At 39.5% G+C, this 288,358-nt stretch overlaps 1 long non-coding RNA gene across 1 annotated transcript; it reads left to right on the top strand.

Annotated features, from left to right (window-relative positions):
• The first annotated feature begins 87,766 nt into the window (after window positions 1-87,766).
• On the top strand, window positions 87,767-210,286 carry LOC115510607. The gene is made up of 3 exons (XR_003967779.1): window positions 87,767-87,881; window positions 107,856-107,957; window positions 210,134-210,286. It is a non-coding gene; the product is annotated as an uncharacterized LOC115510607 (long non-coding RNA).
• The last annotated feature ends 78,072 nt before the right edge of the window (window positions 210,287-288,358 follow it).

Here is a 288,358-nt window from a genome sequence, read left to right as displayed (position 1 = left end):
GCCAGCACATAAGTGGCACTCAGGATATGCTGGGTGAATCAAATTGTTCAGAAGGTCAGAGGAAATGGACGTTCCTCGAAGGGTTGATTTTCAGGTGTTGGCCATTAGGCATTCTGTGGAAGTTTGATAAATGGAATTTAATTTGTTATTGATACTAGAGAAGTTGCATGAAAGCACATGGACAGAGTAAATATTACAGACCTAGATACTCAGTAAATGCTAGTATGCTTGTCAATACAGGGTTTTCTCCTCTCTTTTTTTCATGCTCTATTGATGTGGTATATGAGTTAGGCTAACACCAAGTTAGGCAGCTGTAACAAATAATTCCCCAAATTTCAGTGGCTGAACACTGGGAGTTTATTTCTTACTAATAAGAGTTCTATGTGGGCATTCCTCTTGTCAGGAAGTTTTCCTTTGTCTTATGGTTTTGCTAGCCCTTAGGGCCTTGAAAACTCTAGAACCAGTCAGCAGACAGAGGAAGAAAGTATTTCAAAGACATAAACTGAAATGCTTACATTCCATTGGTAACAACCCCTTCAGACCCCAGCCAGTGCAAGGTGGGGGCTGGGAAGTATGGTCGTGGCTGGGCACTGGCTTCCTAGTGAGCACTGCTCTGTGGAACTGGAACAGGGATTTGGGGTAGGCAGCTAGCCATCTTGCACACACATAGGAAGGTGGTTCTCAAACATCATTCAGTAGTGGCAGCTAAAAATACGATGTGGCTCAACCGGTCAGACCTTCCCTGCCCACTGCCACAGGAGAAACCTCGCCATCAGTCATCCCTCAGCTTATTCTTCTCATAGTTCCTCACTCAAAATACAGAATTGTGAAGAAGCAGGAACACAGTTAGGTGGTTCACATTAAGGAGGGTGGTCAGAGAATGCTGACCCCTTGGCTGTATCATGGAAGGAAATGAATACTAAGGGGACCAACTTTAGAATCTGTCCAGGGTCATTCTCCATGCCCAGGCCCCCCTGAGGAATGTAAGCCAAAAGGAATCGAGTGTCCTCAGGAAGCTGATGGAACAGTTCATGAGAAGACTGTCCCTCAGGCTTCTGCCTGTTAAGCAGGTGCCACTGATAAAACAATAGGGAACTCTTGGAGGGAAACCCAGGCCAGTCCAGTCTGTCTCAGTGTAGCTCCAGTTAGTGAGTCCTCAGAAGCACCTCTCAAGGTCTGTCTGATCTGGAGGTGGCCATGTTTTCCTGTTTGCCTGCATGATTTGTCCCAGCACCATCTTCCTTCTATTCTGGGCATTTAGGAGACAGGAAAAACCTCTGATGTGAGAAGTGCAGTCAGTGGGCTCTGGTCTGAGAAACTTCTATGATGTGATAGAAACAATCATATTGAAGAAAACAGCCATCAACAAAGATGTCATAAAGCCTGGGACTCATTTAGGCCTGAAACAGTCATCCCTACCCTTCTTCATACTCTTCTTTTTTGCCAGGTTCATCTGCATTAAAATTCTCATTCAAAAGGCATGGAGATAGTATGATTCCAACTTTGGGGTATTTTCATGGCTTCATTAGGTTTACATACTTCTTTAACTTGGATTCACTGTAAATATTCTGAGGCCAGCGGTCTTTATATGAGTAGGCAATGTGAGTAACCTTCCTTCCTAGGGGTGGGGGCAGCTGTAGAGATCAAATGCGGGCCTGTTTCATTGTGGTACAGATGCCACACTTCTTGGTGGAAATAAACGCCCAGATTATTGAAAGAATGTAGAGATTTGTTGGCAGTTCTGGGTCAAGGTAAGTCAGTAGTTATATATTTTTTTCTATTTGGAATTACACTAGGGAGAGGCTGGCCTCAGGTGCTCAGACAACTGGCTATACCCCCTTGTCACTTGGCCACAGAAATTTGAATGGGTTTGTATACATGGCTTCTAATATTTCAGGCCATTTACTTGCTTTGTAAGTGATGCAGCTTCCCCCTCAAGTTTTGCATTTGCTCTAAACCAGATGGCCATGATGCCTTGGCTAATGCCTTTTAATATCTAAGCCTTGTATATCTAGTGCTTGGTTAATAACAGGGAAAAAGCTCCAGTGACTCACCTTGACCTCTAGAGGGAAAAAACATCCTTTTAATAATCTGGGAGTTTATTTGGATCGAAGGCATACTGCATGTTACACAATCTTCTTGTAGACCCTCACGGGTCACAAAGTGGCACCCTTGTTTTTTATGAAGTCAGCAAAGACGTATAGGGGCCAGGCTCACCGCTTCTCTGAGAGCCTTCACATTCATCTTTAATATGTAACCTCCTAGCAGAGCAGAAATCCTCACTAAGTTTAACTGGATTTTCTCTGGCAACTTTTCTAAGTATATTACCTTTGTTGCAATTAAAGGTACATTTTCCAAATGTCCTTAGGACGGACTGCAGGCCCGTATTTTAGGAGTCAACCCACAATCTCTCATGTCTTTTTACTTTAAAGTTTCTCTCTGCTCCTAAACTGGGAACTACTTGAGGGTAGAGACAAGTACATTGATCAGTGTTCTAAATAGAATGAACAATGCCTGAATACATCAGTCAGATTTGGTGAATAAATGAATGGGTGGAGGCTTATGGTACACCTTCACCAGTAGTTCTCAACCAGGGGTGATTTACCTCCAGGGGTAATTGATAATGTCTGGAGATGGTTTTGGTTGTTACAGCTTGGGGGATGTATGTATGTGTGTGTGTCGGGGGGGATACTACTAACATCTGGTGGGTAGAAGTCTGGGGAGCTGCTAACAGTCCTCACAACAAAGAATCATTTGGCCCAAATGTCAATAATGCCGAGTTTGAGAAACTGCCACATGCATCCCATAATGCCACATGTGTTCAGAATGTCTGGAGGTGGCCATTGGTCTTTGGAAGATCCATTCAGCAAATATTTATGGAACACTTTTCATGTTGAAATTCAACCAAGGTATCCACTCATAAAGCCTGTTGAAGTTTTTTTTTCCCTTTCTCTTCTTCTTTTTTTTTTTTTTTTTTTTTTTTTTTTTTTTTGCCTTCCTCCACCCCATTTCCTTATCCTTACCATCTTCCAATATCGATGGGAAAAATGGAAGTATACAATGGACTGTCTGGAGGTAGGAGCATGGCTCTTTCTAATTACTAATTTAATTATAGCTGTGTCTTTCCTGGACCATTCCTTCCAAAGATAAATCTATTTATGCTGCCCTTACACAACTTGGGAAGCCCTTTAGAGATGGGTATTGAAGGTAAAGAAACACATTGACAGGATGTTTACTCTAATGATGCTCTCAAAAGCATTTGGGAGGTTTAAACATATGCTTCCAGCATCTCTTTCTATCTTCACATTGCTGCTAAATTGTGGAAAGCTGTAAATAGAAATAATGGACTCAGTTTATTTTTAATTAGAAGGCTGCTGCTTATAGCCGAAATCGTGACACTACCAAGCATGTCTTTCTCTCATTTGGAAGGAAAGAATGGAGTGATCCTAGGGTTTTGAACTTGAGCCAGGTTCCCTGAGTGTCTTGGTCTGTGAATCCCTGCAAATCCAGTGCCATTCAGTGGCATGTGGCCATAGGATGATTCTCTGCAGCACTTAATAGCGTCTTTAGATGTAGAAAATAATGCTATATTATTTCTGCAATAATAAACACTTCAGGGAGTTGTTTTATTTTTCCTCTTTCTTCATGTTTAGTTGTTAATATTTATCCATCAATTCAATAAAGCTTCATATTCGATTTTTTTCTGGGAAGGTCCTATTAGTTTTTTTAGGCATGTGCATGGAGTAATGTTGTCATGATGCTATCTCCCAAATATACTTTATTCTGGGAATATAATATTTCTCCATAGACAACATTTCTAAGGCTGTTTCCCTCTTGTGCCCGCCCCCCCCCCCCCCCCCGCCACCTGTAAGATGACATGGATAGACTGAGCTAGCCTGGTGTTCTGTTGTTTTAGGATCCTCTGGATCCTAAGTCAGGAACCTTCACTGTTGTCTCAATCTTCTGCACTGAAGTGGAGAAAATGCCCATGTAAACACTGCCCAGTTTGGAATTGCCTGGTCATGGGGCAGAGAGCAGCTACACAAAGATCCAGCTCTAGGCCCTAGTGCTTCCCAAAATGCTGTGATTTATGATATACTACCTGCCTTGAAAGAACTATTTCTCTCTTCTTTCCTGATATTTTAATTTTTTTCCCCTACTGGATTAACATTTCCTGTTCTGCGATGGGATGCCAACCCTAAAGTATCATGATTCATGGAGAGAAAACTTTACTGTTTGGCACTCATACTATAGTAGAAAGGTCTAAGAAGAGAGTTTGATGGAACTAAGAATTAGCATGTTTAGTGATGCCTAGTTAGGTTTAAAAGGATGTTATGGAGAAAATGGATTTGAAGAAAAGGAAATATGATAAAGTGGCTTGAAACTGTGCTGTCCACTGTGTTAACATATGTGACTGTTGAGCCCTTGAAATGGGACTAGTCTGAATTGAGACGCAATGGAAGTATAAAATACACATTAGATTTCTAATGGTATGAAAAAAATGTAAAATACCTAATTTATAACATTTTATATTGATTACATGTTGAAATAATTATATTTTAGATGTACTGAGTTAGATAAAATATATTATTAAAACTAATTTTACCTATTTCATTTTACTTTTATTATGTGGCTACCAGAAAACTTAAACTTAGTATGTGACCACATCTGTGACTTGCATTATATTTCTGTTGGACAGAATGCTTTCTGTGAACAGCCTTGCCTTCCAGAGCATGTTTCCATGGCCTAGAGGTAAAAGTTTAAAATTTGCCATAATTTGGTTTAACCCAAACTATCCTCTAGTTTCAAGTTCTCAGTTGTAGAGCAGGGATTCAGCCCCATGGGTAACTGAGCCTCCAAGTCAATGGATACCGTTATGTCTGTGAAGACTCTAAAATTAAATGCGAAGTTGTGTGTGTGTGTGTGTGTGTGTGTGTGTGTGTGTGTGTGTGTGAATCCCACTGAGGAGAAGCTTCTTGACTTTCTTCAAACTCTCCAAAGGATCCTTGACCAACACTTGATTTGTACAAGTCCAGTGGACCTCTATACCTGTAGAAGTGAATGGTGGCTGGTATTCTCCCTGAGGTTGGGCAATATGGTGATATTGCCTTGATCCCAAACTGTTTTAAAACTCTGACCCATGGTGAGAACTCTCAGTGTGATTTTGTCACTCTTTTGTTCTTTAGTTCTTGGTAGCTTACTGTTGCCTTCAGAATAAAGATCATATTTCTTAGGATGGCATTGAAGGCCAATTATATGACTACTTTTCGAGTTGCATGTCCATATATGTTCCAACCACGAAAGCCTGCCTAATTTCTCAGAATCTGACCTTCAGTTAAGAGCCCTGGTCTAGGGGTGTCTGGGTGGCTCCATCAATTAAGTGTCTGACTCTTCAGCTCAGATCATGATCTCAGGGTTGTGAGATCGAGCCCCATGTTGGGCTCTGTGCTGAGTGTGGAACCTGTTTAAGATTCTCACTCTCCCTGTTCTCTCTCTCTCTACAAACAAACAAACAAACAAACTCATGTGTCTTTGGAGATGCTGTTTCCCCTTCTTAAGATTCCTTCCTGACCAAACTTTCATTCATCTACATTCTACTCAACATTAAACTAAGTTATAAGACAGGATGGGGAGAACGTATTTGTTTATCTCTTATAGGATTAATATGCAAACATGCAAAGACTTCCATAAATCAGTAATAAAAAGAAAGTACAAGAAATACAGGCAAAAGATAATAAGAAATTCAAGAATAAGAAAAGATGCTCCATTAGTAAGAGCCTTTTACTTAAATTTTGATGTTCTAGGTACCATTTAAAATCTTTTGTGTAGTTAATCATTTCATGTCAATATTCATTACTACTAATACTTCGATAAAGGCAAGTACAAACAATAGCAGATGCCACGGTTGGTGATGGCAGGAGAAATGAGCGTTGGCATAAAGAATCACTGGGCCTGTAAATTTTTTTGAAAGCTGGTTTGGTAACTAATCAAAATTCAAATGCACATACCCTGTGACCTAAAATCATGTTTCTAGGAATCTGCCCTGTACAAATACTAGGAGGAATGCATAAAAGTGTAGGTACAAGGTTTCTTCATGATAATCTGGATAGGGTAAATCAATTCTGGAATGAGCCTAGAATACAGTCATTGAAAAAGAATCAAATTGACCAACATAGACTAATTTGGGAAGAGATGAATAAGTTTAATTAATTCGAAAATATTAACAGTATACTATAGCTAGTTTGATTTTACTTTTTAAAACAAAGTATGCGTGTGTGTATGTGGTAGTACCACTGTGTTTATTGAGAATTTCTAAGTACCAGGTACTGTTTATGTTCATTTTCTTTGTTTAAATTTCAAAACAGACCTAGAATATGTACTTTTACTAACTGTACTTTACATTCTAGAAAAATACTGCAGAGAGAAGCTAAGTGAATAGCCTAAGGTCACACAGCCAGTTGGTGGTTGAGCTGAGACTTGAAACCAGCCAGTTAGATTCCAGAGCTGGTTGTCTTGGCCTCTGTGCATGTGTTGAGAGAGGGGGTAGAATGACATATTTACCTAAGAGCGAATTCAAGTCTCAAAGCATATGCCCTGCACTGTTAATGCTTTGGAAACTGAGATTGGAAAGTGGGAGGGAGGGACTTAAATTGTTTGTTTTAGAGACTTCAGTAGAAGAAGGAATTAAGGTCAAATTGAGGGTAATTTTTTTTATTTTATTATTTTTAAAATTATATTTTTAATTTACATCCAAGGTAGTTAACATATAGTGTAATAATGATTTCAGTGATTTCAGGAATAGAATTTAGTGATTTCATCACTTATGTGTAACACCCAGTGCTCATCCCAACAAGCATCCTCCTTAATGCCCCTTGCCCATTTAGCCCTTCCTCCCCCGCAAAACCCCTCCAGCAACTCTCAGTTGGTTCTCTGTATTTAAGAGTCTCTTATGGTTTATCTCCCTCTCTGTTTTTTGTATGATCTTTGCTTCCCTCACCTTATGTTCATCTGTTTTGTATCTTAAATTCTACAGATGAGTGAAGTCATATGATATTTGTCTTTCTCTGACTGACTTATTTTGCTTAGCATAATACACTTTAGTTCCATCTACATTGTTGCAAATGGCAAGATTTCATTCTTTTTGATTGTCAAGTAGTATTACATTATATATATATATATATACACACACACACACACACACACACACACACACACACCACATCTTCTTTATCCATTCATCAGTCCATGGACATTTCAGCTCTTTCCATACTTTGGCTGTTGTCCTTAGTGCTGCTATAAACATTGGGGTGCATGTGCCCAGTTAAGGGTAATTTCACATTTTGTGCTTTTCTGTGTTTTCACATATTGTTCACTTTCTATATATTCAAACATAACCTATTGAATATTAGACATATTATGCCTTTGTAATTGGGAACATATCTATAAATGCTGTTTTGAACTTAGGAGACTCTGCTCAGTCTTTGTGAAGCCTTTTCCAGTCTTCTCACTTAGAATCAACACTGCTCTGGTCTGTACTCCCTTCGAGATCATCATGCCTTATATAGTGTTAGTTCGATGACATCTTTCTTCTGCCCTAGATGGGAAGCTCAGTGAAGGCAGAGATGGCACATAATAGCATTCAGCTGGTGTTCTGGATGGATAGATGCGTGGGTTTGCAGATGGATGGAAAGAGTAAAACAGGCATGAATGTCACTGAGGGATTGTCACTGATGTCACCTCAAGCTTCAGCCTCACTGCTGTGTTGTGATCATAATAGTCTAACAGGTAGGGCTGCTGGGACCTCTCTGAATCACTGTGTGCTGTGTCTAGCTTGATGCCAGGATGAAGTAGGGCCACAATGACAAGTGCTGTTTAGCGTGATTTCCTTGGCACCACGTTGGGCTTAATAATAGGGAGAAATGTGGCAAATAAATTCTCTAAAAATTTACCAGCCTTGGGTGGAGATAATGAGAAATAGTCTAATCACAGAAGAAAAAATAAAACTTAGGAGCGGCCTTAAAATGTCAACTCTTTTACTTGGGCCTCCTATGTAGATGAAAGAGCCCTCAATGGAATGAGAGCATGTGTTTAAAAGCTCTCAGTTCTGTACCTGGCACTTAGTAGGTGTTCAGAAAAGGTGTCTGTGTGTACACATTAATGGAATACACCTCCCATCAATTTTTCCAGTAATCCTGGATAGGAAAAAAAAAAACCCATAGGAATCATTTATTATATTCTATGATTTAAAAATTTACTCAAGAAAATAACTATAATCTATAAAAACAAATGAAAGAAAGGGAACTCACTTGATTATTGATCTGCTCCTATATGCTTTCTCTGTCTCTACCCTTAAAAGATAGGGGATTGATTAGTTAACTGGGGAAGCAATCACACTTCCAGATTATCAGTTTGATTCCACTATAAACTTGGAGTGATTATTTCCTTAAAAATGACTGTGCTGAGTCAAAAGTACAAGCTATGTCTATAGCCCTCAGCAACAGACTTGACTGGTGGGAGCCACAGGCAGAATTGGCCTCCTTGGTCTGCTGATCCTGGCTTAACCCCTTGAATGCCCAGCTGATTTTTAGGTGATACTTGTAGAGCTTTTCACTGCATGCATGCTTTCTGTGGGATCACTCAATTAAGTCTAATTGTCCTGCCCTGGAGAGCATGGCCCCTGGCAGACTAGGGAGTGTGGCCCTTCAGGGGTTTTATTTCAAACCTAATTTTACAGAGGGTGAATCAATCCATGGACTCTTTTCCTCAATATTTAATCAGACAGCAGGAGCTTCAGTGTCACAGGATCCCATTCTTCACTAGAGAGTTAACTGACTCCTTGTGGACTTCAAAAACCGGAAAGTAGGCTGTGCTTGCTGGTCAAAAATAAGCAGGGTGCTGCTGTACCTGGTCCAACAGGGGCTATTTTGAATGGGCTAACCGCTCAAACCCAGGAGTGGGAAACCTGTTTGTAGCATGTATTTTGGTAGAAGTCATTTGTATAGAGGGATCACCAATGGATGAGATAAGGAAGGAAAGGGAGGAGGAAGAGGCAGAGGAAAGGAAGAGGAAGGAAAAGAGGAGGCGGGGTAGGGGAGAAGGAGACAACTATGATGATGCTTACTTTAATAAGAGCCATTCCTAGAGGCTTTCAGCTATCTCTTGAGCAGGCACAGGGTTCAAGGCAAAAAGTGCCTTGCCATCCTCCTCCCCACGTGCCCTGACCCCAAATCTCTACTATTTTATACAAAGAAAAAATGCTGAGTGTCAGGAAAGTCCTTGAAGAAGGCAGGTCCTCCAAAGTTGGAATATGTGTGTGTGTTAAGGATGGAGGAGACATTTTTGGTGGCGGCAAGGAAAGATATTTCTGGACCACTTGTTTATATGCATATGGACCTTAGGACATTTTTACAACCTTTTGGAGAGCTGCTTTGTTTCTTTACATAGTAGCTCCAAGAACCATTCACACTGATGGCCCTTGTCGTGTCAGCCTTAGGAACCGTTCTAGTTCTGGGCTTTTGTTGAAGACCATTCCTCAGTATTTTCAGAAGAGTTTCATCATAAAAATAGAGATAATGTCTGTAGTATAAAGGCCATCATGTGTTTTCGAGTACCTACTACATTTTGTACCCAGTGCTAGATGCTGTATAGGATACAAAAAAGTTCAAAATCCTTGGCCTCGATGGATTTACTACCCAGTCACTAGCCAAGATTTTCCTACAAGATAATTATCTTAGTCACTTAATCATGCAAGTTTTCAGGAGCCATTTATGAAACATTTATAAGTTGTTAGGTACTGTACATAAAACAGTTTTTTATTTTGCCTTCAAGAAGCTGGTAGAGACAAAATATTACATTGTTTTGTGTGTATTCAGAGACTATCAAAAATCAGGGTATTCTCTATGATGTAATGAGGACCAGAGCAGACTCCCAGTAAATCCTGTTTGAGTGGTCCTATCTCAGTGTGCATTTGTGCATACATTTGGTAAACATGTGGGAAGTAGTAGAAGGCACTGAGCTAGAATTTGATGCCTGGGTAGAGTTTTGATGGCTGGAGAGAAAGGCGACTTGCAGAAGGCGGGGGCCGCATGAGAAGACAGGTTAGGTCTCAACTAGAAGCCTTAGTCTGTGGACCTATGGGAGACCCTGATTTATCCTCTCACTTTATAGGTGAAGAAACTGGGCCCAGCAAGAGGGAAAGGATTTGAATTCAGCACCAAGGACCTGGCAAGCAGCAACACCTAGCCAGATCCTAAGAGTTCCTTGTGCCGTTACTTCTTTATCCCAAGAATGGAGCACTGCACTCTTGAGTACAGAGGAAAGCTTGGGGGTCTCCAGGGGCAGAAGCCCCGGTATAGTCCATTCTGGATACTGCAAATAATAGCAGCTTGGAATATGGCAAAGAGTGGATGACAGCGAAGAGGGAAAGAAAGAGGAAAGGGGGAATGGAAGGAAGAACGGAAGGAGGAAAAGATGTATTTATCATGGGTCAGGCAGTCCCCTTTAATCATCATATCAATCCTATGAACAGGGTAGATATTGTCCCCTTTTACACCTGAAGGCACTGAGGTTCAGAATAGTTAACATATCTTGCTCAAACTCATACCTAACAAGTGGTAGGAATGAGAACCAAACCCACATGTATCAGACTTTGGAGTTTGGGCTCTAACAACTGCATTGACTGCAACCAGACTAGTATTGACCTTGTGTTTTGATCCCTAACTTCCTCTGCATCAGTGCTTGGCACAGTGCTCTCTTCCCTGATATTTTGAGGGAAGACAAAAGTGTCAGGTGTCGTGACTTTTTACTTGAAGTTTCACTTAATCTTCATCTCTCTTTAAAGTTGTTAGTATTAGCCCAGTCCTGCAGGACAGGAGACTGAGGCTGGGGAGTTCAAGCCCCAACTTCTAAAGGAGAGAGCTGGAATTTAAACCAGGTCCCTCTGACTCCTAGTTCCACGTTGCTTCCTATAAAGGAAGCATGAGTTTTCAGAACCACAGAAGGGGAGGATCCCTTGCAGGTAGCTGAGGAGCGACTGTTGCATGTCTACCATTCCCAGCTTGGGAGGGAGCCCAGAACTGGAGAATCTTATCAGCTTTATTTCTCTGCCTGCCCTGAAACTCTCCCCTTGCATTTTATCTTAGAGGCAGTTTTTAGGAGCTATATTGTCCAGTAATTCAAGAACAAGATTCCCAGGCTCCAATGTCCTGCTAAAAACTGAACTTCATAGAGTTATCTAGTCCATGCAGTCTGTCTGTATAATATCCTTCCTTTGTAGAGAAAGACATTAGGAAAAAGATGACTTTCTAATGGCAAAGGACAGGACAGGCACCTCCGATATCATATGATAACCATCTGCTTAAGGAGTTAGAGCTACTAATTGGTCTCTCACCTTCAGTTTAAAAAATACACCTCCAACTTGGGGTTATTGTACAGTTCACTCATCAAAATCTACATTAAATGAACCTTCAAGTTGTGGCACAGACCACGACGTTTTTTTTTCTCCCTTGTCATGGAAATTGAAATGACTGCCAGGAAGGCATGGAGAAAGGTTGTGCGACAGATGGTGGGATTTCTGAGGCCAGGGAAGTCTGTAATTTATATTTCTCAGGGCTGGTTTAAAGCACTATCCAAATAGCCCAAGCTGGAGCACCTAGGGAGGCTGGTCAGTGAGTTGCTAAATGTAGACTGTCTGATAGCTTTAGGATTTCAGGAAGTAATGATCAAATAAAGTCCTTGTCCTCATGGAACTTAGACTTTTCTAGGTCTTTATCTCTCTGGGTAAAGACTGATGCTGAGGAAGACAGTGAACATAAAATTAGGCAGAGTAAGATGACTCACGTAGGATGATTTAGGGGCAAGTCAAAGTCTTCCCCACCGACCTTCCCAGCAAGCAAGAAACAACTATTTTGTCAACTTGTTATAGTGTCTGAAATACCGCCATTAAAGATGCATTGCTATTCTGAATTGCGAATTTAGAAATAATCCCCTGGTAAAACGTACATACTCTTTCAACATATATTTGTTTCTTTGTCTTTCTGGCACAAACATCTTAGACCAAAGCTCTGGGTGGTGGAGATGGTGCAGTGGGTGGGACAACTTAGGGAGGTAGCAGTTGTAAAAATGAATAGTTCACAATTTTGTTGATATTGGACATTCACGCAGGAATTTCCAGCATCTACTCTAAGCCTTGCTATGACAGCGTTTTTGGGGCATGGCTTCACTTAGAAAACCCGTAGATCAGAAAGAGAGTGGCTGGCATATATGAAGAAGACGCCATGTTGTTTCTGCTATCAGGAGAGTCCAAGAGTGCTCGCCTTCATCCTTCATTGCTCTCTGACATTTGTAGAATTAACTACAGAGTCATGATTACTCTGGCCAGCTGATTACCCTGGTGAAAGTGTGTTCTTGTTTCCCCAGAGCCGCCAGCCCAGTGGAAATCCATGTGCTGCTTGTTTCTTCAATTTCTTGTGGCTGAACCAATGACGATGACGGTTTCAGGAAAAGAAGAAGATAGAAAGTCCTTCCAAGCCATGACTGAGGTAACGAGCAAAAAGCTTGACTAAGCCAGGGTTAATCTCTTCTGTTTCTTCACATGACTTAAAGGCAGTGACCTCATTTTTGGGCTCTCATCCTACTGTCACTCCCAGTTGAAAGGTCCTCCATCACCCTGTCTAATCATTCAGATCCTCCAGTTCCTTCTAGTTCAGAACACGACTCATGTTCTCCACAAAGTGCTTCCTTTTCATTCTTGTCTGCATAGTCCAGTCTTCTGACCTTTTATTGTTCTTATCGTTTGCTTAGACTGTTATGGTTTTATTGCCCTGCAGTATTATATATCAAGTTCACAGGCATCCTTTGTATCTCTCCAACTAAACTATAAGCCCCTTAAGGAGAGGAACGATGTCTTATATATCTCTAGTGCTTAATGAATTACATGGCACTGTAGCACTTTTTGAATTGAATTGAATTGACCCATTCATCTCTAATCCAGCGGCAGTGCTAAGTTTCCAGCCTTGACTTGGAATGAACAGTGCCAAAGGATATAAGAAAAATATTAAAGTTGATCAAGTCTTCAGTAGAACAGCTCCACTAGAAACCATAAATTCCCTGTGAGGATCGGACGGAGAACATGCTCTGAATACATAACCTTGGATCACTGTGAGCAAGTGGGTGAAACAAGGTGAAAGGTGATTTAGAGGAAAGGAAGAGAAAATTAAAGAAGATTAGGGAACTCAGAGACTGTATTTTGAGACTATAACCAGCAGGACAGTTAATCATCGTGCGTTTCCAGGGCACGTATTTTGTAGTAAAGGATGGTTTTAGAGAAAAAACACTGGGGCAGAGAAGAGGTTGTTCAGCCAAAGATGTGTGAGCTCCTGGAAACAACTGGGAGAGAAGAGGAAGAAAGTTCTGGAACTGGAGAAACAGCGTTGTGGAAATGAGAAAAAAATAGATTGGAGACCCCCGGCCCAGAGCCTAGAAAATGTAGGGCACACTTTGTGTAAAGATTTTACACTTTGTGTAAAAGATTGTAGAAAGCGAGCCAAGGTATGTCTTAAAGAATATTCAGTGGAAGTCCTTAGCCACAGGGCTTGTCTGGGCCTTTGAAGGTCTTGGACTACTTTCCCCATCCAGGAACGAGTGGAAAACCTCAAGGGGTGGATGGCAGGGAAATTGTTAAAAGTTTGTTCGGCCAAGGGCTGGTCATTAGTGCCACAAGCTGTCCCAGTCCATCCACCTAGCCCTGGGGGCAGGTTATACCTCTGATAAAGACAGGATTGGGTTCTGGAGAAGAAAGGGCAGTAGAGAACAAATCTTTACCCCTTCATTTTCCCATGTCTCATTTGGTGACCTTACAGGGTGTGTCAAATCGATGATTTCTTTCCGGCTGCATTTACCTGCCCCGAGGTTTGCTGTCTCTGAGGATGAGGTTTGTTGTTGCTGCTGCAGGGAAAATGGTCTGAACTGGGGCAAGATTCAGAAGCCTGTGGCGATGCTTTTCATGCTCTTTCTAGAACTGATTCCTATCCGTGTCCTTAGGCAAGACACTCTGTTTTCCCATCGCTAAAATGGGATAATAACTGCTCTGACAAAAATAGCATGGGAATAAATCCATTTGCCAGGCTTCTCCCTTTGAAGTCAACAAGGATGCCTTATCATTACTGTAACCACTTTAACGCTCTCTCTTTGAAGACACCAGAACAAACCTAGAGGCATCTCAAATACATTTAATTGCGTCCATTTTTCTCCCCGCAGAAATACAAGAGGGGTGGCCAAAATGTGTGAGTGGGAAGAGGCAGCCGTGTGGGTAGAGGGAGAACAAGAGCAGTGAGGTCAGAGCTTCACAGTCCTGATAGGAATCACAATCTCAATGATAACGATAATCAGGAGCACCATCTGACTGTTTTTTAAAATATAAAGACCCTCCTCGAGCATGCTGTAAACATTGGTGAAAAACCTGGGTGGCCTCTGGGGCTGGAAGCCGATTTCAGACGCGCAGTTTACAGGTGGGGAAAAGGAGACCTGAGGAATCATTGTCGGGAATCAAATGAGGAGCAGAAAGTTGGAGAAATTCACCTCCAAATTCATGGGGGCAGGCTTGTAGCACCCACATCCTACTCTGGTGGCAGAGCAGTGATTCTGAAGAGAATTGCAACTCTCAGATGCATGCCTTTATTATTCAAGGTCCAACCTCAGCACAAAACCTGTGGGTGATTTTTCCCTCTCTCTTTTTTCCTGCTCACTCTTTCTGGGCTGATTCTATTAATTTCCCCCAATGGCACGTGTGTGGTCCTGCACCGACGCTGCCATTGCTGATCTCCTTATTCGTCTCGTAGCAGAGAGGCCATTTGGATGAATATATGTTCCCCATTTTCTTTGCATTATAAATTCAGTGTTGTGGGAAAAGGAGCGAAATGTAATGGCAAGGCCTCCGCAGAGAAATGTCCCTATTTGAGAAGAGGAGTTTTATAGGGGGGAACAATTGACAGGCTCTCAGTACAGTGGGTACGTTTTTCTGTACAACTGCATCACCACTAATGATAAATGAGGAATGTATGATAGCTGGCACCATTGTCTGACAGCTACAGTTTTGGCCAGAGGGCCGTGGCAGCCTTTAGACTTCTGTTCAAAATGAGTTAAACATATTAGGCATTATGAAGGCACAGAAGCCTCGAGAATGAGTGCTGAAATGAGTGATCCGGGTAGGCTCCTGGGTACACAACTTGCAAAGCAGATGTCATTCTAATAATGTGTGATATAGAACATGCCTGGCCTAAACCCTGCCGGATGAAATATGAAGCCCCGTTGGTGATATTTAATACCATTTTATGAGGTGCCATCTTATAAAGACAATGCCCGCCGTATGTGGAATGCTTAAGGTATTTTGCCAAAGGCACAGGGAGGTATCTGGAGTAAGTAGAATTTTTATTATTTTATAAGCCTTTACTTTGTAATATTTCTGTTTCCACATTATTGTGGGGGCTTGCTGCCCTAACCCTCTGTCGAGTGAACCTGACGAGCGGCTTGCTGGTAGATTGACGGATAGCCCTCGCTGTTTCTGGAAGAAAAGGCTAGCTCCCACCTCAATGCGTTCTTCAGAAAGCCCTCAACGCAGAAATACAGCTTTACTACCAGCATTCTTTGAGCAGGGACTTTGAGGGCAGCACACAAAAATATTGCCATTTTACAAGTGGACCATCTCGAGGGTAATAGAGGATTTGTGTGGACTACAGCTACCAGTTCACATTTTCTCTTTTCTCTACAGTTTCTGATGCCGGGTACCCACCGAAGTTTGGGGTCCCTTTTAGGACATCCTAAGGTTGATCAGCCTTGTGAGTCTTAAGCCACAGCATCGGTGGGGATCTTGCAGCCCCTAAAGTCCTAGGAAATCTAAGCGTGTGAACAGCGATGGTCCAGGGCTGGAAGGGATTCTTGGGAGAGGTGTGCGTGGTGCAGAGAGAGGAAGGGCACTGTCGGGAAGGATGAAGTGATGATAAGAGTACCCAATTTAAAGCATGTCACATTTTACATTTGTTTTCTAAATGCATTTACATTTACAACTCCCATATCACATACAGCCCTCCATAAGTTGAGAGCCATATAACTGACCAGACTCAGAATGCTTAAGAAAGGCGTCACATGTTACATTTCTGAATCAGGGTCTGTTCTCCTCATACTCATGGTCTGGGCAGTGACATTTCTTCAAGGATCTGTTCAAGGTGAAGCATCCTGTATTAATTATAGGTGCAATGGATGAAGAAGAGTAGACTTTTAAAATTTTTTTCTTTTTTGAGATACCGGCATATCAAAGAAACTTCCCAGCACATCCTCGGAAGTAACATAACCAAGGTCATTTACTTCTGAATTTAGGTTAAGCTCTTTGGACAGAGCTCTGCCCAACAGTTTGTGGGCGTGAACACTGCCTTCTCTCAATGATAAACCATCCAGACAGTGCGCACGGCCTGCTGGATGTGTGTGGCCAGGAAGGCTACTTTTCACCGAACCGTTGCCTCTCTGCCACCATCAGTGGAGCTATTTGCTAACGCGTAGCCTGGTGTGTTTGTTTTCCAATGGGCTTACACAGATTGTTCTTGTTATTGTGTGATTTAGTTAAATATCTAGTAATTGATGAAATATTACTGCAAAAAGAAGGGAGTTGTTCCTCTGCTATTGAAATGCACACTTTGGGGCTACTCGATGAAAGCAAGACACTAAAAAAAAAAATGTGCTGTTGAATTAGGCATGTGTAAGACATCTGCAGAGGATTGGAGGAAGATCATAAAAAGTAAGAGCATTTTACATTCAGATGGCTTTACAAGTGTCTAGTTCTCATTCCATTTGAAAGAGACTGAAATCAGAGATTGTAACTGATGGATGCTAGGGGTGTGGTTTTTGTAAGAACGACTAGTTGAACCCCCAACAGCTGATGCAAAGACAAGGTTTAGGTCTACATCAGAAGATTGACCGATAATGTACTTTGAGGAGTTTTCAGCTAAACTAAAATGTTTAAAGTCTACACAGATGACTTTTGCAATTCCGTGCTTTGGCAGACACTTCTCCTCAACCAGCCCACGACGGTCCTCATTGGGGAGGATCTGAATCTGTTCAGGTTCCAACTGCTGGTATGATTCCAAGCAGAACGGCTCCTTTCTTAGATGAGCTGGATTTTCACATCAGCTTTTTTTTTTTTTTTTTTTTTGAAATGAAGGGAGTCGGAAAAGTTTGGTGCTTGAAATAGAAGGACAACATTGTAGAGTCAGGGACAAGAGCACAGGATTTGGAGCTTGATGACCCAGCTCTGCTACTAAGTACGAACAACCTTGAGGAGGTACGTCACTTAACCTTTCTAGACCTGTTTCCTCATCTGTAAAATGAGGATAATGATATTCTTCCCTATCTACCTTGCATCATTGCTCTGACTAGCAAATGATAGAATGTGAAACCTTTCACATCATCTATGAATATGACTTGCCCCTGCTGCTGCTGTTTCTACCTCCATCAGTACCGCGATGGCTACCACTCATACTGTGCTTCCAGCTACTACTACTTGGGTACTGATGTGACTAGGGAGAGTAGGCACTGGTTTCCCTCAATTCCATGGGGTCTCTTTTGGAAGGACAGCTTTGCTTCAAAAGGGCAAGTGCTAGACTAGGGGTTAGAAGACCAGTTTCTTGCCACTCAAGAAATGTGTGACTCTGGAGAAGGCATCTCGGTCCCTCCATGTGTGAAATGAGGGGATGTCACTCACCAGTGGTTTTCAAGCTGCTTTTCTTCAGAGCCCTAGGTATCTGCTTCCATCTGATCTGTTTCATTATTATATGATTTTATGTGTAGCGCTTCTGTGTAAAATTTTGTTTAGAAAATGAAAATAAAGTTCCAGTTTTAAAAAGGGCTTACAAATCACTGGATTAGAGGTTCCCTAATGTTCCTTTTAACTACAAAAGCCTGCAATTTTGTCATTCTGGGAATTATTATGTCCCCCATTCCCTGATTCTCAGACCACTGTGGTCACTTAATTCCCAACTTGATCGTCAGAGCCAAAGAGAACAAATTGTCCAACTAATTAATTGCCTCCCATATGTGTAAGTGCCAGCTTTCAGTGTGTGGCCTGGCCCTTCCCTTTATGGACAACGGCAGCCTCAAGGTCCATATGACAATATTTTCTGTGGCAGTCCTCAGGTCTAATCTTTAAACAGGACCTGAGACACCTCACACTTGTCAGGAGAAGTAAAGGAGATTGGCAGATTGGTGACTGTCTATCATTTTCAGCTAAGGTGTTTTAGAGACACGTGTGCCCCTCACCCTCCAAATACAGGGAGAGGAATATGTGACGGCTACAAATCCTCTCCATCTCTTTGTATAAAAGTCTGACTGATTGCTCTTTTGCTGTAAATACCTTGATAGATGAACTAGGGAGAAATGCATGTTTCCAATGAAGAGCACAGAAGTTGTGACTGGATGTTACCACAAGGCCCAGTCCCTGCCCCAGGGAAGGTATTAGAATGAATCAGATTATTTCCTTCCCTCTTCACCTCCCTTGGCTGGAAAGTCCTGAGATTGTTCTTCTAAGGGATTCACTACAGGCTGTGGTCAGAGCCATTCTGTTGCTACCCCATTTCCAGGTGAGCCACCCCCCTGCGGCTTGGGGTTCAAGGTTGCTCTGACTGAAGACTCCTCACCTGGAGTGGGTAATAACTTGATATTGCTTAGCACAGAGATTTGGGGGAGACAGATATCCCTTGACTGGACACTGTCTCATGTCCTATAATTTCTAACCCATTGTGATCAAAATAATCAAAGAGGCCAGAGAGGACACATATCCCTAATTTTCAAAGGCTCCTGAAACCATGTTTCTGAGTACTGATGTCACTGAGCCCAGGCTCCTTTTTTGTGTCCTGTGAATTTTCACCAAGGAGATGGGAGTATCTCCGTTCTGATTTGCATCTGTAGTGAAGAAGAAGATCTGCTATGCTTGATGGCCGGGCAGATTGATCTGCACCCATTAGAAAGATCTCATTTTCCAACAGTAGGGTAAAAACTTTTGCCAGCAGGATCGGATAACTGAATGATTCAGGTGAACAGTGTTTTGGTTGTTGGAGGGTTTTGACAGGTACTATATGTGGTTATGTGTTTCTAATGCTTTACAATACTTAATTTTTGAACAAACTAATTGATGTATACTATTGTCACTCCTTGGGAGTTACAGATGTCTATCCAGGGACATACAAATAGACAAAAAGAATTCCTCCTGAGGATCAAGCTGTAAAGTCAACGTATATTGTGCCAGAGCACAGATAAGTGAAATCTCTTTACAGTGATGGGATGACTTTCATGTTCAGAAATACTTGGCTGCAAGCTGAGGCACTATTGTGGCAAATCTACACAAATAATATAATTACCAGAGAAGGGGCTGATCAGATATAAAAGTAGAAAAAGGGGAGGATTCCAGTAGCAAATGCTGGCTCACGTAGGGGAGAGAGAACCTCAGCCTGGTAATGCTGTGCTGTGGTCAAGACGGCTATGTCAGGTGATGCCATCTAAGACACCAGCCATACAACAGATCCCCCTTGTTCTGATTCACTTAAACTTCTGATGAGAGTTCATTTTATCATGAGGCTCTGGCCTTGCACAGAAAACTCCTGGGCAGCCAGACCCAAGGATTTAGGTCTGAAGGAGAGTAACACTTGTCTTATAAGTAATTAAATGAGCACTTAGGTTTTACACCACAGGTCTCTTGAGCTTGACTTGCACGAGTCCACTGGTGAGAGATAGGCTGTTCTCGGTGTGCCAACAAATCAGTTTCCAAGGACCATCAGAAATGCAGACCAGGCCCTAATTAACAATGGACACAGTTGCCTGTGTCCACCAGGGTAAGTGCACCAACCGAATAAATGTTGCCTTGTAAGCCGCCTGAAAACAAGCTCACTGGACCCTCCCTGGTCAGCAGACCTTTTGTACATCTGCACTGTGGGACCCTTTCGTCTAATCAGAATTGTGTACCAGTGCCAGGCAAAATAAGTGCACACATTGGTAGGTAAGTCACATCTCTGTGACTCACCTTTCCTCCATTTTGCCACAGCAGACAAAGGAACTGCTACATCCTCATGTCAGTAGTTTAGCGTCTTCAGCTTTGCTGTTCCTCATGCTTTGGCCTTGAACATTGACTCTAGACTTGGGTTTAGTCTTGCTTTTGTTTTTTCCCTTTTTTGTTTTTCATTAAGAGTGTCGTTGAGGCTTGGGTGCCTGGACGGCTTAGTCAGTTAAGCGTCTGACTCTTGATTTCAGCTCAGGCCATGATCCCAGGGTTGTGAGATTGAACCCCACATTGGGCTCTGCACTGGGCATGGAGCCTGCTTAAGATTCTCTGTCCCTCTCCCTCCCTCCCTCCCTCCCCTCCCCTGCTCTTGCACACACACTCTCTATAAAATAAAAATAAATAAAGAGTTTTATTGACGTTTAACTGGCAAACCATAACAGCACATTTAAAAGCATGGGATTTAATAGGTTTTGATAATATTGATATACCCATGAAACCATCACCACAACCAAAATAACGAACACATCTCTCGCCCTCAAAAGTTCCTTCGTGCCCCTTGTTAATCCCCATTTACCCTGCTCCTGGGCAACCGCTGATGAGCTTTTGTCCTTAGATTTTAAATCAAGCTCTTGCGGTATATTTTTATACTGGTAACTAAGGACCGTTTATTACTACCTCAGTTGCCTCAATGGACTTTTCTAGCTCTGTTGGAAACCTGGGTGTCTGCATTTCACTTCTTGTTGCAAGAATTCCCTATTAATGAAGACTTTCTTGTCCAGACTGTGTTCTATACTTTGCTGCTAGAATAATTGTATTTCACCTACCTTCTGGGCTCTCCACCTGTTCTCTCTGCTGCATTCCTGACATCAACCTGCTACCAGTTCATTTCCCAGCTTTGTTGGCCACCAAGCTCTGCATGGCAAATAACTTTGCTCTGCCACTGCTCCACTGTAGGTCCTTGATAATGTCTGGTGTCTTCTGGCTACGTTTTCCCCCTTACCTGCTCCTAGAAATGTCCCTAAAAGTTGCTTGAAGCCACTGGTCTAACCAGTTGTTACCTTTCAGTCATTCTAGGATGAATCTATCCCGTCATCAGTAGATCCTATTATTGCCAAGAAAACATTTATCCCTACAACTAAAGCACAGTTATTTTGATTATTTCTTTATTCAGAAAGTTCCTTGGAATCACAGGGTATCTCAGTAGCACCATTGTGAATGTCACTGGCCTGCGGGTAGGTTACATTGATTTACTGGTTAGTAGAAAATTCTGGGTTATAGAAAAAAGGATGAATTGTGATAGTGACTAGACCCCAGCTGATGAGGAGAGTCAAGGGAAGAAGGTCACTGCAGGAACTATGGGGCTGTTTTCAGGAGTATCACCAGGACTTTCTATTTAGTCTTTGAATTCTGAACATTTTCTGTAGCTAGAGAAACCCAACGGGCGGAGGTAGTTATAGCTCCTCTACCTCTGCCTTAACCAGAATCAGAGTGAGAAATTAAATAACAAGAGATTTAATCCAGTTCTCTAACATTTATTGAGTTACCACCATGGCTAGACACAGAGTTACTTGGTGGTGAGATTTAACAGACCTCGACCGTTTCTGCTGTTGGGTTGCTTACAGCTCAGTGAATGGGAAGGAAAAGTTCCTGTTCTAGTATCAGAACTCCTTTGGCAACTCTTCCTTGTTATAACAGTTGTTTATAGACCTGCGTGCTTAGGGGACCTTTCATGCGTTAGCTAATCCCCCAGACTCAACCTTATGGCTGACTCTAGAAAAATACCTGCTTGATCATTCTGGCTGTGGCATCACTTCTGGAACTTTGATGTGTGCCTCAGAGGTGACTTAGTGGCATATGTCTGTTCTAGGTGAACTGCTTAGCTCATTAGGTCCTGGGATGATGGTGGGAAGTGCTCTGCCATGGAGGGCTAGAAATAGCATGACCCATCTGTATGTACCCACTGAATTTTGGATTTGTATGCCCAGTTGCTGTTTGTACTCACATGAAGTCAGAGTGCTATTTTCTCCTGAACACTTCTATAGGAGCCAATGGATTTTTGATCCTGGTTTCTTTTTGTTTTTTAAGATATGAAATTTTGGATATAGGGTCAAGTTAATAAGGCAACTCAGGTACCTCTATCTAGAGGGTCTTCTTCCTTTGAGGGAAAAGTGCAGTATACAGAAAGAAATGTCCCTATTCACATAAATATCTTCATGGCCATGGTGTGTAGTTCGTTAGGGACTTTAGTCACTATTTATTAGTATACTCATTGATAATTCTGGTCAGTAGCATATCTGGATACTTGAGCTGTCTCAGATTTTTTTTTTGAATGTTTGTTTATTTTTGAGACAGAGAGAGAGCACAAGCAGGAAAGGGGCAGAGAGAGAGGGAGACACAGAATCTGAAACAGGCTCCAGGCTCTGAGTTATCAGCACAGAGCCAAACACGGGGCTCGAACACACAAACCGTGAGATTTTGACCTGAGCCAAAGTCAGAAGCTTAAACAACTGAGCCACCCAGGCACCCCTCAGAATTCTTTTTTTTTTCTTTCTGGAATTCTTAATACAGTCCTCAAACACAATTAATTTAAATTAATATCTTTTATAAGCATATGCCATCTAGATACGTAAGAAAAGAGGGTCTAGAGATTTTAAAAATGATTGAGAATGTCAGTTTTGAAGTATGGTGATAATATCTGATACATATCTACCTGAGGCATCCTATGTATGAAGTCCTTATAAGACCAGTCGCTTAAAATAAAGAAGTCATGGGAATGTAATGTACAGTATGGCGACTCCAATTAATAATACAATTGAAAAATAGTATAGCATATCTGAAAGCTGCTAAGAGAATAGATCTTAAAAGTTCTCATCACAAGAAAAAAATGCTTATAACTACGTATATATGTTAACTAGACATATTGCAATGACCATTTTGCATATATACAAGTATTAAATCATTACATTGTATACCTGAAATTAACATAATGTTGTATGTCACTCAATAATAAAAGCTCAGTTAGCCTTGCACAGAGTAAATCTCTGTAATCTAATAAATTAGATAACTCTTAGTCTTAGCTAGGCTCTATTTATGCCTTTCTGTGATGGAGTTGATATTGTATGTGGATGTGTGTGTTATGTGCACGTTTAGGTTTTTTGTTTTGTTTTGCGGAGGTGAGTAGAGACTATAAAACAAAGAAAAACATTATTAATAGTACAAATCCTCCCCACAGCTGTAATGGTGAGTCAGTAGCATGGTCATTATGTATAAGCACATGAATTTTTATCTCTTTAATCTTTCATGAAATTAAATTACTTCTCTTCCTTTAGGTTCTTCCCCTGAGCAGAATTTTAGGGAGGCTGGGTGATAGTGAAACTTAGGAAACATTATATTAGAATCTCCTCCTTAGAATATGAAATAAACCTAAAAAATGATATAATAATCTGCACGAGGGCACTTCGGTATAAATCTTCAGATTGTTTCATTCATTCATTCAACACCTGCTTATTAAGCACTAGACACTATTGAGCACCAGACACATGACAATTAGGTCCATAAACATAAATTTGGCACAGTCTCTTCCTACAGTGTGGTTGATAATGAAACATGTTTCTCGGAAACAGTGAACTCCCAGCACAGAACTTGTCCCGTAGGTTAGGTTCAGTAAGTATTTACTGACAATAGTCATGGTTTCCCAAAGTGTACTCTGTGGAACACTCATCTGGAGGTGCTCTGGGAAAACAACAGTGAAAAGGAGATTCCTGGTCAAAATGTTTGGAAAATAGTAGCTATTGCCTTTCTCTCTTGAGGATTCACAAAGCAGAGTTATATATTTAAGGCTCTGAGAAATCTTACTGAATTTTGTTTAATCCAGCATCTCCAAAGCTCACTTAATTGGGGTACCCTTCTTTAAAGTAAACTTAATAACCTCCGTGGAACATATGTTAGAGAATACAGGGTAAATGAAAGTGAAAATCAATGTCAGAAAGACCTCTAATGGTTTAAACAAGCCGTGGAAGCCTTCGGTTCTTCCCCCAACTGCATGACTGAGGTCCCATCCCTCAGAGGCCTCATTATTGTATGTTTTTGACTTAGTGCAGAAGAAACATTTTGGCCCAATAGGATAAGTAATATTGGGATATATATATGTATATATACCATAGTTTATTTTGTATATATAAATTATATGTACACAATATATATCATATATATGTTATATATAAATATATATAACACACACACACACACACACACATATATGTGTGTGTGTGTGTGTGTGTGTGTGTGTGTGTGTATGTATAATTTATAAAGGAAAACATCACTGGACAAAAATGTACCAGTCTTAAAAATTGCCCACTTGTACCCCCAATTGTAGTTCATATGGAATCACACTTCTAGCAGATTCTAGGTACATTTCCATCCCAAGTCACCTGGACAATTTTTATATTATTAACCACATGAGTAGAATTTAATGGGAATAGCTCAAATAAAACCTGCCCTCACACTACCTTTGATTGTCAGTTTCCATTTTCTGAATGGCATTGATGGGAGTTCTACTCAGAATCCTTCCAAAATGTTTGAGGAATCCTTCACCATTTAAGAAATATAAATCAAGGTTAATTGAAGAAAAACGAGAGAAAGCGTGTCTTTATGTTACTCTGATAAATCTGTGGCCAGGCGATAATTGCAAAACAATACATAAGTGAAAAATAGAAGCTGACGACTCAAAGTAGCAAATTCTGATTGTATGGAATTACATTATTGCACAGGATAACTCAGCTCCCCGTCTCCATTCATATGCTTCCTTGGAAAAAGCTTGGAAACCAGGTGCATTTTTCTATACCCATTATTTTAGTTATACAGGTGGTTCATTGAACAGAACCTTTATTTTTGGATCCCAAAGTTGACTTCATTCCTTTAGCAGTGTGACTTGTGTTTCTCTCATGTACAACCCTTGTTTCAAACTCCATGAGATTTTTCCTTTTTTCTCCCCTTCCAGCCTAGATATTGTTGCCACTGTCAAATGGGAAATACACAGAAATAGGAGATTAAAAATGTAAATTTTATAAACAGAAATCAAAGGTCCTAAATCCTTAGCAAAGAAAAGCCAACATAAGTAAGAACATTAAAAAACATACATAAATAGTGCTTCCAGGCTGAATATGTTAAATAATTCAACAGTTAAGTCATAAGCGTTCTTAAACTTAAGTATAAAAATGCCCTTGACAATATTTCACAGCCGTGCATTTCTTTAAAATATTTAGCATTCTCATTAAAGAGAATGACTTTAGTTTATATATTAGTTACACTCCTGCTTGTTAATATGAAGGAATTTAGGAGCAAAAAGCATTCTTATGTGTATAAGCAAAAGGCAATTTACATACAAAGTTAGACAACAATTCACTTTTTATTTATTTCTGGATCATGAGCATCTACATATAGCTATACAGCATTTAAACAAATTTGTTCCTTAATGTGCAATATTAATATTCTCTGCCCCAAAGTGCCATTTGCTAATGCCATTGTGAAGACAGGTTCCTTCAAAGCTACACGGAAGTCCCTGCTTTAGAAAGACTTAATGAACCTTACATTTTTTGGAATACTGCACAGTGTAATGCCTATTACATATTCATTGCTAAAATGGAAGATTTCCTTTAACTCTGAGCTTCCTGGTCTAGTTCTCTGTAAAACATTGTCAAAAGTCACCAGAGACTCTCGTGGAAGATTGTGACTCTTGATAGCAGGATGTAATGGGGAGGTTTAGAGTGGAGAAGCCAGGAGTCTATCGCCCCACAGGGAGACGTTCTGACAGACAAATGGATGGATAATACAATTTTTGACATAATGGGATGAAAAAGTTTATGCCAGAAAGAACTGAATTAAAGTTATTACTTTAAAAGAAAGTCTGGAGTTTGAAATCATCAGAATTTCCAATGTGTGCTTCATTGTACTGCTGAGATGCAGAAGAGATTTTAAAACAGAGATGCTGTCAGCAGATTTACAGAGTGACTAACAAGGCCACCGTAAAATTTTAGTTACCTCTTTGGAAACATCCACAATAATAACCACAGTGTTTCCTTTTTTCTCTCACATTTTTAATAAAGGAAATGCAACACTGTCCTTTTATGTTCCTACTTTCTCATTACGGAAAGCAGAGCGGTAATTTTCTGAGGTTCAGGATACAGTTCAGGGGGATGGAAGAATGGAAGGTGCCACGTTGCAGACTCTTGTGTTTGTTGAAATGTGGTTCCTAATGTAACGGCAGGCTTGGAAATCAGCAGTAGCAACTGGACAGCAGGCCTCCCTTGATGTGTTGAGGACTGATTTGGGAGGGTTATCAACCCCCTCTCCTTTATATCTACCTTGTGGGTCTCTAAGGTGCCAGCACCAAAACCCAGCATCAGATACAGCCACCCCCTTTATATACTCCACCTCATCGACTCAGTCTGGATGCTTGGAAACATAATGCTATCTTCATTCTCCTGACATTCTCCATTTTATTTCAGACCTTTAAAAAAATCACAGAATCTCATAATTGGTTTCTATTACACTCTATCTTGTTCACGTTTAAATCAGTTCATACTGTCATTTCACCAAGCACAATACTTTGCACCTGCCCCTATTACTTCTTTTGTTACTTTGTATGGATTTTATTTATTTAGTGTCTGTCCTCCTTTGTGGATGATTCCATGAGGGTCACACTGTGTCTTTTTGTCCTGATGTCTCAGTGCCTATTAGGCTGGGACTAGGAGACATGCACTCTCAGGGTCATGCAAGCGAGCGCCTCTTTTACACCCTGGGTACCTCATTTGCCTTGCCCTACTCTTGGCCCTGGTGCTAGAACAATGCCTCACATGTAACAAGAGCTCAATAAATACCTGGCAAAGGTCAAAATGCCCCACTAGATGAGTAAAATTTTAAATATATTCTCTATTGTTGGAATAGATATCCTAATAAAATTATTTTCTTGCCTTTAACATTTAAAAAAAATTTTATTGTCTTAGAGAGAGAGAGCAAGCATGTGAATGAGCTGGGGAGAGGGGCAGAGGGAGAGAGAGAATCTTAAGCAGGCTCCATGCTCAGGTGGAGCTGGACGTGGGGCTCAACTCCACAACCCTGGGATCATGACCTGTGCCGAAATCAAGAGTTGAACTCTCAGCCACCTGAGCCCCCCACGTGCCCTGCCCTTAACATTTTTGAAGGTAGACCATTATTACTATGTTGTATTTACCAGAGATAGTTTTCACATAGTTACATAGGAAAAGAGAACCTCAAGACTTAGAAGTTATTTCTCAAGCAGTGCACAGCATTGGCTACTCCTGGGACTCAGTTGGTAAGACTCTTATAATACAAAGCCTATTTTTAATTAATGCTAAATAATGGTTTAAAGAATAATATAATTCATGAAAATTAAATATCTGGAATTATGGACATCAAAAGAAAACAGTAAAGGATAAGTAAAGGAGGGAAAAAAGGACATAAAATAAAAACAAAGAATAGAGGGAAGAAAGAAACCTCTGGTGTCTTGCATGAATTCACCACCCGCCTACTGAATTCACGAGTTGGCTTATGTGTATCAAAAGATAATCCAATGGCATATATGTTAGTGAAAGATATTCTGACAGTTCAGTGACTAGAAAGTACTATTGTAGATTCCCAGTGCCTACCATTAATGAGGAAGGGGAGAAAAATGTAGACCCTGGGAAACTAACACTATTTAAAATAATATGTAACAAAAAATGTTAGTGTGCTGACATTTTTTTTTGACATTACTCTTCCAAGGGGGGAAAAAAAAACACTCAACATGCACTTTGGAGAACTAAACTATAGTTTTTCGACTTTAGATCACCCGTCAACTTTAATTCTTGGGCCTTAGAGGGATATCAGTTTATTTTAAAACAGTGATGTTTCAGAAGAAAAAATTATATTAGAGTGAGAAACACCCTGCTTAGAAATAAGGTGATGATGATGATGACGATAAGCATCCAAAGCATTCCCGTGGTGTTTTATAAAATGCATTCTCCAATGTTTCCCCATTTGATTCTTTAGGAATCCTGTGTCATGCAGGTATGGGAACATTCAGTATATCAAAAAGGAAACTGAGGTTCACAGAAACCCAGCAACTTAACTGAGGTCATCTGGTGAGTACATGTGGACAACCACTCAGTTCTCAACCACATGGAAATAACATGTTCTCATTGGATTTTCAAGCAGTCATATGCTACCAATGAAAAGCATAATAACCCACAGAAGTCAGACCCAGAGTGGCCCCTTAATGTATTTGGATACTAGGTTCAGGATGTAGACATTATGTTGTCAACATACAGAACCATATAGGAATTGGTTCCTTGGTACCTCTTTACTTTGGTAATCCTGACAAGTTTAAATTTTGTCTGAAAGGGGAATTTGGGATGTCCTGAAAGTGGTAAAGTATCACCTTGTTTAGAAATAGTACTGTTGTGGGGTGCCTGGGTGGCTCAGTTGGTTGAGCGTCTGGCTTCGGCTCAGGTCATGATCTCATGGTTTGTGAGTTCGAGCCCCACAGTGGGCTCTGTGCTGACAGCTCAGAGCCTGGAGCCTGTTTCAGATTCTGTGTCTCCTTCTGTCTCTGTTCCTCCCCTGCTCGTGCTCTCTCTCTCAAAAATAAATAAACATTAAAAAAAAATTAAAAAAAGAAAAAAAAGAAATAGTACTGTTGGGGCACCTGGGTGGCTCAGTCAGTTAAGTGTCTGACTTTGGCTCAGCTCACGATCTTGTAGTTTGTGAGTTCGAGCCCCCAATTGGGTTCTGTGCTGACAGCTCAGAACCTGGAGCCTGCTTTGGAGTCTGTGTTTCCCTCTCTCTCTGCCCTTCCCCCCCCCCACACACACACTCTTTCTCTCAAAAATAAATAAACTTTAAAAAATTTATAGACCAAAAAAAAAAAAAAAAAAAAAAAAGAAATAGTACTGCTTCAGATGACAAGCAACATCTGAGTGTTGGTTCCAGGACTCTCACTAAAATGAAGTCTGCTATATTACAGTAGGCTGCTTACAAGAGACACACACTGAGAAACCATGCCAAGAGAGGCACCAGAGTGATCCAGCTCCATAAAAAGAAAGTGAATCCAAGTAAGATTCGCTCTGGAGAACCAAATTTGCAAAGTAGCACCAGTGTCAAGGTGGCTGTGCCTTGTAGCAAATTTCATGTAAAACCTCTTCCACCCTTCTAACTATTTGGAAGCATAAGTCTCCTTCCATGGTAACTTCCACATTCACAATTCTTTTTCATTCTTGGTAGGTTTTAATTATTTCATTTATCATATTGGGAATTTTACTTTGATATTATATGATGATGTGTGGTTGAGAAGAGTGCCTGGGGGCACCTGGGTGGCTCAGTTGGTTAAGCATCCAACTTCAGCTTAGGTCATGATCTCACAGTTCGTGAGTTCAAGCCCTGCATCGGGCTCTGCACTGCCAGCTCAGAGCCTGGAGCCTTCTTTGGAATCTGCGTCTCTCAGATTCTGCGTCTTCCTCTCTCTCTGCCCCCATCCCTCAAAAATAAATAAACATTGAAAAAAAAATAGAACTACCCTACAACCCAACAGTTGCACTACTAGGTATTTATACAAAGGGTACAAAAATGCTGATTTGAAGGGGCACATGCACCCCAATGTTTATAGCAGCCCAATAAATAACAGCCAATTATGGAAAGAGCCCAAATGTCCATCAACTGATGAATGATAAAAGATGTGGTATATATACACAAGGGAATATTTACTTTTAAGAATATGAGTATAGAGGTGCCTGGGTGGCTCAGTCGGTTAAGTATCCCACTTCAGCTCAGGTCATGATCTTGCAGTTTGTGAGTTTGAGCCCCGTGTCAGGCTCTGTGCTGACAGCTCACAGCCTGGAGCCTGCTTTGGATTCTGTGTCTCCCTCTCTCTCTGCCCCTCCTGCATTTGGATTCTGTCTCTCTCTCTCTCTCTCAAAAATAAATAAACATTAAAAAAATTAAAAAGAAAAAAAAAGAAGAGTGCCTAGGATTAAACTGACTTTGTGAGGACTTTGTGAATACCATAAAAACCTCCCTGAGTAGCCTCAGTGGGGAAACTGAGTCTTCTTCCTCAATCCCTGGAAACGACCGTGGGGCAAGTGCCCATTTTCTCTTTCGGTGTATCAATCCTGGTCTATAGCATGGGGCAGGGCAGAAATTATTCATAGGAAATAGTGATATCTTGGGGCACCTGGGTGGCTCAGTTGGTTGAGCGTCCGACTTCAGCTCGGGTCATGATCTCATAGTCTGTGAGTTTGAGCCCCACGTCAGGCTCTGTGCTGACAGTTCAGAGCCTGGGGCCTGTTTCAGATTCTGTGTCTCCCTCTCTCTCTGACCCTCCCCCATTCATTCTCTGTCTCTCTCTGTCTCAAAAATAAATAAATGTTAAAAAAAATTAAAAGAAAAAAAGAAATAGTGATATCTAGATGCCAGCTGGGCCTGCCGTGGTATGACTATGAGATGTTCACTCACCTTCCCTGTGCCTACCTTTCTGCCCGTGAAGTAGAAATATAGGAACTGCTGGCTCTCCAAGATACTGGCCATTCTGTTCTGACCCTCCCACCCTCCATACTACCTGAGGTATTTTTATTTGTAGCACTTCTGACGCCAAATGTGTATGTGGGGAGTTCCACATCAATAGCAAATTATCCAAATCTTCTGCACCAGTTGGATGTCCAACAATTCAGTTGAGTTCTCATACAATCTGTGATTAGCACAGACCCCACAGGTTGTCCTCATGCCCGACCTTCTGACACCAATCCCAAATCCCATTACTTCTGACCAACTGGCTATAAATTCAGAAATTCCCATGACCCACTTGCCTGTCTCAGGTTCAGGAATTCCCTAGAATGACTCATGGAACTCAGGAAGGTGCTTTGCTTGCTATTCCTGGTTTATTATAAAGATACAGGAATAGCCAGCTGGAAAAGATGCATAGGGCAAAGTATGGGGGGCAAGCTTCGTGGAGCTTCATTCTACAAGTGTGCAATTCTCCCGGCACCTCAGTATCTTCAACAACCCATAAGCTCTCCAGATTCTACCATTTAGGGATTTTATGTAGGTTCCATATCATAGGCATGACTGGTCAAGTCACTGGCCATTCATGATTGACTCAACCTTTAGCTTCTCTCTCATCCCCAGAGGTCAGGGGGTAGGGCTGAAGGACCTGTCTTTCTCATGATCATCCCTCATCCTGAAGCTATCTGGAGGCCTCACCAAGAATCATTTCACTGGCATATAAAAGACACATTGTAACTCCAGAGATCTCAAGGGTTTTAGGAGCTCTGTGCAAGGCACAAGGAACCACCTAAAACAAAAACAAATATTTATTTTTTATTATACCACATAGTCCATTGAAGAAATTTTCTTCCCAGGAGTCTGAGAGTTTTCACCCTCTATTCTATGACATGTATTGTTATTTTTTAAAAGTGTATTTATTTATTGAGAGAGAGAGGGAGACCACACATAATGTGAGTGAGCAGGGGAGGGGCAGAGAGAGAATCCCAAGCAGTCTCCCAGCTCTGTGCTGTCAACCCAGAGTCCAATGCAGGGCTTGATACCACGAACTGTGAGAGTATGACCTGAGCTGAAATCAAGAATTGGACATTTAACCACCTGAGCCACCCAGGAGCTCCTGTGACCTGTATTTTTATAATGCCTTTTCGTTCAGCTAAACATCTGAGCCCTCTTACTGAGAGTCCTGTGTGGAACAGCACTGCCTGTCTCCTGTCCCCTTTGTTGGAGGGAGGACCACGGGGTGCCCTTCTCTAGTCCATGATTCACGGCCTTCAGTCTTCCCCAGTCTCTTAGAACTGGCTTTCAAAGGGCTAGTGCATCCCAGCTGGAGATGTGAAAGAGAGCATGAATAAAGGGAGTCATCTCTACTGTCATTACCAGAGGCATCGTCATCTTCACACAGTTGATAGCCAGTGACACTCAGCTTGGCACTATCGAAAAAGTTTTTAAAAAGCCACAGCTTCTGCCTTCTAGGGGCACATGCCTGGAAATAGCATACCTGACATATATAGGGGCAATGCAGAGACAACAGTAATTGTATACACATCAGATAATTAACCACACTTACTAAATAGGTAAAAAGAATAGCTCAGCTGATGAGACATGGGCCAGAACCCTGGATCAGGGGTGTGGTGGGCGGTGGGAACAGCGCTATGTGACTAAAGGAAACAACTTACTGAACCCCTCTGGGATTTTGTGAAATGACAGCAATGATAACCCCATCTCAGATATAGGGAGAGAGCATTGGTAAATGTGGCTGGGAAGTCCCCAATAAAATGGAGGACATTATGGCATGGTGGGCAGAGTACTGAGCATTCTTGCCCAGGCACTGTACTGGGCATGAATATGGCAGGTGAGTTTGGAGAAGGGCAGATCCATAGGTACTACTATGAAACAGACTTAGGGCAGTCTAGGGTAGGGGACACCCAAAGTCCTCTGTGCTCTGATCACCTGTCCCTGTCCTCCTTGTCCTCCCTGGCTTCTAACTACACTCATGCCCCCACTTCCTGGCAGTTTCTCTCCCCTTGATTTCTGTAACAGGGCACTGTCATGATTTTCCTAGGTCTCTTTTGAACATTGATTTTATAAGCAGCTTTTACAAATGTTGACATATATTCTTTGTAATTATAATATGTAAATGGCTGAATAATAGTCTATCATGTGGATACATCGTAAGTTACTGAAGCATTCCTGTATATTTCGATTGATTCTGTTCTCACTCTTATGATTATTCCCTCAACCAGTGAACAGATCAGTGAGTATGCATATTCCTTAAAATGTCCTCTGCTGTGCAGAGGCCTGCACCTGTTTACCTGGCCGCCAGTCATACGCAAGAACCATTCCAGTACCTCTCCAACTTCTATTTATGTCATTTGTCAGTGATTCTTGCTCCCACTTTTTTATGTCATTCCTCAAAATTTTAACCTCTGTCGTTTTTACTGTAATTCACCTCTAAACAGACTCTCAAGACCTCAAAAACACCTCAGCTGACTGCTCTAGAACAGATACCTTCCTGTCTCTGAACTCTCATTATCCAACCATCCAACCATCAACCATCCACCCACCTACCCACCCATCACTTATGGGGCCCTCTACATATTCTATTTATGCACTTATTTTTTAGAGAAACAATGATGAAGACATGGCTTCTGTCCATAATAAATTGGTTAGTGTAGATGAGGAAGAAGATAGATGAATACCTGATTGAGCACAATGTATACAAAAATAGATGGATATTCCTAATTGGGGTACCCATCCTGATATGGGAAAGGGGTGGATGTTAGGGACAGTTTCTCTAGAGCAGGTGGCATCCATGCTGAGTTCTGAAGGATGCCTAAGTGTTAGCCAGGTTAAGAAGGATAAAACAGAGTGTCTTAGAGAAGTAGCAAGACAAAAGGAAAGAAAGAGAAGAAGGCATATTTGGGGAACTGGAAGCAGTTCAGTAAGCTATACCGTGGTGTGTGTGTGTATGTGTGTGCGCACCTTATGCACATGTGTGGAAAGCCAGTTTAACTTCGAAAAGGACAAGACCATGGAATTTCTTGCTCATCACACTAAAGTTTAAATTTTCCTCTGAGGATAGTGGAAAGCCATTGAAGGATTTCTGTTTTAATTTTTTTAAATGTTTATTTTTTGAGAGACGGAGACAGAGCATGAGTGGGGGAGGAGCAGAGAGAGAGGGAGACACAGAATCTGAAGCAGGCTCTAGGCTCTGAGCTGTCAGCACAGAGCCCGACGTGGGGCTTGAACCCACAAACCGTGAGATCGTGACCCGAGCTGAAGTCAGATGCTTAACCCAACTAAGCCACCCAGGCGGCCCCCATTGAAGGATTTTAAGTGGGAAATTAGTATGGCCAAGTCTGTTTTTGACGAAGACTGCTTTTCCTGCAGCTTGGAGAATGGACTGCAGCTGGGCAGGACAGAGACAGAGAATCTATGTACATGATGGAAGAGGTGATGAAGACTTGAGCTCGGGGACAGTGAGGATGTAGAAAAGGAGGGAAATAGAAAAGCTATTAAGGAGGTAGAATTGACAGAAGAATTCTGTCAGGGAAGGTAGGGAGGGGATTGGTGAAGGATGAACAGGAGGTATTGACAACTCCCAGGTGTTTGAGTAACTCACCTTTTGTAGAGCTTCAGTATAGATTGGACCACCTGATAGCACCCAAGGAGAGTTGATCAACCATGAGATGAGAGGAACGTCAAGGACAAAACCCTAAAGATCACTAATATTTACATGGCAGTTCTTCCTCATGAAGGATGCTGGATTCACAGCATCCTTTAGCTGTAAAGGAAGCACTTCCTTTACTGCAGTGCTCTAGCATTAACTAATACTTGAGCAATTGCTAAAATTCTTGACATTTGTATGTGCCAGTAATGGTGTACAGTAGGTTTTATTATTCTTTTGTTAATGTTAATTAGAGAGGCTAAGATACTTTCCCATTCGTGTAGCTAGTAAGTGAAGGAATCATAGTCTCACCCAGGTCTGTCTGATATCAAAGTCTAGCTCCTTCGACTGCACCAATGCCTTTGTCTGGCACCTCAACATTACTGCTCTGATCCATTATGCTGGTCCTATCAGTAATGCTCCTCTGCTTTATTTCCATCAGTTCACACTCCAGACTTCCTCTAGGAAGCCATGTCATTACCCCAAAGCTGTTCTCCTGACTCACTTTATCCTCCATTTTGCATCTCCCCCAGTACTTTTTAAAAATATCATTTGCATTCTGTTCTTTCTGGTTTAGATTTTGGAGCAATTCAGCCAGAATATATTGACAATGAGCACTTTCTAATATGTCACACTGTGACTGAGATCTTGTAGATGTATGCTGTTCCTTGATGAGGTAAATCCAATGTTGGGATTGGAACTTGGGTCTACCAGACTCCAAAATCTGTGCTTAGTGGGAGAGGGCGAGAAAGGAAGGAAAGAAAGGAGGAAAAGAGAGAAACAAGAAAACAGGGATAGAAATGTAAAATAAACATTTAATACAGGCAGTCCATTTTGGAGGCAGAGATCTGGACTGGCCATGGTTCTCAAGAAGGCCGTTGGCAAACACAGTCCAGGTGGGTTTGTAGAGGCTCACATTTTCTTTCACTGGCTCGAGACAGAAAATGTGCCTCGTGAATGTGACTTGTTCTAGAGCATAGTGCAGACCTTAAAAAAAATCTTGGGAAGAGAAATATCATGGAAGATAAAATCCATGTAACCGATGGGTAGCCAACCTTTCTCAGAGGCGCTACAATTGAGGCTTCATTGATGCGGTACACACAGCAGAACGTCTGACGATAGCAAATGAGCTGGGAAACCTAGCAGGCACTGGGCTCTCCTATACAAATATATAAAGGTATCAAAGTTAACAACTTATATAATAATACAAAATAAGATAATGTCAGATGTGGGGCCTGATTTACTCCAGTGTCCTAGCTTTGGGGGCTGTTAGGATCTCTGTTGCACTGTTAGATTAACATGATTGTTCCCTTTTACATAACTAACTGTTCTACACTTTCTTTCCCTGACATTCAGTTTCTCAGTGAAACAAGCAGCATCCAGTTTCCCCTTGTCTGTGCATATAGCAAAGCCACTCACGAAGCCATGCTTAGCAACAATCTTTTGCAAAGGGCCAGATGATAAATACTTTAGGCTTTTAAAGACCATGTAGACTCTGTTGCAACTCCTCAGTCCAACCATCGTAGTGTGAAGACAGCCGCAGATAAAACGTAATGAGTGTGTCTGTGTTCCAATAAAACTTTATTTATGGGAACTGAAATTTGAATGTCATAAAACTTACATGTGTCAATAAATTGAATTCTTTTGATTTTTCAACCCATTTAAAAATATAAAAACTATTCTTAGCTTGTGGCTGTCTGAAGACAGGCAGTGGGCTGGATTTGGCCTGTAGCCCATAGTTTGCTGACCCCTGCACTACAGCATGGAAATCTTAGGGTGGTTAGATTCTCCTGTGTTCATAGGATAGCCTTCCAGAAGGAAGTGGTTAGCTAACTCTATTAGGGCCTCTGAGCTTCAACTATTAATTGATATTATTTCTTAATTCTCAGCTATATTTTAAGGTATGAACCTAAGGAATTTTAAAGTCATTATGTGGGTGAGGGACTGTTAAAAATAAATCCTTCAGGTTTAGAAGTGGTAGAGAGGGAATAGAAGGTGTTAGCAACTCCAGGAGTTTTCAGGCAGATGGTTCAGAGAACATTGAGGCTGGCCGCAAGTTGCCTCGAAAGGTCATCGGTACAACTTTGTGTCTTCTCTTTATGTACTTTATGTCTCTCATAAAATAAAGTGAAAGCAGTTTAATTTAACAGTCTAATTAGCGATGAATTTTTCATTTTATATTTCTGACTATGCAATACAGGGGTCTGGATTTGACTAGGGCCAGGAAGGGATTGTGTATATTAAATCGGGCCTTTCCGACAGCAGGCCAAATCGAAATGGTCTGTGTCTGTTTGGTTGCCAAAGAACTGTTGGGCATGGGGAGATGTCACTGTGCATTTTCTCCAAATAACAGGCCCAGGTATTGGGGTACCCTTTGAGCCTCACTTTCAACTGATATGCACTTCTTTCCTTATATTGTATGTGGTCAAGAGAAGGAATACTGTTTTGTAGGCAGTACCCAGGCATGGAGGGGGCCGAGTTTATGGGTCTCCACAAACATTTGTTCTTCTTTGTAGCAGTGTTCCCAGTGGGCTAAATGTGAGCTCTCTTTCTTCTTTTTCTTTTTTGTTCTCTCACTTTTGAAACTAAAAAAAACCCACAAAAAAACAAAACACAAAACCCACAAAACCTTGCCCAACAGATCTTGAAATTCAACACCTTGGGATTAATTTCTTTTTTTAATTGGTTTTACACCTCTAAGCGAAAGCGTGAGGGGCTGGGGCAAAGATGAAGCCTTGAGAAAAGACCTGATCTTGAAACTTGGCCAGGAGTTGAGAGAGCCCTCACTCTCAAGAGATCAGTAAGACTGCATGTGCCCTCATTTGAAAAGGCAAAGGACGGACCAGAGGCTATGGGACTCTGGTTGAGTCATGCTTTTTCCTGTATAAGCCAGAGAAGTGGCTACTTTTAAATTTGACTTTGTGATTTAATCTCTATAAAATCATTTAATCCTCTTCCTCCACTGCAAGTGATCAGCCCCAAAACAGCAACAAATATCCCCACAGACAGAATATTCACTTGAGAACATATAGCTTTTCAAAGCTGAAAATAGGATTTTTTTATGAACAATCCCATCAAAACACAGATTAAGTCCCTAACCCATCCAAAAAAAAAAAAAAAAAAAAAAATCCTTAAAATGTCCATAATTCCATTCATGCTGTAACAAATCTGTCCATTTGGGGGGATCTCTAATTTATTTAAAGAATGAGATGCCTGTAATTTCAGGAGCTGTATTTTGTAAGGCAGCTGTAATAGACACATATCTTGTAACATTTTGGGAAAGATAGAAAAACAAAAACACAAACAAAAACGTGTCTTCTTAGGAAAACAATTTGTTTTCCAATGATGTACATTCAACTTTGGTTTTGAGGTACTTCTCACTCCAAAATGCAGTCCTTTCCAGATCCACAGTGCAGGAGGGCATGAGCGGAGTTCGGCCTTCACTGGCCCCGCCTCCAGCATCTGGGTTTGGGAGAAGAGAGCTTTCAGCCTGCAGGTCCGAGGCATCCCAGTTCACGTGTTCTATAAGTGCCCTGAGTTCTGCTGCTGCTCCAGCTTGAAGGTGAGCTTGTTCAGCTCACTAGGGCCAACTGCACCCCAGGGGCCCAGAGCCAGTCAGAGATGAACACAGAAGAACCAATTTGGGAACTACTCTGCCTCCTGGTGCCCTCTGGTGCTGGAATCAACTAGGCCAGGGGGCATATTGTCCCAAATATGGGTGGACAGGTAGGCAGAGACGGGGAAGTGGTCCTGAAGGTGAGGTGAGGGGTGTGGGTGGGGTGCAGTGCAGGGGAAAGATCTTTCCTTCCAGATGAAATCACTTGGATCTGTAAATGGCAGAAAGGAAGTCTTGAGATGGCTTTACGCACTCTGGCTGATTCATTTGATTAAGTATGGGTGAAGCGTTAGCTGTGTTTTTTTGGGGGGCATATATCCATAGTACCAGGCACCTCCTATAAATAAGCCTAGTTTACCATAGCTTTTCCTTTGTTTCTGGACTCCTGTGGTTCAAAAACTGCAAGACTTAGGCACTAATATCAAGGCGAGGATGTTTTCAGAGAGAGACAGAGGGAGAGGGAGATTGAGACATTGAAGGGGTTGCATCCTTGTGTCTCCTTTGGGTTAGGGTGAATGGGCCGTGTTGCAGCCAAAAGAGAAACAAAGGATGGCACATAGAAAGTGGGTTCACCGAGAGACTAACCCTTGTTTACTCAGGGAAGGTAAAGAACAAGCACAAAAAGGAGTGTAAGGGACCACTGGCACCTGTTATCGGTCATTAACAAACGACCATGTACTGCTAATCTGTGATCATAAAAAGGCCATCTGCTAATGCTCAAAGGTCATTAAGATGCCAGCCGTGTTTACTGTGTTCTCATTGGTGGGGCCAGTCATTTCTAAGAAAAAAGGAGCTTAAATGGTTATTGTGGTGGTGCCTGCTAATGCCGGTCTAGTTATGGGTCTGTCAGTGTTTCCATTATAAACCCGCACTCTCATCTGATTTAGAATACAACCACAAAAATAACAGGTTAACGGAGTATGCATGTGTGTGTACATGTACGTACTTTTTATTTTCACAGAGGGGGAAGCTTGAAGTGCACCAGCTTGCCTCTATTCACGTTCACAGATATTCATTAGAAAAGAAAGGTGATTTCTTCATTTCAGGTCTTCTTTTATTTAACCTGACTGATGGGCCTGTTTCATAGAAGAGCCTTCCCACAGTGCCTAAAAACTGTTTTCCTTGATAAAATAAACATCTTTCCAAAGACGAATCCCAACTTGACGGGAGACCTTGGCCCTTCCATGCTGCTGAGAGAATTGGATTATGTGTGGATTGACCAAAGATTGGATTACAGTGTTGGGAATGTACCTTAGAAAGGGCATGTACTGAATTAAAGCTTGCCTCCCCTTTTGCCTGCTTCTCTTGCCCCCAGAAATTATCAGATAGGTTTCCCAATTGATTTTGTTTCTCTAACCCTTCAAATGGATTTATGCATGTACTTCTCTCTAAAGAGGAGAATCAAAATTATTTTTTCTTTGCTTTTTCAAGATAACAGTGAACTCATAGGAACCTATTAGAGTGATAGACCATGTTAAGTGTTCAAAGATGTTAATAATATAATCGTGGCAATCTAGAGCTAAATAATTTCATTACTATATATGTACACACTTATAAATGTGAGAAATATGTCTAGAGCGCTGAGGAACTGTTCTTTTTCTTCTTATATATTTTCTTGTCTCCTCTTCTAGGATTCTCCTGGAAAGGGAAAGATAGAAATAAAGCTCAGTGTGTAAACTAATTGACCAAAGGACTCACAAACAAGTTACGTAATTTTAAAATTCTATCCCCAATCTGTTCATTGTGGCTGTTAAGGAAGGTGGCTCTTATCAGTGGGTGGCCTGGCGGACCATATGTTCTACTACCTGGCCACAGCAGGTGGGAAAGACAGAACCCACTTCTAAAATACGAATTTTAGCAATACTCTGTGTGCATGCCCGTGTGCATATTTGGGGGTAAAACAAGCAAGCATGGTCAGACCTTCAAGGTTATATCAATGTAGACCTGTGTGCATAAGTGTGATTTTCAAAAACGCGGGCAGTTGGGGATTTTGTTTGGTTTTGTTTTTTGTTTGGGGTGGGGGAGGGAGGTTGTCTTCTGAGATTCTTTAGTGATAGAGGCCAAGACTGTTGTTCAGATTTTTTCTCCTTAATTTCTGATAGCACCGTTTCTCATCATATCCTTGCCTTTCATCTCTGCCAATTAACTAAGTAGCCAGAGCCTTGTTTTGAAAGTTCTGAGTAGTTAGTAAGCTCTTTTTTTTTTTTTTTCCCTGAGCCAAGCCAACGTGTCCTCTGGAGGCCTCTGAATGAGGGGTCTGTCCACTGCCCCCACCCCTGTCTGCCTGTTAGTGCAGGCCTGGGCTTAATCTTTTGCTTTCAACGAGTTGCAAGGGGGGTGGGAGTTATAGAGCAGGGGGTGGGGTGGTGACCGCAGGTGGCTGAAGAAAGAGGTCTTGTTCTCATGATGCTAAATGGCTGGTTAGCACTGCTTTTACTGTGAAATTCAGCTTCTGTCACTTCGTGGTTAATTGCTTTATTATTCTCAGATCCAGATTGGACCTGATTTAGTTCTGTCAGGAGCCATGACTCTTCCTGGCATTTGGCCAGGATCCTTTCGATCCTTTGATCTGAGGTTTTATAATCACATTACCGTTCAGATTGCGGCAGGAGGCATGGGGCTTTTGCTGCCTCTTTCTACTCAGAAGTGCACAGGTTTGCTCAGTAGGTGGATGGAGTGTGACTTTGACATGGGCAGGGGATTGACGATCGGGGTCTTATCCCTAACTCAGTTTCTCCTTCCTGGTATTAGGCTTTATGGGTTTAATTTGCTTTCCTCTTTTTGTTCAGCCCAAAACAGCAATGGTAGTAGGCATGGACTTGCCTCTTTGGTGGGTTGATTTGCTGCCATCTCAAAGTTGAACCCTGGGTGAGGTTTTGCCCTCTTCTTTTGCCAAAGCTTTTCTGCATCAGCTGGCTGTCCTTAATGTGAAATAAGTCAACAGGTAGTTCAAATGACCTCCCCCCTAATTGTAAGCAGAGCCTGGCTGGCCCGCATCAATTGTTCTGGGATACAGACGCCAGGCGGAAAACATCGAGTAGCCCACGGGCTGCATTGTTAGTGTGCCTGGTGCGGGTGAGGAGCAGAAGCAGCTATGGCCTGGGCTTTTTAATAGGCAGGGCTGTAAATGTCGGCCAGGCCTAAGTCACAGATGCACCACAGAGCTCTTTCAAGCCCTTATTCCAATGCTCCACTTGTAACTATTTTTAACCTTATTAAAAAGGAGCGAAATGCTTCAGCTTCACAAGCGCATACTAGAGTCTTGCAGTAAATTTCTTTGGTTTATAACTCCACCTTTGATTCAGAAGGCCAGCGGGCATGAGAACTTGGATAAACATAAATCTCCAGATCTGCTCCAGGGAACCATATGCAGTTAGGGATGTGCTAGAGACCGGCCCTGGGGCTCCAGCTGGAGCAGAGGGGAAGCAGAGGCTCCCCTCTTTGGATTTTCAGGCAGCTCAATCTTCAATTCAATCTTGCAAAGACAGAATTTGTGGCATTTGTGTAATAGAAACACAGACAAAAGTCAGAAGCATGCACCCAGGCAGGTGATGTCTGATAAATTGAGCTGCACGTGACCGGCTTCCCAGCACAAGGTCAACGGGCCCGTGGAAGCCAACTGCTGGTGTAGGAGGCAGAAGTGGGGCTGGCATTACAGGACCAAGGGATTTTTGTCTCTTTTTTTCACTTGTCACATGGCAGCTCCTCTTCTATCAGTGGCAGGAGCTAAAATCTCATTTAGAATTTTTTCTAAGCTTTCTAGTTTGGAAAGTCCTTGCTAACTTTTGAAATAAGGACTTTTGGGGGCTGGGCATAATCTTGGTCCGAGGTTCGTGCAGGGGTCTCTTTGTCGTGGTTCAAAACAGAAAGAGACTCTTGGCTGCTATACTTCTCTGAGTTTGGGTGCCCACTATGTGAAGAAGCCCAAATGGTACTACATTTTAGAGTGTCAACAGGGAGGCCTGAGAAGAGCTGACATGATAACAGAAGTTTCTGGTTTAAAACTTTAGCAGTCGTTGTGAGGTGTGTGTTATGTGTACTGTGTAAGAATCAAAGGAGCATTGCCTAGGACAAGGAAGACAAGATTTCTGTCCTCCAAGAGCTTGTCATTTTATTAGAGATGCCACATCTAGTTATTGAGCCGTATGGGAAGTACATGACTAGAGAGTTAACACCACTGGAGGTCAGAAAAGAAAGTATTTATGGTGCCAAGACAGGTCAAGACAGGCTGATGAGAGCAAGGGCACTAGATTCTCAGATACGGTTAAGTGTCGACTGTAGTGAACATCTAGCATTCTAACTGTTGATGATTACTTCTCTCCATTCGCTTTCTGGCGACAAAATTCTTGTCACTGTGGGAAAAAATCCATTCTGCGTGGTTGGTTCACTGGGCTGCCCCACGACGGTGTCGTGCATGTGACTGTGGCCTGGCTCATCAGTATATCTCACTGCTTTGGCTATGTTGATTGGTTCCAGCATGGACACCTGACTCGATCTGGCCAGTCGTACTCCTGAAACTCTCTTGACAGCTGTAGGGAAGACTCATTCTTTCCATTGGGTTTGCCAGGCTGGAAATGTGTGGGAGAGGGGCTGCTAACAGCTCTTCTTACATGGTGTGGAGAGAGGCAGTTTGAGCTGAACAGAGATAAGCAGAGCTGAGAGATGGCAAGGGAGACAGACATCTTTTGGTGACATCGTTTGAAGTTCTGTAGCTAGCTGTATCTGAAGCCAGTTATGTGGGCCGATCGTTTCTTTTATCTCTGCTAGTTTGAGGCAGGTCCTATAAGGTATAATTGGGAGAATGTGACTAATATGGTGGGGAGGGGGCTGTGAAGGAAATGCTTCAAGGAGGTAGTATACTTGTTTCTGTGTTAGTGCTGATGGCTCATAAAGAGCGTTAAGTAACTTTACCCAAAACAGAGCAACAACAACAGAATGTGTCACCCTGGCCGACTCCTTTCTCTTCAAGACAGGCTACATGGCAGTGTATAGGATCAAGGCAAGATGAAATGTTTATTGGTAACGGGCCCAAAAAATCCATTTTTAGAAATATATTTATCACAGTGAGCTGCCACTCAGACCTCCCCAACTTTCTTTAGAAACCTCATTATCACCATATATTCTGCCAAGAACACACTTTGAAACATGATACTTTGACCAGAACTTTCAGTTCAATATTTATTGAACTCTGTGAGTCAGGTACTATGCTAGGTTTGGGGGATGCACTGAGGAACAAGATAGACATAGTCTCTGTTCTCAAAGAACTTGTGAACTCAAAAAATAGTGTAAACTGGTATTATTTAATGAGAATAGAGTTTTCTGATGGCTTTGTATTTATTAAACATTGAATGTCTAAGATCTCTCTCAAGACTTTGTTTGTCTGGGCCTCAGGACACAACTGTCTCACAGTTCCCTAAGTCCTTATTACAGTTTGTTCAGCTGTGCCTTATGTCATAATCCCCTGGTCTTGATTTATTTAAGTGTTAAACTCCTGAAAGTTTGGGCCATTCCTATCAACTTGCTTTATACAATGCCAATTAAAGGGTTTTGCTCAAATTAAAAGAAAAAACTAAAAAGAAGAAAAAAGAATACTGTGCCAATTCCAGCTGAATTGAGTATAATATCTTTGTGTCCCTTCCATAGCATCCTCTCCACTTACTGTCTTGGCCTGGGATATCACGAATTGTAGCATTGATAGGTATACTTTTATGCTTCTCGGTAGTGATGTATTCATGGTAGCAAAATAAGTTAGCCCAAGGGCCACAAATAATGGACATTTTAGATGCTGCTATGCCTCTCACCTTGTTTGTAAGGGTAAGTGAATTAGACTTAGGTCCAAAACTGGCTCTATCACTTAGTAGTTATAGTTCTTGGATAACATTGCTTAATGACTCTGACCTTCGATTCCTCGATGATAAAATTAGGCTAATAATAGTATCTATTTGGCTGCTTAGCAAAATGCTGGTGTATAAAATATGCAAAGGATGCTAATATTAGTGCGTGAATGTATGATGAAAAATAAGATCCTTACTGTCTCGAGGTGCTTACCATCTCCTCAAGGTACCTACCTATAAATTACAAACATGACAAATACCACTTTTATAAAGTGATCAAACTAACATCATTACTAACGTTTATGATTTAGTAGTAATTGGCCAAATCTAAATCATGTGCCTCCTGATATGATGCACTGAAAAGGACACAATACCGTATTTATGATATTCTTGCCAAAAATACACAACCTGAATTTAATCATGCAGAAGCATCAGGCAAACCCAAGTAGAGAGACCTTACAAAAAAATAACTGACCTGTACTTTTCAAAACTATCAAGGTCATGAAAGACAACAGACAGATTGAGGAACTGTCTAAATGCAGTGTGTGATCTAGGATGGAATACTGGACCAGAAAGAAAAACAGGGGACTTTAATAGGATATTTGGCAATATTTGAATATAATCTTTACATTTGATGATAACATTGTTTCAGTGCTAATTCCTGATTTGGGTAATTGCTTAATGGTTATATAAGATGTCAATAGTTGAGGAATCTAAGTGAAGGGTATGTATAAATTCCTGTCAATTTTATAACATTTGGGAATCTGAAATTATTTCAAAAGGAAAAAAGAAATGCATGTAGTAGGCACTCAATAAATCACGTTGTAACTGAGGGAATCTTCCCGAATCTGGGCCAGCCATTTAGATGAGGTTGGCAGCTTTGAATGCTGCGTCTGTGCGTAACTCTGCTGGAAGGTCTGGTAACTCTGTGAGGGTATTATACATTTGCAAGGACATTCCTGGGCTGGTTTCTATCTGATCCACTCCCTATGGTATGTCCTCCTTCTCCACAGGTCCTTTGAGAAAGAAGTTTGAGACAAGCAGGAAGTTATTATCTGACAGTTTTTAGAAATTGAGCTCCTCCTTTGAGGTCAGGGTGATTGTCCAGTTGATACAGATCTACTGAGAGCTCTCTGCATTGTTCAACCGTTAACTTTTCTCTGGAATCTACCATCATCCTTTCACCTGTTGGGCCTTTCCTGTTAATCATTGGGAACAGGAGGAATAATTATGGACTTCTAAAAAAGGGTTAAGTGTCCAAATCTGACATTCACATTATCAATGTAGTACATGCAATAGAAGAAAACTTGGAAAAGTTGACTAAGGCTACCAAAGGGGCATAATACGAGACTATGCAGAGTTCTAGAAGGAGACTTTGTTCCAGAAAAGCCAAACCAGAGAGAGGTTTCGAGATCTATAAAATGCAAAAGATCACGGAATGTAAATACGTATTCTTCACCGTACATGACAGAAATATATGTCGAAATGTAGAGGGACCAGTTCTTGGAAAATAACAGGAGAAGTCATAACACAATATAAACAAAACCCATCAGGTAATGAGTCTGCCAGTGATGAGTTTCTTGAAGGATTTGAATTAACTTGTAGGAGATAGATCTGAGAGACAAGTGAAACCGTGGAAGACCGAGTTGCCAGACAGACACACAGGCACATCCTTCACCTAAGCCTCCTTTCTTTCTGCCCATGTTACAATCACATATCAAACTGTGTAATTTTCCTCTTCTTAATTTTGTTCATTCGTTCATAGCCCCTTGAGCATGGGCTGCCCTGTCCGAGTGAATCAGTGGTGATGATCTCATAGGAATGTTGTGAGGTTAACAAATACAAATTGTAATGTGCACTGCAGATATAAAGTGCCATAAAAATGCTAATGAATGATAATGTGCGTCCACTGGTTAGCGGGCCAGTGCAACAGGCCAAGGATAACAGAAAAAGAGACTGCCTTTTGAACACACAAAGTGCAATCCTATTCATCTGGCCTCACGCCTGCCACCATGGGAGGCTCTGGCTCGGGTCTCATTATTCACCCAAACAACTTCCTTTCCTTCTCTGTCTGGGTCTGCAAGCTGCTTTCTGAGCAAAGAAAGATTCCCTGAAACCTTTTGGCGCCATCAACAACAGCAGCAGCAAGAAAAGTTTGGCTTGAAAAATTCATTCATGGGAATGAAAAAATACAATGGAAATCTATCATTATGGATGTTTGGGAAAGAGGGAGAAAAAAGACCTGGGCTTTGTTTTGCATTTTGGTAAGAAATGATATATAGCTACATAGTAAAAACAGTTTTATTAAAAACATCTTCTCGCCCTGTATTCAAAATTCGAATCGTGCCCTCTTATCATGCAGTCACTTTAGAATGAAAGTTGGAAATGCTGATACTGTGGAACTAGCCCTTGGTATTCTATCTCATAGCTGATATATTTGTCTAATACTTTGGTTTTTGAAGGCCCATTACTCAGGACCAGTGTGCAGGGCACTTCATTTTAATCCTTTCTGCTTACTGAAAACAGGAATGCTAGGAAGAACTTGTAGATAAGATTACATTCCCTCTTCTGTGTATCCCTAGGTGGTGGGCTATAAGCCAGATAGCAAAGCAAATGGAGTTGTCATCACCCTAAGAAAAGGGTTCTGACCTCAGATTTGTGGGACTTTTGTTTAGGGAAATCCTGCTAAGGGTTCTATGTTGGTTAGAACATTCCTTCTTGTAGAGTGGAAATTTTTAACAGCCCAACAAGTGTCCAGATATTCATAATGGGGAGTTCAGGGGCTTTGAGAACCTTAGTTTAGCAATAGAACAGGTGTAGAATTTCATTATGTCTATTCTGCCCGAATAAAAGGAACCTCTTTTTCCACTGAAGCAGCATATCTAGGACCAGTCAGGAGGCTTAGGCTATCCTGTGTTGGGAAATGTAAGGGGAATTGTGACGTTCTCACTCCATGGTGCCATCTGGGCTCCATGAATGGTTCAAGGGAGGGTGGCTGAGTGACCCAGATTAAACTAATACTTTGGTTTACACAAAGCCATCCAGCAATTATACACATGCTTGACAGTGTTATCATCATTATTTACTTTGCTATAAGCTAGATTTATAGCATTTGTAATACTAAGCATAAGAAACATTAATAGCTTTACTAATTATATCACTACTTTACTGATATACATAGTGATAAAAATGCCAAGTAAAGTGAACTAGTAAAACATTTTTAAGAGGATTTTAAAATCAGTTACTGATTGACGATGTCTTTGGTGAGTCTTGGGGTTTGAATGGAGAGGACAGCCTTCTTTGTAGATTTAAGTCTTGCCTTCCTGCCTATTCGTAATAAATTGAAAGTCATTCTGCCTTAACCTGACTATAATCAACTGAACCATGTATTTAATATGGAGCCAACAAAATGTACTTTGTTTTGGATCAGAGCTAAATGAAAATCCAAGTGTAGAGAAGGAGAGAGGGAGAGAGAAGGAGAAAGAGGGAGGGTGAGAGGGAGAGAGGAAACAATCATAAATGAAGTGGGGGGAATAAAGAGAACCGAGTAACTAACATCGTGCGTCTCCCCATTCTGGTTATTGATCTTGCTCTGTGTTCTCCAGAAAACACCTTGTTATAAATGAGGATATTGAGTGAAGAAAAAGAGTTAATAAATCCACCGCCTTTGCCACAACTGCTAATGGAAATCCATGAACAGTTTCAGTGCTGGACAAGTAAAAAGACCAAACTCAGAGTGGAGGGCATAGTGGATAAGAATGGGTGGGCAGCGTGTCTGGTCTGTGAGTTGAAATGGTGGGCAACATTTTTTGTGGATTGCAGCGCACAATTCCTGAGGTCCTGAGTGTTGACCTATATAACAGGTCAGCAGCAAGGCTGCCTACTCTGTCCTATAACAGGAGATACCTGCTTTTGTAAATGAAGTTTTACTGGAACACAGCCATACCCTTTCATTTAAGTGTTGTCCATGGCTGCTTTTGTGGTACAGCCCAGAGTTGAGTAGTTGCAACACAGGTCTTATGACCCACAAAGCTGAAAATATTTACTATCTGACCATTTATTTATTTTTTTATTTAAAAAAAAATTTTAATGTTTATTTATTTTTTGAGAGACAGAGAGACATAGAGCATGAGCGGGGGAGGGGCAGAGAGAGAGGGAGTCACAGAATTCCAAGCAAGCTCCAGGCTTTGAGCTGTCAGCACAGACCTCAACAGGGGGCTCGAACCCACGAACCATGAGATCATGACCTGAGCCAAAGTCAGGCGCTTAACCGATTGAGCCCCCAGGCACCCTATTATCTGACCATTTATTTAAAAAAAGATTACTCTAAAAAATTGCCCATTTTTGTTATTATTTTTCACTAGGATTCAATATATGCCTTCTTCAGAAATTTTCACTGCCTACCTGAATGCTATCTGAGCATCAGGAGACTGGGATGGGGGTGGGCATGGTGGGTGTGTAGAAGAAGGCCTGTTTGTACAAAACAAGAAGTGTGACCCTTCAAAAAAAGACCTCGGTTGCATTAGATAATCCTGATTTTAAATGTCTAATCTTAAAGCTATAACTCAGGGATAAAAGAGTGTGAGTATTTTTATTTGTGGTTTGTGGTGGGTCTTATTGCATTTCTCCGTCTTCTTAAAGCTGGCTGGGAGGTTCATAGTAGGGAATAACTCACCTAAGCCAACTTGAATGAATTCTCCACTACCACCTCCCTGAAGAAAATTCCTAACATGGAAAATTCATTTCAGCAAAAGAGGTCTCTATTTTTGAAATGTTTTGACCTGATTTAGAGGCTAGATATAAATAAAAAGGACAGAACTGTTTACTCGCTAAACGTATGATAAAATATTTGAGAGCTCACCCATACTGGATGCAATCTAACAATATTTGCAAAGTAGACATTGTATTTCTGTTGCTTTCATTTGTCTGTGAACAATTCTTGGATTTTCCATCACACTTGATCTCATTGTTGCCTGTGTAGAATTCAACACCCTATAAAGTTCAGCTGAAATTCAACCACTTTCATGACTGGTTCTCAACTAATTCACAGTGGAAAACTCACAGGCTTTGCAATCAGATTAACCTGAGTTCACATCCTGGCTCATCCATGGCTGAGGGGCCGCAAGCAAGTTACTCCTAGCCTCTGAGGTTCCAGTTCCTCATTTGTAAGTAGGTTACAAACTCAAATCTCAGAACTGTTATGAAAATTAAATAGGATGATGCACATAAAGAGCTTGGAGGATGATAGACTTTCAGTGAGTTATGATATTATTTTCTTGGGTGCAAGCCTTCTGCTTTGACTAACAACAATTGCCTGCACCCGTTAAGTGACACTTTCTGCATACTGTTTTACATTTTTAGTTTCTTTTCATAAACGTACTCCCCCTCCCCAATTGAATTTTGTGCTTTTAAGGAGTGGGCACCACGTCTGTGTATCTGTTCAAGTGTATTGCAAAATAATAGGTATTTAATACATTTATGGATTGATTATGGGTCTTTGCTTTCTTGGGTGGATAAGGAGAAACCAGAGCAAAGAGACTGCATATTTGCAAGCTCACTAGATTGTCCCAGAGACTGTGTGAGGGAGTGGAGGGCCCTGCCTCGCCCCAGTGTGATAAAATATCCAGATGTCTATATTTGCAAAATGGGAGAGATGGAGTAGAGCTACTTTTGAAATGCATGGTCCTGCTCAGAGGGCCTCAATCTGGTTTTTTTTCTCTGCCCGCAGCCCCATGAAAACATTGCTTTCCCGTACAACACTGAGATTAGCCTATCAGTGAGGCTAGCTTACTTAACAAATTAATTATGCCTTCAGTAGGGAAGATAGCACTACAATTAATTTTTACAAATTTATCATCTTTAGATTACTGTTCTCACCTGAGAATGTGTCAATATTGCAGTAGGCATTTTTTGAAACATAATTTAAATGTAATAAAATTGATCCTTTTTAGGTGTATGTTCTATGAATTTTGAGAAACTTATGCAATGTGTAACCTTCACTACAATGAAGTGAGAATATTTCCATTATTCCACAAAGTTTTCTCATGCCTCTTTGTAGCCAATTTACCTCCTCTGATTCACCAGCCCCTGGAAGCCTCTGATCTGATTACTGATCTTATAATTTTGCCCTTTCGAGAACACCATATAAATAGAATCACACAGTATGTGTCCCTTCCAGCCTGGCTCATGTCACCTAGCAAAATACTTTTGCATTTCATCCATATTGTTTCTTATCATTCCTTTTTATTATCGAGTATTCCATTGTGAATGCACCATGATATATTTGTCCATTCACCACATTATGGACATTTGGGTGGTGTCCAGCTTTTAGTGCCTGTAAATGAAAGTGCTCTAAATATTTGTGCACAAGGTTTCAGTGTGCTCATGTATGAAGAAATGGGTGTGGGATTCCCTTGAGTGAGGAACTGCTGGGTCATATGGTGAGTATATTTTTAACTTTATAAAAACCTGTCAAATTATACTCCAGAGTGGTTTTACTATTTTGCATTCCTAAGCAGAAATATATAAAAGTTCCAGTGGCTCCATATCTTTGTCAGGATTTTGTACTGTCATTTTTTTTAAATTGGATCAATTGTAATAGCTGGGTAGTGGTATCTCATAGTTTTAATTTACATTTTCCTAATGGCGAATGACGTTGACCAACTTTTTGTGTGTTTCTTTTCAATGAATGTATCACCTTTGGTGAAGTGTCCCAACCTTTTGCCTGTTTGCTTTTCTCTTTTTTGGAGGGGAGAGAGTTGTTTGTGTTTGCAAAGGAGTTTTTAATTATACCATATTTTTGCTAGTCAACACATAATATTTCATAACATGATACTACAGGGAGTCAGTCCACTATCATCTTGGAATATTCCTTTCATTACCTTGTATTATAGGTAAAATTTATTATAGAAACATATTAGCTGAAAGTCCAGAGTGAGCAAACTACCATGGTTTCTTTCAGCATCATGGTGACACAGCCCTCTGTCCATTCTCTCTCCTCATCTACGCCCCCCTTCTTGTTGGTGGGGCACACACCAAATATCCTTTGGCCCAGGGCCTTTGACCTAGGGCTCATTTTACCTGGAAAAGTCTCCCCCAAACTGCATGGCTTTTATGTGTCTCCTTCTTTCACTTTGTTCAGGTCAAATGTTACCTTCTTCGATAGGCTTTCCCTGACCAGACTATGTAAAATACATCTGCTTCCTCCACATCCTCCTACTTTAATACTTCTTTGTACCGTTTGTCACTACCTGGTATGCTATGCTATGTGTTATTTATTTGTTTATTTACTCTCTCTCTCCTCCCACCGAACTGTAAGTTCCATGAAGGAAGGAACGTGGCCTGTTTTGTTTCTCTGCTAGATTCTAGAGCCAGAATAGTGCCAACGATATAGCAGGTATTCAATAAATTGTAGGAAGAATTAATAAGTCTTAAGGAGAAAGGTGAGAGAAATGCTAATTAGCTGAATTTTTAGACAGGCCTGCACATCATACCAGACCTGGCCTGCTCCCAGCACTTAAGAGTTTATTAAGCTATTTCACATTTGACCCAGGTGAACTCCTAAACTAAGCTTCCTTGGCCTAAACCTGTATAACATCTCCAAGTAGATGTGATGGTCCTTTAAAAGACAGGCCTAAGATGGCAGCAAATAGAAGTAGCAGTGATTGCCTTTGTTTGAGGCCCGCTGCCTGATCTTTCTTTGTCTCTGGCTGGTTTATTCATGCAGCTAAGCAGAAACAAACTTCACGAGTCTGAGGATTCTCTCTCAGGTACGCTCTGTGAGTGGGCTTGGATTCTTCTGTTCTGGATTGCTCCAGACTTATTTTTTCTCTCTTGTGCTTTCTCATGTTGCATATGCAGACACGGCATTTAATTCTTCACTTTCCCTGGCTTCCCTCTGAGTAGACTGGGGGAGTCCTGGGGAAGGGTGGTGCCCCATGATACAACGGATGGGCTACCCTTGAGTTGGAGGTCTCCAGGGTTAGGACCTTTAAGAAGTTCCTCCTCTTTCATGAGACTGAGATCACAGTGGAGTCAAGGGTGGGTTCTCCATCCTTTCCATACTCTGTGCTCCTGCTCGTAAATAGTTTTCCATACCTGGTTCAAATCCACACACTTTCCTGAATTGGGATGTGATAGAACACGCTCTGGGTTGGGACTAATGGGAAAGGATAGAGAAGTTCCTAGGACAAATGATCAGTTAACTAACCGATCAAATGAACAACAAAATACCAGACCCTTAGCAATAAATGGCTGCTTTTGAAATCAAGAATATCCCCCAAGAAAGAAAAAAAAAAAGGTTTCTAAAAATGTGCTGTTTCTCTTTTTTTATTTGATACAGATATTCAGATTTTTCAGTACATTTTCAAATCAAAAATTATTGGAAGAAAATGACAACCTAACCTACATTAATAAAACACAAAACAGCATTTGGGCCTTTTTATTGTCAAGACTTCACAAATAGAAGAAGGTGTTATGAAGAGCAAAGGGATACCGTTTGTAGCATTTCCCTTGGGCTGAGGTGCTTTATAATGTGTAGGCTTGCAGATTCTGGTTTTCAGAAATCTTCTAAGCTGAGCATGTTTCAGAACTGATCTTTGCCTTCTTGGTGATCTTAAGCAAAATTATGAAAATCTTCCCAAATCCTGATTTTATAACACCAAGAAATACTGACAGTGATGCTTCAGGAGGTTAATGATGGTCTAATTATCTTGCACCAATAAGGAAAAAGAGTCAGCCTTTTGGCAAGATTATGTCAGAACTAGTCAGATAATATAGATATTTCTACCTCCACACATTTTCTAAAGGGGGATGTTGCCGCTTTAATTAAATGTTATATGAATACATTTCAAATAGATCCAAACACAGGGCAAACTCTGTTTCAGAACTGTTTTTCTTACATTTAAAATGTATTTGAAATGTAATTAAAAAAAAAAAGATAACGGGAAAGAAAAACTAAAATAACTCGAAACAAGCAGAATATAGTAGCTCATCATTACACTAATATATCAAACAATGTGATCTTAGCTTAATTATCCCCTTTGAGAGTTGAGAAAACTAAGCACAACCTTCAATTTACAGCTGTTTGGTGCCGGGAACCTGAATTATTATCGGAGAAGAAGGGGGGAAAAAGTTTATTTATTGTGACCTCCACTCAGTTTTTATTCATTGTGGAAAATCTGTATATTCACAAATGAGGGCTATTCATCCTTAGACCACAGCATTCTTCAGCTGTCCAGGCCTACATCAACTGCACTTCTCCAGCTTTTGTGTTCATCTCGAAGGCTCTTCATCCAGATTGTTCATCATCTTGATGGTCGAGCTTTATCTTGCTTTTGTGCAGCTGCATTCCGCTTATCCAAAGTGCTGAGAGAGATGAAGGAGAGGGAGAGGGAAAAGAGCGAGCAAGCAAGCAGGAGAGAGCGAGCAGGGGAGAGTGGGAGAATAGAAAGGAGAAAAAGCAATGGCCGGTGCACATATGAGGATAATTTGTAGTTTCTCAATAATAATATAAAAAAAAGGAGGACAGGCTAATTACTGGCTTAACTAGGGCAGCCTGTGGATCTTCATGTCAAAAGGACTGCCCGTAATTATTTGCCATCAAAGCACATTCATATTGTGGCACAAAAGAAGGGCCTTTTGCAAATGGATCTTGCTAATAAACAGGGCTGAGAGGAGCATTATGTGTCTCCCTGGTTGCAGGCACATTAACACAGTGACATGGAGCATAACTCGGGGCCTGAGGAAAAAAACACCAGAATGATAATTATCCCCCGCCCCTCCCCAGCTCCCTCTCGGTCCCTTTGTGTTGGATGAGGAAGCCGAACATGACCTATTGGAGGGCCCAAGGCAGGCTATTAGTGACCCCAGAGCCCTGACAAGGTGCCTCTGTTCTTTTAAAAGCCTGCCTCTTGATGTCAGGAGGGCCACGTGGACGGGCTGGCTCAGCTCGAAATGGTCCAGCAAACACTTCAACCTTAAAGACACCTGGAAGGTCATGACCAATTTAATGCAGATGGAGCCAGCAGAGGAGACAAGGCTCTGTTGAATCTGGGTGCTGAAGTTTCTTACTCCCTTTTCTTTTTCTTGATTGTCCACACTTGCTCTCAAGCATGTATTTAAGTCCTGAAAACTAGATCTGGGCGGGGGAAGAAAGTTCTCTCTCTTTCTCTGTTAGTAAATGGAGAGAGTTTCAGGGTGAAAAAAGGTGGATACAGATAGAGCCCCTTGGGTTAACCCTGCTTCTGGCAGATGTGACCATCCTGATTACCCAAAGGTAGGGGTTAGTTGGGGCGGGCAGGGGCCTGCCTTTCTTGCTTCTTGCTGGGCAGGTGCAAGAGGTTCTTGTGCAGTAGAGGCTCACCTGTGAGCTAGGCCTGCCTGACGCTGGCATTGCCAGAGCTTCAGACCCGCTCAGAAGGCCTGAGGCTGGTTCTGCTTTTATAGAGCAGTTGCTAGTAAAGCAAAGCGCCTGTAGTCAGCTTGGAAAATGTACCCGAGACCATTAAGATTGGGTTGTCTTTCCTCTTTCCTTCCTCTTCACTTTCTGTCTTGTGATTTTTCTGTGGGAGGTGCCTTCTGACAGGGGGGCACCCCAGAACCCAGAATGTGGGGGAAGGTATTCTATCTTACATGCACCATGAGCAAAACCAATCCCTGGAACTCTTATTTTACCAGCAGAGAAATTAAGGGTGATAATTTGCATTGCAAAACAATGCTTGCTTCACAAATGCCGATTTTCCTGAGCATTTAAATATTTAATTATTTGAAAGGTTGGAGGTTGATGAACTTCAAGTTAAAATGTTATGAGCCATTTCTAATGGAAAATCTACTGGGAATGACTTAGAAACACTGAAAGATGTGTATCTGTGGGAAAATAGGATTAAGGGTTTTTAGGATTTGACTTAAACTGATCAGGAGTTTGCCCTCTATCTGAAGCAGGTTGAGCCTAGGGAAATGGCACACTCTCAGCTTGTAAATTGCCCAATAACCAGCCTGCCTGCCTTCCTTCCTTCCTTCCTTCCTTCCTTCCTTCCTTCCTCCCTTCCTCCCTTCCTCCCTCCCTTCCTTCCTTCCTTCTGCTGTCCCCCACCCCACCTCCTTCCTCTCCAAATATCTTAGCATAAAGAAATTGGGGTGCTGACATACTAATTATAGACATAAAATTTCCAAACTATTAGAGTGGTTAAAAAGAAAAAAAGTTGAAACCTTGCTATTCTTTATTTGAATCTCTCTATCCTGGACCTCTATCTCTGAAACGTTTAACTCTTATATCCGACTGCTCGTAAGACCTCTACACTACACTAGCATATCAAATAGACATCTTAAACCCAACATATCCAGAAAGGAATTCATAATCCTCCTCCCCCGCCCCAATAGCCTTATTCACAGTTTTTCCAATCTCCGTGGATGTCAGCTGCAACTTTCCAAGGCTAAGGTCAGAAACCTTGTAATTATTCTTGTCTCCTCTCTTACCACAACCAAGCTACCAGAAAATACTGTTGGCTCTACCTTGAAAATACATTCAAAATGGAACTACAGCTCAGTCACCTCCACTGATACCTTGGTCTGAGCCATCATCATCTCATGCCTCCATGATTCCAGTAGCGTTTTAACAGGTTTCTGCCCCATTTGATCTACTCCTAAATTGGCAGCCAAATTGGTCCTTTTAAGCTGGTCATGTTGGAAGTTTGTTACAAAGGCCCATGAGGTTCTGACTTTATCTCTTACTTTTCCTTCCCTTAATCATTCCATTCGAGCAACAGTGCCCCTGAAATTTTCCCATAAACACATAGTAAGAATGCTCTGCATCTTAGTACACTCAACTCCTTCACCTCCAAGTCATTTTTCAGAACTTACTTTCTCAATGAAATGTATCCTCAACACTGTATTTAACCCTGCAGTTACCTACCACCCCCAGCACCGTGATTCCTGGCACCCTTAGAAATGCTGAATTTTTACTTTAAAAAGCAGAAAGGGGAGTCTGATTGTTTGTCATGATTTCCCCTTCCCATGTGTGGAAAAATCCATGCCAAGCAGTTCTCCAGTTCTCAGCATATACTGACTGGGTGTAAAACTTGACTCTGTTCTGACACTGTCTACCTGGAGATAGTATCAGATCCCACAGGTTGAGGGCTCAGTCCCCCAAGACTGCCCCCTCCTTAAGACACCTATGGCAAGGCCAGATTGTTACCTGAACTTCTAAGCAGCTGGCTGTAAATCAGAGGTTCCCACAGCTTGGCTCCTACATTGGAATAATTCACTGAAGTCGCTGACAGAACTCAGAGAAACATTTACTTACATTCACCAGTATAAAGGATGTTATGAAGCATACAGAAGAATGGCCAGATGAAGGGGTTACATGAGGTGAGGTTCGGAACTGTTCTGGCACAGGAGCTTGTGTCCCCATGGAACTGGAGTATGCCACCCTCCAGGCACGTGGATGCTATAACCAACCCAAAAGCCAGTCATATCTGATTACTTGAGAGTTTTTATAGAACTTTAATTTCCAGCCCTCCCTTTCTCTTTCCAGAGATTGGTGGGTAGGGCTGGAAGTTCCAACTCTAATCACTGGGTCTCTTGGGACCAGCCAGATCGGAGACCATCTCAGGGCCCCGCCCTAAGTCACTTCATTAGCATAAACTTAGGTGTGCTCAAAAGGGGCTCCTTAGGAGTAACAAAAAATACTCCTGTCACCCAGGAAAGGGGTTTAGGAGCTTTGTGCCAGGAACCCTGGACAAAGACCAAATAAATACATTTCTTATTACACCACACCCCTTTACTGTGCAGCTGTGGGCTCTGTCAGCAACCTGGAGGACATTAGCAAATTCGTGAATCAGCTTGCACTGCTTATTGTGAAGGAGAATCATTTGTTAGCTTAAGTAAAACCTGGATTAATTACAACTGTCTGTGAAAATATTGACTAAGGAGGTCTTTAGTATACATTTAAGAAAGGTGAAAATCTCACAGACTCATGAAATTCAAGCCCTCTTTTTGTTCATCAGTAGTAGTTGGGGCAGTAATAAAAGCAGACACTTTGGTTCAACTGAATAATGATACAGGAAAAAATAATTAGGGTTTCAAATAAATGATTTTGCAAGGCTTTTTTCCCGGGGTATCTGTGAACAAATGGAGAGTGTGGAAGGGTGGACAAGCAAGACAAGAAAATGTACTTAGAGGTGGCTCTCTGAAGAAGTTGTTCTTTCAGTTTGTTCCCTCCTTTTGTGTGACTTGGGAAGAGACAATCCTAGAAAACCTTGTGAGAACAGTTCTGAAAAGATTTGAAAATGCTTATTTTCTGTAGGTTAACATATGAGGGAATGGGGTTGGTGGCATATTGTGACCCCTGTTTAATGTTGATCCTAAACTTCTTAACAGTGTGTGTTGGGTTCCCTGTCCATGTTTCCAGCTCCTCAGTGTATTACTGTTCAAAATTATTTACTTTGGTTTAAAATCATATATGTGATGTCAATTATTGACTTAGAAAACATGCCTTGAGTAAAGTGCTTGTTGATATTAGCACACGCAGAAGAGTCTTTGTGGAAGAAACAATGCTACCTCTTCTTTAAAGATATAAAAGTAAAACCAATCAGGGCTCCCATTGTGGGCCTGGGCATCCTGAGCGGGACTGAACAGTCTTTCAGGGTACATTTTCAGGAACCCTCCTGCAAACAAAAGGGGACTTCCTTTTCCCTTCTATAGCCTGGTTTTTGAAACCAAGTGGAATCTGTCGCATAATTGTTGCCATAAGGAGAGGCCTCATTCTGTGTCTGAATCCTTTATACCCTCATGTCCCTGAAAATGCCTTTCCAGAGAGAAGTGTGCAGGAAAGTCAGTGGATTGGGTGCCGCGGTCCAAAATCCCCTACAAAAGACAGAAGAAAATAGAGTCCCAGCCTGTAGTGTGTGGATCAAAAGAGAGGAAAATAGAATAGTTACATCTAGAAAGCTTATATGGATCTAGCTACTCATTAACACCATCAGACAATATGGACGTATTTATTCTTTTTTTTTTTTTTTTTTTTTTAATTTATTTTTTATTTTTGGGACAGAGAGAGACAGAGCATGAACGGGGGAGGGGCAGAGAGAGAGGGAGACACAGAATCGGAAGCAGGCTCCAGGCTCTGAGCCATCAGCCCAGAGCCTGACGCGGGGCTCGAACTCACGGACCGCGAGATCGTGACCTGGCTGAAGTCGGACGCTTAACCGACTGCGCCACCCAGGCGCCCCGGACGTATTTATTCTTTAACAAAAGCTGACCACCCACAGAATGAGAGAGAAATTCTGATACTTACCTCATTTTTCAGGGTAGAATTTTTTGTTATTGTTTTAGTAGTATTAATATATAGTAGTGTCAGTAGTATAGTTAGTATTTTCTCCTTTCCTAAATGGTAATGTGTGTTTGTGTCCTTTATATCCACGTTTAAACCTAAGTACACACATACACACGCACATATACATGCATGTGCATATAAAGAAAAAATATGTCTACTGTGTGTGTATGTATGTACAGAGCAAGATATATCTACACATGTGTGCATATTATATATACATATATGTGTTTATATTTATATATACACATATATAGGTCTTATATATATATACACACACACACATATATACATACATACATATATATATATTTAAAAGTTTATTTATTTTGAGAGAGTGAGAGTGCAAGCAGGGGAGGGGCAGAGAGAGAGGAAAGAGAGAATCCCAAATAGGTTCTGTGATGTCAATACAGAGCCTGACATGGGGTGCGATCTCACCAACCATGAGGTCGTGGCCTGAGCCAAAATCAAGAGTTGGACGCTCAACTGACTGAGCCATCCAGGTTCCCCAAGTCATATATATATGTTTATTAAAAAATTTCCAAGTCTTCCAATAAGACCTAAAGCATGTAGTGTCTTTTTTGCTGTAGTGGGATACATCTTTCTTTAAAACGCATCATAATATTTCATATTGCAAGTAATATACATTCACTGCAGAATATTTGGGCTGTATAGGAAAGTACAAAGGAGAAATAAATATCACACAAAAATCATATAGTATGACTATCTAAAGAAAACTACTATTACTGTACTTTGTTGTTGTGTTTATGTGGGATACTTTTTAATTTTGGTTGTCCCCAACCTATTATTCTCTAAGAGGATATGTGAAACATATGTCTCACATGTGAAACAAATAAATTGTGGCATAATTGGTGCATTCATTTTGGTATTTTAAGACAATGCACTTTTTTGTTCAATAAATCTCCTTTTCTGAAGTACATACTCATTCTTTGCCCATCCATCCATCCATCCATCCATCCGTCCGTCCGTCCATCCATCCATCCATCCGTCCATCTATCCATCCATCCGTCCATCCATCCATGTATCTTTCCCATGTGTACTTACAGATCTTCAAGTAATTTTTTTCATTTCCATTAGGATTTTAGGTTTTCCCACCTAACTCGTCTCTTGCATTATCCTAGGTCTACCCAAACTCCATTTTGGTAATGTACCAACATGGTAGTGATTTTGTTTCCTTGGTATTCTTTTTTCCCACTGCCTCTTACCTCCTTCAGTCCTTTAGCAATTCATCTCAGTGGCTTGGATTATGATGTTACTGTTCATCCACTTTAACCTGTTAGTCTGAGCTTTTCCTTTGTGGGTACCATCTGTAGTTCATCCATCATGCCTTCATGTCCTTTTACTTTCTCAAGGTTTTTTCATCTTTGTACCTATTCTTCACCTCCCTTTTATAATCACTTCTTCCCATTTGACTTGGGCACAGCAGTCAATCATTTCAACTACATCCTATCTCATACATTCAGCTTATTAATGAATTTATCACCCCTCCCCGCACAATGCTGAGGAAATCTTGTGATTTTGCTGATTGATAAAAATTTATGATATCCAACCTTAGTTAAAATTTTAAAGCTGATGAAAATAACTTTTTAATGGCAAATGCATCCCTTTCCCTTTCTTTCTGATGTTTTATTATTTCTTTAAACTACCAATTCTGTCCCTAGTCCTCTTTCTTTTAGTGGGCAATCTGACTGCTACTGTCAGGAAGAAAAGCAAGCTCATGGAAGTTGGTGTGGTATGGTGGAAGAATAAGGGACTCTGGACTTTGCTACATTACACTTTTGGCTTCACCAATTACCATCTGTATGACTTTGACCCTTGACTTAGTCCTTGAAAAACTTTCATTTTTTTTATTTTGAAAAATTTACCAACTTCATAGGATTTGTCAAGAAAACTCAATGACACGATATGTTCAAAGAATTGTAGCTATTATTCTTATCAGGTAGCAGTGCTCTCAACTTCCTTTTCCATTGAGTTCTAAGTTTATTTGTATCTTTGTCCTTTCTTACTCCTTCCCTATTGGTTTAGAAGAAGATATAGCAACTCCTTCCAAGACTAATAACCTGGAGACTGTATCCTGCATCCTGGACCTTGGCTCCATCAGGTATTCTGTCCCTTTCTTGCATCTTCAACTTGAGTGGCCACACATCTTCCTCATGTAAATGCCCATTCTCTCCAAATTCCTTCCTTCTTGACAATGTTTTTTGAACACATGACTATTCATAACTCACAAGTGTAATCTTTTTACTTTTCAATCTTGTGCTCTTGGCGTCTTGTTAACCCCTTTTCTGAAACTGTTTATAAAAGTGTCCTATGACTCCTGATTGGCAACTTCAATTGGAGATGGGCCTTAGTTTTCAGCCCAGGAAGCATGAAGAGAACATTGTGCTTCCAGTGCTTCTATTAGACTTGGTTGCCACTCATACTGTGGTGCTATGACACTGTATTGTTATTGGGTTGTCTTTCTCACCTGGTGGATGATGAATGTCTTGAAGAGAGGGCTTTATTCCTAAAAGCCAAACTGAAGGATACACACACACACACACACACACACACACACACACACACACACACACACCACATTGACTCCAAAGACTGTTGTTGCGAAAAGGAAACTTGACATATAAAGATTGCCTTTATATACACCCTGAGGTTTGTAAGTGCTAGGAATGGGCATCTTTTCATGTTTAGTGAGTGTTACCAGGACATTTCTGACATTGCCATCAGCCAGTCAGCAGATATTTATTTATTGACAGTGCTAGATACTGTCATGAGTAATAGGAATTCAGTTCTGAATAAGACCTAACTGTCTTTGCCTTTTGGGGCTGGTTGAAGGTTCAAGGACTTGAATTCTGTACATCTACCCCTCCCCACAGGACATATTAAACACTTAAATTTTACAGCTTCACACTTAGAACTTTTGGGGGGAGAGAGTTATGTTAGAAGTTTCTGTCATTTTCACTTGGGTAGAAAATGTATTTTTCTCCAGACTCATCTGGAGTCAGGGATAGAGTCAGTAAATTAAGTTTAAATTTCAGTAAGTATTTTTGACTTCTACATAACAATGATTGCATAATATGGGAATATGTACACTTGTTATTTAAAAACTGAGCACCTGTGAACTTAGGCACATCCTTGCATGAAGGTTTTGTACAGATGGCACAGGTCTAAGGAAGGAGTCACAAGCACTAGAGAAACATATCCAGTTTGGAAAGTTTTGCTTTTTAAGGTCCTCTGTGTAGAAGGAATTATGGAACAAATTTCACTTTGAAAGGACCAGCTTTAAAAATAGCCTTTATATATATACACATATATATGTATATATATAAACAGAAATAGTCTATCATTGCTTTAAATCTCAATATGTGATATTTTCCATTCTGAGATTCCTGGATGGATATATATATATATATATATATATATATATATTCCAAATATATATGGATTTCATAACTCAGTAGCCTGCTTGTTATTGAACCAGTCATACATTTGAAATATCCTTATCACGATTATGTAACTTCTGAAAAACTGAGTACCCTACTTTGAAAATATTTAAGACGATGTAATGCATTATCAGTACAAGATGATACTGCATAGTTTGTTTTGAAACTGGTATTGTTGTTGGAGTACAACACATTAATCACTGCCACTGGGGTTTTTGCTTTTTTAATATAATCAGAAGAGAAATATGATATGATCACCCCAACCAAAGTGCTGGAAGAACTGAAGCCACCTGTTGGCATTTTCCAGATGACAACTTTGAATGTATGTCAGTATTATCGTATCTTTTTGTGCTTGAACGAAACTGTGACCCTCTTAGCATCTTTTCTGTGTTGCCCATACATTTATCCTCTCTTGTCCTTTGTTTGGTTTTTGGCCCCACTTTTTCAGCAGTTTGGGAGAATTATATGAGACTCACACCATTGGGAACCTGGGGATGATGACAAGGGGACTATCTTTTGCACTTCTGGTTTCACAGAAGTTTGAACAATGTTTAACACTTGTAAATGCTTAACAGATACTTTTCATAAGTCTGAATGGAGAAGCATGATTGCTTTTTTTAAAAGATTTTATTTATTTGTTTATTTATTTATTTATTTATTTATTTATAAATCCAAGTTAGTTAACATATAATGTAATAATGATTTCAATAATAGAATTTAGCAATTCATCACTTACATATGATACCCAGTGCTTATCCCATAAGTGCCCTCCTTAATGCCCATCACCCATTTAGCCCTTCCCCCCACCCAACACCCCTCCAGCAACCCTCAGTTTGTTTTCTGTATTTAAGAGTCTCTTATGGTTTGTATGATTGCCTTTTAAGTCTGTGTGACCACTGTGGTCTGAAATCATGGTCCTTTCCCATTTGAAAGGCACCTTCTCCATCTACTTATATCTGTTCTCAATAGAAGATGGCTATTGAGGCTCTGAGAGATGACCCTTAGAGAAGTCTTGACTTCAATAAAGTTTATTTCCAGTCTTCTCAGACCAGTTACCTACTTCGAAGGTCCCTTGTCCTTTACCTGTGTTTTCTGTTTCCTCGTGTACTCCAAGATCAAAAAGATTTTGCAGGAAAATCTGCTTTTTAATAGCAGCCAATGCTTTAACTTAAAGGAGTAGCTCTAAGTTCAGGTATTGGTCAACAAGTAGGGGAAGAAGGTATTTGGGGACAATTGGGATTTCCCGGAACTTCTTGAAATCCATTGAGTTAGGCCACCAGATCCTGTGCCCACAGATGAGACAAGTCCTAAAACTGGATAATGTTTGATTCTGGTCAAGGGGTATTCTGCATGGGCATGGATTGGGATTTCCCTTATTTATTAAACTTAAAAAATTCTTATGACAAATAGTTTTTAAATTATGTAGATGAAAGTTTATTTTCTTTCTGACTTAAAGGCCCCTGCCTCCACTACCACACCCACAGGCGTGTACACTCATGCTCACACAGGTACATGCTTTTTGTATCCATCATACATCAACACTTCATTCTGTCTCCCTGTTAAGCTTATCCACATATTTGGGCAAGGGTAAAGGTGGGAAATGTGCCCCCTATCCAAGCAATCTCAGTTTATTGAACCTGTACAGCATTTATCAGGATTCTAAGACCAGGGACTGTTTGTCTTTGATAACAAATGCCAGCCATCAGGTCTATAGTAAACCTAGGAAAAACTGGGAAAAATCTTTTTTCATGTAACTGTCTTGTAGAAAATAATTTGCCCCAGACATTTTCATCTTTGAAAGAATGTAGATTTATAGGCTTGATTTCTTAATCAGGGTGAACTTTTGTTAATGTTTCATGGCTAGGATATATATGGTCGTGCCATGGACCCAGTGGTGATATTAGTAATAAAGACAATATTATTAATATCACTACATCAATATAAAAAGAGTTATAGAGTTAACATTTGTAAGACAAAAAAAAAAAGAAAGAAAGAAAAATCCCAGGTTAACAGTTGCCTTCTCTGCCGTTAACTCACTCGTTGGCAGTATTTTATGCACTCATATAGTTTATATACCAAGACTAGTATTTGGCAAGAACAATCAAAGACACACAAAAACAACCAGTTGCTTCTTTTTTCCCCTTGCTTTTCATTTTCCCCTCCTCCTCCTTATGATGAAATTTTATTATTTCTTTGAAACTCCGAATCAGCCTCTAGTGGGGGGCCGTGTCCTTTTAGAGCCAAAGTACAGTATTTGAACTTTGCTATCACATAACACTTTCTGAGACTGCTTGTCTGAAATGACTTAATTTGCACTTCAGGACCAGCCCTGAACCCACAAATACTCCAAAAAGCCACAGTGAGCCAGGGCAGCAGACCTATTACTAATTTTTTATTAAAATCCCTGAGGCACCCAACACAGGGCCCCAAAGCAGCTTTAATAATAGACAACATACAGCACATTTTTCTTGTATTGCCATGTAATCAAATCTGAGGCTGCTGTTCACTTTCTTTGTTTTACCTAGAGGACCGGCTTCCAATTTAGTTGTGGCCTACTCTAAACTGATTTTTCATTGTAATTAATGCCTACTTTGGCCTCAGCCACTTATACAACTTTCCATTAGAGGTTTGCAGCCATCCACTGAGTCTTTTACTAAGTTACCTTCACAGACTTGCTAGAGCTGCAATTTTGTTAAAATCTTTCTTTTTATTATTTTTTGTAAAGAATTTTTAAATTGCTTAGCTAAATAGTTAAAAAACATTTTCCTTCTTCCTTCTTTCTGTGCTGTACCTATTAAAATATTTGGGCAGAGGTCCATGTTGGAGAAAAATTCTCTCTCTCTCTCTCTCTCTCTCTTTCCCTCCCTCCCTCCCTCTCCCTCTCCCTCTCCCTCTCCCTCTGTCCCTCTCTCTCTCCCTCTCTCCCTCCCTCTCTCCATCCACCCCCTTAGCAGCCTCCGACTACTGCAGCCTTGAAGTGATTTCAGAAAGGCTAGTGGAACTTACTTAGATCCAGGGACTTCTGTGGCTAATTTTCTGTCTTTTTGTGCTGTCCATTTCCTCTGAAATAGTACCTGAGGTTTAAGGTTCTTCAGCAGAGGATGTTAGGAGACCTCTGCAAACATTCGGGTGACAACCTTCCCACCACTAACCTTAAAAAAGATTATGGCAGTGGGCCCAGGGTCAGATTGAATAGATGAAAAAGTATATGCCATGCCTTTGCTGCTCCCTGAACCTTTCTCTGTTGGCTGGGCTGACATTTTCAGTGACTTTTCTTAGAGTCTTGTTTAGACTGTCTTCCTAGAAAATTCTGGATCTGTTTACTACCCATCTTCTCTCACCTCCCTTGGCATTCCCAAATCACAAGGAACAACTATCAGAAATTAGAGCCCTCCGGCTCCTTGAATGGAAGGAAGCCCTCCTTCATGTCCATGAAGACATGGTTTTTAAGAAGACCCAGTGAATTAGCAAGGTCCATTAACACAGCATTGATAACAAGTAGCTTCCACAGAAGACAACTTCCTTGGCTTTAAAGGCCTTGGCTAAGAATACTCTGAAATTATGAGAACTTTGTGCAGTTTTTGCTTTTACATTTTAAACATTAGTAGTTTACCCTATGGGACTGATGGAGGATGATCTCCTACTGTCTGGTAATGAGCAATGGATTTCCTTGTCTTAGCTGATATAGGTTACGAAATGCTGCTAGCCATTGGGTATAATAATTCCCTTTCTCATCTTTCAGAGTCATTTTTTACTGGATAACATTTTACACTGTTGTGTAATACTGTCGGCCTTTTAAATGGCATGCACAGACTCTTTTGATCACATCTACGTGTGAGTTGTTGAAATTGAAAAGTGCACAGTGTCTCAATGGAAACTTGTATCTGTGTTGTGGCTGTCAACAACTTGGTAAAGTTTTATGAGAGAGAACACATTTGTAGGTTGGGGAAAGTGAGATCCAGGTCTTTTTCCCAACACCATTGCTTGTTTGTTGAACAAATAAGGCTTGCTCTTCCTCATTAGGTGGTGTGGCCTTATCAAATTTATGGCAACTCTTCTTTCTCCCAGCTAAGATCCACAGGCATCAGAAGATAAACAGAAGCACCTATATAAAGCACTTGATAATTCATATATTTTACCATAGAACATGGTTCCTTTGGTTATTGTTTACGTAAGAAGTGAACCTTGAAAAGACTGATTTGTGTGTGAGGCTTTAGAAGTCAGGTAGTGTGCTTATACTCACACCTCATGAATCTTTCGTTTGCATTCATACATATAAATTATCTAAAATTTAAATGTAGAGTGACACTGAAAGGGAAGTGGACTGGTAATTTATTAGGTGATATATTTTCCTTCTAAATTGGAGCGATCTCATGTACCATGGGTAGAATATGTTGTAAGGACTGAAGGCTAAAAAGGAATCACAGCCAACATGGAGAACCAGATTTCTAAAAGTTTACTTAAGAAAAATTCTATCTCAGTGCTTTTTATTTTCCTATTTTTCCAACCTCTTCTCCCTTGTGTCTATAACCAAAATGATCTATCCTGCCTGCTTCCCGAATGTGATAGCCCAGTCATAGTTTAACTCATTCATCAGCTTCTCGTGCACCTTCCATTAGCACCATGTCACCCCTCTCCTTGCCCTAAACATTCCCCCATGCATTGTACACCAGTTGGCTTCTATTTTAAAGAACTTCCTGGCATTGAACATCAGAGTCTGCCTTGTGCCAGTTCTGGCAAATAAAGACAGCCCTCCTCTTTCCTTTAGAAACATCAGGATGATTTTATTCCACTCTTATTTTCAAGTGAAAACATGAAGCTTGACTCTCTGGCTTTAAAGTCCCTCAGAAGATTAATTAGGGATTCCATTTAGGTTTTTCTAAAATGTATGTGTGTGTGTGCGTGTGTGTGTGTGTGTGTGTGTGTGTGTGTGTGTGTGTAAGATGAAGGGCAGAGGAACATTCTATTTGGACCATTGACAGATGTTAGAATTTTCTAGCAAACAGAACTGTTGTGCATCCTACCAGGTGCCCAATCAAAACATGTCTTACTGGCATCTGAATGGAATCAGATGGAGGCAGCACAAATGCATTTTCCCCCCAATATGAATGGGATATTTTCTTGTCTTTCTGACACAAGACAAGATGCTAAGAATTAGAGAGGGGTTGGGCGATTGTGGTTGGCCTGGGCATTAATGCTGGGCTGTTCAGAGCCCTTTCACAATACTGAATACAACTGCAAGGGCTATTTTTACATTAATTGGAATGATTTGGCATCATAAAATATTTGAATGCAAAGGAACTGTGGAGATAATCTAACTCAACACCCTCACTCTGAAGATGGGGAAAATGAGACCCAGAGAAATTAATAAAATTGCCCAAGGTCCCATAAGCAGCCAGTGAGTCAACTGAGAATGAGACCCAGCTCTTTGTAGAATGTTCTCTCCCTTGATCTGCATAAATAATTTTGAGGCTTCCCGTCAAAGCCCAAGCCTACACCAGAGACAGAAATATTGAATTTTGGGAAAGAAGTTTAAGGTACCACTTAATCTGCATCTGCAGTGAAAGCCCAGCAGGAATCTCCAAACAACTTTCCTGCTAAAGTAGCTGTTTGAAATAGACCAGCCATTTGAAAACTGCAGCTTGGTGTAGTGGAAAGCATGTCACTGGAAGTCAAGGGTATCTGTCCAGCCCTGGCTAAAATGTTGATCATCTGGACCTTAGAAACATTAAAGTGCTTTGAAAGAATCTAAGAAAGTATTTAAAATTCGGATCTCCACACTCCTGCTCCTAGATAGGAACTGCATAGGTCTGAGATAGTGTCGAGTAAGCTGCATTTTATTGACGACAGTTTCTGAAGACAAGTTACTGACTCTGTGAAGCTTTGAGACAAACATATGTGTCTGTGTGTGTGTGTGTTTGAGTGGGCAGGGAACTAATTGATAAGCACATCATAAAGAAGTTAAATCCAGAGATTGATAAATGAGATGAAAAATAAGGTATAATAAATAGATACATGCTGTGTGGGGCTGCAGTTGCTGGTATGGACAGAGATGGCTTTCAAAGACCCAAATAGAGAGGAAGAACCTATCATTTGGAGATTTGAGGGAAAAAACAGAGCGGGGGAGCTTGTGCAAAGACTACAAGACAGGAACATCCTTTGTGTGAGCAAGGACCACCAAGAAGGGTGAGGGAGGCAGAGAGTGGATGAGGGAAAAACACCAGCCCATGAGGGTGGAGAGGGGCATGTGCATATCCTGTGTCTGTGGTGAGGAGTGTGAAATTGGAATGTGGATTTCTTCCTAATTGAATGGGCAACTATCAAGTGTTTTTTTTTTTTTTTTTTTTTAGCAGAAGAATGATACGATCCAATCTTTGCTGTAAAGAGATGCACTTGAACAAGCGTCCCAGGTGATTCTGACGCAAGGCATCCTCAGATGCACACTTTGCAATTCTCGGCCAACCTGTGATCTTCCGCAGTGATTTGCCTTTCTGGGTTTTAGTGTTCTTCTTTATAAAATCTGATTCATGACCATCCCTATATCACAGGAATTGTAAAAATCAAGTGTTCTCCTGGGAATATTGTGCAGCGGTAAATCTTAAAAATGTATACATTTATTTTTACTCTTGTCTCGAAAGCCAAACTGGAAGACTATTGACTGGGAGGTAATTCAGACTTTGGCCACTGGGTTGGAAAAGTCATGTGCTGCAGAACACCCACTTGTAACCAACTTATTTTTCTTCTTTCCAGTACTCATTCTAAGTGGATTTCCCTTTTGTGTATGTATGTGTTTGAGACAGATGGCGACTTTACAGCATGATGTTAGAAGAAAAAAGTGTCTGGAAAAGGAAGAAGGGAGGCAAACACGAAAAGCAAGCCTTGAATAAGCAATTTTTCTTAAAAGGAATACATTCTGGGACAGTTTATTTTTGTGATCTGCCTGGAATTTGGGGACAATGTGCTAGAATTCTCTTTTTGCCTTCAGCTGGCAAGCTGCCTAAAAAAGGTGGGGACTTGGAAGAGAGACACAGTGTTTCTGTTAAAATAAGGCTTTATTGAAAAGCAGGACCAGTGGCTAAAGTTAGTCCTTGGCTTTTTTAAAACACTGTGGCTGGGTCTACAGAACACTGAAGTAGAGAACGGAAACTATTACCCAGCTGGGCAGTTGGGCTCAAATATCTAAGTATACTGTGTTCAAACCAGCGCAGGCCAAGCTGTTTTTGGAAAAGAATATGAATTATTTGGATAATTTCCTTAATTTCCCACTTTGTGGGGTAAATATGGTTTATATTTGAGCCGAGGATGAGTTTAACATATTTTCTCTTTCCAGAGATACTTCTCTGTTGTGTTCCTTCCATTCGCCTTGTGGTTGTCGCTGCCAGCGCTTGTAGAACAGCTCCCTTTGGCCTGGGGATCATCCTGGACTCTGGTCACATCAGACTCTTTCCCAGCCTTCCAAACATCCCCCGGGTGTACAGGCCTTGCTTCTGAGTCTGTTCTGGTCCTTACAGGATCCAAAGACAAATACTTTGCGCTCACAACCGATTGTTATTTTTTAACTTTTCTGTAGGAATCAGCCTTAAAACGTTGGCGTCGTGATTGGTTCTGCATTTTTCCTATGCTTCCAGCTCTGGCTGCAGTTCTATTGATTCCTCCTTTAACGTGCTTCCCAGATAACTATGATATTCATTAATATTTATTGAGGCTTAAGGTATGTAAGTTCTTTTATGTTGATGAGTTAATCCTGACTAATTCCCATGATACCTTTACTAGTTGATGCTGTTGCTTCACTGTTTCACAGTTGAGGAAACTGAGATGGTGAGACGTGAAGGCACTTATTCCACATGGCAGAGCAAGTCCGTGGTAGACTGAGGGTGTGAACCGACAAATTAGTGGCTTCAGTCCACGGATAATAATTGTGTGAGTTCTGTGGGCCAGGGATTTGCCAAACACTGAGAATTCAGTAGAGACCAGGGTAAAGGGGGAAACTGTATGAATTACACCAGAAAATTGTGCTAAGAGACATTATATAATTGGTGTGTAGATACAATTTGTTAGTGCATGGGAAGGCTGATTATTATAAAGATGTCAATTTTCCCCCAAATTTTATTAATCTAGTATAGTTTCAAGAATATTATTTTATTTAACGTAACAAACTTATGACTGTAAAATTAATATGGGAAAAGAAAAAATAGTAGAACATTATGCAATATATCTCGTAAAGGAAGAGTAAAAAGATGAGAATTCTCTTTTTGATGGTGAATTCTACTACAAAACTAATCAAAATAGTGTAGCAGATAGATGTGTGGAGTAAAGTAGGTAGCCACGGGCTAGACAAATCTATGAAAATGTGGGATGTGATACATAAAAAATCACAAATCTCCAGAGAAGGAAGTGATTGATCACTTTACTGATTGATCAGTAAATGGCATTAGGAAAATTGCTTTACAATTTGGAAATGTAAGCTTAAAACATTACTTCTTCCTTTACACTAAAATAAGTCACTAATCATTTATAAAGAGAATAAATTTTAAAATATGAAGTGATTAAACAACATGTAAATATATATATGGGGGGAATAAGTAATAAGTATATTAAGTGTATTGTACCTTATGACTCATCAAAAATATACAAAAAATTTACAAATTCCCACATTTTATCATTAAGTCAGCAGAAATGTAAGCAGAGGTGTTATATTACTCACTATGGTGATGAGCGTAGGCAAAGTGCTTGCTCACTCAGTGATATAGGATTAGAAAGTGTCACGGTCTTTCCACACAGTGGATTTTTAACATTAACAAAGAGCTTCAAAATTTTTAAACCTATGACTTGATACTAGTCCTTTAAGATTTTATCCGAAGGAAATAATAAGAGAAGTATTCAAAAAAATTACATATAGGTCTATTTACCACACCATTATTTATCAGAGAAAAAAAGTTTCAAAATGACATAAATGTCCAACATAAGGAAATAGTTAAATTATGATATGCAGGAGTATTATGAAAGATGCAGCTGTTTAAAATTATATTTTGAAAGAATATTTTATGTCACAGAGAAATGCTTATATTAGATAAAGTAAACATGATACAACTTTTTATATTTCATCCTTTAAAAAAATCTGTGTATGTGGATTTCTTTTTTTTTTTTTACTGAATGGGCGTGATAAAATATTAAAAGTGGGAAAATGAGCACTTTGTATATGGAAAGTGAGTAAGAAGACACTTTACATCACGTATGTCTGCATTTTTCAAGTTTTTTTTTCTTTTTTTTTTTTTAGGAGCATATTAGTTTTATAAATTGGAAACAAATTTGTTTGTTTGGGTTTTTTTTTTTTTTTTTTTTTTAAGAGGAAGCAAACCGACCCTAACATTGACTCAAGTCCGTTCCTAGCTTAATGGGGAAACTGCTCTCAGATGGTATTTGGGCCTGAGTAGCCATGTGTCTCCAGGATATGGCAGGCAGGTCCCGTTTCATCCGTAGAACCCTATGTATTGTGGTGTGTGTGTGTGTGTGTGTGTGTGTGTGTGTGTGTGTATTTTAATAAGGGAAACTAGAGTTTTCAGAATACTTAAAGGAATGTTTGGCTCACATTGTCATTCAAATTGGTCTAATTTCATTGAATTTTGTTTTATCTCTAGTAAAACATTTTGAAATGGTCTTATGAAAGACCCTCTACAACCAAGCTATTGGCTGATCAATTTGATTAGCAGTTAGGAATTATAAATGGAAGATAAAACGGGTCTTTTCTTGTTATGCAGCCCTGGTAATAAATGGCAAGTACATATTTTTGTGAAGCTTTTATTCTTAGAAAGAAAGCAAAAGGATATAATAGGTTTTTTAAATACATGCCACATAATTTATTCTGACAAACAGATGTATTTTGTTGTTGCTATTATCATTTGATGAAATACTTTAAAACTAGTCCAAGGTGGTCCATTTTCGAATATAATACATACAGTACATCTAGTAGTTAACAAAATTTGGATGTGTAGCATAGAATGGTCATTATTTTTACTGAAAAAAAAATAAAGGCACTAATTACTTACAGACAAGATACTTAGCACAAACAGATAAGCTTCAAAATGAAAAATTCTCAGTTTATGATAATTATGTTCTCTGCTTTGTTTTCAGAGACTGATAATTTGAGGCTTTAAAATCACCAGGAAGCCATTAATTGGAATTCTTCAATAAAAAATAAATTACATAGAAGTTCATGATGAGTTGTAAAAAGCAGAGAGACTGTATTATACAGTGAGCGACATTGCTTCACTATTTATAGCCTCATGCAGATATGTCTAACAGAAAACTGTAAAGAATTTGAGATGTGCAGATAGCAATTATTCACAGATCCAAACTATCTACAGATATTTCAAATAACAGCTTTTAGCAGATCTCTGCACCAATAAAGACAGGGCTTTAATATGAAGCAGGGTTTTGCTAACATGTTGCATGTCTTGTTTTTGACATTTTCCACAGCTTTCTAAGGCCATCTCAGATCGTAGCTTCAGGAGAGAAAGATGTTTGTATCATGTGGCACAGTGCAGCCCCCTGTAAGGGTAATGTAGCCCTCTGTAAGAGCAGGTACACTTTCAGGATGGTGTCTGTGGTACAGATGGAGGTCTGAGTTGCACTCTTTGTAAGGTTAGCTGCGGCATTCTCAGCTGCAGAATACTCTCCCTTCATCCCTTCTAAAGAGAACCAAATCACTGTAAATCCTAATCTACCATGCTCAGGGCTAGAGGTGAGAGTTAGGATAGCCTCTTTGGGATGTTCCAGGAGAAAAGCAAACCTTTGGGTTTGAGAAGCAAGCAAGTAATGATGATAAACAGGTGCCGTGTAGGTCGAGGTCAAGGGGAAATGCGAATGTACCAGTCTATAATTGGATAGTGAATGTGACTCTGATATGGAAGTCTGGGTGCTTTGGATCCTCTTCTCATGTGATGTCAGCATGTGAAGACTGGCATCACTCAGGCCCATTGTAGAGGGACAGAGAGAGATTTATATGAGGGTGACAAACAAAGACCATTGTCTAATGAAAAGAAAATGGTAGGACCTGGGGGGTGTAAGAAGGATGTGGCAGTTCGCTTTCAGTTTTTCTTAGGATACCTGCCTCAGCCATCTGGTCCATAGTTTCACAGTGTACCCACAGTCCGTCCACAATTGTGGGAGATACAGGAATGTTTGGAGTGTGAAGGGAAACAGGAGAGCGTGGTCAGGTGTACAGACGGGAGGCATCATGATTCTGTGAAATGTGCACCAAGTTCATAATCTGTGTTTGTCAGGGTAGGTGAGGTTACGCTTCAGTGGCAAACACTCCCCAAATCTCGGAGCCTTGATACAACAAAGGTCAACTTGTCCATCCCGATACATGTTTAACATAGGTTTTCAGGGGATTCTGCTCATCATAGTTGCTCAGGTACCAAGTCTTGATCACCAAGGAAGGAAAAAGGGAATGTGGTAAATTTTGTACTAACTCTCAAATCTGCCACTCAGAGCTAGCACGTGTCTTTTCGGGTCACATTTTATTGGTGAGTGCGAGTCCCATGGTCATTCTGAACTTCAGTGAGACACAAGAATGGCCCTCACATGGACTTGGATAGAGAGCTGGAGTGTCTGTGAGCATTCCTAGTGAGCACCTACATTAGTTTCCGGGGGCTCCTCTAACAAGTTACCACACACTGGGAGACTTAAAACAGCACACGTTTGTCTTCTTACATTCCTGGATCTCAAAAATCTTAACAGTTTCACTGGACCAGAATCACAGTGTAGACGGGGTCATGCTACCTCCATAAGCTCCAAGGGAGAATCTTTTTCCTGGCCTTTTCTAGTGTCTGAAGCTGCAGGGCATTCCAGAAATGTGAAAGGATTTATGTACAATATTATTTCTATAAATTAGGAAATTTAGATGAAATGGATGATTTTCTAGAAATAACCCAATGAAATTGACCAAATAAAAATTAGACATTTTTAATAGACCAAAAATGATAAACGATTAAAAAAGATGTCAGAGTTTTGGTTCTAGTTGGTTAAGCATGGGACTCTTGAGTTTGTCTCAGGTTATGATCTCCTGGTTTGTGAGATTGAGCCCCATGTTGGACTGCCTGCTGACAGTATGGAGTCTGCTTGGGATTCTCTCTCTCCCTTGCTCTCTGCGCCCCCCCCCCCAAAATAAAAAAATAAATATTAAAAAAACTGGTTTCTATGTAATTAAAAAGCAAAAACAAACAAACAAACAAACAAACAAACAAAACAAAAGCATTTAGACTCAGAAAGTTTTAGAGTATATTCTACCAAAGAGGTAAGGAACAGATAATTCCCTGTGCTTTATAAACTCTTTCAGGGCGTTTAAAATGATATTCAAAATGATTTTACCAGGCTTACAAGCATGGCACACAAGAATAAAATGATATAATACACACTATACTATTGATTCTACTATAGATGTAAAAAACCTACATAAAATAACAAAGCAACAACATGAAGGGGGTGCTTGGGTGGCTCAGTTGTTTGAGCTTCCGATCATGATGTCACAGCCATGGAATCAAGCCCTGTGTTGGGCTCTGCTGACGGTGCAGAGGCCGCTTGGGATTCTCTCTCTCCTTTGCTCTCTGCCCCTCCCCCACTCTCTCTCCATCCTTACCTGCTAAGGCTTATTCTGAACATGGAAGGATATGCAATATTTGGAAATGTCTTGATTAGACTTACTGTATTAACAGATTAAAAAGATAAACTAATATAGCAATCTAGATTTTCTCTGGGGAGGAATGGGAGAAGATTTGATAAAACCAGTCCATATTCAATTGACATGAACTTTTGACATGCGCATTTGGTAGTATCTGTCAGAATGTAGTATTTGTGTACCTCCTCTCCCATCAAGTCCTATTTTAAGTTTATGCCTCAGGGGGGAAAATGCTTGCTAATGTATACAAAGAAACATGGACAATTCATTTCATGTTGTTGATAATAAGTAAGAAGTAAAGTCATACAAATGGCTATCAGTGGGAGGGAACAGAAGACCTAGAAAGATCACCAAAACACTTTTTTTTGTTTTTTTTTAAAAAGTAAATGCAGACTAGTCCATTCAATATGATTCTTATTTATGTTAAAATAAGACAAAAATAAAACCTAGGTATATAAATACATAGAGAAAGCCTTGAAAGGTACATGCCAAATTGATAACTTTTGGTTATTTTTGGTAAGGAAAATGGGATCAGACTGTACAGGCAGGGGTATTAGTGCCTAATAACTATAACTACATATGCTTTTTAAAATAATCAAAATTCATTCAAGTATCACTTGCATAAAAATAATGTTAAGAAACAGCAGAGGAATAGGGGCTTCATTTTTAAATGACCTCATTAATCCTGTTATGTCACGCAGAAATATGTATTTCCTCTGTGGATGAAGGCATCTCTCAGTTCTCCCGAGCTTGGGAGAGCCACCCCTTTGAACAAGTAGCTGCTATTGTTGGTATTCTGTGTCCTGCAACATCCTTACAATGTATATCTGAGTTTCTTTAATGACTCCACAAGAAGGGAATGCCCTGTTTAGTTGCTTGGTTCTTACATCAAGTTTATCTTTATTCTAAAATAATAGCACTAGCCACTGGTTGGTTTAAATAATAGCTCCATACAAACCAATGCCACAATCCCTGGAATTCCCAGCATTTGACTTTTTTTTTTTTACTTTCCACCTGTTCAAATGCCTAGGTTCGCAGAACCTATGCAGAAGTTTTTCATATTTATATATTTTTTACATGTGATGCTAATTCCCCCATTACTTAAATGTGATGAATTCACATCTTTTTATGACTTAATGACATAGCCAGTGTGAGTTTATGGAGATAAGGTAACAATGTCAAGATAGAATGAAACGATATTGGCCAGTGTCTGAACATGTATTAATGTCAGGATGCAGTAGGGCAGAGTCAGGGACAAATGCCACACAATAAAAATATTGGGTCTCTGCAGGCACAGAAACAGCTCGTAGTTCTTGTTGAATAAAACCCACAGTAAATCACATGAAATCAATTGATAAGTGATCCCAGGCAGATTAAAAATTGTCCCCTCTCCTTCATTAATAAGGTGGCTTCAGTCCAGATTTGATTGTTGATGTGGCTCACTTTGATAGACTCCTTCTTACTTACTGAAAAGAAACTTTCCATAAGGAGACATTATCCTCTCTTTCTTATGCCAGCTTCGTATTTCCGTGTTGCCATCCAGGAGGGAAGAAGAGTGAAAAGTCCATTGAACTGGCAGCTCTGGCCAGGGGAATTTTCTAAATTCTTCTAAATTCTTTCTAAATTCTTCACGCTGTCTTCTATCTCCCTTCGCAAATTCTACCATCAGAAAACTTTAACAAGATTACAAACAAACAAACCCAAACCCCAGTTGTCTACTCTGAGATGCCTGGCTACTCTGGACTAGGGGCAGCAGAGATACTCTGGGGCTTTGAATTCTGTCACCAGTGGTGTTCTCTGGGAAGCAGGCGGAGACAGAGATGAGCATGAAAGAAGCTGATTGGCAAGTGTTCCAGGAATAAGACCTATGAGAAGTGAGGAGAGCAGGGCTGGTCCCAACTTGCAGCTGGACCACAGTGCTGTGTCCACAGAGGCCTCATCTGATCCATTAGAAAGTTCTGGAGCTGGGATGGTCCTGCTGAGGTGTCTCCCATTCGGTTCAAGGGGCAAGTTTTTTATAGCCTGCATTGGATTTGGGCTGCTTCAGGAATAGGGCCCAAGCTGGATGAGTTTATCTTCAGCCAGGGACTCTCAGAAGGAATGCTCAGCTATCACTTAGCACATACCCAGCCACTGGGGAACTGAGTGCCTCATCTTGGAGGACAGGACCTGGCCACCACAGAATCTCCTCACTGTCTAATGTTAGCTAATGCTCCTGCTAATTAGATTCTAAGCCGAGCATTTATTGGAATGTCACTGTGTTATCCGTTACCCTAGTGAAGTCATTCAGCCTGTGTCCAAAATGAAAAGACTGAAGTCCTGACTGGGCCCTTCCATCTGTGAATTTTGTGTACTAAGGACTTTCTTGCTGGACCATTTTAAGCATCGGTGTCTAAAATAGAAGTGCAACAATTGTTATAGTTTCTCATGTCTTCATTCCTTTTACATACTTTTGTCTAAACCTCTCGGGTGACTTGGGTGAGGGGAGGTCACATGCATCTTTGACAGTCTGAAGTTTTCAGGAACAGTTCCAAAATTTAATTAAGTGCTGATTGTCTTCTATGCACATGAGAGAGAAGAAAAAAATCTTCAGAAATAACAGAATTAAGCATGCTCTATTTTGTAGCCTTGTAATGACCTCCAGCAAACGCCTGACCTAGTTCTGAGGGCCTTGAGTCCACTTGCGTGAACGTGATGCCTTGAAAACCTGACTAGGAAATCAAAGTCAAAAACGGACACCATCCCTGGTAATGGAGCAGGGAGGGATGTCCTGTGTTAGTGGTAGAAAAGACAAAATTTAAAATAGAATGAAAATTGCCTCCAGTCACTTAATTTGGAGGCAGCACAGGAACTGTGCAGCATTTGGGTCTGATGGTATACCTTGAATTAAAAGAACTAATCTTCAGCAGGTTTTCTTATTATCCCTATGGTGTTGGGAACAGATATTTCCCCAGCTATATTAATGCCTAGGGACAGCAACTCCGGCACTCCCGCCTGCCCCCAAGAGGTTAACTAGTAAGCAGTGCTCTGTGAAGGTACCAGAAGGTTCTGTGTGTCGGCCTCTCCTCCCTGCTGCTACAACTGAAGCATCATTGGTCAGCAGAAACATTGCTCGTGCTGTTTTACGTTAGAAGGTAAACTTTACATCGGGTGGCAGAGCAAGGATGATGTCAGAGGAGGCTTGGACGGTGATCCAAGAGTTTTTTCCTTTGCATCATAGGAGAAGGCCCAAAGGGCATGACCTTCCTATCTTGTCTGTCCTGTGTAAGTCACTTCCGGTGTCCTAGCAACATTGCCCACAATGTGACTTCTTGAACACCAGTCTTGTGAAGTACTTCACTGAGAAAACTTTTTTTTGCATTGAGTTTGGAAAAAGCTGTTTCCCACACCCCTGTCTTAAGAATTCACAATGAATATTAGCATATTAAAACACCATGTGGGGGCACCTGGGTGGCTCAGTGGGTTAAACAGCCTTCTGATTTTGGCTCAGGTCAGGGTCTCAAGGTTTGTAAGATGTGTTCTGGATCCGGGCTCTGCACTGAAAGAGCAGAGCCTATTTGGGCTTCTCTCTCTTCCTCTCTCATTGCTCCTCCCCCTCATGCCCGCTCTCTCTCTCTCTCTCTCTCTCTCTCTCTCTCTCAAAATAAATAAATAAACTTAAAAAAAAAAAAGACCATGCGGTCGTGCCTTAAAGAAAACAGCCAGGTGAATACATGTTTTTCCAATCTCATTTCCAGTCTTATTTGATTTGCAACCCTCTTTCCCCTTCCCTCTTCTTGGTAACGGCTTCATAATCACACAAAATGTACTGCAGGCCACAATTTGGGAAATGCAGCTTAAGCTGAACTGTCAGACTGTCAGGCGAGGGCACGGGCCAGTTTGGTGCTCCTCTTCTTGCAAGTCTAACCTGTCTTCCTCCTCCGGGAATCCTCTGATCACCCTGTTAATTGTAGCTCAGGTTAAGTGATTTCTCATGATTAAAAGTCAAATCGTTTCCCTCATCATCCCTCCCATTCCCTGCTTCCCCTCCCCACTCCTTGCTTTTCCCTTTAAGCCAAATAGCAGTGTTATAGCGTAGGGTCACCCCCGCTTGCTTATGCATTCTCACTAGTTACAGCCATCTTTAGGTCTCCACTATGCTTTGCTCATAGTGCAGCTTCAATAAATATTGATGGGTAATTGAAGAATGCAAAGTAGCGAACGTAGGTGAAAGAGTCCATCTGGAAACGGGAGCATGGGTAAGAACACAGCTAACTCAGAGGCAAAGGAATCCTGGGGAAAGGCAGAGGCTCTACGAGATGGTTTTCATGTCTACCTGGAACTCAGTCCAGGAAGTGTAGGGTCCAGAGCAGCATGCCTGGGATCCGGAATGACATCAGACCTCAGTAAGTATGTGTGGAGGATGATGTGTGGAGGATGATTCCTTTGGAACACATCACAGTCCGTTTGACTACCTTTACTCTTTTAGTCAAAATGGTGCACGAAAGTCTCATTACTTTTGTCCCACATCTAGTTTTTTATCCCCAAGGATGCTCTTCAATTCTGAAAGCCCTTGAGAAGTTCCCCAAGGTACAGTGTTTCTTGTTTCACCACATCCCCCACTTATAACATTTTCTTATTTGGTTTCTTGAAAAATGCTGTAACAGCCTTTTACTGTAAATAGTGGCTCCTACCCTCAAATTTACCTCTCCCAGAAGAAAGACGCAATAGCAACTCCAGTGTGAAGTATAAGGAGGAGGTAGTGGCTATTACACCACTAGGATTCATGTGGCATTATAAATTTCTATGAAAATGGGCATTACGGAGAATCTGCTTTGCTTTTGGGCAAACTGGTTACCTTACAGAACATTCTATTTCTTTTCTTTACCTCAGAGCATGAGTGGGTAATAGTTACAGCCATGAATCTACTAGATTTTTCTTCAAATAAATAGATGGTAAGATAAGTAGATCAACAGATAGGAGATATATAGCTTTATAAACTCTGGGATTATATCAACTTTAACTTCATAAGTGTTAATTATGTTTCCTGTATAACCTAATTTATTTAAACAAATAATATGTATTGAGCATGTGAAAGTACCTACAGAGAGACACAAGAATTCATAAAATGTCCCAACACTTTCAATATAGTATTTTTCTTTTATAAATATGATTGTGAGAAATCAAAAAAAATTTTATGTTTCATTTTATATTTAAGAGAGAGAGAGATACAGAGACAGAGTGTGAGCAGGGGAATGGCAGAGAGAGAGGGAGACACAGAATCCAAAGCAGGCTCCAGGCTCTGAGCTGCCAGCACAGAGCCCAACACGGGCTCAAACTCATGAGCCGTGAGATCACGACCTAAGCCGAAGTTGGATGCTTAACCAACTGAGCCACCCGGGCGCCCCTTGATTGTGAGAGATTTTATTTTGTACTGCTCACTGCAGAAGGGAAATATTATAAAGAAGAAGCAAAATTATGAAATTTGACTCTGGACTTTAAGTGACAAAAAAGGCCCAGCACACCCATGTAATTTCTTCATTCTTAGCATTTTAATCAGCCAGATGATGCATACTACTTGCCATTCAGTACAGTCTCCGTCCAAAGGAACAGTATAGACTATCAGGTTTACACTGATGACATGAAAAGTGTGGGCTAGTGTCCTCAGGGAATGGCTTCCAGTGGAGCAACATTTGGGCCTTAACATTTGGACAGTCACAGGGTGAGAATGTGTTGGGGGTGTTTTTAGGCCTTGGGGATACTAATATGAAGGGTGCAGAAATGACGGAATTACCAGTCCGGCCAGGGCAGCGCTACAACACGGGACTGAAGTATACCCACTAAGTGAAGAGTAATGGCAAATGATGCTGGGCATGTCCAGTTTGGATGGGCAGCATTGCTAGGTGACAGTTTTGCTTTCCTCCTACTGGCCAGCCACTTTTACCTGCGGCATTGCAACATACTGACCTGTCATAATCCATTATGCAGTATAGTAGAGTGATTTGATTCTAGGAAAAAATAACTACTAGAGATTTTGTTTGACTTATTTTGTATGTAAATGAAAGTTCCTATCTTTATAATCATGTGTGATAGGGATCTTAGTGTACCGTAAAGTCTTCTATTGTCCGTTGCTCGAAGCTAGACATGGCTCAGCCAGCTTGGCCAGATGGTGGGACAGAAAGAGTAACACGCCGTGACGTATGCATGGCATCCACCTGCAAGGGGCTGAAGAGTGTCTATCTAAGGGAGAATACATTGAACCCAAAGAGCACAAGCCAGTGCCAAACCCTTCATCATGAGACAGGAGCTTATGTTCTCCTGGTGGCTGCTCCTTGACTCTGCTCCCCATCCCACCCCTTGATGCATATCTGGGCCCTGACATGATATAAAGCCATAAATCCATGTTACACATTGGGACTCGAAAGAACATTACCTTTGGGCTACTCTAACGGAATGCTGTGCAGGGTGGAGAGAACGCTTTGCCACTGTCTCCTCACTGCTGTAAGGCAGCCTGAAGACAAGTACTATGCTTAATAGACTGAGGCATGAGGAATAGCTCAGATGCTCTGAGATACTCTGGAGGTTTCCAGAAGTACCTGAAGCAGGGGCTTCATCAGATGGCAAAGGATACCTATCAGGATGTGATTTCCTAGCAAAGCAGGTAAGCAATTATTGGGTAAGCAGTGTCACCCTCATTCTCATGTATTCCCATGCTATTACTGAATGGGAAGAAAGGGGGTGGCCATAGAGCAACAAGGCTAATTTTGTAAACACAAGAGATCCAGGGCCATATGAGTGAACAGTGCACATCAGATGCACAGTGGCCGGGGGGGGTCACCTAAGGGTCTCAGCTACACGTGTCTGGTTTCGGAGCCATTGAAATTCCAAATGGATGATGTCTAGAGGAAAGTGATTTTCTGTGATGAACCTAGTGGCCAGGTGAAGAAAGGATTAATTACAGCATATATTTCAGACCAGGAGGCCCACTTACAAGGGTGGCGTTCAATACAGTCAGCATTGAAATCAGAAAACTTACGTTCGTGCTCTTGCTCTTCGAATTAGCTGCTGTGTGCCCGTGGGTAAGATTCTTACTTTCTGAGCCTGCTTTCTCGAATACTATGTGGTCCGTGAGATAAGTTTGCTGGTTTGCCTCTCCTCGCCTTCTGCGTCTCTATCTGTATCTCTCATTCTTTTACTCGGAATGCTCTACTTCCTCTTGCCTGGGTTTACTGTCTCCCCAGCTCTCTCTTTGAAAATACAAAAACCCTCAAAGAATCTTCTCAGAGTTTTTTCAGCTATTACCCCTGGGGGACAAATGAGGAAGCAAATAAGTATGTGAGAGTTTACAAAGCAATAGTTTGTAAAAAGCTTTTCAGTGATTCTTTTTCATCTTCAAATTTAACTTTCCTGATGCCCTTTTAGCTTCCCTGATGACTCATTGGTTAGTTTTTCTCCTGGACATTAGCCCTGCTTGACCCTGCTCTCTTTGACACTGGTATTCATGTGAGCTTCTCCCCCTTTTGTGTGGACTGTCTCTACTTGCAGTGGCCGCTACAGCAGAGTGATAGTGAGTGCTCAAGGGATTGTTGTGGTCCATGAGACCCAAGGAAGAAATGTGTGGCCTCCACTGTGGGCTCCAGGCTGGCAGCTTCCCAGTAATATCTTCCAGGTTCCTATAGGAAACCTGAGGTCCCATTCAGTGGTTATGTGGTAGTTCCACACCCCCAGCTGATCACCTATCCCTCCTGTGGGCCATTGGAGTATTCTAAACTGAAACCAATTGGGTATGAGCTAGGGAAAGGTACGAGAAAGGGAAGAATGGAAAAATGTGCATTTGTGTCTGTCTTTACGGTACACACATATTTGAAGGAATTATTCAAAAAATGTGTATGGGGGATGGAAATAATTTTAAACCTGTATTTCTACTCTTAGATAATATAAGATAATCAACTGGGCCAACCACATAGTAGGGGGTTAAGGAATGTTGGTTCATTTCCTGGTGAAAGTAACTATAAAATTGTGAACAGGTCACATATATTATGAATCTTGTTACATATTGAAATATATAACACAAATCCTAGGACAAAATATTGAAAGTTTTTTCCAGCTCAGGTTCTTAAGTTCTTCTCCCCACTCCCTTCTTTTCACCCTTCCTCCCCCTTTTTGGTGGACTGGCGCTGACAGTTATGTATGTTGGTTAAGTTGCTTAGAACTTCATAGCCATGCAGATTTTCTGCAGGAAGTTATTTTTCTCTCCTTGTTTGACTTGGTGGTGGCGGGAGCTTGGTGAAGGAATGTGAAAGCTCATTAGAGTTTATTGTACGGTGCAGCAGGGGGAAGTGAAATTATAGAAGCCAAGGGGCGTGGCGGGGGAGAGGCAATTGCTAGACCAGCGCTGACACCAATAACTTTTTACGAGGGTGAGTCAAAGCATCAGGGAGGCTGGAACCAAGTTTCCGCCCTCTTGAACCTATTACTGTAGATCATGACAGAGAATGGAGGGAAGGCAAGCCTCTCTCTCAGGCTGGGTAGGGAGAAAGACAAAAGTTATGGAGACAGATGTCAAGGTATTTGAACTCAAGTGGTGGTGAGGGCGGGTGGAGAGATTAGGAGAGACTGTTAATGTACCAAAAATAGTAAGAGTCAGTACCTGATTACCTAGAATAATGGAAGTCAGGAAGCATGTCCCTAGTGAAAAAATAGTGTCAGTGGGCGATTTCCATGAGATTGTAACTTCGTCCCTCCATTTTCATTTCTTTTTTTTTTTAAGTTTATTTATTTACTTTGAGAGAGACAGAGACAGTGCTAGTTGGGGAGGGGCGGGGGGTGGTGAGAATCACAAGTAGTCTCTGCATTGCTAGCACAGAGCCCATTGCGGGGCTTGAACCCACAAAGCCGTGAGATCATGACCTGAGCCAAAACCAAAAGTCGGACGCTTAACTGACTGAGCCACCCTGGCACCCCTTCCCTCCATTTTTATGTCCTTGTGAGAATGAAGAATCAGTGTCATGTTCAGCCTGCCGGAGAAATAGGGCATATTGCGGACATGTGAAGCTTGAAAACTAGCCCCCTTAACAGAGACACTGTGATACCCTATCTTAACAACTCTTTGACCCTGAGAGTTAACAGGCAGAGGCAAGCATTGCTGGTGAGGCTGGTCCATACTGACTGCTCTTTGCCAATTCCCTTGTGCCTCCTTTCTTCAGTCAAGGGAAAGGCCTCAGTGAGGAAAAGCATAAGTGGGCCCAAACTTGACTCTTCTCTATGCTGGTGGCACCTAGATCTTTGCATTTCCTAGAGACACATTCTCCTAGGACACTTCTAACCCTTCCGGTGGCCTCAGCTGTGCCAAGCTCAAATGGGAGAACTGTTTCCTTCAACCAACCAAAAAAGAACTAAATTAATAACAACTTGCTCTGGGCCACAGCTTCTAACGTATGTCTTTACACTTTCATCTCCTCTAGTGTCAGTACTCCATGCATTTGCCTCATTAGTTTTTTTTTTTTTCCTTCTTTCTTTTTCACACTAATAAATATATCTGCCTCTGGATGTTACTAGCAGGAGATGCAGAATCCTTTGAATGAGACCCCTCAATCTAAAGCTTCACCCATTATATATATAAAAAAAAATGCAAACTGCAATCACAGCCCAGGATGGAGAGTGTGTGGGTGCCACAAAGGATGCCAAATTGTTAGCACTTACCCTCTGCTCCCAACTCCGCACAGCCCTTAAGCAAATGCTCTGGCTGTGGTCAGCTTTGGTAGGGGCGGGTGCACCCAGGCAGAGGTGCAGACTGTGAGAAGAGAAGGGCTCTCTCTGAAATTCCTTAGAGCAGCTTTCTGTCCTATATCAAAAAGATCGCTGCATTGTATGGGAGTACAAAATGGGGTTCCAGACACCGTTGGGTCTGGATGGCTCATCTCTCTGCTTTCTGCCCGTGTGTGGTCACTGTGGTGCTGCTCCATTAGGATTCTTGGAAAGCAAGGACTTCTTGGATGGCACTCAGTGGTCTTTTGTGCAGACCCGGAGGCCAGCCTCAGTGAGGTTTCCATGCATGTGAAGAAGAGGCTGCGTGTAAAGAAGTGGGGAGGTGGAGCTGATTGCAAGGCCCTGGAGTCCAGACCTCTTGCCTTTAGCTTACACTGACTTTGGCATTCAGGAGTGTCATTTGATACATCTCCTGGAGACAGAGGTGGATCGGCCCCCCTCTGCTGACTCCAGGGTAGCCATGCACACCCCCCGCGGTGTTCCCTCCTGGGCTGGGGGCAGCGGGAGCAGCGCACGAATACTTGGCTGCATCTTCACACTGAAGCACCAGACCCACTCTGCTTTCCCCGAGAGCTCTGTGTTGGGCATATGTCCAGCTGAAAGGTTTTCCCTTGTGGTTGCGATGAACAAAAACAGCAATGGGAGAGGGCCCCCTAGAAAAATGACCGCCGTCTTATTGTGTCCTCAGGCTGTCTCCTCTCCCTGGCTACTTTTCCTGTAGAGGAACATGCTACAACAGGATCTATCCTCGTTCCTCCAGGCTCTCTCTGACCTTTATTTTAAGTATCTTGTGACATGTGTACATGTGTTTTTATTGCAAACTGCCTCAGATCCATTTGGATATGGATGCTATACAAATTATAAATAAATAAATACATGATAAAGAGAGGAGCTCTTCCCTGCCAGCTCGTTGCTTAAAAAGCAGCAAGTTTGCACTTGCGTGACTCTGCTTTTGCTGGGCCCCATGCCGGCAGCCAACAGGAGTGAAAACAAAATCTGTCCCTTTCAGCACCACACATTCCTCTCCTGAGCCTAGGGGAAGAGGTGGCAAGTATCATTTGCCAATCAGCAACCAGATAGCCTTGTCTTTCCTAAATTCCACATATTTAAGGAAATTCCACCCACTTTGGGGGAGTCAGGCTGGTAAATCAGGTAGTCATGGCTCTTCCTGCTGGGTTCAGGACACCTCTGCCTCATTCCTTCCCCTCCGTTCTACACAGCCCCTGGCTCACTCTCCTGTTCTGCCCTCTGCCTGTCCCTTGGGAACCTTGTTTTTCTCATAAGCAAATGCTCCGCTGTCCTTCCTTTATTTTACACATCGGCGTCTTGGCACTTGCTTCAGTGCGATCTAGGCTTCCCCTGAACTCCCATCACTTCCAAAGAGGGCATCTGCTTATCGTTTTGGTAGTCCCTTTAGTCATCTCGTGCTTACTTCTCGTCTTGCTGACTGTCTCTTTCAAGTCAGGGTGCTGCCTTTGAACGCTGAAGCCCACCTCTTGTCTTTTCATTTTGAGCGGAGAACATCGGGCCCACTTAATAGGCTGTGGAAATCGTTCTGGGTGATTCTTCTCCATGTCCTTTGATTTTGGTTTCCATTTCTCCTGTTTTAGAAGTGGCCTTCTTCCTTCCGAAGGCTCCATCTTCAGCTTTGGCCTAGATTTCAGTCACTCCCTTCGACCACGGCTCCTTGCCCCATCAGTCTGACCCATTTACTTCACTTCCATGAGTTCTACCCCCATCTTTAAATTTAAAAAAATATTAATGAGCTAGAAACCCTCATTCTACCGTGTCACCTCCACAGGCTATTTTCCTCTTGCTGTTTTTCTTATCAACATCAGCCTTTTGGAAGGAATACTTTGGCCCTCTTGCCATTGCTGTGTGATTCTCAATACCACCACATGAGGAAACTACTTTAATTTTTTCTTAATTTTTTTTAACGTTTATTCATTTTTGAGAGAGCATGAGTGGGGAAGGGGCAGAGAGAGGGAGACACAGAATCTGAAGCAGGCTCCAGGCTCTGAGCTGTCAGCACAGAGCCCAACGCGGGGCTCGAACTCAGGAACTGCAAGATCATGACCTGAGCTGAAGTAAGACGCTCAACTGACTGAGCCACCCAGGTGCCCCAGGAAACTACTTTCTTAAATATTATCTGTGGCCCCTTATCTGCCAAGTCAAGTAATTCCTCCCACCTTACATTCTCTGGAATATTTTCTTGCCCCTCACCTTGTGCTTCCATTTCATGCTATGCTTTAGGTCCTACTACCTCTAAAATTATTCCTTTTCCATGTCATTTGTTGCTTCATTGAGTTCTTTGCTTTGCCTTCTCTCCTGAGATTCAGTTCTTAAATCCCAGTTGTCTGCTTGGCATCTCCTCCCACATAAAGTTCTATCCCACCAGAATCTCAAACTCCCCTTTCCTCCATCCTATTCTTCTTCTGAAACCAAATGGCTTCTTTCTCCAGGATACCTTTTTCCCAGTGTCTGAAATCTGGGTGTTTACTCCAAGTACTCCTCCTTCCATAGTTCACACATCTGATCAGTTGGTAAATAGTGTCATTTCCCCCTCACCAATGTCTCTTACATCTCTTCTCTTTCTTTCTGTTCTTGCTAGCAACCTTCTGGTTCAGATATCTCTGCCTCCTCCTAAAGCATTCCATTAAATGTCATGGATATTTGGAAGGCGAAAATCGTTTGTAGCCTGAACCAAAGACATATAGATGATTCTCTTTTTCACTCCTCTTACCTCACTATGGATATGTAGACTATGACAAAAATCAGTTGCCTGGGTGGCTCAGTCAGTTAAGCGTCTGACTCTGGCTCAGGTCCTGATCTCACTGTTTGTGAGTTAAAACCCCACATCTGTCTCTGCTATCAGCACAGAGCCCACTTTTGATCCTCGGTCCCTCTTTCTCTCTGCCCCTCCCCCACTGGTTTGCCCTCTCTTTCAAAATAAATAAAACTTAAATTTTTTTTTAAAGTTCACTTCTATACTCTTAATGATGGTTTTGTTGTACTGCATGATATAACTTTATTTAGCTTATGTTAGATTTTTATGGAAAAATGGTACTGTTTTTAAGTCAGCTTGCTCTGTACTGACTGACCTATTTACTCAGAAAAAAAGAGATTAATCAAGTGTAGCTTGGGCTTGGCAAACATCAGAGGTTGATCACATGGAGAAACCCGGAAGAGAATGCCCACAGAAGACAGCAGAAAGTAGGAGACATTTTAGCAGCTATAGGCTTCAAAATGATATAAGAAAGAGTTTTAAGTGGAGCACATTGCTTCTAAGCAACAAAGTAGTGTTGATGTCATATAGCAAAGAATAAACAAGGAATAAACAATATGCAAAGAATAAACAAGGACGGGGTGGGGGGGGCATGAAAACATTACAGACAACATGTGGTGAAGACCAGAAAAACCCACACAAAATTATAATAACAGAGACTTTATTGCAGCAAAAACATTGTATACCCTTTGTGCTATATGTTTATGTGTAGTATATATACTTATAAATTAATTTTATTCATTTCTGTGTTGCTTTATGGATAAATAATTGTATTTTTCATTGTAAAAGAGTAGTTCGTTTTATATATATATATACATACACACACACGTGTATGTGTGTGCGTATGTGTGTGTGTATGTGTGTGTGTGTATCTCAAGTTTCTTTTTCATTTATTTTCTTATGCTAGTTAAAAGAGAACCTTGCTAAATTTGGGGGTGTGCTAAATAGAGATACCTCGAACCTTCCAGTGGCGGTAAACAGAAATAAAGATGAGTACCAAGAAACGTTAAACAGCCTCCTTAGATCTCACCATATTATTTTTTTTTTTCCAGATTTCTCAGGGACTTTATTTGCTGAATCTTCTACCGTCATCAACTTTTTCTACTTCTTCATGGAAAAGTAGTTCATAAATAAGAAGTAGGGAAGACCATGCATTATACTACAGAGATACAAAGTAAGTTTGTCTTGAATTCTACTCAATAACAATTCAAGTTACCATTAAGAGTTTACTACATACCATACCATACCTGTACACTTTATAGGCATTAACTCACTTGATCCTCATAGAATTTCATAAGGTATAAATGTTATTCTCATTTTGTTTTTTTTCCCTTTTTTTATTTTTCAATATATGAAGTTTATTGTCAAATTGGTTTCCATTCAACACCCAGTGCTCATCCCAAAAGGTGCCCTCCTCAATACCCATCAGCCACCATCCCCTCCCTCCCACCCCCCATCAACCCTCAGTTGGTTCTCAGTTTTTAAGAGTCTCTTATGCTTTGGCTCTCTCCTACTCTAACCTCTTTTTTTTTTTCCTTCCCCTCCCCCATGGGTTTCTGTTAAGTTTCTCAGGATCCATATAAGAGTGAAAACATATTGTATCTGTCTTTCTCTGTATGGCTTATTTCACTTAGCATCACACTCTCCAGTTCCATCCATGTTGCTACAAAGGGCCATATTTCATTCTTTCTCATTGCCACGTAGTACTCCATTGTGTATATAAACCACAATTTCTTTATCCATTCATCAGTTGATGGACATTTAGGCTCTTTCCATAATTTGGCTATTGTTGAGAGTGCTGCCATAAACATTGGGGTACAAGTGCCCCTATGCATCAGTACTCCTGTATCCCTTGGGTAAATTCCTAGCAGTGCTATTGCTGGGTCATAGGGTAGGTCTATTTTTAATTTTTTGAGGAACCTCCACACTGTTTTCCAGAGCGACTGCACCAGTTTGCATTCCCACCAACAGTGCAAGAGGGTTCCCGTTTCTCCACATCCTCTCCAGCATCTATAGTCTCCTGATTTGTTCATTTTGGCCACTCTGACTGGCGTGAGGTGATATCTGAGTGTGGTTTTGATTTGTATTTCCCTGATGAGGAGCGACGTTGAGCATCTTTTCATGTGCCTGTTGGCCATCCGGATGTCTTCTTTAGAGAAGTGTCTATTCATGTTTTCTGCCCATTTCTTCACTGGGTTATTTGTTTTTCATGTGTGGAGTTTGGTGAGCTCTTTATAGATTTTGGATACTAGCCCTTTGTCCGATATGTCATTTGCAAATAGCTGTGCAGAAGCTTTTTATCTTCATAAGGTCCCAGTAGTTCATTTTTGCTTTTAATTCCCTTGCCTTTGAGGATGTGTCACGTAAGAACTCTCTGAGGTCAGAGAGTTATTTTCCTGCTTTCTCCTCTAGCGTTTTGATGGTTTCCTGTCTCACATTCAGGTCATTTATCCATTTTGAGTTTATTTTTGTGAATGGTGTGAGAAAGTGGTCTAGTTTCAATCTTCTGCATGTTGCTGTCCAGTTCTCCCAGCACCATTTGTTAAAGAGACTGTCTTTTTTCCATTGGATGTTCTTTCCTGCTTTGTCAAAGATTAGTTGGCCATATGTCTGTGGGTCTAGTTCTGGGGTTTCTATTCTATTCCATTGGTCTGTGTGTCTGTTTTTGTGCCAATACCATGCTGTCTTGATGATGACAGCTTTGTAGTAGAGGCTAAAGTCTGGGATTGTGATACCTCCTGCTTTGGTCTTCTTCAAAATTACTTTGGCTATTTGGGGCCTTTTTTGGTTCCATATGACTTTTAGGATTGCTTGTTCTAGTTTTGAGAAGAATGCTGGTGCAATTTTGATTGGGATTGCATTGAATGTGTAGATAGCTTTGGGTAGTATTGACATTTTGACAATATTTATTCTTCCAATCCATGAGCACGGAATGTTTTTCCATTGCTTTATATCTTCTTTGATTTCCTTCATAAGCTTTCTATAGTTTTCAGCATACAGATCTTTTACATCTTTGGTTAGATTTATTCCTAGGTATTTTATGCTTCTTGGTGCAATTGTGAATGGGATCAGTTTCTTTGTTTGTCTTTCTGTTGCTTTATTATTAGTGTATAAGAATGCAACTGATTTCTGTACATTGATTTTGTATCCTGCAACTTTGCTAAATTCATGTATCAGTTCTAGCAGTCTTCTGGTGGAGTCTGTTGGATTTTCCATGTATAATATCATGTCATCTGCAGAAAGTGAAAGCTTAACTTCATCTTTGCCAATTTTGATGCCTTTGATTTCCTTTTGTTGTCTGATTGCTGATGCTAGAACTTCCAACACTATGTTAAACAGCAGCGGTGAGAGTGGACATCCCTGTCGTGTTCCTGATCTCAGGGAAAAAGCTCTCAGGTTTTCCCCATTGAGGATGATGTTAGCTGTGGGCTTTTCATAAATGGCTTTTATGATCTTTAAGTATGTTCCTTCTATCTCGACTTTCTCGAGGGTTTTTATTAAGAAACGTTGCTGAATTTTGTCAAAGGCCTTTTCTGCATCGATTGACAGGATCATATGGTTCTTATCTTTTCTTTTTATTAATGTGATGTATCACGTTGATTGATTTGCGAATGTTGACCCAGCCCTGCATCCCAGGAATGAATCCCACTTGATCATGGTGAATAATACTTTTTATATGCCGTTGAATTCGATTTGCTAGTATCTTATTGAGAATTTTTGCATCCATATTCATCAGGGATATTGGCCTGTAGTTCTCTTTTTTTACTGGGTCTCTGTCTGGTTTAGGAATCAAAGTAATACTGGCTTCATAGAATGAGTCTGGAAGTTTTCCTTCCCTTTCTATTTCTTGGAATAGGTTGAGAAGGATAGGTATTATCTCTGCTTTAAACGTCTGGTAGAACTCCCCTGGGAAGCCATCTGGTCCTGGACTCTTATTTGTTGGGAGATTTTTGATGACTGATTCAACTTCTTCGCTGGTTGTAGGTCTGTTCAAGCTTTCTATTTCCTCCTGATTGAGTTTTGGAAGAGTGTGGTTGTTTAGGAATTTTTCCATTTCTTCCAGGTTGTCCAGTTTGTTGGCATATAATTTTTCATAGTATTCCCTAATAATTGCTTGTATCTCTGAGGGATTGGTTGTAATAATTCCATTTTCACTCATGATTTTATCTATTTGGGTTATCTCCCTTTTTGAGAAGCCTGGCAAGAGGTTTATCAATTTTGTTTATTTTTTCAAAATACCAACTCTTGGTTTCGTTGATCTGCTCTACAGTTTTTTTAGATTCTATATTGTTTATTTTTGCTCTCATCTTTATTATTTCTCTTCTGCTGGATTTAGGCTGTCTTTGCTGTTCTGCTTCTATTTCCTTTAGGTGTTCTGTTAGATTTTGTATTTGGGATTTTTCTTGTTTCTTGAGATAGGCCTGGATTGCAATGTATTTTCCTCTCAGGACTGCCTTCGCTGCATCCCAAAGCGTTTGGATTGTTGTATTTTCATTTTAATTTGTTTCCATGTATTTTTTAATTTCTTCTCTAATTGCCTGGTTGACCCACTCATTCGTTAGTAGGGTGTTCTTTAACCTCCATGCTTTTGGAGGTTTTCCAGACTTTTTCCTGTGGTTGATTTCAAGCTTCATAGCATTGTGGTCTGAAAGTATGCATGGTATGATTTCAATTCTCGTATACTTATGAAGGGCTGTTTTGTGACCCAGTATGTGATCTATCTTGGAGAATGTTCCATGTGCACTCGAGAAGAAAGTATATTCTGTTGCTTTGGGATGCAGAGTTCTAAATATATGTGTCAAGTCCATCTGATCCAATGTATCATTCAGGGCCCTTGTTTGTTTATTGACCGTGTGTCTAGATGATCTATCCATTTCTGTAAGTGGGGTGTTAAAGTCCCCTGCAATTACCACATTCTTATCAATAAGGTTGCTTATGTTTGTGAGTAATTGTTTTATATATTTGGGGGCTCCCATATTCGGCGCATAGACATTTATAATTGTTAGCTCTTCCTGATGGATAGACCCTGTGATTATTACATAATGCCCTTCTTCATCTCTTGATCTCATCTTATTAAAAAAATATATGTATATTGTGGTGGGTCGCCAGATAAGATAAGATAAGATAAGATACGAATTATTGTGGTAAAGTATATACACTCAAATTTGCCATTTGAGCTATTTTGAAGTGTACCATTCCCTAACATTAGTTACATTCACAATGTCTGTGAAAAGCTATTTCCATTTTCTCCATCTCTGCCCAAGCAGGAGTCTGTAATAGTTAAGTAACAACTTCCATTTCCCCCCACTCTTCAGTCTCTGGTAACATCTAATCTATGTTCTATCTCTATGAATCTGCCTATTCTGGATATTTACTCTAAGTGAAATCATGGACTATATGCCTTTTGGGACTGGCTAAATTCACTTAGCATGTTTTCCAGGTTCATCCATGTTGTTACATGTATCAGAACTTTATTTTTTATGATTGAGTAGTAGTCCGTTGTATGTATATGCCACATTTTTTTATTCCATTCACCCATCAGTGCACACTTTGGTACCTATTTCTACTTTGAGGTTATTATAAATAATGCTTCACTAAACATTGACACACAGATATTTTCTTTGGTCTGTGTTTTTATTTATTTGGGGTATATACACCTACAAGTGGAATTGCTGGGTCATTTGGTAATTTTTTATTTAGTTTTTGAGCAACTGCCAAGTTGGATTTCACAGTAGCTGTTCCATCTTACATTCCCTTCAGCAGTGTTTGAGGGTTCCATTTTCTCCACATTCTTGCCAACACTTACTTGCCATTTATAAAATTATAGCCTTTCTGGTAGGTGTGAATTCATAAATCACTGTGGTTTTCATTTGTATTTCCCTAGTGACAATTGCTTCTCGGCCTTTTGGCTAAGATCAAGTGTATTTCCCTAGTGACTAATGACATCGAACATCTTTTCATGGGATTGGCCATTTGTATAACATCTTTGGAGAAGTGTTTATTCAAGTTTTTGGATTGGGCTGTCTGTCTTTTTGTTGCTGAATTATAGGAATTATTTATATATTCTATTTATTAATTGTCATATCATATGTAAAATTTGCAGATTTTCTCTCCCATTCTGTGAGTTGGCTTTTCACTTTCTTGGTGAATGTCCTTTGATGCACAAAAGTTTTTAATTATGATGAAGTCTGATTTATTTTTCCTTTTTGTTTCTCATGCTTTTGGTGTCATATCTAAGAAGTCACTGTTAAACCAAATTCCATGAAGATTAACCCTTTTTCTTTTTACTATGAGTTTTTTTGGTTTTAGCTCTCGTATTTAGGTACTGATCCATTTTGAGTTAATTTGTGTATGTGATGTGAAGTGGGGGTTCAACTTCATTCTTTCACATGTGTCAATTCAGTTGTACTGACACTGTTGTTAAAGACTGTTCTTTCCCTAATGAATGGACATGGCACCTCTTTCAAAAGTTAGATAGACATATAGGTTTATTTGTGGATTCTCAATTGTATTTTAATGTTGTATAAGTCTACACTTACATCAGTATCAAACTGCTTTGGTTCCTTTAGCTTTCTAGTAAGTTTTGAAATTAGGAAATTAGAGTACTCTGATTTTGTTCTTTTTCAGGATGGTTTTGGCTATTTGGGACCTTTTGTACTTCCATATGAATTTGAGGGATCAGCTTTTCCATTTCTGCAAAAACACCATTGGAATTTTAATAAATTGTCATCTTCAGAATATTATGTCTTCCTACCCATGAACATAGGGTATCTTTCCATTCCTTTAAGTTTCTTTTAATTTATTTTGGAAATGTTTTGTAGCTTTCAGTGTATTTGTGTTTCATCTGTTGGGTTAACTATATTTCTAAGTATTTTATTCTTTAGATGCTGTTGTAGATGGAACTATTTCTTACATTTCTTTTAGGATTGTTCATTGCAGGTGTATAGACTCACAACTAATTTTTGTTTGTTGAGTTTGTACTTTGCAACTTAGCTGAATCTGTTTAGATAAAGTAGTTTTTTGTGGATTTTTTTGGGACTTTCTATATATTAGGATCATGTCATTTGCAAACAGAGATAGTTTTACTTCTTCCTTTCTAATGCGGATAACTTATCTTGTTTTTTCTTGCCTAATTGTTCTGGCTAGAACTTCCAGTACTGTTGACTAGCCATGGTAAAAGTGGGTGTTCTTGTCTTACTCCTGATCCTAGGGGGGGAGCTTTCAGACTTTCTCCATTAAGTGTGATGTTAACTGTAGGTTTCCATTAATGCCCTTTATCATGATAAGGAAGTTTCTCTCTATTTCAGTTTTCTGAGTGTTTAATTAATTAATTAATTACTTAATTTACTATCAGAAAGTGTGTTAGAAAAGCATCAAATACCTTTTCTGTTGATTGAGATGATCACATCCCTACTCCCATAGTGTCTCAGTGTGGTAGATTGTATTGATTTTCTGATATTTAACCACCCTTGCATTTCTGGGCTAAATCTCACTTAGTCATGATGTATAATTCATATTCATAAAAGGCATTGATGTGTAATTTTTTTTTTTTTTGCTTGTGAAGTATTTATCTGGCATTAGTATCCAAGTTATGCTGGCCTCAGAGAATAAGTTAGTTTGAGAAGAATTTATGTTAATTCTTTAAATGTTTAGTAGAATTCAACAGTGAAGCTATCTCATCCTGGACTTTTCTTTGTTAGGAGGTATTTGTTTACTATTTCCGTCTCTTTAGTTATTATAGGTCTGTTGAAATTTTCTATTTCTTCCTGAATCAGTTTAGATAATTTGTGTTTCTAGAATTTGTGCATTTTATCACAGTTTCAGAATGTGTTGAAGTACCGTTGTTGATAGTATTCTCTTATTTCTCTTTATTTCAGTAAAAACAACTTATCCTTTCTTACATTTCTGTTGTTAGTTATTTACATCTCTTTCTCTTTTTCCCTTTGTCAGTCTAGCTAGAAGTTTATTAATTTTGTTAGCCCTTTGAAAGAACCAACTCTCAATTTCATTGATTCTCTGTATTGCTTTTCTATTCTCTATTTTATTTATACTATTCTGATAGTTTTTTTGGTTTTTTGTTTGTTTTTTTTTTACTTCCCCTAGCTTTGGGTTTACTTTGCTCTTCTTTTTCTAGTTCTTTAAGGTGTAAAGTTAGGTCACTGATTTGAGATCCTTCTTCTTTTTTTAAATGTAATTATTTATAGCTATAAGTTTCCCCCTGAGTACTGCCTTTACTGCATCTCATAAGTTATAGTATACTGTTTTAGTTTTCAGAAGTTATAGTATACTGTTTTAGTTTTCAGTTGTCTTTAATTATTTTCTAATTGCTTTTGTGATTTCTTCTTTGACCCATTGGTTATTTAAGACTGTATTGTTTAATTTCTACATATTGGTGAATTTTCCAGTGTTTCTACAAAACTGTAACAAGATATTTTGTATGATTTCAGTCTTTTAAAATTCATTAAAGCTTGTTTTCTGGTCCAGTATATGGTCTGTCTTGGAACTTTTTCATGTGCACTTGAGAAAAATGAATGTTCTGTTTTTGTTTAGTGGAGTGTTTTCTATGTGTCTGTCAGATCTAGTTGATTTATAATAGTGTTGAAATTCTCTATTTTATTTTTAAGTGCACTTCCCACCCAGTGCAGAGCTCAACACAGGGCTTGAACTCACAACCCTAAGATCATGACCTAAGCTGAGATCAACAGTCAGGTGCTTAACCATCTGAACCACCCAGATGCCCCTAAATTCTCTATTTTCTTGTTGATCTTCTCTCTAGAAATTATATCTATTACTAAAGGTATTTATTGAAGTATCCAAATACTATTATATAACTGTTTATTTCTCCCTTCAGTTCTGCCAGTGTTTGTGTCATCTATTTTGGGGACTCTGTTGTTTTGTGTATGTTTATAATTTTTATATCTTCTTCATGAGTCAACATTTTTATTAATATACAATGTCCTTTTTTGTCTCTTGTGACAATTTTTTATTTGAAGTCTGTTTTGTCCAATATTAGGATAGCTACCCAGCTCTCTTTTGGTTACTGTCTGCATGGATTATCTTTTTCTCTCCTTTCACTTTAATCTATTTGCATCTTTGCATCTAAAGTGAATCCCTTGGGGGCGCCTGGGTGGCGCAGTCGGTTAAGCGTCCGACTTCAGCCAGGTCACGATCTCGCGCTCCGTGAGTTCGAGCCCCGCGTCAGGCTCTGGGCTGATGGCTCAGAGCCTGGAGCCTGTTTCCGATTCTGTGTCTCCCTCTCTCTCTCTCTGCCCCTCCCCTGTTCATGCTCTGTCTCTCTCTGTCCCAAAAATAAATAAAAAACGTTGAAAAAAAAAATTAAAGTGAATCCCTTGTATTTAGCATATAGTTGGATCATTACCAAAAAAAAAATCATTCTGAAATCTCTGCCTTTTCATTGGAGAATTTAATCTATTTATATTTAAAGTAATTACTGATAAAAAAAGGACTTAATTACTTTATGCTATCTTTGTTTTATGCTTCTTTGTCCCTCATACTCCCCATTATAGTCTTCTTTTGTGTTTGATTGATATTTTTATAGTGAACCATTTTGGTTCCCTTCTCATTTTCTTTGATATATTTTTAATACGTTTTCTTTGTGGTTACCATGGAGGTTATATTTAACATCCCAAATTTATAATGATCTAGCTAAAATCTATATAACTTATCTTCAGTAGCATACAGAAATTCTGCTTCTATATAGCTTTGTTTTCCAACCACCCTTAATGTTGTCAGAAATCATAGCTTTATACATTGTGGACCCATTAATATAGATTTATAATTACTTTGTATGCTTTTTTCTTTTAACTCCTATATGAAATAACAAATAGAAACCAAAACACTATAATACTGGATTTTATATTTTCCCATGTATTTACTTTTGCCAGAGATTTCTATTTCTCATATGTCTTAAAGTTACTGTTTAGTGTCCTATATTTTAACCTAAAGGACTCCCTTTAGTATTTCTTATATGGCAGGGCTAGTGGTAATGAGCTCTCTGAGCTTTTGTTTAGCTGATAATGTCTTAATTTATTCCCCATTTCTGAAGGACATTTTTGCCAAATATAGAATTCTTGATTGACTTTTTTTATTTCAGCACTTTGAACGTCATTCTGCTGTCTTCTGGCCTTCATAATTTGTGATGAGAAATCTACTGTTAATCTTATTGAGGATCCCTTGTATGTAATGAGTTGCTTCTCTCACTACTTTTAAGATTCTCTCTTTATCTTTTGATAGTTTATAATGTGTCTTAGTGTGCATATTTTTGAGTTTTTCTTATTTAGGATTTGTTGAGCTCCATGGATTCATAGATTCATGTCTTTCATCAAATTTGGGAAGTTTTGAGCCAGTATTTCTTCAAATATTCTTTCCGCCCCCCACCACCCCTTTTTTTCTCTCATCTCCTTTTGGACAACGTGTATGTTGGTTTTTTTGATGGTATTCCACAAGTTTCTTAGTCTCTGTTTACTTTTTTTTTCTCTCTTTTCTCAGAGTAATTTCGGTTGTCCTATATTCAAGTTTATTAATTCCTTTTTCTTCTGGCTTTTAAAATATTTGTTGAACCCCTTTAGTGAATTTTTCATTTCAGCTATTATAATTTTCAGCATGATAATTTTTTGGTACCTTTTTAGTATTTCTGTCTCTTTATTGATATTCTCATTTTTCTTATACATTACTTTCCTGATTTCCTTTAGTTCTTTGGCATTGTTTTCCTTAAATTACTTGTGTATATTTAAGACAGTTGTTTTAAAGTATTTATCTTCAATTGTAATGCTTGAACTTCCTCAGAGATGGTTTCTGTTAATTTCTCTGCATACACGACTGCTTTTATATGTTCTAATTTACTAAAGAAACTCTTCCCAGCATTTGTTCTCAGGCTTTAGGTAGCCTGTTGTATATTTTGACTGTTGCTTTTGTCCCAAGCATCTGAGTATTGTGAGTTTAGCTTTCAGTGTTTCTGAGCAGTGATAACTGCTCTTCTGTTCTGAATTCCTAGTTAGGTGAAACAGATGGGTACCTTTTGTCAGTCCTTCAGATCACTCTTGGTTAAAACAGACATACACAATAATTTGTGAATAAGCTGTACTCTGCTCCCTCCCAAACCAGAGCCCAGGGTCTTACAGTTGAAATCTGTACTGCTGCTGCCTTAATATTACCACTGTTCTGGGGAGGGGATTGGCTTGGGTGGGTAAAAATGCCACAAAGTTCTTCTGGTACCTTGAAGTTGGCTTTTTCTTGATGCCACAATCACTTGGTTGCTGTAAATTTTGTTTTTCACAGTTCTGGTAGAGTTGATTCTGACAGTTTTTGTTTGTTTTTTTAATATTTCTGTGGAGCAATGAGAGCCTGGAGCTGTCTATTGCTGTTTTGCTGATTAACCAAAAATCCTTTGGGAAAGATTTATGAGAATCCTACAATTTCAGAACTGGGGTAAGCTTTTAGATCATGCAGTCTGGAAGTTTATAATCCATCACCCCAGGGCATCAGGGGTTACATGGAGGGCCACCTCAGAAGGCTTGAGTCTCTTTACCAACCCTCTCCCCCATCTTCACCTAGAATCACTGACCTTGCCATCCTTACTTTTATTTTTTTAAATGGTAAACTTTCATTTGAATCAAGAGTTTTTGGCTTAAAAATTTTTAGAAACCACTAATTCATGTAAAGAGCTTAGTTCAGGACTAGGCAAGGAAGGTTCAGGTTCCTTATTCAAAGTCATTCAGTTTCCCAGCTACTTAGTTAGTAGCTGGACAAAGACATGTAGGCATGCTTGGGAGGATAATAACTTGGTGCCTTTGTTCAACATTTAATTAGAGCAAAGGCACTGTGCTATGCAGAAGGTAAGAGAAGGGGATTATTGTGGCGCTTCTCAATCCTTTTCTATCATCCTCAACAATGTAGTTGTGGCTACAAATGTGTACCCTCTCCCAGCACAGCTAGCCTCTGAATTTAACCAGATTGTATCTTTTTGGAAGACAACTTATCAACTATTTATTGTGACTGGAAAATGCCTCTTGGAGCATTCACTGCTCCTTCTACCATAATCCGAGGGGCTAGCAAAGTAATTTTTCTTACCACATGTAATTCTGTTCCCTAGAGGAGATCTAGAAACTAAAATCTTCTCCATTTTGTTACATTTTCAGTTCCACTTATATAAGGCCACTAGCTCTGAATACATGAGAATATTGTATGGTAATAGTGAACTGTTTTTTTTTTTTTCATTTTTCACTGTTTTTGAGCAACAAAAGGGAGCTTAAGTGATTATTGAATAAGACATTGACACCCAGGAAAGACATGGGACACCAGACATGATATCAAGCTAGACGTAAAGAGAGGTTGGAAAGTTTTCTGCTGAGAAGAAATAGCAGTCTCCATTGGGTGGGTTTCACTGCAGTTATTAAAGAGAGTGAGCTGGTCTGATGCAATTAACCTCTCATAGTCTCTTAGAGTCCTAAGACTCCATCTTTTATAGTAATTAAATAATTTCTGATTTCACATATCTTCTATGGATATGACAAGTTTTATTTTCCTTGGTATAACTTAGATATTTAATATTTACAAATATGTAATATTGATATATATACACAAAAATAAATATATAATATTTGTATATACACATATCTTTAATTGATTGTATATGAGTATGGAAAACATGATAATAGCACTCAGAAGTTGGTAGGAGCAGCAGTTTTCAATCCATGTAATATTATATCTAAATAGAAAGCAATCAGCTTGGAGGTTTTCTTGCTGACTGGTATATTGACATGATTGTGATACCTCCAGCTGGCTTTTTCACACTGAATGACAATTACACGCATGCCCCATGATAGTTGATGCTCACAGAGCATAAAGAGAAAGGAAAACAGTGATCTTAGGTCCATGAGGGAAGGCTATAACCACGGACAAAGTAAGCAAACAGAAACCTAGCTAATTGAAAGGGAGGATAGTTAAAATTTAGCATTGTTGAATTGGGAATAGCATCAATGTCAAAGGGAACTTGGATTTCACTGGGTGATTGAAAACTAACATGGCAAATTGTTTCTTTCTTCGAATTTATGGCACCAAAATAAGCCAAGGACTTTCCCCCACTGTGTCATAAAAAGGGAGCCATTGAATATACATGTCTGGAATGAGTTTGGATAAAAGCTGTTGTTCTCTAAAAATATTTTACCTTTTGCATATTTTAACTGTGACTTATGGTTATGTGGCTTTGCATTCACATGAACATTAGTGACTTCTGTTTGAAAGTTCTGAGTATCTGAGTCTCTTTACCATCATGCAACTCTGTCCGTTATTCAGAGTAATAACACTTCTGATTTTTAAGCTAAGGAATAATATGTACATATGAAATTAGTCATAAACAATGAACCGTGATATATTAAGGCAAAAAAATATTAAAAGTTCTCCTTTGCATGTTTCAAAGAGGTACCTGAGTTACAGTGGAAAGATCTTGGTGGAAATTCAGAAAGTTTGGATTCAAGTCTCCACTCTGCCACTTGCCGTGGTTTTTGTCAAGTCATTTTTGTTCTCTTAGCCTTTCTCCCCTCTCACATTTGCACTATGGAGGCAGGAATTTTGCTTTCTAATCCCTGGGTTATTTCAAAATAGTATGTAGAAAGCCATGTGGAAAAAAAAAAGTGATATGCAAATGATGTGGATGGTGATGCTCCCAACTAGAAATTAATCTTTTCAAAAATTATGTTTCTTACATGCTATTTTACATCTTTTAAAGACAAAGCATAACCAATAACCAGCCATCTTTCCATGAAATAAGAAACATTTCATTACTATTTTTACCTGAATTGACAATGAAGAATAATGGAAAAAAGCTAGTGGAAGCAAGAAATAACTAAATGCTATCAACTAACAGAGCTTATGTGTGTTGCTTCACAACCCTGAGGCTTTATTTATTTATTTTTTATTGTTCAAATGCAAATACTCTATTTTCTAAGTTCCTTTAAAATGTTATGATTTGGTAAGTTTTATCTTCATTTATCCCATTATTCTCTCTCTCTCTCTCTCTCTCTCTCTCTCTCTCTCTCTCTCTCACACACACACACACACACACACACACACACACTCCTCTCTACCACTTTTTCCTTCTCCTTTGACAAGGTCTTCATGACTTAGTTCAGATGTCACATCTTCCAAGAATTCTTCTCTAATTTCTCCTCCCAACCTCAGTCTGGCTTAACTAAGTCTTCTCTAGGTTATGTTAATACCTTATGCCTAAGCTACATCATTGGATGCTGCTCTTGGGTTAAAACGAGTCTATGTGTCTTTTACCCCAGCTACAATCTAAGACTCCTAAAAGATAGGAGTCATGTGCTATTCATTTGGGGGACTAGCATTTAGTAGATTCTTAGTAAATGTTTCTTTACTGAGTGAATAAATTAGTAAATGGATAATATATGAGAAGCTCTTTGAAAAGAAAAGACAATGTGCAATGTGATATTTTTCAAATATAACTGCAGGAGGAAGAAGTATTTATCTAGTGAAACAGTACTATATTTGGAAGCAAGAAATCAGTTATTGGGCCATTTCTACTAATTTGATGAGTAACTCCAGGAAAATCACTTGAGCTCTCTGCATTTAACTTTCCATTCAAAAATGGGGCAATCTTCATTTCCCATTGCCTGCCTCATTAAGAGTGTCACAGAGGCCAAAACTGGAGCAGTTATGTGATATCTGCTGATTTTTAAAAATAAAGTTATGTTATGCATTTTAGGGGCTGCATTAATACCTGTTCATAATCAAACACATATCTCACTTTATACTGAAAAATTCCTGAAAAGTTTTCTCTAAACAATTCAGAATTAGATAGCAGTTTAAGTAGACTGAAGAAGATTTATATTTAAGGCATAGTTTTGGTCTAAGACCAGTTTTGTAGTATACTGAATCCTTTTGAAAGGGAAAAATTATTTATAATTTATTTTATAATTTAGAATTTTCTTGTAACACCAGTTTCTTGAAGTAGCACCCTCCTATATCCCACCACATCTCTTCTTCTGCTCCGCAAGCCATTGTTGACTAACAGTGGAGAAGAACTATCCTCCACTGAACCGTCTGTATTGTCTTTGGGATGTTGAATTTTTGTTCAGGAGCACAACCTCTGTCCTGCAAATGATAATTTCCAGCACTGCACACAGATATCTGTGTCTTTGACAAATAAGCAAAGAAGATGAGTTTTTCTGGAACTTTGGGATGTCTTGATCCTAAACTAAAATAAAAAGTACAACTCTTAATAATTCCCTAGAAGAGTAGGGATTTTTTTTTTCTTTTCAAACAAAGTATTTTTGTTTTTCTGTTTGGAAATTGACCTCACAGTAACAAATCCAGAGTTATTGTCTCATGTAATTATGGAATTACTTATCTCCATTTTATCAGGACACTTCTTGTTCTCACCCAGGCAGGAACATAATTTAGGCTTTGCTTAGTCTTCAGTTAAGAATACAAACTGCACAGTGTTTAGATTTTCCTTGTTATGAAATTGTTATGGGGTTTCTTCTTAAGTGTCCCACTATGCTTCCGTATGAAAATTCTGTCTCATGGGAGTAGGATATCTCTGTCTTGATTGCTTTTTTCTTTTTGAATCAACTGGATCGAAGTATACTGTATGTATAATAAACTGTACCCATGTAACTCCATGTAGCCACCACCACAATCAAGGAGCAGGGCATTTCCAGCTACCTCCAAAAGATCCCTCATGTCTCTTTGCATTCACTTCCCATTCCATCTCAGCCCAAGGCAACCACAGATTTGCTTTCTGTCAGCATAGATTAGTTTGCATGACTGTCTTTTATTGAGCCCACCTTCTTAGAGTTGAGTTTCTTTCTAGGGAGACAAACTATATGGCTGGATTGAAGGAGAAGGCAGAGCCGAGGCATTTATTTAATCTTCAGATGTGATGAGCACTAAATCTTTGTGGAAGCAAGGATTATCAGAAGTCATAGGCCAGGTAGTTAGTTTCCTTTAGAACATGGGTAACAAAGAACTACGAAATAGAAATGAAGTTTGCATCTGGGTCATTAAAACCAGAAACACCCAAGAGGAAGTTCAGGATATGCAGCAGCTATGATGAAAGAACTTTTCCATTCTTCACATGAACTCGATCTTATGCTTTTAGCCATCACTAAACTACTTGGGGGGTCTGATATTTGTTTTTTATATGCTCACCTTTCAGAAGTGAGTGAGGTTGTTTCCCTTTCATCATGTAAAGTTATGAGATATAAACTCTTATTTTTAGGAGTGCAGGAATTTGTTCTATTCAAATTTTGAAACTGGTCAAGGGACAGGGCCAAGACTACTTATCTTCATTTGGCTTTAGTGCAGTAGTTCTGACTACTGGACATTTGACTTTATACGGCTAAGAGTCAAGAGCTGTTTGGTGAGATGTTTGCAAAAGGATTGGCATGAAATTGCCCAACTGGTATTTTATGCTTGTGCCACAGTCCAGAAATAAACATTACATTTCTTTCTCTAAATATATTTGTGTCCTGGATAGCCAACTGACAACTATTGTCTCTCTCTCTCTTTCTTTTCTTCTCTTCTCTTCTCTTTTCTTTTCTTTTCTTTTCTTTTCTCTTTCTTTCTTTCTCTCTCTCTCTTCTTTCTTTCTTTCTTTCTTTCTTTCTTTCTTTCTTTCTTTCTTTCTTTCTTTCTTTCTTTCTTTCTTTCTTTCGATTTTCCAGTTAAATAGCAATTGTTTTGGATGAAGGAACAACACTGTTTAAAACTCTTTCACTCTGAAGTGTCTCCTGGGTAAGAAGGAAAATAGATTTCCAGTCTTAAGAATCAAATGGCCCTATTCAATGTCAGTCCTATGACTTTGTGCACCCCCCCCCACCACATGTTAAAATTTTGTTAAATTGGGCTCTAACCTGTTTCTTTTTTTTTTTTAAATAGACTTTATTTTTTTTTTTTAATTTTTTTTTTCAACGTTTATTTTATTTTTTTGGGACAGAGAGAGACAGAGCATGAACGGGGGAGGGGCAGAGAGAGAGGGAGACACAGAATCGGAAACAGGCTCCAGGCTCTGAGCCATCAGCCCAGAGCCTGACGCGGGGCTCGAACTCCCGGACCGCGAGATCGTGACCTGGCTGAAGTCGGACGCTTAACCGACTGCGCCACCCAGGCGCCAACTCTAACCTGTTTCAAAGTAAAGTTGAGAGGCTCCTATATCAGAAATGTTCTAGATGCGGACGTATTTCTCACTTACAAAAGTACCTTTTTTCTTCATAATGTTTGGGGGAAGAAGTGACTTTTAACCTCTTGATGTCTAGGTTTCCTTTATTATTTTTAAGAAGGTTTAATTGACCAATTCCATTTAAATTTAACCTATTGTTTAGAAATTTCTGGGGACATAATTTATCTAAAGCAGTAAGTCAGATTCTTCTCCCCCTCCTCCCTTTTATTCTTTTATAGGCAAGAACTGGAGTATATGCAGATTATTGAGAGAGGAAAAATAATATCTGAAAAGGTGGCTTTCTTAAAAGGCACCAGCAGCATTAGTGTCATGTCTGAAGCACCCATTTGTGTCAACTGTACAGACCTTTCAATGGAAAATTGTGCTGTGCTACCTTTTAAAGTATGAAATGCTAATTTGGGATTTACAGTTTTTGAACTGGAGGGCTGCATTTTGCATGGGATTTTGTTTAATTTCCCAGTGAAAAAAGGCATTTGAAACACAACTGCCTACAGCCAACTGTCAACAAAAATCAACTGTAATAGCACAGAGCCTGTCACTGATGTATGTGGTGATGTGGTAATCTTCTCAATTTAGCTGGATATTTCTTCTCCGTACAAAATAGCTGAAAGTCTTGCTAGGCATTTATGAATATCGAGAGGTATTATTAGGCTGATAATGGGGCCGGATTAAGGAAGGGTACACTGGTTCAAGATGTCAGTTAAAGAGACGCAGAATGGGACGATGCATGGCCCTCAGTATAAGGGACTCTTCGTATTTCAGGTCTGCTGAAGATTTGGGCGATAGCATGCTGAGTTCCATCTGCTGTGAAAGTGGCTTTCTGGGGAAAAAAATAAAGTTGTTATGCTATTTTTCCCCCAGAAATCTGTTTTTGTTTATCAAGAGGGTGAAATAAAAAATCTCTGAAAATGGAAGTGAGGAGGGCAGACTAGGGAAATCTCTTGAGGTGAGACTGGTCAGTATGACTCTCCTTGCAGCATGGAGAGCCAGTGGTTGACAGCTGGCATCTTTTCCCCCTAAGTCACGACTGTACAAGAGCTGGAAGAAGAGAATTCTTGTGGAGACTCTGTATTTTAGTAGTGGGACCCTGTTTGGATTCTGAATAACAAACCTGCAAATGCAAGGAAAACAATAAAGCTGCAGATAAGCTATTCTTCGGCAAGGCACAAAGTTGGGACTTATTATTAGCTGTCATCAAAACATAGCATTAGTGAAGCATCTCATATCAAAAGGGTATTTAGAATCAAATGGCACTTTATGTTACCAGTTGCTTCTTTTTTTTTTTTTTTTAAGTGAGCCATATTCAAATCTGGCCCCACCATTTTTTAGCTGCGTGGTAGCTTAGCTCTCTGTGTTTAAGTTTCTTCATCTCAACATTGGATTAATAATCATGCCCACGTCATAGGGATTTTGTGAGAAATTATTTAATAGGTATAAAGAGCTTAGAGCATGCTTGACCTATAATAAGTATCATGTGATCAGTTATCATCACCACCATCATCATCGTTAGCATCAGTACAGGCAACATATTTACTGTTCTCAAGTACTCATGGCAAAAAGAGAAATATACTAGCACATATGCTACATAACTTATTGTGAAAGGTGTATCCATTTTTTTCTTGATCATTATGTTTTTATATGTAGATGGAAAACAGGAGTGAATTGTGTTATTTTAGCTACAGGGAATATGTTCTAAGATACTTATAAATGGCACCATGGCTAATAAGAATTTGAGAGTGCCCTGGCCCGTTTCTGCACTGCCTGCCCGGTGCCCCTTTTCCTGTGGCTCTACCCTTCTGCCGTCCCTGCTTCCCATGTGACCTTGATCTCTTTCCTTCCCTGCTTACTTTGGCCAATAGTGATAAATCAAGGATGGACCTCTGATGGAGGAGTGTGGCTCCAGATAGGCACGTTGGTGACATGTCTTGGCACACCCATAAGAACAGCTAGATTGAGCCAATCTAATCTCTTTCTCTGCAATTCCATGATTGAGCATGGAGGTGCAATTGTCAGTTATCAGTAGGTACCCAAATTTAAAGACATGGAGAGGAAGGCAGAGTTAGATGTGGCTTTGGAAGTTATATACAAATTCAAGCTCGGGTAAGACAGTGGAGCAAAGAGGAAGGCAACACCGTGAGACAGACTCTCTGTGGCTGCCTGTTTTTCTGTGTTTCCTGAGCTTTCATAACTTGGCTCTCAGGAGCGCCTGGATGGCTCAGTCGATTAAGCATCCAACTTCAGCTCAGGTCATGATCTCACAGTTCATGAGTTTGAACCCTGCGTCAGGCTCTGTGCTAACATCTTAGAGCCTGGTACCTGCTTTGGATTCTGTGTCTCTCTCTCTTTGCCCTTCCCCTGCTCTCTCTCTCTTTCTCTCTCTCTCTCTCTCTCTCTCTCTCTCTCTCTCTCTCTCTCTCTCAAAGATAAATAGACCTGGCTCTGCAATTTTTCCAGATCTCATGAGCCCTCTTTATGTCCCTACAACAAACTTCCTCTCCTCTTGACTTCCCACTCATTTGAGAATTTTTCTGTTTGCTGCAACCAGTTAGGGCATGGAGAGTCGAAGGTTCCATGTGTGGTAAGAAGTAAAGTTTTCTGCTGATGAGTTAAAAAAAAAAAAAAACAACAACACTGCATGTAATGGAATTAAAATGACATTGACAGAGCAGTCAGGGAAATTTCCATTATCCATTTTCAAAGTCTTAGGAATGAAGGATTGGCACAAATAGGAAATGGGCAATTATCTCTAGGTTCTAGTGGACTGACAAGGTCTTTGCACATATGGTGATTACTTTTTAATGGCATGGTCAGATAGATGATCAACAAGTAAATATAAATAAACATGGTAACAGTAATTTATAGTCTGAGATGACTTCGATGAGGGAAATAGTTTAGATAAGGAGTAAAATTAGGCAATGGATTGGAAGTTGGCTGAAGTGTGTTCTTTAGTACCACATGATTTTGCTGGGGCACCGCCTCTGAGTGAAAAAAATATGACCACCATCCATCCCCTTCCTTGGCCTTGGCCAATGATGATGGACTGGGAATGGATCTCTAATGGAAGAGTGTAGCCCAAGACAAGCACAGGTATAACATAGTTATATACTAGATCAACATATACTCCAGGTAGATATGGACCACTCTAGCTTTTCTGCCTTTTATTTTCAAAGATGACACCAAAACCATCATCATATTTTTTATTTTTTTTCTCTGTTTGGGATGGATTTGGATAGTGGATAATGGAACAACAATTTAATGAGCCTACCTTTTACTAGGCAATGTATAAGATCCTTTCCACAATTCTCTGATTTAACGAACAAAGCCACCCACTCTCACCTTGTAATCATTGGCATTTATAAATACAGTGGCTACCTGGGATTCAGGCTTCTGTCTTCATGTGGAAAGGAGCATTTTTCTCTGGACTAAAGAGTTTTTTAATCTGTTGCCTCTTTCCTCTAGCATAAAGTTCTAGCCTGAATACAGACTTTTAATGAGCAACCCATATGTAAATAATTAGTATAAGAGAGGAATTAACTATCATTACCCAATTGCTTTTTTTTTTTCTTTTTAGAAATGATTTGCTATTCAGTTTTAAGCTTTCCAACTATTTTGATGGAGATCCAACTTGGAGAAAAGAAGTGTTTTTTGTTCTCATTATCACTTCCTGTAAAACTGCATAGTTAATTTCCAGAGGTAGATATCCCTTTGAGTTCTCATGATAGGAAATAGAGAAATCGCTGTTCTGTGCCTTTAAGATCAAGAGAGATCAAGAACATTGGAAAGGGAATATACCATGCACAAGGTCGTATATGAAACAATGGGATTTAATGAGCATGAAAAATTCTGTCATTAATAGGTGAACAATTCTCTTGAGTCTTTCCCAGGATGCAAAACAAGTGGTCTCAGCAGGGACTTTTTCTTCTTCAGGGTTTTTATATATTGAAGAAAAGGCAGATATAAGCACACTGACAAGTAAGCCTTTGGATGGAGTGGTGAGGCCAGGAGCACCACGGGCTACTTCTCGAGAAGGTGAGCATGACTGATTAGGGTGTTTTTCCAATGGTAGTAACTTGACATCTAAACAGGTCCTTTGGTGATGATATTCCTAGTTCTTCTTTACTGTGTGCTTTTCATTCAAAGGCATTTAAGTACGAGATGGAGGTGCAGCCATTACCACCCTATTGTCCATCAGAAATGACACGTCCCGAAATACTTACTTCGGGTGAAGTGGTGATGCTCCTTCTTCGGAATGCCATTTTGCCCCAACGAGAAGATCTATATCTATTTCTCTTCATAGAGTTAGGCTTAGACAAGTGTGAGACCAGTACGCATTTTTTTTTTTCTGATGAGCTCAGTATTCTCTGATGTTCATCACACATTTTTTCAAAAATACTCATCCAGAGCCTATGTTGTGCAAGAAGCCACTGAAGATGCAGCAGTAAAGAAGGCAGATACGTCTTGGCTGCTTACATGAAATTATATTCTAGTAAGGAAGACAGATCATCAAGAAAATGTAAACAAGGTAATTATAGATTGTGATGGTTACCAGGAAAGAAAGTTTATCCAGTGGTGCTCAGGGCCATCCCATCCTCACACCAAACCTCCAACATGCCTTCTTAGTCTTTGAGGCGCATAACTGACTTTTCTAGTTTTACATACATAGCTATAGCTAATGCAGCTTCAAGCGCTCCTCTCTTTCCAAATTCTTGTCCCTAAATCTTTTCTATATAGACATTTTAGAACTGCCAGTGGGCCCAGTAGTAAGACATTTTCTTGGGAAAAAAGACACAAGACACAAATTGTGTGTTACCAAAGTCTAGAACTCCGAGAGGACAAGTAGCTGTGTGGTAGTTATTTGCATACACATCTGTCTTCCCTATTAGATCTCCTTGAAAGTAAACACTAATCTATTTTTTTGTCTCCTGTGTTACATGCACATAGTAGGAACTCAGTATATTGCTCAATGAATTCAATTGAATTAGCACAAACCACAGGCTTTTGCCAAAAGCATTAGTGAATTCATGTTTGAAGAAAATTAACTAACAATTAAGATTAAAGCGTCAGTATTCACATGGATTTTGGCTGAGCAGATACATTTCCTTACTGGTGAACATAAGGCTTTTCAGACCAATGAATCTGGTATCCGACAGTCCCTTGCCAGCAAGGCATGGCAGGAGTGGAAGGAGAGGAGCATGGGCTGAATGCAGACTTTGGCAAATGGTTGGCACTTCCATTTCTCCTGCCAGACTTATAAGCTCTTGGTGGGTGTGGCAGGAGATATAAGAGAGAGCAACTGAGAGGTCCTAGGATGAGACCTCCCTATGGAGGTGCCAAAGCTTTTTTTTTTTTTTTTTTTTTCGGTTTGAAGTTTGTGAGAAGGATGCATGCCTACCCCAGCTGAATAATTTTGGGCTTCTTTTCTGGACACTCCCTTCAGGGACCTAGTTCAAACGATTTCTTTTGTTGAGATCTCACAATGTGTCAGCCTCATACATAGAGCCAGGGTTACAAAGATTGACAATCAAGATTCTTACCCTCAGGTGACCACTGTTCCCATTTGAGAGGTAGGGATTAACATGTAACCAGTAAAGAAAAGCCAGCTGTGTTATTCTCCCTGCCCTGAGAGTTCACCTTTGTGTGTACATGCGCATGTGTGTACCCCCACAGATGTGCACACACAGACACAGGCACATACACATGTACCTTAGCACTTTCCCATATAGGATAAATCAGAGTAATTGCTCCAAGCCCTTCATTTTGGTAATGGGACTTGAGGCTGGTTCCGGGCTTTCCAGGCTATGACAAGGAGCAGGTTTCAGAGCAAGGACCAGGAAAGGCAACTGATGTGGAAGAGGGATATGGTTTTATCAGCTGGCCCTGGCTATATGGACCTAAGTCCTCTATGATACAAATTGTATGAAATGAACAGCAGGAGTACACAATTTATTCAATCCTTCCGTTGTTCTTCACTTAAGAAATGATTGTTGAGTATCTGTTATGTGCTAGGGACTAGGGATGGTGCAGAAGGGAAAAAAATCTAATCTACAGGAGGAGCACACATTAAGCAAATAGTTCCACAAATATAAAATTTGCAACTATGATAAGGGCTAAGCTGCTGGGTGTTGTGAGAGGTTATAATAGGGGCATTTAACCCATTGGGGAAGACTTTTTTAAAACTTTACCTAGTTTTGCTAATAAAATACATTTTTGGGGTCTGGGGTGGGGAGGATTGGTTTGCTCTCCACTTTGTGTGGTCAATCTTTGTATCAGTATGTGAATGCCTGCACACAACTTAGACCGGTTCTATCTTTTTATCTCTTTACTTTTCATTTTACTTATGCATTTATTTACTTACACAAAATTACAACTATTTTTAAGTTTATTTATTTATTTTGTGGGGGAGGCGCAGAGAAGTAAGGAGAGAATCCCAAGCACTCAGAGCCCAATGTGCAGCTCGATCTCATGAACTGTGAGATCATGACCTGAGCTGAAACCAAGAGTTGTGCCCCACAACTATTTTTAAATGTTGCTGTGTTTACTCATCATCTTCAGGAGACTATAGGAATTGCATGGAAAGTGCAAATTCTTCAGTCACTCACCAGACATGGGAGGATGTTTCCAATGAGCTGGAAAACAGAACTGAGTGATGTATCATAAAACTTAGCTTTTATATTTTCAACTATGTTATATTAAGGTAGAATGCACTGGTGGTAGCATGGTGTGTGGAAAGAGCAGGGATTTGGGGTCTGAGAGCCTCCACCACTTGTCCACAGAGGCCTTGGTAATTTATATATCTTTCCTGAGCCTCAGTGACTCTGTCTGCAAGATGGAGATTATAATAGCTGCCTCAGAGGTTTTTTTTTGTGTGTGAAGAAATCTTTAAAGGCTCTAGGACAGTGATGCTCTAGCATTAGTAGGAGCTTGGTAAATATTTATTTCCTTTCCTGCATTCAGATTCTTGGGCCCCTTTATCATAAGTCTACATGGAGATACCCTGCTGACTTCAAAAAAGGTTTCTTTTACCATAGAAAGTGAGATCGAGGGGAAAATTCTCAAGGAATTCTCACCTTGACCTAGGGGAGATGAGATGCCCATACCCCGGCTCATAACAAGATTCCATAGAAAGAGGGGATGGAAGATGAATGTACATTAAAGTGATTCAAAACATGAGCAGACTCTGCAAGTGTTATGCACAGATGAGTTAATTGTTTTGCCTTAAATATATTTCCTGAAGAACAGAAGCCCGATCACAGCACACATCGTTATGTATTTTAGACAAACAGCACTTTGAATCAAATTATAGTACATGCATAAAATATTAAAATAAGACATTTATAACAAATCTTTCTAACTTAGTGCTCAGCTCTAAAATAGATTTATATGCGGATAAGCAATAGGTGCGATAAATGTGGTACAGATACCACAATTTAAATTGCAAATCAATGGGGCATCATGGGTAGAAGGAATGCAGACTTGAAGCACTGAGGGAAAAGATCCAGCCACGCAATATTTTTAGGTCTTCTGCCTGATTTTGTTTTGCAATGTCTGTATCTGGACTCCACATTTGATAAATTATAATATCTGCTCTCTCATATAGTTTCTTTACACACCCAATTTAAATGATCTAATTAAAACCTTCACTTATTGTTCCTTTTGTTTATTGTTGAACCGTTGCCAATATACAGCTCCCCAGAGTCTTCAGGTTATTTTCGTTCCTTGGGAGATTTTAGAAGGTTATTGTTTCCCAGTTAACAAAACAGGCAGGGGAATGGGGAATGATACCTCTGCACAATGCTGGTGTGCTGCCCACTTCACCAGATCACCTTGCACTCTTTTCCTCCCCCGTGGTTTGTTGGACAGTGTGCGGTGAACGTGTCGACAACTTGTCTCTAGGAATGATCCCTGCCCGAGAATATTAAACTTGTTTCATTTATTTTGAAGAACTTTAGGGCTGTCAAGTTGAATGTATATAGATATGAATGTTTCTGGGCTAGCTGGCCTTCTAGAGGACTCCCCCACCCCCATAGCAGAAGCCCTTGGAAGAAGTCTAAGGGATGAAGTTGCGCTGTAGGGCTCTGATGGGATCCAATCCATGCTGGAGAAGTAGATCATTTGCTAGATGCAGATGCACAGCTCTGACTTGCCCAGCAGTCATTCTCAGGGCTGGAGGTCTGTGAATGGAGTGGATGAAGGGCAATCACAAAGAGTTAATGACAGTATTTCTGGGTGCTGATAACTAAAGAGATCTTTTAGCCAAAATTTTATATGTAGCTACAGAATCGAAACATCTCTCAGCAAGGGGTAGAGCTGTTTTACTTAGAAAACTTTCTTTGCCCGAACTGTATGGTAGAAACTTCTCTTCCCATTGAATATCTGCAACTTTCGTTTTCCTTCACAGAGAAAGTCTGCGTTGCCATCGTTCTTTTCTCGTCTCGTCTCTTCTCGTCTCTTCTCGTCTCTTCTCATCTCTTCTCATCTCTTCCCCTTCTCCTTCCCCTTCCTCACCCCTTCTCTTCCCTTCCTTTCTTTTTTGCAATGTATTGTATTGAGTTTTTAATGCTTAGGTTCCTAGTGCAATGAACTTACCTACCTTTTTCCCACTCTGCTTGCCATAATTGTTTCCAATACTTTTTTGGAAGTTGCTGCCTTAAAATTAATAAAGAAAGAGAAATGTCTTCATATCCAAGACTTCAGGTGGCAAGCTTCAACCATACTTCATACGTCAGCCAACCACACCAGAAGAGACGACAATGCCTGGCTATATTCCTGCTGTAAAGTCGTATCCACAAAATTATATCTGTCAGTGCTTACCTCCATGTAGGTCAGTACGATTAGGACAGCTCTTAGGAAGAAATTAAATATATGGAATTAAATACATGTATACAGATGGTTCCTGGAACTAAAGAACCAGTATGCATTCCCAATAGTCTGTTCCAATAAGAGCCAAGTGCAACCTTAAAATAGAGATGTAAAGAGTTAGATCTGTGCTATCCATTACAGTAGCCACTGGCTGTATGTGGCTACTAAGCACTTAAAATGTAGTTAATCTTGGAAAGACATTCCCTGCTCATGGATTGGAAAAATAAATATTGTCAAAATGTCAATACTACCCAAAGCTATCTACACATTCAATGCAATCCCAATCAAAATTGCACCAGCATTCTTCTCGAAATTAGAACAAGCAATCCTAAAATTCATATGGAACCACAAAAGGCCCCGAATAGCCAAAGGAATTTTGAAGAAGAAGACCAAAGCAGGAGGCATCACAATCCCAGACTTTAGCCTCTACTACAAAGCTGTCATCATCAAGACAGCATGGTATTGGCACAAAAACAGACACACAGACCAATGGAATAGAATAGAAACCCCAGAACTAGACCCACAAACGTATGGCCAACTCATCTTTGACAAAGCAGGAAAGAACATCCAATGGAAAAAAGACAGCCTCTTTAACAAATGGTGCTGGGAGAACTGGACAGCAACATGCAGAAGGTTGAAACTAGACCACTTTCTCACACCATTTACAAAAATAAACTCAAAATGGATAAAGGACCTAAATGTGAGACAGGAAACCATCAAAACCTTAGAGGAGAAAGCAGGAAAAGACCTCTCTGACCTCAGCCGTAGCAATCTCTTCCTCGACACATCCCCAAAGGCAAGGGAATTAAAAGCAAAAGTGAATTACTGGGACCTTATGAAGATAAAAAGCTTCTGCACAGCAAAGGAAACAACCAACAAAACTAAAAGGCAACCAACGGAATGGGAAAAGATATTTGCAAATGACATATCGGACAAAGGGCTAGTATCTAAAATCTATAAAGAGCTCACCAAACTCCACACCCGAAAAACAAATAACCCAGTGAAGAAATGGGCAGAAAACATGAATAGACACTTCTCTAAAGAAGACATCCAGATGGCCAACAGGCACATGAAAAGATGTTCAGCGTCGCTCCTCATCAGGGAAATACAAATCAAAACCACACTCAGGTATCACCTCACGCCAGTCAGAGTGGCCAAAATGAACAAATCAGGAGACTATAGATGCTGGAGAGGATGTGGAGAAACGGGAACCCTCTTGCACTGTTGGTGGGAATGCAAATTGGTGCAGCCGCTCTGGAAAGCAGTGTGGAGGTTCCTCAGAAAATTAAAAATAGACCTACCCTATGACCCAGCAATAGCACTGCTAGGAATTTATCCAAGGGATACAGGAGTACTGATGCATAGGGGCACTTGTACCCCAATGTTCATAGCAGCACTCTCAACAATAGCCAAATTATGGAAAGAGCCTAAATGTCCATCAACTGATGAATGGATAAAGAAATTGTGGTATATATACACAATGGAGTACTATGTGGCAATGAGAAAAAATGAAATATGGCCTTTTGTAGCAACGTGGATGGAACTGGAGAGTGTAATGCTAAGTGAAATAAGCCATACAGAGAAAGACAGATACCATATGGTTTCACTCTTATGTGGATCCTGAGAAACTTAACAGGAACCCATGGGGGAGGGGAAGGAAAAAAAAAAAAAAGAGGTTAGAGTGGGAGAGAGCCAAAGCATAAGAGACTGTTAAAAACTGAGAACAAACTGAGGGTTGATGGGGGGGTGGGAGGGAGGGGAGGGTGGGTGATGGGTATTGAGGAGGGCACCTTTTGGGATGAGCACTGGGTGTTGTATAGAAACCAATTTGTCAATAAATTTCATATATAAAAAAAATGTAGTTAATCTTAGTTGGCAAGAGCTTTGAATGTAAAATACATACCAAATGTTGAAAAATTAACACAAAAAAGTAAAAAAAATCTCAGTTTTTATATTGATTATCAGAATGATAATATTTTAGATATTTTGGATCAATAAAATATATTATTAAAATCATTTTCATATGTTTCTTTTTCTTTAAAATGTGGCTACTAGAAAATTTAAAATTATATATGTGGCTCACAGTATATTTCTGTTGGACAGTACTGAGCAAGATTGATGTCAGGTAATATTGTAACGAATTGGCTTAAAAGACTTTGGTATTAGGCAACTCACTTTGTTCTTTATAGCATGGCTGAAATGCATTGTAAATGGAGTCCTATTTTAAGTATGCCAGGAGATCTTACTGGTTATAGTAACCCCATGGTGAGAACCGCCATATTTTGAGTAATTGCTCCCTAATATATTTGTTTAATAGGTTTTCATTTTAGGGGCACCTGAGTGGCTCAGTCAGTTAAGCGTCTGACTCTTGATTTCAGCTCAAGTCATGATCTCATGGTTCATGAGATTGAGCCCTGTGTCAGGTTCTGTGCTGTATAGCACAGAGCCTGCTTGGGATTCTCTCTCTCCCTCTCTCTCTGCCCCTTCCTCTTTCTCTCTGCCCCTCCCTGGCTCACGCTTTCCCCTTCTCTCTCCAAATAAATAACTAAACATTTAAAAAAATAGGTTTGGATTTTAATAGGGTTTTCCTAAAGCAAATGTCACCAATTTTATCATTTGCTTTCCAATATGACCATTATTTATCTCTGTGTGACGAGTCTCTGGCCTTTCATGGAATACATGTTTTTGTTTATTTATCTTTCATAATTGCCACTTTTTAGAAGGTAAGTGTGGTTTGGGTGAACATGCTTAGACTCTTAGGGTGGACTGCCTGGGCTCAGCCGATAGTGACTCTTGGCATATCCACCTCTCTAGGTTGAACTTTCCTCATCTGTGAAATGAGACAACAACTCAGAGCTTGCAGGGGAGTAATGCACACTTTATGGGATGATTGCTATCTTGGGCCTATGGACTCAGTGGGGTGAGTCCCCTGTCACATCCTTTTGTTTTATAAGTGTCTTGGGCCCAAGTTTCTAGGACACTGAATCTATATTGCTGACCACTGATTATTTTTCCTGAGGGAAGGCCATTATTCTGAGCACTGTGTGCCTGTTTGATATACTCAAACAGATACTCAGGTATCTGCATATATACAGATATACTCATGACACTTGTGAAGAGTATCACACATAAACTCTTGGCCTGTGTCTTTTCATTTGCCCTCCTCCCTGCGCAAATTACCCTCCTTCCCCCATTATTTCCTTCCCCCGTTGTCTTGTCCGTCCTTCAATGTCCAGATGAAGTGTCACCTCTTTCATTAAGCCTTCCTGGACTACTTCAGAGAGGACTAATTTATCAGCTTTATACATGTTATTGCCAATACAAGCCAGCTTAAATGAAGTAACAAATATTTATCTGGTGTTTCAAATTCCAGTGCTCTCTGCCAAGTGATTTCAGGCTCAATTTTGGTTTCATGCACTGAACTGTAAGTGTTTTGAAGGCAGCGGCTATGCTTCATACCCACTTCACCACCTCCATGTATCTTGATCAAAAAATACTTACTGATTAATTGACTGGCTAGGGCCTGACTGATAGCAAATTTTCTACTGCAAGAATAAGTATTCATGATAGGAAGTGACCCGGCAAGAAAAAGAACATACACCATCTTTACAGCTATCCGTGGTGAATAATTAATACACATGTCAAAATTTAAGATCATCATCACGTAAAATCCCTGTCTTCTTTAACTGCGGAGTTCTAGGAGATACCTGAGTTAGTAGGAAGATGACTTAAATAAGTTTCCGATTCTGGATCCTTCAGAGATACATAGATATGTGTAATATATACATGTAGATAGATGTATTAAGATCACTACGATGCTTAGTTTCTATTTGTAGTCTTTTCTCAATAAGGCAGTGGGACATTGGTGCTTTCAAGTGAGTTTAGAGGTGTTGAATATGACATTCATGTCATTAAAAATAGTTAGCTCTTCTTGGCTACATTCACAAAGAAGTCCCCTAATGCTTCCTTTAATTGGCAGGATCCACACGTGGTGTCTATTTTGCAAATGTACTCTGCACAGAGCGGCTCGAGCTGTGTATGTGTCTGTGTATGTTCTCTGTAGGTGACACTACACCCTAATCAGACAATTCGTGCATTGTACTAGGACATACTGTATGCAGACAATGCCTCGCCTACCACTCCCCCCCCTTTTTTTAAACCCTGAAATATGGTTGATATGGTCCATTGCAAAATGAACCTATATTGGAAATGGCAAAATTGTAATGTAAAATATACTGGGGTCAGTGGGGTGTGCTGTTTTTTGCATATATTTTTTCTCCCCTGACCCATGCCATTCCCCTGCATACGGGGAAAAAAGCTTCATCTCACACAGAAATGTGATGTCCTTTACTGCCAGAGGCTGTTGCTGTTTTAAATGAGGAAAAAGCACAATGCATGAAGAAGGAAAATTAAAGCATATTCATTTTGGAAATTAGATATGGTGTCAGGAGACTCTCAGAAAATAGCCCCGTTTGAATGGAGCCCCACACTACAAGACAGTTCACTGAACTTTTGACCACTATTTATGCTATGGAAGCTTTTGAAATAGGGAAGAGAGCAAAACATTTTATAGCTGCTTAATAGCTGAGTTCATTTTTCTTTCTTTCTTTTTCTTCCACCAGGCATTTGTCTATCCCTTCGGTGTATATAAGATATGCAAACACCATGTAGTTTATTGGCAGGCCTTTGTGTTAATGTTTCCAGGTTGGTTCCAAAACACACAGCTACTGGATGAGAGACTCTCCTGGCCAACCCAGTGACCTTCTTTACCCTCCACAGCACAGTCTGCCTCCTGCCCTGTGGCTAGTCTGGAATGGCCAGGGTCACACAGGCCTTGCGAGTGACGATGACCTCTTTAGAGGTCATTCTGCCAGTGCAGAGAGAATATACCTTTCACAATTCCCAGGGAATCCTTATGCAAAATTGGACAGGGATGGGAGAGATGATGGAAAAGGCATTTTGTCTAATTTCTCCCTTTCTATTATTTGGAAGAACAGTTCTCAATTTGTGATCATCCCTGTTCTGCTTCATTGCTGCCCTCCTGCAGAGCATATCACACCAGCCAGGTTAAGTGGGATTCAAGGGCCCTCCAGGAAGGACAGCCAAGATACTTGATTAACACTGAATAAGGAAGCACCTGCAAAAATAAGGTAGGGGAAGAGTTAATCAGGAGTGGATGGTGGGGTCAACTAGAAGTGGAAAAAGAAACCCAATATGAATGGGTATTAATGAAAAATATGCCTTAACTTTTATACAAATATGAAGCATGGAGCTAAATATACAAATTACAGGTTGTGAGTCTGTGTCAGCTTTATTATTGTTATTACTATTAATGCAATGATATCAAACCTAAGGGGTCACTGGTGTTTGTTTAATTTATTTTCTGGGAAAGCTTGGCATTTCATTTCCAAGTGAGGACCTTTTTTCCGGCCTCTCGGTGACTTGCCTACACGGGCACAAATTGGGCTCCGCCTCTCTTAGGACCTGTGAGCTCCTTAGTGTTCTCTCTTTCGGATCATCACCAGCCTGGACTCTCAGGGCTTTACCCCTCACTCCATTCCTCAATCGTCCATGGGTCTCTCACTTCCATTAGGAAGTGATGCAATATCAAGATTTTCGAGGTGGCTTGAGGTGGGGTGGGACGAGGGATGCTGAGAGAAGGCTTAACCGTGGAATCACTTTGTGCCACAAAATGTTAAAATGTGTCTGAATGCTCACTTTCTGTGAGGTCATGTCTTTGGCTTGGGAAATAAGGACAATCTGTTCCCATACACAGCTATGAATCCTTTGCAGACTCACTCGAGGAAAACTTCAACATGGCACATGTTGCCGTTTTCTTCTGCCTGTGCTCTTTGGTTTTAACTTCAGAGAGGGAGGGAGCAGGATGGAGGGAGAAAGAGACCATCTCTCTCCTCCCCCACTCCCAGCATTATTCATTAGGAGAAGATTTTTTTCCTCCCTTGGACAGGAAACTTCTCTCCTCTCACTAGCCAGTAACAACCCTTCTGTTCATCCTTATGTCAGACCCTCACAACTGCACTAATATGATCTCTGATGATTGGAAGGGAGCGGGAGAGTGTTGTAAGGGCTGCTCAGAAGTCAGGAGATGGCTCAGGATCTTCTCAGAGCAAGAACTCTTCCCGACTATCTACTTTCTGCCAGAACCGGGAGGTTGAAATCTGTGTGCTGACCTCAGGCCACAGGCTGAGAGAAACCTGAGAAGTGCTTTCATTACAATCTTCTTGGCCTCAGAAACTGCCCTCCTTTGTTTCCTGTTCTCCCTGAGGCTTCTTGGCACTGCCAGTAGCCATGTTGCTTTTGCTCAGGCTTTGTGTGAGGAAAGTCCCGGGGAGACCTGGGGAACTGCTTTGTGCTCCTGCCCATACTACCCACCCACCTCCAGTCTGTAGTCTGATGAATGGACCTGAGATAGGATGAGGGGGATGCAAAGGGGCAGAGTCGTGCTGGCCATGTCAACTGTTGGCAGAAAACAGGCGCCAGAATTGGTGACATCAAGTAAGTGCAGTTTAGAGCTGGGAGTGGGGGAAAGTGAAGGATCAAGCTTGGAAAATTCTCAAGCCCTCCCAGGCTGCTTCACCCTGTCCTTCCTACTTATGAAGACTTTGCTGAGATGGACCCATGGTGGACTCGAATGCCCTTCATTCGTCTGTCACCCCTGCCTTGGCAGAGGATTACCCCTGCAGTTGTCACACCATTTGTGATGGCCCATGGTTCCCTTGCTATTGTGGTGGCTGATGGGGATGAGCTTATTAAATAATGAAGCAAAGGGGAGAAAATGATCAAATCCAGCACCAAATGCAATAATAACCATAATGATTTTCTTTTCTTTCTTAAGACAATGAGGAGAGAGGCCTAGGCAGGATTTCTGCTTTGCTTAATTATAAATGGACATATTATAGCAAATATGATGATTGTTTTAGTTTAGGAATTTCAAGTCTGACTCGAGTCTGACTATCATATTCTGATGACCAGGCTTTAAATGCAAATCCGTCTTAAAAGATAGTTCTCATCAGGTGCAGTATTGGTAAGATGACCTCAATGCATGTTGACCATGTGGTGGTGAGGTGTTTTCTGGGTCACAGGGGACTTTGCTGGTAGTTCCTGAGTATTTCTGTTATTCTTATGGTAGTCCAAGAAATAGGATTTTTTAAAAAAAAGTTTAGCCGTTTCCTTTTTTTAAAGTTTATTTATTTTGAGAGAGAGTGTGTGCGAGCGCACACATGCGCACACGAGTTGGGGTGGGGGAGATGGAGAGAATCCTAGACACTGCACTGTCAGCACAGAGCCTGACACAGGGCTTGAACTCACAAACCATGAGAAATCAAGAGTTGGATGTTTAACTGGCTGAGCCACCCGCGAGCCCCAAGCCATTTCTTTCTTTATGCAGTTGGGTTTTGGGTGAGGGTTGCAGGACATAGCAGACTGGTGAGAGGCAATGTGATGGAACAAAGAGGGACAAAGTAGCATTCAAATCCCAGGTCTGTCACTTGGCTGACTTCAAGGCCTTGGGCTGGTCAGACTCTCCCAAGTACAGTTATTTCATAAATAAAACAGAGTAATAATCTCTACCATGCAGCATTGTTTTGAAGATTGAAAGTACTACTCACATAATATTTACTTAATAAAAGATGTATTATTATTATCATTACAATAAGAGGTCTTAGAGCTGGATGAGGCCTTTAAGATCTACTAGTTCAACCTTCCCCCATCTTACAGAAAAGAAACTAAGTTTAAGAGAAACTCAGCAACTTATTCAGCAACCAGCAAAATGGCCTCAGAGCTTGCCACAGTTTATGTTCTTTGGGTGCCCAGATAATGGGTTATCTCAGTCAACTCAGGCTGCTGTAACGAAAATACCATAGACTACGTGGCTGAATGGAGCATTTCTTTCTCACAGTTCTGGAAGCTGGAAGTCCAAGTTCAAGGTGCCTGCAGATTTGGTATCTGATGAAAGCCCTCTTCCTGGCTCATCAACAGCCTGTTTCTCACTGTGTCCTCATGTGGCAAATGGGGCCAGGGAGTTCTCTGGAGTCTCTCTTGTCAGGGCACCAATCCCATCATGAAAGTCTCATTGCCCTGACCTAATCACCTTCCAGAGGCTCCACCTTCAAATACCATCACACTGGGCATGAGACTTCAACCGAGGACTTTTGGGGCCACAAATATTCAGTCCAAAGCATAAACTCCCCTCCTCCTTAGCATTTCTCAGGTCTGGCTTTTCATGTTGTTAAAGATGAGTGCTAAATAAGAGTTTTTCTTAAGTGTTTTATTTTTTTTTCCTCTTTTTTTTTTTTAAATAAATTCTTATGGTCCTTGGACCTCACATAGCCCTTGCTTCATTGATATTACTGTCCTTATTAGCTAGCCCTCTGATTCCCTTCAGTTGGAAAACTTTATTACCATATTGCCCTGTATCAGCCTTGTTTTTTTTCCACAGAGGGTAGAATACTTAATAAAAGACACCATGTACCATAATTTATTTAACTTTGTGGTTCCCAGAATTTTGTTTTAACTGATAAGTTAAATTTTTCTTTATTACTTTTTTTTGAAAATTTACTTCTTTCTAATAAGGGATGGATAGAAGTTTGTCAACATTTCAGTTTTCCAAGAGCTTTAAAGAAGTTTATTTTATCTATTAACACTGCTTCATGAATAAAAACATCTTTGAAAACCATAAAAAATAGAAATAATGAAATAGTAGAGCTCTCTTCAAGAAAGAATATCAGCAGAAGGGCATAAGCATTGTCTATGTGGTGAAGAGAAAAAAATTTTGTCACAGACCAGTATAGGCCCATAAACGAGTAAATGGGAGCCAATAGTCTAAGGGACAAGAGTTGGGCTACAATGTAAATTGAAAAACCTTAGGGGTGCCTGGGTGTCTCAGTTAGGCGTCTGACTTCAGCTCAGGTCATGATTTTGTGGTCTGTGAGTTTGGGCCCTGTGTCAGGCTCTGTGCTAACATCTCAGAGCCTGAAGCCTGCTTCGGATTCTGTCTCCCTCTCTCTCTGCCCTCTCCCGCTCACACTCTGTCTCTCTGTCTCTCTCTCAGAAGTGAATAAACATTAAAAAAAAAAGTTTTAAAAAATTTAATTGAACAATATTAGCTCATCAGGAGCCTAAAATGGGGATAGCAATGTTAAAATGATTTCATAGAGTGGCTATGAGGTTCAAGTAAAATGACATGGAAATATGCTTTAAACATTCTGTGGTCCTGTGCAGATATAATGGGTTATGGTTATCGTGTCAGAAAGCACTTACAGAACACCGAATTTTATTTATGTATACATACATAATATAAATTATATATAATTATATATGTACTGATATACAAGAGCTCTATAGGACCGTCATACCCCAGTACTGGGAAAAAACAATGGGAGTGACAAGAACCATGGCATCTCGTCATAATCTAGTGAGCACAAAGAACTTTGGGAGTACAGAGGACAAAGTTACCATGGCTCTCACCTTGACAGAGTTCACAGAAACACTGCCACCATCCTGTCATCTGCATTGACTCTACCTCCCAAGTCCTTACCCTAATGCTGGGTATATGCTCACGAAGAACTTTTGATCAACTGATTGTCTGCAGTATGTGGGGTAGCTCCCCAGATGAGATCTTGCTGTAGAGGCAGTGATGCTAGAAACTGAGTAATGTGAAGCTGTGTAGAATGATAAAAAAATAAATCAGCCCATCTCTCAGCCATTGTCACTGTATGCCTGATTCCAAAACCAATACCGACCCACGTTTTTCTCCAGCCCACATAAGCAGAATGTGCAGTGATCATGGGAGCACACACGTGTCAGGTCATTGTAGCTGGGAAAACATTGTGCTGAGCCATCACTGCAGATAAGAAAACTAAGATCCACAGGAGCTAAGAAACTTGCCTAGTAATGCATGGCAAATAACTGGCAAGGCGAAAAGTTTTAGAATAAATCTATATGACTCACCAACTCACAGTCTTTTCAACAAACTTATAGTCATATATGTATGAGAGTTGTATGTCTTAATGAGTAGAATGAGGAAACTTCCATCGACATGGAAATGATGAACTTCTGCCTTTTTTCTCTTCCCCTAAATGACTTGCCTTTCATCTTTACCTTGACTGACTTTCTAACGCTAGTCACAGTTGAATTCCTTTTTCCGAGGTCCAAAGACAGATACTAATTTGGAGGCGATTAGTTCAGGCGTTGCGAGGGGGCCCAACTAACCTATGCTTTCTCAGATATCAGACAAGTCAGGTTACCCAATTATTTCTGAGAGTAATTACTGTGTTTTCACTCTAGTCCATTTCTACTCTTTGGCTCATTGTTTACCTCAGAGAAGAGCAAAGAATGAATTCAAGTTACAGTCTGACATTACAATGAGATTGCCAATAGAAATCAATGACTTGTCCCATGACAAGCTAGGGTTTATGAGGCAGCCTAACGGTGTCCTTATATCTTGCCTACCTCATTGTACTGCCATTCAAGCGGATTATACAATTTTCCTGTTATAAAGGGGGTGTAGTCAGGGCAAAAGAGAGTCTAATTGAGTTTAATAAAGCTGGAAGCAGTAGTACAGAAGAGAAAAGAATATTATAAATAGGATATTCCAATAAGAGTGGTCTGGGTTGTCTGTTAAGGTTGATATTTATGTCCACATTTATTGACCTTACAAAGGGGGTATAGACAGAGCAGATAGAGGTCAAGGAACTCACCTTTTCAGCAACAGAAGCCTAGACTTCAGTGGAATTGAAAAGAGTTATACTCGATGTGGTGAAATGCCATTTCATCCATTTTGTATTTATGAGGACTTCTGCTTATTTGGATAAAGTGGCTGAAAAATACAGCCTTCTCCAAACAAAGCAGCAAAGCCATATGGAGACCGTGTGGAGTTGCAGGAGATATATGTAGTTCTAGTGTTGTTCTCTCAGGTACAGTAGCCGCCAGCCACACGTGGCCACAGAGCTCTTGAATCAATGCATAGTTTGAATATGTGCTTTAATTATAAAATACACCCTGACTTTCACAGACTTGGGATGAAGAAAATCAAAAATCTCACTAATGGTTTTCATATTGTTTACATTTTGAACTGATAATATTTTGGATGAATAGGGTTAAATAAAACATTCAAACAATTTCACCTGTTTCTTTATACTCTTTAAAATGTAGCTGCTATGTCAAATTACATATGTGGCTTGCACTGTATTTTTAGCATACAGCGGTCATCTAATGCAATGCCTAAATGGTATCATCTGTGAGTCAAGTTCCAATAATTAGGAATGTCAATGTGTATTCTGCCGGCATGGGATATGGGTTTGCGCCCACGAGTGTGATGTGCACCTACACACACATCCATATTCATGCACGGTGAGGAATTCTATCACCTTTGGAAGGAGAGAAATCATCCCAATACAACCAAAGTTGCTTTCACACATAGAAATGATGTTTTCCTGCGTCTCTTTGTTTTAATAAAACCCCAAACCCTAAAGAGCACAATTTGGAATGAGCTCCTAGAATAATTTATTGTTTCCTCTCCATGGATTAGAGAGGCGGTACTTGGAGCGGCTTGTTAAAGAGAAGAGCTTGGCCCTTGCCCTTGCTCTGTGTTTAATGATCCTCTCTTCATGTGCTACCTCTCTAATCTGCAGAGAGATAGGTACAAATTGTGTCTATAATGTTATATTACTTAACAGTATAATGTATGATAAATCATAGAATTGCATCCCTACCTTGTAATTGGTGAGATGTGTTGCATGAGAGATCCCCTAATTCAATAGAGAGTGGTTGCTCTTATGCATAACTGCCTCTCTGGATCAAACCAATTCAGCCCACAAGTGATGAGGGGAGAGTTAAAGCTTTTTTAATTAAAAAAAAAAGGAAAAATATGACTTAGAAAGGCTTTATCGGCCCCTGGATTCAAAGGCTGTTTAATAATCCTCTACACAAATGGAGCCTCTTTCCCCTCCCCCCTTTTTTTTCCCTGTAGGCGGCATGGATGGGCCATCTGTAGGAAATAGGTACCTGGGAGGACAGACATTAGGTGAATTCATGTTCTCACATGTGGCAGTCATCACTTTTGATATGTTGCCCTTAGCCAAGTGTGCTTATTATTTTTGAAAGTCACTGTCTTCCTGTTGTTATCCCCACATATTTTATCCTGAACACTTTTTGCTTTTGTTTTAAAGTCAATTCATTTGTTTTGAGAAAGAGAGAGAGAGAGGTGGGGAAGGGGCAGAGAGAGAGGGAGAGAATCTCATGCAGGCTCCGTGCTGTCAGTGCAGAGCCCAACGTGGGGCTTGAACCCGTGACCTGTGAGATCATGACTTGAGCCAAAATCAAGAGTCAGCTGCTTAACCGACTGAACCCCCCAGGGACCCCTGCTTTTGTCTTAAATCCCTTCCTTTTACCTATATAGTCCACCCCCTGATTCTTCAGAGTTCTTTCATCTTCTTTTGTTTTCTCTTCCTAATTCCTTAAACGTCTTATTGTATTTTTTAGCACTGCCTATTTTGGTGACCTGTCTTCCTAACTTGTAACCTTTTAAACTTCCCAAATTTTCCTGCAAAACAAGTAGCAGAGGGTGTTTAACAGTACAGAAAGATGGAGCGTGGGCGACGTCATCTCCATTCCTCAGAACACACGGAGGTTTTAGTAGGAAGCCATACTCATATAGAAATGAGCAGGGACAGTAGCATATAGATCTTGATTGTTCTTGGCCATCTGAAAATCTCTGACCAGCACTATACTTAATTGGATCATCGACTGTTCAGAAATTAGTTTTGAAGATAACCAAAATAAAATTTGACAGGTGAGCTTAATTAAGTCTGTTACAGTTGTTATGACTTTTTTATACAAATTAGACTGTTCCAGCTGGAGGGGGGGATCACAGATGTCCCTAACTTTCCAAAAGGGTGGAAGAAACATGGGGGAAATAACCAGTCTCAGCAATTCCTTGAAGGAGATCTGGGTCTAGCACTCGTTTCCCTTGGCCCTCATAAGCTCTCTTTCCATTCCCTCACAGAGTCTCTTTTCAGGAAGCTTCTCTTTAGGAGCTGAATTCTAGGATGCATTGTTTGGGGCTGAAAAATACCCAATAAAAGTTGTCTCATACTTGTCCCTGACAACTCACCATTCATCATTTAGTAAATGAGCGAGATGCGGTGACCTGATTTTTCACTTTCAAAACTTTCATGTGTACATATTTTAAGAAAGATAAAACAGATTGTGTGGTCTTAACTCAGTCACTTCTCAAGTCTGACTTTCTGAGAAGAGTAGAAGGGCAGCTTTTGACATGAGTCATTGATTCTGTCCAAACAGACCTAGGGATAGTGCCAAAATTACAGCCTAGCACAGCCTACTTGCAAAAGTGGTGGCTTTGAAGGTGGAATTGCCTTATGGTGTTTGATCACATCTACATCGCTTTTCCTGTACTCTACTTTTTCACGTCTTAATAAAGAGAAACAATTCATTTGGTAAAGAATCTATAATACAATTTCCAGAGATTATCCTGCCATTTCTCAACTGCCAGATATATTTTATTTTTACTCTGCATGTAACCAAGGAAAACAAGGTTGCAAAATGATGCCAGCTTATGCTTTTCAGCTATGAGATGTCAATAGCCCTTGATTTTGTTGCTGTTGTCACTAATTTTTGCAAGTTCACAAAAAAGTGTCATAAAAACAAATTGCTTTTAAACATCCTATCATTATTCACCCAGTATTCGTATGAGATATAAGAATATATTTGCCATAGTTTTTGAAATCACTTTTAATCACATATATTCAGGCCCTTAGAAAAGGCTACTTAAGCTCTATTTTTTATTTTCCTCTCAGCTTTTTTCCCCCCTTCCTTGTGTTTTCATGCTGACATTTTTACTATAAAGTCACATTTTCATCTAGGACAATGGCATCTTGTTTTTAAAGCAAACAAACACGAGACGATTTGTTTTGAAAATATGTGGGTTGATGACAAAGTCATAAGAATTTCAGGGAAATGTCAGCGCTGGTGTCAGGAGAGCCAGTTCTCATGTGTTTCTTCTATGAAAATGGGATTCGGTGCCTTATGCTGACGACCTGCGCACAGAGCAGAAGTTTCTTTGTTTTTGCCGGGCACCAGCTTCCTCCTTCATTGCAAGCCCACTTGATGGTTTCGAAAGATCAATTCTACTTTGCAGTGAATGTATCTCTTAACCTTTTCCCTAGAAACTGAAACAATATACAAGTGAGTTCCACAAAAGGGGGAACTCTTAGATGAACGGCAAGGAAGCAGAGGGTTATATTCTAATTCATCTAGAAAAGAGCATTTTCACTAATCAGTACCCATATCATACATTTGTAAAAATGACTGCCTGACAGGTGAAAAATCTATTTTTTTTGACAACGTACATTTAGTCTTAAATCAGTCCAACACAATAGTTCCTTTTTTTGCTTTACACAAACTCTCTTTCACCTTTTGATAAACTGTACCCCTGTGAGCCGTAGAATGTTTCAGATTCCTACCCTATTCTGCGTTGCAGCAATATTTTGAGAGCAATGTAACGCAGATTCATTTGGCAGAGTGTTTTTATATGCATATCAGTGCAAAGGTAGGATTTAATGATTTTGAGGATTAAAGGCTCTGTCCGAAACTTTGTAATGCGCTGTGAAATACTTGCAGTGCGAATTGGACTCCTGACCCTCTGAGGCCTCTCTGAGGTATTCTATTTTAACCCGGTGCATAGAGCACAATAGCGATAAATCTTGAAGCAGATTAAGTAATTTCCCCATAGTGGTGTGTCTATTGGAGTTTCAAATAGCCCCACATAGGGATTCAAAGTCTTGCTACATTTGGATATTCCAGACTGTATCCCCTCTGTGTAAAAAAACTCTCTGGCGGGCAGAATCATGCACTTTGACCCCCGTGTAAGAGTATAAATGGATGCCCTACTGGGCTGCTTGAATGCTAATTATTTTGCTGCTCCTGAATCCTTAAAAATAAAATAAAAGAAAGAGAAGAAAAGATGGCCCATTTGCATGCTTAAAATATGCCAAAGATTGTATGAAATGGAAGCTTGAGACATTATGACAGTCTGAGGTTTCAGGATGCCATTGGGGATTTGACTGACTTTTCTATTTTGCTGGCAGATATTCTCGTTTGGCCTGGGCAGTTTTGGTTAGAAAAATCTCCAAGGCTTACCTGAGATAGCATTCATGAGCATGGGTACCCCGGGACAGCCAGGAAAGAACATGCGGGACCCAGAGCTGGGACTAGAAATAGTGGTGTCTCTTCATGGGAGCTATCTTGAATTCAGCACTTTGGTAGGGGAGAAACTTTGCATTGTGTCTTCTCAGTGCCAACACCTTTGTGAGGTATAAAGGTCAGATCTACATAATGAAACAAAAGCAGGGCCAGGTCAGAGAGAGGGAGAGTTGTTTAATCTAGGAGACCAACAAACTTTGGAGATTTGATTAAAAACCCGAATGCTTCTGTGGGAACAAGCATCTAATTAGTATGGGTAATCTAAATGTGCCCTTGACTTCTTTGTTCCTTTTTGCAAATGACAAGTCTTCTCACTAAACACATTTTCAAAAACAGAAACCATGGGCTCCAGCAGAACACTATATGGCCCACTGATTTCTCCACTCCTTTGAAGAAAAGACCTGTGGGCAGTATTGTCATTACAGGGAGAGAGCACTTGGCAGTATGGTGTTGACAGCACATTAAGAAAAACAAACAAGAGGAGTAGGGCTCCAAGCACTCTCTGTTTCCCAGATCAAACCTCAGGGCCCTTCTTGTGGCCTGTCCAGTGGAAGGAACCAGGTGTGCAGCCCAAGCAAAGAGAAAATGTGCCAGTGGGCGTGTGGACAATTGTACGCACAATTGTATGGTTGTGGGGGTATTGAGTGTGCATACATGTGTGAGAGTGTGTGCACGTGCATTTGTGTGGAGAGCATGCATACGTATAGGCAAGTATGCATGATGGGCGTGTAGATTGTAGTGTGTGTGTGTGTGTATGTGTGTGTGCGTGTCCATTTAAAAAATTATATATCACCACCTTAATCATGATTATACTCTTACTTATTATAGTCTGTCATGAAAAACAAGGAAAAGAACTATTGCTTCTTAGCGGCAGTAGGATGAAAATACAATTACTCCCTTCATAGTTTTGATGGGGGCATCATGAGGCAGAGCATACTCTGGCCTAGGAACATAGATGTACATTAAGTTGGAGAAAGACGGAGAGCATTTGTTGAGTGGGTCTGAGTCAACGTGATGTTTAAATTTTTTTTTTCAACGTTTTTTATTTATTTTTAGGACAGAGAGAGACAGAGCATGAACGGGGGAGGGGCAGAGAGAGAGGGAGGCACAGAATCGGAAACAGGCTCCAGGCTCCGAGCCATCAGCCCAGAGCCTGACGCGGGGCTCCAACTCCCGGACTGCGAGATCGTGACCTGGCTGAGGTCGGACGCTTAACCGACTGCGCCACCCAGGCGCCCCATCAACGTGATGTTTAAATAATGTGCCCCACTCTCCCTATTTCCCTGACTTCCTCATTCCCCTTCAGGCTTCAAGGTCTCACCAACCCAGTGATTCATTCTGCATCGAAGCTCTTTCCTCCTGCTCCCATTTTCCTCTTGGAGCTTTCTAACATGGTCCATATTTCTTTTTCCTCCTTATGTGTGTCTCTACTTTACAAAATATATACTAGAAATTCAGCATCGCAGAACCCCAGATCTCAGGCTTGGCATCACAGAAACTTAAAGCTGAAACTTAAAGCCTCCAGGATGTCCTAATTCAGTTCCTTCATTCGCAGATGAGCATGTTTAGAGCAGATTCCAGGGGGTGGGAGTGGGGGCAGCCAGCTGAGGATCTGAGTACCCAAGCAATGTCATAGGGTTGATGTGGACATTTCACTAGAAGTTGTGGTGATCTGTGTCATGGCAGTGACTGGAAACGGTGCAGAGAGCATTTCCTTTAGGAGATTAAATGTGGAAACTTACATTCGTGAAAGTGCTTTCTGAGTTACGGCGTGGTAACTACATGAAATGTAAGATGATTCTCATTTTTCTTTTCATAATTAATAATATACTGGGTGAAAGTTGTAACGTAACTTTTGAAACCATAAAACCTGGTGAAAACTGAAAAGTCTTTAAGTGCATATTTCAAAGAAGCCCTCTACTGTGTCTCAAAATTCTTTACTGCTGAGTTTCTGGAAAGCTGCTTTGAACGTTCAGCCCTTTGGAGGAAAAGGGATCGTTCGTAGAGGTATAGAGAAAGAGCACTGGACTGGGAGATCTGCAGGCTCAGACCCCATTCTTGCTTGAGATTTTGCCATGTTTATTTACTTGGTGTCCTAAATGACTGCTAATTATTTAAGCTGTCTAAGTGGGACACCTAATTTTCTCTCATCCAAAAGTGAGTCTCACCTTTTGCAGTGCATGGCCCCAAGTGTCCAGTTGCCCCAACCAGAAGTGTGGGAGGCTTACTCCCCTCATCAGGACCTGTCACATTTGCCCCTAAATATCTCTTCAACTATCCTAGCTGCTATTGTCCACATCTTTGTCTCACCTTGTTTTAATTCTAACTGGCCTCCCTTTCTCCAGCCTTGCTGCTTTCTCCTTCAAGTGCTAGCCAGATTGATGCTATAAATTCCACATTTGGTCAGCTCACTCCCCTGTTTAATACCCTTAATGATGTCAGAATGCTCTGCGGAGGAAGTTCACAGTTGTTACCTCCATCCAGGAGCCTTTTGTGACCTGGCCTCTGCCATCTTACCAGGCTCCTCTTACTTCACAGCCCACACCCCAGTCTTCGGGATCTTTTTTTGTTTCTTCGATGCACCATTTTACCTCTCACCTCTGAGCTTTCACATGCCATGTCCTTGGCTGAATACCTAAACGTAAGCTCTTTAAAAGCTCTCTTTTCCAGCTCTGTTATTTTCATATGGTTAAATCCATCTTATCTTTCAAGTCTCTGCATAAACATACCTTTGTCTGGAAGCCTCTCCTGATTGCTCCTCTCTCAGGTTGCTAATTTCTCTGTCCTGTTAGAGCATTTATCACAAATCATTAAACAGCCTGTGGTTCCCCCCACCCCCACCACCATTAACTCCATGAGATAAGGGACCAAGCATATATAATTTTTATATCTCTAGGTTTTACTCCAGTGCCCCATACATAGGCTGCATTCAAATAATGTATGTTGAATAAATGAATGTGTAAATGGCAGTGACTTATTTGTGACCTTGAACAAGTCACTTACCTTATTTGGGACTCTATTTTCTTTGTGACTAGCATGAGAACATTGAACTAAAATTGCATGAAGGTAGCTTACAGTTTTAAAGCCACTTGAATTTATAATGATATGTTTATTGACATATAAGAAATATGCTAGAAATTTCAAAATATCTATGAGTCAGTGATACATAACTATGTTTGATTTGAGCTTATACATTTAGAAAGTTTGTAAAACTAGATCAGTACTGTCTACCTCGTGATTAATATCTTCCTAATGCAGCCAATATTGGTCAATTAATATCAGAGATCAAGAAAAGTGTATATACCCTTACAGTTTGGGGTTTTTTGGGCTTTCAGGACATGTGAAAGAAATTGTAAGAAATAATGTTTTTCTGAAAGAATTTGGGTCCAATCTAAAAGAGAGAAAATGGTTCAGAAGGAAATGCACTTTTATTGTTTCTCTAAGTTAATGAAATAGTTACTTGAATGTTATGGACTAAATATGGGAGCTAGTCAATATGTCTCTCAACTAAGTTGAACTTTTGGAAGTCAAACCATCGACATTTATTTGGTGGCCAAGTCTTAGGTCTTTAATTTCATTCTTAAATGAGAAAATGTAGTGTATGTCAGTGAATCTACAGATTATCCCCATGAGGAAGCAAGTGAGGTGAGATAGCGCTGATGGCAAAGAGAAGCCACAAGACATTTGAGTGTAAAATATGCAGAGAAGAAATTTTTGAGCTTCTTGTTCTTAGTTTTTGGATGACCTCAAAGGTAAGAAATGCACATAATCTACTGTCAAAGAGAGCCAGTTTGGGGGAGCCATAATGCAAATCAACAGACATAGACACCACATTCCCTCCCCAGAGAAGCTGAGAAAAGGTCAGAGCTTTATACCAGGAGAATGATCCAATTAAATACCAATATGAAGCCAGCATGCTATGTGCCCAAAAAACAAAGCTAGGTATGCATTCTTATCAGTGCCTCTTTGTAGACCCCCTGAAGGTTGACCCCATAATTATTGTATTTGCTCTTCCCCACTCAGAAATATAACCAACTTTCCAAGCGTTTTGTCCTTGACTTTTCATATTTTACCCTTCTCTGCCTTGTGGTGGTTAGGTTTTAACATATCTGCTCCATGGTATTGTGGTACTGGAATTAAAAGCTCTACCTCTAGGATTATTTTTCCAATTTACTGCCTTCTAGGGCAGGGATTTATTCTTTAGACCTCTTGCCAATCTGCAGTTGCTAGCAAATGATATACTGGTTTGAAGATCTGGATACTTTTAGGCGGGGAAATAAAATCATGAAAGAAAAGGATTTTGATCTGAGACTGAAATTCAGACAAAGGATTGTTGGTGGTGTTTGAGTAGACAGTGCATCAACATGGCTCTATATTAGCTAAAAGTGCCAGCTTACAGCAAGCAGGAGAGGACTCAAGAAGAAAATAAAACTAGGCCTACCTCTGCTTATTCAAATACCACCCACAACTTTCTGGGAAAAGAACATATGCAGAGCATATTTGAAAACATTATAAGGCATGCATAAAGTACAATATTAGTCAATTTTATATGCTCAGTTGCATGAAATCTGTGTGTTTAAAAAATATAATAATTTGCATTTCATGGCTTTTGATAACCTCAGGAGTGCACTTGAAATTCAGCACATGCCCACAGCACCTCCCAGCTCACCCCATTTTTAACTGAAGACCAATGGTTTCTATTAAGGGATCAGGCAGGGCCTCTGACAAGCCAGTCAATAACTATGTGAGGTTACTTCATTAATGCTATAATGGCTGATAGAGTGAGAGGCAAAAAACAGGTTCCTGACAGCAGCAAATGAAAATGATAGAGATTCCTGAAGCAATGCGCCTTTCCTTTGTCATTGTCTTTTGCTTCGCTTATTCAAAATGTGGCATTTATGTATTCAGTCTTGATGAATGTTGCAGGCTTTAAGTACTTTTTCCATCTCTAATGCAGTGCCAATTGCACATTGTTCTCTCTTTCTCTCTCTCTTCCCCTCTCCCTCTCTCTCTCTCTTTTTTCCTATAACCTCTGCTGTCAAGGCACTGCAGGCTGAAGGGTTGCAGGCACTGGCTAAATAGCTTTTGTGCTATAAATGGTGAAGGTGATGGGACAATGCATCATAAGTGCTGGCTGGGTCATAGAGCAGAGAGGGTGGTAGGAGCTGGGCCCTGCAGCTAAGACGGTGCAGGTCCCCCTGGCCCTGCCACTCTCTTGCCTTTATTTGGAAGCCCAGGCAAAAATCTCCAAGGAGCATAAAGACGTCTCTGTGAAGTTCAGACAGGAAAGCAACTGGGAAAGGAAAGCTCCCTGCAGGTGAATCACGAAGACAGGTTGCATTAACAGGACACTTCCGTTGGCCATGTTGAGAACCACGTGCCGATCTGGCCAGGCTGGGCTGGCGTGATTGTCTGGCTTCTAGAGGCTGAAGTTTTTTTCAGCTTCTAAGTGCCTCGATGGGCACAGGCTCCATTCTGATCCTCGAGGGGACCTCCCACTCCGTCTGAATGGATACGAAGGGGTACACAGTGGAAAGACACGTCTTTGGCATTGGTGAGAGGGGGGCTTTAGCACAGCCGGAGTGGGAGGTGCACACGTTTCCCTGATGCTGCTGAGTGCCTCCTTTGAGGTAGGTCAGAGTCCAGCAAAGGAGAGACGTGCAACGAAGCGAGAGTTCAGAGCTTCCCCGGGGCCTGTTCTGATGTGGTTTGGGGTGGCAAAGCAAGCCACATTAACAGGAGCTCTTACACCTTTGGTGGCATGAGAACCAAACTTTGGAGGAGGAAATGGGATAAATCACTTGATAAAGACATATATTTGAATTTCAGCAGGCTTCACCAGGGAACTGATCTGTCTTTTGAGGTGTTTGGCTTCAGCTGGCAGAACATCAGAATATCAACACGGTCAGAGGCAAGGCAGGCAGGAATGAAAAACGGGATGGCCCTGATTCTCTACGGCTTCTCCCCATACAACTTGGGTGGTGGGACGTAGCCTCAAATTGCCACCATGTGTTGTAAAAACTGACTCAAATCCTTTGTGAAGGAGTCTGTGCTAGAATATAAACAAACAAAAACCTACTAACCCACAATTAAATGCATAATTGTAGTCTGGATGTACAGGTGACTGTTTGGCTAGAAGCGGCGTAGCAGAAAGGACCAACCTTTATTTTTCTGTGGTTCCATCACAGAATGTGGTAATACTCTTCCATCTTTGTTTACTCCAGAAAGCCAGAGCAGAAGTTCTTGTCTAATTGAAGACTGAGCTGGCCTGAACTATGGTATTTTATTCTGGGCAGCCTCCATTGCTTTGTCAATTACACAATTGTATTTTAATGGGTTTTGTTTTGTTTTTCTTACTGGTCTTTACCAATTATTTACATGTAGCTATTATTCTCTCTTTTTTGGTAAATGTTATGGGCTGAATTGTGCCTCTTCCCACATTCATATGTTAAAGTCCTAACCCCTCCTACCTCAGAATGTGACTGCACAGGAGGACAGGGTCTTTAAAGAGGTAATTAAGATAGGGATGCCTGGGTGGCTCAGTCAGTTGAGCTTCCAACTTCCGCTCAGGCCATGATCTCATGGTTTGTGAGTTCGAGCCCCGTGTCTGGCTCTGTGCTCTGTCTCCCTCTCTCCCTGCCCTTGCCCTGCTCATGCTTTGTCTCTCTCTTGTCTCTCAAAAATAAATAAATGTTAAAAAAAATTTAAGAGTTAATTAAGATAAAAATGGGTCATTTGGGAAGCCCTATTCCAATATGACCAGTGTTCTTGTAAGAAAAGGAAATTAGGATATAGATAAGTACAGACTGAAGGTCCTATGAAGACATAGGGAAGAGATGGCCGTCTATGAGTCAAGGAGAGAGGCCTCAGAAGAAACCAACCCCACTGACATCTTTTTTTTTTAATGTTTATTTATTATTGAGAGACAGAGAGGCACAGAGCGTGAGCAGGGGAGGGGTAGAGAGAGGGAGAGACACAGAATCCAAAGCAGGTTCCAGGCTCTGAGCCATCAGCACAGAATCCGATGCGGGGCTTGAGCTCCCAAACTGTGACGTCACGACCTGAGCTGAAGTCGGTCACCCAACCGAGCCACCCAGGCACGAGTTACCCCACACTTTTTTTTTTTTTTAATTTTCAACTCCACCTACATCTTAATCTCAGACTTCTAGCCTCCAGAATGGTGGGAAAATAAATCTGTGTTGTTTTAAGTCACCTACCCTCTATCATATGTCCCCAGTGATCAGCATTTCAATGAAATGAGTGCCTTCTCTGCATCCCTGTTTTTGATTTTTACTTGTAAGTTAGAGGTCCATAGATAAGAGGTAGAATTAAGTCATATATTTTGAAACATTCACACACATAAAGTTTCATCTTGCTGTGATATTCTGTAACCTTTATCTTGCTCTGCATTCTAGTTTTAACATGTTTTGATAAATGTAGAAATAATTTATTTTAACAGCTATATAGTACTTCAGTGTATAAATGTACCACCATTCATTTATCCTTTCCCTAATGGAAGGAATCCAGATCATCTTTATTTTTTTATGATAATGAACAGTGTCTTCCATGAACATTGTTTTCTGGAGCAGAGAATGAGACTTCACTAGGCCATATTCTCAGAATAGGAATTAACTGGATTATAGCAAATATATATATATTTGTTTTTTCAACCTAACTATATATTATCAAATTACCAGCCTAAATAGTTATATAGGCCTCTCCCCCCAGAAGCAGAATAGAAACATTGCTATTTTTCTGTAATCTTACTAATACTTATGTATTGTTCAGATGTGTAATGTTTTTCTAGTCTGATGGGAGTGAATAGCATCTCATGGTTGTTGGGAGTTTTTTTTTTAAGTTTTTTTTTTTAAATTTATTTATTTTGAGAGAGAGGGGGTGGGGAGAGGAAGAGAGAGAGGGAGAGAGAGAATCTCAAGCAGGCTCCATGCTGATAGCATGGAGGGCTCAGTCTCAGGAACTGTGAGATCATGACCTGAGCTAAAATCAAGAGTCAGAAGCTTAAAGTTGGGAGTGTTTTCTTAACAACCACAGTTGCTTGCAATGCCAGTATTTGTTGAGCCCTTATCAAGTGGATGGTTCTGTACTATTTGTTTTACATGTTAGTTAATATTTACAATAGTCATACAAAGTTGGCATAGTTACTATCACCTGTATTTTACAGATAAGGAAATTGAAGTTTAGAAAGATTAAATAACTTGCTTAAGGCTAGACAACTAGCAAGTGATTAAACTAGGATTAGAATGTATTAGAATGATTCCAAAGCCTGTTGCATTAGTTTGGGCTTCCTCAAAAGCAGACCATGAATAAGGGACTTGGGTGCAGGTAGTTTATTTGGGAGTTGATCCCAGGGACCATACATGAGATTATGGGGAGAGTCGGACAGGGTTAGAGGAGTCCGTACAAGATGTATTAATGAGCAGATATCCACTGCGGGGAACTGGGGCTCCATATTTCTGGGGCTTCTCTGAGGGTTGGTGCCTTGGAATTATCTCACCTAGTTATGGGGAACCTAGGGGTATTTATCCTCTGATTTCCATTCCTCATTGGTTGGCTTCTGGGCTGCTCTGCATGAGGACTAACCAAGTTCCCCAGGCCAGAGAAGAAGAGATATGTTGGTCCTCTCCCTCCAGCAAGCTGCAGGGGGCGTAGAGGTGGGCACATGTGTGGGGAGTGCCATCAGCACCCACCACCTCCAGCTGTACTGCCATCTGCTGAAGCAGGAGAAATCTCTACACTGGCTTCTCCCTCTCATGACCTAGGGAGAAGCAACTGCATTTTAATCTCTCCCCAGTGGGGCTGATTTATAACTGATAAGACCTCGCTTATAGATGTTGGCACACAGCACTGCACTTACCAAAATTGTCCACCTTGCAGTGTGATGGATTTGGGGGGCACATTTATTCTTTCTTGGTTTTTTTTTTTGTTGCTTTGTATGTGATAACAAGGCTCATCACATATTTTTGATAAAGTGGGGAAAACGTCAATTTTCTCATGCCTTTCTCTTGAAATATATAAAATAAAGCTCATCTCTAATTTTGAAGTGGTTTTATGTTTATAAAGATGCATTTTTCACTCTAAAAACACTTCAGTAGGGTCATGGATATAAAGCTAGCCCATAAATAAGAATTTTACCAGAAATCAGACTGGCAACAATAAAAACAAGGCAATGTGTCTAACAGAAATAATAACACTTAGATTTGTATAGTACTTTGGGTTTTCGAAGCATTTTTATGTTATTTTACCAGAACTGCCTAACAAGAAAGTAATGGGTGCTAGAACCTCATCATTCCCTTTCATAGATGTGAAAACAAAGGCTCAGAATGGTAAAAAAAAGTTTACCCAGTGAATCGGTTGAACTTGGACTCTGGACTGCTGAAACCCAATCCTATGCTTTGTCAGCTCCATCAGAGTGTTTCTTTTCTTTTTTTTTTTTTTTTTTAATATTTTTTTATTTATTTTTGAGAGAGGGAGAGAGACAGAGCACGAGCGGGGGAGGGGCAGAGAAAGAGGGAGACACAGAATCCGAAGCAGGATCCAGGCTCTGAGCTGTCAGCACAGAGCCTGATGTGGGGCTTGAACCCACGAACCGTGAGATTGTGACCTGATCTGAAGTCAGATGTTCAACTGACTGCACCCCCCAGGCGCCCCATTCCATCAGAGTTTTTAAATACATGGTTTGCAGACAACCTGCATCAAAATTGCTCGGTTTACTTCTAAATGGCCAAGTCCTAGGCCTTACCTCAGGGGATAGGCATCTGATAAAATTGCCTGTATACCCTTATGCAAAGGTGCAAGACATTTCGATGGGAATGTGTTGACACTTGTATGTCATGATGGTCACGATATTCTCACTACCCCTGGAGATGGTTGAGGGGCAGGCAAGCCACCATACTCAGGCAGTGTCTTCACACAACCAGGCAGCCCTACTTTTCACAGCAGAATGTTTTTGTGCCCACCCATAGTGGTCATCATTGTGTCGATGTGAAGAAAGCAAAATTGTTCCGGGAGAAAGAACATATTTGTGGTCATCCTTTCCTTGCCAATGATATCTTTAAACAAAACAGATTTACCCCCAGACATACAGACAGGCTGATTCATGCAATCTGGATAATCTTCTACTACTTTTTTTTTCCTCCCTCTCTTTAAAAAATTAACAAATGAATCCCAACAGCATGTCTGCAATATAAAGAGTGACTTATTGTGACATTGATGAAGTGTCACTTAAGCGAGTTTTAAACACTTCCTGTAAATCTTCTAGTGTTTTAAGAGGCCAAACTTCAGTTTTTATTTTCTCTGCCTATCAAAATGGCACTGTGGTTAATGTGTTCTCTAAAACCTTTTGGGGCAGCCTGAACTGATTGCTGTGCCATCACAATGAACCAGAGATGAGCTGCTCATAGTATTCCCTTGATTTCCAGGATTTTTGCCAGAGGCTGTGGCAATTGTCCAGTTGAAAGATGATAGGAGTTTAGGCATTGATGTGGCAGTGGGGGTGGTCAAAAAGAATTCAATTCTGTTTATATTTGGAAGTAGAGCCAACAGGATTTCCTGATGGATCGAGTGTGAGGTATAAGAGCAAGAGAGGGGTCAAGGATGACTCCCAAGTTTTCTCCCTGAGCCCCTAGAATGGTGAAGTCGCAATAAATTGAGATGGAGGAGGCCGTGGATGGTGCAGATTCTGTGAGTAAGATCAGCTTGGGACATGGATATTTGAGACAGCTATTCAACATTCAGGGGGAGATGTAAGGTAAGCTTTTAGATGCATGAGTCTGGACTTTGGGAGACAAGTCTGGACTGAAGATATAAATTTGGGAGTCATCAGCATATAATTCAAATGTAAAGCTATGGACTATAACTCACTGAGACAGTGAGTTGTAGATTTGAGAAGAGGAACAAGGACTGAGCCCTGGGGCACTTAATATAGACTAGGAAGAGGAAGAAGAATCACCCAAGTTGACTGGGAAGGAATAAGTGAGATATGCGATATCTTGAATATGAAGGAAATAATGGATATCGAGGCAGAAGCAATGGCCATGTCAAATTTCTATCAAGGTCTGCTGATAATTGACCACAGATTTAGTAACATGGAACCCACTGGTCATCTTTAGAAGGGTAGTCCTTTCTGTGGAAGAGAGAGGCAAAGGCCAGTTTGGGATATGCTGAAGGGATGAGGGAGGAGAAAAACTGGTCCCTGTGTTAACTTGGTTCCTACTGAACATCTCACCTGCACCAATACCTCCAGCGGACTGCCCTTCTGTTATGCCAGTCCAGCACCATTGGCACATGGTCCTCGACCATGAATTTAGCTAGTTAAGTAGGATGCCAGCGACCTGCAGAGGATTCAAATGGCCAGTTTTCACCAGCATGGTAACTTGTGGCCATCATCGAGAAGTGCTTTTCTCTGTTTGTGGGGAAGATGATTATAATTGGTCCCAAAATAGCCTATTCGGCACCCAGCACAGTGCCTCATACATAGTAAGTATTTAATAGCTTTTTTGTGGTCTGAATGGATTTGTAAGAGAATGAATGTGCTTGGGTATATTTGGAGCAAATTATCTATGTTTGGTCAATTTTCTTTTTCAAATAAAAGATCTACAAATGATTGCTAGCAAAAATAAATAAATAAAGCCAGGGTGGGGAGGGGGGACCTATTTGAGACAAACACATTGTGTCCTGAAAGATCTATTCTGTCATGCCAGCAGTCTCATTGGCTGTGATTTGTATATTAAGAAGATTTTAATTGCTCAGGTAAGTGCCTGCACCTGCTAAGACATTGTGTATTAGAGCACTTTATTCTAATCTTTTACAATACAGGGCACACTTCACCCATAAAATTATTCTCTGCACAATTATCACTCCGTTTTGCTGAGGTAGAAAGTGCAACTTAACACTTTTGGTTTCACTCATTATTATTAAAATCATGGAAATTAGGATCGTTGGGCAAAGCTTGTGCAGTTAACTGCTGAATTGCCCCTATCCTTTCTGCTCCTCTTTTTGCTTGCACCAATGAGCAGGACTTGAGTGAGTTTTCACGTTATCTGCAAGCATGGTGGGGGCTGGATTGTTTTCAACACAAAAGATTTGTAAACTCCAAGCAGAGCTTTTCTGCTGAGGCTCAAGGAACATCTAAACTAGCTGGTTTTCTTCTTTCTTCTTCAAATAGTATTTTTTTTCTGATTATAAAAGAATTACAAAAGGAAGATTAAAAATAATTACATATAGAAAGAGTGAAAAATTTAGAAAATATAGGGAAAAACAAAAATATTCATAATCAATCATTCATATGTGTTTGATGTACTTTCTTCCAGTTTATATGTAAATAAAGAGAATGCATAAAACACAAACACACACTCTCAGTTTCAGATTGGAATATAAGCAAAAGACTAGTTGCCTTTTTCTTTTCCTAAGATAACTACAGCAGGAATTAGCAAACTACAGCTTTCAGGTCATAGTCTGCCTGTTATGATAAATAAAGTTTTATTAGAACACAGCCACATGCCTTTGTTTACGTATTGTCTATGGTTGCCTTCATGGTACAACAGTGAGTGGAGTTGAATATTTACAATAGAGGCCATATGACCTGCAAAGCCTAAAATATATACTATTGGCCTTTTATAGTAAAAGGCCTATTGACCCTGACTTCCTGTAGCAAAATTTTGCCGCACATCTTCCTCTGACAACCAGGTACCTTGTTGCTAATGTGGTTAGCAATCTCATTGCAGTGCTTGTGTTACCAATTTCTTTGTGGGAAGCACTTACATGCTGTGTCTTAGTTGTGGTTTTGTTTGACCCAGCTCATCTCTATTACATACCTATTTTAGAGTGATGCTTCATTTCTTCACCCATTTTTACCTCACTTTCCTGAGGCTTGCAGCTCCCTGTGTTCCCCAACAGAACCTGCCTTCTCTTTTATCTAGAACACCAGTTATCAAACTTCTGTGTGCCTTAATATGCACCTCAACAGATTCTGAGTCAGTGGGTCTGGGATGGGGCCGAGGATCTGTATTTTAGACAAGCATTCCTCAATGATAATGATGTGGTTGTTTTAGACAACCTCATTTTGTAAGGATTGCCTGAGGCCCTCTCTCTTCTTTCCACCTGCCCTACCAAACTTACTACCTGCTCTCCCTTCCAACTCTACTTAGGGCTTTGCTCTTGGCTAGGAATTGAAAAATCCTTTGGGAGCTAGAAGATTAACATGCAGTGTCTAAGGAGTGTGCTTTCATTCCGTTAGGACTTCTAGGAGACAAAATCTTAACCTGTAGAAGTGGTTCTTCCGGAAATTTCAAATCAGGAGCATGTCAGGACAGGAGATGTTTAGATGAGTGAGTCTTTAGGTCTTCATTCTCTTGAAAGTAGACTGTGAAATCTGTACTTGGACCAGCTCTGTTGAACACTGACTGTTTAATAGGCACTATCTAAATTTGTGAGCTATCCTAGTCACTAAGCAAACAAAACCAAGCAGTAGGTTGACACATAGGGACAGTCTTCACTGGTCAGAAGTAGTTCATAGTCATCTTAGTTCCTGTGGTTCATATTTTCTCTCATTTCATCCATTAGCTTCTGTTTATCAACCCTGACAGCTTCCAAAACCTCTTTGGACACAGTACAGACTCTATGTCAGTGTGAACATTGATTTGTAGTTATAATGGCATTATTTAGGTTAGGAGTGGGATAACTTTTTTTTTTTATCAGAAGTCTAAAGAAGTTTCTTGTTTGAGGGTTCTACCTCTGCATTGACTGCATCTATTAAGTGAAATGGTTTCTTCTCTAACTCACGAACAAGCCTTTAACAGCTTTTATAGATTTGTAAGGACTACAAGCTCTCAGGTTACTATGTCATTTTCTCCATTGCCCTGCCTGTACTCAGCACAGTTTTAGAAAGCAGTGATTTGAACAGTTACTATTTGGGGCAGAGGGGCTGTGTGGAGAGGGCTGAGTATACCCAGTATTGGTTTAGGTGTGGTGGGGGACTACAGAAGTGCCATAAAGTGTAGTTTCTGTCCTAGAATTGCTTATAATGTGATTAAAGAGAAAAATAATCAGGTGACTTACAATTGGGGCATAATTCAGGTCAGTAGAGTTAGACCCTTGGTGTTCAATGTTTTAACATTTATCCATTCAGTCAGTAAGTTACTATTGGTTGCCTACTCTGCATTGGTACTATACAGGTAGTGAACAAGAGAGACAAAAACCTTTGCCCTAAGGGAGCTTATTCTAGTGGAGAAGACAGACAATAAACAATAGTATGTGAGTTATAAACACCGAGGAGAGCACCAATAAAACAAAAGGAACATCAGAGAGTGTGTGTTTAGGGATTGGGGAAGGGGTGGTGGTTTTGATGACATTTCTTGTAAGTTACCTAAAGTCTCAAGAATTTGGATTTCCTGAGCGTTGAGACCCTTGCCTAAATCCTAGCCTCTGAGGCCTCATGCCTAGAATCTCAAGGCTGCATATTACTCTGGAATTCTCAAGTGGGCAGAAATTCTAATTAAGTGATAAAAATCCTTATTTCTTTATAAAACATAGTCTTGAAAAGGTGTAATTCAGTGACATGAAAATGTTAGAGAATTTATGAAAGTCTAAGTACATATCTCAGCCTCTGGGGGAGGTGTCTGGAGGCTTTTCTGGCCAAATTTTTGCATGGTTTGCTCTTTATCTTTCTGATCGCAGTTCCTAAGGGAGGTCTGCCCTGACCACCCATCTGAATCACCACCACCACCCCCCCCCCCACTGCCGGCCACCACCCCATTACCTTGCTTCACTTAATTTTTTTTCATAGCACTTACCACTAACTGGTATTTATTTATATACTTGATAATTGCTATCTTCCCTACTACAAAGAAAGCCCCAAGAAAGTGGGGAGCTTGTTTGTTTTGGCTCTTGCATATAGTGAGTTCTCAAAACATATTTGTTGAATGAAAGAAGATTGCCAAGGCTTAGCTATGTCCAACCATATGCAAGGCAGAGAGAAAAGTCTTTCCAACCACTTTGCCCTTAAAAAGTTATTTCAATCTAATTTAAGATTCTAGTCCACTTTTTAAAAAAGAATAAACAACCTTATTGTAATTGTAATAATTCACCAATTTGGAGCAATCCAAAATAGAGCAGTTCTTATTAGTGAAATTTTCAAATTCCCCAGTTAGTTTCCAGATAGATAGATATACTTTTATTTTGTGAGCACATTGTAGAAAAAGCTGCAATTAAAGCAAAATTCCTCATTCTCCTGAAAAGTAATGTGTCTGCATCTTTTTTCACTTAGTAAAATGCATAAAATGCATTTACCTTGCCTATGATGTTTCCCTTCAAATAACCTAATTTTATGTATATCATTTGAAACAATTTTTCCTATATTATGAATTAATTCAAGCAAATGGAAAAATATACAGAATAATATAAGCATCTATGAGCTCACCAACCAGCTTTGTCAAATTTTAACATTTTCTCAATTTGCTTCATGTCTTTATTTTAGATAAATAAAAATTCCAAACACGGTTGAAAGGCTCTGTATAATTGCCCCTTTTCCCCTTCTTCTGTATAATTGCCCCTTTTCCATTCTCCCCTTCCCAGGGGTCGTAATTATCTTGATTTGATTTTAAACCTCTCTACCCTTGTTTTTATAATTTTGTGCATATATATGATTCCATAAACTGGACAAAGATGTGTGTATTATTATATAAATATATATAAATATAAATGATACTACATGTATCATTCTGCAACTTGTGTTGTTTTTTTTTTTTTACTCAACATGGCTATTTAGTATTTATTCATTTTGAAATATATAGCTAAGGCTTATCATAGGCTACTACGCTTTCCAGTTCATCCATGGCATCCTGGGTAGGCATGCCAGTTTATATTCCCATCTATAGTATATGAAAGTTGTAATTTGTTCCCATTTTCACCGATATTTGGTGTTACTGGATTTATTTTCCTCTTTGCCCTTCCGATGATAAATTTCTATTTATTGTTATTTTGCCATGCATATCTGTAATTAATAGTACAGTAAGAACATCATTTCTTACATTTAGTGGACTCTTAGATTTGTTCTCCTTCAATTACTTGTTCATATCCTTTGCCCATTTTTCTTTAGGTTATTTAACTTCTTAAAATTGATTTGTTAAAGTTCTTTGAACTCTGACTATCAAAAATTATCGGGTACTTGAGTTAAAAATACCATTATCCATTCTGTGATTTATAGTTTTCCTTATTTTTGACATATTGTGCTGCACAGAAATACTTCATTTTAATTTAGTATTCAAATTTCAGTTCTTTATAATTTATGTATATATCTTGTTAAGAAATTATTCCTTACCCTGAGACCATAATGACTTTATCTTACATATTCTTCTAGAAGTTTTAACATTTTGATTTACATATTAAAACTTTCAAGGTATGTGGCTGTCTATTCACATATGATATTAAGCTGGGATCTAATTTTGTTTGTTCCCATGCAGATATATAATTTTTCCTATCATCTATTGAATAATGCATTCTCTCCCCATTGGTTTGTAATGACACATACGTCATATATAAATTTTTCGTAACACTTCTGTTCCATTTCTGATCACTCAGTTTGGTTCTCTGTGTTTTTATGTATCTATGCACCAAAACCACACTGTCAATTATTATATTGATTTGTGGAGTATGGCATAGTATGTCCACAGGTGAGGCACCTGTGTTTGAACCTTATCTTCCTCTATATTCTTGTGTTTGATATTGTGCATGCCATTTAGCTTCTCTGTACCTCAGTTTCTTCTGTAAAACTAAGTAATGGTAACTACTCAACAGTTGTTATGGCAGTTAAGTTGCCATATACTTATAAAATCCTTGGGCCAGTATCTGACACATAAAAGCACTTAAAATTGTGTAATTGTGTTACCACTAATACTACATTAAAATAAGTCTTGATATTTTGATCCTTGTTCTTTTTCCTCACAAATTGTCTTAGCTAATTTTTGTCTTTTTGCTCTTGCATATAAGTTTTAGGGTCAACTTATCATATTCCAAAAAGTAACCTATTAGGATTTTCATTACAACTATATTGACTTTTTGGATTAATTTGTAAAAATAAATGGCATTTTACGTTTTTGAAATGTGTACCTAGTCAAAGAATAGGTATAATGGATCTGTAAAATATCTGGGCCTAGCAGGTTTGTGTGTGTGTGTGTGTGTGTGTGTGTGTATTTTAAATTACTGATTCAATTTTTTTTAAATATGAATATGTTAAGGTTTTTATTTCTTGAGCCAGTTTTGATTAGTTCTACTTTTCTAAAGTATTTTATCTAAATTTTCAAGTAATTAATGTAAATTTAAATTATTTTCATAATATTTATATTTTATATAATTATTAATCTAATCTATGATTATGAAAATAATATTATATTTAGCTTTTAATTTGATTTGACTTTGTTGATGTCTATCATTTTTTCTCTTTCATTATTTTCAGTTATCATTATTTTATTTCTACTTTTTTTGAGATTGTTCTGCTGTTCTTTCTCTTTTTTTTAAGTTGAAGTCTTGGTTCTTTTCTATCATAAATACATAAGGCTATAAGTTTACCTTTAAAGCAGTTTTAGCTGCATTTCATCACATTTATTTTGTAATTTTTTGATTTGTGTTATCTCCAGTATTTTTTAACTTTAAGCATGATTTTCTTTTTTAACCATGAATTATCTTGGAACATTCACTTATGTAATTTTAAATATTTTTTTATCTTTTTGATTTTGATATCTTGCTTAATTAAATATGGCTATATACCATTCTTTTGTAATTATTAGATTCTTTAGGTATTGTGTGTGTGAGCACTATGTAATCAATATGTTTGTTACAGTAGCATACCTAAGACACACTACAGGTGGTGAAATCACTTACACACCAAGATTCTTTGGTATTTATTGGGACTTGCTTTGTGCTTTTATGCATGCTAAATTTAGCATATCTATAACTGTTGTACACATTGTTCTATTAATGTCCATTCAATCAGACTTCCCCTTGAGTGTGAGTAGAACTTGTGACTATCAGATTTTACTCCCTTGATTAGGTTACTAATGAGCTGACTCTGAGTAATCATAAGGGAAGTGGCTAGTACCTGAGTAATCTCTAAGAGCTGGGAGCAACCCCTTCCTAACAGAGGGCAAGAAAACAAGGACTTGAGTCTCATAGACATAAGGATCTGAATTCTGCCAACTAATTAAATGAGCTTGAGAGGCCTCTCAGCTCCACATGAGAATGCAACCCAGATAACAAGTTGAGTTCAGTCTTGTGAGGCCCTGAGCAGAGAATGCAGACTTCACACCTACAGAAATGGGGAGATCATAAATGGCTGCTATTTTAAGTGCCTTAATTTATGGCAATCTGTTTGTTACACAGCAAGAAAACAGTTATCCTATATTTTTGTATTTAATCTATCAATTGTTAAGAAATATGTGTCAAGATATCACAACTCTGCTTATGCTTGTTGATTTCTGGTAGTAATTCTGCCCAATTTTTACTTTTTCTAATTTAAGGCCATGATACTTGGTCTATATAAATTCAAAAGAGATACTTATTCTCAATTGATTTATCTTTTATTATTGTGTAGTGACTATTATTAGTTATATTTCTTGCAAACTTATTTTACCTGGTATTAAAATACTTACACCATATATCTTTTGCATACTGTTTTCCTGGTATTTATTTTTTAATTCCTGTATTTTCAATCTTTTCTTGTTTTATGTTTTTAGATTTGTCTTTAGTAAACAGCATATAGCTGAATTTTTAAAACCTACTTTAAGACTGTTTAACTATAAATGTTGAGTTTAAGGGTGCCTGGGTTGCTCAGTCTGTTAAGCATCCAGCTTTGGCTCACGTCATAATCTTGCAGTTCATGGGTGGGGCCCCGCGTTGGGCTCAGTGCTGACAGCTCTGAGCCTTGATCTTGCTTTAGATTCTGTGTCTTCCTCTCTCTCTGCCCCTCTCCTGCTCACATTGTGTCTCTGTCTCTCTCAAAAACAAAAACAAAAAAAACTTGTTAAATTAAAAAAAATATTAATGGTGAGTTTTATCTGTTACATTTACTGTGACTATTGATTTACTTTGATTTTTTTCTATTATAGTATTTATCATGCTTTTTAATTAATTATTTATTTAATTTTATTTTTTTTTCTTTTGAGAGAGAGAGAGAGAGAGACCCAGTGGGGAAGGGGCAGAGAGAGGGGGACAGAGGATGTGAAGCAAGCTCTGTGCTGATAGCAGAGAGCCCTATACAGGGTTCCAACTCATAAGCTGTGAGATCATGACCTGAGCTGAAGTTGTACACTTAACCAACAGAGCCACCCATGAACCCCAATGCCTTTTTATTTTTTAAGAAGCTTTCCTGCCTCATATGTCTTTGATCAAGTTGTCCCCTATCTCCCATTTTTCATCTCTATTAGTTAAAGAGTTATATAGTAAGATTTCACTCTTTTGGTAGCTACTTTTAAACTTTAACAGGTATCTTTTATTTAACAAACTTTAAAATTAATCAATATTTGTATACTCCTAAAAAATATGAGGATCTAAGCAATTTGAAGAACGGATTATGCCCTTTTATCTTATACATTATGTCTTAACTTTAGTTCCACCTTCTTTTTATAGCATTCCAAGTAATCATTTTTATAAATATTGATTTATATTGTCAATGCTTGTTGATTACTCATATTTTCTTTCTCTTTTTTTTACACTGTATACCTAAATTCTGTGTTCAATATCTTCTTCCTGTTGAATATTGTTTAGTAATTCTCTCTATATGCCCTCAGTATCTGCCTGAGATGGATTTATTTTGGCCCTACTCTAGAATGATAGTTTAACTGGGTATAGAATTATAATTTGACAACTTTTCTCTTTCAGCACTTTGAAATTACTAATCCATTATTTCAAGCTTTTTGTGGCCTGGAGAAATTTTTAACACTACCCAGTAAGAGGTAGTCTATGGCCCTTCCCCTTGAATCCTCATAGTTACTGTGACTGATCAATAGAATATGGTGGAAGTGACACCATGGCAACTTGTGGGTCCAGGCCTTGAATGATTGGAAGTTCCCCTGTCTTTCCTCTTGAAATTCTCATTCTCATGGAAGCCAGCTTCTATATAATAAGTTTGATTGCCCTGGTACTGTCATGGTGTGAGGAAGCCTGTGTGAGTCACTTAGAAAGGTTTCAGAGAACCAGTCATCTCAGACCAGGTGACAAACATGGGAGTGAAAAAGCCATCTTGGACATTTATAATTCCCTGCCAATGTGATATAGAGTAAATCCATGGCCACAGACATAAGGCCCTCTTCTCATTTTCCCATTCTTCTCCAGCTGCCAAAGACACCCTGGCTGAGGCTTAAGTCACAGTGGAGCAGGGTTGAGCTGTCCATATTGTGCTCTGCCCACCTTTCTGACACATAAAATCATTGGCATAACAGAATGGTTGTTGTTTTATATAACTAAGTTTGAGGTAGATTATTATAACTTAATATATATCTAGAATAATAACAATTTCCGTTTATAGTATGTAGATAATACTGGAAAATTATGCATGTATTAGTATGGATATTTGCTTAATATTTGTCTTCCCCAAAAACGTAGGTTTTATTAAAGTAAAATCAAAACATAATTTGTTTTATGCTTTATTCTCAGGGTCTAGTCCATATAGGTGCTCAAAAAATATTTGGCAAGTGAATAAATATTTTGAAAAGTTTATACTGCTCAATTTTTATACTAATTATTGCTTTATTATAAATGCTTAAAAATTATTTTTACAATGTTGTTCATCTGGGCTTCTATAATTCACTAAGATACTCAATTAAAATTATAGATTGAAAAAGCTCCAAAAATTTAATTTAATCTGCAGATGCAAGATATTTTTTTTTTTTTATGTTTTTAAGACTTCTGTGCTGATGACTTTCCTGGCCATAGAGGCTGGAAATAGTCAATGAACAAAAAAAGCTGGATTGAGTAGATAGAGTGCACATTGAAAAGTTTAGAGTTTAAATTTAAAGATTACTTAATCACTTCTATTTTAAAATCTGGGAAACATCAGAATGTTTTCCCCAAATGGGCCCTGGCTCCATTGTGTGTGTATGAGTGACGATGCGGCTACTTCATGGTTTCCTGACATCTGTTGCTCCATGTCTTCTCGGACAGCTGTTGAAAGTCTGATCTGTTTATTCTCTTTGTCACTTGGTTATTTTTGCTGTTACCCTCCAAAGATAAATAATTCCTTTGCAATGAGAGCCTCTGGAAATAGAGTTTGGGGAAAACAGCTATTTGTTTGTTTTCTCAGACCCCACCAAGTCCTAGTAATTAAAACCAGCTTATACAGATACATGAAATATAATAAAAAGATAAATTTTAAAAGAAGAGAAAGAAGGAAAAGAAGGAAGCAGACAAAGGAAAATAAAGGACAATAAAGTGGTTCTGGTATAAGATTCAGAAAAGTCAAACCATGGTGACTTTCATTCTGGCTTCTGGTGGGCCAACACGTGTCCCTAAGCATCACAGGAAAGGGGAAGCCGGTCAGTTACATGGTTCAAAGTGTCCGTGATATGAATGCACATTAACTGTTTAGAAGTACAGTTGTCCTTCGATCCCATACCGTTCAGCAATTTCTCCCAGGTTCCTCATAAAGGGGACCAGGAGGAACAAAACAGTTCTGGCTGACGTGTACTTTAGACTAAAAGAGCATATAGCAGAGGCTGTGAGCAAGTGAGAAATTCAGAAGAGAATAGGTTGCTTTCATGTTTGTATTCTTGGTTGTCAGCAGTGTTGGCAAATAGTATGTACTCATTAAATCTTCCTTGCCTGTGTGTAAAAATGAAAAGGGAAACAATCTGTGACTTCTTAATCATCTTTAACAAAGTTCTCTAGAAGCGAAACTTTCTTACAAGGACCTGATGTGCAATCTGGCACCACTTCCATCACCTGTCTTGAGTGGAGTGGTGGGCATCACTGAGCACCAGGCAAATATTAATCCTTCAGAACTGAAAGGCTGCTGTGGGTTTAGATGCCATGAAGAAAACGTCTCTGTCACTTCTGCGGTCCTCATTGCAGTCCTGAGATCAAGGCAAACGGTAATAGCCATCACTGTCAACCGTTAACCCCTCCCTGCCATGCAGGGCAGCTGATCAGTCCTCGTATTTTATGCCCTTGGGTCCTCCAAATCCCTCATTCTGGGTTCTTTTTAATTAATAACATCTGACCAATGTCCCCCCATTTTTTTTATTTTCTGGAACAAATCTTAAGATGCCTGATGATATTCAGTCGATGTTAAGCCTTACTTTCTAGGCCATAGTTTTCTTCTCTTTATCAACCTTATGTCCACCAAACAATAATTATACTGTGGCCTGAAAGACACAGTGTCATTGTGTGGGTTAAAGTCAGAGTGTAAAGGGGGGGTGCGTAACAATGAGGCTATAGTATTCTTTGCTGTGTTGCAACTGTCCATCTAGGTAATGTGAGAAGGCCCAGAGGTAAAGCCAAGTCACAAAAAATAGGTTACTTTATTTCCACACTGCTCCACCCTCGGAAGCATATTGCTTCAATTAGAACAATGCTACACATTTTATGTTGGTAAAGAATGAGGCAGTCTTTTCCTTTATTTTTGTTGGTCAACATTTTCTTTACTTGGAAAGGCAGTCTCTGTGTGAAAAAGCAGGAAACAAAGCACCGTCGTCTGGACTCTACTTTGACCCTTGCCAGTGAAACACCACAACAGTGCAGCGGGCAAGGCTCGCATGATGGCATTTTCCACCTTTTCCAAAACAGCCATTTGGCCATTGAAATGGGGACTCTTGTTGGTTTTTTTCTTCCTTTTTTCTTTTTAAACCTCAGAATTTGCGTTTGTTAAAGGGCTGGTTGACATTTCTCTGCCAAAACAGAAAACCTGTACAATAAAGGGGAGAGAGAGAGAACTAGGGAGCACAGACAAGGCGGCTGCTTCACCAGCAAGGCTGTGTAGCAGATGCCAGTAAAGTCCAACAAGTCCCCTTGGGGTTAGCAGAAGGGAAGCCTTGCTTGGTCATCCTCCAGTGAGGAGAGTGTTATGGGGAGCACCACACCAGCCTGTTCTTCAGGGGAAACTCGCCGTCTCCAAGGCATCATGGTGACAGACCCACACCACATAATGTAACCCTTGCCAAGTGGAAACTATTGGCACCTGAAATACTTACATCCGGCCAGCCCTAAGAGTGGAAGTTGATGTCCTTTCACATATACGTGGGTACCAGGCTGTAGAGCAGAAAATGGCTCGGAGGAGGCAGGATGCGACATGCACTCTATTTTGCTCTATGAGCAAGTTGCCTCCACCCTGGCTGTCTTGTGCATGCAGAGGATAGGTCAAGGAGCTAGGGCACCTGGCTCTTTTGTAGACCAACTACATAGCTCTCAACAGGTGGTCCCAGCACAGCCCTCTGCACTGGATCGGTGTTCAGTGAATTATACTGGTTACTGAACTCCAGAACCTGGAGAAAATCAAATGAGAGAGAGAAAGATGTGACAGGAAGCTTCTCAGAGTCTTCCTGGCCTACACTGGATAAGAAAATGCACCTTTAGGAAGAGTGGCTAAGGAAAGGCAGGCTTCAGATAATCAGGTCTGTATGGGCCTTCCACAACCAGCCTAGTTAGTGTTAAGGAAAGAGGTGCTCAGACATTAGACCAAAGTAGGAGTTTAAACCATCGGCTCTGTCACCTTCTAGCTGTATCACCTTGGACAAGTTGCCGAACCTTTGTGAACCTCTGTGTTCTCATCTGTGAAGTACAGATACCTGAGAGTGTTGTCATGAGAATCAAACGAGATAATGTATATTTGAGTGCCCGACTTAGTCCTTGGCATTGTCACCATGCTCCTTATTCCATTATCTTCATCGTTACTCAATCATTACTCATTTTGTTCTGTAGTCACATGGTCTTAAAACATTATTATTGTTATAATTAAGTATCACTGAGAACACCCTATATGTTACTGATGGACATAGTTGCAAAGCATGAATAATAATGTGTTTCCTCTTTAGAACTAAAACTTTTTCCATATAGGCAAAAGAAATCATGTTTTGCTTTATTAAATACTTAATTTAGTTGAGTTACTCAAAACAGCTTGATTTGTAGATGTTTTCTTTAGGAGTATTTTTTTTACAAAACCCAGCCCCTCAAAAACTAGCAGTGTGGCATTTAGTAAGTCACATCTCTTTGTTGGACCTCAGTTTTCTTCATTTATGAGATAATGCATGAGGTCCTTCTCATTTCTCATCCATATGCATGACTCCTTGAGCTTCATAAAATCCCAGGGAGTTTCTGACATTAGGCATTACTTCCCTCATTTTACAGATCAGCAAAAATATTTGAAGAAGTCACAGGGTTTGTCCAAAGTCACTTTAAGTAAGTAGAAAGGTTAGGATTTGAACCAAGAACTTCTGGGCCTAAGGAGAGTGTTCCTGTTCCCTGTGTCTTCAATCACATGAAAGTGATGATAATGTCTCAAATAATTAAGACACATTAAAGCTTATTAACTGTACTCTTATACTAGTGTTTCACAGGCACTTCAGAATTTTATAGGTCTTTATGATTATCATTATAATAGCACTTGATACTATTAAAAAACAGTGAGCACTGGGGCGCCCAGGTGACTCAGTCAGTTGAACGTCCGACTTCAGCTCAGGTCATGATCTCACAATCCATGAGTTTGAGCCCTGCGTCGGGCTCTGTGCTGACAGCTCGGAGCTTCGAGCCTGCTTCGGATTCTGTCTCCTTCTCTCTCTGCACCTCCCCTGCTCACACTCTGTCTCTCTCTCAAAAATAAATAAACATTAATTTTTTTTTTTTAAGAAATAGTGAACACTATTCAGTCATGTAGAGATTGCTTTCAAAAGTTTAAAGAGTTTGGGCAGAATCTGCATGACCCCTTAATATTCTCAAGCTATTGCCACTTACCATTGAATAAATAATTATTTATTATGCCAAATGAGACTTATTCCCTTAGATGTTATTATCTCACTCTCATAGAGTGTTTAAAAAGGCTGGCAATGTGACTTTTATTGTCAGTTTTACTCCAAGATAGTGAGGGTAGTGAGGATAATATTAATAGATAACATTTGGTAAGTTCTCACTAAGTGTCAGGCTCTTTGCCTAGTACTTCGTGTAGATTTCCCATTTAATTCTTTCAGTTAAGCCTATGGAGTTGTTATGTCTCCTACTCTCATTTTATAGGTAAGGAAACTGAGACACAGAGAAGTTAAATGACTAGGTCATAGACCTAGCAAGCAGTAGCACCAAGAACTGAACTCAGATAATTTATTATGATTTTTTTCAGAGACGGGTTGGCTTATAACTTTCAAAATACTGTTGAGCAGAAGGCTCATAATTCATTCAGTCATTATTTGCCCAGTGCCTACTATGCCAGGCACAGTGGTGGTATCAGGGAGACAATGGTGATCAAGGCAGATGGTCTTGTATGTGAACAGAAAATAGGAATCATCTCATATGAGAAGGCTGGCAGGTAGAACTATGCAGTTGCTTCTATAGCCAGTCTGTCTCTATCTCAAGGAAACTAAAGGTCTTCTACCAAGTGGCCAGGATTTAACCTTCTTCTGTGTAACAGTACATTCTCTGCTAGACCCTTTGGGTCTCTTTAAGGATCTTAGGGTTAAAGGTCTTGCTGCTGTGGACTAAACTGGTTAACGTACCTCCAGGTCAGCTGGTGGGATTGATATAGGACGTTTGACACCACATTGACTCTACCACTTTGATCCAAAGGACGTTGAGATACTACTCTTTTAAGGAAGCATATTCAAATCAGGATTTTGTCAGCATTGATTAAATTTTGTTGACAAACTTTTAGGGAACCCATTGCATCCAGCAAATTTAATTTGTTCATCCATTGTCTGTAAGACCCAGCCAAAGCATTTTCCATTCTTTCCATTCTAATGTTCACGTTACTGAAATTCTTTTCATCAAAATCAATTCGTTTTTCCATTTAAATGTTGTAATGAAGATTTGATTTATTGATCAAATCTGGATCCATAATAATTTTAACAGATTTTAGTGGATCTTCTTTTATGAGTATTGTTTCTGTTATGAACGTTGCAAAGTCTGACTTTTCATATTTCATGAAGTATTGATTTTTCTATCAAAATTTATTTTGTTTTGTTTTTTTAAAAGATTTATGTGTGCATTTTTGACTGCTGTGTTTTATTTTATGCTGATTTTTTTTCATGATATTCATTATAAGTGATGACATTTTGTATTTATTTCCTCACTAACCCACAAGAAAGATAGCATATATTTTGAAATGTTGAGATGGAAAGGGCAGGAGAATAACTCAGGCCATGAAGAGACTGAGGGATGGTAAGAAAAAAAACAGACAAAATGAAAGGTAGTGGGGAGTAGAAGGATAAATGGAAAGGATATTGGAAGAGGAGGAAAACAGGAGAAAGCAAACAGGAGGTGTGGGAGAAGAAGTCAAAACAATCTCATTTTCAAAATGGAGGAGTCAAAACAATTGGCTCGAAGTAGTGAGGTTAAAATAACCTGTACCACTTAGTGCTAATTGAACATCCATGTGTTACCTCTGAAAATATGTTGGGTGGGACTCTGTCATTTCAAACAATGGGGACCCTTTGAAGATTTTTATTTTGCAGGTCTGCAAGACGTTTTCGTACCTTGACAGAGTTGCCTATTTCTTTACTTTATTCTTTTCACGGTAACCAGAGACTGTTCTAATTATCGATGTTTCTTGGCCCACTTATATCGCTCATATCTGCGGGCTTGTGGATGGGAAGTTGGCCAGTGGGAATGTGTTTGGATGTGCCTAGTAAACCCATTTTGAAAACATGGTATCTGGGATAGGCTTCTCCAGCGAGGACACCTTCTGACAAGGCAGGGGACTTGCTCTCTCCACAGAGCTCCACATGGATTCTCACTAAAACCCCACTGAAGGGAACCTGAATGATATTCAGAATGGTATGAGTAAAGCCACCTCAAAGCTACAGGATTAATTGGGGCTGTCAAGGTCACATCGCAGAGCCGGTAACTAGAAACTGAAGCCTGGACTTATTCGGAAGGCTGAGTAAAGAACTATTCCTCTGCAACTACTCTCACCGAGATACTCTCCAGATAGTCTGTTTTTGCTTCATTACCTTATTTCCGGTTATTACTGGATATTTATATTTGATGATCACTGGTTTAATGTTTTCTCCTGACTAGAGATCATAAGTTCCATGAAGGAATCAGTCAGCTGTTTTGTTCCCCACTCTGTACCTTTATTTGATACAGCCCCTGGCACATAGCAGGTGCCTAATTCCCATTTGTTAAAAAAGTAAAATAGAATAAGTGAATTAATCTAAAACAAAGGACAGAGCAGAGCTTTTGAATTTGGTATGAACCAGAGTTACCTTGAAGACTATTCCCGCTTGATTCTTGAATGTGGCTATGAAGAGGAAAGAGGGTGAATGGAGGGGGATATGGACAAGCGTCCTTTTATTCATGCCCCTGCTTCCTGTACCTTGATACTGAGTATCCCACTATGTGCTTCCCTGGCAACATCCCATGGCTGGATCCAGAACTGGCTCCTCTCACTTTACAATGGAGCTGGCTTGAGGGAAAGAAAGTTGATAGAAGTGAAAAGTTCTAGGGTCCAAACTTGTCACATGAGAATAAGCTGAGAGAAGCAAAAGACCTTCAGAAAACTGAGCATAACAGCTTTTGACACAAGGAAGCACAGGCAACATGAAAGAAAAAAATGTATTATTATTATCTGAATCTTGGAATTTTCCAGATGTTTGGAGGGCATGGTCCTTTGGAGCACAAAAGATGAAATTGCTTCTAAACGATGGCTCTAATTATAATGAAAACATGAATTGATCCATTTAGTTTAGGGAGCAAATAGGTGGAAGGAGTGTCCTTGCTTCTTTCTCTGGTCTGATGTCCCACCACCTTCACATCATTCTCTCTACTCCAGCAACACAACTGTCTTTCTATTCTATGGACACATCAGCCTTGCACTTGCTTCTGTACCTTTGTGTGTTCTGTTCCTTTGCCAAGAAGTCTCTTCCTCGTGCTCTTCACAGGACTAGTTCCTACCCATCATTTAGTTCTCTGCTTCAGCGCCCCTTTCTCATATCTTACCACCCCGTCTAAGTACTCCCTGACGTGAGTCTTGTTTTTATCATTTTCCCAGAAGTTTCCTCTGGCTCTGATTATATTACTGCTTCATTTAGTCTTTCATCTGTTCACTTTCTTTCTTCCAACAGCATAAAGTGGATGAGGGTATAAATGTTGTCTGTTTTGTTCATTTGGTATTGCCAGCCTCAAAATCATCACCTGGCATATAGTAGGCATTTAATACATTCTTGTTGGATGAGTGAATGAATGAATGGTTGGATGAATTGATGAGATCCAAGGAATGTAGGAACCTATGCATGTACTAGAGGTCTCGGAGGGCTACGTTAGGCAGTTTGGATTTTATTGTAGTGTAGTGTATCTGTCTAGATCCTGTGTTTGCCAACAGCAGTGTCCATTCATGCTAGTTTAGGCAGAAAAGGAATGTGTTAAAAAGGTGGTAGGTAGCTCCTAGTCAGGGTTACCCCTAGGGTGTGTGGGCCCTAGGCAAATATTTTGTTTCAAGTGATGCATGACAGTTAATAATAAGTGATAAATATGATCTAAGAACATTTATTCAATTAGATGATAGTGCAGGGTAAATGGGACATGGTAGATGTGTGAATTTTTTTTTCTGTGATTTTTAACTATATGTGAGGATCTGGGGCTTTGGAAATAGGTAGCTGTCTTGTCTAATCCAGGACAACTGGCTGGCTTATCTAGGTATATTCAGGCCTTTCCATATTTTGTCCAAACAAAGTAACATGCTTGATTGTGATGTCACTCATTTATTTTCTGTATGTGTGTGTTTGTTTCTTTCACATTTTATTTTAATCTTAATTTTTTGTGGTCAGGACGCAAAGAGTCTTCTAAAACATGGATGTCCCTGAAATCCAGGGCTGGAGACTGAGGCCTTATCCGCCCAGGTCTAAAGGCGGCATTGCTTCTGGAACTTTATGAAAGCCACAGAGCCAGGGTGTGAAGCCATGCTGTGAGGATCCTCACCCAAATACACTGCAGCAGTTTTACTGCTCCCTCCCATAAAAACTTCTTTTCCCCTTGGCACCAACAGTGCTTGATTTAAACGCCAGAAGTCTTGCCACATTCGCTGTCAGAGAGCCAGGCCCCGCTCTACATGTCAGGGGATCGGACTCTGTGCGGACCTCTTTCTCATGTTTCTCAGCCCTCAAACCATGTCTCCAGCAGGTGTGTTTTGATGGGTAGAATCCAAGATACTCCCGCAGCTGCAAGAGAGTCTGGGAATACAAGTTTTGTTTTGTTTTATGTTGTGTTTTGTTTTGTTTTATTTGTTTGTTTTTGAATTCTATCTTGGAAAGGTAGGGCTTCCTACACAAATGTAGCGAGGGTTTTCAGTGAGGTAGCCACCACTGACAGAGGTCCAATGCAGCAGCTTTTTGGCATTTTAATTTTTTTAATTTTTATTTATTTGAGAGAGAGAAAGAGAGCTAGCATGAGCAGGGGAGGGACAGAGGGAGAGGGAGACACAGAATCCGAAGCAGGCTCTAGGCTCTGAGCCGTCAGCGCAGAACCCGACGCGGGGCTCAAACTCCCAAACCGCAAGATCATGACCTGAGCCGAAGTTGGATGCTTAACCGACTGAGCCACTCAGGCACCCCAGCTTTTTAGCAATTTAAATATGAGAGTGACGTGACTTATGTTTTAAAATCATAAAGACACTCTGACTTCTGATTGAATTCTGTATTGGAAGGTGGCAAGAGTGACAACAGGTGACATCATTTGTGCAGGAGGTAGGAGAGGTGAAGGCCATCTGGACCAGGGTGTGGCCTCAGGGTTGGAGAGAGGTCGGCGGATTCAGGGCCAGTACACCAGTGCCGACCACTGCAGATGGGATGCCCTGGAGGAGGGGAGCTGCAAACAAGTTGTTGCTCACTTCATTTCACTGCATTGTTTTCTATATTATCATACAGAGATACTGTCCCTCTTATCATAAGTGTTCCACTCCCGAGAAGATGTCTAGGAAAACCACAGAAGTCCCTCAGTTATCAAATTGGCCATCTAATATTGCCTAAGATATTAAATGCCAAAAAGGAGGGTGTAGCCCTTGACCTTTTTTTAAATTCTAATGTGGTTTTCATAGTCCTGATCATGGATGATAGCTACATTAGATGGAGTGTCTACACAAAGCAGGTTAGCAATATATTAACATTTTTATTTTTATTTTTTTATATTTTTTACTTGCTAAAATTGCAGCAAGCATCCAGGTCAAAGTGCAGGGCTCTCTATTTAAGGTTGTTCTTATCTCCTTAAGAAGCTAAGACTCTCCTGGCTGGCTCAGTCAGTAGAGCATGTGACTCCTGATCTCAGGGTTGTGAGTTTGAGCCCCACAATGGGTGTAGAGATCACTTAAAAATAAAGTCTTAAAAAAGAAAAAAGTTAAGAGGCTGGAATCCACAAACTAAAATCTGATGTGAATGTTGCAAATTTGAGCTACCAGGAAGTGCTTTTAAAAGGAATTTCCTGAAGATTGTAAAACAGATATTAGCAATTCTTTTATTACTAACCTGAAGATAAATCTGTATAATCTGATCCAGTCATAGCTAAGAGGAATATAGAGTTTTCAAGAAGGTTTGAGAGATTGAAAACCCTCCGTAAGGAAGAGGAATTGTGTTAGGAGGTTTGATTAGGAATGGTAGGGGAAACTGAGTGAGGGGAAAATTTGAGGTTAACATCAAAGAAAATTTCCTTCAGTAAGAGTCATTTGGTGGTAAAAGTCCAAACCTTGGAGTCTCTCCAAACAGGTTTGGTCATCACACTCTTGTAAGACAGCCGGACTTTGACCTTGCCAGTCCCTGGTCCATGCAGGGAGGAGGTCCTTTGCCTCCAAGGCTATCTTTGTTCAGTTGCCATGATTAGATGTGACATGAATTTCAGAAGACATCTAGAGGAATTGCACAGAGCACCCGGAAATGTGAAGACACCTCTCATGCCTCTGCTGTTGTTTGACAGTAGAGGTGGAACAGAAAGTGGCCAGTGATCACCCACTGGAACAAGCCCTTTATCATAACAACAACCTATTTTGAAAGAAATTATTTACATTATGATCATAATTTATTGATATAAGACATAACTTCATTCTAAACAGTGGCTGGCTGACTGGTGGAATGTCTTCATTAACCATGATATGGGTGTCCCCTCTGATTTACGTTGAGTGAGGTTCATAATTTGCCATACAAAAAATAATTTGACACATTAGGAAAGGAAGGCTACATTTTAAACAGTATGTTTAAATGTTTATATTTCATGTCTTGACATTTTATATCTAATTCTAGGAACTTTGTAGTTCTTGTGTGTTTTGGCTTTTGTGGTTATATTCCACGAAAAAAACCTAAAACTTTGCAAACAAACTATGTGAATGAATCTATTTTTCTTTCTCACTTTTTTTTTTTAACTTTTGGAAAGATGGAAATAGATGTAGGAGGATAGGTCAGGGAAAATCTGTCTCTGGTTTTCATGAGATCCAGAATACTTGGAAAAATAGGGGTACTTATGCCAGTGATCACCTGTGCACTAAAATCTACATGCATTGGTGAGAAAAAGAACAGAAGACCCAGTGAAAGGGGAGACATACTGTGTCCATAGGTCACAGTGATTGAGAAAACTCAAGGTTATTCAGATGCCACTTCTCCCCAGATTGATCCATAGATCATGATCACAATTAAAATCACAGTGGGCTCATTTTTTTAATAGAAATTGAAGTACAGATTTTAAATTTGATATGGAAATTCATAGGTTCCAGAACATCCACAATGTCTTTGGAAAAAAAAAAAGGACCAAGTTATAGAACTAACACTATTTGATTTCAAAACATCTACAGTAATTCAAGCAGTATGATATTGGTGTAAAGCAGGAATAAGAAAACCTTTTATGTGAAAAGTCAAATAGTAAATATTTTAGGCTCTGTGGGCTATCCTGTATCTGTCACAGCTCCTCAGCTCTGCTGCTGTAGTATGGATACAGCCATACACGATACATAAAGAATCAGTGTGGCTGTGTTTCAACAAACCTTTAGTTAAAGACTCTGAAATTTAAATTTATATAAAAGTTACATGTTATGAAAAACCATTTGATTTTTTCAACGATTTTAAGATATAAGAGCCACTAATAACTTGTGGATGTATATAAATAGGTAGTGGACCAAAATTGACCTGTGGGCCATTGTTTGCTGGCCCCCAGTGAAAAGTAGACAAAAAGATCAAAGGAATGAAATGGTCAAGAAAGACCTATGTATATATGAGCAACTAATTTTTGACAAAGATACATAGGGAAAAGCACAAATGGTGATTCAATATCCATATGCAGAAAGAACGTTTATCCATACCCCACGCATATACAAATATTAACCCCAAGTAAGTAATGTGAAACCTAAAACTATAAAACTTGTAGAAGAAAATATTTTGTGACCTTAGTTTAGAAAAGGATTTCTTCACAGAATAGTAAAAGTATGATACATTAAAAAATGGATAAATTGGACTTTATTAAAACAATATCAACAAAAGACCCTTGATCTCTAGAAGACAGTATTATTAGAATTGAATATCAGTAGATAAAAATAAACAATGTGGTATAACCATACAATGGACCAATAAAAAGGAATGAACTATTGATGCATGCTACAACATGGATGAATCTCAAAATAAGAGTGCTAAGTTAAAGAAGCCAGACAAAAAGGGTATAGACTGTGTGATTTTTTAAAATGTAAACTAGTCTGTAGTGATAGAAATCAGATGCGTGGTTTCTGGGGGATTGGGGTGGGTGTGGGTAGGGGCAGCAGGAAAGGATTATGAAAGAGCATGAAGACACTTTTTAGAATAGTGTTTATGTTCATTATTTTGACCATGGCTGTGGTTTTCCAGAAGAATATAGATGTCAAAACTTATTGAATACTATACTTTTAAAGTGTGTAGTTAATTTTAGATCAATTATATCTCACAATAAAAAGATTATAAAAATAGAAACATACCTACAGGTAGTCTAGTTATTGTAGTGATTAGACAAAGGCATTTTAAAGATCTGATTAATGTATTTAAGAAAACAGATGACATGATGGAGATTTGCATTGGATAAATGGAATATATTAAAAAGCATGGAATAGAAATCTAAAAACAGATTAATACAATTCTAAAATTAGTCGGGCTTCACAGAAGAGGAGACAAATCAAAGAGAGGATTAATTAACTGGAACATAGTGTATACATTGGTTATGTAGTGCATAACAAGGAAACACAGTCACGTAAAACCTTCATTTTGTTCATTGGGCTGCAGCTCATCTGAGGTGTCTCTGCTTTGGGTTGCAGTCTCTGAGGGTGATCTGGTTCAAGATGCAGAATGAGGTTTGCCAGTGCTCTGAACTCCGTATGCTCAGGTTGAGCGGAGAGCAGCTTTATGCCATGGAATTTTAAAATTTAGACTAAGCAGGTGGTTTCTTTCAGCAACACAATTACCAACTTCCCAAAACTGACACAAGAAGAAATAAAAAATATGAGTAATACTAGATCCATTGTAGAAATTGAACCTGCTATTGAGACTTAGTCTTGCCCAAAGATCCACATTCACATGACTTCTGGGTGAAGTCTACGAGTTGTTTAAAGAAGAAATAAAATCAACCTTACATCAATTCTTTAGCAATCGAAAAACAAATGGAAATGGAACATTTTTCTGTGCATTCTGAGGCCGACATAAATTTGGTGCCAAAATTGCAGACCAGTTTCTTTATTGGACTTTGACACAAAACTCCTAAAAAAAACTATTAGCAAGTTGAATTGAATAATATATAAAAAGGAAAATACATCACAACTAACGTGGGTTTATCTCAAGAAAGCAATGTTGGTTTAACAATTGAAAAATCAATCAATGTAAGTCACCGCATTAAGAGAACAAATGAGAAAAATCATATGATCACTTTAATAGATGCAGAGAGAGCATTAGAAAAAAATCCAACAGCCTTTCATGATAATAAAAGAACATTTCCTTACTCTAGTAAAGAGTCGCTACAAAACAGCTACATAAATCTTCATATGCAATGGTGAAATATTGCAAGATTTCCACCAACATTGGGAATGAAACAAAGAGGTCCGCTCTCACTAATTCTATTCACCATTGTGCTAGAGGACCTAGTCAGTGCAACAAGGCAAGAAAGAAATAAAAGTCATAATAATTAGAAAGTAAGAAGTAAAACTGCCATTATTCACAGGTAGCATGGTTTTGCGTGTAAAAAATCTGAAAGAACGAAAGACAACTTATTAGAATTAATAAGTGAATATAGCAAAAATCAATTGAGTTTTACGTGCAATATAATAAACCTTCACAGCTCATAAAGTTCTGAATGATAAATGTATGTGTGGTTACTGTACAGAAGTGTTGGATTCAGATGCCAGTGATCTCTGAGGTTAAAGTTTTCTTGCATGTATTTGTGAAGGACCTTAAATTGTCAAATTGCAAGCAGATGGCAACAAACCATTAGAAATTAAAATGTAAGAGTGATGCCACTTAACATAGCATCATCAAATGATCAATTACTTAGCAGTAAATCTGATTAAATATTTGCAAGACCTCTATGAGGAATGCTCTAAAATATTACCGAGTAGCCAAGAAAATCATGAATTTGGAAGATTTATATGATCAGATATCAAAGTTAGTGTGCTTACCATTATACTTCTTATAAAACAAAGGGGAATGAGGAGAGTAACTGTCTTTTCAATAAATGGTACTGAATCACTTGGATATCCATCCATCCAGGGGGGGAAAAAGAATCTTGGTTCCTATAACACACCATATGCAAAAATCAATTCCAGGTGGCTTGTGGACTTAAATGTGAAAGGTAAAGTGAACATAGGGGAATTTCTTCATGACCTTGTGGTGGGTAGGCAAAAATTAATTAAAAGTATTTGGGGCTGAGCTTTACACAACCAGAAACAAACTCCAAAGTGTGAAACCAGCTATAAAGTGCGATACCTGATCATCTCACTTCAGGCCCCTGCATCTTGATTTTAAATAGTCTGTGGGAGTCCACTTTTATAGTGGACTCTGTAATAGTAGAGACTCCACAATGTCTCTCTAACAATATCTAAGATATTGGGGGGACTTTATAAAGACACTAAAAGGAAAAACTGAGAATGAGTGTGGAGACCCTGAACTGTATTTGCTTTACTATGTAGTAAATGTAAGAATAAATGCATACGACAAACTATAAACAATATACAAGGGTTATGATATTTATTTCCAAGCCGATCTCCAAGGATTTAATGAAAACTGCAGCCAGCTGAAGCTGTGGACTTTTCTGTCTTTGTTACTCTGGTTCAGATTTCTCCTCTTTTATCGCTTAGATCCTGCTAATGTTTTGGATGCCACGCGAGGCTGAAGGGATTGGTAATGCTTACCGATACAACCACTCTGCCGAAGTGATAGAAAGTGATAGGAACATGGACCGTGGAGTCAGCTTCCTCTGGAATCCCACTATGGGCTTACTAACTACCTAAGCTTGGGCGATAACATTCTATCTCTCTGAGCCTGTTTCCCCGGTTGAGGAAAAAGGTGAGCTGTTCATAAGGCAGTTAGGAAGACTGAATGCAGAGATGGTGATTTTTCACTTATTGTTAACAAGACACTTGCCTGCCTTTTGTAAGGAATTCTTAGTCTTTGAAACAGCAAGGGCTCAACATTTAGATTTCAAATAAAAGTCCTTATCCATAGATTTTTAAAGAGACATTTGATCTTGTTAAGTATGTTCTACAAATACCATGCTATCAGTTTCTCGAAGGTACTTTCTTTCCCTTTCCCTTGGTATGCATAGGTTTTGGTTTCTTCCCCCCCCACCCCCCCACCCCCGGAATATGTCCGCTCCATGGTACAAAGAAGAGGGTTTATATGTGATCCAGAGGTTTGTTTTGTTTTGGTTGTTGTTGTGTTGTTTCGTTTCATTTTGTTTTTATTGAGAAGGCCAAGTCCTACGTTGGCTCTAAAGTAAAAGTGGGCTCTCCATTGTGCAGAGTGATGAGTCCCATGATACTTTGACACGACTCCCTCACTGCTGCAGGAGTCCACGTTTTACTGTTTAAAAACATATGGCACAAATTATGCCATAAGCCAAAGTTCCTCATAAGCAGAACCTTGCCTTTCTTTATGGGACTCTGTTGCAGGTCCTCCTTGTTTTACCTGTGGACACGAGTGTATATTGCAGCTGTTGAAATCTTTCCTTCTTAGCTATTCCGTGGATACCAACTCATGCCTTTTCATTGGATGCCGTGCTGTTGAAGAATAGGGTATTTTTTATTTACAAATGTGAAACCCTGCAGCCAGGCATATCTCTTTTACAATGCAGTGAACCTTCCAAACCCTTGTCTTAGTCTCTTGGAACCAAACAAATTACATGCCATCGTGTGCTGTATATCACAGCTGGAATGTTTAGAACGTCTGGCTGAGTGGAGTTTGGGAATGGGCTTCTCCGGTGAGCTGGAGCAGATTGTGTCTTTGACTGACAAGCTGCCATTTTCTTGAGATTTGACAATTTGGGGTCCTTCACCTACCCATGCAAAAAAACCCTAACCTCAGAGAGCTTTGGCATTTGACCCCAATATTTTTATACAGTAACCATACATACATTTATCACTCAGAGCTTTATGAACAGTGAAGGTTTATTACACTGCACTCAAACCTCATTTAACCTTTTCTCTTGAAGCAATACTTTAAAACAGAGTTGAAAGAGTTTGTACAACCAAGACTGGTTGTTGACCTTTTTGTGTGCTTCTGTTCCTGAGAACTCTTTGGTGCGGATGTTTTTGGTCAGTAAAAGTTTTCTGTAACCTTGAGGAGCCTTACCCTTCTGTCTAAATATGTTCTTGAGAGGCCTCTTGGTCCTTGGAGGCTTTGGGGTTGACAGAGATTCTAACATTTTAAAAAAAAAAATTGTTTTTGACAGAGAGAGAGACAGAGCATGAGCCAGGGAAGGGCAGAGATAGAGGGAGACACAGAATCTGAAGCAGGCTCCAGGCTCCGAGCTGTCAGCACAGAGCCCAATGCAGGGCTTGAACCCACGAACCATGAGATTGTGACCTGAGCCCAAGTTGCACGCTCAACTGACTGAGCCACCCAGGTGTCCCAATGAGAGATTTTATAATAGGAAACTCAGAATTGGTCATTGGTAGAAGTGACCAGATCTGTCCCTCATGTATACCCCTGTCACTTCTGTCTCTGAGCATTTTGCTTATGTTTTTCCCCTTTTCCAGTCCACATGTCAGCCATAACATAAGGACCACTTCTTGCCTTGTAACTATGATTTCTTCCCTTTCTGTTCTGGCCCTCATGAAACTCCATTCCCTAAAAATCTGTTCCTACCTGAACCATAAAATTTAACATTTTATTACCATATACTATTTTGGAATATTTTTTAAAATTTTGATTTGTATAATGTTGCTTTCTCAACTTGCTTGAAAGTGTTCTAAGGACTAGAATTGTATGCTGTACTTCTGAAACTCCATACAAACCTACCACTATGCCTAGCACATTAGTAGGAATATGCCATAGATTACATCGACACATTTGACCTAGTGTTTTATGAAAGATAAGTGTTTACATCTGAGGAAAATTTGTCCTTAATAAGCAGGCAATAATTAAGAATGGGCCAGAATTTCCTGCCGTGGGTGTCCAGAAGGTTTACATGGTATTTATTGCTTGGGAATGGGCCTATCTGGTATCTGAAAAGGGCTACCGTGTTACTTCTTGGGTCTAGACAGAAAACTTTGAACCCTCTGTTCTATTTCCTCTGTGTTCCAATATTAGTAAATGCACAGGGTCTGCCTGCAGCTTTGAGTTGCACAAGGAGAGGTTTTAAGCTCAGTGCGAAAGAGGACCATGTCTGCATAGAAAGAGTGGATGGAAGCACGTGTGCTGCTTCATTCATTTGCCATTGCTGCTGTGTATATCTCAAAAGCAGGCCTGAGAGCTGATGCTCAGGTTGCTGTCGGTGTTACTTCTGGATCTGCCTCTTGGGTCTACCAAGAATAATAGCCTTTCCCTTTCACTAGGGAAATGGAAGACACAGATTCTAATTTCAAGTAGGTCTGTAGACACTCAGCAATGACAGATTTGATCACTTTGATTTCTCTTTTTAAGTTTACTCAACCAAATCACTGTTTTCCTTTCTGTCCTTGCTTCCAATATGAACCTTCAAAGCATTTCCACCATTTATAACTCTGCATGGGACTTACCATAACCATGCGCATTGTTCTTCTAGTGGTTTTGGGGAAAGGTCAGGCAGATGACACCAAGCAGAGCTGCCAAATGCTTTAACCAGCTGATAGATCCGGGCTATAATACCAGGAAGCATATCTCTGAGCCCCAACAACTTTTTATTTATGTGACATTTACTTGGTGCCTAACACTTATCAGATACTATTCAAAGTGCTTTATAGATATCAACATAGTTAATTCTCATAACAGCTCCATGAGGGAGGTACTATAATAACCCCCATTCAAAAGATGAGGAAACCGAAGCGCAGAGAAGTTACAACTGTTTTGCCTAAGGTCACATAGTCAGTAAATGGCAGAGCTGGGATGTGAGTCAAAGCAAACCTAATTCCAGAGACCATGCCTTCAGCCACTTTGCCTCCTCATTCCTTGTGTTCTGTGTATTTTATTTCTTTTTGTTTAACAGATATTTATTAAATGCCTTATGCCCAAACATTATGTAAAACAACTGTGGGAATAAAGAGAAGAGGGGACCCAGCTGTTTACTATGAAGGACACGAGCACTCAATGGGGGGGGGGTGGTGAAGAATATGTCAAGCTCTGCACAGCATATTGAGGTGTTCTTTCTGCCTCGAGGACATCTGATTCTTCATTGATGAGAGGAGAACAGCTCCTCTGTTGGGAGGGTTGACGTCTCATTTTACAAGGAGAGCCAAGTTGTTGAAGGACTTGTCCATTAGGAGACCTTTCATATGGGTTGTGTGGGAGTGAAAAATAGAACTGCTAGTCATTCATTTAATAAACATTTATTGAACATTAGTAAGGGCAAGGCATGATATTAAGAAATACTAGAACATACTAGTGGTTTCTTTTAAGTGTAAAAACTATAAAAGTTCAGTTTGGACTACATGGGGAAAAGTGTAAAAATTAATGCAAATTTGCAAATTTCATGTTTGATTAATGCAGTGCTAGCCCTAATCTTACAAGGAAGGGCAACAAGAGAAACAGAAAGGAGGAAGAAAACAAAGGACCGGACATATGCCAGTAGAACATTTCAGTTACCAGGGCCCATGGCTCCTTACTCTCTCTGTCCAAGGATTCTCAACGTGGGTACCCCTGCTTGGCATTTTTAAAATCCATAGGCAGCATGAACTTGGCCAATATTCCAGCCCCATAGGAATACTAAATGTACCCCATTTCATTTATAGGAAAGAAGCAAATTAAGACAGAGCACTTTTGTGTAAACCATAAACTGCATTTAACAAGGCAGGAGGCTTGGGAATCCATGCTCAGGCTGCTTGTTTTTCCTGGCACCTTGTTAAACATGGTTGAAAGTTTACATGCTGGGGAGCAGCCCACTTTCTCTTTGTTCCTGGGAATGGCTCTGACTGATCTGGGAGACCCCAGTGGATGGGGTGCAATCTTAGATGCCGGTGCTGGAATAGAACAGTGGGGCCTAAACTGCCACCTTCAAGCAGTGCCCACCTCGGTTGGGCCCGTGGCCCTGTGCTTGAGTCCCCCCGTTTGCATACCCTCCAAAGAGCAGGACTGCCTCAGCACTGATTGCAACGCCTAATAACACTTATTACCAAGGCACTCTTTCTATGTCTAAATTAAATCCTTCATCCTGCATTTAGTGCATCTCCTTTTGTTCTGCCCTGAATAAAGATTGAGAACAGCTGGTCAGCAGTCCCTGCAGAGTAACTCTTCAGACACTTGAAAGCTATTATTAAGTTCCCTCAGAGTCTCCTCTTCTCTAGACAGATACTGGAGCTTTCTCCCACTTAGTTTCTCCACTCACCTTTTTCTTTCTGCCTTTAGGTCCTTCTCCAGCTGCTTGCTTGAAGCCACCTGGAATTCTAACTGAACATTTTCCTAATGGTGTTGTTACTAGGAAATGATGGCAGGGGATTTTGTTTCTCTTTCAGTCATCATTTTCTGGTGGGCTTGGTCTTTAATTATACTAGAATCTCATTTGTTGGCTTCAATTAACTGAAGCATCCCCCCAATATTTAAGTATTTTGTGTCTACAGAGGACTTGTTAGTAAAGTTGAGTGTGTGTGTGTGAGTGTGTATATATGAAAATATGTATGTTTTTTCTCTGTTTTTCATTCTCTTTTTCCTAAATATTATTATCTTGATAAAATGTGTGCTTCCATTTAAAATGTGGTTTCAAGCCACATTTCCTTCTAAATTAGGCATGGAATATTTGTGTGTGTGTATGTGTTGTGTGTGTGTGGTGTGGTGTGTGCACACGCATGTGCACATGTGAGTGTAGCATGCAAGTGTATATGTGTATGTGTAAACTATTTCTGATTTATTTGCAGTAGCTACCCAGAATTCAATGGTGGGAAGGATGCTGAAACTCTGTGTAGTTAAGCAGGGAAGAATAATGCTGAAATGCATGTTTACAGCTATGACGGCATTATTGCCAGGTTGTAGGTGCCAAATAAGTGGCTGAAAATAACAAAATAAGTAATTATATTTTTCCCTTCCCTCTCCATATATATATACGTATATGTACATACATATATATACATACATACATATATATATATACACACACACACACATATATGTATATATATATATATATATATATATTTTTTTTTTAGAAAACAGTCCTTTTATTGATCTACCCATGGGGAGCATCATCAATTAACTTCTCGCTTAGTCTGACTCACTATATCCCATACATTTTGGTGTCTCCCTCACCTTCATCCCCTATATTCTGATGGGTCACCAGTAGTCTCGGGAAGCATCTCCAATCTCACTTTCCTATCACATCTTGGGAATTTATTGACCCACTCTTGGATTACTCCAACAGCCCTATAACTAGCCTGCTTTCCTCTTTTCACACTCTTGGCCATGGAACTAACACTCAAGGTGGATACGTTATTCATGGCAACCCCTTGCTCAAGAAGAGTTAGTGGCTCAGTATCACTTAATGTAACCCATCTAAATGCTTCTTTTGTACTGGCTTCCAGGTTGTTCCCAAGTAGATATCATCCAACATATTTATCTTAGTTTCCCACCACTTTCCGGGAACACTTTTGTTTCAGATTTTTTAAAGTACACTTTGCATATTCAAAGAATTTTTACCACCTCACCTTGAATCTCTTCCCCTCTTTTCAGCCATTTCAATCTTCCCATTGTATGAGACCCATCATCCATGAAGCTTTTCTAAATGTAGATTTCCAGTCCTTACTGATGTTTTCTTTCTCTAACCTCCTACCACGATTGTATTTTGTCAGTTAGCCCAATTATGGATGGTTTGTGTGCCTCGCTAATTGTTCTGTGTGAACCAACTGGTCTTGTGTTTTCAGTTAGACTTTTATTTTCTTCAGAGGAGAGAACATACCTTCCCTTTTATGTGTTTGTTTTACCCATTTTTCTTTGTTTCAATCTACCCCATAGCAGCGCTATGCTCTTAAATAGTACTCCAAAAGTACCTATTACATGACCCTCCATGTAAACAGTCTGACTGCTTTTCACAATGAGTAGATAGATTTAAAAAAAATAATAATTTGATCAGTCTTTATGGCTTGGATAGATAGATTAATATTTCAGAAAGTATAGTTACTAGTGACATTAGTAAAGAAAAATGTATTTGGGGATCACACATAGTTAATAGATGATTCTCTTTGGGGGAAGAATAAAAGTGATTTCATTTTGACAGAGCTCAAAGTATTATTAATTACACAGATGCTAATATGGTATTGAGGGATAGCTTAGAAAGGCATTGAAATGCAATTTCTCACCTGCTTGCATCGACAGTGATGAGATGTTCACTACAAAATTTCTCTACTCTGGCACAGTAAACAGGTTAAAAATTGCAGGAAAAATCCAAAAGCAGAAAAAAAAAATTCTTAATCCGTCATTATTAAATGATATTCAGTAGCATAGTCAAGAAAAACCAAAAAGGAACCTGCCAGATCTGGTGTATGTCTGATGTTTCGGTGGGGGTATGCTTCAGCCAAAGAAGATTTTAGAAACCCAGAAAAGACCCCAGAGAACCTCAGCATGGCTGTCGTTCTGTCCCCCGTATGGTTGTGGAGCTGCCTGAAAGTCACCTGAGAGGCAAAGAGGAACCATGCCATAGACTGGCATTTCTGATCCACAGCATAGTGGCTTAATTGATTTATACTTTATTCTTTTCAAAAGACAGCTGAATGTCACAGGCCCTTCTTTTGTGTAGTACTGGAAAACTGGTTGTCAAACAATCTCTGCTCATTTAATAATTTATCCCCTTTTGTAAAAGAAAGGCAGCTGACATGCAGTAAATCTACTCCATATTTAAATTACCACATTGAACAATAATAAGGAGAATGAAAAATCTAGTCCATTATTTAAAATTAAACATATATGAAACTGTTTTTTTTCCAAATGATCACCAAAGGCTATAGTTTAAAGGCAGCACTGAAGCCCTGAGTGGAATAAAAATGCCTAACAGTAGTTTGCAAATGGCAGCGGAATTATTTATTCTATTTTTTCTATACATAAGGAATTGAGCTAAATGAACAATGTTTAAGCATGTCAGAATTTCATCAATTTTGCATGAGCATTCTCAAATATCCTGGTGGGGGTAATTGCTTGCAAATACATTTAAACTAATGATATGTTATATCCTTACTTGATATAAAACTATTAAAAGATACGTTATTGCATTTGACAATGCCATGCAGCTGGGTCAGATCTTAATGACAGATTTCTGCATTTGTGAATTAAGATATACTCTGCTGGAAGCAAATATTTTGTAAAAATAAAAGCTATACACTATGTAAGTTTGATCATTTGTCTAAATTTTCCATTTCTGTTTTTCGGGAGCTACAAGAGTTAAGAGAGGAGGTTTGTCCCTTTCCTAAAATGGGGAAAGGAATTCCAAACTATAATTGAACCTTCCTCAAACCCCATTCCCCTCAGCAGGAGTGAACAGAACTCGTAAAATCCACCATGTGGTCTTAAAGGTCCACTTGCAGTGTGGTTTTGCACCCCTTGCAGGCTGAAATGACTGACAGGCCCCAAACCAATTAGAGAAAGTGGCCCTTCCCTCCCATGAAAAAGACTTGCTTATTTTTAAAGGGGATTAAACTAGGCTGAGAGGGAACACTGGATGGGAAAAATAATTCACAGAAAAAAAGTATATAAAAGTCTACTTGCAAAATGGTGTTATTAAGAGGAGGGTGTAACAATTTGCTGCAAGGATTCTTTGGTCCTTCACTTTCAGGAGATACTGGCTTTTCTATTTTTTAGTCTATTCTTGGTTTTGCCCGAGGTGAGTATACAGAGGGTCCAGCTTGTACCAGCTTGGGTTTTATTTGCCTGGATCTCACCCTAGGCTCTGTGATCAAAACCCTAGTGTGGTTTCCCTTCTTGACAGTGGGCTAAAATGCATATTAATTTGTCTCCAGTGCCGGGATTTGTGACTCCAAGATAGATTGTGAGGCAGGCGTTAATGCTCATACGTGATTGCGGAACTTGGGGAGCTAGCTTGGCATCCCACTGGAAGTCAGATGATGTTATGATTACAAGGGAAGTATTGATATACTTCCCTAATTGTTTCTTAGGACTTTGGGTTCTATTTATGATGTCATTACAAAGCTATGCATTATCTGCATAATCGCCAAGGAAAAGACTCTCATGAAGGAAAATGCGTCCCACTGAGATAATGCCGCGAGCTACTGCTATACATCCAGCGGCATATGTATGGTGTTGAAATAATAAGACAGCATGGAATAATGATGAATTCTTGTTCCCATCATGACAGAAAGCTTTCCTGAAATTATCACTATTACTGGCTTAATTGATCCATGCTCAGTGAAAGGATTTCAGCAAATGGATGGCTTTGGGACTCAGTCCCTACTCCACAGTACAATTTCTGACAGTATCAGCCTCGGAAGGGCCAGTTACTCTTTGCAGAAGCTATGATTATTCTGCATGGAATGCACACCGCCTCTCTGGAAGGTGTGTGTGTGTGTGTGTGTGTGTGTGTGTGTGTGTATCTTTACACAAACATGTGCGCACACAGTTCCATTGATAGCTTGGGGCTGAAAAATAAAGGTAAGATAAACTTGCCCCTGCAATAAGAGGACAATAATTTTTTCTCAGTGAACAGACTTCACGGAGTGAAAAAATTACACATTATTGTTGCAGGGTGTTATATATGTGAAGCTCTTGCCTTGACTCGGCAGCCTAGCAGGACTAGATCTTTTATATGGCAAAGAACAGTACAATATACCTTTACTGCAAGGTTTTCAGTTACACGGTAATTCTGATACATATTCTCTCCCTCTCCTTAAAAGGCACGTATGCTGATTTTCAACATCATTGAAGATTATTACAACTTCCCTTCATAATATACTGTAAATTTTATTATAAAGCACCAATTCCTTGGCTCCTAAGAACAATCTTAGGGAAAGAGTGCACTATACTTCTTACTCTCTCAGTAATGTGAGAGGAGACCTAATGAAGCTCTTTATGCAAATTTTCCAGTTACCAGGTAAAATCTTCACATAGAAAATCTGTCACATGTTGTAAAATTTCTTTATGTTATCAAATGCTAATGATGACTCAGAACACAGCCCACAGAGGATCTTTGAAATCCTTCATAAAAACTGTATTCCACCCCAATATCAGAGGCCTTGGAAATTCCACCACTCTGAAGACGCGGGTTTGTAATTAGCATGGTGCAGGCTTCTCTGCCCTCTGAAACCATAATGTTAATTACAAAAATTACACTGTGTTTAAAAGTGCAATTAAGAGACTCCACCGCACAAAGGGAATCTTGGAACCTCTTTTCACACTTTGAAGCCAGGTCATAATGTAGCCCATAAAAAGGAGGCCAAGGCTCATTCCCTTTTAAAGGCTTCAGAAGATCAGAGAGACGATCTCGGCGAGAATGAGCTCTACTGAGCTCTGCAGCGCTCGTAATGAACAATGTTCTACCTGGAGCAGGGGAGGAGGCAAAAAGAGAAAATTAGCTGCAAAATGATGGCTGTTCTACACCCAGCTTGGCTATTGCCAACATCAACACCCAGCTTGGGTCTACTTTGGGCCAATTCTAGAGTCATTTGCTTGGCCCTGGTGTCTGCGTGGCTCCCAAAGTGGGACATGTGTATCTGTAAGTAAAACTGTAAGATGGAGTTTTGTGGATTCAGGCCTATTTTTGTCCTTCACGGAATGGAACAGTGGAATAAAAAATAATACAGGGAAATAAATCTCCCCTCCCCCAACTGCTTGGAGGAAATAAGGTAGAGAGACTGTAGAATTAAGCTGAGCACTTGCTTTGGTGATTTAGTGGTAGAACTCCATCTACATCGTTGGTGGTGAAGTGTGTTAAGACAAAGCAGGCAGTGTAGACTAGTGGGCAAAACACTGCAGTAGGAAACAGCAGCCTTGAAGTTGAGCCTCAGCTCTGCAACTGGGTGACAGTTTAACCTGATAACAGTTTAGTGACCACTCAACTTCTCAAAGTCTTAGTTTCCCCACTAAGGAGAGGGAGAATAATGCAGAACCTGAGCAAGATCAAGATAGAATTATCTGGAGTAAATTATTGGAAACAAAAATATTCAGGAGTCTGTAAAGGGGTAAGCGAATACAAATTATCATTGCTTTGTATATGCCTTAGATAAACATTATGGGAATTTTGGTTAACTCCTGAGGAAGTTCTCTCTCTCACCCTCTGTTTCAGGGTAAATTATTCCCGCCCCCCCCAACCCCGTCCATTCGTATGTTGCAGTCCCAACCCCCAGAACCTCAGAATGTGACCTTACTTGGAAAGAGGCAACTTCAGATGTAATTAGTTAAGGTGGAGGGGGGGTGTTTCTAATCCAGTATGACTGGTGTCTTTACAAAAAGGGGAAGTTTGGGCACAGAAACAGATAGGCATAGAAGGAAGAGCATGCGGAGAGACAGGGAGAAGACTGCCATCTCTAAGCCAAGGACAGGGGCCTGGAGCAGACCCTGCCGTCAGAACCGTCTGGAAGAACCAGACCTGCAGACACCTCGATACCCAATTTGTAGCCTCTAAAACTGTGTAGGACAGTAAATTTCTGTTGGCTAAGCCAACCAGTTTGTGGTACTTTAGTGTGGCAGTCTTAGCAAACTAAGAATACCCTGGAGGTGAACGTGTCTTCCTTAGGGTCATTTTTCTCTGAAAACTTTGAAATATCTTACTTGCCTTTCAGACAAATAAATATGAGATCACATAGCCCTTTATGCCATGTCTCCTTCACCCAGCCTTTAAGTCGCTCTTCTCCAAACCTGAGCTTTCACTTACACTTTGGGACTCCAGAAACCTGCCCTGATTTCTTTGTCTGTCTCCTTTTACTTTTCTTAGGGAACACCCTACTCTTCTGAGTCATTGCTGTGTGAGGAGCTCTCCTGGGACATGAATGAAGGGGCAGCATTCAGCTCGGAGTCTATGAGGCAGCCAAAAAAGCTGCCCCAGATTTATTGACATCCCCAAATTTTCATTTTAGCCCAAAGAGCAATAAAAGATAGAGAATGAAGAAATTAACAGCAGTGGGAAGGCCTTTTGTTTGTTTGTTTAAAGAGTTGTGGAATGGAACCAGAATGTTAGAGGTTAGAGAAGAGGTTCTTCTTTGACCAGAAGTCTGGGGAGAAGGTTCCAGAAAGAGGGCAGTTCAGTGTTGGTATTATGGAAAGCATGAGGCAGAAATACATTCTTATGTCCTATTCAGGCCCACCACATAGTTTCAGGTCTGGAACTATTCTGGTATCTCAGATAACACTAATAGTTACTCTGGAAAGAGGTATATTTATGGCAAATAAAATGATTGTTAAAACTCAGGAAGGCATTTTTATCATGCCTTTTTTATGCTTATCCCCTTTCTCTCTCTCCCTCTTTTCTTTCTCTCTCTCTGTCTCTCAAATACATAAACACACACACACACACACACACACACACACACACACACACAGAGGCATACATGCTAAATCCCAAATGGAGGATTTTGCATTTTTTTTGTAGATTTGCAAAATCTGCAAAAAATGCATTTTTCAAATGTCTACAACATCCAGGTAAATTGCTACCTAAATAATTACCATCAGGGGAATTTTTTATTCTCTGTCCTCTGAAGACCTAGGACGTGTTAACCACACTAGTTTGTGCTCATGAGCCCCTCTGTGGTCTCTGAGCTGGTGCACTTTGCTTAATCTTTCCTTCCATTTACAAATAAGTTTCTTGTGAAGTCTAATGTAAAAACTCCCCACACTGCCCGGTAAATCACCAGCCTGACCTTTTGTAGAAACACTGAAGGTTGGTGGTGAAACCGATTTAAAGATGAGAGGGAAATTATTTGTCCCCCCCCCCCCCCGCTCACCCCATCGTGGCCCCCAAAGTCCTGTGCACGGTGCTGCCCGTTGGCCTGGCCGTTTGGCCTATGTGCCTGGAAAAATTCACTTCCTCCTCCTTCATCTTCTACCTGCCCGACTCGTTACAGAACCAGACAGTTTACATATGTGATCCTTCCTATTTAGAAAATTAATGGTGTTTTCTGGCTCCAAATCACAGCTTGTGGTGCTCTGCAGGCGATGAAAAACTTGGCCAGCTTCAGCAGCAAGGCAGCCATTAGAAAATTAACCCTTGGTGACCAAGGAGCAAAGGTAGGCAAGTGGGGTCCTGGCGACGTGGCAGGCTGTAGCTTTCAGGTGTCGATACATATGTTAGCCGTGTAGGAACAGCACACACGGGGCCCCCTGAGAGCTTCTAGCTAGCATGTTTGTGGTTGGCCACTGTGGAGAGGGCACGGACATAGCACTTGGCAGCCACTGCAACCAATATGCCACGCTTTTTATTAGAGCTCAGGAGAAAGCCCAGAGCCCAGCTTTGGAATCCCAGCCATCGCGGTCTTGGCTCTACCTGATTAAAATATGTGCCATTCATCGCCATCCCTGTGCACCTCCATCTCACACACCCGCTCCACCCCTCCCGTGCTGTGCCCTCCCTGCCTGCCTCAGGAAATGGCTGACCTCAGAAAGACAAGCATAAAAGTCAGGGTGGGAGAACATTTTAAAGTGGTTAATTCCACATTAACTTAAGTCTCCCCTGCTTGCTTTCTTTTAGGGTTTTTCATTTGTTTTTTGCACATGGTAGCCAGAAGGGGCTGTTTTCTTGTGTAAGTTGGGAAACTTCTGTGTGTGTTGTGTTGTGTGAATGTGTGCAGGGAGGGGAGTGGGGTCAGGGTACGGAGCTTGGAAGTGTCAAGTCTACCTTTGGGAATTTGATTTTTTAAGGATGATATTCTTTAGACCATCGTTATAGTTTTCTCTTTTCATAGTCAAGACTGAGCCAGTGTATTATGATGGTTCAACTTTAGTCCTGGATTTATCCTTGATGAATGTAAAATCATTTCTTTGCCCTATCCCAGTGGAACCGGCATCGATGACCCCTGGGATCAGAAGCATTGAGGCATGCTTTTCTGTGTTTATTTCTTCAACTGATAAGGTGCAAGGACTCTAGATTCTGAGCAGTCATGGATCCCTGAGCCTACCACTGAGGGGAGGAAAAGGGCAGCCTAGAGTAACAGCACAGGCGAGTGTAGTCTGGAGACTCCCTGTCTCCCTCTCCCGCACACCTATCCTGCAATCCTGAAGTTGATTTTATTTTTAGGTCCGAGGACAGGAAAAACACAGCTGCTTATTTTACTACTCCTGAATGGTGTGCTCCGTGGCATTCAGTGAAATCAGGCTATATTCATCTCTAACATTGTGTAACACCAGCTTTAATACAAACAGGGGTAAATAACAGTGGCACATTAATTACTCCTTTCTAGTTTACTCTGACAAAAATGTACTAAAATGAAGACTAATATAATTATAGATGATGCATTTTCAATTAGCCTTTGTTAATACTATTAATAAGATTAATAATATATACTAAAAACGTCAATATGCTTATCTAAATAAATTTTTTAAATCACCCTTTCAAGTCTCAGCATCAAACATTAAGGCACAGCATCTTAATTACATGTGCTCATCAACAAAGTTAAATGGATAACATCCCTCAACTGTGGCAGAGACAGACAGAGGCGTGCTCCAAAGCCGCCTGCCTATTCACCTTGTTTACCCCCCTTTTACTTGCTGTGAACGGTCAGCATGTGCAGAAAGAACATACCCAAATTAGCACAGGGCTCTGCAAAGTTCTTACACAGTGAGGGCTACATGTGGAGTAGCTTATGCGCTAACACACACACACACACACACACACACACACACCACACACACACACACACACACACACACACACACACACATAAATGACCGCTTTCTGAACTGAATGATAAAATGTGGGGTTTTGCCTTTATAATTTTAATAATATACAGCACAACTGTGACTGGTGTTAATGTATAGAATTAATTGCCCCAGTGAGACATTTCTTCCAAAAAAGCAATAATAGCTGGATTCTCCTTGAGAATGTGAAAACCCTCTGGTATACTAATAAAATGAAAAAGGTTCACAAAATAATATCCTAAATAATTGGGTTCCCCGTACCAAAGACCCCATGTAGTTTCTCTTAAGTGATCTAAAAAAATTGTGATTATTCCTTTGGACTTAATAAAACATAATTGAAAAAATATCAGTGAGGATAACACAGAGATATCCGTATCCCCTTAATATTTTTAAAGGTGAAATGCTTAACACTTTCTCATTATTAAGGAGAAAAGGTGTTGTGCAAGTAAAAGATGATGTGTACATGGCCGATAGCATATTGATAAAATATCCAATTCCCCTGCCCCCTGTGTGTGTGTCTGTGTGTTATTATACTTGATCATTAAAACTTTTCAACAGCTCCAGTTAGTAAATCCTCTGGCCCTTTCCTTCCCAGAAACTGGGAAACTGTGTACTCCTACTGTGCTGTATTCATAAACAAATTAGTGTCCTTTGAATAGAGAGAGAGAGAGAGAGAGAGAGAGTGTGTGTGTGTGTGTGTGTGTGTGTGTGTGTGTGTGTAGCGGGGGATGGGGGCATAAACTGCTCTCCTGCTTGGATGGATGTTTTCATTCCAGTAGCTTTTCTTTCTTCCCTTCAGACAGAAAAGGTTACCCAGACTGAACATCTCACCCCGCATTCCTTTTTCCTACTTATTTTAACCTGTTTATTCACTTGTCCTTATGCTACAACAACCAGGAAAAAACAAAAAACAAACAAACAGTGGCTCTAAATGAATATAATTTTCCATGAAGAAAGAGGAGCCATGGAGAGTATCGGGGACCTGGAGGGAGACGGGAAACACAGAGAGGACTTGGGACAGAGCCGGGGATGCTCAAGCGACAGAATGCTGAAGATAGTTGTCCCAGCTACGAGATAAAAGCTACATTACATGAAATTAATGGAGGCTGTCTGTGACATACATGAATCACTGTTTCAACACTAAGAAACCAGCACAAAAGAATAAAGAAATCTGAGTACTAACTACATCTTCAAAGGTCTCCTATTTACCCAGCTATACTGGGTACTGACACAAGTGGGGGGAAATATAAGAAAAAAGCACTGCTGTGATCGAATGAATGCGACCATATGAGCTATATTGGAGCCGTATGCATCCTATTTAGCTGATATCAAACACAGTTTAATGAAAGTTAAATAGTTTCTGAGGAGTGCATGAGCTGGAACAGATTAGATTCCACCGAGGGGTCTCTCAGCATATTGTTGCTCACATGTATTCCCTGCTCAGGGCTGCTACAATTCCAGCACTCCATTAGCAATACACAAAAGACTTATGCAGATAGCAGGCATAAGCTTCTACCGCCATGTTGGGAAATAAAAACACACACACACAGACACACGCACACGCGGATGAAGGTTTTGTTCAATGTGTTCATCTCAAAATAGATCTCTGTAATTCAAAACCGATAAGAGCATTTGTAGGAAGAAGGAAGTAGCTGCCTATATTTTTAAACAGAGAAATATGTAAACTGCCTCCAATAGAAGATCCTGCATCAGGCACAGAAGGAGAGTTTGATCTCGCAGAGGACAACGACTTGGGTGAATGTGATGCCCTTTTGATCCCTAAGTGACATCTGGTCGGAAGGTACAGCAGCCTCTCTGTTACTGCCCTGTGAAGTTATAGGGGTGTACCCTCCTGCCAGTCCTCACACACACAGTATTCCTCCAGCAACGCCTCGTTTTTAAAATGTACGATTCCTTCCAGAAATACCGCTGAACAGCCTGTCCATCCATTCACATGGCTGTTGCAAAAACTGACATGAATTGCAATTAATAATTTCATTACTTGGCAAAGACTTTTTTAACTTCCTCACAATTAAATTGTCTATGTGCTTTCTTTTTCTTCCTTCTGTCCAAGCACCCCCCTCCCCTGCTCTGTCTATATTGAGCTGACTTCTCAGGGACAGTGACAGTGACAGTGGTGTTTTAATTTAAATAAACAGGAGAGATCTTTCATGTCGGTGTCTCTGTGAAAGTGGCCAGAATGGTTGAAGAGAAAGGCATCCTTTGCTTCTTTCAGGTGAAGAGTGAAAGAAGTCACTTCCAACATTTGTCATGTTCACTTCTTCACTCTTACATAATTGCGGTCAAACTTCATTGAACATTTACTCTTTGTCCGGCATTTTCCCTGTGCCAGGCTGGGTTATAAAGATGAATCAGATATGCTCCCTCTGTCCAAAGAGCTCAAAGAGGGTATAGTAGAGTTTCTCAGATGAAGTGGAGGCGGGGGGGGGGGGGGGGGGGGGAGGTGGATTTTGACTCCACCCCTAGATGGCAATGTCTGGAGATATTTTTAGTTGTCCGAACTAGGGGAATGTTACTGGCATCTGGGGAGGGTGGGTAGAGGCTGAAGGTGTGTTTAAAAACCCTACAGTGTACAGGACAGCTTCCCTGCCCGTGGCCCACAACAAAGACTTGTCCAGTCCCAAATCTCAATAGCGTCAGTAGATCTAGAGAGACGATTATTTCCTAGGAAGGAGCAAGGTGAAACTTTCAGTAAACATCAAACTCTGTGGTATATCTTACACCTTGTTCCTCTTCCCAGTGAAGTCTGAATCACACTTTAGCGTGTGGTCATCTGGTAGCACCCAGAGGCTGAATGAGGCTTCCATGGTATTCAGCTTAAACTTCAGGAGTAAACTCCTAAAAGCTGTGTGCAGCCAGGGACAATGCTATACATTTTGGGAAAACCACTTTTAGTTTCTGAGCCGCAGAAACTAGAGAAATTAGAGGTAGGGGCTCTTTTGCAAACTCAGCCAAGGAAAAGGAAAACAGAAAAAACCACATATCTGTCCTACATTCTCTCTCAGCTGTGGGGAGATTTTCCCGTTAACATTATAAAGGTCCTTCTAGAAAGGATGGGATTTTTTCAGCCATCTCTTCTATGTCCTCATATTATTATTCCTCAGGATAAAAGTGGCTCCACAATTTGGATCTGAGTGTCCATTTAAGGTGGCCTGTCAGAGACACTAAGGTAATCAGCTCTATTTCTTCATCTCTGCGCTCAGGTATAATAATCTCATTAAGAAGCAGAGTAGATACCGGAGCTCTCCCCAGCTGCCTGTCTGGTCAAGAAGTATTTCCCCACCTTATTCCTGCTGTCCCTGTCACCACGTTATGTCGTCATCATGTTCCGTATGACGTCACGCCACAAGTGCACACATTGGAAGTTGCCTCCATCTGCTGGTGACAAAACGGGGAGCTACTATCCTGTTTGGCAGCATTGACTAGCCAAAAATATGTGTAAAAATGTTGATGGGTGTATTCTTCCCTTCCTCTTAGATTTGTGCTTCTCAGATAATTGGGAATATACCATCACTAGGGCCAGAAACTGAAGCGTAATTTATAATAAACTGATAGCAAAGTTTATCTACTATGACTAATAATCATAATGTAGTAACGGTAATGTCAGTCATAATAAGAAGGAGCTAATTAGAGTGGGAAACAATATCTCTCCTTAAGAATCCTCACCTAGCTTAGAAAGTAAGACATGTAGATGGCACAGCGTGTGCTAATTCACTTAGCACAGTGAACGCAAGTAACAGCAATTGCATGGAATGATCGATTGACCCAGGAAATAATTCACATGGAAACTAATTGATTGAGGATAACTCTCATAGCACCTTTACCTGTGACATGAGACACATTACAACGGCACTGGGATGCTGTTGCATGAAGTAGCCCAAAGCAATTATTTCCTAGGAAATGACTCTATACATGTTCCTAGATGTAAGTATCAGCTGGCCTGAGTGTTGAGTGAAGAGAGAAGCGTGGCTGCAATGGTGATTGCAAAGGCATATCTTTGATAAAGAACGTTGTCAATGAAATGAGACTGTGTTCCTGCTGATTGGCAAGGTTTGCGGACTTGTGGAGGTACACATTACAGTGTGCTGTGAGGATTTCAAGTATCTCGCAACAGTTTCTCTTTAACCTGCAGGTGGCATTAGTAGTAAAAAATGTATTTCCTATCATTCTTGAAAAAAATATTCGGCAATGAAGTGAGGGAAACAGTAAAGGGCTTCACAGCATGACTCAATTAGAGGAGCAAGCCCGATTCATTGCAGATGGCTTTTTGCTATGTTTAATAATCCAGGGAACTCAATGATCCAAATCCAGAAATAGTAAACTACAATCCTTACAGGAATTGAAAAATCTGGGGAAGTTTTTTTTCTTTCTCTTGAGTTTGGAATACAAGCATACGTCTATATGCATACACACACACATGTCTTTGTGATTCCGTTTCCATGTGGGAGGCCAAGAATCTGAGCACTGGGAGCAAACTTGGTTCTTTACTTACAGAGCGAGAATGGAAACTCAACAAAGTGTGATGGAAACTCTCTTTCTGCAACCAGTCTTTAGTCTGCGATGCTCTTGCATTGATGCTGGCCCCGTGTCTAGCCCACAGAAACTCTGTATTGCTAGCGTAGCGGTTCCTATAGTGACAGTATGTATTTTTCACTTCATGACGTAGCAGCGACTTACTAATGGCACTGACCAAGCACGTCCTTGGACATGATGAAATACCTGGAATAGAGCCAATTTAGTGACGCCTTCCCTCCCACCCTCTCCAGATAGCTTCCAGTCTAACTGCTTGAACCTAGGAATGGGAGTTAGAAAGTAAGACAATATTCCTTTAGAAACTTTGAGACTTAAAAAAAAAAAAAGAGAAACTTCAAGGCATCAAGAGATCACAAATTCAGGAACACACAGAGAATGGGTATAAACCCTACTGGGACTGGGATCTGTGACCTTATTCTGTTAGATGGAGCAGGATAACTATGGGGGAGAAGATGGTAAATAGGGTGACCCAGCACGTAGCATGCAGTCAGTCCCTAAGCATCCTTCAGTGAAACATGGTCTTCCAGCAGAAAGAGGCTACAAAGAAATGACAAGCAGCAACTGGGGTTCTTAGAAACACAAAACTCAAATTGATACATGAAGTTTCTTCAAGAACAGGCCACTAACCACTAACCAGTAAAGTTAGAGGTTCTGAAATGAATGTTTTCTTCTCCGATGTTTCTCACATTTAAATGGTTTATTGTTCATGCCTCTCCTTCCCTTCCAGTGGACATTTGAGTATTTTCTTGATATAGAACAGTCCTGATCAATATGCCAGAGGTAGATCTCTAACCATGGGATCTATTTCTCAAAGTTCTTTTTAGATAAACTGATACAAAGGCCAGTATCTTTTTTACATGCAGTGTTATATTAGTTCCAGGTGTGCCGTGTAATGATTCCACAATTGTATACATTTCCCAGTGCTCATCACAGTAAGTGCACTCTTAATCCCCTTTACTTCACCCCTCCCCCTGCCCACCTCCCCCCTGGCAACCACCAGTTTGCTACCAATATTTAAGAATCTTTGGGGTGCCTGGGTGGCTCAGTCGTTTAAGCGCCCGGCTTCGGCTCAGGTCATGATCTCACAGTTCATGGGTTTGAGCCCCACATCGGGCTCTGTGCTGACAGCTCACAGCCTGGAGCCTGCTTCGGATTCTGTGTCTCCCTCTCCCTCTGCCCCTCCCCTGCTCATTCTCTCTCTGTGTCTCTCTCTGTCTCTGTCTCTGTCTCTCAAAATAAATCTTTTTCTAAAAAGAGCCTTTTTTGTTTGTCTCTTTTTTTATTTCTCCCTTAAATTCCACATGAGTGAGATCGTATGGTATGTCTTTCTCTGACTGACTTACTTCACTTAGCATTATAACCTGTAGATCCATCCATGTTGTTGCAAATGGCAAGATTTCATTCTTTTTTATGGCTGAGTCGTATTCCATTGTGTAGGTATACCACATCTTCTTTATCCATTCATCTGTGGATGTACACCTGGGTTGCTTCCATATCTTGGCCATGGTAAATAATGCTGCAATGAACATAAGGGTGCATATTTATTACTTTCTTCCTTTTAATGGCTTTATTCAATATTTAGTGCTGAAATTATGTGAAGTAGTCTATCAATGAATCAGTTAAATCACTAACTTTTATTGGGCCTGCATGTTATAATCTAAATTTCCCCTTTTCTCATTAGCCTCTATGTAGCATCACAATTTCTCTGGCTCCAGTACACAGGCTCTCTGCCTCCCAGGAAGCATACTGCCCCACATACCACCAGTACTTGTAGGAGTTTCCATCAAGAAGTCCATTTCTACTGGGGGTTGCTACTGCCTACATCTCTTGCTGCAACCTGGGCTTTGCCTGGATATTGCTGTGCCTTTGAGTTCTTTTTCTCACTGAAGTGAGGGAGACCCTGGAGCCCAGAGGGCCCCCAGGCTTATCTTTGAAGAAGTGGCCAAGATGGCCTCCCTCTCCATTGGTTCCTTCCACTATAATAGGGGCTTCAGGCAGTGTTGTCTGTGTCCAAAGACTTCAGGAGTATTTCGCTAAAAGGCTTCTACAGTAATAAGTTATATCCTCTGAGCTCTCCACAAAACTAAGAGACAGGTATCATGGAGGCTAGGCTGGGACACAGAGCCACCACACCCAAGGCACAGACAACCCAGTTCCAGGCTGGGCCTTCCTACCTTAGACATGCTGTGTGTCAGAACCTGTGTTCCCCTGTATAACCTGATGCATCTTGCTCAGCTCAGACCTCATATACTCAGTGCCACGTTGTTCTTCTCTCTTACTGAGTCTTGCTGGGGACATAGACCCCTCATTTCTTCCAGAAAGTCTCCTTAACTCCAGATCTTGGACATTTTTAAAAGAGATCCACTAGTCTCCTTATTTAGATTAAAATATTCTTTTCTAAAATTAGGATATGAAGCCTGATCAAAGATTTTTTTTCATTCCAATTGGAAAAGTTATTATCTGAAAAGACGTACATAGTGTTGTGGACTAAGTATTTGTGGTTCCCCAGAATGCATATGGTGAAACCCCAGTCCCCAAAGTGGTGATGGTATTTGGAGACGGGGCCTTTGGGAGGTAACTGGGTCCAGAGGGTGAAGCTGTCATGATGGGATTAGCACCCTTATAAGGAAAGACACTAAAGAGCTTGCTTCCTGTTTCTCTCTCTTGGCCATGTGAGGACATGGCAAGAAGATGGCCATCTGCAAAGCAGGAAGAGGGTTCTTGCCAGAACCCTCAATGCCTCCAGCACTGTGGAAAATACATTTCTGTCGATTAAGCCATCTAGTCTATGGTATTTTGTTACAGTGGAAGGAACAGACTAAGAAACATAGCTGTAAAATGTTTCACAATCAGTTTTCTGTTTAGCAAATGACTTTTTAAAAAAATGACACCAAATCAGGACAGTCTTAGAAAATCTGGACATATGATTATGTCTGCTTCAGTCTAAACAATGGTAATGATCTTCAGCAGCTGAGAAAACCATTGTCTTAGTCACCTCTACTTGGAATTCTCTTATTAATCAGTTCATTCTGTGGGAGTTTTCACCCCTGTATGTTATATAACATATGGGATCTATATGGCAATTTATGAGAACCCTGCAACTTAACTATATTACGTAATGATAATCTCTCCTGTGACTGTTTTCTGTTCCTGGCCTGCTGCTTGCACGGGCCATGGCATCTCAGTTTTCACTGGTATGACCCTTGCATGTGCTTCGACTCATTTGCATTTCAACAGCTTTGGTGATACATTACTTCACTTTTATCAAATCATCTTCAAAAATCCTTTCTAGATAAGATGCCTTGGTTTTATGATGACGCCAACATATGGCTCCCACCTCTGACCGTTTGGGAAGATGGAAACCACCCTCTTTGTAAATCCACTAACATGTGTTTGACCTTTGCTTCTCTTGGACTTGTTTCCATATCTACTCTAGAAGCATACACTGGACTAGCTCCAGGTTGGCCCCAGACACTATGTGCCAGAATTCCTCCAACACACACACACACACACACACATACACACACACTCCCTACTCTGTGCATGATTCTGAAGAGAATTCATGGTAACAAAACAATGGGTGCTACAGATATTTGGAGCAGAGAGGTTAACCCATTAGTGAAGGTAGGATACGGAAAGTATGATAGGATGTGGGAGATAGGAAATCTGGAGATTAAGTACTGGCTTTGTAACTTAACCACTCTCTGTCCCAACTTTCTCATCTTGGAAATAGGACTCATAACACTTGTTCTTTGTATTTTATACTGTTATCAAAGCAAATAAGACAAAGGAAATATTTTGAAAAACATAAAATGCTGTACAAACATAAGGAAGGGTGGCATTAGATTTATTGCTGCTTAAAAATACCCATAGATTACCTGCAGGATACCCAGCAATGCTCAGGAGTCCCAGTCAGCACAGAACTTGTATATTACCTCCACTTAACTAAGGCAGACTGATTATCCCTAGAAGGCCCATATCTGTGGATGTGGACCTTATGGGCAGTGGTATGTTACATCTTGTCTCATCCTTTATGAAAATTCTTCTTCATCCATTCATTTGATAGAGAAAACTGAAATACGTAAGATGGGATGATTGTCTCTAAAGAGAAGTAGAGTAGGGGAGACGACTCTGTCAGAAGAGAGTACAGAGGGAGAGGACCGTGGAAACTGCTGCAGAGTCTGCAGCTGGAAGGTACAGGGAAAGGACCGAGGGAGGAAGTGCTAGCCCCTTGAGGAAGGGAACACTGACCCAGGGATTTTCGGCACTTTTATAAAGGACTTTGAGACTCATTGGTTTTGACTTAGGTGTGCGTATTTCTAAATGACTGCCGCTTTACAAACACGTTTGTTCTAACCATATTGCAACGGATCTGCGTTCCTAGCCAATTCCCTTGCATTCTTAATTCTTGTTAACAACTCTGGCAATTAACCAATTACTCCTTCCACTGAAGGGCTCAGGGAGGAAGGGACTGATGATTTATAGCAGCACAGCATCCATGCTTGTTGAATTGAACTCAATTGCTGGAATACTTCATTTAGAGAATAGATGGGCAGGTGAGTAGCCAACAGGCTGAAGCCAGTCAAAAGACTAAAACTGCCAACAGGTGACAGGTCGGCAGTTCTGCCTCTCCTGACTCTTCGTGCTGTTTCTCACCTCCTCTTCCTGTTGCCAGAACTCACGCAAAAACCAGCCCCCCCCCCCCCCCCCCCCCGTGTAGGTGAGCCAGCTAAGCCGGTGCTGACGTTTTTCGAAGTTGGTGGAATCAAGTGGTTCAGGACTCTCAGAAGTTGTCTAGCCTAAAAGCGCAGGAAGCTGTTCTGTGATGCCGTTTAGACCCTTTTCAGATATTATCAGTGATGACTTTGGAGGGCAGCGCAATTCCACTGCTGGACAACACTGTTTGTTGGAGGGCCTCCCTTAAAATGAGAAAAAAAAATCTTCCTCTTTGTAATGTAATTCCCCACTGATTGTACTTTTGTCCTGTGAGGCAGTCCGGAATCACTCTGCTCTGCCTTTTAGATAATGTATCCTCAGAACTTGAGAACAGCTTCCGTGTCTCCATCCGCCTTCTTCACTGCCGTTCCTCTAGGGCTCACGGAGCGTGGTTGCCTTACCTCTTTTCAGCACCTTCTGAAGACACCCTTTTATTTTTCAAGGCTCTGCTTAAATTGCAGCACCAAAATTTTAATGTAATTGCCCACATTGCATTTCTTGTGAGCCCTGTTCCTGCCGTTTAACATTCCCATATTATCTTTGGTCCCAGTAAACCATAGATTTCTAGGGGAACTATTCAATTAAAGCCAATAAAATGACCAGGAACATTCTGATGACATTTGCTAGTTCTTACCTGAAATAACTTTGGAGTCATCATTTCTGTTTCAAGAACTGTTTCTAGGGCTGTGTGGCATGGCTTGAACTTTTGATATGCTCTTTAAGAGAATCTAAATTTACTGAGTTAATAAAACTATAGACACTGGCAAAGGCAATAATAGAGCAAAGGAAGGTGAACAATGGTATCAGCCAGAGAGAGGAAAGAGAAGGTCGTTTGGGGGAGAGGAAGGCAAATGGTTCCTACAGAAAAGAAAGCTCTTTGTTGGTACATGTGAAATCACCCCAAAGGCAGGACTGACCAGATGTGTAGACATGCCAATGTGTACATGATGTGAATGGAGGGGTGCTAAAATACCACCAGTTCCCACATATTTGTTGCACACCTACGTCATAAATCCCCATGCGGTTACCATCTTTTGCTTGAGGCCGCCATAAAAATGTAAACGTTCTCTGGAAGAATAAAATATCAATCCATCAGCAACCAGTAACATCTTCACTGTACTTGACCAAATTAGTACCAGTTGGTCACTGAGTGAACCCCTAAGGGAATAGGCTACAAAACTGATATGTTTTATTTGGGGGAGAATCAAGAAGGATATAAAAAGACAAAGTTCCAAAGTTTGTGGTGCAAGGGGGTTAACAGGAAGGATAAAGATTTGGTAGGCAGCGAGCTGCTTGAAACAAGTACGGTACCTTTACAGGGGCCTGTGGACCCCTCGGCAGCTGTGTGGATACCAGGAACTGAATGCTTACAGGGAGGATGCTAAGAAGGAATATTAATAAATCTCTTAGGTTGAAATGCTATGGAGGGAGGCCCTGAGGAAATATCTATAGAGCCTGAGCTCAGGAACTATGAATTGACTGTCTAGGCATGATGCCCTAGTTCTTTGATTTTTAATTATTGTTTCCCACTTCTGAATGGACTGAAATGACTTCAGAGCTGTAAACTATAAGAGGAAATATCATTTAGTTCTCTGCTTTTTTCTCTTTTTATTTTATTCTCTTTGATTTCCCCCATTTTGTTCTCTCTGCTTTCCTGGCCAAGCCCCCAAAGAGTGGTGAATTAGCAAATGGAAGGGAGGTCAGGAAGCAGATCATAAATGGGAAAAAAAGATAAGGAAGAATAATTTTCATATTCTTTGTAATTGTAAACTAGAAGGACTCTTTGACTTCTAATGACAGAGAAACAAAATAAATTAAGCACAAAAAAAGAACGTATTTATTTCCATAAACAAAGAGTGGAAAGGGAAGGATAATCTCATGGATGCCTTGATCCTGAGACTTTAGTGCTGGTATCTCTTTATTTCTCTTGCTCTCCTCTGCCCCTTCCCCATTTCTAATGTGTGTTTCTTTTTGCCTTCTGGGTGTCTTCTTTCCTACTGTGGAGGGGCTTTTTCTCCACATTGTAGGCTTACATCTTCACACCCTCATGCCCATATGAGAAAGTTTTTTTTTTTTTTTAGCTCAGTTTTAGGAAAAATATAAAACAGAGAGAGGCTCTGATCTGTTCCGTGTCAGCTTATTCCCAGAACGATCACCTGCCAAGGTAAAGGGTGCTGTAATTTGCTTATTCTGGATCTCATGTTACTCCCATGGCCAGGCGGCTGATATGTTATCACACTAGGAGAAAAGGATGTTGGACAAATTATGAATCCTATGGAAGGAAGAGTGGGCCAGTCATTAGACAACAGTGTCCCTGCATTCCTTATGAGAGTGAAGATCTTGGTGGTTTTTGTTTTTGTTTGTTTTGTTTTGTTTTGTTTTAGTTTTTACAACCTGCAACCTAGTTACAAAATCTTGAAATGGACTGCATTAGTCTGCTAAGGCTTCCATAACAAAACACCACAGATGAGGTGGCTGAAACACAGAAATTTACTCTGTTACAGTTCTGGAGGCTGGAAGTCCAAGATCAAGATACCATCAGGGTTGGTTTCTCCTGAGGCCTCTCTTCTTGGCTTCTAAATGGCCTACTTCTCACTACATCTTCCCGAGGTCTTTCCATTGTGTGCACACACCCCTAATGTCTCTCTCTTTTTTTAGGAACCTCAGCCATATTAGATTTAAGTCTCATCCTTATGACTTCATTTAGCCTTAATTCTCCCTTTAAATGCCTTATCTCCAAATATAGTCACATTGGGGATTGTGGTGTTAACATAAGGATTTTGAGGGGACACAACTCAGTCCATAACATGGACTAATCTAGGTTTCACTAAGGAAATGAGTCCTGCTGAAGAATGGTGTTTGAGTTCAATTTTTTCCCCCTAAATCTTAGAGGGCATGTATAAATCAGGAAGGGCGCACCTACTTGAAACAAATATATGGAATATTTGCAGTGTAATGGTTAAGGACAATTAAGATGTGGTTTTGACTCATAATGCCACTGAAGCACTGATCTAGCAAACAGGTAAAAGATACGGGACTATTACAAACTGGGAATTCTGTTTAGCAGAAAGACTGATGTTAAGTTCTTGGAAGGTCTCCCCAAAGAGGAGAGCCTTAGTGGGAGAGGCCATATTTTAGGCAGTGCCATCATCTGAGTACAAAGTTTTTAAAAATGTCTAGGAGAATGTAATACTTATCTGCAAATATGAATGCTAATGGAACCCTGTCACTGACTAATTTACATCAGAGGAAACTGTTATATATTCAAAATATCTATCGTTGGACCCCTAAAATTATCATTGCTATTAAAAGGCAGTTTATACCAGAGCTCTTATTTGAACTAAGTGAAAAATCCAGTCTCCATACTGAGAGAAAAATACTCTGGTAGGCTTCCTATTTAATGAGAAGAAATGAGGTTGGAGAAAACAGAAATAAAAGCATTTTTAGAAGTCAACTAGGTCTGGGGAATAATTACTATTGTGATACATTGACTGGAAGCTGTGTGTTTGTTCACTTGATGTACAGTTCATTTATAATCCTCCTACCTACGTACATAGAACACATTTGGGGGAGAGAGAGAGAGAGAGAGAGAGAGAGAGAGAGAGAGAGATGGGAGAGAGTGAGGGAGGACAAGTGAAAGAGAATGAAATCAATGTATGAGTAGCATAACTAAGAAATTTATCTTTTTTAATAATATAGTTTGTAAAGTAAGATAAGCCTGCAATGAGATTTTATGTTGTTGTTTTTGTTTGATTGTTTATTTGGGTCTGTTTGGGGTTTTTTTGGACAGGTTTATATAAAAAATGGAAAAAAAACTTTCTTATAAACAAATGGAATCCGTGTATCATGTATTGTGCCCCCTGCAAATATAAGCAAGGATGTGCACATATATCCCAAACTAATTCTGAAGCATTTTCAGATCCAGATTTGAATTAATGCATTTAGTAAGTAATTAGTTGTCCATTCATTCATTAACAGTATATTTTAAAACTCCCCTCCCCCCAAAAAAACCCCACCTCCCCCTTCAACAAAATGGCACTTCCAAGAAGACAGAAAGGATATTAAAAAATGTCAAGTAAGATAGGAAAACAATTCAAAAAAGAAGAAATGAGAAAAAAGAAAATTACGTGTTAGTCATGGAAATGGGACTTACAAAGAAAACACTTTGCTTCCCTTTACCTTTTCACACAAAAAGGGTGAAGTTGTGAATTGGAGCTGCGTCAGTGAGTACTTTAGCATTTTATGGTTTCAGTTTAGTATAATGTTTTTCTCTCTTGGACATTAGAATTTTTCTTCCATTTGTAAAGTGCTTTATAGTTTTCTAAGCAATTTCACATAGAGTAGTTCATTTGTGGAACTAATGGCATTTACATGGGATAACAATATTCTGATAGAATTGTGCAATTCACATAATGAGTTTAACTTGTTATTAAAATACATGTCACTTGGATAAGATGGAAGGAGGAACCAGACTGGTCAACAGTCTTGAGACAGATGTTGACCATTCCTGATCTAAGAGACAGGGGTCCATGAGTCTTTCTTCAGGCCTTTTGATTCTTCTTTATTTGTATACTGCCTGTCTTTTGCCCATCTCCATTTTCAGTGAGCAGACAGAAGAACTCAGAGCAGAGACAGTGGGAATAAAAGGACTTGATATCCTGCTCTGTACCTTCTAAGAGTACAAGAAGTGTATGCTTCTTTTTTATTTGTTTGCAGATATTTCATTAAAAAATGAAATTGGGATCCAAATGAGCATAGTTGGCCTCTTCTTAGAAGCTGACATAAAGATTTGGAAATATGTTATACAGGAGTTAACAGAAACACAAAACAGTGTTTAGGATAAGATAATAGCTTTGTGCCCCCATCAAAATGCAGCTCTAGCCTTAACACAGAAAGAATAGACAACATTTAGTGTTGAATCACCTTGTCTATTCTTTCTGTATATCTTCTCTGTTTAAACATTGATGAAGGCCTGATTTTCCACCTTGAGAGCTTCATACCCTCTTGAAGTCTTATTTTTGGCAAAAATGCAAAATCATCTAGGGATGATTAATTGGGAGGTTATCAATTTTGAGGTATTTTTAGAAAAAGGAATTTGAGGGTCTAGGGACAAAAGAGAGGGAATGGGAAACTAGAAGGCAAGAAATAAAACTGCCTTGGGGGGATATGACCATAGATTGAACATTTTAACATTCAAAAAGGAAGGCTAAAGGCACAAAGATACCCTGTTCCCACTTCACATTCCTTAAGAGTTGTGACAGAAATTTCTGGTTTCAATTATCATTTTTTCTCCCTTATAAATACATCCCCTGCTTTGTTGGATGTGGTAATGTTCCCAGATAAAAAACCGCATGACCCAGCCTCCCTTTCTGCTCCTTGTTTCTATCAGTGTACAGACTTTCTGACCACAAGAAGCCACAGGGAATGGGAGCTGTGTGCTCAAGGTGGAGGAAAGAAAGATGGAAGAAATCTGAGATACTGAGGCAAGGTTGAACATCTCTTGTGTGCAACTATTGTTCCAGCCACTGCTAAGATGGCCAGCTTCACTCATGTACCTCATTCGGATCCATAGAATCCCTAAATATTGCCTTCACATGGGACAGTAATAGGAACTTCTCTGACACTCAAGGAAGTACTAACCCAGAAGAGTTAGTGGTGGTGCATAAAGAGACTTAACACATCTTGGGACTACTAAGTATCCTTAGCAGTAAGGGATGGGAGACAGTGCTTTCCTCTTTCTTTCTATCAGATGGTCCCTTACTAAAATAGCAGAAAATGATTTTATATTAGAAAATAGAGAAAGGTCACATCAATAATCTAAGCTTCCACCTTCAAGAAAACAGAAAATAATAAAGAGCAAAATAAATGGAAAGCAAGAAGGAAATAATAAAAGAACAGAGATCAGATAAACTGAAAATACTAAAACAGTGGACAAAATGAAAGAGCTGGGTTCTTGGAAAAGATCAATAAGACTGGCAATCCTTTAACAATACTAACAGGAAAAAAGAATGAAGACACGATTTACCAATATCAATGATGAAAACAGGATACAACAGACTCTATAAAATTTAAAAGGATAATAAGGGAATAATATGGGCAACTCTACATAACATAAATTTGACCATTTGGATAAAGTAGATCAATTTCTCAAAGAGTACAAATTACTACAAGTCATTCAACATGCAGTAGATAATTGGAAAATCCTATAACTATTGAGGAAATTGAGTCTGTTATTTAAAATCTTCTGAAAAAGCCTTCTCCAAGCCCAGATGGCTTCACTGAAGGACACTACTAAATCTTTAAATAAGAATCATCAAATGTTGGGGTGCCTGGGTGACTCAGTCATTTAAGTGTCCAATCAGCTTAGGTCGTGATCTCATAGTTAGTGGGTTCAAGCCTCACATCAGGCTCTGTGCTGACAGTTCAGAGCCTGGAGCCTACTTTGGATTGTGTGTCTCCCTCTCTTTCTGCCCCTCCCCCACTTGCACTCTGTCTCTCTCTCAAAAATAAGGAGACATTAAAAAAAAAAGAATCATCAAATGTTCTACACAATATCTTCTGGAAAATAGAAGAGAAGGAAACATTTCTCAGCTCATTTTATAGGCTAGTCTCAGCCTGATACCCAAACCAGACAAGGTAGTACAAAACAAAGTAACAGTAGAATTTATCAATGATATTAATAACTATTTCTATAAAAATACCTATGTAGATCTGTGTAATCTATATATCATAATTTGGTAAGTCTGATTAAGAAGAAAGTACTACATTAACATTTGATTTGTGAAAAGGGATATAATTACAGATGTGAAGGATATTTAAATAATAGCAAGAGAATACCATGAGCATAGTTAAGGCAATAATTATTCTATTTATATGGAAATTTTAATGTGTGTGTGTGTGTGTGTGTGTGTGTGTGTGTGTGTGTGTGTTTGTGTGTATTCTTGACCACATAACCATAGGAGGACATTGCAAGTCAGTCAACTCTGTATTTCCAGTCTTGGTAATGATGAACAGTTAGTATAACCAGCTATCCTGTTGGAAAAAGCCCTGAATGATGTAGATAAAATATTTTTTTAATGCTTGAAGGCACTGGAGTTCTGGTAAGACATTGAGAACTTATCAGACCAGAACATAAGAGAAGTCAGAAATACAGAGAGGTAAGCCCGGTGTCTAGGGCCACTTTGGTTCTAGTAAATTTACTGTTACTTGATTCACTGAGCTGGGACAAAAACAAACAATGAGAAATAACTAGAAGCTAAAAATAACTACTTTAGAACTTTCAAAAAATGTTAGAATTGAACAGTATTGTTACCACAGTTGAAAGCTCATTGTACAATTTAATAGCATATTAGGTACCGTTGAAAACAAAAGTAGGAAACTTGTACATAGGTCAGATGAAAAAAGTCATAAATACAGAACAGAGAAACAAATTGAAGGAAAATATAAGAGATAAAAATACATAAAAAGAGAGGTTCTAACATATATGTTAAGATATATCCAGGAGAAGATTAAAGAGAGTTTGAAAAGGAACAATATTCAAAGAGACAATATCTGAAATATAAAAACAAATTACCAATGATTCCCCAGGAGTGTCAAGTAAAACAAATTAAGAGAAAATTACACCTACTGTGATAAAACTACTGAAAACTAAGGACAAAGAATAAGATCTCAAAAGCAGTTGAGCAAAAAGACACATTACTTTCAAAGGAGCCACGGCTTGACAGCAGATCTTGCAACAGAAACAATGGAAGCCAGAAAACATTGAAATGATACCTGCAAAGTACTGAAAGACAAAAAGGTTAAACTACAGTTTTATAACTATGGAAATTATCTCTCTGAAATAAAGACATTTTCAGAAAAAATAGTTTTAAAAAAAGTTTACCTATAACAGTAACACACTAAAAGAAATTGCAAAGGGTATTTTTCAGAAGGAAGTAAAATAATTTAATATATGAAGAAAAAGAATAAAAGTGCAAAAAGGTACATCTAAATGAATATTGACTATAAAAATAAAATGCATAATATGTTTTAGGGTTTTACACACACACACACACACACACACACACACACACAGAATGAAAATATACAACAATAACAACTTATAAGATATGAGACTGGGAAATAGAATTAAAGTGTCTTGAGGTCCTTGAAATGACTGGAAAAAAATAAAAGTACCATTTTATATCAGATTTTTATATGTTAAGAACTTATGCTCTAATCTCTAGTGTTACCCTAATATATTAAAAGTAAATAATATCAGGTAATACAGGGAAGAAATAAACAGTTTTTAAAAACTTCAGTTAACCCAAAATTAGGCAAAATAGAGAAAAATTCAAAGAGGAAGGGAGACATACTTAGACGAAATAGTAAGATTTTACATTTGAAAACATTGCATTAGCTATTACTTTAACTATACATAGAGTTAATACTCTAAAAAACACAAAATTGTCAGCCTAAGTAAAACATAAATCCCACCAAATGCAAATTAAGAGAGTTTAAATGTAAGGACACAAAAAGGTGAAAATTAAAAGGATGGAAAATGCATACCATGCAATCATTAACCAAAAAGCAGGTTGTGTAACTATTATCATCAAAGACTTCAAGGCAAAAATCATTAATAGAGATTAAGAAGGATATTTCACAATGGCAAAAGGTTTAGTTCATCAGGAAGGAATAGTAATTCTAAATTTGTATATTTACCTAACACATACACATATGTATTAAAACAAAAATAACTGACCAACTACTACCAAAAAGTCTTAATAAATCTGTAATATCTATGATACATTTTAACACAGTTATCTTAATTAACTGATAAAACCAACCAGAGAATAAAACAGTAAGAAGATAGAATGTGGAATATTTGAACAACACAATTAACAAACATGATGTCACTGATACAGAACACTACATCCAACATATGCAGAATATGAATACATATGAAGTGCATATGGAACATTAACCAAAATAGATTATCTGTCAATTCATATAGAAAGTCCAAACAAATTTCAAAGGATTGTTGTCACGTTGACTGTTATCTGACCACAGAGAAAATTAAGCATGAAAACAAAAACAAAAAGGTAACTAGTAAATTTCCATATCTTTTGAAATTAAAAGGTATACTTCTAAATAGATTCTGAGTCAAAAAAAGAAATTACCAAAGAAAGTATAAATTTATGAGAGATAATGAAAATATAAACTGCAGATTGCAGCTCAGGAAATTTAAAGGGATATTTATAGATTTAAATGCATATGTAAGAAGATAATAAAGATTTAAAAAATCAGCTATCAATCTAAAGAAAATAGAGCAAAAAAAGAACAGTTTGAAAACCAAAGAAAGAAGAAAATTACAGATACAGAGGAATTTAAAGAAATAGTACACAAACATGCAACAGAACCAAATGTTAATTCTTTGAAATGTTTACAAAATTGATAAATTTTAGTTTTTGAAGGAAACTGATGAGAGAGAGAAGATATAAATCAGGAATGGAAAAAGGGCATTACTAAATCTCTTACAAATAATACGTACTTTTGTTGTAAACAACTTTATGCTAGACATTTAAAAATATAACATCCAATGCACACATTCTTATGGAAAATTCTTCTTACAAAAATGACAATAAGAAGAAATAAAACATTTAAGTGTACATAACTGTTAAAAAAGTGACTTCCTTATTAGAAGTTTTCTACAGAAAATAAAATATGCTCTGTGGCCAGATGGCTTCATGAGTGAATTTTACCAGTTACTTAAAGAGAAAATCATGACAATCTTATGCATCCTCTTTCAGAGAATGGAAAACAAACACAAACTAGGGAATACTTCCAACTCAATTTATGTGGTGTGTGTGACCTCTATACCAAAACTGACAAAGAATTACATAAAAGACTATTGCAAGTCAGTTTCTCTTATAAACATAGATAAAAATTTATAAGCATAAAAAGAGCAAACTGGATATAGCAATAAATTAAAAAGGTCATGTTTCATGATCAAGTTGGTTTTATTCCAAAAATGCAAAGTTTAACATTAGAAAATTAATTAATGTAATTCACCACATTAACACAATAAAGGAAAATACAAACATATTTTTAATAAATTCAGGAAAGGCGATTTTAGAAACTTGCCCTTTATGATTAAAACAAACACATAAGCAAAACTTGACAAAGTGGGAATAGAAAGGAACTTACTTCATCTGATAAAATATAACTATACATAAACTTGCAGCAAATAACATACTTACCAGTAAGTATGATGAAATATTGAAAGGTATTCAAGATTGGGACTGATTTGAGGATGACTATCAGTACTATGCAACATTTTACTGGAATTCCTTTTCAGGGCAATAAGATACAAAAACAAAAACAAAAACAAATGAAAGAATTAAAATCATTGTTATTAAAGATATGATTATAATCATAAACATCTGGAAGAATTTTTCAGATGAATTATTGGAATTAGCAAATGGGTATGGCAAAAATAAAAAAATCAAGTATATTTATGTATATTAGCCTCAAAAAGAAGAAAATGAAATATATTAGAAGAAACCATTGTAATGCATACAAAATTATAAAGCAAATATCATGGAAGATAGGCACAACTTCTACACAGAAAATGGTAAGATAATTTTGAAAGAAAATAAAGTAGTTCTAAATAGAGGAAATCACATGTTCATTTATTGGAAAACTCCAGATTATAAAAATATCAATTCTCCCCAAATTGATATTTAGATTCAATACAATCCCAAACAAATTTTCTATAGATTGCATAATGGAAATGGATGAGCTGATTGTAAAATTTATATATGAAAGGGCCAAGAATACCTGATAGGACTTGTCCTATTAGACCTCAAACTTAGAATGAAGGTATAGTAATTAAAACTGTGTGGTATTGACAAATATAAAATAGAACAGATTCAGGACCAGACTCATACATATAAGGAGACTTGATCTGGGAAGGAGACCCCTGTAGGAAAGTTAGGAATGAGCAATTTTTTCAGTAAACTTTGCTCGGTCAACTGGATGGATATTCATCGGTATGAATGAATTACCTTGAGTCAATAACAAAATCAACTTCATCTAGGTTGTAGATTATGAAGTTTATAGAAAACACACAACCTCCTACTTCCAAATGGGTTGGGGACTTGACTGGACACTTTATTTTATTTTTTTTATTTTTGTATTTTGTATTTTTTTTAACTTTTTTAAAAATATATGAAATTTATTGTCAAATTGGTTTCCATACAACACCCAGTGCTCATCCCAAAAGATGCCCTTTTCAATACCCATCCCCCACCCTCCCCACCCTCCTACCCCCCATCAGCCCTCAGTTTGTTCTCATTTTTTAAGAGTCTCTTATGCTTTGGCTCTCTCCCACTCTAACCTCTCTCTCTCTTTTTTTTTCTCCTTCCCCTCCCCCATGGGTTCCTGTTAAGTTTCTCAGGATCCACATAAGAGTGAAAACATATGGTATCTGTCTCTCTCTGTATGGCTTATTTCACTTAGCATAACACTCTCCAGTTCCATCCACATTGCTACAAAGGGCCATATTTCATTCTTTCTCATTGCCATGTAGTATTCCATTGTGTATATAAACAATTTCTTTATCCATTCATCAGTTGATGGACATTTAGGCTCTTTCCATAATTTGGCTATTGTTGAGAGTGCTGCCATAAACATTGGGGTACAAGTGCCCCTATGCATCAGTACTCCTGTATCCCTTGGGTAAATTCCTAGCAGTGCTACTGCTGGGTCATAGGGTAGGTCTATTTTTTAATTTTTTGAGGAACCTCCACACTGTTTTCCAGAGTGACTGCACCAGTTTGCATTCCCACCAACAGTGCAAGAGGGTTCCTGTTTCTCCACATCCTCTCCAGCATCTATAGTCTCCTGATTTGTTCATTTTGGCCACTCTGACTGGCGTGAGGTGTTATCTGAGTGTGGTTTTGATTTGTATTTCCCTGATGAGGAGCGACGTTGAGCATCTTTTCATGTGCCTGTTGGCCATCCGGATTTGACTAGACACTTTAAAAAGAGAATATCTTAATCACCAAAAACAAACCAACCAACCAACAAACAAACAAAAAAACCCACACCATATGAATAGATGCTCAAAAAAGGGAAAATACAAATTTAAATAACACTGAAATATTGGTATATATTCTCTAGACTAATAAATTAAAAAAGATATAATAGAGGGGTGCCTGGGTGGTTCAGTCAGTTAAGCTCCTGACTTAGGCTTTGGTCAGGATCTCGTGGTTCATGGCTTTGAGCCCCACCTCAGGCTCTGTGCTGACAGCTCAGAGCCTGGAGCCTACTTCAGATTTTGTGTCTCCCTCTCTGTCTGCCCTTCTCCCACTCACACTCTGTCTCTGTCTCTGTCTCTCTCTCAAAAATAAATAAACATTACAAAAATTATAAAAAATAAAAGACAATGGAAAGCTATAGCCGTAATAAAGGCATTGACTTTCCTCTGGTCACTGCTACTGGGAATGTCAATAATTATATCTGTTTGGCATTATCTGCAACAGCATTTTTATGCCTTGGTATACCCAAAAGAAATGCATGCTCACATATACCAAGAAACATCAAGGGATGCCAATAGCAGCGTGGTTTCAAATAGCCATTTTACAACATTAGGTGAATAAATTGTAGTATATCTGTACAATGAGATACTCTACAGCAATGAAATGGATATAGTTTGCTGCATATTGAAACATGAATTAATTCACAAACATATGTTTTTTGTTTTTTGTTTTGTTTTAACTTTTTTGCTAAAATTTTTTATTATAATTTACATGTAATAGTAAATTAGTTTCAGGTGTACAATATAATGATTGGATAATCATACACATTATGAAACATTCACAAGAATAAGTATATTACAATATTATTTACTATATTTCCTATGCTGTACTTAATTCCTAACTGGAGGTTTGTAACTCTTTTTTTTTTAAATATGAAATGCATTTGCTGTCAAAGTACTTTGCAAATATCAAATGAATAGTCAGTGTTACATACTTGACCTTGAGATTTTTTTTTTTAATTCAAGTTAGTTAACATACAGTGTAATAATTTCAGGAATAAAATTTAGTGATTCATCACTTACATATAACACTCATTGCTCATCCCAACAAATGTCCTCCTTAATGCCTCTCACCCCTTTAACACTCCCCCTGCCCCTCAGCACTCTGCCAGAAACCCTCAGTTTGTTCTCTATATTTAGGAGTCATTTATGGATGGTCTCCCTCTCTGTTTTTATATTATTTTTGCTTCCCTTCCCTTATGTTCATATGTTTTGTATCTTAAATTCCACATATGAGTGAAATCATGATACTTGTCTTTCTCTGACTTATTTCATTTAGCATAATACACTCTAGTTCCATCCATGAAATGGCAAGATTTCATTTTTTTTTGATCACTGAGTAACATTCCATTGGGTATGTATACCACATCTTTATCCATTCATTGGTCGATGGACATTTAGGCTCTTTCCATACTTCGCCTGTTGTCTATTGTGCTTCTATAAACGTTAGGGTGCATGTGTCCCTTCGAATCAGCACTCCTGTATCCTTTGGATAAATACCTAGTAGTGCAAATGCTGGGTCATAAGGTAGTTCTATTTTTCATTTTTTGAGGAGCCTTCATACTGTTTTCCAGAGTGGCTGTAGCAATTTGCATTCCCACCAGCAGTGCAAAAGAGATCCTCTTTCACGGCATCCTCACCAACATCTGTTGTTGCCTGACTTGTTAATTTTAGCCATTCTGACAGGTGTGAGGTGGGATATCATTGTGGTTTTGATTTGTATTTTCTCTGATGATGAGTGATGTTGTGCATTTTTTTTATGTCTGTTACCCATCTAGATGTATTCCTTAGAAAAGTGACTATTCATGTCTTTTGCCCATTTTTTCACTGGATTATTTGTTTTCTGGGTGTTGAGTTTGATAAGCTCTTTTTTTAAAATTTTCTTTTAACTTTTATTCATTTTTGAGAGACAGAGAGAGACAGAGCCTGAGTGGGGAAGGGGCAGAGAGAGAGAGGGAGACACAGAATCTGAAACAGGCTCCAGGCTCTGAGCTGTCAACACAGAGCCCAACACGGGGCTCGAACTCACAAACTGTGAGATCATGATCTGAGCTGAAGTCGGATGCTTAACCGACTGAGCCACCCAGGTGTCCCAAGTTTGATAAGTTCTTTATAGATTTTGGATACTAACCCTTTATCTGATATGTCATTTGTAAATATCTTCTCCCATTCCGTTGGTTGCCTTTTAGTTTTGCTGATAGTTTCCTTTGCTGTGCAGAAGCTTTTCATCTTGATGAGGTCCCAATAGTTCATTTTTGCTTTTGTTTCCCTTGCCTCTGGAGACAGGTCCAGGAAGAAGTTGCTGCAGCCAAGGTCAAGGAGGTTGTTGACTATTTTCTCTTCTAGGATTTTGATGGCTTCCTATTTTATGTTTAAGTCTTTCATCCATTTTGAGTTTATTTTTGTGTATGTTGTAAGAGAGTGGTCCAGGTTCATTCTTCTGCATGTCGCTGTCCAGTTTTCCCAACACCATTTGCTGAAGAGACTGTCTTTTTTTCCATTGGATATTCTTTCCTGCTTTGTCAAAGATTAGTTGGCCATATGTTTATGGGTCTATTTCTGGGGGCTCTATTTTGTTCCATTGACCTGAGTGTCTGTTTTTATGTTATTACCATACTGTCTTGATGATTACAGCTTTGTAATACAGCTTGAAGTCCGAAATTGTGATGCCGCCAGCTTTGATTTTCTTTTTCAGGATTGCTTTGGCTATACAGAGCCTTTTCTGGTTCCATACAAATTTTAGGATTGTTTATTCTAGCTCTGTGAAGAATGCTGCTGGCATTTTGATAGGGATTGCACTGAATATGTAGATTGCTTTGTGTAGTATCAACATTTTAACAATATTTGTTCTTCCATTCCATGAATACGGAATGTTTTTCCAGTTTTTGTGTCTTCTTCAATTTCTTTCATAAGTTTTCTATAGTTTTCAGTGTATAGATTTTTCAACTCTTTTGTTAGGTTTTATTCCTAGGTATTTTATGGATTTTGGTGCAATTATAAATGGAGTCAATTCCTTGACTTCTCTTTCAGCTGCTTCATTACTCATGTATAGAAATGCAAACTATTTCTGTACATTGATTTTATATCTTGTGACTTTGCTGAGTTAATGTATCAGTTCTAGCATTTTTTTGCTGGAGTCTTTTGGGTTTTCCACATAGAGTATCATGTTGTCTACACAGAGTGAATGTTTGACTTCCTCCTTGCCAATTTGGATGCCTTGTATTTCTTTGTGTTGTCTGGCTGCACTATGTTGAATAACAGTGGTGAGAGTAGACATTTTTGTCATGTTCCTGAACTTAGGGGGGAAGCTCTCCGTTTTCCCCATTGAGGGCAATATTAGCAGTTGGTCTTCCGTATATGGTCTTTATGATCTTGAGGTATGATCCTTCTATCCCTACTTTCTTGAGGGTTTTTATCAGGAAAGGGTGCTGTATTGTGTCAAATTCTTTTTCAGCATCTATTGAAAGGAGCATGTGGATCTTATCCTTTCTTTTTTAATGTGATGTATCATATTGATTGATTTGCAGACATTAAACCAGCCCTGCATCCCAGGAATAAATCCCACATAATCATGGTGAACAATTCTTTTAATGTATTGTTGGATCTGGTTTGCTAGTATCTTGTTTAGAATTTCTGCATCCATGTTCATCAGGGAATTTGGTATGTAGTTCTCCTTTTTAGTGGGGTCTTTGTCTGGTTTTGAAATTAATGTAATGCTGACCTCGTAGAATGAGTTTGGAAATTTTCCTTCCATTTCTATTTTCTGGAACAGCTTCAAAAGAATAGGCCTTAACTCTTCTTTAAATGTTTGATAGAATTCCCCTGGGAAGCCACCCAGCCCTGGATTCTTGTTTGTTGGCAGATTTTTTATTACTGATTCAATTTCTTTACTTTTTATGTGTGTGTTGAAATTTTCTATTTCTTCCTGTTTCAGTTTTGGTAGTTTATATGTTTCTAGGAATTTGACCGTTTCTTCCAGATTGCCCACTTTGTTGGCATATAATTGCTCATAATGTTCTCTTATTGTTTGTGTTTCTGCAGTGTTGGTTGTGATTTTATTTTGCTCGTGATTTTATTTATTTGGGTCCTTTCCTTTTTCTTTTTGATCATTCTGGCTAGGGGTTTACCAGTTTTGTTAATTCTTTCAAAGAACCAGCTCCTGGTTTCATTGATCTGTTCTGATTTTTTTTTTTAATTTAGACATCATTGATTTCTGCTCTAATCTTTATTACTTCCCTTCTTCTGCTGGTTTTGGGATTTATTTGATGTTACTTTTCCAGCTCTTTTAGGTGTAATGTTAGGTTGTGTATCTGAGACCTTTCTTCCTTCTTTAGGAAGGCCTGGATTGCTGTATACTTCCCTCTTATGCCTTTGCTGCATCCCAGAAGTTTTGGGCTGTTGTGTTTTCATTTCCATTGGCTTCCGTGTACTTTTTAATTTCCCCTTTAATTTCTTGTTAACACATTCATTCTTTAGTAGGATGTTCTTTAATCTCCAAGTATTCATGGTGTTTTCCAAATTTTTTCTTGTGGTTGATTTTGAGTGTTGTGGTATGAAAATATGCAAGGTATGATCTCGATCTTTTTGTACTTTCTTGAGGGCTGATATGTGACACATTATGTGGTCTATTCTGAAGAATGTTCCATGTGCACTCCAGAAGAAAGTGTATTCTGCTGCTTTAGGATGAAATGTTGTGAATATATGTGTTAAGTTCATCTGGCCCTGTGTGTGATTCAAAGCTATTGCTTCCTTGTTGATTTTCTGCTTAGATGATCTGTCCTTTGCTATAAATGGGCTGTTGAAGTCCTCTACTATTCTGGAATTATTGAGGTTTTTTATGTTTGTGATTAATTGATTTATATATTTGGGTTCTCCACATTGGGGGCATAAATATTTACAATTGTTAGATTTTCTTGGTGGATAGACCCCTTAATTACAATACAATACCCTTCTTCATCTCTTGTTACAGCCTTTATTTTAAAATCTAGTTTGTTTGATATAAGTATTCCAGCTTACTTTTAATGACTGTTAGCATGATAGATGGTTCTCCATCCCCTTACTTTCATTCTGCAGGTGTCTTTAGGTCTAAAATTAATCTCTTGTAAGCAGCATATAGATGGGTCTTGTTTTCTTATCCATTCTGATGCCGTATGTCTTTTGACTGAAATGTTTAGTCCATTGACATTTAGAGTGAGTACTGAGATATATGAATTTAGCACCATAGTGTTGCCTGTTGACTTAGTGTTTCTGGTGATGTTCTCTGGTCCTTTCTAGTCTTTGTTACTTTTGGTCTGTTTTGTTTTATTTTGCCTTTACTCCACTCAAAGGATCCCCCTTAAAATTTTTTGGAGGGCTGGTTTAGTGGTCATGAACTCCTTTAGTTTTTGTTTTTCTGGGAAACTCTTTAATCTCTCCTTCCATTTTGAATGACAGCCTTGCTGTATAAAGAACTCTTGGCTGTATATTTTTACAATTTAGCACATTAAATATATCCTGCCACTCCTTTCTGGCCTGCCAAGTTTCTGTGGATAGGTCTGCTGCAGACCTGATCTATCCTCCCTTATAGGTTAAGGACTTTTTTTCACTTGCTCCTTTCATAATTCTTTCCTTGTCTGTGTATTTTGTGAATTTGACTATGATATGGCTTGGTGATGGTTGGTTTTTGTTGAATCTAATGGGAGTTCTCTGTGGTTATTTGATTTTGATGTCTGTGTCCTTCCCTAGATTAGGAAAGTTTTCCACAATAATTTGCTCACATAAATCTTCTATCACTTTTTCTCTCTCTTCATCCTTTGAGACTCCTATGAATCAGATGTTACCCCTTTTTAATAAGTCACTGAGTTCTCTAAGTCTTGTATCATGATCTTTTACCTTTATTTCCCTTTTTTTTCCTGCTTCATTATTCTCCATAATTTTATCTTTTAAATCACTGATTCACTGTTTTGCTTCGTCCAACCTTGCCATCATGACATCCATTTGAGATCGCATCTTGGTTGTAGAAATTTTAATTTTGTCCCAACTAGATTTTATTTCTTTTATCTCTGCAGAAAGGGATTCTGTGCTTTTTTTCAATGCTAGCTAGTATTCTTTTTATCATGGTTCAGACATCTTGCTTATATCTGTTTTGATAAAGCCCCTGGCTATCACTTCTTCCCATTCTTTCTTTTGGGGTAAATTCCTTCAGTTTGCCATTTGGAGGAAGAAAAAATTAAATTAAAATATTAAATTTTAAAAATCAAATAAAGTAATCTAGATCCTAGGTGTGTTTTGTTCTGCTTATTGAAAGAGGCTTGATAAAATAGAGAAGAAAGAGAAAGAAAATAAAAAGATAAATGTTTTAAATTAAATAATAGATATAATAAAATAGAATCAAATGAAATAAATAAAATGAAATAGAATAAAAATTTTTAAATTAAAAATAAAGTAAAAAAATAAAAATTTCTCTTTATGTATCCAAGAATGAGGAAGAAAAGAAAGAAAGAAAGATAGGAAGAAAGAAAGAAAAAAGAAAACAATTTAAGCAAAAAAACCCCCAAAACCAAAAAATAAATGAACCAGCAAACAGAATGAAACCTGAATAAAGTTACATCCAGTTTACCCTACACTGAAACTAAGAAGCCTGCTATAGTCCATACACTAAGCAGGTGAAGTGATTTGTACTGTTCTAGGGGATGTGCTTGGAGGGAGTAGTTGGGTGGGGCTTGGTGAAACAGCTCTGTTCTCCACTTGTTAGTTTGACTTAGCTTACTAGGGTGGATCAGTGTGTGTGTGGAGGGGTGGGAATGTGGAAATGGTTTTATCCAGTTCCCTAGTCTCTTGATCATTCTCACTGACCCATTCTCACTTCACATTCTCACTGACCCATGATCAAGCACCCCTCCTTTTTAAAAACATTTTTAATGTTTTTTTATTTATTTTTGAGAGAGAGATTGAGCAGGGAAGGGGCAGAGAGAGAGAGGGAGACACAGAATCTGAAGCAGGCTCCAGGCTCTGAACAGTCAGCACAGAGCCTGATGTGGAACTTGAGCTCACAAGCCATGAGATCATGACCTGAGCCGAAGTCAGACACTTAACCCACTGAGCCATCCAGGTGCACCCAAGCACCCCTCCTTTATCTCAGGCCTCTATCCACTCCCCGCCTCTACCCTGTCTGTGTCTAAGCTGTCTGCCTGCCAGGTGGTACCTCCCTCCAGAGTTTTATCTCAGATGGGGCTTTGAAGCAAAACCCCTCTTCAGATACCCCTGTGGCTTAGACCTGTGCTGACTCTCTGAGGGAGGGTCTCGATGAGCAATAGCCAGGTGCTGGCTTACCCCAGAAAATATTGGTGCAATCGCGCAGCAGCAGAGGTTCAGAGATTTTGACAAATCACAACACCTAGCCCATGCTTTCACTTCACTCTGGCATCTTTATCCCAGTGCCAGCAAATGTGGCTGCTCTACGGGGTCCACTGGGACGTTTGCCTGTGGGAGGCTATATGGCCTCTACCAAATCCTCTCCAAGCTGGGTAACTGCTTCTCCCTGTGTGGCACGTGGACCCCTCAGAACCTGCTGCCTGCTCCTGGAGATTCACCTTGCTTTCTCACCAAAGCACCACCAGGCACTGAACTCTGAAACTTCAGACCCTGTGCTCCACTGTTTGTAGAATCCTGGTGGTATTGAAACCCTCTCCTTTTTTCCCTTCAATGGTTTTGAGAAACAAATTTCTTGTTCTCTCTCCTGGAGTGTTTTCACTCTTTCTCTCCCTTTCTTTCCAGCTACTTTCAAGGGGAGAGCTTTTCTTGCACGATCCTGATGTGCCATACTTTTCTCCTTTCTCTTTTTCCCTCTGTCCTCACTCTACCAAAACAGCTCCCTAACCTCCATGGCTTTTCTCTCCCCTAGTTCATCTCTTTGCACCACATACCTTCCAAGTTCTGTGACTCAAGTGATGCAGATTGTTGTGTTAATCTTATTTTTGGAGGTGTTCACAACACCTAATCTAGCTGCGTTTCTAGGTGCTAATCTAGCTGCGTTTCAGGGACAAGACAAGCTCAGGATCTCTATGCTGCTTCACCATCTTAACTCCAATGCACAAACATATAATGTTGAGCAAAGGAAATTAGACATGAAAGGGGACACTTACTATATAGTTCTACTTATATTTTGTTCAAAAACAAGGAAAATGAAACTGTAATTTTCTAATTTAAGGTACAGATTGCACTTGAGGAGGAAGGGGAATGTAGTGACTGGAAGAAAGCATGAAAGAAGATCATCTTGTTACCTGGTCATAGTCTATCTCATGATCTGGATTGAAATTACATGGAGGTTCACTTTGTGATAATAATTGAGCTACAAACTATATTTTGTTCACTTCTCTATTTTTGTAATATTTGAATTACTTAAAAATGCTTAAATAATTACTTACATTCTCCAAAGTCTCAAGAAAATCATGCTTTATAAAGGTATTCCAGAACCGAGAAAAAAATGATGGGAACTTTCTAAGTCTGTTCTATAATATTAGTACATTTAATTCCAAACAAGAGAAAGACTATATATATATATATATATATATATATATATATATATACACACACACATATATATGTATATATATATATAGTCTTTTAGTTTGTTTCTTTTATATATATATTACATACATATATATTAAATTATATATATAACATATATATGTATGTAATACATACATATGTAATACAATATATATGTATTTAATATATGTGTGTATATATATATATATATACACACACACATAAAAGAAACAAACTAAAAACCAATCTTATTCTTAAGCCTAGATGGAAATGTAAGCAAATATATCAAAGATTAATAAATATATCAAATACAAGAAAATTTTATCTAGTAATGGAAATCCTGAACAAGGAAAATATATCTCAGAAATGCAAGAATAGTTCAATGTAAGAAAAATATATTGGTGTAATTAAATAATTAATAGATTAAAGGAAACAGCATATGATCATCTCAATATAGAATAAAATTTCTTTCATACAAATCAGCACAGATTTTCAGTAAATATTTGAATGAATTAATAAAGGTATGAGTGTTTTTTTTTAATCAAATAGATTTTGAAATCTAGATTTTCAAAAAGGTAAATATTTCAAAAAAGAAAATTTAGGACTGTTATTTTAAACCGTGGTGTTGAGAAGGCTTTCTAGAGCAGAAAAAAAAGAGAAAAAAACCTCAGAATCTCCAAAGGACAGAATGCCAGATTTTATGACATAAAATTAAATCTTCTCTATGACAAGATTCCATAGGCTAAGAAAAAAATACAAATGACACACTGAAATAAAATAATAAATATATAAAAAAGAACAAGCATTACCTATCTATCTATCTATCTATCTATGTTTCAGGGGAGCAGTGGGATGAGAGACTAAACCAGAAAAGAAGATATCTCAATATATTGTCCAAAAAAATGAATAGTCAGTTCAACATTGGAACAAGTAGAAATGACAGATAAATTTAAATAGACATTAAACTTAAAAAAAACCAAGAACATTTAAATGAAAAAAAAAAAGACTTTAAAAGATTAAAAACACATATAGTATTTGAGCAAGTGTAGGGAAATGCAAGCCATCAGTAGTAATGTAAATGTGTATAGACTTTTTACAGGGGCAGTTTGTCAGTTTCTATAAAATTCTCGAGACTTTGATCTAGAATTTTCACTTTTCAGTTTTTACACTTAAGCAATGCTTGCAAAACACATAAAGAAGCAAGTTAAAAGAATGTTCTTTTTTTTGGTAATTGAGAAAAATTGGGACTAAAAGATTCTAATAAAATACAATAATCAAACATTTGCATGAATTAATTTCATCCATGTTATGGAAAACTATTCAGAGTTCCAAAAGAATAAGGTCGATTTACAAGTCAAGAAATAGAAAGAGCTTGAAAAATTATTAAGTGGAAAACTTAAATTATAGAACAGAATTGAGTACTACCCTGTTTATGCAAAGAGAAACCATTTCTTTATATAGTAAACATATATATATGCGTATATATATGTGTGTATATATATATACATATATATGAATGTATATTTTACGTAAATGAATAGTCCAAAGTTAGGAAGATACACTTAAGTGTTAACAGTAATAGTGATTAGTTCTGTGGAGAGGAGTGAAGTTGGGGTATGTGAAGTAGGATTTTTATTCTTTTTTTAATGTTTATTATTTTTTCTTTTTTAAGCCACTTTATTGACAAATGATTGAAATACAAAAAGCTATACATATTTAGTGTGCACAACTTGGTGAGTTTAAGATGCGGCTGTTAGTGTTTATTAACTTTTATGAGAGAGACACAGAGTGCAAGTTGGGGAGGGGCAGAGAGAGAGGGAGACACAGAATCTGAAACAGGCTCCAGGCTCTGAGCTGTCAGCACAGAACCTGACGCAGGGCTCAAACCCACAAACTGTGAGATCATGACCTGAGCTAAAGTCGGATGCTTAACCGACTGAGCCACACAGGCGCCCCTAGATTTTTATTCTTTTAATCTATATAGATACATATTGTTTCAATTTATAGAACAAATGTATGTTTGTGCATTGTTTATGTAATTAAAATATGAATTATAAATATGCTACAACACCCATGTGTGTCAAGGTATATGGGCTTGTGGTTTTATCAGCCCATCTGTGAGATTTATTTTTCAAGAATGCAAATCTATATTTTGTGGCTCCCAAAAAATCATCTCTGGTATCATAATGATAACATTCCAACTCAAAATATCAATTATAAGAAAATAGTCTAATAGGGAAAAATAGTAATAAAAAGTAGTGAAGAATATTAAAAACATAGTAAAAAATAAAACACAATAGGTTATACCTCTCAGCTGCATTTAGCATTTGAGAACATTTAGAATATCAAAGTCTATGGATTACTCTTAGAAAGATCCCCACCTAATATTGGCTCTAAATTCCATCTGATATTTATTGCAGAATTGGGGAACTGCACAGCAACTTTCCATCCTCTACCTCTTCATTCCCCACTTCCCTTATTATTCTGGCTACATGGAGAGAGTATTGACTTCTGTTCCAAGCATATGTCTTTCTTAGTGGGACTCCCCTTCTAGACCCTAGGGACCTTGAGCAACTAGTTTGTGTGCCAGCAGTTCTGTATTTTTGGATGATGAAAATTGATTTTCCTCCTTTTAGCAGGTGCAGTCTCCGAGTGAGCCTCTCCCCTCATGACCTGTGCAGATTATGCCATCAATAGTGGGAGAGGGGATGAGGACGAACATTTGGAGCCCTCAGCACACAGCTCCAAGGGGCCTGGTGAAGCCTTGCAGCAATGAGGGTGCACTAGAATAAAAGGTAACAATAAACTCAGCTTAGAACTGTTTCTTTCCTGGTACTTCCTGGACAAGTTCAGTATCTTTCTATGCATTTTCTGGGATTATCTAAATGGACAGATACTTATGTGGGGTTTATTATGGTCTATACACTTCTAAACGGATCATTCTTGTTAAACTTGAGTTATGGGAGTTTTCCTTTTAAGGAGGAGAATAATTATAAAGGATATCAATGTGGCTTAAATTATGTTTATTATAATGCAACTTATATTTTTCAATCACAAGTAGGTCTTATTGTGCTTATGGCTGTTTCACATCTGGAAGAGTCTAGCTAAAGAGATGAAACTTTTTTGGTATGCATTGGAAAACCTGAGAGATTTTGAGTCAGGAAATAAATACCAAAGTACATTTTTTGCTTGCATATGAGATAGATGGGCATTTTGAATGTAAGGGCAACTAGACTAGCTAAAATTTACTGCAGGCTTCTAGGTCTAAGTTGTTAAGTGTCTGGACTATATGGTGGCTGTGGGAGCAGGGGACAGGGGTAAATGCAGGTAGAAAACAGGAGTCTTTCTACAGAAGGTGAAAAAATTCAAGGGAAAAGCCTTCTGAAGTTCTTGGTATTTTTAGATATTTTGTTTTTAAAAAGGTGAGACTATCATTCAGTAGTATAAATAAGTGTCATTCGCTAAGACCTTGGAAGATGGGGAAAGAAAGAGTGTGGTTGGAGGGCAGAATTTACCAGGTTGATTTAAACAAAAATCAGGTCATTCAGGAGTGAATACACAAGGCAAGCAGGCAGTCTGCCGTGACAACTTATGAGACAGTTTGTGGGTGAAGCCACAGAAAGCAGTAGCTGCTAGGACATCCAGAAAGTATGGCACTGAAGGAGCACCCTATACTCTGTGGTGCTCAGGGTTAGTTTTCCTCCCTCATACTCAGCTGTTGCATATGCTAGAAATAGTTTGTCTCCTTGCCAGAGGAAAAGGTAAGTGAGGAAAAGGTCAAGAGAGAACACTTTTGAGTGATTCAGAAAATTATATGATATGGGGGAATTCTAGAAAGGCGGGAAAAAATTATGGGATTAAAGTCCAAGGAAAAGATTTGGGAAAGTTGTAAGAAGGCAAAATCAATATCATATACAAGAGACAAGATGTGGAGGGTGTAAGAAGCACCTCAAGGTTGTCCCATTTCTGTTTCACGTGAGACAAATGTACCCATGAGTATTTGTAATGGTACTGAGTTTGGTGGGATAAGTGGTGTTACATTTCAAAGAGCAAGACTTCTTTTGTTGGAAAAGTAGGGGGGGGGGTCATTAAAATTATGCAAGGGATTATATCTTAGTGATTTGAGCAAGATCTCTGAAGATGACTCTGAAATAGAGGGGCAAAATTGCCCAGCAAAACTCTCAGGAAAAAATAGTAAGAATGAGTATGGCAAATGGTGTGCTCAAGGGAATAGTATATAGGATCCCCAGTATTTTTCTGTAAGAATAACAATGGGCTTTCATATGTTAATATAGCAGGTGGCTGAATGTGGATAGCAAACAATTAAGTTAAAAATTTGATGCAATGACTAAAAACATATACTTGGTGTATGATTTGTGATTGGAATACAGAAATCCAAAAACAAATCTGCCTGGCTTTAGCTTATATAAAGAAGTCTTTTTGATATTAATTGATTCCTCAGTAAATCAATGTGGGAAATGATTCACTGGGAGAATTGTAATATATATATATATATATATATTATATATATATATATATCAAATATATATTAGATATTATATATATTATATAATATATATATATATAGACATAAGGTATTATACCTAAATGCATATGAAGTTCATGGTCCAAGAAAAGGTTACATTTCCAAAGAGATGGATTTTAGTAAATATAAGGAAAAGCTTTCTTTGTAACAATAGCACCTTCCTACCTCAATATGGTCTTCTGGTGGGTCAGGGATGTTTCTGTCATTAGGAGTGACCAAATTGAGGCTGGGTGACAACTGCCAGAATTGCTGCAGAGGTTTCATTCTTTGGATGGAAGGTTGTACTAGGTTAGTCTTGAGGTTCCTTTCAAATTCAAAATTGTATTATTCTATGAAAATAAATTAAGATCTAATTATTTCAGACTGTGCCAGCTCTTCCTCGTGTGATTTACAACGTAGACTGAAGGGAGAAATTACAAAAAAAAAATCAACTAGAACAAGCCTAGGATAATGGGATATACTTCCAAAGTGGACACTTTGAAAGTTACAATACTTGCTTAAACAAACAAGATGACAGATAGATATATAGATAGGCAGATGGATATGCATAAACATATGGATATAGATAGTTATTACTTTATAAACATATGTCACATGCTCGAAAATATCCAGATATTATAAGGCATCTTCCAGTGAGCATTTCTTGAAGTGGCAAAGGAGGAGTTAATCTTTTGTCCTCAAAGCCCACAAGAATGTTTATCAACCCCAGAGCAGGCCTCCTTTCTTTCTTTTGGTGAGTTAAGTCTGTCTGTGCTTTGTTTGACGCTGCCCATTTGAGGAAAGCTTATCCCTGACCTTCTGCCAGAGAGACTGATGGCAAGGACGGTTTGCACTAACCTTGACATTCACCAGGGTAAATGGCTTTTTCCACAAGTAGTCGACAAACAAGGAGAGCCAGTCAAGAGCTAATGAATCTGCACCTGAGAGAAACTGAACAACAATTGTGCTTTTAAAGAAAAAAAGAGTCCTTGGAAGGTGCAGGCCCATCTGGTGCTTTAAGGTTCAGGGGAAATTAACTCTTTTAGCCAATGCAGTTTGAAAATAAATAAATAAAAACAACCCCTTGTCTTAAAGTCTGCCATGAGGGGTCCTTTTAAAGTTTGACCTTCTGGTCTTTTCAGCTTTAAATGAACTCTCAGTGCCATTCTGTGGAGCCTGGGGAAGATAGAGTGATGTTACAGAGTGACCAAGATGGCAAGGCACATTTTTTCAGCCACCACTTATGCCACTCAGCCCCAATTCTTCTTCACTGAGTTCAAGGGAAGTAAATTGTGAATTTTTTTTTTAAAGAGTGGCTCAGTTTATCTACTGTATATGCTATAAAGAATCCACAAAAAGCAATATAGAATGGAACTTCCCTATTGCAATCAGACAAACTAATATTCCCTAAGGGCGCCTTGTGACCGGATGCAAATCCTACTGGTCAAACTAAAAATTGTACTGTGATATTTTGCAACCAGAGCCCCAGTCAATATCCTGTGAATTCTGCTCTTGTTCCTCAGATATTGATTATTCTGTTTTCATTGTATCTGTATATTACAATCTCTTCTATATAATTATGTCTAATATAAACCCACTCAGACTGTTCTGTATTTTGGGTGTGTATACCTTGGCTCTTCACTAAGATTTATGAAGAAAATCATTCAGGTTAGGAGACATTTTTTCTCCACCACAACGTTGTGCAATTCTGGGATTAATAAGAACTTAGCATAGAAATGAATATTGGTGCCTTACAAAAGTTGACCAACTATATTTTTCCAAGTTTCCATTAGTTTTTTTTTTGTTTTTTTTTTTTGTTTTTTTTTTTTTTTGTTTTTTTTCTCATGATTATGGAGAATCAGGGCTAGTATTCTCACCCAGATGATTTTTTTTTTAATTTTTTTTTTCAACGTTTATTTATTTTTGGGACAGAGAGAGACAGAGCATGAACGGGGGAGGGGCAGAGAGAGAGGGAGACACAGAATCGGAAACAGGCTCCAGGCTCTGAGCCATCAGCCCAGAGCCCGACGCGGGGCTCGAACTCACGGACCGCGAGATCGTGACCTGGCTGAAGTCGGACGCTTAACCGACTGCGCCACCCAGGCGCCCCTCACCCAGATGATTTTATCCACCATAGCAAAAGTACTTCTGTATTTCCATTACCCTCTGTTATTTCTCACTTTCAGTGATTGCATTATAACATATCTAAAAATGCATAAATTTTAAATATACAAAGTAAAACATTTTTTCAGAGTGACATATCCATGCCACCACCAACCAGATAAAGAATAACATGTTATTAATAAAACAGAAGCTTCCTTAATGCCTTGTATGGTCACTTACTTTCCAAGGTAACCTCCATGTGTCTAGAGTTTTTGCTTAGTGTTATCTTGGTGAAATTCATCCATGTGGTTGAGCGTACATGTAATTTGTTCATTCTCAATGCTATATAAAATTCCATTGTATGAATATACTTCTTTTTATTTATCTGATGTCTTATTGACAAACATTCGGTTTGTTTCCATTGTTTATTATTGCTGTTTGTTATTAGGAATAATGCCGCTGTATATGTTTTTATATGTGTATGCATTTTTGTTGGGAATGAAATTGCTGAGTCATAAGTAATGGATATGTCGGCTTTAAAAGGTATTATCAAATAGTATTCTTAATTATGAGAGTTTGTCTTTCTCCATATCCTCTCAATACTTGGTATTGCAATATTTTTTTTCTTCCCTTGTCTTTATTTTTTTTGTCTGTTTTAACCTTTTTTGGAGGGATGAAGGGATGGTTAACTTGTGGTTTTAATTTCCATTTCATTAATACTAATGGTGTCAAGCATCTTTTCAGAAGTTTACTGGCTTTTGGACATGTTCTTTTGTAATGTTTCAAATCTTTTGCTCATTTTTTTAGTGGCTATTTGTCTTTTCTTTATATGTTGTAGATATAAGTCCTTTTCCAGTTAAATGTACTGCAAATATATTCCCCAGCTATACAGCTTACCTTTTCATGAAACTTATAATGGTGTGTTTGATCACAAAAACTTAAGTTTTTTTTTTCATATTCCCAACACTATACTTTTCATCTCTGTGATGAAAAGTTTATTTTTTAAACTGGAAGTTTCTACCTTGCAGTTAAGAAACTTCTTAATTTTAATGAAATTAAATTTACTAATATTTTCCTTTATGCTTAGTGCTTTTTATTTCCTACTTAGGAAATTTTGCCTTCCTTTAAGTCATAAAGAAATGATCCTTTGTTGTATTCTAGAAGCTTTATTGTTTTACTTTTACATTTTGCTCTAGAATCCAGCAAAAATTTATTTTTCTACATATGTAAAAGGATCAAGATTTATTTTTTTATTTTTTTTTTTATATATGAAATTTATTGACAAATTGGTTTCCATTCAACACCCAGTGCTCATCCCAAAAGGTGCCCTACTCAATACCCATCACCCACCCTCCCCTCCCTCCCACCCCCCATCAACCCTCAGTTTGTTCTCAGTTTTTAACAGTCTCTTATGCTTTGGCTCTCTCCCACTCTAACGTCCTTTTTTTTTTTTTTTTTTTTTCCTTCCCCTCCCCCATGGGTTCCTGTTAAGTTTCTCAGGATCCACATAAGAGTGAAACCATATGGTATCTGTCTTTCTCTGTATGGCTTATTTCACTTAGCATCACACTCTCCAGTTCCATCCACGTTGCTACAAAAGGCCATATTTCATTTTTTCTCATTGCCACGTAGTATTCCATTGTGTATATAAACCACAATTTCTTTATCCATTCATCAGTTGATGGACATTTAGGCTCTTTCCATAATTTGGCTATTGTTGAGAGTGCTGCTATGAACATTGGGGTACAAGTGCCCCTATGCATCAGTACTCCTGTATCCCTTGGGTAAATTACTAGCAGTGCTATTGCTGGGTCATAGGGTAGGTCTATTTTTAATTTTCTGAGGAACCTCCACACTGCTTTCCAGAGCGGCTGCACCAATTTGCATTCCCACCAACAGTGCAAGAGGGTTCCCGTTTCTCCACATCCTCTCCAGCATCTATAGTCTCCTGATTTGTTCATTTTGGCCACTCTGACTGGCGTGAGGTGATACCTGAGTGTGGTTTTGATTTGTATTTCCCTGATAAGGAGCGACGCTGAACATCTTTTCATGTGCCTGTTGGCCATCTGGATGTCTTCTTTAGAGAAGTGTCTATTCATGTTTTCTGCCCATTTCTTCACTGGGTTATTTGTTTTTCGGGTGTGGAGTTTGGTGAGCTCTTTATAGATTTTAGATACTAGCCCTTTGTCCGATATGTCATTTGCAAATATCTTTTCCCATTCCGTTGGTTGCCTTTTAGTTTTGTTGGTTGTTTCCTTTGCTGTGCAGAAGCTTTTTATCTTCATAAGGTCCCAGTAATTCACTTTTGCTTTTAATTCCCTTGCCTTTGGGGATGTGTCGAGGAAGAGATTGCTACGGCTGAGGTCAGAGAGGTCTTTTCCTGCTTTCTCCTCTAAGGTTTTGATGGTTTCCTGTCTCACATTTAGGTCCTTTATCCATTTTGAGTTTATTTTTGTAAATGGTGTGAGAAAGTGGTCTAGTTTCAACCTTCTGCATGTTGCTGTCCAGTTCTCCCAGCACCATTTGTTAAAGAGGCTGTCTTTTTCCATTGGATGTTCTTTCCTGCTTTGTCAAAGATGAGTTGGCCATACGTTTGTGGGTCTAGTTCTGGGGTTTCTATTCTATTCCATTGGTCTGTGTGTCTGTTTTTGTGCCAATACCATGCTGTCTTGATGATGACAGCTTTGTAGTAGAGGCTAAAGTCTGGGATTGTGATGCCTCCTGCTTTGGTCTTCTTCTTCAAAATTCCTTTGGCTATTCGGGGCCTTTTGTGGTTCCATATGAATTTTAGGATTGCTTGTTCTAGTTTCGAGAAGAATGCTGGTGCAATTTTGATTGGGATTGCATTGAATGTGTAGATAGCTTTGGGTAGTATTGACATTTTGACAATATTTATTTTTCCAATCCATGAGCAGGGAATGTCTTTCCATTTCTTTAAATCTTCTTCAATTACCTTCATAAGCTTTCTATAGTTTTCAGCATACAGATCCTTTACATCTTTGGTTAGATTTATTCCTAGGTATTTTCTGCTTCTTGGTGCAATTGTGAATGGGATCAGTTTCTTTATTTGTCTTTCTGTTGCTTCGTTGTTAGTGTATAAGAATGCAACTGATTTCTGTACATTGATTTTTGTATCCTGCAACTTTGCTGAATTCATGTATCAGTTCTAGCAGACTTTTGGTGGAGTCTATCGGATTTTCCATGTATAATATCATGTCATCTGCAAAAAGCGAAAGCTTGACTTCATCTTTGCCAATTTTGATGCCTTTGATTTCCTTTTGTTGTCTGATTGCTGATGCTAGAACTTCCAGCACTATGTTAAACAACAACGGTGAGAGTGGGCATCCCTGTCGTGTTCCTGATCTCAGGGAAAAAGCTCTCAGTTTTTCCCCGTTGAGGATGATGTTAGCTGTGGGCTTTTCATAAATGGCTTTTATGATCTTTAAGTATGTTCCTTCTATCCCGACTTTCTCAAGGGTTTTTATTAAGAAAGGGTGCTGGATTTTGTCAAAGGCCTTTTCTGCATCGATTGACAGGATCATATGGTTCTTCTCTTTTTTTTTTGTTAATGTGATGTATCACGTTGATTGATTTGCGAATGTTGAACCAGCCCTGCATCCCAGGAATGAATCCCACTTGATCATGGTGAATAATTCTTTTTATATGCTGTTGAATTCGATTTGCTAGTATCTTATTGAGAATTTTTGCATCCATATTCATCAGGGATATTGGCCTGTAGTTCTCTTTTTTTACTGGGTCTCTGTCTGGTTTAGGAATCAAAGTAATACTGGCTTCATAGAATGAGTCTGGAAGTTTTCCTTCCCTTTCTATTTCTTGGAATAGCTTGAGAAGGATAGGTATTATCTCTGCTTTAAACGTCTGGTAGAACTCCCCTGGGAAGCCATCTGGTCCTGGACTCTTATTTGTTGGGAGATTTTTGATAACCGATTCAATTTCTTCGCTGGTTATGGGTCTGTTCAAGCTTTCTATTTCCTCCTGATTGAGTTTTGGAAGAGTGTGGGTGTTCAGGAATTTGTCCATTTCTTCCAGGTTGTCCAATTTGTTGGCATATAATTTTTCATAGTATTCCCTGATAATTGTTTGTATCTCTAAGGGATTGGTTGTAATAATTCCATTTTCATTCATGATTTTATCTATTTGGGTCATCTCCCTTTTCTTTTTGAGAAGCCTGGCTAGAGGTTTGTCAATTTTGTTTATTTTTTCAAAAAACCAACTCTTGGTTTCGTTGAACTGCTCTACAGTTTTTTTAGATTCTATATTGTTTATTTCTGCTCTGATCTTTATTATTTCTCTTCTTCTGCTGGGTTTGGGGTGTCTTTGCTGTTCTGCTTCTATTTCCTTTAGGTGTGCTGTTAGATTTTGTATTTGGGATTTTTCTTGTTTCTTGAGATAGGCCTGGATTGCAATGTATTTTCCTCTCAGGACTGCCTTCGCTGCGTCCCAAAGCGTTTGGATTGTTGTATTTTCATTTTCGTTTGTTTCCATATATTTTTTGATTTCTTCTCTAATTGCCTGGTTGACCCACTCATTCGTTAGTAGGGTGTTCTTTAACCTCCATGCTTTTGGAGGTTTTCCAGACTTTTTCCTGTAGTTGATTTCAAGCTTCATAGCATTGTGGTCTGAAAGTATGCATGGTATAATTTCAATTCTTGTAAACTTATGAAGGGCTGTTTTGTGACCCAGTATATGATCTATCTTGGAGAATGTTCCATGTGCACTCGAGAAGAAAGTATATTCTGTTGCTTTGGGATGCAGAGTTCTAAATATATCTGTCAAGTCCATCTGATCCAGTGTCTCATTCAGGGCCCTTGTTTCTTTATTGACCGTGTGTCTAGATGATCTATCCATTTCTGTAAGTGGGGTGTTAAAGTCCCCAGCAATTACCACATTCTTATCAATAAGGTTGCTTCTGTTTATGAGTAATTGTTTTATATATTTGGGGGCTCCGGTATTCGGCGCATAGACATTTATAATTGTTAGCTCTTCCTGATGGATAGACCCTGTAATTATTATATAATGCCCTTCTTCATCTCTTGTTACAGCCTTTAATTTAAAGTCTAGTTTGTCTGATATAAGTATGGCTACTCCAGCTTTCTTTTGGCTTCCAGTAGCATGATAAATAGTTCTCCATCCCCTCACTCTGAATCTAAAGGTGTCCTCAGGTCTAAAATGAGTCTCTTGTAGACAGCAAATAGATGGGTCTTGTTTTTTTATCCATTCTGATACCCTATGTCTTTTGGTTGGCGCATTTAATCCATTTACATTCAGTGTTATTATAGAAAGATACGGGTTTAGAGTCATTGTGATGTCTGTATGTTTTATGCTTGTAGTGATGTCTCTGGTACTTTGTCTCACAGGGTCCCCCTTAGGATCTCTTGTAGGGCTGGTTTAGTGGTGACAAATTCCTTCAGTTTTTGTTTGTTTGGGAAGACCTTTATCTCTCCTTCTATTCTAAATGACAGACTTGCTGGATAAAGGATTCTCGGCTGCATATTTTTGCTGTCTAGCACCCTGAAAATCTCGTGCCAATTCTTTCTGGCCTGCCAAGTTTCAAAAGAGAGATCAGTCACGAGTCTTCTAGGTCTCCCTTTATATGTGAGGGCACGTTTACCCCTTGCTGCTTTCAGAATTTTCTCTTTATCCTTGTATTTTGCCAGTTTCACTATGATATGTCGTGCAGAAGATCGATTCAAGTTACGTCTGAAGGGAGTTCTCTGTGCCTCTTGGATTTCAATGCCTTTTTCCTTCCCCAGTTCAGGGAAGTTCTCAGCTATAATTTCTTCAAGTACCCCTTCAGCACCTTTCCCTCTCTCTTCCTCCTCTGGGATACCAATTATGCGTATATTATTTCTTTTTAGTGTATCACTTAGTTCTCTAATTTTCCCTTCATACTCCTGGATTTTTTTATCTCTCTTTTTCTCAGCTTCCTCTTTTTCCATAACTTTATCTTCTAGTTCACCTATTCTCTCCTCTGCCTCTTCCATCCGAGCCGTGGTGGTTTGCATTTTGTTTTGCATTTCCTTTAAAGCGTTTTTCAGCTCCTCGTGACTGTTCCTTAGTCCCTTGATCTCTGTAGCAAGAGATTCTCTGCTGTCCTGTATGCTGTTTTCCAGCCCAGCGATTAATTTTATGACTATTATTCTAAATTCACTTTCTGTTATATTATTTAAATCCTTTTTGATCAGCTCATTAGCTGTTGTTATTTCCTGGAGATTCTTCTGAGGGGAATTCTTCCGCTTGGTCATTTTGGATAGTCCCTGGTGTGGTGAGGGCCTGCAGGGCACTTCCCCTGTGCTGTGGTGTATAACTGGAGTTGGTGGGCGGGGCCGCAGTCCGACCTGATGTCTGCCCCCAGCCCACTGCTGGGGCCACAGTTAGACTGGTGTGTGCCTTCTCTTCCCCTCTCCTAGGGGCGGGATTCACTGTGGGGTGGCGTGGCCCGTCTGGGCTACTTGCACACTGCCAGGCTTGTGATGCTGGGGATCTGGCGTATTAGCTGGGGTGGGAAGGCAAGGTGCACGGCGGCAGGGGGGGCGGGCTTAGCTCGCTTCTCCTTAGGTGATCCACTTCAGGAGGGGTCCTGTGGCAGCCGGAGGGAGTCAGATCCGCTGCCGGAGGTTTGGCTCCGCAGAAGCACAGAGTTGGGTGTTTGCGCGGAGCGAGCAATTTCCCTGGCCGGAACCGGTTCCCTTTGGGATTTTGGCTGGGGGATGGGCGGGGGAGATGGCGCTGGCGAGCGCCTTTGTTCCCCGCCAAACTGAGCTCTGTCGTCCGGGGGCTCCGCAGCTCACCCTCCCTTTGTCCTCCGGCCTTCCCGCTTTCCGAGCAGAGCTGTTAACTTATGACCTCCCAGACGCTAAGTCGCGCTTGCTGTCGGAACACAGTCCGTCAGGCCCCTCCGCTTTTGCCAGCCAGACTCGGGGGCTCTGCTTGGCTGACGAGCTGCCCCTCCTCCCCGGCTCCCTCCCGCCAGTCCGTGGAGCGCGCACCGCCTCGCCGCCCTTCCTACCCTCTTCCGTGGGCCTCTCGTCTGCACTTGGGTCTGGTGACTCCGTTCTGCTAATCCTCTGGCGGTTTTCTGGGTTATTTAGGCAGGTGTAGGTGGAATCTAAGTGATCAGCAGGACGCGTGGTGAGCCCAGCGTCCTCCTACGCCGCCATCTTCCCAGAATCCCAAGATTTATTTTTTATATGAATACTAAAGTGGCCCAGCATTTAGCCTTTATATTAAAGTAATCATACTTGTGTGAGTCTCTTTGTGGATTCTCTTCTGTCCACTGATAAGTCTAAGCTGAGCCAGTATTACACAGTATTATTTACTGTAATTATTGTTAAATGGTTGTACAAACTTAATCCAAATTGGTTCTTCATCAGATTATCTTGAGTTCCTTTGGTCTTTTCATTTCCATATGAATTTTAGGATGCCTCTCACTTTCTGTACACACACATACATATACACAAAACCTGCTAGGATTTTGACTGGCATTTTATTGATTATATAAATTAATTTGGAAAGAATTGGCATATTTACAGTATTGAATCCTGTGTTAAATACAAGTAAATCGATTGGTTTGTAAATATTTGGTCATATTCTTGTTATCACTTATTGGTAACCATCATAGTTTTACTATTTTCAGGGCACAAACCATTTATAATTTCAATATTGTAATTTTTTTGAGACTTGCTTTTGCTCTATACATTAATATTTAACTTTCTTTAAAAGAGATTTTTTTTATTGTGTAGTCTTGCAGTTCTACATTTTATATGTCAATTAGGTTAAGTTGGTCATTTATGTTGCTTAAGTCTCTATCTACTAATTTTTGCCATCATATAACAATCAGTTGCTGAAAGTAAATTTAAAAGTCTAATAAGATTGACTTTGTATGATTCTCCTTTTAGTTTGGGCAGATTTGCCTTACATATTTTAAGACTATGTTATTAGGTGCATACAAATTTAGAACTCATATCCTAGTTAATTAACCTTTTTGTCACTATGAAAAATTTCTTTTAATCTTCAATAATGATTTTTAACGTATTTATTCTGATATTAGAATAGTTAAATTGGCTTTCTTTTGGTTACTGCTTACATTCTATTCTTTTACTATCAATCTTTCCATATCTTGATGTTTAAAGCAAAATACTATTAGATTTTTTTTTCCAGCCAGATAATTTTTATTTCTTATCTGGAGTAATTAATCTATTTGCATTTAATGGAATTACCTTGAGGGCTTAAATCTATAATTTTACAATAAATTATATATTTGTAACATCTATTTTTTCTCAATTTGTTGCCTTCTTTTTATTAACCTGGCAACTATTTTTAGTATTTCAGTCTTCTACTGTTTGCAGTTATATATTATTTTATTGTTCTTTTAGTTTACTGTAGATATTACATTGTGCATCCTTGGCTTATTGCAGATTAGTATTTTTCCTACTTTTCTGACAATGCAAGAGATAATTTATCTCTATTTACAACCCTCCCAATATATATATTACTACTGCCTTTAATTCTCTGTACGTTCTAAACCACACAAGACTAATTTTTAATATTTTACTCACTCAGTATTCATGTAGGCTTTCCTAAATATTTATCATTGTGTATTTTTTATTCTTAAATGTACAGGCTTCTATCTGAGATTATTTTCCTTTAATTTATAGAACATCTTTTGAGAATTCCTTTGTTAAATTATATTGTTGATGATTTCTCTCAGGTTTTGTTTATCTGAAAATGTCATTTATCATTGATGTTTTGAAAGAAATATTTTCCAAATTTAGAATTATAGCTTGACAGTTATTTTCTCTCAGAACTTTCAGATTGCATTCTATTATTCTTTGGCTTCATTATTTCTCTTGAGAAGTCAGCTGTATGTTTTGATATTGATCCTTGGAAGATAATTATCTGCAAACCATAATCTATTTCTGCCTTTTTAATATTTTACCTTTGTCCTTGGTTATAAACAGTTTCTGTATGTTAGGACTAGATGGATTTTTCTTTGAATTTATCCTGCCTGTGGTTCACACTGTTATTTACTTCTATGGCTTGATACTTTTTCTTATTTGGGGACAGTTTTGTTGCTATTTCCTCTTAAAACCTTGTTGCTGTTCCTTCTGTGATTCTAATTATGGGCATATTAGATGTATACATGATGTTCTTTACATGATGTCCTATATGTCTCTTATATTTTTCTATTCTGCCTCCATGTGGATATTGTCCTTTCTGCTACTGTGTCTAATACATGATAAATCTATTTACTGAGTTCTTCATTTAGTCATCACATTTCAAATATTATAACTTCTATTTTATTATTTTTTACTAGCTTCATCTTGTCATCTATTTTCATAAATGTATTAGGCCTGGTTGACTTAGTAGCACTGAAATCCAAATTTCATACCTAGATTCATGTGACTACTGAAAATTCTTTTTTTTTTTTTTAATTTTTTTTTTATTTTTTCAACGTTTATTTATTTTTGGGACAGAGAGAGACAGAGCATGAACGGGGGAGGGGCAGAGAGAGAGGGAGACACAGAATCGGAAACAGGCTCCAGGCTCTGAGCCATCAGCCCAGAGCCTGATGCGGGGCTCGAACTCACGGACCGCGAGATCGTGACCTGGCTGAAGTCGGACGCTTAACCGACTGCGCCACCCAGGCGCCCCGACTACTGAAAATTCTTAATCCACCATTTTCTTCTTGCCTTTCCTTGGCCTTGGGCCACTTACTTATGGTTCAGTGCCTCTAGGAGAAAGTAGAAAACAATGCCAGTTCACCTGAATGTGGGTTTTTTCCTCCAAAAATTATGGTCCCTAAAGTCCTTGATGCCTTTTCACTTTCTGCTGCCTTCAAATAACTATATTTTGTCATTCATTTGGCTTTTGTAGTTCTCTGTGGAAGGGTTGCTCTTATACAATATACTCCTCATGTCCAGGTGATTAGTAGTATTAACATGTTCAAATGCTATTTCAGGGGAGGGTAGTAATAGAAACTGGGCACTTTCCTTAATTGAAAAGGCAAAGAAGAGGAGTAAATAACAACGTGCAAAGTTTACTTAACACAGGCAACAGTGAATAGAGTGGTCAGATAGAATTTCTTTTGACCTAAAGTTTTGTATGCATTTAAGTAATTTGAAAATTTTGATCTAGATATTTTTAGCTCACTTTATTCATTAGGAAATGGAGAAAAATGCATCCCAGAGCATCTTGGCATCTTCCTGTGGGACCAGTTGCTGAGAACCAAATTTGCGAGTACCTCCTGGGTTTCTAAAGTTTCAGTAAGGTGAACTATTATCAACTAAATTGTATTTCCCCAAAGTTCGTATGTTGAAGCCATAACCTCCAATGTAACTATATATAGAGGTAGGGCCTCTAAAGAGGCTATTAAAGTTGAATGAGGTTATAAGGGTGGAGGCCTAATATGATAGAACTAATGTGTTTATGAGAAGGAAAAGACAGATCACAGTCCCCTTTCTCTCTCTCTTTCTTTGGACATGCACATATAAAGGCCACATGAGGACACAATAAGTAGCTGGCTGTCTGTAAGCCAGGATATGAGGTCTCAACAGACACCAGCCCTGCTGGTACTACAGCCCTGAAGTCCCAGCTGCAACTTCTAGCCTCAGAATGTGAGAAAATAAATTTCTGTTGTTTAAGTCACCAGCGTATGGAATTTTGTTTTGGCAGCCTGAACAGACTACTACAGTAGCCTTTCCACTAAACCAGCTTCTACTTGTTCTTTAGAGATGTTTTGATTACTACTAGAGATGTCTAAAGGGAGTCAGACTGCGTCTACTCTCACCTCAGTCAAAGGAAGCTCTATGTTTACCTAGTCTTAATATTGGGATTCTGCGTAAGATTTTTTTGAAAAAAAAGGTTTTGCTGAAAGTAATTTGAAAGTCAGTTATCCCATAATATGTCAAGATTTGGAGTATTTCTGTAAATGTGGATATATAAAATGAGATCAAGATTTCTTATCATGTTAGAAAGAGAGTGGAGATAGCTCTGTTGGATAACAGAGGACAGTGTGACATGAGCAAATTCATTTTAATTTCTCCAAGTTTTCCTGTGTAGCAGGTAATTCTAGTCTTGACGAAAAGTTGCCTCTGTCAGAAATAGAAATTTGTTTATTTTTCTGTTATTCACCTTACTTTCTATTTTGTCAACTTGGCAGAACTGTAATGCCAGTTATTTTGAGATGCCCCCCTTTCCCATGACTGTTTGTTTCTAAGTTCTAGGAGACTTACTTAGTGCCATGGCCTTATTGTGAAGAGATGATCAGGGGTATGTAACTGCTGATGTTATGTATTTACAGGGGTATGATCCTTTTTTTCCCCTGTGGTCCTCTGCAGACACTACACAGGTTGCAGCTAAAGCACCCCTTGCTTCTTTCTGCAAGTGTCTTCATTCCCGTGGATTTCCCTGCTTTTATGTTATAGTGCTCACTGCATGTGGTAAACTCTTGAAGGGGTGACCTAGGCTTTTGCCATTCTATGTACAGCATGAAGACATTCCTTTAGCCCATGCTGCATAATGGGAAACGAGTCATCTGTGCTGTCAGATGTTGCAAATCTCAGAGTTTTAGTAATTCTCCAGGGTTTGACCCAGGGAACAGGGCACAGGACCCCACTTTCTTTTGGATTTACCAACTTCTATGCATACATCACTTCCTCAACCCAATCTGTAGGAGGTGGACTGCCTTAGGGTTTGAGTTTTGTTCTTTTATCATTAAGTTTATTCCCAAATTGATAGTCTATACCGAGTCATTTCTGTTGCCTCGAGGGTCTTGGCTTTTGAAACTCAGAGCCAGAAAAATACAGCCTATCTTTCTTTTCTCCTGTCATATCTCTTCCCTGAGGCAGAAGCATGGAATGGTCTAGCTGCCATTTCAATAATGGAGAAAGTGGAGAAAGTTAAAGGGATGGATGGATGGATAGATAGATAGATAGATAGATAGATAGATTTCTCATAAAATGTATAGCTTCAGCAAGATACCTATATTTATGTGTAGTTCTACAGTTCTAGTATATAATAAAAATAATAGTTTCATAATTCCTTTTGATGAATGGTTATTCTGCAGGTTATCATGGTAAATACTTTACATACATCAACCATTTCTAATCTGCCCAATAATCCTGTAAGGTTTTCTTATCTGTAATTCACAACTAAGCCTTGCAAGTGTTTAACTTAACTAAGATCATGGAATTAGTTAAGTGGCAAAGCCAGTATTCTAGTTCGATCTATCTTACTTTCACATTTGTACTCTTAATCATGTCGAACTACTCCTCTTTAGGGGACAGAAGTCTTGCCATTCTGTAATGTGTGTGAAAACATATTTAGTTGTGTTTAGGAAGGAGATGGGAAGCTATGAAAGAAAGCATGAACGTGTTGCCATTACATATGAACCAGGCCATAACTTCACCTGTGGTAAGTAATTGGTTCATGCACATGTTCGTTTAATATTCACAGGAAAATTAAAAGATTGTTCTATCATTATATTCATTTTATAAGTAAGAAACTGATGCACAGAAAGGACTGAACCCAGGCAGTTGAGTTCTAGAGTCCATGTTCTTGACCATTATGTTTTACTGCCTCTTCCATAAAAGAGACAGGAGAGTGGTAGGTACCCCCTAGGAAAGCCTGCCAAGTGGTAGACAAACGTGTAACTTCTTCAACTCTTCATGGGATCCCCATATCCATTTATGCTGCCTGAAGGCTTACCAAGCAAAAGTGAATACACTGGGGAAGGTAGTATTTCATCTCATTCCAAGTCTGTTGGTCCCCAGCAGCATGATTTCTGGTTTGAAATTTGGGTGTCTCCAGACAGACAAACTCTACAATCCAGTGAAGGTCAGTCCAAATATGAGTCATATGAATGCACCTGAACCATAGGCTGATTTGTAGCTCTCAGTTCATTCTTTCTTTTTCATGACAAGGCATAGCATAAATAACAGAGAAGGCAAAGAGTCAAGGGCTCTCTGACTCTCTGAGGCTCTACTTCCCCATAAGCTGTTTTCCTGGCTTTGCTCTTACAGCCCTCTCTGTGCCCTGAACATTTCTTTCCAACTTACTGTGTGTTGAGTTTTGTCTTCCTTTATTTTTTCTCTGCTCTTTGTTATGTTTGTTGGAGCGTGTGTGTGTGTGTGTGTGTGTGCACGTGTGTGTGTGTGTGTGTGTGTGTGGACATATATTTGTAAAAACAGGACACCTTTGTTGCAATTTGCAAAATAAAGACATAATGAATGAAAACATATTTTGCTTTTTGATGCGTTGGTTTCAGGTTAATAAATGCATGTTGTTCATGATAAGTAGGTCATTACTTGGAACTCCATCTCTGGAAACTTTTTTCTTCACTCACACACAACACCTGCCTGCTGCAGTCCTCCTCAGATGCCCACAGGGGATGGGCAGACCTCATTCATTGAGCCTTCTCTCTGATGAATGTCTGTGATTGGGCTCAATCATAAACTACCCTCACAATCTTCTGGATTATTTATTCCCTGTGAAATATAGCAATGAAGAAATAATCTTCTAATTCTGCTGGTAGATCTCAGCTGGGCTAGCTTATCACACTTAATGGATTTAAAGAGAACTTTGGCGAACTTTATAAATTAAATGGGCTTCCTTGCTCCCTGCTTTCTTTTGTTACTAAGTGAACACTGATGCCACTGTGTTGTCATGGGTGTACCAGCATAGGAAATGATTGCAGATGCTTGGCTATGGTAATTTTACACTTTAGTCAGGCAAGGGGTGTTACTATAGGGAATCTAATTCTTTCTGCTGTTGGCTCTTAGGTGGGGTCAAGTTCATCATGAGTCCCTGGTGATTATAAGTACAGACAAGTCTTAGTTATCTGAGTTGGAATCTCTCATGTGGTATTGTTCTTGGGGCTAATATCCATCCTCTGCTTGTGGCCCCTGGTATCAAGCAACTGCTGAAGAATTCAAGTATTGTCCTAAAGGAATCCAACCTTGCCCCCAGATTACAACCTCCATACTACTCACTGTTTCAAAATATAACAGAAGGGTTGTTGGTTTGCTGATATGCTTGTCACTATAGCTCTGCCATGCATCACCTATATTATTTATATGGGGAAAGTATTTCTCCAAAAGCTGAGACCTCTTTTAACACTGGGTTCTGACACTCACTGAATGAATGGCTTTGAGCAACTTACTTGATCTTTCTGGATCTCAATTTCTTTATCCCTATAATGACAGAGTTATTGTACTTCAGTAACCTCTAGGGACCTTTCTATCTCTGAAACTTCCCTTATTACACTCTGGAAACCTCAGTAACCTTCCTCTCCATGTTTTCTATATTATGCCTTTAAGACTTTGCCTGGTTAGCATATCACATGTTAGCTTATTAGAGGGGTTGGCGAATCAGTTGCATGGTTTGGATGTCTAGCTTGTGCTAAGAGCACTGTGGGGTGTTCTGTATTCCTCCTGCCAAATTGATACTGAGCTGAATTATGGAAATTACGCAGTAAGCCTCTATCTTTCTTCTTTCCATAAAGTGAGCCTTGAATGTTGATTACATTCAGATCACACTAAAATTTTCGTCCATTTAGAGAAATGCATGCTCTCCACTCTAGAACTTGGTCTTTTTTTTCCACTTGAACTCATTTGCCTTTTCCCAATAGATACTATATTTAGTCAGTTTGTGGAAACTAATTTTTGGTGTCACTGCACATTTACTCAAGGTATTTATTTATTTTTAAACTACAGTAAGCTAATATTTGCCAGCAAAGGATCCTGTTTGAGGTTCACTGATGCAACTGGAGATGCTGGCAAGGGAATTCTGGTTCTGTTAGCCAGCTCCCTGACGATGGCCCAGGATTCTAAATTGCACAGATTATCTCTCTGCTCTGAAATCTTAATACAAATAACTTTTCAATAATTAGTAAGGTTTATCACATGCATAAAGACATTGTAAAGTTATGAAAAACACTAATGTTGTTTTAATTGCCTTTAAGTTCCCTATGGGAGTTATATTTTCATTAGGGTACCCCTTACAATATTCACAGTTGGGAGGACACATCTGAGTCCAGAGAGGAATACCTTTTAATTTGCTTAACTCTTTCAAGCCCTCTACTTCCCATGTCAAATAAGTGTTTAATTTTTATATACATAAAGTCCTATCTGAGGACTGCATTTTTTTTAACACGGTAAATGGGAGGTCAAATGTGCGCACGGAGGAATCACTAGGAATAGGTAGGTGCAGGAAAGGCAAGGGACAGTAGTGAAGTAACTTTCATCAACAAAACTAAGTATTAGGCATGGGACACGCTTGTTCCCACAATGCAGGTGCAATCTGCACTTTAGTAAAAGTATCATGAAACATGCAATTCAAGTTTCTTCCTCAAAATCATATTGTTTCAAAGCAGCAGAGATTTATTAGGCCATTGGGTCCCTCAGCCATTTTGAATACAGTCCCTTGAGAACACAGAGTTGAACTGTCAAGCAGACATTGGGCTTACCTTTAGGTACAATATGGAAAAATTCAGCAACATCCAGCTGGACCTTACATAAAAACGCAACATCCCCCGCCCCCATCCGGCAAACCAACGAGACCAGTCAAGACTCGTGGCTGTGGAATCCTATCTTGCTCCTGCCATGCTGGAGTCTCCGTTATCTCTTGCTTCCACAGAGACTATACCATCCCCCTTAACACTCATTCCCCAACTCAGTGTTACTCCTCTCAGTAACACTCTCATTCTCCACTCAGGTCTCACCTCAGTGTTGGGTCATAGAAAATCAGCAAGAGTAAGAAATGAACTGAAGAATGCTTTCCTCATTCTTGACTTTCTGAATTCCAAACATTGAAGTATTCTTCAGGGCAGTATTCTTGCTTCTATATTAACAATGCTTAGCAAGGGACTGACCTTGACTGAGAAATGCTCCCCTTGGTCTATGCCAAATTTCAGTGCTAAGCTCATCATTTTTCCAGATCCAACTTGTGCCAGATTTCCCCAAGTTATGAAACCATGACCAGTGTGGCTTGCAGCTTCCACTGCCCAATAGGTGGGATGGTGGGTTAAATCCTCCTGATTGATATTTTGCCAGAGAAGGAGGCATGTCTGCCAATATAAGTTCTAATTTTTAATGTATTCTCCAATAAAAACTAAGTGGTACTATTTTATAGTACTGTGACCATCATGTCACAGTTACATTATTGTAGAATTCAGAAACTTTCTATTATGAGTTATATATTTTTTCTAAAAAGGAATAAAAAATGTATTCCAAGTTCTAAAACACTGAATTATAAAGAGCTAATAGAGCAACATCTTTTTGTAATACATGCGGGGACAAAATAAGCAGGGGTAAAAACAAAAATAATAGTTATACTTCAAATATTTAGTTGACACATATTTTTAGAAATAATTTTTATAAATTTTATAAATTACATATTATGTAATTCCATTTATATGAAATGACAGACGAGCAAAATCCAATGACACAAAAAGTAGATTAGTGGTTGTCAGGGGCTGGCAGGAAGGGAAAGTGGGAAGTGACAGCTAAGGGACACAGGTTTTTGATTTTTGTTTTGTTTTGTTTTGTCTTTTGAGGTCATGGAAGTATTCTAACATTAAATAGTGGTGATATTTGCACAACTCTGTGAATATAAAAAAGTCCCATTGAATTGTGTTTTAAAAGGGTGAATGTTATGACATGTAAGTTGTTTCCCAGTAAAGCTATGTGTGTGTGTGTGTGTGTGTGTGTGTGTGTGTGTGTATACACATATATATATACACACACATACACACACACACATATAGGAGGAATATATATTTTTTTAATATATATATATTTTAATATATATTTTAATATATAATATTAAATAAAATATATATTTTATATATATAAATAAAATATAATTTATATTTTAATATATATATATATTTTAAAAGTAGCCTATCCCACCCCTGGCTTTGTCATACCCAGAGATGCCTGGAGATCTGAGATCCCTGGGAGTGAACTTTGTTAGAACATATAGGCATAGAGAAAACTACCATCAAAATAATAGAAAATTTGGGTTCCTGTGGTTCTAATTTATATTCTGTCTTTATCCTAAAGTAAGATTTATTGATAACTTGTTTCTCAAATGAAGGAAATGGAAATAATATTCATTACTAGTCATCAAATTGGATTGCCTGAGAGAAACCAAATTATGAAATCGTATACAGGCCTGGCCCGCTGAGGAAGGTTGCCTCTCTTGCAATCCACGGGGGATAAAATCATAAGTTTGTGACACTACCCTGTCCCAAAATAACCATAATATCAACTATTTTACTACATTTCTGATAATATATTTTAGAAACTACTATGCATAGTAGCTTCTATTTCTCCATTTATTTCCCAAATAGACTGGGAGCTTCTTGATGATAGGGGTCCTATGATTCCCTGTACCTGACAATGACAAGTACAGAGAAGGTGTTCAATGTTTGTCAAGCATTTGAATGACATAATGTTTTAGATCTCATCATTATTAAGATATTATAAAATTCCTTTGTTCCAAGACTTGAAAAACACTTAACAAACTACAAGATATTAGAAGGAATGAGGACTTCTGCTTCTGACAATAGCAGGGTAACTGGCAATGGATCCACCCTCCCCCAACATAAAAAAGTTTTAAAACTGAACAAAATAATTGAAGCAAATGTTTTCAGACTTTGGATAATAGGCAGCACAGTGTTTCAATCTCTAAGAAAGGGAAACAAATAAAATGAACCCTCTAATTACTCCAGCTTTCTGCCTGAAAGTACTTTCCTAATCAGGGTACAAGAAGGGAGATCTCAAGCAGAGTACTCAGCTATGGAGGCAGAGATCATAATTGAAGGCAGCAGAAAATTTGCTGGGCAGATTTCCAGAGAGGAGGGTGCTGTGCAAAGAAGGATCACCATAAATCTGCATACAGATCCTTTGAAATCTTTGGCTTAATACTACACTGCATTTACATAGGGAGAATAACTTCTGGGAAACTGCAGGTTGAACAGAAATTCCAGAGGTAACCCAGTGGTAGGGTGTCCGATCAGCCAGAGGGAAGAGACCTTGCTGAACACTCCCAGTATTCACTGAGACCTTAGAAAGGCCACAGATTAGGAGTAGAGAAATTTAAGACCTATTCTCACAAGACGTTCAAATCAGCCTTGAAATGATCAAACTGATCTGCCAGAAAATCAAATGCCTTCTAAAACAAAACTAAACACTCTTTAAAGGAAGTAAGCAAAAGCTAGCCTCTCAACAATAAAGCAATCTCAACTTCCATCAATTAGAAATATTACTAAAAAATAAAAAGTAAAAATATCATTAAATGTGTGAAGGGTGAAGAATGTGATCCGTTTACAGAGGAAAAAAACAATCAACAAAATAAGACACAGAAATTACTGAGCAGATGAAATTAGCATTCAGGTTTTAAAATAGCTATTGCAAATAATCTAAAGAATTTAAAGGAAAAGATAAATATAATGATAAAGATACAAGAAAAGAATCAAATGGAAATTATAAAGACAAAACATTGCAATATCTGAAATATAAAATTTACTATTTTGGCTTAAAAGTACATTAGATACTGCAAAGGGAAACATTGATGAACTTAAATTATTGTAATAGATACTATCAGCACCAAAGCACAAAGATTATCTGTATGAGCTAATAACAGAGCATAAATACTTTGATTGCTATAACAAGTAGACAAAAATCGTTAAGAATATGGAAGATTTGAGAAACTTTATCAACCGGATCAACCTAATTGACATTTTTAGAACACTCCACCTAACAATAGCAAAACAGAAAAAATTTTCAAGTGACCTATTCAGCAATAAAGACCACCTGTTGAACAATAAAGGAAGTCTCAATAAATATTAAAGGATTAAAATCATACAGAGTATGTTCTCTGAACAAACCAAAATTAAATTACTAATCAATAACCAAAAAAATCTGGAAAATCCCAAATTCCTGGAATGAAGCAACATAATATCAAATAGCCCTTTAATCAAAGAAAGCAAAACAAAAAAATATCTTTTAAATAAGTAATAATAAAAACATAACGTTAAAACTTGGGGGATGCAGTTAAAACAGTAGTAGGAAGAAAATATTTAAACAAATTTTTCATAAAAATGATATATTTTGCTCAAGAAACACGTGAAAAGATGGTAGTATCATTGGTAATTAGGGAAATAAAAATTAAAACCGCAGCAAAATGCTCTTTCACACCCACTAGATTGATTAAAATTTAGAAGGCTGACAATACAAAGTGGTGACAGGGATATGGAGAAAATGGAACTTTTAGACACCACTGCTGAGAATATAAAATGGTAGAGCCACCTTGGAAACAGTTGTTTTTGTTTTTGTTTTTGTTTTTGTTTTATCAAGTTAAGCATGCACATACCATATGACCCAGTGATTTCACTTCTGTGTTATGTACAAAAAAGGAAAAGAAAGCATATGCCTCCATAAAGACTTATATATAAATGTTTACAGTAGCTTTGTTCATAAGAGCCCCAAACTGAAAGTGAGGCAAATGCCTAGTAACAGATAAATAAAGAAACGGTGGTATGTATATATAGGGGAAGACTACTAAGCAATGTAAATGAAAGAACTGTGAAACATACAACAGTGATGAATCTCAGAAACATTATGCTGAGTGAAATATACCAGATAAGAATATCTATTACAAGCTTCTACTGATAGGTCTAGAACAGACAAAACAATCTATGGTGAATATTTCTTGAGAATGGAGCAATCGCTGTCTTTGAGGAAGTAGGTGAGAATTGGAGAAGAGACACAAGCAATATTCTATGTGTTAGAAATGGGGTATATGCATTTTTAAAAAAAACTTTTCGAACTGGGGCGCCTGAGTGGCTCAGTCAGTTGAGCGTCCGACTTTGGCTCAGGTCATGATCTTCAGATTCTGTGTCTCCCTCTCTCTCTGCTCCTCCCATGCTCATGCTCTGTCTCTCACTGTCTGTCAATAATAAACAAACGTTAAGAAAAAAAATTTTTTTAAATAAATAAAAACTTTTCAAACTTGCACACTGGTGTTCATCTCACCATGTATAAATTATACATCAATAACAAATTTAAATTTGCAGAGATTAATGTGTCAGTTCATTCTTTTCTCTTTCCTAAAAAATTTAAAAACTAACAAAATAGCAACAACAAAACTTATATTATCATTTCATGAAAAATAAATATTTTAATTACATAAAAGAAAGCAACACCTTAGAAAATAAGATAATTGTTTAAAATAAAGACTTCCACAATGTGAATCACTCAGTTCTTATTTCACCAGTGACTTGAAAATTTCCTCATTGGTTGCTCTGCTGGGCCAGCCGTATCCATTCGATCTAGTCAAACCAGACTTGCCAGATATTAGCAAATAAAAGCGCAGAGCATCATGTTTGCAAAGGACAGGTATTGGCAAATATTGCATAGAACATAACTAATACTAAAATATTATTCACAGTTTATGTGAAATTCACATTAACTGGATGACTTGTATTTGATTGGAATAATCTAAATTAAACTCCTCAAAATGGAAGCCCAGAAATGTCAAGAGATTTTCTCCCAAGATCTCACCAATAAAAAAAAAAAAGAAAGAAAGAAAGAAAGAAAAGAAAAGAAAAAAAACTTCAAATAGTGCCCTGGCTTTCTCTTCTGCAGCTCAGTGTTTGAGTTGGTAAAATGAATGGTCAATTTTTTGGAACAGAATTATGAAATAGTAGTTCCCTTCTGAAAATTATGCTAAATTATGTTTTCCACTTAGAGGGACAGCAATGCAATCAGTCAAAAATGTCAATCCAATGGCACCATGGAGGCATATTCAATGAGTACTTTTCTGTATTTCATTTTATGAGGCCAGCGTTATCCTCATCTTTAAGTAGGGGTAATGGTAGAAGATTAAATGAGGTAACACATGTCAGTCATGGTGTGGCCCTTGGCAAATGCCCAGTAAATAGTGATGGCTACTGCTTTTCCTTTTCCAATCTTACTCTTCAGTGTTGATATTATGATTGCTTGTTTAAAAATGCGCACACTGTTAAAGAATATTGCCTTTACTTCAAAAACACATTCAAAGTACTCAGCTACATGAGGATCATGTGTGTGCACTATATACATGTAGGGCTTTTGGGTTTTCCTTTCACTTATAATAATAAAATACCAAACCTCTGCCATGCCTAAGTGAACCAAATGTCATCCTATTTCTCTCCTCCTCACTCACCCTTTGGAACCACTTAAGATTTTGTTTTTGCTTGTATCAAATAATCTTTGTTCATTCTGTTCCCTCTGCCTAGAATGCTTTTTCTTGTAGTCCTTGTACATAAGGCTCTTTCCCATCCCTTATGTCTCAGCATAAATGTCACCTACTCAGAGGGGCATCTTAGGCCACTGTAGTGATCCCCCTCTGTTGATCTCCCTCTCAACCCTTTGTTTATGTCCTTGTAAGCACATTTTCTTACTTGAGAACATTCTGTTTGTACATCTGTTTGCCTGTTAATTACCATCTCACCCACTGGAAGATGGTTTTCATGAAGGCTGTCACGGGGGCACAATGTCTTCTTGGTCCTTGACGCTTGGCACAGAACTTCATACCATCTGAGAGGGAAGGACTGCTTCCTGCTCTGTCTCTCCACACCCCCACTTACCCCTCTTCTTGCTGTCTGCACTTCTTCCGTGAACCTTCTATGACCTTCACTCCCAGGTCTGAGCCCTCAGTTACAGCCCGGCAAAGTTAGTTGAAAGCATATACTACAGTTTATAATCATACAGTCATTTGTGTGATGAGTTGAGTAAATATCATCTCTTTCATTAGGCTGTATGCTCCCTCTGGCTCTGCTCAGGGCCAATGTGTTCATCTCTGCAACCTTGGTATCTTTCATGGTGCCTCTAATCTAATTAAGATTAGAAACATGTAAGATTGATACTATTTGGTCATTTTGACCTATTAAAATGACAATTTCACATGGCTCAAACTAAGTCCTCAATACATGACTTTTCCTTCTGACATTGTACTAAATTGTGCTTTTCACTTGGAATGCTGGAAAACTCCACTTCCTGGTGGATTTGGATCACCTTGTGCTGTAGAGAACTGCAAAGGAACGGCTCAGGGTTATGTACTCAACGGGGTCGGGCACAAACAAAAAACTCACAAATATCCAAACATGTCCTGTCTCCTCTTGCCACATCCCCTTATCTGCACCAACCACCCCCCAGCTGCTTCAGGAGCAGAAGCAGGAAAGGAAACAATGTCTGTGGAATATTCTGCAGGCTGGGGTACCTGGCTGTAGAGGGTCATTGCTGGGGCAAGCTGTACTTTTCTGTGATCTTTGTTATTTTGTCCGCATCCCTTTGTTACTATTAGAGGGGTCACTTGTGTGAGAAAGCCAGCAGGGAGCCTGGAGATTGTTAAGCACCAAATTCTGTTTAATATATATTTCATATGGGCATATTTCTTGCATCTAAAAAAAGTCAAATGCCATAACAAATATTTTAATATCCCACATTTCCTTTTTGTGGACTGTGTTCTGTTACCATCTTCACACACACTTCCTATCTCCTCATATCATTTTTCAACCACCTCTTACTCCTCTCTCCACTTTCTCCCTCTCTCCACTTTTCTCCCCTCTCTGCTGGAGGAGAGAGTCTTTGGTCCGTAGAAAGTGTCCTAAACTTTAATCTACCCGCACTGTTCACATCAATAAGGAATTTTTCTTACTCACCCTTGAGCTATACCACGGGATCAACCCGTTGCCCTCTTGACCTATTCTGGGAGTAGAATTAATAGTACACACACATTCCCCTATGATGTTTTATCTTTGGGGTTGGCTTGGTGGTATATTTCCACTCTTCTCTGTTGTGTTTGATTCAATGTCAGTGCAATTCGAACTAGGGGATATATCTCCGCCTGCCACTGTTTGTCAGGATCTGTTTGGAACGAAGAGGCCAGGAAGAGAGGAGGCTTTAAATGAGCAAAATGAATGAAGGAGGAAAGAAGCCAGTACATAAACAACAGAGATTTGACTGCGGTTAAATGGGAGACTGTGATCAGATGGAAGCTGATTAATATTTTCAATGTTTATCAACGATGATTAGTGATGGGATAGTTGTCACGGATGAGTATCTTCAGCCTAGGCAGCCCCGCTCCAGGCAACAGATATTCAATATGATTACCAGATTAATAAAATATATTCCACGAATACCACTGCAGGTCTTATGCTATGATTTAACAACATCAGAAAACCAAACAAGACAGTCACTTCTCTGATAAAAGAGATCTCCATTTGCTGTGTCCTGAGTTATAATTGCTATAATTGCTTTGTTTCTTCAAATGTCCTCAGGATTATATAATTTGGGGGAGGGAGCTTGGAGAGGGCCATTTTCTAAAATTACTGAAATTGAACTCGTCTCAAATTATTTTAGGGCGCCTGGGTGGCGCAGTCGGTTAAGCGTCCGACTTCAGCCAGGTCACGATCTCGCAGTCCGGGAGTTCGAGCCCCGCGTCAGGCTCTGGGCTGATGGCTCAGAGCCTGGAGCCTGTTTCCGATTCTGTGTCTCCCTCTCTCTCTGCCCCTCCCCCGTTCATGCTCTGTCTCTCTCTGTCCCAAAAATAAATAAACGTTGAAAAAAAAAATTATTTTAGAAGATGATGTGAGAATTTGGGGAGACAGGGAGGCATGGGAGGGAAGTTATTGAGTAAACACTTCATTCCTTCATTCTTTTGGGTGTCCATGCATCTAAAACCATTTACCTTTTCTGGGAAATACCCATCTTATTTAACAGATCCTGCCTGCTGATATACAAAACCAAAATTCCAGACACTTGCTTTCTTAGCTGCTACGTAGAGAGCCTCTACGTCAGGCACATGACCTGGGCACCACAGCTCAGATATCTGGCTCCAGACATTGATTCTGAAGCTCTTAACATATTTATGGAAAAACAGGGATCTTGCAGATGCCATTCTCACGTGGCTGGCAGCAGTCAATGGTTCCATGTGTTTTCCAGAAGCAACACTGGCCTTAGCAATAGACTCCCATATCCAGCTTGGGTGATTTGATGGTGTGAATTAGCGTCACCACAGCCCAGTGGCTGCTCCATGTTATCTCCGTGGGGCCACTCCCACTGTGTCATTTGGAGAATTTATTCCTAGCTGCATAGGCTCCAAGCCTGATTTCCCCAGACCATTTCGAGATCATGTGAGCTATTATAAACCTTTAATAAATTAACTGGAGTTGATATCTGTTGCTTATAACTAACACCTTGACTGATAGAAAGCTTAAGAAAGACCCAGGAGCAATTTGGCTGACATGTTAGGTTTTTACTGCTTCTTAACAAATTAGCACAAGCTTAACAGCTGAAAATAACAAACACTGATTATCTCACATTTTCCATGGGTCAAGTGTCAGGGCACAGTATCACTGGGCTCTCTGCTCAGGATCTCAAAACTCTAGTCAAGATGCTGGCTGAATTGCCTTCTTATCGGAGGCTCAATGGAGGAGATTTGCATTCATGCTCCTTTAGGTTTCTGGCAGAATTCATTTCCTTATAGCTGTGGAATTCATGGTGGCTTGTTTCATCAAGTCTAGCAAAAGAAAGAATCATTAACCTTTAGACATTATTTTAGGCAGATCACCTGATTTAGTCAGGCTCACCCAGGTAGTCTCCCTTTTGAGATATTTAAAGGCAACTTACTTAGTGCTTAAATTACATTGGTAAAATCCTTCTTTCTCTGATGTGTAAGGTAATTTAATCACAAGAGTAACATCCTGTCACTTCTGCCATGGTCTATTGGTTTGAAGCAAGTTTCTGTCCACTCTCAAGGAGGGGGGTTATACAAGGTCTTTCGGGGTCCTCTTAGAATTCTGCCTTCCACAATTGTGTCCGTACACATGCATCTTTTGGCAGCTGAACTTACCATTTTAAATGAAGGCCTCACTGATAATGATTCCTAATAAAATCCTCCTTGAGAAGTTGGGGCACTTCACCAAATTCTACCTTGAAGGAGGATTTTCTTTGGAGTCAACATATTGTCCTCAAAATTAGATGATGCTTTTGGTTTATAAAGTTTATTAAAAAGATGATATAACTTTGTTATGTGGCAAATTGACTAGGCCTGTGCTATGTTTGAATTATCAGAGAATAACTTTTAGGTTACAATTTCAGGGAATCTGTGGATTATTAGTATATGGGGAGCTTAGCCTGTGATTGCCTGGCTGTTGTAATGAAAGGCCCTCCTCTACTCACTTAAGTGTCCCCCGAAAGTGAAGCAGTCTTCCTTGAGCAGCTTGTCGGGCTCTGTTTCATGAAGTTACTATTCCGTATACTTAGATCTGCTCATCAGATTGCTGTCCTGATTGGAAAAGGCTGAGGCAGTGCTGTTCAAAGAGGGACCCTGCAGGCTGCTGGGGTGTTAACCCCTCTTCCCTCACTGCCCACACCATCTTGGCATCTTGACCATGATTTCACCTTGACCAGTTTGAAACCTGGAGTGTGCAGCCTCTGGCCCTTGCTCTCTTCTGTAGTGAAAGCCTTTACTTTGTCTTGGAGGTATAGAAGTGGTGGGAATTGCCTGTAAGCTTGCTTTTGTTTTTGCTTCTTTCCGGTGAATTCATGTTCCCTGTCTAAGGGCCCACACAATTAGAACAAAGTAACTTGCCCTTAGCTTTGCCTTCAGAAACAGAAGGTTATTTTTTTTTTTTTAAACCAGGCTGGAAGTGATGGGAGAAAAGTCAGAGTTCTTTTCTGAAGTATGATAGCAAGTACAAAACATCAGTTTGGACAGTCACAATCTTCTGGCTTTTCAAGACTGTTATTCACTGGGTACATGATGTCTGGCATTCATTTCAAAAGCCAATAAATGTGTATCCTTCTAATCTCTGAGAATTTGTTCATTCAAATATTAACAATGCTTAGCCAGAGAGGAAGTTCATTTTTATGTTCTGATGAGGCTTTCCCTCTCTTCTCTATTAATTTTTCCTTTCATTAAATCCATGTTCAAATTTTAGTCTTAAAACAGGCAGGCAAGCAAACCAACAAAGCCTTTCCTTCCCCACTTGCCACTGCCCTGGCTCACATCTTATCTCCACAGTCAATTTCTTTAAGGAGTGTGTAAAACCTTGTATCTTTGTACCTATCATCTGCAACCCACGTTGACCAGCATCTGCCCCTGCTGATTGACTGAAACTGCTCTAAAATTTGGCCACATGACTTTCAGATAACTTAATTAATGAGCGCTTTTCAGTCTTCATTTTCTGACATCACAGACTGTTGAAACCCTCTTCTCTCTTGACTCTCAAAGACAATCCACTTTTCTGGTTTTTCCTATCTTTGTATGTCTTTTTCCTCCACCCTGCCTTCAGAATCATTACTTACTGTTTTCTAATTCCAGAATCATGACTTTGCCCTTCTCTTCTTATGCTGCATAATCTTTTAGAGATTTTGCATATATTCTGTTCTTATCAGTCATATTTTTACCGAACACTTCCTTCCCCATCAAGAATTAACTGACACTTAAATTTTGTGGAAATATTTTCTTACTCTTTTTTATGGTTTTCCCACCTTGGCTTCCAACTAATACTAGTTTGCTAATGCTGCCATATAAAACGCCCAAGCGACAGCAATTTATTTTCTCACAGTTCTGGAGGCTAACATCACGGTGTCAGCAGGTTTGATTTCTGTATCGGCTACTCTACTTGGCTTGCAGACGGCCACCTGGTCATTGACCTCACATGGGCTTTCCTGTGTGCACACATATCCCGGGTGTCCACGTGTGTCCAAAGTCCTTATTCTCATAAGGATACAGTTAGATTGGATTAGGGCTCTCAGAGCATCATTTGAACTTAATCACCTCTTTCCAGGTCCTGTCTCCAAATATAGTTACTCTCTGAAATAGTGGGGGTTAGGACTTCGACACATGAATGTTGGTCTTTTTGAGATTTTCACCTACTTCGTATCAATAACCTTTACCAATGACTCTCCTCCTCTCTCAGAGAGAACAGCTACTTAAATTTTCATGTAATTGTTTTATTTTTTTTATAGCTTCACTGCATTTGTTTATATCCCTAAATAGTCTTTTATCTTTGCACTTTATACATATGGAATCATGTCTAGTGTGTATATTCTTTGGTAACTTTTTTCTTGCATCTAACAGTAGTGTTTAAAGATGCATACATGCTGATGCTTACAGTTGTATTTTACTCATTTCACCATTATTTACTGTTGCTTATATAAATATATGACAATAACTGTATTCACTTTTTGGCCTGTGGATAGTTATTTTTTCCTACTATTTTTTTTTAATGTTTTTTTCAACGTTTATTTATTTTTGGGACAGAGAGAGACAGAGCATGAACAGGGGAGGGGCAGAGAGAGAGGGAGACACAGAATCAGAAACAGGCTCCAGGCTCTGAGCCATCAGCCCAGAGCCCGACGCGGGGCTCGAACTCACGGACCGCAAGATCGTGACCTGGCTGAAGTCGGACGCTTAACCGACTGCGCCACCCAGGCGCCCCTTTCCTACTATTTTTGACTACTATGAGCCATGCTACTATAAACATTCCAGCATATGTCTTTTGTTGCCTAAGAGTTTGTCTGTTTTGCAAAGGTTCAAGGAAAGATATACGTACACATGTTCAACTTTTCCAGGTGATGCCAAATGTTTCCAAATACATTGAGTATATCAGTAGATTGGTTTATTTTATTTTGTTCTACACCTTCATCAGCTCTGGGTATTATCCAGTGTTATATATAACTTTGCCCATCTATATTTTCACATATTTGGAATCAAGTCATAAACTCTTGTATAAAAAGAGACTGGTGCTTATAGACATTATCCTTGCCACTGGAACCAGGATTCAGAGATCCTAAGGATCCCAATTCCCTCTCTGGCAAGTTACAAAATGCCAAATTAGACCTATTATTCATGTATATTAATTCAATTTAACTTTTTTGTCTGAGATATCCATGTTAAGGGGATTAGATTATGGTCCAAATCCTATTAACTGTATCTAGCTATTTCCTAAATTCTCCAAAATACTTTTCCTGATAATAAACAGCTTTTGATGGTTTTGTTTCAAATGGATTTTTTTTGGTTAAATTTAAAGACACATGTATGTTGACAAACTTATAAGAGCCAACATTTTTGTTTATTTGTTTCCTATTCCTTTTTCAGAGGTCTTTGAAAATAATAATGCAAACCCAAGCGTTACTTTGGGAACAATTATCAGAAAAAAATTTTATCAATTGGAGAAGTAGAAAGTTACAAAACAAAACTTTTGGCCTAGGGCCTAATTCAAGTAGGAAAGTATTTCAAATGACTTAACATTTCCAAGTAATGTAAAATGATGCAGTGAAATATACTTCCATTGGTCTGAATTTTTTTCTGAAGGAGACTTACAGTGTAAACCAAAATTAGCTGCATTACTATTTTCTAAAAATTTTATGAAAAATAAAATTGAGTTTGTGGCTCCCTTTCTCTAAAAATATTAATTTACTATAGTTTTTAACTTGATGTTTCCTATTCTTATGTATTTTTTTACTGTGGCATCTTAACATATTTAGTTGTCTGTTTCTCAGATAACTGCTATTAACGGCAATATCTCTCCTCTTTTAAATGTTGTGACTAAATAAAAGTCATAAAATCAATCGTGTTTTTCTTTAATTCATTTGTATTTTGCAGCTATGTAAATGTCATCCTTATACTTGAATGATCCAAAAGGAAGGAGATGGTGATTAACTGTTTTCATGATATTACCATGCATTTAATATGGTACTTTACCATCTTCAAAGCACTTCCATATACAAATGAGGAAACTGAGGTCAAGAGAGTTTAAGTGACTTGCCCAGCTGCAAAGCAGCTGTTTCCATTTGATAAAAAGTTATAGATCAGAGTGATGTTAGTAAGCACCAAGGCCAGAACAACAATCTTGTTCTCCTGAATCCTTCCCTGGTATAATTTTTTTCTAACATTCTAGGCCATTCTAGTGAAGCTGATGAACGGCATATTGGCTGGTTATATTTGATAAAAAATGTTACCCATTGGCTAAAGATTTCATAGTGGAGTGGAAACTTTAGGGGGAAAAAGATTAATATACCATCTACCACCATATATTTTTAGGTAAGACTGTATTTTGAGGCTTACTCAATTCTCTGTCTCACCTTGCATGGGTAGAAATGACTTGTGTCTACCCGTTGCACAGAAACGGGTTCATTCGTTCAGTGGTGGATAAACATGTGCAGTCCTCGTTTAGGGAAAATGACAGTGTCCAACCTTTATGAGATGCCAGGATGCTGCTGGGTAATGGGAGTTATAAGATTGTAGCACAGTGGGATATGTGCCAAAGCGTAAGTTGTTATAAACAAAAAGAAATAATTGCCTTTGGAGGAGGAACTGGATATTCAGATTTATTGCTGTGATATCATGTAGCGATAGCCGTACTTGGAGACCTCTGCAGAAATTAGCGTTTCTTTAAGAAACTATCAATTCTAGCAGAGTGGCATATATATTGTATACTTGTATATGAGTAATATACTTAGGAGGGGTTGGGGTCGACCCGAGTGGGCCAATAAAGCCAGAGGAGAAAAGGCAAAGCAAATAAAAAACATGGTTGAAGAGGCAATAAAAGGTGGAGGTTCTCTATCTGCCACTGCTGTGTTCCTCTTTCTTCTTTTCTTCATCCTCTTTCTTCTCTCCTCCACTCTCTTCTGCTGGGGCACAGGGTGTGCAATTTGATCCACAGCCCTTGCTAGCCATTGCTGCACCAGACACACTCCATTCATCGCTGCTCCTGCTGGCCTTTGAAAACAAGCTCCGTGGCCCCGCTCTGTTTGTCGTCAAGAATGGAAAGCTCAGAGTAGGAATGTTTCCCAGACGGGAGGTGAAGGGGTCAGTCCGGACCTCTGGACGTTTGCAGTGCTTAACTTGCAGGCATGTCCTGTGAAAGGGAGGGTGGCTCCCAGCGCTTCTGACGGCGGTTTGTACACATGCCGCAAAGCGCCGCTCAGATCATGAGATTGCCTGTCAGGTCATCTGCTGTGAAATCCATTATGAAAAACACCCGGAAACTGAAGCCTGACTTGAAATCCTTAGTTTACTAAATTGCAGAAATTATCTTTGGAAGGTTTTGTCACTTTTATATATATATATATATATATATTTTTTTTTATAAAAAAATAATGTTTGCAGTAATGCCTCATGCAAAGTGCTAGTTGAATGAATCTGTCACTGAAACTTCAATTTCAGATTACCACACGGCTAGATCTGCTATTATAAATGAAAACACATCTTTAGAAAGTTCGCAACAGTTTGAAGTAGATGAGCCATTGAAATGCAATAGAAAAATCTACCCTTTACAGATTACTCAAACAGTGATTGTAGTCCAATATGTAAACACGGTCTCACTTTATTGTCAGGGGAAAATGGTCCTTAATGGGCTACTCCAAGAGCAGGTTAGCATTACCTAAGCCTACAAATAATGATATAAATTGTCTTTAAGAATTCTTTGCTTGTGAGTATGGCCCAGAATTTAAAAGCAAATAGAAAATCCTTGCATTACCAAACTACTAGACTTGTAACAACAACTTGATAAGCTGTTGTTGTTGTTGTTTGTTGTTGTTGTTCGGTCTCTGCAAGTTCTGAACCACAGTTCACTAGAAGAATGTTACTGAGCTGTTCTTAAAAGTAAGCTTTAGTCGAAAGAGGCCTAAAAGAGCCACATTCTTTTTTTTTTAAGTTTATTTATTTATTTTGAGAGTCAGACAGAAAGAGAGCATGTGAGCAGGGGGAGGGGCAGAGAGAAGGAGAGAGAGAATTCCAAGCAGGCTCAACGCTGTCAGCGCAGAGCTTGATGAAGGGCTCGAATTCATGAACCGAGGGATCGTAACCTGAGCTGAAATCAAGAGTCAGACGCTTAACTGACTGAACCCCCAGGTGCCCTGAAGAGCCACGTTCTTGAAGTGACCAGATCAAATGTGAATGACTTGGTCTTACTTCCAGTGCACTGTGCTGTTTATAGGGCAGCACAGGGGCATGGTGTCCTTCTTGTTTATTGTCCCTTTGGAAGATTATTATTTTATGGCATTTTGCTACTAACGACCTATGCTTTTCACAATGAACAATTGTATGTACTTAGTTTGCCAAATGACAAGAAACTGTGTTAAGAAAAAAGCAGTGGAGCTTCTCATGCAGGAGGGCTGACGAAGAGAGAGCCTTGAGAATCTTGGACCAATAAATAAAAAATCTCACTGGGTTTGAATTTTGCTTCAAGACCAGCTATCTACAAAAAGTTTATGTAGAGTGTGCTGGAAACGATGATTCAACTTATAAAATTAGCAGAGTTTGGCAAGGAAGGAGACAAAGAAGGAAGGAGTGGGCATGAGAAGGAGACTAAAAATTCTCTCACACTGTGCCTGTCCTGCAACAGATGCCCTCCGAGGGGACCTGATCCCAGCTCTTCATCCAGATTTCAAGGCTGGACACAGCACATATCGCTGCCACACTTTTTTATTTGCATAAAGCAATTGCCCCCGTGGTCAGTGGCTTCAGAGTTGTCTAGACAACATGCTTCAGATGGTATCGATGACCTCAGATGCACGAGGCTAGCTCTAAATTAGTGATGAGCAGAGCTGGAGGGACATATTATAGTAGTTATAAACCATAAGAAGGTATTTAAATAGATAGATAAGACACATGCAAATCTTTTCATTGCCATGACAACCATCTTGATATAGGTTTTCCATATGTAGCAAGAAGGGCAGAGCAAAAGGCACTGGAAAAATAGCAGGGACCGATAATGAAAATGAACCCTGGCAGGGGATTAGTCCAGATCTTGGTCATTTATTAACTCTTAAGAGAACACAGACTTCCGTAGTAATGTACTGCACACCAGGTCAGAGAACCTTTATTTCCAGACCTCAGCTGTACAGTTCTCAGCTATGTGATTATATCCCGGCTCTCAAGTCTTCGCAAATGGCTCTGGTTGATGCAAGGAAAGAAGGAAGGAGGAATACGAGTGTGCTATTAAATGCACATTTTCGGTGCCCCCAAAGATCCTTTCAGAGGACTCATCCATTACTCAAATGTGTAATTTGTAGACATGTCTTTAATTGTTTGTTTTTGTTGATCACGGAAGCTAATGAATTCCTAAATAATGCTATAATGAAGTAGTATGCTCCCTTTCAAAGCAGGGCACTATTTGTTCTTGTGCAAGCATCCTGAGGCAGAAAAAAGGAAATGCTGTCTACCTTCCTCCTTCTTTCACATTTTTCTTCCCTCTCTGTTTCCTTCCTTTCGTCTCTCTAGCTTTCATCTCCCTCTCTCTCTCTCCCTCTCCCTCTCCCTCTCCCTCTAGAGCTCTTCATTTCTTCTAAGTGCCAAAATAGTTTCAGGGCCAGCTGCAGGCACTGACAGTTGTCCTGTGTCCCGGTAAGCTCCGTCCCCCAGAGCTCTCTCCTGCCACAGACGTGGGCAGTGAATCTAGTCCTAGCAGTCTTCTGGTCCCAGCCCCTTCACCCTGGTCATCTGCTCAGAGGTGAAGGAACACGTGGGAGAGCAGCGGGGAGCGGGGGTTGGGGGGGGAAGCACAGGTGTACCTCCACTCCCGGTAACATTTTCCTCTGCAGATCACAGACCTGGGGCGGGAGGCCCTTGAATCTTTTGAAACATAAATGGCAATTCTGCTTGCTACTTTTAAGGTGAAGACTGGTACCTTCCGAGGCACTGCCGAGTCATTAAAATTCTTCAGTCAGATCTTTGTATGTGCAATCAATGTATGGATTCTTTTTGACACAGACTGGCATTTCAACACACAAGGGAACATTGGTGAAAACAAGCTGGTTTATTAATTAAAGTGATAATAAATAATTCCCCTAAACTTCAATGTGTTTAGTGAAAGTCTTGGCTCAGTCATCCGTGTTCTGAGGCTATTTTGAAACGTGGACTTCCTTTGTGCTCTTTCTAGCATGAAACCAAATCAAAGCCAGAAAGACCCTTTCCTTATAAGTCACTTAAATGCTAATTTGGTAGTAGCCCTTATAAACCAAACTCTACAGGGTATTATTTAAATATGGTTTGTTGAAAAACTATTTAAGTGGCAACTTATTACAGCAGGCGGCAGAGACAAGAAATGGCTAAACAACCCGAATCTTCAGCAAAGCACAATTTAAAATCTCATTCATCAGATTCCACCTGTCCCCCAGAAAGCGTTCTAACTTTATAGAAATTGAAGACTAACCATAGCCCCGAAAACTGTTGGTATTAACACTGTAGGGCATCCGTATACTGATGTCTCAGCTCCTTATCCAGAATACGTGTTCTGTCTGACAAATTTTGGGGGTGTTGTTTTGCCTTCAAGATATTCAGATGTTCCTTTCTTGACATCTGGGGTTCTAATTAACAGTCTTTCCATGTATTTAAAGCAAAATGAACTTGGCCTGGCCTGGACGGTGCCATGAAGCATTTTTTATTTATGAACGCTATCCCTGTCATGTTAATTTGTGCCACGTTTCTGATTTATCCTAAAAGAACACATTACACAGTGGATTTGGAGGAGTTAAAGAGAATCTACGGGGTGACTTTAATCTTTATGTCTTTATATACTGGAGGGCATTTTACTGCACCTCTACACTGCTCTCACTACACAATCATTTTCTGCTTTAGAAATGTAGCCATTCGGATCAATAGTTACAGTACAATATATTGTACTTCTGATGGGGGCCTCCTAGGACAGTTAAGAAGCACCGTGGTGATTTCACCAAATGCTTGGTTATAGTCTGAAATCTATTTTTAAAAAGAAAGTTAGCACAACATATATAGAGCCAAATTTACAGGCATTCTAATGAAATTTCACTTACTCTACTTAAGTATATTAAAATAAAATTAGGAAAAATGGAGTGCAAAAGAACATTTTGCAGCTTGAAAAATACAGATTTTTTAATGGGACGCCAGTGTGGTAACAGCTAGAAGTGGCTGTCTTTAGGAATTTGTAGCTGTTGCTTCCAAACACTGAGATTTGGGGTTTGGCATCTATTTCTAGCTGTTGGGATGACTGTACACTTCTAATATTGGAAAAAGAAGGGGAGAAAAATCCCTGAGATGGCCACAGATGTTTGCAGAGTGCACAAAAGACGGAACAAGCAATAATGTAAAGAAATTATACATCTCCTAAAGTGTTAACAAACGTAGGCTGCAAGTTGAGGATTTTACTGTAAATTCTTAATCTATAAACAAACTGGGTTATCACAGCTGCTTATTGTACTACTAGCCCTGATCCTAACCTTTATGTCTTTATTGCTTACATACCATTCCCTTGCTTATGCGTCTGTACCATTCGGTGCCCTTGAACTTGGTCCCTCTGAGCCGCGACCCCTGCATGCTTGCTCACTCACTCCACTCACGTCTGCAGTCAGTAAATGTGAGACAGGCCCTGGCTGATAGCCGAGCTGCAGTAGGGCAATTAACACAGGACTAAAGTGTCATTACTGGCAGGGTGGGGAGAGTGGCAGACCACGGATGACAGTTCTCAGTTCTGAAGCTGTGACATCCAGGCCAGACCTGGGATTATAGGGAACAAGGGGGGAAAAGGCAAGGGGGAGCGGGGGGAGCATTGTATTTGGAAGGGGGAGAGAGGTCCTCAAAGAAAAGCGCTGAGTGGCTTCTCTTTGAAGAATTGTTTATTCCCTGTATCAAATTCCAGCTGTCTGACCAGTTAATTGGATGAATACCTAGAGGAAAACATTCTGTGCACTAAGTGAATTGGGGAAAATGGGCATCTTTCTTTCTCTTTAGAAGGAGAAAGTGCTTTTTCTTTAAAAAAAAAAAAATCACCAACTCTCAATCACCTTTTAACGGTGCTCCTGCCAGACTTAGATTAAAAAAAGGAAAAGAAATATCTTTTATTAAGTGCTTGCCTCCCCCCACCTTTTTGCGCACTCACAGTTTCCCCTGCAGCCACCTACCTGCTCTGCCTCTGATATCTTAATAAAGTTAGTGTTGAATAGAAACAGAGCACCCAGGCGGCTGTGTGCTGAAAAGTGGCTTCCTCTTTAGCTCCTTCCTCTCAGTGGCTCTGGAGACCCACCTATGCCCAGGAGGAAATGGAACTGTTTGTTGGGAACGGCTGGTTTTTGCCACAAATACCAACTGATAACCTCTTTCAGAATGACGGTTCCACAATCCAGAGACTGAGCTGTATGCCACGTTCCTTCACCTACATGCTCTCTAAATTTCTTCCAATTCTGGTACCTACAAGCTTGTCTTTAAGGTGTGCTTAGTAACGGAGCAGATAGTGTTTCTGCTATGATTTGATTAAGTAAAAGAAACGTTCCGATGGATCCTATTTCTTTTAATTACAGCATTGAAGAATCAATATTCAATCTTAATTCAGAAGAGGAAAGGAGGGAAGATGATGTTGTGTGGCTCAGGCATAGATCTTTCTGCTGGTCTACGTTAACACAGGGATAGAGTCTAGAGATTCGAAAGGAATGGCTGTTCATGACCCATTTGGCAGCACTCCTCATACTTCAGATGTCTCACACCAGCTTTGGACCAGGAATGGCTCACACTCGATTCATGGTTGAATTGTCTGATGAATATTTGAAATGTTGATATCCTGTGCTTTGAGTTGAAAAAAGGATACACATGGTTTTGAGTTTAGGCAGGCGAGAAGCAGCCTGGCATAGCGGTGTGAAAGTTCTGAAGCCTGGCTTGCTTTTTCTCCAAGGCATGCGTTCAGCTATTAGCCAGTGAGACTAGATCACAGGGCTGCTTGAGGGCAGATCCAGGATGTTTCTGGAAAGGATGTAATGAGTTGATTCTAGCATTGTGACATCCACACAGGTGATATCTCAGAACTCTGAATCCTTCATTTGGATCTGGAAAGTATAATGAAGACAGTTCCACTAATAGGTATATTGACCATAATGGAACCTCAGTACATGTGAAATAAGTGATTTTGCAAAGAAAAATGATGTCCCTCTGGGCCCTCTAGGTTAAGTTAATTCCAAACCCATCTTGAAAAGTTTAACTCTGATCGGTTCATAACCATACCATTTATTGAGTTAGAATATATCTTAGAAATAATCTAATTTCCTAATTTTACAGAAGAGAAACTTAGAGTTCAAAAAGGCAAAGTAGCCTGGCCAGAAGTGCATGTAATTTGTGGCAGAACTGATCATAAACTCCATGTGTTTAATGGCATTGCCCCATCTCTAGCTGATAAATTATTTCAAACTATTTAAAGCTATTTGCTTTAACTATACAAAGCTATTTGCTTATCAAAGGTACTCTTACAGGACACCATGAATTTAGTTTATTGTTTCTAAAACTACGTATTGAATGCTTCCACAGGTGCTGGATTTATAGCCAGTACAAACAAAAAGAAGTCAGAGGTTCTTGTGAGGCACAAATGAGCTGATGAGGTGTGCACTTAGAATAGGTGTTGGCAAATAGTAAATGATCAAGAAATGGTCACTGTTTGGGCGATACCAGCATCATTGTTGTTGTCATTATTCTTGCCTTTGTGCAGCTCTTGTGAAACAAGAAAACCCTCTCCCCTTTGATTTCTTCTATGTAAAATCTCATTCCCAATGCTTGTGGCTTCTGGAAATTCAACTTATTCCGTGAAAACCCCTGACACAAGCCCCCTTATTCTTCAAGGACTTTGTTCATTTGTGATTCCAAACCAGAGCTTGTTTGGCAAGACATTTCCTGGGAATATTTATAGTTAGCAACTGATTTGGAGCAGACAAATGATTTAAGCTCTCTAAGCTGCTTGGATTAATACACGTTACTGGTTGTTTTGATTCCCTCCCCCTCCCGCGCCACCCCCCCCCCACACCGAACTAAGTTTGCAGTTGTAGCAGATACTAATGTTTCCAGCAAGAGACAGGAAAGGAGGGAAGTGGAGAGAAACAGAGAGACAGAGAGAGAGAGAAAACGAGTGAGTGGGGAGGGGAGAAGAGGAAGAGAGAGAGATGATTATACAAGCTGTAAAATTTGCAAATGCTAAGTGCCATTGTTCATGTTGCAGGGACCACAGAAATGAGGGAGCGCCATCTTTGTCCTCAGAGGACGTACACAAATAAGACACAAGTAGGGGTGGGAAGAGACATGAAGCTCCGGAAGGGAACAGAAACAAACTCTGAAGGGAAATGTGAGGGGACAGAAGGCTCTTGCTTGGAAATCATCAAGAGCGATGACCACTGGGCCAAAGAAGGAAGAAACTGAACTCATGACGAAATAGCACTTTCTCCAGTAGTCTCATAGCACAAGTTGTTTGCTATAAAAACATATATTCCCAATTGCCTGTTGTTACATTAGTACTTATTTGTTGATCAATGAAAGCACACCCTGTGCCTGAGGGAATTTCTCTTTAAACATTTCAGGTAAGAGATTGCAGCTATAACATGGGTGTGAAGGGGCGTAAACACAGAGGCCGCATTGCTGTGTCATGTGAAGCTTCAATGCTGATCCACCCCGAAGGATTCCAAGGAGTTAGGATGGAAGAAAACTGAAATATAGTTTGGGAGCAGAGGCTTATTTCTGGACAGAAAAAAGTTCCAGTGATGACTAGCTTGTTCCAAGCTTTAGAATTTTTTTTTTAATGTTTATTCATTTTTTGGTAGAGAGAGAGAGAGAGAGAGAGAGAGAGAGAGAGAGAGAGAAGAGCGTGAGTGGGGGAGGGGCAGAGAGAGCGGGAGACACAGAATCCAAAGCAGGCTCCAGGCTCTGAACTGGCAGCACAGAGCCTGACGCGGGGCTCGAACTCGCGGACCGTGAGATCATGTCCTGAGCTGAAGTTGGTCGCTTAACCGACTGAGCCACCCAGGTGCCCTGTAAGCTTTAGAAATTTTTACAAGTAAACTTATGGTCTCAAACTTAGTGAATAAAACTGTTTTAAAAAAAAGTTCTCCACTAAAGATAGGAAGCAACCTAGATACATTTCATTTAAAATAGACCGTCTACTCCATCAATCAGCACAGTGGTCACTGCAAGCCAGTAATGCACTCCAAATTATTATATCTCTAAGTCACATGGGGAAATGGAATGAAGAATGTGCTCAATTGATACCTAAAATCTGTTTTTAAAGAACTAAGTCAATGACTTTGACCTTCAGCCATTTTTATCTGTTCAGTTTGTCTGTTTAGATTCTTAATAATTGCTAGTTTTTGTTTCAAATTATCCTTGAAATATGGTAAACTGCACCATTAAAAATAGCCTATATCACACCCCTGTTCACTTCCTCCTATTGTGTGGACTCTGTTTGATATCATTAAAAACAGTGTCCACATCTTTCCAGCACTGCCTTGTGTATCCTGCACTATCAGACAACTTAATGTTTTTATCTTCTGTGCATTCATTCATTTTCATTCATTCAAGTGACATCGATTATCTACTATGTGCCAGATACTCCTAAATCATAGAGATGAAAAGGTTAACAAAAAACATGTGCTGGTCATCTTTGCTATCCTTCCACATTTACCCCCTACTTTTCTTCTGCTTGCTCTGTATCATGGAAGCCTGATCTTTGTGAATGTTATCAACAGGCTCTTTTCAGCTCCAAGCCAGTGTGATGCACTGGAAGGAGAGAGGTTGGAGTGCTTTTTGCCTCCAGCCCTCCCTCTGCCACCTTGTTCTGTGTGGCCAGGCTCTACTACTGAAAGGAGTCTCCTCTCAGGGGGTGTTTTCTGCATAGGTACTCTTTCTAGGTTCTAACACCTGCTTCCTCCCCCAGGCCCCTCTGGGCCAAGGGGTGGTAAAGACACCACTGTTTCTGGACCTATGATACTGCACTACCCTTCTTGGTTTCCTTAACACAATTTTTAAATAGCCCATTTTAAAAACTCTGGTCAACTAGTTTGAGAACGGACTCTGACTGATAGATACACCATGTTCCTTCCTTTAAGGAATTGATACTGGTGGGTAAGAACAGATTATTGAATGAACACCTATTCATGTGAACAGTTAACGGATTTTCTAGATCTCCCTGGATTGTAGTGGTGGCCCACCTGATAAAACTGACCTTATGACACTAGCTCTTCTTCTGTTGCAGATGTCTCCATGGATTTTTTTCATCATTTCCAGATGCAAAGATATTCCCTGTCAAGCATTCCGCTAGGATCTTAATGGTTATAAATACTCTGTAACTAAAAATGCCCTTTCTCTTTTAGAATGCGTAACAAAGACATTACAATGGTTTACAAGGCTTGGAGCCGAGGTGTCACGTGAGGCTATCTGTGTGTTCTGATCTCCAGCTCAGCTTCCAGCCTGTCTAAATAAGACCTATTGTAAAACTCCATTCACCACGTCGCATCTTTCATGCCAGCACCCTTGCACATCCACATATACTTAGAAAACAATTAAAAATTCACGTTGGCTTTCCTTTTCTCATTCACAGTCTTTTCTCACTTATTGTTTTGTTTCTTTTGCTGAAGACATGAAATCTCTCGTGCTTTCTGTATGGAATTCTAGCATTTTGGGGAGGTGGTTTTACTCTTCTCTTTAGATTTTCCCCCATGTTTCCCTTTTATCTCTTTAAAGTGATGAAGTCTTCCTAACTAAAGGCAACATTCAAGGTGACCTTTTAATTCCATATTTCCTGAATGACTATTAAGATGTCTTAATCTATAACAAAGATGTATTCTTTTTCACATTATCCTTGATTTCTTTCTTATTACAACCCAATATCCTACTTATTTTTTAAATCTTCTCCTGTATGTCAAGTCAACACATTCTTTGAGCTGTCGACGGTGGCGTCTCAATTTCTTTCTTGAGAGGCTGAGGGTAATTCAGAAGCCATTAGTGTACTGTGAATGAGTCCTTTGAATTGCTTCTTCCACTGGGTCTTACCTTGAACTTGCTACACTCAATTCCATTCACCATTGTGGAGCTTGATTACTTAACGCCTTTGGTCTTTCTCAAGTTCTTCCTACCCCTTATTCTTGACTACATCTATGTTTAGTATCTGAATAATTATGTGGTTTTGATAAATTTGCTGCCCTGTTATTCACCCCATCTTTCGGGTTGTTAATAAACTTATGGAACACCAGTGCCATGTATGATTCACAGGCCATCAACTAATTTCTTAGCTGATAACCAGTGATTTCTCTTAAGGTTTTTTTTTTTTTTTTTCTTTTAACCAGTTTTCAATCCAGTGCTGCTAGAATTCAATGATTTTTTTTTAAACGATACCAAAAGAGAATGTTAAACTCATTGTTCAGCGAAAATAAAAATAGTTGAAGCTATTATGAAGACATAACCTATGTGTTTTCCTGGCTTGATATTCTACCGCCTGTTTTAGTCTCAACACATGGCCACTACTTTGCAAGAGTGGAAATGGATTATTTCACAATTATTTCTTCTTTTTTAAAAAGAGAAGACAGTTAAAAAATTGTTAACTGGAGAGACATTATGGGATATAACTTAGTATTAAATGCAATTTGCCAATCTGTTGAAATTTATCAAGCTGACCATTTACTGACTATGTAGATGTGGCTTACACTATACTAGGTACTCGGGGGCAGATAAATAAGTTCAAGGCTTCATGCCTTATTTCTTTTAAGGGAATAATACATAAGCAAAGATTTAACACACGAGCCTATAAAGAGTTGTATAACAATACCTACAGCGATATGATTCCAAAAGATCAATCGTAAACAATTTTATGTTTGTCAAGTTAATGTTAGAACCAAAAAACACTAAAGGTTTTCAGAAGGTGAAATCTCATTTGACTGGTTTCATGGTGGAGTAGAAAGAACATAGACTCAGGCATCAGACTTCAGCTCAAATCTGAGAGAGTTTTCTCTGTGACCATGTCCAACTTCCTACTCAGGATCACAGTTCAGGTGGCTCAAAGTCAGTCCAACGATGACGAGTTTAAAATTAAACTTTTGATTCAGCCTGTTGTTTCCCTCATCCACTTTGCCCTCAGCCTTCCACACATCAGTAAATACTACTATGCTTCCAGCGGCTCAAGTTAGAAATCTAGGAATTATCCTTGATTTCTCCTTTTTCCTCACAGACCTCATAACCAACTCTTCAGAAAATTTATTAAGTCTACCTCTAACATATATATTTAAATTGTGTCAGTTTTTTTCTTGTTCATGCCATCACTCTAGCCTGGCCACCCTCTCCACCAGTCTCTCATTGGGAATGAAGCAATAGCTGCTGGTACGTCTTCCTCCTGCTGCCCTCGCCCCACTCACCCACCTTCTCTGTGGAAGCCATTTTCTTCAACTTGACATTGTGAGAAATTTGTCTCTTGATTAAAATGCTTCAACAACTATCACTGTATGTATTAAACGAACAAACAAACAAATCTAAACTCATCCCCAAAGCCACCATGGTCCCACCGGATGGCATCTTTCTTGACTCTCCAGTCTCACTTGTGCCCTTCTGCCCTCCCTCCATTCCAGCCACAGTGGTCTGGCCTCATCTTCAAATCTGCCCATCTCATTTCTGCTCATTATGTTCACACACATTACTTTTGCCTAGAATATTCTTTATATGGCTTATTCCTTTTTCTTTATGTCTTAGACTTTTCCGGAGAGGACTTTTTAACTACACTATTTACATTTCTCTTCTTTCCTAACTTTGGATTACATTTCCACTTTTTCTTGTATTTCTTTCATTATTTATATTTTTCTTTACAGTCTTTTTGTCTTTCTCCACCACTGGAGCATACTCTGCAGGAGGGCAGGGGCTTTATCTGTCTTAGGCACCATTGCATCTCCAATACCTGATGTACAGTTGGTACTCTGTAAGTATTGGTTAACTAAATAACTAAAGAATAATAAAATTCTTAAAACTCCCATTCTAATTTATTTGGACAACCAACACAGTTTGCAGCTTATATTAGCATTCCTCTTACACTTTCGAACTTAAAGTTCATTTTCTATGACCCCACACTCTCTTCATATCTTAATTGGAAGATCTTTGCTTATGGACAACAATGACCTCTAAACACAAAAGCTCCTTAAACTTTCTGAAATAAGAAGTTTAGATCAAACTTAAAGCAAGTAGTATTAGACTAATAATATTAACTAAAAGTAGAGAGACAGTGAAGAGAAAATTGCAGTGTAGGAATATGGGTCTCAACCATTTCTCTGAGTTAAGTAAGATCTCAACTTAATATTTGCATTAAAATTGTTCCATGTGTGAACTGGAATGTTGTCATAGTATCTTGGTCCAGAATGTGAGAAAGTTCTAAGAATGCTTTCTAACAGATGTCTATAGTCCCCTCCTAAAGAAAAGAGGGCTTACAGTGTCACTACAATAAAAGAGAGAAGCCATGAAAGGAAGTGGGGGGCTCACAGTTCAGTGAAACTGTGTGCTGGTAGCTGAGCTGCTAACATTTGATGCAATTTATTATCTGCCAAACCATACTGTTTTAATTACGGACTGTAGCTCCTATATTCTTCTGTAGAATTTCACTTAGAAATGGAAGAAGTCACTGAATTTCCCTTATGTAAGGTGTTTTTTTTTTTTTTTCATTTTAATGTTTATTTGGTTTTGAGGGAGGGAGGGAGGGAGAGAGAGAGAGGGAGAGGGAGTGGGGGAGGGGCAGAGAGAGAGGGAGACAGAATCCGAAGCAGGCTCCAGGCTCTGAGCTGTCATCACAGATCCTGACGCGGGGCTCGAACACACGAACCGTGAGATCAAGTTCACAAACTGTGAGATTACGGCCTGAGCCGAAGTCGGTGGCTTAACCAACTGAGCCACCAAGGCACCCCATCCCTTCTCTAAGTTAAAGGACACTTGTAAATGCCAGCTCAAACCCTGATACCTTGCAATCTGCAGTGAGACCCCATACTCTTCCCCGTGGAATTGTCCTGCCTGTCACCTCCTTCAGAGGTTGGTCTGCTTTCATTTCGTTTTTGCCAAAGTCTTAGCAGCTTCATGTTGCAAGGAGATGCCACCCAAGGATAGCAAGGTAGAATTAGAGTGTGACCATAAAAATTACAAGGTGCAAACAAACACTTCAGGTGGGCTGCATGTTTATCAGCAACACCCAGAGACCATCACACAATCTAATCAGCAAATCACCTAAATACAAGTTGTCCCATTGGCCATCTCAGGTGAAAATGAAACAGCTGTTTAATTTAGCTTTTATGAAAGAAACTCATATCCTGAATCTTTGATATCCTTATTACTATTGCAATTTATTTATTTATATTGTGGTTATTTGATCTTCCTTGGGAACACCGTGTTGTTCTAGAATTGTCTTTCTCTGAGTGTATGGCATGCATACTGATAATATACACAATGATTTTAGTGGGTACTTTGATGAATTTGAAATAATGTAATAGCATGTATATTTATTTTTAGATGTATGAGAAAACATATCAAATCAAATCCCTGATTTATTCCTGAAAACAAAATTAAGAAATGAAATGGGAGTTGATTTACAGTATTTTTTATGATCGAGTAAATAATAATATAAATAATACTCAGATCTGGACAAAAATTATGAACATGGTAAGTGACTGCCTAAATTTTGGGCAGTGTGGTAATATTTCCTCGTCATAATCTATCGTGGTTTATGACAGGGATGAAATAGGTTGGGCAACTTCCTTCTCATTTGGCAAATTGGCAAAAAAGAAAGTTTTGCCTGAATGGAACCCCAAATGAAAGTGTTTGTAGCAGAAAATGCTAAAGTGTGGGGACGGAAAGAGAGTGGAGATGGGGGAACAAATGGGGAACGAGCATGAAACTGGGGTTCTGGTTGTAATAGCGCACTTGCATGCCAGGCTGGTAAGCAGAGAAAATATGATTTTGGAGCCTGGACCAGTCAAACCTTTAAAACCTCCCAAGAAAAGAGCTTTGGTGGGTCTGAGACTGTGCAATCGCCAGCCACAACTGAATGCTTTATTGCCGTCTGGAAGTGTTTATTTTCTGAACATAAATTCAGGGGACAGATTCAAGGCATGTCTAGAAATAAAGCATATCATCATGTGAGCTGAGCTGACAAGGACAATTTACTGTACCCTGCATTTGTTCTGGGCCAATCGGAGGAGAGCGGGCGATTAACATTCTAAAATCCCTGCTGTTCAGTTCTGATTGTCCCTTCACTGAACTTTGGAATGGCATGGATTAACCCCTTGGGGGACTCCAGTGCAGAGCCTAGAGCCCAAGAAAGGACAGTTGTTCCAGCCCTGAAGACACTGAAGACATATGCGGTGTTGGGATGTTTCTGTAGCAACAGGCTGGCTGCTGATCCTGTGCCTTTGGGGGCCCTGGGGAGGAAGGCGCAGCCCAGAGCTAAACCGTTTCCTAAAGGCTTTTGCCGAGAAAGCCAAGGTTTGGGATTTATTGTGAAGTTCCCGTTTGATTCTGCAGGAAAGATGGGGCAAGTGTTCATGTTGCTCATTTGAACAGGGCCAGTTAATGGGGAGAGGCAGGAGAGTATAGTGTTTCAGAGCGTGTATTCTCGTGTTGGGTAGAGCTGGATCTGAATAGCAGTCCCTCCATTTGGAACTACATGCAAGTTATTAATGCAGCTGACCTTTGTTTCTTATTTACAAAGCAGAGAGCAACACTGGTCTCATAAGGAACCTGTAAGAATTAAACGAGATAATGAGTGTGAAGTGGCTGGCTCAGTAAATATTGTGTCCCATAATTTTTGTTACTTATTTATCATTTTGTTTTGCCCACCTGTTGAGCAATAAGGAGCTGAAGGGGACATTTTTGCTATTTTCCTGAAGGTATGAGTATTATTTTACACACTTTTTAGAAAACCTAATCTCAACTATAGGTGGCAGTGTGTAATCCATGATTAGAGTGCATAATTTTGAGATGTTTCTCCAACCTTAAGGACATGAGAGTGCAAGAAAAACGCTTCAGTTTCAAAACGCTTCAACAGAGTAAGTGTTTTAATATGGAGGCAAATTTGCAGTCAGATAGCTTGCGTTCACTCTGATATGCAGCATACTTGAAAAATGCTCCTGGAATGAAGTTTAAGGTGGAAAAAGAAATTGGCTAAGGTAGTTTGATATATTTGAGATTAAGATTTCCGTATGTGTCCCTTTCCATCATACAAATTGCTAAATACTTAAAGTTTGATGTATTCATCATAGGAAGGCATCTTCCACCACCTCCGTTTTGGGTTCTCTTCCCCTGCTCTTTCCCTCTGCTTCTGGTTCTTGACTCTACAAGAAACCGGCATCAGCGCTCAGGTGGGGGGAAAGGAAGAATCACAAGGAAGCATTTATCTGAAAGGACATAATTTATGCTCTTGCCTAATTTTTCCTGAGAGATTTTTAAATATCCTACTGAGTTACTGAGTAGGCCACGAGGATTTTAGATGTATGGGTTTTATCTTACTTAATATTTGTTCATCAAGTATTCATCTAAGAGACAAAGAGCAATTTTATTGAATTTTTTGGAAACACCCCCACCCCCACCACACACATACCTCTTTATTGTCTATTTCAGTGGTTCTACAAACAGACATTTTCATTGTAAGTTGATTTGTGAGCTGAGTATATCCAGGGAACAGAGTTTCTCTTTCATTCTTGTTCTTTCCTCCCTCCTTCCCTATTTCACTCCCTCCTTCTCCTTCTCCCATCCTTCCTCCCTCCCTTCCTTTCTTCCTTCCATGTATGTTCTGATTTTACCTATCTGTGAAGATGAGCCTACATTTCAAATTATACTGTTGATTATCCTTTATTTTCAACTTTGCCCCATATTGACTCATTCAAACTAAGAATCAAGGTAACCCGAGTGGGATTCTAAATTTCTGTTTTGTGGGCCTGCTGCCAGTATCCTTAGTTAAGACATCTGATTCAGTGATATATTGCTCAACTATCTATATAACTTAATAAGGCTATCATTAGAACTCCGCAAATGGTGGATTTAAAAACTGGCTAAAATGGCACATTGCACTTCTCTCACAGATAACTCCATACATTACTACTTCTGTTTAATAATTAATGCTCTTGTTTTTAAGATATTAACAATTTAGTCTTTGTCCCGCTCAATCCACTCTCATAATGAAAAGCTCAGTGTGTTCTCTGGGTCTTGTATCACTTCCACACTAATTGTCATGAAATGTGCAGTATAATGCACCAATAAATATTTGAAAATTGGGTAGAAGGAATGTGGGGAAAGCACTTTGTGCTTTTAATTGATATGCTGAACAACATTGGTTGTAAATGGAACTAATGCATTTGACTTTCTTTTCTAGATGTGATTAAACATTGTACTGCCTGAAATAACCTCGGTTGTTTATTCCAAGTCTAGTTAGAGTGTCCGTGTCCACTGTCCTTGCTCTCTTTTTCTCTTTTCCAATAAGAAACAATTTACTGGTAATATATTCAACTTAGTGGCCAAAGTTCATCCAGACTAATATAAAGTTTTCCTCAAATCTGTTTCGCCATGACCTCTTACCCTCCACCCCTCCTCCACCACCTTTTTCTTACTTTTCTGAAGTATCCTTTCTCAATTTGCCTGAATCAGTTGTGTTTTTCTGAATTAATCTCAGGACTGAGGGCCACTGGGCATCTTTCAGTTGCATGTAATGTCAAAATTATAGGCTTAGTTTTGAGTCTTGGAACTGTCTTTTAGTCACTGTATTTAATTCCTATATTTACATATGTCTTTCAGGTTAAGACAGATCTTTTGATGGCTTCTCTATCTTTTCCATTAAGATTTTACCTACTCAGAATTTTAGTGGCAGCCTCACAGTTGTTGATGTCTTTCATTCAGGCCATGGCATTCTAGATTCAAGGCTCTTTGTGATTTAACCTCCTACTGTCCTGCCCTCATCTGCTTCCATCATCTCCCCCACCCGCCCCCGGCCCCTGACCAGTGTGTGCATCCTGTGACCACATCTAGCGACTCAGATGCTCTCTCAAGCCTCTGTCCTTGTCCTAGATTGCCAGAACTGCCCTTTACTCTCTTTAAGGTAGCTCAGAAGGTGTCATCTCCCATATCCTACACTGACACCCCAGGACTGTTAAGGTTCCTTTCTCACTGAGATCACGGAGTCCCACAGGATGCCTATCATAACCTCCTGCAAAGACTTTCGCATCTGAGTGGGAGACTCTTGAGGGAGATATCCTGTCTTTGAGCTTCACATCCTTAGTACTCAGCACAGTGCGTGGAAACAAGAGGATTTGGTTGAGTGAGTGTATGAATGAGCTTACAGTAATTAAATGAGTGAAATTTCCTGAGTGTATTCCACACGTCCAAAATACTATTAGACTATCAAGTCCACGGAATTGCCTATCCTAGAGGGTTATTGCTTTCTTTTTCTCTTTCCCTACAACCAAGAACAAAATTAAGTTAATGACAATTTTCTGGTACCCGCTAAGTGTTTTCAGGACTATTAGATATAAAAAAGAGGAGACTAGAACTTTAATACATATCAGATTACTTGACATTGCTAAAACTGGTCCTGTTGACTGTTTGATGAATGCTCAAGCACTCTTTCAGAATTGACCTAGAGGCTAAGACAGAGGGGGGCGTCTTTCGATTAGAGATAAAATGAAGGCCATTAAAGGCCTGAGATGGCATTCTCTACTTCATTTCTACAGCTACCATAGATACCTTTAATTTAGGAAGATTGACAAAAAAAAATAATACTCGCTCCCTGAAATTTATAAACCTTTGCCCTCCTTCTCTCTCTCTCTCTCTCTCTCTCTCTCTCTCTCTCTCTCTCTCTGTGAACACTGTACTTTTCTCTTGCATGTTAGGAAGTTCCCCACATGGAATTTTGGGAATTTTTTTTAATGTTATAGTAATGTAGTACGGCTATCCCAGCTTTCTATCAGAAGTGGCAGGCAGCCAAAAACTAGAATCATTGTTTGCAAACTCTAAATATAGAGTCAAGATTTATATGAAGAAAACAGATATGTCTTGTTATAAAACCATGAATAAGCATTGGCACAAACATAATAGTTTATTCTTCCTTGATATCGCTTATTTTAAATAGCTATCTATCTTTTTACTAAGATACTGTAGAAAGATACATTACAGAAACATTTGCTTCAGCTCAAAGTACTGGAGGGTTGCTCTTTTCTTCATGCAGTTAAGACTTCATTATTTCTAGTAACTGATGAGAGAAATAAGAGCCTAAAGGTGATTTGGTCTTTCTGAATTTCAGGTAGCCCATGGGGATGTTATTATTAATAATGCATCATATTCATCTTTAGGTCACTGTTGATGTGTGTGTATTTTTCTATTATTATTATTGTTCTGGATTTGCTCTAACTCTGCACAAAGGTTGCCTTGATCCTCAGACTTCTTTAGCCTTTGGTTTACAAGATGTCGCGTTCAGTAAAGAAAGAAGCTCTCCCGGGCCCCATCTGGGCTTCTCTTTGCTTCCTTCCCATCCTGCCCCCCTCTTCTGAGTTCCATCCCCTTTAATCATTTCTGCCTGGTCCACAACAAACGGGCAGCAGGAGGAAAAAAAGACTTCCAGAAAGAGTTAAAAAGGATGGATGAAATTCATACAATGTACACCATATGGCCTGACATTTTCCAGATTAGGTAAACATTTCTATTGGGGATAAATAGTCCTGTACATTGATGTAAAGAAATTGCATGAGACAAGGGCACATTCAACATAGTTCTGCTATGGAGTAATGTTTGCTCAGTAAGACAAATCTGAAAACTCAAGGGCAAGTGTGGGGGATGCTTTGGCAGAGTCCAACTTTTGGAAGAAGGGGTTAAAAATCATGAGTTTGTGGCCAAAGTAAATACCGTCTCCTCTAAGTTGAATATTAGTAATTGTTTTCAAATGTAAGTGAGTGCACGCATGCGTGCACGCGCGCACGCATGCACACACACACACACACACTCACAGGAAATTCCCAGCATTCCGTCATCAAACCTCTCTGAAGCAACTGAAGGATTAAATTTTGTCAAAATCCCTTTCTGAGTGGCCCATGCCTACAGAGGGATACTTGCAATGGCTGGCGAATTGATTCTAGGTGGGTTGTTGCCAGTGTGTGTGCCTGCACGGGGTGTAGACTGATCTGCTGGTGAACAGCCCCAGAGCCATAGATTTCATTTGATCTTTGCAAAGGCTAACATCTGTCTGCTGTCATTTTAGTAAGATTGATGACAGGCAAGAAAGAGGAGAGGGGAGGGAGTCAAGGAAACAGAGGCTGGGAGAAGGAGTGCTGGGCGGCCCCAGTGGTGGTGGCCCAGGCTGCCAGGGGTCACTGCTGCAGAGTCTCTGGCCGATGAGGGCTGTGGTGGGAAGCAGCCAGGCCCCACACTGGCAGTAATCGCACTTGGTTGTTACAGCTGATAGCTGGAACTCCAAGACACAAAGGCGGCATTTTGCACCTTATATATCTTAATAGATTACTCACATCGCAAGCAGCACCAAGCTAAATGTTATGACAGCCATAAGAATGTAGTTTACTGTTATCTTAATGTAGCTGGGCAGCACAGGGTAAAGCCATCAAAAAATATTATATTTTTTTAAAGTTTCCAAGAGAAACTAACTGATACAGACATGAAGCTATTTTTACACGAAGTCCTGAATTTTGGCAAAAGCTTTTCAAACCATAATTTTAAATATATACACACATATTTCACATATGCATATGAATATATGCACATTTGTATATGCATTTCCCCCATTTGCTCTATATCATTTTTCTTGCACTATTTCCCTTAAATTGTTACATGAACACCAACCATATAGGGAAGATTCAATTTAGATATTTTAAGAGATGATCTCATGTTTGAAGTTGTCTAGCAGATATTAAGCACTAATTTTGAAGACACAAATGGCACACTTGGGAGATTTGGCATGAATGAATGAAGGAACAAATGAATGAATGATTGATGGCATAGACCTTCTGTTAACAACATGGTGTCGATAGTCTACCTGCATCCAGTTTCTCTAGGTACACACACCTGGCAGGAAGAGGTGCGCTGAGCTGTGAAGCAAATGAAATTTGATAGGGCTAAATACCCCCACAGAATAAGGGAAGGCCAGGAGTAGCACCAAGGCCTATTTCTGTGCATTTGTTTGTTTTTGTACTGGTGTGGTCGGATATTTGATTTCAACTTGCTGAAGCAGTGGCTACAGAGGGTTTCAGACTAGTTTTGGCCTTTGTCAGCAGGAGGCAGATTCCACGAGTAGAATTCAATCCAGACACATAGAACACTTTCCAAATTTAGTTGGAAAGTTAAACAATTTCACTTTATTCAATAGGAGCCCTCAGGGCCCTAGGATTTCTTATGACATCATGGTGATGACATGATGGAGTGGCTGAGTTCCATGGGCCAATTTATGTAAGTTCCAGGACCTTCTAGAAAACAGCCTTAAAGATCAAATCACCCAATCCAACCCAATCAATCTACAAATGAGAAAATGGGCAATTAAAAAAATCAATATTCAAATAAAATATCTTAGCAGAATTCTCTTTAATTTGGCCAATAGCTTGTGCCTTGCATATATTCACATAGAGCTGGATCAGCAATGAGGGAGAGAATAAGTGGTTAAACATCAGAAAGGAGCAAACACACATATGAGTGTGGGTTCCTGTTCCCACAACGTAAGACAAATTATTTAAAAAGTGTTAAGGGGCACCTTGGCGGCTCAGTTGGTTAAGCATCCGACTCTTGATTTCAGCTCAGGCCATGAATTCACAGTCATGAGATCAATCCCTGTTTTGGGCTCCATGGGCTCCACACTGAATGTGGAACCTGCTTAAGATTCTGTCTCTTCCTCTCTCTCTGCCCCTCCTCCACTCTCACTCACTCTGTCAAAAAAAAATTTTTTTTTCAGTGTAAAGGCCAGTAGGTTACAGTAAGTTAGGTGATTGATGTACATGGTGTCAAACAGTGTTATTACAGTTTAGTTCACTGAACTGTTCTATTATTTGGGGAAATTTTCTAAATGTAGGTAAATATGTTCATAAAAGTTCATTATGTTTTAGTGGAAGATGAAGAGAGCTTCATTATAAAGATTACCTCTTTCTGTGTACAAAGTGCCAGAATTAGAAAATGTCTATTTGTAACATAGAAGAAGCACAGAGGATTAGCTCCTCTGCCCCTGTGACTTTTTTTGTAAGCGTGTTTTGAAGTTTTCAGTAGTGAATCCTGCTGGCTGAATCAGGGAAGATATGTTCCGTTGAAGATGGGGAAGTCTCTGGCTGAGAGTGGGGATTCATGTCAGAATCTTGGTTGATAAGGTCATGTTTAATTTTTTTGGTGTTTTTTTTTCTTAATGCGTCCTCAACACTCTGTTATATAATTTATATAACTATTTTAGTTAGGATCCATGTACATTTGTTTTTTTAATTTTTAATTTTTTTTAAAGTTCATTTAATTGAGAGAGAGAGAGAGAGAGAGAGAGAAAGAGAGTACACGAGCAGGAGAGAGGCAGAAGGAGAGAGAATCCCTAGTAGGCTCCATGCTATCAGCACAGAGCCAAGGTCGGGCTTGATCCCACAGTTTGTGAGATTATGACCAGAGCCAAAACCAATAGTCGGATGCTTAACCAGCTGAACCACCCAGGCACACCAGGATCCATGTACATTTAAAAGGATAAGAGAAGCAAGTCTAATGCAGGGATTCTATTCATATCTTGGGCAAGGTTAAGGGGGTTGACAAGAGATGGTAAAGCCTGGCAGTCCTGGCAACAGGAGGAAGCATGGAGGAGAAGGGAAAAGAACAAAAGCCAGGACCCCTCAAAGTCATAGCCCTTTGCAGTGGGTTGAAAGATGGTCCCTCAAAAGATACACCCACCCAGAACCTGCAAAATGTGACCTGACTTAGAAAAAGTCTTTGCAGATGTAATTAAGGATCTCAAGATGAAATCATGCTGAATTATCCAGGTAGGTCCCAAATCCAGTAAGTGTCCTTATAAGAAGGGAAGACACAGACAGAGAGAAGAGAAGGCCATATGAAGACAGAGGAAGAGACTGAACTTCTCTGCAGCCACAGGCCAAAGAATACCTGAAGCCACCAGAGGCTGGAAGAAAAAAGGATTCTCCCCTAGAGCCTTTGGAGGGAGCATGCATTGCTGACACCGTGATTTTGGACTTCTGGTCTCCAGAGCTGTGAAAGAATACTCTCCTGTTGTGGTAAGCCTCCCAGTTTAAGGTGATTTGTTATGGTGGCTCTAGGAAACTAACGCAGCATTGGAGAAGGGCTTCCAGATGGGAGCCACGGCCAACACAGCTGCCAACACAGCTCATGCGGAGGAAGCAGGGACAACATAACACATAACCTACCCTCCTCCTGTTCTCTGATCTCCTGCTGGTGCCTCTCATTGGCCCAACTGCATCAGTAACTGGGATTGCAAGACAGCCCCAGTGAGGTGGTCCAGGGAAAGCCAGGCTTTGGGACATGGAACAAAGGAGAGAAGGATTTGGAGGAGAAACAGAAAATATTGGGCCCAACAATGTGTATTCCTTTGTAACTCAGTCTCCAAAAGTCATAACTCACAGAGACTCAAAAGGTAAGCTCAAACACCCACTCACCACTGATTCTGGGGACCATGCCCTCAATAGGTAGTGATGGTAGTGAGGAGTGTTGGTGGTTTGGTTAGGGTTGAAAGTAGTATGTTTAGGCTCATCTAAAAGAATATGTTTCAAAAGGCTGAGAAAAAATAGTCATTGAACTCCAAGCAAATATGGAATTTAAGAAGGTATCAACAAAATGAATTTTTCGAGTTGCTCTGCTACATTCTTCCCGTGCTCTATTATACTCTGCTTCTAGTCAATTATTTATGATTTTTTTTCTAAGTTCAGATTCCTAACTGTCCAATTGAATGGTTTGAGCTTCCCTGTGAACATCTCAAACTTCTTGTAATTAGATACTTCTGGGAAGTGAGAAGTTTGGTAAATTTTATCATCTTGCTACCTATTCACTCTACATTTCAAAATGTCAATCTGTTGTGGGACAAGCCATTTCCCAAAGTGCAGAGTATTCTCAAATTGTGCATGAAAACCTGGGATTCTTAAGTGGAGTAGAAGAGTAAGCATTCCTAAGGGAAAACCAAAGAAAAATAATACTCAACATGTTATTTTCTCAATTTTTATTTTTTTTCTGAAAATGTTTGGGTGCTTGTTAGCTGCGATGTGATGTGCAGTGATGTCTACTTGAGCACAAAGTATACATTTTATATGCACTTTACATTTTTATGTCACTTTCTCCTGGTAGCTCACAATGAAGATTCCTATTTCCAGGTGGTCCATCACACAAAACTTTTGAGAACGATAGCCCACAAAGTTTCTCCTGTTGGAAGTTTCACAAGAAATATTAAAACGAACACAGCATCTTTTCTTGGACCTTCATCTCAGTGGGATTTTCCCTAAAGCATACATTGTTCCAGCCCTGCCTTTCTATTAAAATTAAAGTATTGATTTCAGAAATTCCCCCTTGCAGAAGTTAATGAACCACTCTCACTATTTTTACTCTGTTGGTATCATGGAAAGCACATAAGCTTTGGAGTCAGACAAACCTAGAGTTGAATTATGACTTCACCACAAACTACAGGTAGGACTTGATTTTTTTTTTTGAAACCTCAGAATCTTTATGTGTAAAATAGCTGATCACCCAAGATTGCTGCTAGGATTAAACAGACTCATGTAAGCAAAGTTCTTGATACAGTGCCTGGTCCATTGTAGGTGCTCAGCAAATCTATGCTGATTAAATGATCTGTAGATGCTATGGAAGTCAGAAGCCCAGGAAAATGAGATGGAACAAAATGGTGCACCTTGAAAAGCTATGCTTGGTTCTATCACCTCAGGTTTTCTGGCACTCCCCTACCTCCTTCTCCCTTTTCCCCCCATCTGCTTTCCTAAAGCTTTGTCTATCTTCATAGTTTATACGCCTCCGGCTCCCCCCCCATTGTGTTTTATTTGCCACCCATTCTTTACCCTCCTCTGGCTGTTTGGTGCCCAAGAGTGAGCCTAGAAGGGGGGCTTGCCAAGTATGTCTCTCCATCTCCCTCCCCAGATTAAACTCAAGCTCTAATTTCACAGACCAGGTTCATTTTCTCCAGCTCCATGGGACCTGCGTGCTGCAAGGAGCTGGTTTGTTGCTAATGAGAATCAGTGACCCTGGCCTGATTCCAAAGTTTAGCAGAAGACAGAGCTACCTGTCCTAGCATTGCCTGGCAGATGATATTGTTACTTTTCTTCTGGCTGCCTCTACTTCCTGACAGAATTAGTCCATTTGTTCACACCCTTGAAGTTGAAGTCCATCTAATCAGCTATCCGCCGGGTGAGACTTGAGCTTTGCAGTTTGCTCATGTTACAACGGCAATGTTTAAAGTGTGATGGATAAAAACATGAGTGATGTGCAGCTTAGAGTCAGGCATTGAGCACTAGCCAGATGAAAATATTTGTCTGTGTCCCCCTTTGGACAAATGACACAGTTTCTGTCTCTGTCAAGTGCTTTTCTCAAGTAAATTGCTCAGTCTTATTAAAGAATCACTTCTGGTGGGGGCAAATTGTCACATGCAGGGCATTTATATTAATCTGGATATATTTGGCTATTTATAATTCTGTCATAACAGTCACTTCCTGAAAGAAACGAGTCTTCTAAGGATCTTTACAAAATATAATAGAAGAAAAAACTGCTGATGAAATATTTACTTTATAAAAAGTAAAGAATTAGTTTAGAAAACAAAAGAAAAGGACACATATATCCAGTGACATGGGGAGATATAATATGGATATTATGGGTTATCCCAATTTCAGTCCTATATTTGGGGCAAGGCGTTATGTTCAAGTACAGGTGCCATGAGTGTTACAAAGTTTGTTTCCTTTTCTCTCTTGTAACCTAATTTAAGGAGAAAGGCTTCCATCAGAAAATAACCTTCTTCCATGGGTTGACTACCACTAGCAATAGTCTCTGTTGCTGACAGAGCTGTTATCATAAAATTACTGAAACATCTGCTCTTTCCCATGGGAAGGAACCATTTATGTGGTCTAGAGAAGTCAAAACACAAAACTAATACGTGTGAATGAAGACCAAATACCTATATCCAGTTTACAAATGGTGTTCCAGAACGTAGAGAAGTCAGGCACAATTATAAGGAAGGCGAGCTTGCTTTTCTTCTGTTGAGAGAAATACTACACGTGCTTTGCAGTGAGCATGACCCCTTTATATTTGCCACAGCTTTACAGTTTGTTTTCCATGCAGGCAAATTTGGAATTGCACTGGAAGTAGGAGTTGTGGAGGATGTGAAGAGGAGAAGCTTTAGAATGTATGGAAATTAGAAGTGTGTGTGTGCATGCACGCATCTGTTTCACCAGAACAAGGAAAGCATTTCAGAAACACAAACCGGAGCTGGAGATTCAGTGACAATGAGACTGAACTTGTAACTTAATGCTATATAAAATTATAAGAAGTATAATTTCCTGGGGCGCCTGGGTGGCTCAGTCGGTTAAGCGTCCGACTTCAGCTCGGGTCACGATCTCGCGGTCCGTGAGTTCGAGCCCCGCATCGGACTCTGGGCTGATGGCTCGGAGCCTGGAGCCTGCTTCCGATTCTGTGTCTCTCTCTCTCTCTGTCCCTCCCCCACTCATGCTCTGTCTCTCTCTGTCTCAAAAATAAATAAACGTTAAAAAAAAATTAAAAAAAAAAGAAGTATAATTTCCTCAGAGCTAACTCCCTTTTTTGCCCCCGAATTCCCAGTATTAGAAACAGTCCTAGGACATGGTAAATACTTATATTTGTTGAAGGAACGATTGGATGAATGAATAAGAATATTCCAGAAACTGATGGCATGTTTTACATGTGCTATCTCATTTGACCTTATGGCTGCCATAACAAATTATCGCCAATTTCAAGAGAAGTTTCTACTCTCATAGCTCTGGAGGCCAGAAGTCTGAAATCTAAGTGTCCATAAACAGATGAATAGATAAAGAAAATGTGGTCTGTATGTATAATGGAATATTATTAGCCTCAAAAAAGAGGGAAATCCCATCATTTGTGACAACATAGATAAACCCAGAGGGCATTATGCTAAATGAAATAACCCAGACAGAGAAAGACAAATACTGCACAATATCACTTACATATGGAATCTTAAAAAAACAAAACAAACAAACAAAAAAACTCCTAGAAACAGAGTAGAGGAGTGCCCGGATGGTTCATTCAGTTAAGCATCTGCCTCTTGATTTCATCTGGGGTCATGATCCCAGGGTCATGGGATCGAGCCCCTGTCAGGCTCCAAGCTGTCAATGTGGGGTCTGTCAGCTTGGGATTCTCTGTCTCTCTGTCTCTCTGCCCTTGACTCCTCCACCACTTGTTCTCTCTCTGTTGCTCTCTCTCTCTCTCTCTCTCTCTCTCTCTCTCTCTCTTTCTCTCTAAAATGGAAAGAAAGAAAGAAAGAAAGAAAGAAAGAAAGAGCAGAAAAGTAATTGCCAGAGGATGGGAGTGAGACCACTAGGGAGAGATTGGTTGGAGGGTACAGACCTCCATTATAAGATGAATAAGGTGGGGAGATCTAACATATAACATGACAAGAGTTATACACTGTATTGTATACCTGCGATTTGCTAAGAGAGTAGAAATTAAATCCTTTCAAACAAACAAAGTAAACAGAGTGTGAGCAGGGTTGCGCTTCCTCCAGAGGCTCTAGAGAAAAATGCTTCTTTATCCTTTCTAGGGTGGCTCCAGCAGTTTCTTGGCTTGTGGCTGCATCTCTCCTTTTCTGTGGGACACAAATCTCCCTCTGCCTTTTTCTTCCAAGAGCACTTGGCACTGGATTTAGGGCCAATCTTGATGGATAACCTAGAATCATCTCATTTTAAGATCTTGTTTGGCATTCTGATGGGAAGTTTTACTGAGGAAAGGAGAAAAAAAGAGCTCTAAATGCCAATGGCTGTGTGCAGTAACTAAATATCTTTCATCCCGTATTCATTGCACTCACCATGTGCCTGGCACAGTGCTAGATAATGGGTTGTGTTGGTGAACAAGATAGAAACTGGCTCAGGTTTTAGTGAGGGAGAGTATCAAGGAATCAGAGAATTTTTTAAGTGAGAGAATAGTAACAGCTCATATTTCGTGAGTATGATATGCTAGATACAAGTCTAAGTGCTTATTTACCATGTGATAATTTATTGAATGTTTATGGAAAGGTAAGAAACACTTGGAATGGTCAATATAGACTCAAATGGGGGCATATTGCTGGGGAGCAAATAACCCGGGTGTTGGGAGCACTGAAGATGTTGCATTAAAAGTCAAGTCTAAAGTAGCAGTTAGGCCCAAAAGACGTTGAGAAGTACCTTCCAAGCAGAGGAACCAGTGTAGTCACATTACAGCACCTAAGGGGATGATGCATTTTGGGGACTGAAATTACTTAATAAGTGGCTGAAGATGGAGAACAAAGGGTCAGGGATGAGACATGAAGCTAGAGAGGTAAACAGAGGCTATTTGATTCTCAAAAGGTAGTGAAACCCTTTGACTACAGGGAATAGTCAAGAGAAGTTGGAGTTTTTTCCTCTCTTCACAGGTGCTCAGGTGTCCTTGTGTGTGGAATACAGTGTTATCAGGGCTCTTGAAGGCTGAGGGCAAAGTTTCATCAGCAGCCTCTCACAGGTCTTGGCATCACTGGTCCTGCTGCTGCCGTCAGTCTGTCTCCAGGGAAAAACCAGAAATGATTCAGCAGGGTCTAGCCTTACTCTCTCCAGCAAGTTTCACTGATGGTCTAATGCTCCCTCTCAAACCTCTACTGGCTTGTTTTCTCCTCTCCATACCTTTGCTTTCCTGTCCCCAAATTTATTGTGCAATACACAAGATTAAGGACTGGATTATAGATTTCATTTGCAACTCAATATATTGTAGTTTCTTCAAAAATACCCATGAGTTTGTTAACTGTCATACATCCAGAAAAGTTGGTTATGAATTGTGTGTCACTTTCTAGCACATTTTAATATTTAACTATTCTAGCATTTTTTATCCAGTAAAATTGTTTTATTCTTTATTTAAAAACACACTCGCCTAAAATGTGAGATTTGTGCTGAACACATAAAAGGCACTCAAAAATTGCATTTGAAATTGAGGAATAAATTTTGGAGTTTAGGGGATAGGTAATGAGGCATGTTTTTTTTTTTTTTAACTTATTTGTAAACACAGAAATATATATAGATTTCATATACATGAAAATTCTTTTACAAAATTTTAGGGGCACTTGGGCAGCTCAGTCGGTTAAGCGTCCAACTACGGCTCAGGTCATGATCTCGTGGTCCATGAGTTTGAGCCCTGCGTCAGGCTCTGTACTGACAGCTCAGAGCCTGGAGCCTGCTTTGGATTCTCTCTCTCTCTCTCTCTCTCTCTCTCTCTCTCTCTCTGCCCCTTCTCCCTCTGTCCCCCTTCACACTCTGTCTCTCTCTCTCAAAAATAAATAAACATTAAAAAATTTTAAAGCTTATTCATTTATTTTGAGAGAGAGGCGGGAAGGGGCAGAGAGAGAGAGGGAGAGAGAGAGAGAATACCAACCGGGCTCTGCACTGTCAGCACAGAGCCCAATCCAGGGCTAGAACCCATGAACTGTGAGATCATGACCTGAGCCAAAACCAAGAGTAAGACACTTAGCCAGCTGAGCCACCCGGATGCCCCCCAAATTCTTTCTTAATATTCCTTTGTGGGGATGGAGAGTTGCAGGAAGCACTTCCCTGCTAGCAATTCTTATACCTTTTGGATCTCAAAGGCAGTCTCTATAAATGGTAATGAGATGCAAATGTTTCATGTTCTGCTTTGTGTTTCAAATAACACATGATTTTGGATATCTGTTACATCACAGATCAAAAATATCTAAAGACCATCGGATCCGGAAAAGGGCTTAGAGACGGTGGAAGTCATTTGGGGTGCCACCTCATGTAAATGAGCTTCAGGTTCTTGTGAAAGAGTTTATCAGAAAGCCTTAGGTGCTCCAAACTGGAGAACGTACGGGGAAAAAAAGAAGCAAATGATTTCAGACTTACCCATTATCTCAAAAGACAAAAGAGAGAAGGATGTATGGTTCTCTAAACTAAGTTCTCTGAGTCCCAGAGAAAACATAATTAAAAAAAAATCTTTGTTTCATATTTCTAAAGAATAAGGTGAAGGAAATAGTCCTCAACATTGTCGACAATGAGTGACAGTGATAGCAAGAAAGATGCTTTCTGATTGGATTGCTGTGGTTGTTGAATTGCACATTGAGCATTTGCAAATTTTCTAGTGAAAAATAAGAGTAATAACAGTGTGCAGCATGAGGCTCTGGAATTTTGGTCCCTCTAGGCAGCAAGCCTGGAAGAGGATGAAATTAGCTACTATTAAGGTGATGGTCTTTTAAAAATAATCTGTTATGGCATATGTTGAGAATCCACGAGTGCTTGACTGCATTGGACAGATGTAAGCATATCATTTGCACAGGGGTTCAAAATTGCGATTTACTTTTTAACTACCAGGACCACTGAAATGTTCTACAGGGACCACAGGAACAGAGCAGGGCCTTTGAAAGAGGAAATGTGTCCAGAATTCGCACGGCCACGCTCACCAAGTGCACGTCCTCACATGGAGACCTATGGTCGACTCTTTCAGATGCTATTTTCAAAATCTTCACAAAGGACCATGCAGTGATTATGTGTATTCATGATGTGCATATCGTGTGCTCAGCTCAAAGGATATTTGAATGATGCATTGAGAATTATTCCTAAAAAAGGATTCAGCATCTGTAAATTGCTTCATCTTTGAGAACGGAGAAGAAAAAAATATGGCTTGATTTTCTTTAAAAAAAAAATCCCAACTCATAAAGCAGAGCAGTTTCTGTGAGTTAGTGTTAATGCCCCATTACCCCCCACACACTGAGACATAATCACATGCATTCACGTGCACACAATCACGCACACACATAAACAACCGTGTGGCATTGGTGCTCCCTGATTATTTTCATCTTGCAGTTCACTGTTCAAATCAAAGGAACCCTCCACTCCAGCTCATAGGCTTTCCCCCTTCATGCTGCTCTTTTGGCCTCCACAAAGAGGTCTGAGAAAAATTTCTCCAAGAACAAACCCAAGTCCAAAGACTTTATGCTGTGGATTGATTAGTTGAATGGGTGTGTGTGTGTGTGCATTATGTGCTAGGTATGCATGTGTACGTATGTATACACTGAGATATGGTTAACTTTGAGATTTCAATTTCTTTTTTTTAAGTTTATTTATTTTGAAAGAGAGAGAGGGAGAAGGGCTGAGAGAGAGGGAGAGAGAGAATCCTAAGCAGGTTCTGCACCATCAGCCCAGAGCCTCATGTGGGGCTCAAACTTGCAAACTGTGAGATCATGACCTGAGCTGAAATCCAGAGTCAGTGGCTTAACCAACTGAGCCACCCAGCCACCCCAAGTTTTAAGTTTCTTACTTCTCAGATCTGTTCTTTTTATTTTTTTAACTGAAGTATAATTGACATGCAATATCCTGTTCATTTCAGGTATACATCATAGTGATTCAATATTTTTATATATTAGGTAATGATCCCCATGATAAGTCTAGTTACCATCTGTCACATTACAAAGTCATTACAATATTGTTTCCAATGAAGGGAGAATATAAGAGTCACACCTTGGCTCTTCTGGGACTTCACTGACCTGACAGGGGAATTATGGACACTGCCTGACATGTGACTCCTGCCCTGGTTGGGGCCTTTGGGTCATTGATCTCTGAGAGGCTTCCACATCATCTTAGTTCTGCCTAATGATGAGGAGGAAGGTCCATTAACTGCTGCTGTGATTTTGCCAGCTGAGTACATCCTCTGTCCCCCCAAATAGCAACAACATCAACAGTAATAATAGTAGTAATAATAATAATAATAGAAAGGAAGGAAAGAATTATACAAGGAAATTAAGTGTGTATATTGACCTCTCTTGACATTTCAATTGTCTTCATTTTGTAGCATATTCTAAACATTAAAGGATTACCCCTCAAAACAGTCTTTATAGTCTAAAAGAACTTTTGCTATCTGACAACTTCGTGCTCTGTTTAGTGTTTATCCTATCACGGACCAACAAATAGTACCTATCACAATGTGCAAAGTACTGTCCAAATGATGCTTGCCATGTGCACACTCCTGGGATTGTGAACTATGTGAGAACAGAGAGTATTTCTTAGTCCAGTATGAAGCCTAAAATATAGTAGACAACTGGTGAATGTCTATTGACAATTGTTCCTTCTTTCTCCTCAGTTAGGTTACAATTTATTTAAGAAGATTGACTCGAGGGGCGCCTGGGTGGCTCTGTCCATTAAGTGTCCGACTTTGCTCAGGTCATGGTCTCACGATTCGTGGGTTCAAGCCCCGCATTGGGCTCTGTGCTGACAGCTCAGAGCCTGGAGCCTCAGGGCCTGCTTCTGATTCTGTGTCTCCCTCTCTCTCTGTCCCTCCCCTACTCACTCTCTGTCTCTCAAAGGTGAATAAATGTTAAAAAAGAAATTAAAAAAAAAAGATTGACTCTCTCTCTATTTTTTTTAACTTTCTTTCTATCTACCTGAATTATTTTGTTCAAGAAGTAAAGTTGAGTGGTACGTTAACTTGATGGCCCTACTCGATGGATTTCCTCTGCAATGGGACTTTGCACCTCTTCTCAACAGAGGATGGAATCTTCTATTTCATCCCTTGAATTTAGGGTGATCTTATGACTGCTTTGGACCAGTAGAATGTGGTATAAATGACAGTGTAGGTGTGCCTGTTTTTAGCCTAGGCCTTGAGAGAACGTGTGTTCTTTTGTTCACTGTCTTGGATTTCTGCCTCATGGGAACATTTCTTGACTAGTCGTCTGGAGGAAGAGAGACCACATGGACCAAAGCCAGGTCATCCCAACTGAGTCCCTACTACACGAGCCGGTTCCTCAGCTGACCTGCCAGCTGACTGCAGGGATGTGAGCAAGGCCAGCTCAGATAGGCAGAGCTACTCAACCAAAAATACAGACTTAGAGCAAAAATAAATATCTATTGCTGGATGCCACTGAAATGCTCTGGTTTTTTATGCTGCATTCCTGTAACAAGAAATAACTGATACTGATAACTTTAGGTCAGCCTCCCTCCTGGCTTTCTCTTCGCTCTTCGGTGTCTGCTAATCACACTTTTCCAACATTTGCTCTCAAGAAAATTTCTGGGGGTACCTGGGTAGCTCAGTCGGTTAAGCATCGATTCTCGATTTCAGCTCAGGTCATGATCTCATGGTTCATGAATTCTAGCCCCTCTTCAGGCTCTGCACTGAAAGCACAGAGCCTGCTTGGGATTCTGTCTCCTCCTTTCTCTCCCTGCCCTCCTCTCTCTCCCTCTCTCTCCCTCTCCTGCTCTTTCTCCCTCTCTCCCTGTCCCCCTCCCCCTCTCTCCCCCTCTCACCCTGTCTCCCTCTCTCTCTCTCTCTCTCCCTCTCTCTCTTCCTCTCTCTCTCAAAAATAAACATTAAAAAAAGAAAATTTCTGATTTTAGTAATTTGTAAATAAATGTTAATTTAATAGACTCCTTATTTGCAAGGTATTAATATTGTAAACATATACTCAGCGGAATACAAGGTTTTATTTACACTTACCTCAAACCAATTAACTCTCATTGTTGTTAACCAAAGAGAAGAGAAATTGCAATGTTATAGAACTAATAGGAGTAGTAGATGGGCAACTTGGAAACAAAGTCTCAAAGAGTTTTTACTCTGAGACATGGTAACAAATCTTTACTCTGTCCAGGGATAAATAAGGCTGTGTTTGCAATCTCTGCCTTCTGGTGGCTTTTAATCTAAAATACCAGCAATGGCTCAATAAAGACAGAAGAGATAATAAAGACCACTGTATAGAAGTGGGTTTGTTCATAAAGTTGTTTATATTGGTTCAAGCCCAAGGAATGTAATAAATGTCTAAGAAGTTGTTTGAAACTTCGAGACTAAAATCAACTGACCAGCAAAATCCCTAACTTGTATGCCTTGTTGATTACACTAATTTGGATATGAATGAAACTCTCAAGAGAATGTATAAAGACAACAGAAGTGCATTGGGAAGACTTTATTAGCAAAAATATAATAAACAGAATGTTGAAATACGAGGATAAATATGAAGACAACTTGTAGAAAGAAGGCAAAACTTCATCTTGTGAGTGGAGGATTATCTGGCATGACAAGAAAGAAACAAGTGAGAGAAAGTAAGAAGTGAGTGAAAAACTGCTTGTTTCATAATCTAGAAAGTCTTCCCTGATGGGTTGGAAATCTCTAAGCTTTTGAAGCCAAGATTGCAAATCCCAGCCAAAGAGTGGTGCTATGGGGGTGTAAAGAGTTTTGCTCATCTGTGTGTTCCATTAACGCTTAACCAAGAAAAATGTCTACAGCCTTGAAGAATTACAGATCTTACGTGGCATCTCACAATGAACAAATCTTTGCACTGTTTTTATTTCATGCCATCAGCAATCACTTACAGAGTGTCTACAACATGCATGAAGCATCAGGGTAGTATGGCTTTTACAGGGTAGAGAAGACAAGGTTACTGTCCATAAAGAAATTGGGCTATTGGAGTCCATTCATTCAGTTAGTTGAATCATTTAATCAAGCAATCAACCAACCTACCCATCAGCCCATCTCCAGCCCATCTCCTGTAGTTCATTCGACTTCTCTGGATCTTAGACAAGGGCTTAGTGCCTTTGTGTAGTAGGCGCTGAACGGGTACTTGTTGACTCCATACAACTGCTCCATATATTCTGGCTGACTGATTGACAGCTTCCTGGGAGCACTGCCAAGAAATCAGGGAGGAGAAGGCATCTGGAAAAAGGTTTTCTCTTCCTGTGGTATCTGGACCTCTCTTCAGAACTGACTCTTCAGCTAAGAATAACAACAGAAGTTGAGAGCTCCTTTTAGGTTGCATGATTTAGGCTTTCATCCAAAAGCAAGATCCAACATAGCCTGTGTGTTTCTCTCATTTTTTCTGTCTTTATCCTTGTGGTATTTAATGAACATGTCTAGGTCTCAGCAAAAGTAGCTTAGAAAAGGGTTTTTGGTCACTGGTTTGATTTGGTCTAGATTTGTATAAGCTTCAATTTTGTCTAGGCTTTGTTTCTCATAAATATATTTAGTTATTAGATCTTCTGTCCCAATTTATTTTAATTTGACAAACATATTTCTGATAGGTTTAACCCAGTCATGTGTCCAGCCAAATCAAATATGTGATTTACATAGCATTAATGAATTCCCCCATTGAGCATAGGTTGCTTCTTGTCCCTCACTGTCCTCCCACCCCCACTTTATGACATCCCAAAGGGCAACAGTGATGCTTTGAGGTGTTCTATGCCAAGGACAGATTTTAGAGGTTAAATTGGGTAACAACAGGTAAACAGATCATGTTTAGATCCAGGATGTAATGAGTGAATTGTGTGGATTATGCTAAATGAAGCAAGCCCCACAACAAAACTTGGTATTACTCAGACACACTTAATTTGGGGTCAAGTTTTATAGCAAACATTCAGTGTCCTACCAAGACTGCCCCAAAACACACCTTTCTGTGCATTTGAAATTTTTCTAGTGTGAGTACCCTGACTCTGTCTGAAGGCTTTCTCTAGCTATTGGAACATTCACAGCCTTCGTATGGAGTAGGCAAAGTGCTAGGAGGTCAATAACTGAGTGAACTCTTAGCCAACGACAAGAGTTGCCCCTTGGAAATCTTTTGCGGCCCTCACATGGGACAGCGCTGCATGTTCAACACCGTCATCCAGCAGGATGGAGGTCCAGCTGATCACAGTGGTAATTTGCCCACAAAGAGACACTGTGGCTTCCTTCCCTTTCCTGTCTGCTCTCTCACTCTGCTTCCAGCACTTTGTGAAATCACTTGTTGGGTAAATTCTTATCTCAAGCTTTACTACTACTACAAAATCTTAAAAAAAAATATGATATTTAAATTTGAATATTAAATTTAAAAAGATATCTTAAAATGTCACATTTGTTTCCTTCCGTCCTTCCTCTCTTCCCTCCTTCCTTCTTTATATTTAGTTTCTGGCTTATAGCCACAGGAATGAATGTCTTACATCCTTGAGATGAACTTAGTACCATCCTCATTGACCTAGCAAGCCTTTTTTTTCTGTGATGACAAGCTAGGATCACGCCTCCTAATGACGGCTGCAAGATTGTCTTGTTAGGAGAAGGGCTAAGGTGGGATCGTCTTTAATGACAGTGAAAGCACCTCATAAAACCTGACTCCTCAGTTTTACAGGCATGAGTCTGGAATTTTAGCAGATGTAGACTTACTAAATCAGTCAGTCAAAAATTATATCAGTTGAAGTGCAATGTTCCTGGCAGTCCAAAAATCCTGAACATGTAGGTGATTTGGAGGGCATTTCGTTAACTCTTTAATTGGTCGTTCAGTGCTAGAGGCAGTAGCTAATTGCCTGTAGGTCACTGTAGTCCTGGAGCTTAGGTAAATGTATATTGTCATATGTCACATTTTCATATGGTTCCTTTGCTCAGGTTGGTAAAAATGATTGCTGCATAATTAAAATTAAGGCAAGGTGGGAAAAGTGATTCAATTAAAGCCCTGAAGCCATTGCACAAATTATCTGATGTACCAAAAACTAATGAATAGTTATAACTACTTTTATCTTTTGCCTCCTTGTTCTTCAATCCTATGTGCCTCATGGAATGCCAGGAACTGTTTTCAGGTGCTCTGTGGCTGGGTGTTGGGTGGGCAGTGGTTCCAGGAGCGAATAGCGGAGAAGCTCGAGATTTTTAAATACACGTATACAGAAACTTTGTGGATGGGGATTTAAACTAAAAGTAACCAGATGAGAAATTCAAGAGGTCTCTCCATAGCCCAATAGTATTTTGAAAACATCTGCAATATTTCAGCCTGCATGGAGCAGATATTATACACCATGGTGAGTGATGACAGTGAAAATAAATGAGATTTGTTGCACCCCAAACATCCCATGTTTTACATCATTTATTTTACAAATCTCTTAAGGTTCTCAGGGAGCATTAAGTTGGAGGCAAGGATGAGAACTTCGTGATGCCATGTTTAACAACAATTGTAATTACTTAATGTTGACATAACAACTGAATACGTATCTTTCTTATACAAAATAAAATGTTAAAAAATACGGAGAACGTCAGATAGAGTATGAGCTCTTATCTCCTGAATTCTACGGGTACAGAGAAAGCTCTTCACATTCAGTCCTGGCTTTACTCACATACATGGAAAAGCAGCCTTTGGTCAAATGTGAATAACAACTTGGGGGAAGCCTTACGGTCTTCACGATCCTGATATGAAATAAAAATCCTCCTGGGAATGTACCACCTATAATTGCTGCCATTTATTAAGACCAGTTTCCGGGAACTCTACATATATTGTCCCTGATGCTTGCAACAGCTCTGTAAAGAATTACCCTTGCCCCATTTTACAGTTGAGAAAATTGAGCCTCACAGAGGTTAAAAGATTTCACCAAGGTTATCTGTCCATAAGTGGCAGAGAAGATGTTTTCATGCAGTTAGTCTTTCTATTGATGCATAACGAAGTATCCCAAAACTTTTGGCTTAAAACAGAAGCCATTCCATTGCCCCTCATGATTCTGTGGGTTGACTGGGTTCGGCTGAACTGCTCTTGCTCCCGCTCATATCTACTGAGTCCACACTCATGTGGACTTGGGCCTGAGCTGGAACATCCAGGATGCCCCGTTCATGTGTCTGGAGCCTTGGTGGGGGTGGCTGGGAGTGAGGATGGCTGGAGCTCTCTTGCCATTAATTGTGAGACATCTCCCTCTCCACATGGCCTTTCCAGGGGGTCCCTCTAGCAGGTCAGCTGAACCACTTATATGGAAACTCAAGGCTCCCCCAAAACACAAAAGCAGAGCCTGCCGCATCTTCTTAAGGCTTAGAACTCAAACGGGAGCAGTCACCTTCACCACAGTCTATTGGTTAAAATGAGTCATAGGCCAGCTCAGATCCATTGGGGGGAAGGATGACTGCAGAGGGGCATGAATGTCTGAAGGCATAATTTTTGGAGACCACCTTTGGAGACCACTGTGTGTTTCCAAAGCAGACAATATTTTTGCCAAGTATCTGCATTGATGCTTATTTCTATGAGAACAAGGGTTGTATCTGCATTTTCTTTCCTTCTCCCTCATCATTAAATTGCTGACACCTAGTAGCACAGTGTTTGGAATGTGGTAGGAGATCAGCGTTTTTTGAGTGAACTGTGTGTTCAAAGGTTTAGGGATCATCATAGTATGGAACAGTCCTAGGCATATGTTTCCAAGGTTTTTTCCTTGGGAATGAGTTCGGACAAGACCTGAGCTGAATATGACAAAATTATCAAATATTCCATTAATGAGTAGAGATGAGCAGGGAAGGCATAGATCATTCTTTCGTGGTCTGGGTTGTCAGTGGCAAAAACAACAACAGTAAGATTCTGAGCCTTTTCTAAGTACTTACTTGAATTAATAACTCATTTATTTTTTTAACGTTTTTTTAATTTATTTTTGAGACATAGAGAGACAGAGCATGAACGGGGGAGGGGCAGAGACAGAGGGAGACACAGAATCCGAAGCAGGCTCCAGGCTCTGAGCCATCAGCCCAGAGCCCGACGCGGGGCTCGAACTCACGGACCGCGAGATCGTGACCTGAGGCGAAGTCGGACGCTTAACCGACTGAGCCACCCAGGCGCCCCAATAACTCATTTAATACACAATTCTGTGAACTGCATACTGTTATTTTCCGCATTTCATAAATAAGGAAACTGAGGCACGTAAAAGTAAAGTAATATGCCCAAGATCTCACAACCAAAATATGGTAAAGCTACAAATTGAATCACTGCATTACCTTATATCTTTATATTGTTAGTCATGACTGCCTTAAATTTTAAAAGTTCTTTGTTTTAAGACTGTAAACTGGAAATGGTGTATGTAACTTTCTGTTCAGGAGGGTTGAGCCAGGACAGTGTTTCATTTTGAAAAATTTCAATAGACTCACCCTAAAAGATCAGAAAATAAAACAGAACTTACAGGCAATAGGCCCAGGAGTCTGGGAGGGAAGAAAATGCTATCTGTGCAATTATACCAAAGATCCCCAGACTAAGTGTTCTTACCTGAGGAGGAGTCCTTTCTTGTACTCAGTAAGTAAGGCCTGGCTCTCCTTTTACTGGAATCCTTGAGGGAAAACAAAACAAAACAAAAACCCAAAACAAAACAAAACAAAAACACCTTAACATGTGACGACTTTTTAAGTTATCTATATTTTCTGTCATCTTTTTTTATGGTTTTCATTTTACATTTTGGTAAATTTTGTGGAGAACCTGAGACTGCCTCTGTTGTGCTGAGAATATCCAGGAATCTTTCTCTACGCTTGGGTCAGGGAGACAGGGCAGTAAGGAACCCCAGTGAGGGAAGAGAAGTGGGACCATTAGGAATAAGTGTGACAAAACCCTGGAGAGGAAATGAAGAGTGTAAGAAAACCCAGGAGAGATAGCTTCCCCTCAGTTCTTTTTTTCAGAGGCGACTTGGAGAGATCAGATTTAAAAGTTTGTTTTCAAAATGGAGGCAGCTTAGAAGTAGATAACATGTACAATAATGTCCATTATATAAATTCTGTCTATGAAGACAGGAAGGGCTGGGGCCTCGTTGTTTTCAGTTCACTTCCAAAGTAGGGGATATAGAAATGAAGGAAACAGAGAAGGAACATGGTGGGGGGGTGTTTCAGAGAAATGTTGTCAACTTCATAATTTTCCCTATATCTAGTTGATTTCATCAAAGCATCAAGCTTATTTTTTTTTCCCTGTATATGTGGCATGGTGGAGACACCAAAATTTACATCTATGGCACACACCCTTTTGAACACTGGGAATATTAAATGTCAATAGGATGTTTCATAATCCTAGAATTGAGACTCTTTTTTGAGGTGACCTCAGAGAGAAGACTAGATATCCTAGGGTTAGTTAGCAAGCTGAGGACAGAAGTCTTGGTCAATTCAGGGAGAAATAGCCGTAAAAGAAGAATTGGACAAATACAGAATGGACCACTAAAAATGCTGCAAATTATATATGCGGTAAATACTTATGCATTGGCTTCTCAGTTCTTTTTGCCAAGAGCTGTAAGTCACCTTCATCAACCTAGAAGAACTCAATCATATGAAATCTACAAGCAGTCTTTTCAGGGGAGGAAGATAGGTCATTTGCATATTGTTATGTCTTTCTGCCACTACCAGGAGTGCAAAGTAAGCCCTAGAATGTCCTCTGAGACCATATTCACCTGAACTTTGCCTCATTTACTTCAGTAGGATAGAAATTGGATGTCCAGTGTTCCTTAATTATAAGAGCTATGGTGAGCATGACAGACCATTTATAGGCAAATTAATAGGCTGAGGGTTGTAGAAATATAGAAGATAAGGGGTGGAAATTGAAATTCAGGTACATATGAAACACCCTGAAGGATGCCATTTTGACATTTTTGAAAGGCTGTCATAGGTAGTATTTTGAGCAATCTATCCAGTTGTATAGGCAATCATAAATCTTTACTCTTAAAAAGTACTATGACCCTTTCACCAAAAATAAATATTATGGAAATTAACCTTCAGTCAAAAACATTTTTGAGAAGCTGCTATGGGCTAAGCCAAATTTCAGAGTCAGGAACCCAAACCCTCAAAAAAACACATATACTTTTAAAGATTTCCCCCCTAGTCTTTCTTTTCCTTTCTTGCTTCAAATATTCAGACCCAGAGCATCTGTTTGAAAAATGAGATTGCTTCTTCTTTGCTGATGGTGACAAGAGAAAAACAATTTACCTAGCTATAGAAGTATTTCTAAAATGGTTCTCCTAGAACACTAGATGCCCCCCGCCCTCCTCCCCCCCCCTCCGCCGATGTTAAGTATATGGAAAAGGGACAATTTAATTCTTCCTCACTGTTTTGGCACTAAAGCTAAGGGGATGAAAAGGAATTAGGAGTTACTGTGATGAGGGAATTTCAGAAATTTGGATTCACTGGGTAAAGATCTCTGGAGAACACATTCACATGCTATGATAGAAGCTAAGGCACACTGTGAAAGATAGTAAATCAAGTAATCCAGCAATGGACAAAAAAGCCTTCATGCAAAAGATTCTGTAATCCCAGAACCATGTCATGTGCCATTGGAGGAAAAATGGTGCAAATTTCTCTAGTGGAGATAAAACAGGAAAGCATGAGTATTGTATAATAGGAAATTTTGATAATAATAAACCATATAACCACATAAAGGTTTACTAAGTTTGGAGGGAGGCAAGGATACTTGAAAAAGGAGACATTCAAATTAGGCTTTAGTTCTACTTTGATCTTAGAAGATAGCAAAAGCAAGGGTAATAATCCTCTAAAAGCAGATGACCCCTCAAGTTCTGGTTATCTAAGTGGTTTCCAACTTCCTTTCCCCCTTTTTCTATGTCCCTTCTCATTCTCCTCCTCCCCACACCCTCCTTTTCTTCCCCACCGCCTACTTCTTCTTTTTCAGAGGAAATGAGTCCTCCTTCTTCTCAATCCCCTTCTTCTCCTTCTTCACAGGAAATGACTGTTTGGATTATTCTAAGCTTCCTTCTTTTCTCTTAGCACTTTGGGATTTTAACAGATCCCTAGAGTAAATGCAACAGAATTCCTGGAGTTCTAATGGATGCCCCATGTTTGTAGTTGGAAATCGAGGTTTTCATGGCAATTGGGAGAATTCTGTATTATGGAGGAGGTGTGAAATAGTGATTACCTTTGAGAGTTGGCATTTCTCAAATGGGGAAATTGGAGTTCAGAGACTATACATTTGATAAAACTTTCTGTTGGCAAGTATAATGAGGAAATTGAGTACAAAGATATTATCTGGCCCTGCCAAATCTGAGACACTGGCATTTAAAAATTTCCCAGAATCATTAGGTGCTTTTAGGACCATGTCTCTTTTCAAAGAAACTTTCCCTGGAGGTTGGAGGTGATGGGACACTCTAATAGCAATACTTGTGAGCCACTCGGTTTGAAATCTACTATTGATATTGCATTTAGGCAGTGATACTCCCATTCTTCCTCTTTGATTAAGCTCATAAATTATCCTTTAGTTGAGTCTGATAAACTGAAGTAGAGAGGGGTTGAAAGCCTTGGAGTTGCCTAGCACTCTCAACCTCTAAGCTTCATATATATGTATAATATATACATAAATTGGCGCCTGGGTGGCTCAGCTGGTTAAGCATCCAACTCTTGATTTTGGCTCAGGTCATGATCTCACACTTCATGAGTTTGAGCAACACGTCAGGCTCTGCACTGGCAATGCAGAGCCTGCTTGGGGATTCTCTCTCTCTCTCTCTCTCTCTGCCCCATTCCTGCTCACTTTCACCCTCTCTCTCTAAAATAAATAAATAAATAATATAAATATAAAATAAATATAAATATATATGTAGGTGACATACAATATTATATTAATTTTGGATATATAACAGTGATTCAACATTTATACATCATTATGTTTTTTGAAATAAAATCTTTTTTTATATTTAGGGAGAAAAATTTTCAAAAATAGCACTAGGGAAAATAACAAATGATCATGATCTCAAAATAACTTTAATACTAGCTAGTTAGACAAGATGATTGCCAGTTTACTCAATTAGACAGTATCGTCCCATTAGACTTGATGTTCTATGTGTAGGGAATTGTATGAATTATTTATCAAAGATTTAGTATGGTTCTTAGAGCCATTAAACATTTCTTGGATATCTCTATTTAAGATTATATACATTTCTCTATCAGTCAAAATATTATCAAACTGTGATAAATGTTGAGTCTAGTTTACTGACTCCCTTGGGCAGTTTGCAAAGTTGAATACCATAGCTGTAGAGTTTGATGTTCTCTGATTCTGGATTTTTATCATCAAACTTTAGGTCAGAAAAGCCTTTGAACTCATGTTAATCAATCATTTATTTGGAAGGAAGTAAAAATACTCAGAAGAGCATAAATTTTGCTATTGGTTCATTTTCTAACATGTCTTCAAAATTAGACTTTTTGAGACTAATAGAAGCCTTAGGACTATTTTAGGTCCTGGGGCTCAAGACAGCAAAGGATTCTATTCTATAAATAATATACTCTAAAAGGGGAAAAAAGAAAACAAGCTCACAAGTAAATAATTTTAGATATTAATGAGTACTATGAAGAAAACACATCAATGGGATCAAGAGTGACAGGGCTAGGGTTGGGGTAGGGCTATTTTAGATAGCAGAGGAAGGATTCTACATTTGAGGTGAGAAAAAATCACCTAGATGAAAATCTGGAAAAGATAATTTCAGGAAGAGAAAATAGAAAGGACTGATGCAAGTCATTACTGGGAAATTGTTCTACAAGTTTGTTTAATAAAAGAATCTGAAGTGAACATTGGAGAGGGGATGGTCAGATGAGGGCCTCTCAAAGAAGTGATGGTTAAGCTGAAATATAAAGAATAGATGAAGAATGAGATGGGAATGAGGGAAACTAATGAATGACTATCCAAAATCTATTCCCAGCCCTTTTCTTCCTTACCTTCCTTAACTACAGAGTAGAAAGTTCCCAAAACTTATTTCCCCACCCTTCCTTACTATAAACAAGCCATGTAGCTCACTTTTGGCATAAGAGCCAAACAAGAAAATTTTTCCAGGGAAATCTCAGAAGGGCTTTGTGTTCCTATTAAAAAGAGGAAGGAAGGAAGGAAGGAAGGAAGGAAGGAAGGAAGGAAGGAAGGAAGGAAGGAAGGAAGGGAGGAAGGGAGGAAGGGGAGAGGGGAAGAGAGGAGAGGAGAGAAGAAAAAGAAAAAGAAGAAAAAAGAGGAGAGGAAGGGAACCATGGAACCATCTAGGCTGTGATGCTTCACTCAGTTGCCTCCTTTCATTCATTTCACTCATTCATTATTTCACTCAAAAATATTAATTGGGGACCTACTATATGACAAGAATTTTCTAGGCTCTGGAGATACAGCAGTGAACAAAACAAAGGCCTGGGCTTAAGAAGCTTATGTTTTGGTGGAGGAAGAGGACAAGAAAATGAAAGAAAGACACACACACACACACACGCATGCACACACACACACACACACACTGTGTTATGAAAAGATAAGGAAGACAGAGAAGAGTGGATGCTAATCTATTCAGGCTGTTTATTAGAGAAGCTGTTTGTAATAAGACAAAATTTGAACAAAGACCTAAAGGAAGTAAAAGAGTAAGACATGGCGGTATCCAGAAAAAGATTGTTTATGTTTAAGGAATTAGCAAGTGAAAAAAATGCCGAGGCATAAATTTAGCTTATATACTGTAGATACAGTAGGAAATTATGGAAGGATTTTTGAAGAGTGCAATTAGGTGATCTAAATCAAATTTTAGAAAGCTTGCTTAGAGAAAACACATGTACCAAGATGTGCCTTACAGAAGGAAAGCATATTTGGAAGGAAAAGATGATAGCCTCAGCTTTGGGCACATTGGGTTGAAGTGATTCATGGGATACTGAAGTATTTCTACTACCTACTGAACAACTTGATATATAGAGCTTGGGTTTCAAGAGAAAATTTGTCAAGATTTACAGATTTCATAATCCTTAAAATATAGATGGAAGTTAAAAGCATGTAATGGGCATGATTGCCTTGGGAAATGTGAGCAATATAAAGAAAAAGATGCTGAGATTGTGCACTTTGTGATTTTAAATACATCTATCCTTTTCTAAACTATCAAGAACAGAAAACTGCTTGAGAGAATATGGTCAGAGCCTACTTGTATGTATCGCCAGAGACTGACACAGAGAAGGTCCTTGGAAAATAAAGCCATGACATTGCTGTCACTGTATCCTTTCCCAGGTGAATTGTTGCTTTCAAACACTAAAAATTGGCTCGTGCTTATAGTCTGCTTTCCATTCATTTTTCTGAGAAAGGATGGAATGAAAAATGCCTTTCTGTTGTCTGGGGCTCCTTCCCCTAGATGCGGGTCATTATTTATGTGCAGGATATGAGAGCCATATGAGCTACAAAGATGAGTACATGAAAGTCAAATAATAAAAAGTGCATTTGTAATGCATATTTTTGAGTCAATAGCTGTAGTTTTCATAGTAATCTCTGCTCCAGGTCAGAGATGTCTCCTGTGGCACTTGTGGACTTCAGTAGTCTCAGGTCAGGGCAATGTGAAGGGACAGGTTTATTCATCACCAACTGGGGAGAAGAGATTGAAACCCTAATGTCAAGCTCAGTCTATGCTTGATCAAGGGGTCTGTTAATTACTCTCTCTTTTTTTACAAGGGATACAAAAAAGTTGTACACTAGGTTAAAACCAGACAATGAGAAGTTTACCATCCAATTATAACAAGGAATAAATTA

This window comes from Lynx canadensis, chromosome A3 (genome assembly GCF_007474595.2).
Source record: "Lynx canadensis isolate LIC74 chromosome A3, mLynCan4.pri.v2, whole genome shotgun sequence".
NCBI lineage: Eukaryota > Metazoa > Chordata > Mammalia > Carnivora > Felidae > Lynx > Lynx canadensis.
The sequence above is the reverse complement of the archived record's forward strand: the minus strand, read 5'-3'. Positions and strand labels throughout refer to the sequence as shown.